The sequence below is a fragment of the Heptranchias perlo genome, chromosome 13, assembly GCF_035084215.1.
Source record: "Heptranchias perlo isolate sHepPer1 chromosome 13, sHepPer1.hap1, whole genome shotgun sequence".
Lineage (NCBI taxonomy): Eukaryota > Metazoa > Chordata > Chondrichthyes > Hexanchiformes > Hexanchidae > Heptranchias > Heptranchias perlo.
The window spans coordinates 45,906,577-46,193,430 of record NC_090337.1 but is presented as its reverse complement, the minus strand read 5'-3'; the positions used below and the strand labels follow the sequence as shown (position 1 = coordinate 46,193,430).

Genomic DNA, 286,854 nt, shown 5'->3' with positions numbered 1-286,854 from the left:
CAGATACATTTATTTATCCCTGGAGTAATGCAGCTTCAGTTTGAGACATATAACCGGACGAGGGAATTGTTTTACACGAAAGGAACTATCACCTGGAGTCTAGTATAATATGATTGCAGCACTAAGCATCCCAGACATTGATGATCCATTGATTATGGCTGTCCTTGACTCTACATACCTTTTTAAGCATCCGTATCAAGCATTGATGGATATTTCGGGCAATGTCTATGCAAGATTTCTTATGCTGTCCAAGAAATCTAATTTGATCACTAAAGTTCATCTTTCAAGGAATTTTCTTTTGTTGTTCCACAATCCGCTAATGATTTTAAATGACTTGAAATTATTTGGCCTTCTCCATCTTTTTAGACAGATGTCCTAAGTGACAGTTTTCACTTTCCTCATACCAAATTAATTAAAGCATAAATGAACAATATGCCCTTATGAATAATCCTGCCCTTCATTGTTTGGTTTCATTTTCATCATGTGTTCTTTGAATCAGAGAACCCAAAGGAATGTATGTATTCATTTCCTTCCAAATTTCATAATGATCATAAAGTTGTCTCTTTAAGGTATTGAGCAGAACATCTTGTTTCAGTGTAATGTTTCCCCAGTCTATATTTCCCTGAAGTATGTATGTTTGTTTTTCTTTGATGTTTTGAGATTAGTTAGAGGAGGCAGAATTAAGCAAGTGAATGCCTTACATGGCACATGTTTAACTATGTCATTTTTGTTGTCATCTGGAATCTGGATATTGTAGTGGTAAGCAATTTCACAAAATTGAGAAAAGGATTTTTGCACACTCAGACTCCAGCTCAATGTATGGAATTTTACCTCTAATTCACAATTTGAGACAATAGTGTTGTAGAAATAAGGTTAACATGTATAAATCCCATTGAGGAATTACATTTTATCTCTAAATTTTGACAACATTGGAATTTTTCCCAAATTTTATTTCTTTTCTCCATCTTTGCACTGGAACACTAAAAAATCTTTGAGAACATATTGGCCCTGAATTTGCTGGAGCAGCACATGCTGTGGTGTGCCCTGTTAGACTTTTTACCTCACCCTTCAACTCAAAACTATTTTGCGCTGCAGGTTGCTGGAAGTGTGAGCTGATAACAGCGTGGTGAGGTCATTGGGGCATCTGGGACCTTGGTGAATGATGGGACCAACAGTCTATCTTCTTAACTAATGAGATTTATGGATTGAGAAAGAAAGAGGAATGACGGAGAAGCAAAAAAGGGTGAATTAGATTCAAATCAGATTGAAAAATAAAGAGGGGAAAGAAAAGATTGGATTAAGAGAGAGAGAAAAAAGAGACAAAGAAAATGTAAGAACAACATTTTTTAAAAATTAAAAATTTTAAAACCCTCTAAGAACTATTTACTACCTGCGAGAATAAGATTCCACAGTTTCAATTGTTCCCTTTCTGGGCCGGAGAGGTTGAGTGGTATTGCAGGAACATGAATCTCATCATCAAAAGGGTCCTAGGCCATTAAGTACCAGCCCTAACTTTCTGCGGCAGGTTTAATTGGTAATAAATGCACAAATGCAGCAATTTCTTGAAACTCATGGGGAGGTGGACAGTGAGTTCCTGTGATACATTTTGGTAGGAAGAACGAGGAGAGGCAATATAAACTAAAAGATACAACTCTTAAAGAGGGTGCAGGAACAGAGACCTGAGGGCATTTGTGCACAGGTCGTTGAAGGTGGCGGGGCAGGTTGAGAAAGTGGTTAAAAAAGCATACAAAATCCTGGGCTTTATAAATAGAGGCATAGAGTACAAAGGCAAGGAGATTATGATGAATCTTTATAAAACACTGGTCCGGCCAACTGGAGTATTGTGTCCAATTCTAGGCACTACACTTTAGAAAGGATGTGAAGGCTTTAAAGAGGGTGCAGAAAAGATTTACTAGAATGGCCCCAGGGATGAGGGACTTCAGTTACTTGGATAGACTGGAGAAGTTGGGGTTGTTCTCCTTCGAGCATTGACGGTTGAGAGGAGATTTGGTAGAGGTGTACAAAATCATGAGGGGTCTAGACAAAGTAGATAAAAACTCTTCCCATTGGCAGAAGGGTCGAGAATCAGAGGACACAGATTTAAGGTGATTGGTAAAAGAACCAAGGGCGAGGTGAGGAAAAACTATTTTTACGCAGCAAGTGGTTATGATCTGGAATGCACTGCCAGAATGGGTGGTGGAGGCAGATTCAATCATGGCTTTCAAAAGGGAATTGGATAAGTACTTGAAGGGAAAGAAATTTCAGGGGAAAGGGTGGGGGAATGGAACTAACTGGGTTGCTCTTGCTGAGAGCCAGCACGGTCTTGACAGGCCGAATGGCCTCCTTCTGTGCTCTAAGCATTCTATGATTCACGAGGCGAACAGTGGAGCGGCGCAGATCGTCCAGCAATTTGTGGCGATTCACAACTCATGGCATCTCTTCCTCACCACAAATTGCTGATTGCTGGATGATTTACACACTGATAACAGTGTGTGCATTAAACTCACATTAATTAACAATGTAATTGTTATTATTTACCTATTATTGAAACAAATGATTGTTCAACATTTTTTTGTGTGTTCATTATGTTATGAATTATCTCTAGAAGTGCCTAGCACTCATGGTGGCTGAAAGGAGGTTCAAAATTATATTTGATTGGACTTTTTGGTTGGTTTACTTTTATAAAGTGAAAACTTTTTAGAGATTGGCTGGCTGTTTTTTTTAGGTATTGCCACATTTGAGCAAATCAGGATACATACACTTTCCCATATCTTACAGACATGCTGCAGATGCAAAATATATTGTTACATAAATAAATATTTCCGCATCCTTAAGGTCCACTAAGAAAGAACACTGCAAAGCCCTTCTTACCTTCTGCACAATCTGGCTTCTTTCATTCCTTCCACAGAAATGTTACAAATTGGATAGCCAGGTGGTGAAAAATAGAATACTAGAGTCTGGTCTTCAGTTGCTTCCAAGCCTTTATTCACAGAGATCCATATTACAAGCTCCACACCCTAGAGAAGCTCTCATATATATGAATACCAGACAGTCCCCAATTGATACGCACCATCTGAATGCAATTTAACATTAATTGATATAAATCATACAATTAACAACAAATCAGACTTTTGTTCTGATATTTATCCATTAATTCCCCATTCTTCTTTATCTCTTTCCATCTTGGTCCTTCACTGCCTTCAAATCTGTTGCTGCATCACATACTTAGATTGTCAAATCCAACAATATAATATTGTTTTAAAATATATGTTTGAATGTAGGTGAGAAATCAGCATATGGAAAAACAGCTAAAGTCGCACTTTTAAGAGGTGCAAAAATAAATAAACAATTTGATTTATGCACAATCATATCTTAATCCATTGTCAGTGTTTAATCACATTCCATTCAATTTGTTTTATTCTTGAGTGACTCATGTGATATTAATTCTGAGAGTTTAGCTTTAATTCCGATTTAAATTAAGTCAGTCTAGTGCTTCAGTAAATTTATTTCCCACTGATGAATTCAGAAATGCCTAACAACTAATGATATTTTTAATGTCGACATTTATTATAACTGTTTACTTAACATTAAAAGACTGGTGCTTTATCCAAGACTCCCTCTTTCTCAAATGTCTGCTCAATAATCTGTGAGGATTTAGCAGTCATATCCAAAATATTTAATACCGTGCATGCCCCTTTGAAGAACTTAATCCATTGTCAGTGTTTAATCATATGGAAATCTCCCAGCATTCCTGGGAGTTTCCATATAAAATGATGCTAGCAAGACTAGACTGCTCCCAATGTTCAAATTTAACAGTCAACAGGAGTTTGGCTTCAGTAAAATTTCACTTATGTTGGAAAGTTTAAAAACAAATCCAAAAGTTTAATTTTTATCCAATTAAATTAATCATTTCATTTTTAATAGCATAATTTGCTTTGACACTAATAGTTTCCTTATAGATGAACATCTTTTGTGTTAAGCAGTTTGATTTCATTAAAATTGTGTTGACAGCAGATGAGCTGCGTGTTGCAGATTTCTTTTCTCTTGTGTGACAATGCGTCAAGGAATACTATTTTTAAAAGAGAGACTTGAATTTATAGGCCTGACGAAGTAAGAATGACAGGATTTCTTCCCTAAAGTACATCAGTGAACCACTTGGGTTTTTACGACAATCTGACAGCTTCATGGTTATTTTTACTGAAATTTTTATTTCCAGGTTTTTCTTTAAACTGAATTCAAATTCGAATAGTGCCATATGATCTTTAACATCCACCGGTACTGGGGCCTTGGTTTAAAGTTTCTTTTGAAGGATGATATATTTGGTGAGCAGTGGAATATCAGCCAAGATTATGTGCACAAGTCCAGACTTGAATCTACAATCTCTTGACTCAGAGGCAAGAGTGCTACCAAATGAAGAAAGCTGACAATATGACACTTCAAAAAAAACATATTCTCTGAGCTTCTGTGACAGGAGACCATAGAGAGTATCAGTTCCTTTACATTAAACTTGAATGAGTGTTGTGCATTGCTACCACACCTACTCTGAACAATGAACAGTGCTATTATGCAGTATATAATCTAATCTAGTAATTTGCTGCTTTATTGTTGTAATAACTAACAATTATCTTCATTTTACCTATTTTCCAATATGTCACCTCAATCTTAAAGTTTAATTTTCCATCTTTCCATTGTTGTACTTTTATTTTGTTAGAACAACTTCCAAAAATATTGGATGCACCTGGATCTCTTTATCCTTACACTTTCAGAGTTTGTTTTGCAATTATTATATTATAATTTGCATTTAAAAGGCACATGCCTAATGACTAGGCTCAGGAAAATAAGAGGCTATTCCTGTGAGGTAACATCATTACCATAAGTACAATATGCTCATGATTTCTTCATTTCTGTAATGTTTTTTCAATTACAATTAAATTTTAATGAACAAAAGTGGGAGTTTCAGAGGTAAAATATGATAACATAAGCAGCTGCTGTTTTCTGTGACTTTACAGGTATCCTTAGCAACAAATAATCTGTGGCTTTGGTTTGCTTTTCCTAGAAAAAATGTTTTTGTTTTGTTTAAATTAGTGCCTGTGAATTAAAATGGTAGCTCATTTGCCCTGAGTCATCTGTGAATTTATTATTCTTAATGCCCAAAAATCAGACACTGGGAATGCACCTGTAATTATGCAGATTTCATGGATTTTAATGATCTAAATTTCCTAACAAACCCTTTAATTTCACAGGAGGAAGAAGAGAACCCAGCGGTCTGCAGGACCCAGAAGCATAGTACCATGTACCAACACGGTTTCTCTAACAGTAGTAATCATCATCCTTCATGAAAAATATTACCTACTGGCTGTTCCATGGTTGTTGTGTCACATTCCTAAAGGTAATTGAGGCGAATAGCATGGATGCATTCAAGGAGAAGTTAGGTAAGTACATGTGGGAGAAAGGAATAGAAGGATATGCTGATAGAGTAAGATGAAGTAGGGAGGGAGGAGGCTCGTATGGAGCATGAACACCAGCATTAGTCAATTGGGCCGAATGGCCTGTTTCTGTGCTGTACTTTCTATGTAATTGATTGCTGCTGGGTAAGGGCATGTAAGACCCCACTTATCACCATTGTACAGCTAGTAATCATGCAGGCATATTTCATGTTGCCCTTACTCTAGGTGGAACTGGTGAGATTTCCAGGGGATCTGGCACACCAGTGCCACCTCCAACTTTGATGCCACAACAGAGAGCAGGAGCAGGAGAAGCGTCCGCATGCTTCCCTCTCTCTTCACTGGGATTTCTGAAAGTGGTTCAAAAGGAGAAAAAACCTGGCTGAAATAAGTTCTGCGCCAAATTCCTCTGCTGCCCAGATTGTGCCAATGTCGTGCCTAAATTGGGCTGGAATTTCAAGGCTATAGACTTATGATTTGAATTGTGACAGAACTCCTATTCTTCTTCAGACTCTTTTAAAACCCATTTTAGACTAACAACAAAGACAAAAGTGAGCCTAATAACAAGAAAATTCTATATCTGATTTTGCTCATCAGTTCCATAAAAAATGTTAAAAAACTGAACAAAACAAATTGGCATTTCTGCTGCACTATTATATAAAAGCAAGATATTTTAATTGGAACAAGTAAATGCTAACTCATTCTCCCAGTTATATGACCTATACCAAAAGGTCAGAAGTCCATGCACCCTGGGAGCTGTTGTGTTGTTACATGTCACGTCGCTGAAGACATGATGCAATGCACAAAGCAGCATCCAGAACATTGTGAAAAGCCCAGATCCAGCAGGTCTTGCCAAGGCCAATAGATCACCAGATTGTGATAACATATAACTTATGATGGCTGTGTTTAACATTGGTAAGAGCAATAACCTACAGGGACTGGATGCACAGCGGGTTAGATTGTTCTCTTTTCATTGCTGGGTTTGAATCTAATTCAGGCTGATGGGATGAAAATCTCTTGCTGCTAGGTAAAAGTCCTAAGTCAAATGAATTTGGGAAGTCTGAATTCACAACATAAAATTATCTATAATTCTTCCTTGATTACCACTAAATTTGGTATTATCCCTCAGATGGGAGAAAAAAAGAGTGACTGGTGTGAAAATGGAAATGTCATAATGTTGTAGAAGGGGAGGCTGTGCTCTTGAGGCTGAGGTGAAGACATACTGGAGGAAGATTTCCTCTTTGTTTTAATTTAATTTTTACTCAGGTTGTGGCTGGTGCTGACAAGGCCACATTTTTATTGCTCATACCTAGTTGTCTTGAGAAGGTGGTAGGGGTCACTTCAGAGTGCATTTAGAGTCAATTTTATATTGTGGGACTTGAGTAATGTGTAGACAGACTGGGTAGGGGTGGTAGGTTCCCATCCCTGAAGGGCATTAGTAACCAGTTTGGTTTTTACAACAACACCTCAGCTTCTCATGGACAAATTCTCAACAGTAAAACAGCAAGGGGGCTGATGCAGAATTACAGGGTCATGGGACTGGTAGATGTTTTGTGGAATCACCATTTGCTGGATAAGAAAATGATTCCAGTCACTGTAAATTATTCCTAAGCCATAAGTAAGCATGTAAAAAAATTACATCCTACAATGTCTGAAATACCACAATATCTGACCATTCTGTCGTATCTGTATTCCAGAGGCTCATCCTGGAACCCTTCTGAAGAAACTCAATGGGCCTGATATTAGGAGTGCGGCGGGTTCACAGCGGGGGGGTCGACTGGGCGCGTGGGTAACGTGCCCGGTGAAATCGGTGTGCTCCAGACGGAATCGCAGGCTAATTGAAGCCACTTAGCTGTGCTTCCGGGTTTCGCGCTGGAAAGCTGCGCAGCGGGCGGACTGCGCATGCACAGCATAGTCCGGCAGCTGGAGGAGCCCTATTTAAAGGGGCAGTCCACCAATGCTCTTCTGCTGCAAACAACCAATTTTGAACCATGGAGCAGGCCAAAGGAAAGGCTGCCCCAAGGTTTTCAGACTCCTCACTCCAGGTTCTGCTCGATGGGGTGAGGAGGAGGAGGGAAATCCTTTTACCATCCGATGGGAGGAAGTGCCCTCCCCCCACCATGAAGAAGGCCTGGCTGGTGGTGGCCGAGGAGGTCACCAGCAGCGGCAATGTGCCATGAAACTGGGTGCAGTGCAGGAAGAAATTTAATGACCTAACCAGGTCAGCCAAAGTGAGTATACTTACGCATTCTCCCACACTCCGTCTTCCACATCACCTCCACCACCACACAACCCCTTCTGCACTGCCACCACAACGCTCTCGCATCACTCCTCACATCCACTCAACTATCATCCTCACCTTGCCTGCACGTACTCACCGCCCCTGTCCCCATTCGAACACTACCACGCAACCCAATCCTCATACAATCTCCTGGTTATGTTGCACAAGCACTTTCCCATGCATCTCCCTCACGCTCAACCCCACCCACACCGATGCATGCAGCGGGTCACCATGCAACCATCACTCAATCACGCCTCTGTGTTTTGCCTTGATAGGAGAAGAGGTGCCAAAACGTTCGGGAGAGGGCAAGGACCGGAGGGGGCCAGCCACACCAGGTGGCACTAACAGACGCGGAGCAGCAGGCATTGGAGATCAGCCACACACTGGAGTGCCTGTCCGTGGCGGATGCCGAGGCTGGGATTGCACAAGCGGCTGGTGACAGAAAGCTAACACTCAGCACTCATGATAGCGAATGATCTTAGCATCACTTGGCATCTGCAGCACCTCAACGTCTGTCTGCATGCCTAGTATTGCTTTCTGTTCTCTTGCAGGCCAATCTGCGAGCGCCGTGACTGTGGAGGGCGATTCCTCAGAGGACCTGCTGGCCTCTGAGGGTCCATCGTCACATCTGAGCCATGCATCCACCAGCGCAGATGCACACACCTCGGTGGGTCCCCGTCCTCACTTAGTTGGGCTTGTACATGATGAGTCACCACGCTCATGTGAGCATGAGCAGACCCTGGTGGCAGGGGCAGCCGTGGAGAGTATCTAATCGGTCAGGGCATGGACAAGAGCAACCTGCCACTACCTCTGCTGAAGCCACAGGGGTAGCACCACGTAGGGGTTCCCATAAATGCAAGGCGAAGGTTTTGTGAGCACAAAGGGAATGCACAAGGGTGTCTGACAATTTGTCATGTTTTTTATTTATATTTGTTTTCTGCCACATGCACAATAAATCCTATTATTATCACCACTACTGCCACGTCTTGCCCATTCTTGACTGGCTTGTGGAATAGGTCCCTTTCATGGTGTTCACCATGAACACGCACACTTGATGCCACCCATTGGTTCATTCTACAGTGGGTGTAGGTGTAGTTGTAGGACTGTTTTGTGCAGGGGGCAGGGGAGGCGGTTGGTATGGCTGCTCCTCTGTCCAGGTGATGAGGATTGGACTCTTCACACAGTCTGATGTTAGGAGAACCGTTCACATATCAGTGACTCCCTGGTCTCACAAGCAGCCAGATGAGCCGCTGTTCTGCCCATGGGTTGTTGCTCCTCCTCGGCCTCCTCCTCCTCGTCCTCAATATGGGTGGCAGATGTGGATGGGGCCTCCTCCAGCGGCACCCCTCTCTGTTGTGCCATATTGTGCAGGGCACAACAGACGACTATAATGCGTCCCACTCTGTCTGGCGCGTACTGAAGCGCTCCCCCAGAATGATCAAGGCACCTGAAGCGCATCTTGACCAGCCCTATAACATGCTCAATTGTAGACCTGGTAGCGATGTGGCTGTCGTTGTATCGACTCTGTGGCTCGGTGTTGGGGTTCCTCAGAGGTGTCATAAGCCACGTGTGCAGGGGATATCCCTTGTCCCCGAGGAGCCAGCCCTTGCGGGTGTTGGGTGAGTGGAAGAGGGGCGGGACGGTGGACTCCCTGAGGATGAAGGAATTGTGGCAGCTGCCAGGGTATCTGGCGCACACGTGAAGGAATCTCTTGCGGTGGTCACAGATGAGCTGAGTGTTTATGGAGTGATAGCCCTTCCTGTTGACGAACAGTCCTGGCTCGTGTGGAGGTGCTCGTATTGCTATATGGGTGCAATGGATTACACCCTGTACCTGTGGGAAGCCAGCCACTGCGTGGAATCCCACTGCCCTCTCCATCTGGCTGAGGTCATCCATGGGGAAGTTGATAGAGTGCGAGGCCCTGTGAAACAAGCCGTCAGTGACCTGCCTTATGCACTTGTGTGCAGACGACTGGGAGACCCCGGTGATGTCCCCGGTGGCACCCTGGAAGGATCCGGAGGAGAAGACGTTGAGGGCAGTGGTGGGTTTGACAGCGACAGGTAAGAAGATGGTGCTCGGTCCATCCGGGAGCAGCTCGTCATTGAGGAGGCTGCAGATGTCCGCGATTACCTGGCAACTGATTCTGAGCCTCCGTATGCACTGCTCCTCAGAGAGGCCCAAGAAGCTGAGCCTCAGCCTGTAGACACTGTGGCGAGGGTAGTGCCTTCTGCGACACATCTCTCTCTGCGGTTGCCCTCCCTCATGCTGTACGGGTGGATGTGTCACAGCACTGTGTTGTGGAGCTCCACGTGTCAGAGGTGGACGGCGTGGCCAGCGAGGCTGGTGATGCTGTTCGTCCTCCGAGGAGGTCATGACTGCAACTATGGCGGCCCCCATCTGGAAGATGTACATTTGAGGGGGCCCGCAAGGTAGGTAAATGTGTCCGCACACCGGGGTTAAGGTTCCAAGTTGGTCAATTGTAGTGTTAGGAGGAGGGTGGTGGAGGCCAAACTTTGTCCAAAGTGACAGAGTGGCCTCCTGCAATGAGTGAGGGTCTCCCCCACCCCCCCTACCTGTCAAATGGACCTTTGCAGCTGCCACAGGCTGATGGCTGCAACACGTCCATTTCAACTGGGAGTGTTTCCCCCAGTAAGGGAAACAGTCTCAGTGCATTGCAAAATCCCACCCCTCCTAAAATATCAGGTCAATCAGGACTGTAAATGACCTGAAGTACCTGTTTAATTGCTTTAAATGGCACCCCGCTGGCTTTCATTGCCGGTGGGAGTCCCACATGCGGGGGCTGCGCGCGTATGTCAGCGCGTCACTGGGGAACCTGGAAGTGGGCGGGTTGGAGCCGGGCTCCAGACCCACCCCAGGAATCCCCGATTTTCGCAGCCCCCCCGCCAAGAACACACCCGCTCGGGGGTGCGAAAATCGAGCCCAATATATCAGATATGTGAATCTCAGAATTTATTTTAAAAATGGAATGTATTTCAGGAAACTAATGCCCCATGGGAATTTAGTCCTGCACTTTTATGAGACTGTGCCAAGATGTTCCTCTGTGGCTATTTAATCGCTTATTCCTTGGCAAGGAGGAAAGCAGATCTTGCCAGATATGCAGAGCTTGAGGATAAGTTCACATGAGAGGGACTATCAACTGTAGGGGACTCTTTTTGAACTTTAGCGTGCTATAGTAGAACTCAGCAGTAGCCATAGCTATCCTGGTGCCCATGTGAGACAATGACCATGTAATTGGTGCTTGTCCAATATAATTTCAAAATAAAGCATATGCAGGTCTTGTATTGAAACAAACATTTTGTATAGTATTGCCTTGCATGTCACATAATCTATATTTTTGAGTATTTCTACTTCTGCATGCTGTTCTGTTTTATAGGGCATAACTTAAAGGGAGTAAGCTAATTAATGTAAGTCTCCATCTTGCTTGCAACAACAAAATCAACAACAACTTGCATTTATATAGTGCCTTTAATGTAGTAAAATGTCTCAAGGCGCTTCACAGGAGCGATTTATCAAACAAAATTTGACACTGAGCCACATAAGGAGATATTAGGACAGGTGACCAAAAGCTTGGTCAAAGAGATCGGTTTTATGGAGCATCTTAAAGGAGGAGAGAGAGGTGGAGAGGTTTAGGGAGGGACTTCCAGAGCTTGACGCCTAGGCAGCTGAAGGCACAGCCGCCATTGGTGGAGCAAAGAAAATCGGGGATGCGCAAGAGACAGGAATTGGAGGAGTGCAGAGATCTTGAAGGGTTGTAGGGCTGGAGGAGGTTACAGAGATAGGGAGCAGCGAGGCCATGGCGGGATTTGAAAATAAGGATGAGAATTTTAAAATCGAGGGGTTGCTGGACTGGGAGCCAATGTAGGTCAGCGAGCACATGGGTGATGGGTGAATGGGACTTGGTGCGAGTTAGGATACAGGCAGCAGAGTTTTGGATGAGCTCAAGTTTACAGAGGGTGGAAGATGGGAGGCCGGCCAGGAAAGTATTGGAATAGTTGAGTCTAGAGGTAACAAAGGCATCGATGAAGGCTTCAGCAGCAGATGAGCTGAGGCAGGAGCGGAGACCGGCGATGGAAGTAGCCAGTCTTGGTGATGGAGAGGATTTGGGGTTAGAAGCTAGGCACAGGGTCAAATAGGACGCCACGGTTGCGAACGGTCTGGTTCAGCCTCAGAGAGAGAGATGGAGTCAGTGGCTAAGGAATGGAGTTTGTAGCAGGGACCAAAGACAATGGCTTCGGGCTTCCCGATATTTAATTGGAGGAAATTTCTGCTCATCCAGTATTGGATGTCGGACAAGCAGTGTGATAAATCAGTGGAGGGGTCGAGAGATGTGGTGGTGAGGTAGAGCTGGGTGTTGTCAGTGTACATGTGCAACCTGACATTGTGATTTTGGATGATGTCACCGAGGGGTAGCATGTAGATGAGAACTCGGAGGAGGCCAATGATAGATCCTGGGGGACTCGAGAGGCAACGGTGCAGGAGCAGGAAGAGAAACCATTGCAGGCGATTCTCTGGCTATGACTTGACAGATAGGAATGGAACCAGGCGAGGGCAGTCCTACCCAGCTGGACAATGGAGGAGAGGCATTAGAGCAGGATGGTGTTGTCAAGTCAGATTATTTGTAAATTTGTGATACTACTTTTCCACATAGTTACATCTTGGATAATTTAGTAAATGCATGTCTTAGTCACCTAGTAATTAGGAAGTTATTCGGTGACATTGGTTTTTGTGAAGGTGTGGGCATGTAGCCGAGTCCTAAGGATGCTGAAGTTGAGCACGTTACAATGAAAGTTTATTCTTCTGGTTAAGATATTCCTATGTTGTTCCTTTGTGAAATCAGAGAACTGCACCTCATCATTACAGTTTAATCTAAAAAAAACATCATGGGGATGAAATTGGTCTCGTCTGGTTTCATGAAGCAGACGATAGCGAATTGGCAGCCTGTTTTACACCCTGTCCAATTGTCTGTCTTAATCGGGGGGGGGGTGGTGGGGGTAAAAACAGGCGGCCAATTCACTATCGCCCTTTTGCTCTACCCCCAAGACTAATTTCACTCCCAATGTGGTTGTGTGGTGTACAATGTAGAAAACCTAGCTTTGTTTTATCAATTCAGACAAAAAATAAGTGTCATATCTTTAACAGCTTTTATTTGTCCTAAGCACAAATGGATTCATAATCCAAAACTATGTTAAAACTTAGCACTCATTATCCTTGACAAGCCCATCTTTGGTTAAGATCTCAGGCTCAAAATTGAAGCAGGTACCAGCAAAGATGCACACATTCTGAGAGAAGATAAGGAAGTATAGATGAGTCATGTTGATACAGTACGGTAGCATAGTGGTTATGTTACTGGACTAATAATCCATGAGGCCTGGACTAATAATCTGCAGTCATGAGTTCAAATCCCGCCACGGCAGCTGGGGAATTTAAATTCAATAAATTAAATAAAATCTGGAATTAAAATACTAGTATCAGTTCACTAATGTCCTTACCCGGTCTGGCCTATATGTGACTCCAGACCCACAGCAATGTGGTTGATTCTTAATTGCCCTCTGAAATGGCCTAGCCAGCCACTCAGTTGTAAAATCTCACTTAAAAAAAGTCATAATAAGAATAAAACCGGACGGACCACCCGGCATCAGACCAAAAGGCACTGGACACGACAAAGGCAAACCAAGCCCAGTCGACCCTGGAAAGTCCTCCTCACTAACATCTGGGGACTTGTGATAAAATTAGGAGAGCTGTCCCACAGACTAGTCAAGCAACAGCCCGACATAGCCAGAATCATACCTTTCAGCCAATGTCCCAGACTCTTCCATCACCATCCCTGGGTATGTCCTGTCCCACCAGCAGGTGGCAGTACAATGATATACAGTTATGGAGGGAGGAGCCCTGGGAGTCCTCAACATTGACTCGATCTCATGGCATCAGGTCAAAGATGGTGCAAGGAAACCTGCTGCTGATTACCACCTACCACCCTCCCTCAGCTGATGAATCAGTCCTCCTCCATATTGAACACCACTTGGAGGAAGCACTGAGGGTAGCAAGGGCACAGAATGTACTCTGGGTGGAGGACTTCAATATCCATCACCAAGAGTGGCTCGGTAGCACCACTACTGACCGAGCTGGCCGAGTCCTGAAGGACATAGCTGCCAGACTGGGCCTGCGGCAGGTGGTGAGCGAACCAACACGAGGGGGAAAAACGTACTTGACCTCGTCCTCACCAATCTACCTGTTGCAAATGCATCTGTCCATGACAGTATTGGTAGGAGTGATCACCGCGTGGAGACGAAGTCCCGTCTTGGCACTGAGGACACCATCCAACGTGTTGTGTGGTACTACCACCGTGCTAAATGGGATAGATTCAGAACAGATCGAGCAGCTCAAAACTGGGCATCCATGAGGCGCTGTGGGCCATCAGCAGCAGCAGAATTGTATTCCAGCACAATCTGTAACCTCATAGCCCGGCATATTCCTCACTCTACCGTTACCAACAAGCCAGGGGATCAACCCTGGTTCAATGAGGAGTGTAGAAGAGCATGCCAGGAGCAGCACCAAGCATACCTAAAAATGAGGTGCCAACCTGGTGAAGCTACAACTCAGGACGACGTGCATGATAAACAGCGGAAACAACATGCTATAGACAGAGCTAAGCGATTCCACAACCAACGGATCAGAGCAAAGCTCTGCAGTCCTGCCACATCCAGTCGTGAATGGTGGTGGACAGTTAAACAACTAACAGGAGGAGGAGGCTCTGCAAAATCCCCATCCTCAATGTTCAGCCAGAAGTGCCGAGTGGATGATCCATCTCGGCCTCCTCCCGATATCCCCACCATCACAGAAGCCAGTCTTCAGCCAATTCGATTCACTCCACGTGATATCAAGAAACGGCTGAGTGCACTGGATACAGCAAAGGCTATGGGCCCCGACAACATCCCAGCTGTAGTGCTGAAGACTTGTGCTCCAGAACTAGCTGCGCCTCTAGCCAAGCTGTTGCATTACAGCTGCAACACTGGCATCTACCTGACAATGTGGAAAATTGCCCAGGTATGTCCTGTCCACAAAAAGCAGGACAAATCCAATCCGGCCAATTACCGCCCTATCAGTCTACTCTCAATCATCAGCAAAGTGATGGAAGGTGTCGTCGACAGTGCTATCAAGCGGCACTTACTCACCAATAACCTGATCACCGATGCTCAGTTTGGGTTCCGCCAGGACCACTCGGCTCCAGACCTCATTACAGCCTTGGTCCAAACATGGACAAAAGAGCTGAATTTCAGAGGTGAGGTGAGAGTGACTGCCCTTGACATCAAGGCAGCATTTGACCGAGTGTGGCACAAAGGAGCCCTGGTAAAATTGAAGTCAATGGAAATCAGGGGGAAAACTCTCCAGTGGCTGGAGTCATACCTAGCACAAAGGAAGATGGTAGTGGTTGTTGGAGGTCAATCATCTCAGCCCCAGGACATTGCTGCAGGAGTTCCTCAGGGCAGTGTCCTAGGCCCAACCATCTTCAGCTGCTTCATCAATGACCTTCCCTCCATCATAAGGTCAGAAATGGGAATGTTCGCTGATGATTGCACAGTGTTCAGTTCCATTCACAATCCCTCAGATAATGAAGCAGTCTGAGCCAGCATGCAGCAAGACCTGGACAATATCCAGGCTTGGGCTCATAAGTGGCAAGTAATGTTTGTGCCAGACAAGTGCCAGGCAATGACCATCTCCAACAAGAGAGAGTCTAACCACCTCCCCATGACATTCAACGGCATTACCATCACCGAATCCCCCACCATCAACATCCTGGGGGTCACCATTGACCAGAAACTTAACTGGACCAGCCATATAAATACTGTGGCTACGAGAGCAGGTCAGAGGCTAGGTATTCTGTGGTGAGTGACTCACCACCTGACTCCCCAAAGCCTTTCCACCATCTACCAGGCACAAGTCAGGAGTGTGATGGAATACTCTCCACTTGCCTGGATGAGTGCAGCTCCAATAACACTGAAGAAGCTTGACACCACCCAGGACAAAGCAGCCCGCTTGATTGGCACCCCATCCATCACCCTAAACATTCACTCCCTTCACCACTGGCGCACAGTGGCTGCAGTGTGTACCATCCACAGGATGCACTGCAGCAACTCGCCAAGGCTTCTTCGACAGCACCTCCTAAACCCACGACCTCTACCACCTAGAAGGACAAGAGCAGCAGGTACATGGGAACAACACCACCTGCACGTTCCCCTCCAAGTCACACACCATCCCAACTTGGAAATATATCGCCGTTCCTTCATCGTCGCTGGGTCAAAATCCTGGAACTCCCTTCCTAACAGCACTGTGGGAGAACCTTCACCACACGGACTGCAGCGGTTGAAGAAGGCGGCCCACCACCACCTTCTCGTGGGCAATTAGGGATGGGCAATAAATGCCGGCCTCGCCAGTGACGCCCACATCGCATGAACGAATAAAAAAAAAATTAATAATGAATGGATAATTGTGGTGGGGTTGATAAAGGGCCAGCAAATATGGGGTGGAGGTCCATCATGCTGAGTGCCTCTTCTGAGCTGTATGGGGTACATATCTTAGCGGGCCTGCTTTCACATAGATATAGGTACAGCCCCGGGCCCACATTGAACAGTCACTTGTTCTATACATTAGACATTGGGAGGTAGTATGGTTAGTCTGGACCTGCATTGCAGTTTTCATTGAGCATGTGCAAAACTAGTGGCATCTGGAGTGGAGACTTCAATTATAAAAACCATAGGCACAGTAGGAGCATCTCTCTTGAACGCTGTCACTATTATTGGGGCTTTCCGGTCCAATCAGGTGCATCAGGGTTAGTTGCAAATACAGGCAGCAGGACTTCTGTATCCTCCACACTTTTCTAGTTGGCTTTATCCAATGTCTCCTGTGCTTTTGCACTGCCCTCTTTTGCTGCTCTTTGCCTACAGGGTGCATGCTATTGGACAGAAAACAGCATTGTACTATTTATTTCTGTCACTGTGGGCTCCATTTTAGCACCCGCTATCGGGTGCGTTCCTGGCGGGGGGGCTCCGAAAATCGGGAAATCCCGGAGCGGGTCGGGAGCCCGGCTCCAACCCGCCCACTTCCGGGTTCCCCACAGACGCGCTGACGTGCGCGCACAGCCCCCGCAGGTGGGACTCCCGCAGGCAATTAGAGCCGGTGGGGTGCTACTTAACAGTATTTCTGTTGCTATTTCAGGTCATTAACAGACCTGATTAAGGGAATATGTCAGGAGGGGTGGGATTTTATAGCAAACTGGGACTGTTTCCCATACTGGGGGAAACACTCCCAGTTCAAATGGACCTGTTGCAGCCATCAGCCTGTGGCAACTGCAAAGGTCCATTTGACAGGTCGGGGGGGGGAGACCCTCACTCATTGCAGGAGGCCACTCTGTCACTTGGGACAAAATTTGGCCTCCACCACCCTCCTCCTGACAAGAAAATTCACAAACTTGCACACTTACCCCAGGGTCCAGAGACATGTACCTACCTTGCGGATCCCCTCAGATGTACATCTTCCGGATGGGGGCCGCCATAGCTGCAGTCATGATCTCCTCGGAGGGCGAACAGCATCACCAGCCTCGCCGGCCAAGCCGTCCACCTCTGACATGTGGAGCTCCACAACACAGTGCTGTGACACATCCACCTGCACAACAGGAGGGAGGGCAACCGCAGAGAGAGATGCATCTCAGAGGGCACTACCCTCGCCACAGGGTCCACAGACCGAGGCTCAGCTTCCTGGACCTCTCTGAGCAGCAGTTCACACGGAGGCTCAGAGTCACCCGACATGTAGTCGTGGACATCTGCAGCCTCCTTCATGCCGAGCTGCTCCCGGCTGGCCCGAGCAGCATCTTCTTACCTGTCGCTGTCAATGTCACCACTGCCCTCAACAACTTCTCCTCCGCATCCTTCCAGGGTGCCACCGGGGACATCACCGATGTCTCTCAGTCATCTGCACAAAAGAGCCCTGCAAATACACCTACACCCACTCTGCAGTGACACAATGGGTGGCATCAGGTGTGGGTCTTCATTGCGATCCTCAGGAAAGGGCATTATTGCACAAACCAGACAAGATTCGCAACGACGTGGCAGTAGTGGTGCCAATATAATATGTGATGTGAGTTGGTCAGAAATTAAATATAAGTAAAAACCATGACAAACCCTCAAACACCCTTGTGCATCCCCTTCATGCTCACAACACGTTTGCCTTACGCTTCCTACTGCACATATGTGATGCATGCCCTGTGGCTGCAGCACAGGTAGTGGCAAGTTGAGTGAGGCTGACCGTGAAAGAGATGCATGAGAGGGTGAGTATGAGATAGAGCCATGAGATTGTATGAGGATTGGGTTGAGTGGTAGTGGTGGGATGAGTACTGGCGAGGTGAGTAAGTGCAGGTAAGATGAGGATGAGGTTTGAGTGGGTGTGAGGGGTGATGTGACAGAGTAGTGTTGGAAGTGCAGAAGGAGATGTGGGGTGGGGGCAGTGATGTGGCAGATGGAGTGTAGGGGAATGAGTAAGTGTACTCACTTTGGCTGACCTACTTAGGTCATTGCAGCGCCTCATGCACTGTATGCAGGTGGGCGATATGTTGGTGGTGCAGGTGACCTCCTCTGCCACCTCAAGCCAGGCCTTCCTGGTGGCATAGGCAGGCCGCTTCCTCCCGCCCGCCGGGGGGAAGATCTCTGTCCTCCCCCTCCTCCTTACCCCATCCAATGATACCTGGAGTGAGGCATCATTAAACTGGGAGCAGCCTTCCCCCTGGGCTGCTCCATGCTGTAATTTTTCCTATTTGTTGCAGCATCTGTCAGTGGAGGACTGCCCCTTTAAATAGAGCTCCTCCAGCTGACAGACCTTACTGCACATGCGCAGTCCGCCCGACGTGCAGCTCAGCAGCGGGAAACCCGGAAGACCAGGTAAGTGGATCCAATTAGGCGGCGATCGCGCGCGGGGCAGACTGATTTGACCGGGCGCGTTACAGTCGTCCCCCCGCCGCGCACCCGCACCCCTGGTAATATCGAGCCCTGTATATTTATACTTCAAAATTTTCTGCTCTATTAAGCTCACCAACATGAGAACTGTCCTGGAGTTAAACATGTACTTTTACATTATTCATCATTGTTGTATAATTGTCCACAAATATTTTTCTTATTTACCCTTAACAGGGCCTTAAGTAGACATTGGCGTTTTTCTTATTTTTGGTAATGAGTGCAATGCCATTTTTGGAGGGATGGCAATCAGTGTAGCACTAAACACAAATATACTGACATGGCACCACTTTTCACTCATCTCTCTGCTAATTTTAGCAAAAAGAGGAAAATATGGGATCTGTTCAGAACTGTAGCTGGCACCACTAGATTTTTACTCTGCATTCTGATTTTACTCAATTATATAATCCCGTTAGTTATTGTTCACAATACTAATTAAAATTCTGCATGTGTCTGCAAATGTCTGTTTGTTACACTTTTGTTTGCAGTCAGAATGACATATAGCTGTCTGAATAAATTGGATTTGAGCATAATTATTGCCATAAACAAAGCATTTAAATGTCTTTCTGCTATTACATAAAGGAACCGAGTGCAGCATCATTCTGATAAAAGCATAAAATAGTTCACAAAATGAATTTTCATTCAACCACAGTACTGGTTAGAAGACAAAAAAAAATCAGGATATTCATTTTTTTTGTGTATATTATCTTAAATTTTAAAAATATCAAATATATACAAACCTAATAAATAATGATTGACATTCACTACCTGTCATTGTTTACAAGTGATCCTCTGTAAGGATGTGTAGTTGTTTTCTTTTTATAATGTAATATAATATAATATAGTGCACCATTATTTGTCAACTCAAAATGAACAGCTGAGTCCATTTGGTTGGACTGCATTGTTGTCCTCTGTATCTAAGTCTCTCCTCAATTAATTTCAATTTTGGTGTGACTCACCCTCACTCACACATTCTTCTCCCTTGCACAGTACAGGAGAACCATAGAGATGTTCATCAGTAAATTACAACCATTAATCAATCTTTGTCAGAATACACTACCCTATCTAGCATAACTTAATTAGTCGGGATTGATTAAAAAAATCATAACCCATAAGGAGCTGCTGATAACGTCACACTTCAGAGCCATTCCAATGCCTCCCACTTGCTCCATAGCCACTAATAACTTTGCAGCTGTTTGTTGTGCCAGGGAGTACAATGGTGAAAGGAGAGGAGGGGTTAACCAAGGGCCAGAATTTACTGTAGTCGGTGAATGAATGGCGCCTGCTGTTCATTAGACTTGCCCTTGCCCATTCAATTTCAATGAGCTTTTGCACGGCAAGTTGCTGGAAGTGAGAGATCGAAACAGCGCGGTGCCCTCTACAGGGCATCTGGGACCTGTATGAACAGGGCAAGCAACTGTGTATCTCCTTGACCAATTAGATTGAAGCATTGTTAATGACCAGCACATAGTCTGAACCAGGAAGTGAAAGTTAGAATAATAAATTCAATGTCAAATCGGGTACAGAAAGTGAAATAAAGAGAGGGAAAGAAAGATTGGATTAAGAGAGAGAGAAAAAAGAGACAATAAAAAATTTAATTTAAATTTGAAAAAAAATCAACAATTAAAAGTTGAAGGGATGACGCTCCGCTCCTGTAAAAAAGGCATCTCGCTGTTTGACTCACCATTCAAATGCATTGAACGGCGTGAGGTTCCTGTACTTGGATGGCTGATACGAACTAAACTCGCCACAGAAAGTTAGGGCTTGTCCATTTCAGTCTAAGAACCCTTTTTAACAGCGTGATAAGCCTTAATTACTGCCAAATAACGTACTGTGCGAGGGCGAAGAATGTGAGTGAGGGTGAGTCACACCAAAATCGAAATTAATTGAGGAGAGACTTAGATGCAGAGGACAATAATGCAGTCCAATCAAATGGACTCAGCTGTTCATTTTTAGTTGACAAATAATGATGCACTATATTAATTTTCAGTGCCAGAGAGGTTATTTGGCAGTAATTAAGGCTTATCACGCTGTTAAAAAGGGTACTTGGACTGAAATGGACAAGCCCTAACTTTCTGTGGCGAGTTTAGTTCGTATCAGCCATCCAAGTACAGGAACTTCATGCCGTTCAATGCATTTGAATGGTGAGTCAAACAGTGAAATGCCATTTTTGGGAAGCATCTCGGACAGCAACTTTTGGATTTTCACGTTTAATCATGCACCTGCCCTCGCCTGAAGTATCTGCACGATTTGTGCATAAATAACAGTGAGCATCATTAAACTTACCATTATTTTGACAGTAAATTCTAGCCCCTAGTGTTTTCACAAAAATCTGATACTGGATAGCTTCATCCCACAATACTCCATTGCTGTGAGAATGAGGCAGACAGGAGGGGCAGCACAGTGAAAAATAGATGGGAGCAGCCATGGAGTGGCTGAGACGGGCTTTTGAGGTATGAAGGGAACAAGCAGAGCAGGCACACATTGAGTGGGGGAAAGTCAATAATAAAATGCCCTATTTAGGTACAAATAACACACAAATATTAAATTGCAGAGTGGTCTGTGAGCCAGATTGATATAAGTTTTGGTGCTGAAGACATTACTAGACTCTCTTGTCGATTCTCACATTTTTCAAGACTGCTCATGCTCAACCTTTGGAACAGAATTCATGAATCTGCCATCTTGTGGCTTTTTCCCCATCTCTGACACAAATTACAATTGGTGGCTGAACACTCAGTGACATGCTGAATGTGTGGAGGAGTCACCACACCACTGTATTCAAAGGCAGACCTACTGATGAAAGACAAAGGGCTCCGTGACTTTTTAAAATATTTGTTAGGAACACAGGAGTTGCCACAGAGAGAGTAACAATTGAAAATTATACATCAAGTTTGCATCTAATATTGCTTTTGTAGTGATTTAATCTATCAGATGATTAATTGATGAAGGAATTCCTTTAATTTCCTGAATGGAGTTTCACTGCCTCTGTTTCCTGGGGAAAAAATAATTGATAATGGGAATTCTTTGCTAGAATTAATGAGACATAACTCATTCCTGTTTATGAATGCAGGTTCTCTTACTTCATTAAAAAAAATCCTAGTATCTTTGGTGATCTGCATAAACCAAGTATATCAAATAAATAACAATGGGCACAACCCTTTACTAACATATATCTGTATGGTAATTTATAATGGCTATTTGTGAGTCTGTATTTGGATATAGCACTCAAGCATTATGAAGGCAATGGACCAGAACCAAATGTCCTTCATTTTAATTACCCATATTAACCAGGCCAGAAAACTTAAACCCACTGGTTTGGAGTTACACCACTAAATTTATCATTTAAAAAACAGAGAACATGGTCAAAGTCAATATTCATCCCAGTTAGCATAAATATTGGTCACTGGTTCTTCTCTAGTTCTTTATGGGTTCATCTCTACTCCCTGTGGCTTTAATAACTATCCAGTTGATGCCACTTCTGTCACCTCTTCCAACATGCTAACCACCATTACTTTTATTCAACTTTCAATTCTATGCCCTCCAATCAATTTTTACCCTTAACATGGAATGAACCCTCAATCAGAGGCACCGCACATTTCAGATCCAAGTATTTCAACTGCTTTTTATGCACTTAATTTACTTCAGATTCTCACAGCACAGTCAGCTCCATCTAGTGAACTCATTTCAGTCTTCGTGACAAGAAACAATATCCAGTATCAAGCAAGTTTTTAATCTGCCATTCTCACCTGACTGTCCATATAAGATGCAATTTTCCCATCTTTAGAAGACTTCATCATTTGCCCACTCTGCCATTCAGTTCACATTGTATTCTTCATGACTCTGTTGTCGAAAACTTAACAGGAATCAATTCATTTTTCTTTATGCTCTTAGCAGCTTCAACTTGGTCTCAAATAAGTTCCTCCAGCACTTACAGTGCACCTGTTTGTGACAAGTGTATTTAAGAGAATCTTTGCAAGTTCCAATTTTTGTTTGCATTTAATAATCTGAGAATCCCTGTTTCATTGTGTTAGTGAGTGTTGACAAGACATGGCAAAGAAATTTACTATAAATTGGTGTCGATGACTGTGACCATGAAATCTTTCATGTGCAACTTGTTCTCAATAAACCCAAGCGTCCCCTTAAGACTGACACCACTTTTGCAACTTAAATTTCTTCCTCCAAAACCTTTATCTCTTCAGTAGCTAGATGGTTCCTTCCTGTTGCACTCCCTTAGTTCACACACTTTGGGCTTAAGCCTTGCTTGTCATGCTGCAGTGGTCTTATCACCTCTTGCACTAGCTACAGCATCGTCTGAAGCCAGTAGTACATTCTACATCTTTCAGACTTCACCTTTAGTTGAGGAATTCCAGCAACAGGGACAGATGATTAAATCATCATCATAACTGAACAAATCTTGCAACCTTTCTACTAGTTCACAAAATCTTGGTATCACTGCAGGTACAATAACACTTTCAATCCAATCACGTACAACGCTTCAGCTCAAATCATATGCTTCAATAGGGAGAGCTTGCTGTCCATAACTGCCATTATGATACCTGCTGTCAGCAAAATCTGAACCAAAACAGACTCAAACCATCATCATAAATTCCACTTATGTATATCATGAATAACAGAGTTAATTGAAATATGTTACAAGGTAGTAACATGTTTGGAATTCAGGATGGTAAGTTTTGGCCTTCCATGTTTTACTCCTTGTAACCTGCTCCATTTTCGATTAAAATGTTTCTGCAAATGGTCTCCCCTAAATTATGTGGAAATGAGTCTATAATTGCAATGCATTTTTTCTTTCTAATTACAGAGAGTTAACAAATTCAGTGATTAATCTTTCTGTTTCCTATTCTAATCCACTGCCTTGTGTGCTTTATATATTTTGTTTTTATTTGGCGATGCTGCTTGTAACCCTAGCAACCAAAGGTCTGCATTGCTACTTTCATGAATTTTCAAAATTATGTTTCCATAGCAATGAGATATTGGTTTGTACTAGCTGTATTGCAGAGGTAAGCTTTGGATATTTTCACTTGGACTGTACAATAGTATTAATTCAAGAAGTACAACAGATTCTTGTCTGTAGCACATAAGTATAGCCCTGAGTTTAATTCTGGGCATGAATTGGGGGGTGTGGGGGCCAAAGCAGGCAGTGAACTGTCCAGCAACCTGGAATGTGAGACCTGGGGGATTTTAACTCCAGTGCCTCATTTAAATTTCCTGATACTGACTCCTGTCCAAAGCCGGTGAGAATGACGTCATTATCAGTGAGCAGGACTCAAAATTCGTGGGGGGTTAGGCTGCCGCCAGGGACCCACAGTCCCCAGCAAAGTAACTAAGGGATGGGGAGGGGGGATCAAAAGGATTGTCATCCTAAGTCATTCATTTTTCCTGCATCAAAATGTTATTTTTCACCTTGGAAATTCTACCAGATGGAGACAATTCTGCCAATATTAAAACTGGATGAACATGAACTGAACTTGCACAGTGTGCGAGAGTTTCACTGCATATTGAAAATGAACAAAAGACTTGCATTTATATAGCACCTTTCACAACCTTGAGACTTCCCAAAGCGTTTTACATCCAATGAAGTACTTTTGAAGTATAATCACTGTTGTAATGTAGGAAACGCGGCAGCCAATTTGCGCACAAACAGCAATTAAATAAATGTTAGTTGAGGGATAAATGTTGGCCAGGTCACTGGGACAACTCCCCTGCTCTTCTCCGAATAGTGCCATGCGATCTTTTACCACCACCTGAGAGGGCAGATGAGGCCTAGGTTTAATGTCTCATTCCAAAGATGGCACCTTTGACAGCACTCCCTCAGTACTGCACTGAAATGTCAGCCTGGATTATGTGCTTAAGTCTCTGGACTGGGAGTTGAACTTATGACCTTCTGACTCACCAGCGAGAGTGCTACCACTGAGCCAAGGCTGGCAAATGAGAATATTAGGATGTAGTCCTTGATTTTTCCTGTGAAGCTCATGCCCAGCATTACATCCATCCATTTAAAGTAGGCATCAAAAGCCCAGCAAGGATTATTGTCTGTAGGAAGGGAGCTCTGCAAGGTGCATTTTCATAATTTTATCAGTCTGTTCTTTTGTAAAATATGCAGATTGCTTTCAAAATTCTGCTGTAATCAGATTTGATGCGAGAGCGAAGATCAAAGGATACCTGTCAAGGAGAATACATAGAATCTACAGCACAGACACAGGCCATTCAGCCCAACTGGTCTAAGCCGGTAAGATTGCACCAAACCTGGAATGCCAGTTTGTGCCATTGTTGGCACCAATCATTATCACATGGCAGAAATACCTATTGGTAATGACTAAGGGGAACTGACCCGGTAAGTTGCAGGCCAGCAAGAAAGCAGTTGCAGAGCTATGGCATAAGCTGCAATCAGATCTATAGCCAACCTCCATCATAGGAATGGCCCTGTCAGTGGTTGCTGACGTGATCACAGTCCTCAACTTTTATGCCTTCCAGGCCAGAGCACAGGTGACTGATGTATTATTCAGCATGGTCAATACTTTAGTCTCCTTTCCTACAGAACTGCACACAAGTAGAGGTTCTATTTGTCCAATATGAAGTCCACACTCTCTCCCTGTAGGGACACACTCAACTTACTTAAATCCACAGATCGTGGGTGCAGGCAGGCAAGAGCCAAGGCTTAAGGACTGCCGATGGTGTAGAGGGATACTACTGGAGTTTAACCAGCTGAAACTCTGCGGCCTTCCAGCACTGGCAAACTGCTTGTCCAGTCAGGAACATTCTACCTGTTAGAACATTGACTTCCAGGATTATTGGGAGCTGAGTGGGAAGAATTCCTGCTCCCGATGACAGGCCTACATTAATGGGTCAGGCTGGCTGGTCAATCATCAACAGTATTGAATTATTGCAGGCCCGTCGAGCTCAGGTATCGGATAACTGAGTCTACTGCAGAGAATTGATTCTGTTCCACATTGCCAGGCACGTTACCTTGGAGCCACCACAACCCCAAAGAGACCCCACTTTCATGCCCCCTTAGGAAGATAGTCACTAGTTGGTTATTAGATGAGCGTGGGTTTGAACCCTCCCTAGGCAGAGAGCAGGACCTCCTCACCAGTGGAATGGTGAGCAGCGCAACTCACCATAAAATGCGTGAGGGCATCGCCACCATTCTTCTGACCACAGCATGGACTCTCACCATACCCCTGTCAAATGGTAGTTCTACCAGTTGGAGGCACAGAGTGTCAGAAACATCTGGTTGGTTTTGTGCAAGCCACGCACCAAACCCTGGAGATATGAATGCAAAGTGTCAAACCAGCCAAGATACATCTTCTAACAGACTACATCCCAAGACCCTGAATTTCCTCATTAGTTAAACAATAGCTATCTGTTTCAGCGCAGTGGAAGGACTTACACAGGTCAACTTGTGAGGTCCCAGCCACCTTAATGTTCTAGATGTCCAAGTGCATTACTGCATACTAAACTTACTCATTACCAACTGGTCAATCAAAGTCCACATCCGAGGGGCTTTGACAAATAGACATGTGCGCATGAGACCAATTTCCCCCTCTAGGGTACTCAGTGACAGGCTGCTGTAGACCGGAGCTCTCCCTTCCTGGAATCATTTCCCCACGTTTCCAACAAATCCATCTCACAGCTTGGTCCTGGATCTTGTGCATTGTTGAAAAAGTGCTCTTCCATTACATGCCTAGGAGTTCTGAACTTTGAAATAGAGCTGTTTGGACAGAAGCTTTACCTACATTAGGACTTTGCTGTCATTGGAGAAGGACGAGAAAGGTCAAAGTGCCCTTTGGTCTTTCTCAATGTGGTGCTGAAGGACTTGAACCAAGCTAAAGTTGGCATCAAGCAGGATCATCAGGTATAGGTACGAATCAACAATTGATAGAATGCTTCTTGTATTTTCCAATTAATACCTTTTTAAATTCCCTCTTGTTCTGTGCAAAAACGATAGCATTGCAGTTATCACCAAATCTCACTGTTTATTCCACTGTTCAAGGTGGTGAGTAAAGCACACTTGCTCCTCAGGTGTGCCCACCAACAACACCATATCATCTATGAAAAAGAGCAGCACAATTCCTTCAGAAATGGACATTCCAAGATCAACCCTTACAATGTTATCCAACACACCATTGATGAAGACATCTAATAAAGTGCGTGTCAGTGGATAATCTTGCCTCACACCCGAATCTCTCCTTTATCCTTACACTGATCTTGACTCTGGAGCATGGTTAAAGTCCAAGATTTGGTCATGTACTCACATAGGTTCCAGCTTCTTTGTGGGCTGCATGATGCACTAGATTGAAAGCCTTATAAAAAATGATAAAAGAAATAAGTGGATTTCCCCTGAGTTTTACTACACTCCACAATCTCATAAAACCGGAGTGGGGGTGGGGGTGGTTGTTGGAGAGGGACAGTGTCTGTGAATTCGGAGATGTTGGAGGGGAATATCTCTGTGACTGGGGGAGAGGATTGTAGCGAGAGTATGTGTGAATAGGGGTTGGGGAGTTGGAGGGGGAAGGAGGTTAAAGGGGGGAATGTGACTATTGAGGTAGCTTTTGAGGAAGTGATTAGTCTGTTCAAAACTCAAATGTTATTTTTCCTTGTTTAAGTTAAAGATCTATTATTCAAAAAGTAAAACGGTGTTTAAATTGAACCAGAATACAATATTTTTAATGTAAATATCCCAATTTTCCAAGGGAGCCTGTCTGGACCCACTGAGGAATGAACCATCAGTTGTTGAGGGGAGGGGGGTAGCAGCATTTGGGAGGAATGTGTACAATTCTAAATTTACTATCTTAAAATAAGATTGGGTTTGAATTCCCTGTTTGCTATTAGGAATTCTTTTTTACAAAATGATGAACTGGTACTTTTTTTCTGGGAAAGAAATTTAAAATCTAAAGAATAATGAATTCCCAAATCAGAAACAGAGCTTAGTCTTCAATAAAATTCAGAAATTGTCCCTTCCCTTTATAGATTTTAAAAAATGCAATGGCAAATGCACCTATAACGGCTGTTTTTTTTCCTGCCTGGGGTTGTGGGGGTTGGGGGAGTCTATGTCTCACTGCACTTTCAGTGTAATTTTTTTTCCTATGTCACAGGTTTATATTCAGCGTTGTTTGAGAATTGCCAGCTTTTTTCCCCTACTGTGTCAGCTTTTTTGAAGTTGATCAGCTTTTGCTAGTTTTCTAGATTGGCATATATGTATAAACCTGTACCAGTTAGGCTTGTATTCAGTACACTCCAAGCAGATGCAACTTGATAAAGACTATTAAAATCATTTTTAGAAAAGGTTAAATTTAAATAAACTGAAAATGTAATTTACCAGAATGTCAGTGCTGTAGTTAGGGCTAGATAAAATAAACAGCAACTGAGTAACTAAATCAGTCTAAATATACAAAGGCTGGATGGTTTGGTTGAAACCTATTAAATTGCCTTAAATTTTATAGCCAGCTCACTGGAAACTCAATACTGTAATGTTAAGCCAATTATTTTATCACAGCCACATTGTTGAACTCATTTTCTATTTTTTAGCAAAAATGCAGAGATTTATTTTCAGAATACAGAATGCTTCCTCTACTCTGATCAGTGAGTGCAGGGCCTTACCAACTCTGAAAATTGTACCACAAACGAGATGAATTTTAGTTGTGTTGGTTGAGGGAGGAATGTGGGTCAGGAGACCAAGAGAACTCCCTGGTCATCCTCAAATAATGCTTTGGGATGTTTTACTTCCAGCTGAACCACCAGAACTGGCAGACGGAACATTAGTTTAATATCTCATCTGCAGGATAGTGCCTCTGACAATGCAGTCCTCCCTCAGTACTGCACTGAAATGCCATCTTAGATTATAAATTAACCATTGGCAGGAATTGGACACTTTACAGAAGAAATCCTAGTTCTCACTATTGGTGAAGGCAAATACACATCAGCCCAATGTGGAATTTTTTTTTGTGCTGGATATTTTTTGTAAAATCCTGTCCTAGATTATGAAGGAAATAAAAGACAAGAGTTGCTTACTTAAAATTGACTTTAACACCACTTTGTGACTTGTTACATACAATTGGTAGCAGGTGGCAGTTACTGCCAGTATATTCTCGATTTTAAATGAAATGTCCACAGGAGCATTATCGTTATACTGGTAATATTTCCAGTGATCTGCTGTGGCAGTTTTCACATCTAATGATGGAGCTGCTGAGTTACTGTACAATTAGCTGACTCACAATTTCTCATAAATTCACCATAAATATTCAAAAGCATTTTACAAGTTGCAGAATTGTAACATTACATACATTTTATCCAGTTCTTAAAATGATCTTTTGTGCTTAATTTTCAACAACAGCTTAAAATGAAATGTTATTCTGCTAGCAGAATAATAGCTTACTATTTTGTGCAAAATGCAGCAATTGCCTTAAATGATGATAAGATGTATCTTTGTTATATTACATTGTTAATCTGACAGTTGTAAGATTCTTTTATCCAGAAGAAATCCATGATGAGCAAATTCAATTGTCAAGTAAACACTTTGAAACTTTTAGTATTATTGTCCTCTCTGTATTCAGATTAAAGATCCAATTCTGCTACTTTTTGCTGTGAAGGCATTCTGGATCTTAAAGAGGTGTTCTTTCATTTGATAAGTGTCCTACCAGATACTTCATGCTTACACAAAAAGGAAGAGGCAAAAGTTACTTGCATTATTTATTACATCTAGTATTACAGATTTATTTTTTAATCTTAGCTTTATTAAAACCTTGTGAAAAGTGTCCTGTAATTCACAGATATAGATTCTGATGAAGTGGTCAACATAATTGCAGCTGTTCCAGAAAAATTAGACAATCTGAACACTCCTCAGTACAGTCTCTTTAATCTTCAGATAAACTGGCTCTTTCCTGCCTTACACTGACTTACTACGGCTGGTTGTTAACTATTCCCACCCCCACTCCTAATTAAAAAGTAACCTCTTAGAAAGGCAGAAAATGTTGAAACTGAACAGGAGACATTATGAAGATATTAGGAATGATGTGTATAGATGTAATCAAGTGCAATGTCTGCAAACAATGGCATTTCACCCAGTTCATATGAATACACTGGCCTAGTAATATGTTAGTGCCACGCCCGTTTTATAGGCATAAAATGGTCCCCTAAGAATCCGTCCCGTGCTGGAAGTCCGCCACCCACCATATTTGATCGGCTCCTTCATAGGCATCTAGGGCATGCACCGTAACGATTCAGGAAGCTCGTTGTAATATTTAAATAAGGGTCCTACGCTGGCTTTAGGTTAGTACAGATTAGTTGCTCGTTTGTCCTTTTAGGCTGCTGGTAATTTGTACAGCATTTTACTATGCATTTTCTGGAGATTGACACTTGGCCCAAATGATTTGTCACAGGGATAACTGCCTATCCATATTAGTGCACTTGCTCAGTGTGCACAGGAATTGACTTCTATTCATTTCTTTTCTCAGAATCACCAATAAAATGATCCGATAGCTTCCATTCTAACAGTCTGAATTTGAATTCCAGGTTTGATTGGGTTAATGTCAGTGGAAGAGTTTTTCCAGCTCTTGGCAAACCAGAAGATGAAATGGACAATCTGATATAGACAAGGGCGGGGGAGGCGGTGAGGTCGGGGGGGGGGGGTGGAAGGCGGTGATAATGGTGTTGGATAATCAATGACCAGTCCCGATTTGATGTATATCAGCTGTCAGTTTATAATTAAATTAACATTTGCATGGCTGTGGAAAATTGTCTAATAACTGACCATCCTAACTTCCTGGCTAAAAGTGAAAAGTATGGTGGTGATAGGGAGAAAAGATTGGGTTAAGGTACATCAACAAAGCTCACAAAACGCACTTATTGAGGATAAAAGTTAAATAATTTTAAAGGAGATGATAGGAGAAACATGCACTACTGCAAATGGAAAAAGAAAATTTGTTCCATTGAATGAGCTACTTTAATTCAATCTGAAAAATTAAAAAATCTGCTACTCTGAATCATCACTTAGTAATTAAAAAAAATTAAGGATATGGCTGTATCAAGAGAATAGGTCATGAATCACAAAACAAGCTTTCAGAAAGCATGACCGAAAGGCCACAACTAATGTGTTAATTGTGAAGGGATGGAACATTTTTCATTTAGGGCTATCATAGAATCATAGAAAGGTTACAGCACGGAAGGAGGCCAGTCAGCCCATCGAGTCCATGCCGGCACTATGCCAGAGCAATCCAGCTAGTCTCACTCCCCTGCCCTATCCCCGTAGCCCTGCAAATCTTTTCCTTTCAAATACCTATCCAGTTCCCTTTTGAAAGCCATGATTGAATCTGCCTCCTATGAATCATAGCATTGTGGCTTTTAGTTACCATAGGAGCATTTTTCCAATTTTGGATCTCTTCTCTTTCACCCTTCCTGGGCCTTCAATCTAATTTTCCTGGCCGCTGTTTGGGTGGGCGGGTCTGATGCGCCCATACAGACATGCAACCCCTTCCCCAAGTACTTAATTGAGCTCATCCGCGCAATTTGTGACAGGGTTTACGATGGGATCCAAAGGTAAACGAAATTTCAGCCCCACGATATTTGTGTACCTATTTTGGGCTAAGCTTTCTAAATGCAACTTCTAACTGCAAGCTCTTTTCTCTTTTATGAGTGTGTGTGTGTGTGTGGGAGGGGTGGGGTGAGGAGAGGGGTTATCTAATATGCAAGTCGCATTATCCATTAGATTTCCCTCTTCGCTGGGTTCCCAACTAACAGAGCAGTTTCTCCAAAGACAGTGGGGATTAAATTGCAGCCAGCGCTACTTGCACTGTTGAGTGGCTGCATGCACCAGCAGGGGGCCTGATATGGGGCGTGGCCAGTACCACTTAAAGGCAGTCTGCTCCTCTTAAAAGGGAGGTGCACTGTCACTTCAGTCGGTGGCGGAAGAAAAATATAATGGCTGTACCTGCAAGAGAGTGTGCACCAAGGTTCTCGGATGACGCACTAGAGGCCTTGGTGGATGAGGTGGACGCATTGAGGGCCATCCTGTATCCGCAGGGTGGCAGGAGGCCCTCCAGACACCAGCTGCAGAGGCAGTGGGAGGAAGTGGCGCTGGAAGTGAATGTCAGGAGCATTGCACCATGCATGTGGGTGCAGTGCAGAAAAAAAGTTCAATCATTTGACATGAGTGGTCAAGGTGAGTGAATGCAAGTGTCAAGTGGCATATCCTACCAACTGCACCACTGCTCCACACACGACACCCTTCCCGCCAACAAACGCCTTCCATTCGTACGCAATGCTGCACTTTGGATGCTGCATCTCACCCACATATAATACCACTTTTGCAAGCCACAAACCCACAACTTACAAGTCACACACACTGGCAGCTATTTAACCATGACAACCACATCACCCAAACACCTTGTAGGACACTCACTGACACACTTCCCTCTGTATTGCAGGAGAAGGTGGTGCTTAACAGCCGGCGGCAGCAAAGACCTCAGGGAGGACAGGCATGCTTACACGTCCTCACCCATATGGAGGAGAGCGTGCTGGGGATCATTGGGCGGGCCGTTGCTGCCATCATGGCTACTGGTGACGCTGGAGGTCTTGACGATGAGGTTCGCTGCATAACCACAATCTTTACTGACTCATGTGCTGCAGATGGTGTCAGCCTTTGTCATTGCAGATACCCAAGAACTGGAGCTGGCACGGTCCGAGGTGGAGGAGGAGGAACACAATGATAATAAAGCCACCCCGTCACTTGATCTGACACTCGCAGCCACCAGCTCAGATACTGACACTACGTGTAGTGTAGAGGCTAGGTTAGAGGAGGGATCTGCATGTGGTGAGACACTGGGCACAAGTGCGCAGGAGCTGGGACAGGGGGAACGGATACTACTGGTGCCAGCTCATCAGGGGGCGAGGTCGCACATTAGTTCTGCTGCAGAGGAGTCAGATGACTTTGATGGGCCAGGCTACAATAGACGGCTGATGGGCGTACACAGCCAAATGCTTGGTGCACTGGAAAGCCTGCCAGAAAGCTTGCGTGCAGTGTCACGGGGCACGGAGGAGTCCACCTCAAACTTGGCACAGGACTTGGAGCCCATCCTTTCCCATGTGGAATGGGTGGTCACCTCCATCAGCACACCTGTGGAACCCATTAATCAGTGTCTGATGACCGATGTCACAGAATCCATTGCAGTACAAACATCTGTCAACAAAGGTCTGACAGCTGTGTTTGGAGCTCAGACTGCTGCCTTGGAAGCTCAGACTGCAGTTATTATGACTGTGGGTTCCACTGTGGAATGGGGCTTCCACTGCATCACGGCAGTCCAGCAATCTGTTCTCCAGCAGTTCACCAGGATTGCTGAGTCGCCGCCCTGCGCGAGTGGCAGTGGCACCATGAAAGTCGAACCTGCTGTCCCCTCTCAGGATAACAGCATTCCTGCTCCCACCCCTGCCACTCCGCCACTGCCCTTGCTGTTACCTGTCAGCCAGCCAGGCCAGACTGCTGCAACCCATGCTGAGACGGTGCAGTCTGAAGCCAGGCCCTCCTGTCCCAAAGCTGCTCGAGGTTGTCCTCCAAGGCCATCTGCACGCTTCTCAATTGAAGGTCAGCAGCCTTGCGTCACCCATACTCCAGCCACTGGGGATGCACCTCGTAGGAGCACTAGGAAAGGAAAAAGCACACGAACGACAAGCACTAAGGGAATGCGCAAGGATGAATAGTGTAATGTTGTTTACATGATTTCATGTTAGTTTATAAATTTGTATTTGAAGTCGCAGTTGATGGTGGTTTTTATTTATACAATGAACTGTAGGAGGAAGCAATGTGTAATCATGAGGAGGACAATTGGATGGTCATGTGGGAGAGGAAAGGTGAGGAGTGTAGGATTGTCGGTGACTTGGGAGGTGTCGTTGAGGTTACTGATATCGCTCATTAATAAGGTGAGCACGCAGAGCCCTGGCAGACAGGGCCTGTGCACCTCGTTGCCTCCTTGCCTCTTCCTCCGCCTCCTCCTCTACCTCTGGCTCAAGGTCTTGCCGGATAGGTGGTGGGAAGGGCTGTCCTCTCATAAGGGCGAAGTTGTGCAGCTCAGCTGAGTTCTGCAGGTCTCCTCCAGAATGGTCCAGCCAGCGGAAGCATTGCTTTAGGACGCCTATGGTGTGCTCAAAAACGTTTCGTGTGGCCGCATGGCTCTAATTGTAGGCCTGCTCTGCATGTGTGCATGCGTTCCAGAGACATGAGCCACCTCATAAGGGGATAGCCCTTATCAACGAGTAGCCAGCCTTTGACTTGATGTGCTGGATGAAAGATAGGTGGGACATTGGACTGTCGCAGAATGAAGGAATGATGACTGCTGCCAGGGTAGCGAGCATTGACCTGCATGATGCGCTGCATGTGGTCACACATCAGCAGCACATTGAGGGAGTGGAACCCCTTTCTGTTCATAAAGATGGCCGAGTTGGGAAGTGGAGCACACGTGGCAATATACGTGCAGTCAGTGGCACCCTGCACCACAGGGAAGTCTGCAATGCGAGCAAACCCTCGTGCTCGCTCATTCTGCATCTCTCTGTCAAGAGGGAGTGTTATGAATTTGTTGCGCAGCTCGTACAGTGCCTCAGTGACTCCCTTATGCAGCAGTGCACTGTAAACTGCGAGATGTTTCACATATTGCCAGCAGCAACCTGAAAGGATCCAGAGCCGTTAAAGTTCAGCGCCACTGTTACCATCGCAGCCACAGCCGATGCTGCCCTCGCCCTGCTTGGGGGCTGCAGTTGTGGCTGCAGCAGTTGACAAATCTCCATCATGACCTCTTTCGTGAACTGCAGCCATCTGATGCACTGATCTTTGCTCAGAAGAATTGGCCCCTGAAGGCCCTCATTGGATATGACCTCCTGCTCAGTGCCCTGTGCCTCCTCCCTCTCCTCGCAGCTTGTCCTGCTCTGTATGCTCCCAGTTGTGTTCAATGCCCAGCGGGAGCCCTAGCAGGCCACCCATAGTTGCCAGAAACCTTGTTCAGCACTGTGTTTTAAATGCCACCAATATGCAGTAATATTGCAACTTTCTCCAAGTATAGGAAGCTTCAACAAACATGTACAATTGTATCAGCAGCCAGAAGCAATAATCTAGCAACCAACCTGCAACACCTGCATAATCCCTTTAAATAGTACTGGTGGGGGTCCTCCAGACCGTCTACGACCTGTTCAGCTGTGTGTGGTTAAGACAATACGTTGGCTGGAGCGTTGAGTTCCAAAATTGCATCCGTTCCTTTAAATCAGCGTTGCACACTGATCTACCGCATGCAGGGCGCTAAATTGGGCCGTGAAGAGCCTGTTGTTTCGGTGCTACGTGGCCTCCTGGATATCCAAGATGGCTCTTGGATGCGCACTCATGCTTCTAGCCTGACGTGCACCGGACGCCATCTTGGTAAAGGGTTTAGCGCATGCGAAAATAACGATGCCGGCATCGTGTAAAGTAGGGAGAATATGAGTTTGATCAGTGTGCAATGCTAATTAAAAGTGATACACACCATTTTGGCATTTAACGCTCCACTCAATGCACTGTCTATCCCCAACCATCTAAACATGTCTTAGAGTGCCTGGTGGACCCCCCCACCAGCGCTATTTAAAGGGACCATGCAGGATTTACAGGTTAGTTGCTGGATTATTGCTTCTGGCTGCTGATGCATTTGTACCTGTTTTTTGAGGTCTCCTAGACTTGAATACTAAGACGAGGGGACATAGCCTAACATTTAGAGCCAGGGCGTGCAGGAGTGAAGTTAGGAAATGCTTCTACAAGCGAAGGGTGGGAGAAGTTTGGAACGCTCTTCAGTTGATGCTAGCTCAATTGTGAATTTTTAAATCTGTGATTGATAGATTTCTGTGAACCAAAGTTATTAAGGGATATGGGGCTAAGCCGGGTATATGGAGTAAGGTCACAGATCAACCATGATCTAATTGAATGGCGGAACAGGCTCGAGGGGCTAAATGCCACTGCTACTTTCTGCCTCCTGATATGTGCCACCTTCTCCTGCAAGAAAGCGGGACGTATGTCTGGGTGATGTGCCTGTTATGGTTGAATAGCTGCCAGTGTGTGTGGCCTGTGAGATGTGGGTGGCGGCTTGCAACAGTGGTAATGTGTAAGGGTGAGAGGAAGCATCTGATTGGAAGAGTTGCGTACTGATTGAAAGAGTTTGTTGGTATGTGGGTGATGGGCGGTGTAGTGCGCGGAGCAGTGGATGGGGGTAGTGGTGCAGTTGGTAGAAGCCACTTGACAGTTGATCTCACTCACCTTGACCACTCATGTCAAAGCATTGATCTTTTTCCTGCATTGCATCCATGTTCGTGGTGCTATGCGCCTGGCATTGACTGCGTCCCCTACTGCCTCCCACTGCCTTTTGAACATATGTCTGGGGGGCCCCTTGCCACCCCCCACCCCCGCCACAGATATAGGATGTCCCTCCTTCTGTCCACCTCTTGCACCAAGGCCTCTAGTGCATCATCAGAGAACCTTGGTGCACGCTCTCTCACAGGCCTGGAACCAACTCGGACCGACAGATTGGTTAGGTCTGGCATGCAGATTGGAGGATGTGGGATTTAGTGGTGCGCAACCTTTATTCAATGTTTTAACATAACTCAACAGTTTGTAAACATAGGACAGGACCTGCATCTGTGTTTTACAAGTGCGAGGTCTGATCTCCATGCAGACCTGTACCTTATTTTAAGCAAATAACAACTACCGGCTGCCTTTAAGAGATGCAGCCTGCCTTTAAGAGATTCGGGCTCCCCCAATGGTGGAAAGTACAAATGTCCTGGAATCCTCGTGTCAACGCAGGTTTTTAACGCTTGGCTGAGGTAAGTGTTCAGCCCGGACGAATGCCGCATCCTGCCTGCAACAGAAGAACTGGGTGCGGATTAATCGTGGATCACGATACCCGGGCCCGGTTTCGGGGGTTAACCAATTTAACCCCCATTCTCCCTACTTCGTTATCTGCATGTGTGCAAACACCTTTACCAAGATGGTGTCTGGCGCACGTCACGCTAGAAGTGTGCGCACGCATTCCGGACGCCATTTTGGGTCCTTAGGAGGCCGCGTAGCGCCTACGCAATGGGTGCTACGTGGCCCAATTTATACCCCAGTGAATCCAGCCACACCAGAATAACAGTGTATCCATATCAGTTGCTGCCATCAGTCGTTGTTCTACTTTGTTCCTCCAGCATTGTGATTTTTGAATTTACCCTTCTGACCTCAGTTTGGCCTACCACCCCTAATTTAAAAATTGGCAATAGATCAGATACAGGAAGAGGAGATTTAAAACCAGTAGTGGGAGTTAGGACCGAAGTTGGAATGGGAGAGTTACCACTTAAAAATCATTTTTGGTTTTCACTCTTTTTCTCATGTGATTACATTCCCATCAAATGTCCTAATTAGTTGGCAGCTACAGTTCCAAAATAAATATAATTGTGAAGACATGTAGCAGTAAAATAAATAAATCTGAGCTTGAGGTAAGCAGCACATTCTTCTAACGCTGATTCATTCATATTTCACAGTAAAATGTGGTTAGCACACAGACTTCATCTAACATTTGATATTTTATAGATTACATGAAGTGTAAAAGCAGCAGATAGTACACAGATGCTTTTAAATATTTATTATATATTAAATTTGGTATGGGGGGGGTTTCATTGAAAACCTTGTGGGAACCATGGTCCTATGGACAACCCATTATACTACAGGTATTACTAGTTACACCTGTAGATAGCACTGTGATAAGAGATTTCAATGTTAAGGCTGTCACATCTTGCCTTTCACAGATTCATCCTGCTTGGTGTCACACATAGTGGGCACCATGTAGCAGTAAGAATATATAGTTTAAAAAAAACTTGAACAATTTGCTGTAATTTCTAGTAAATTCCTTTACATGATTCTTAATATTCCTTTAAAGTAATTTTTACACTTTTTCTTCCTTCCAGGCCTGCTGGTCCTGTTTTCTCATTGAGAGTCCACCTCCCTTCCTGCCTCTGGCCACCCAGAATGTATAACATTGAAATACTATTTTTAAGTATTTGTTTCCGCTAACCTCTTGGGCTTCCCTGCTCCCTCTTCCCCCGAGTCTGTAAACCTCTTTTTTTAAAAGTCAGTAGTTATAAAACCTTTAATTCTTCTGACCTCTGGCCCTCCCTTTCAGCGACCAATGATGCATGCTCTTTCCACTCTTGAAGGCAGCATGAAAATACATCCGCAACCTCTTTTTTTGGAGAAAAGCATTCCAACTTCACTTTAAAATACAGACTGCTGCATATAACCTGAAACCCAACAAGAGCTTTGCTGGCTCAGCCCTCAGGCACATTAGAACCATGTCCAGGGTATCTCAGGCCCCCACTCACAGATGTGCACACCCCACCGCAATGAGAAGAAAGGCTGCTCCAGCAGCCAAACACCTGGGAATAGTAAGGGTATTTCTCCCCTTGCTGAGAAGAGTGCAGTAGCCAGGGTCAGCTCAGCACAAAGCCCCCCTGTGCCCCCTCACCTCCCCCACACCAAGAACAGATTCCAGGACTGGGAAAGGGAAGGCCATCTCATCAGCCCCCATCCCCAGTGAGAAGTAAATCCAGGCATGGGACATCTTACCACACTCCTTCCTATTAAGAAGAAACAGCAAAGGGAAGGGAAGGGTGCCTAATCTCTTCCGACCCCCCTCTCCCCCCACATCCACGAGCAAATTGGGACCTGGTGGAAGAAAGGATAGCACAACACAACTCTCTGCCCTACTGGAATAGTTTTCCAGCATCCCATTGCACTGATGTTTCCCTGACTTAGCTCCTTCTCTCCTTTCCTTCTCCTCCTCTGCCCTCTCCCAATTCCCCTCTGAGTTGCAGGAACAAATTAGGGAGGTGAGTATGAAGCGCTATCTTACTGTGTTGGTGGTCTTCATATAATAGCTTTGAATCCATTACTAACATAATTTAAAAAAGGAGTTTTCAATATGAGTGATTACTGCAAGATTTTCTCCAACAAGGACTTTCGAATGATGTTGACAGAAGTGAGAAACAGACCTGATTAAGCATATGTTTAAAATGCAGTAAATGTTAATTGATTTTGGTTACTAGTTACAAATTTCTAAACAAGCATTTTAAGTCTGGTCCAGTGTCACAGTTGGTGCAATAATACACTGTGCTATTAAGTGGTAGAATGTGGGTTTTGTTGTGCTTGTGAAACTGGGTTGGAATCAAATGGGGCAACAAAATTTGTTTACAAGATCACTGTGCCTGTCTTTTTCCCGTTGAGATCACCGTTCCAACATTATAAATTCTAATTTGTTAGTTCTCCATCTTTCTACCAAGTGATACAATCAGGTTTAATCTGCCAGATACATAGGTAATTACACAAGATGGTACATACAATATATATCAATGATTTAAATGAGGGGACTGAGTGTAATGTATCCAAGTTTGCTGACAAAGCTCAGTGGGAAAGTAAGCTGTGAGGAGGATGCAAAGAGATTGCAAGGGGATATAGACAGGTTAAGTCAATGGGCGAGAAGGTGGCAGATGGAATATAATGTGGGGAAATATGAAATTACCCACTTTGGTAGGAAGAATAGAAAAGCGGAATTTTTTTAAAAGGTGAGAGACTAAGAAATGTTGTATACAGAGGGATTTGGGTATGCTTGTACATGAGTCACAGAAAGTTAACATGCAGGTACAAGCAATTAGGAAGGCAAATGGTATGTTAGCCTTTATTGCAAGGAGATTGGAGTATAAGTGTAAGGAGGTCTTGTTGCAATTATATAGGGCTCTGGTGAGACCACACCTGGAGTACTGTGTACAGTTTTGGTCTCCTTACCTAAGGAATGATATACTTGCCTTAGAGGTGATGCAACGAAGGTACACCAGATTGATTCCTGGGATGTGAGGGTTGTCCTATGAGGAGAAGTTGAGTAGAATGGGCCTATATTCTCTGGAGTTTAGAAGAATGAGAGGTGATCTCATTGAAATGTATAAAATTCTTAGAGGGCTTGACAGGGTAGATGCTGAGAGGCTGTTTCCCCTGGCTGGAGAGTATAGGACTAGGTGGCATAGTCTCAAGATAAGGGGTCAGCCAATTAGGACTGAGATGAGGAGAAATTTCTTTACTCAGTGGGTTGTGAATCTTTGGAATTCTCTACCCCAGAGGGCTGTGGATGTTCTTTCGTTGAGAATATTCAAGACTGAGATCGATAGATATTTGGACACTAAGGGAATCAAGGGATATGGGGATAGGGCGAGAGAATAGAGTTGAGGTCGAAGATCAGCCATGATCTTATTGAATGGTGGAGCAGGCTCGAGGAGCCATGTGGCTTACTCCTGCTCCTACTTCTTATGTTAAGATCACCTTAAACACTAGTTTTTTTTATGTCAAATGATTTTGGCTGGGATACCTGAGGAGGTGCAGAATGAAAGCATAGTGCTTTCCCAAGAGGGAAAAAGTCTCGGTTACTCTCAAACATCTCTTAGTAGGCAATCGCATAGGCCTGGTTGAAGGTCTCTCACCTGTCACTTTGTGTGGGGGGCAAGAATTTCACACTACTCATTTATAACCATTGCACTGGGAAGTGTAGGAAAACCTTGCAGGTTTTCTGACTGTGTAAGAAATATGTAGTAAAAAGGATACTTCAACCTCTTGTGGACTGGTGCCACCTTTATTGTTCTCTGTGTATTTATACCATCAGAACATTGCTATGTTTTTCTGCTTCTATGTATAATCTTACATAAAAGGTTTGACAAGCAGTTGACTAGTAGCCTTATATATTGTAACAAAAAAAAACTGTAAATGTTGAAACTCAAACAAAAACAGAAAATGCTGGAAACGCTCAGCAAGTCAGGCACAGCATCTGTGGAGAGAAGCGATAAGTCAATGTTTCAGGCATAACTCTTCATCAGAACCCCTCACCAGTTCTGATGAAGGGTTATGCCTGAAATGTTAACGTATTACATCTCTCTACAAATGCTGTACCTGAATTGCTGAGTGTTTCTAGCATTTTCTGTTTTTGTTTGAGCCTTATGTATTGGTCTGGTATTACCATTTTACCACTTTTTGGAGTGGACCGAAGAACATGGTGGCATCCCATGAGTTCTCTGGGGCCTTATATCATAATTAAGGGATAGTTCCATGGCACACTATTCCACTCATGACATGTGTAAGGAATCTTACAACACCAGGTTATAGTCCAACTGTTTTGACTGTTTTCCAACTCATGACATGCACAAGGGTTACAGGTTTCACTTCACAGGAGACTCAGTCTGCTTATGGAAGCTCGCTTTCTGTTGTGTACACAAGTTTAAAATGTTTGGAAAAAGCCCAAACCATAAAAAGAATCACATATAATTCTAGACAAGTGGCAGCATTATCAATCTCAGTGAAGCAAAGCGAGGTAATGTGTTATTCATGAAAGCAAACTTACACTGTTACATAGTACCACCCATCTATGGATAGGCATATTTGTACTTATCAAAAACAACAAGATGAGTAAATGCCAAGTATCATTGATTTACACCAATCATTATAGTCTTATTCAATACTTACAATTTAATTGTCATTATGTCTTCAATCATATGTGAGACAGACACTTCCTGGATTACTAACTTGATGCACAGTTAACTTATAGTCAATTTAAGCCCGTCACAGTTTTTATTAGATTTCATAGGATTATCAGTCAGCCACAAGAGGCCATTATTATTAGTGTTCAAACAGTTTAGGTTTAATTCAAAGCCACATATTAAAAGAAGTTGCTCAGCAGACAATGGAGTGTGACTGAATAACATTCACTGCAGAATGCTGTTGCTTGGATACATATATGCACACCAGTTCTGGTTACCATGGTGGCCACCCTGCACTGATGCTGATCAAAGTGTCCATATGCTTCTCGAAGGGATAATACATTCTCACAGTAACCCTCTGATCTGTTTCTAGTTATTTACTTAAAACCTACTTGTACCACATGAATATATTTACTGTGGGAACAAACCATTGTCAGGCAATATGATAAGTCATTTCTGTGGGAATGTGGTGTTGCTCACACAATATAAAAATCTGGTAAATTAACTATGGAAGAGCAACAGAGATTTCATATTAAAGATGACAAGATCCTCAATATCTCACTAAAATGAACTAAAATTGGGCTAATGAAAGAGGTCTTCATCTTTTTAGTTTCTCCAGTGCACTTCTGAGGTTAGAAAGTTTACATCCTCATTTTTAAGATTAGTCTTTATTTCTTCTTAGTGTTGTTATCTAATGGCATAGCTGTTTGGTGAATGTTTGGGGTTGGCTATAAATTTCAAAATGAGAAAATTGTTTTCTCTTGATGAGGAGGCTCCTCTTGCTGGGGGGCTCCTCTGGTGTCTCAGTGAGTTTATGGCTGGGCAAAAAAGGCTGGGAAGGGTACATGTTTTATTCCCAGTGCCTAACCATGTGGGAACCAATGACATAGGAAGGAAAAGGGTTGAGGTCCTGCAGTCAGAATATCAGGAGCTAGGGAGGAAGTTAAAAAGCAGGACCTCAAAGGTAGTAACCTCTGGATTACTCCCAGTGCCATATGCTAGTGAGTATGGGAATAGTTGGATAACAAAGGTTAATGCATGGCTGGAGGGCTTCAGAGTCCTGGGGCAGGAGGGATCTGTTCAAGATGGATGAGTTGCACCTCAACAGAGCTGGGGAGGTTAACCAGTGGTTTGGGGAAGGATTTAAACTAATTTGGCTGGGGAATGGGCACCAGGATGAAACATTAGAGAGGTCACCAAATAATGGGAAGAAGATTGAGGAGAAAATTTGCAGGCAAATTACAGAAAGATGCCAGAACTATAGAATAGTGATAATGGGGTACTTCAATTATCCCAATCTAGACTGAGATAGTAACAATGTAAAGGACAAATAGCAGGAGGAATTCCTGAAATGTGTACAAGAGTACTTTCTTGAGCAGTGTGTTTCCAGCTCAATAAGGAAGAAAGCAGTGCTGGATTTAATTCTGGGGAATGAAATGGGGCAAGTGGAGGATGTTTCAGTAGGGGAGCATTTGGGAAACAGTGATCATAATATCATCAGATTTAGAATAGTTATGGAAAAGGACAAGGAACAATCAAGGGTAAAATACTTACCTGGAGGAGGGGTAATTTCAGTGAGTTAAAAAGAGGTCTTGCCCAGGTGGATTGGAATCAAAAATTGATATGTAAAACAGTAATTGAACAATGGGAGGCCCTCAAGGGGGAGATGGTTTGGGTGGAGAGTAGACACATTTCCATGAGGAGGAAAGGAAGGGCATCCAAAGCTAGAGCTCCCTGGATGATTAAAGACATGCACTTGAAGTGCCGTAACCTACAAGGCTACGGACCAAGAGCTGGAAAGTGGGATTAGGCTGGATAGCTCTTTTTTGGCCGGCAGAGACACGATGGATCGAATGGCCTCCTTCTGTGCAGTAAATTTCTATGATTCTATGATATGTAGATTAAAATGAAACAGAAAAAGGAGGCTTATGACAAATGTAATTTGTACATTATGCAGTAGAGAACCAGGCCGAATACAGAAAGTACAGAGGAGATCTAAAAAAAGGGAATAAGAGGGGCAAAGAGAGAGCATTTGAATAGATCAACAGCTAATATAAAAGGGAACCCAAAAGTCTTTTATAAACATGTAAATGGTAAAAGGGTAGCCAAAGGAAGGGTGGGGCACGATTAGGGACAAAAAGGAGACCTTGTGGAGGCAAAGAGTATGGCTGAGGTACTAAATGAATACTTCGCATTGGTCTTCGCTAGAGAAGAGGATGCTGCCAATGTAGCAGTAAAGGAGGAAGTAGGAGTGATACTGGATAGGGTAAAAATAGATAAAGAGGTACTTAAAAGGTTGGCAGTACTCAAAGTAGAAAAGTCACCTGGTCCAGATGGGCTGCATCCTAGGTTACTGAGGGAAGTAAGGGTGGAAATTGCGGAGGCTCTGGCCACAATCTTCGAATCCTCCTTAGATATGGAGGCGGTGCCAGAGGATTGGAGGATTGCAAATGTTACATCCCCGTTCAAGTAAAATTAAGGAAAACCCAAAAATGTTTTATAAATACATAAAGAGCAAGAGGATAACTAAGGAAAGACTAGGGCCAATTAGAGACCAAAAGGGTAAACTACATGTGGAGGCGGAAGATGTGAGAATGGTTCTTAATGAATACTTTGCGTCTGTTTTCACAAAAGAGGGGGACGATGCAGAGATTGTAGTTAAGGAGGAGGAGTGTGAAATATTGGATGGGATAAGCATAGTGAGAGGAAGTATTAGCATCTTTGAAAGTAGATAAATCGCCAGATCCGGTTGAAATTTATCCCAGGCTGTTAAAAGAAGCAAGGGAAGAAATAGCAGAGGCTCTGACCATCATTTTCCAATCCTTCCTGGCTACAGGCATGGTGCCGGAGGATTGGAGGACTGCTAATGTTGTACCATTGCTAAAAAGGGAGTAAAGGATAGACCTAGTAATTTACAGGCCAGTCAGTCTAACCTTAGGGGTGGGCAAATTATTGGAATCAATTCTGAGGGACAGTATAAACCGTTATTTAGAAAGGCATGGATTAATCAAGGACCGTTAACATGGATTTGTTAAGGGAAGGTCGTGTCTGACGAACTTGATTGAATTTTTTGAGGAGATAACAAGGAGGGTAGTGCGTTTGATGTAGTTTACATGGATTTTAGCAAGGCTTTTGACAAGGTCCCACATGGCAGTCTGGTGAAAAAAGTAAAAGCCCATGGGTTCCAAGGGAAAGTGGCAAATTGGATCCAAAATTGGCTCAGTGGCAGGAAGCAAAGGGTAATGGTCGACGGGTGTTTTTATGACTGAAAGGCTGTTTCCAGTGGGGTTCCACAGCGCTCAGTATTAGGTCACTTGCATTTTGTAGTACATATTAATGATTTAGACTTAAATGTAGGGGGTACGATTAAGAAGTTTGCAGATGATACAAAAATTGGCCGTGTGGTTGATAGTGAGGAGGAAAGCTGTAGACTGCAGGAAGATATCAATGGACTGGTCAGGTGGGCAGAAAAGTGGCAAATGGAATTCAAAAGGAATGTGAGGTGATGCATTTGGGGAGGTCAATCAAGGCAAGGGAATACACAATAAATGGGGGGATACTGAGAGGTGCAGAGGAAGAGAGGGACCTTGGAGTTCATGTCCACAGATCCCTGAAGGCAGCAGGACAGATAGATAAGGTGGTTAAGGAGACATACGGGAGACCTTCCTTTATTAGCCGAGGCATAGAATATAAGAGCAGGGAAGTTATGCTAGAAATGTATAAAACACTTACAGGAAAGATGTGATTGCACTAGAGATGGTACAGAGGAGATTTACAAGGATATTGCCAGGACTGGAGAATTTTAGCTGTGAGGAAAGATTGGATAGGCTGTGGTTGTTTTCCTTGGAACAGAGGAGGCAGAGGGGTGATTTAATTGAGGTGTATAAAATTATGAGGGGCCTAGATAGAGTGGATAGGAAGGACCTATTTCCCTTAGCAGAGAGATCAATAACCAGGGGGCATAGATTTAAAGTAATTGGTAGAAGGATTAGAGGGAAGCTGAGGAAAATTTTTTCACCCAGAGGGTCTTGGGGGTCTGAAACTCATTACCTGAAAGGGTGGTAGAGGCAGAAACCCTCATCAAATTTAAAAAGTACTTGGATATGCCCTTGAAGTGCCGTAACCTACAAGGCTATGGACCAAGTGCTGGAAAGTGGGATTAGGCTGGGTCACTAATGTCCTTGAGGGAAGGAAACCTGCCATCCTTACCTGGTCTGGCCTATATGTGACTTCAGATCCACAGCAATGTGGTTGATTCTTAATTGCCCTCTGAAATGGCCCAGCAAGCCACTCAGTTGTAAAATCTCACTAAAAAAAGTCACAATAAGAATCAAAGCGGACGGACCACCCGACATCGAACCACTAGGCACCGGACACGACAAAGGCAAACCAAGCCCAGTCAACCCTGCAAAGTCCTCCTCACTAACATCTGGGGACTTGTGCCAAAATTGGGAGAGCTGTCCCACAGACTAGTCAAGCAACAGCTGACATAGCCATACTCACAGAATCATACCTTTCAGCCAACGTCCCCGACTCTTCCATCACCATCCCTGGGTATGTCCTGTCCCAAGGCAGGACAGACCAACCAGAGGTGGCGGTACAGTGATATACAGTCAGGAGGGAGTGGCCCTGGGAGTCCTCAATATTGACTCTGGACCCCATGAAATCTCATGGCATCAGGTCAAACATGGGCAAGGAAACCTCCTGCTGATTACCACCTACTGCCCTCCCTCAGCTGATGAATCAGTCCTCCTCCATGTTGAACACCACTTGGAGGAAGCACTGAGGGTAGCAAGGGCACAGAATGTACTCTGGGAGGAGGACTTCAATGTCCATCACCAAGAGTGGCTCGGTAGCACCACCACTGACCGAGCTGGCTGAGTCCTGAAGGACATAGCTGCCAGACTGGGCCTGCGGCAGGTGGTGAGCGAACCAACATGAGGGAAAAACTTACTTGACCTCATCCTCACCAATCTACCTGTCGCAAATGCATCTGTCCATGACAGTATTGGTAGGAGTGACCACAGCACAGTCCTTGTGGAGGTGAAGTCCCGTCTTCGCACTGAGGACACCATCCAACGTGTTGTGTGGCACTACCACCGTGCTAAATGGGATAGATTCAGAACAGATCTAGCAGCTCAAAACTGGGCATCCATGAGACACTGTGGGCCATCAGCAACAGCAGAATTGTATTCCAGCACAACCTGTAACCTCATGGCCCGGCATATTCCTCACTCTACCATTACCAACAAGCCTGGGGATCAACCCTGGTTCAATGAGGAGTGTAGAAGAGCATGCCAGGAGCAGCACCAGGCGTACCTAAAAATGAAGTGCCAACCTGGTGAAGCTACAACTCAGGACTACATGCATGCTAAACAGCGGAAACAACATGCTATAGACAGAGCTAAGCGATTCCACAACCAACGGATCAGATCAAAGCTCTGCAGTCCTGCCATATCCAGTCGTGAATGGTGGTGGACAATTAAACAACTAACGGGAGGAGGAGGCTCTGCAAACATCCCCATCCTCAACGATGGCGGAGTCCAGCACGTGAGTGCAAAAGACAAGGCTGAAGCGTTTGCAACCATCTTCAGCCAGAAGTGCCGAGTCGATGATCCATCTCAGCCTCCTCCAGATATCCCCACCATCACAGAAGCCAGACTTCAGCCAATTCGATTCACTCCACGTGATATCAAGAAACGGCTGAGTGCACTGGATACAGCAAAGGCTATGGACCCCAACAACATCCCAGCTGTAGTGCTGAAGATTTGTGCTCCAGAATTAGCTGCGCCTCTAGCCAAGCTGTTCCAGTACAGCTACAACACTGGCATCTACCTGACAATGTGGAAAATTGCCCAGGTATGTCCTGTCCACAAAAAGCAGGACAAAACCAATCTGGCCAATTACCGCCCCATCAGTCTACTCTCAATCATCAGCAAAGTGATGGAAGGTGTCGTCAACAGTGCTATCAAGCGGCACTTACTCACCAATAACCTGCTCACCGATGCTCAGTTTGGGTTCCGCCAGGACCACTCGGCTCCAGACTTCATTTCAGCCGTAATCCAAACATGGACAAAAGAGCTGAATTCCAGAGGTGAGATGAGAGTGACTGCCCTTGACATCAAGACAGCATTTGACAGAGTGTGGCACCAAGGAGCCCTAGTAAAATTGAAGTCAATGGGAATCAGGGGGAAAACTCTCCAGTGGCTGGAGTCATACCTAGCACAAAGGAAGATGGTAGTGGTTGTTGGAGGCCAATCATCTCAGCCCCAGGGCATTGCAGCAGGAGTTCCTCAGGGCAGTGTCCTAGGCCCAACCATCTTCAGCTGCTTCATCAATGACCTTCCCTCCATCATAAGGTCAGAAATGGGGATGTTCGCTGGTGATTGCACAGTGTTCAGTTCCATTCGCAACTCCTCAGATAGTGAAGCAGTCCGAAACCGCATGCAGCAAGACCTGGACAACATCCAGGCTTGGGCTCATAAGTGGCAAGTAACATTCACGCCAGACAAACGCCAGGCAATTACCATCTCCAACAGGAGAGGGTCTAACCACCTCCCCTTGACATTCAATGGCATTACCGTCACCGAATCCCCCACCATCAACATCCTGGGGGTCACCACTGACCAGAAACCTAACTGGACCAGCCATATAAATACTGTGGCTACAAGAGCAGGTCAGAGGCTGGGTATTCTGCGGCAAATGACTCACCTCCTGACTCCCCAAAACCTTTCCACCATCTACAAGGCACAAGTCAGGAGTGTGATGGAATACTCTCCACTTGTCTGGATGAGTGCAGCTCCAACAACGCTCAAGAAGCTCGACACCATCCAGGACAAAGCAGCCCGCTTGATTGGCACCCCATCCACCACCCTAAACATTCACCCCCTTCACCACAGGCGCACTGTGGCTGCAGTGTGTACCATCCACAGGATGCACTGCAGTAACTCGCCAAGGCTTCTTCGACAGCACCTCCTAAACCTGCGACCTCTACCACCTAGAAGGACAAGAGCAGCAGGCACATGGGAACAACATCACCTGCATGTTCCCCTCCAAGTCACACACCATCCTGACTTGGAAATATATCGCCGTTCCTTCATCGTCGCTGGGTCAAAATCCTGGAACTCCCTACCTAACAGCACTGTGGGAGAACCTTCACCACATGGACTGCAGCAGTTCAAGAAGGCAGCTCACCACCACCTTCTCAAGGGCAATTGGGCTTGGGCAATAAATGCTGGCCTCACCAGCGACGCCCACATCCCATGAACGAATAATAAAAAAAAGCTCTTTTTCGACTGGTGCAGGCACAAAGGGCTGAACGGCCTCCTTCTGTGCCGTAAATTTTTCTATGTTTCTAGATGGAGGCCATTCAGCGCATTGTGCTTTTGACGGCTCTTTGAAAGAGCTATCCAGTTTGTCCCACTCCCCTGCTCTTTCTCCAATTGTATGTTGTTGCTCGGTTCATGCAACAAATTTCCAGTCAGGTTTAACATATATGAGAGCTTCATTTTAATATTTATTTCAGTGTCTAATGCATGCAAATCTGAGTGGATATGATTTCCTATAGTCTACAATGGAACTGTGCTATGTGTTCAGTTTCCCCAATTGGAAAGGCCATAAAGGGAAGTTCCAGCTACAAAAGAGTTCTTAAAGGAGCAAAGGTTTTATTTTACTGTATATTTTATTTTTTTCAGTATTACTTTACTGCTGGGTTTTTCAATGTTATTTTCCTAAGTTTTCACTTTTTCCACAACGTGTTGGGAATATTTATGTGGAAGCAATAACAGTCAAATATTTCCTGTCGAACACTGGGAAATGGACTGCAACTGAAATGTTTGTAAGTGTTCAGCAAAACAGGAAGGTGGAAAAAGATCAAATGAACAAGGGCATCTTGCAATACAAACTTTTACTCTACTTCAAGGAGTCACAAGGCATCTAAGTGCTGGCTGGCAGGACAATTTAAAATTAGTGATGGAAGTTGCTTTTAAAGTTCCCCAATCAAGATGTTTCATGATTGAAGTTAAACATGATGAAAGAAGGTCGGCCAGGGAGATTAGCTGACACCAGAGTCAGACTGTCCACACCCACCATTATGCTAAACAACTGTATCTGTAGACTCATCTACCTGGCAATTACAGAGGGAAACTGTGCTCGAAATTTGGCCATGTCACGCCCGTTGTTTTGGCGCTATGCGGCCTCTCGAGCATCCAAGATGGCATCTTAGCTGCGCCTGCACGTTTCCAGCGTGACATGCACCGGACGCCATCTTGGGATAGGTATTAGTGCATGCGCAAATACCGAATGCCGGAAGCATGTAAAGTAAGGAGAAAATGGATACAATCAATGCTGATTTAAATTATAGACACCATTTTGGCACTTAACGCTCACTCAACGCACAGTCTTAACCATGACCATCTGAACATGTCTTGGAGTGCCTGGAGGACCCCCACCAGTGATATTTAAAGGGTACATGCAGGATTTACAGGTTAGTTGCTGGATTATTGCTTCTGGCTGCTGATACATTTGTAACTGTTTTTGGAGGTCTCCTATACTTGAATACTAGGACTGTGGGTAATGGGGGGGTGTAGAATGTGGATGCGGCTAATGGTGCAGTTGGTAGGAGACGCCACTTGATGGTTGACCTCACTCACTTTGACCACTCGTATCAAAGCATTGAACTTCTTCCTGCACTGCATCCATGTGTGTGGTGCTGTGCACCTGGCATTGACTTCGTCCCCCGCTGCCTCCCACTGCCTTTTGGGCATATGTCTGGCGGGCCTCTTGCCCACCCCCCACACTCAGCCCCCGCGGATATAAATGTCCCTCCAGAGGCCTGGACTAAAATCCAGAGTCATGAGTTCAAATCCCGCCACGGCAGCTGGCGAATTTAAATTCAATTAATTAATTAAATTCAATTAATTAAAAATAAAATCTGGAATTAAAATACTAGTATCAGTAATGATGGCCATGAAACTACCGGATTGTCGTAAAAACCCATCTGGTTCACTAATGTCCTTTAGGGAAGGAAGCCTGCCGCCCTTACCCGGTCTGGCCTATATGTGACTCCAGACCCACAGCAATGTGGTTGATTCTTAATTGCCCTCTGAAATGGCCTAGCAAGCCACTCAGTTGTAAAATCTCGCTACGAAAAGTCATAATAAGAATAAAACCGGACGGACCACCCGGCATCGGACCACTAGGCACCGGACACGACAACGGCAAAACACCAAGCCCAGTCGACCCTGCAAGGTCCTCCTTACTAACATCTGGGGACTTGTGCCAAAATTGGGAGAGTTGTCCCACAGACTAGTCAAGCAACAGCCTGACATAGCCATACTCACAGAATCATATCTTTCAGCCAACGTCCCAGACTCTTCCATCACCATCCCTGGGTATGTCTTGTCCCACCGGCAGGATAGACCCACCAGAGGTGGCGGTACAGTGATATACAGTCAGGAGGGAGTGGCCATGGGAGTCCTCAACATTGACTCTGGACCCCATGAAATCTCATGGCATCAGGTCAAACATGGGCAAGGAAACCTCCTGCTGATTACCACCTACCGTCCTCCCTCAGCTGATGAATCAGTCCTCCTCCATGTTGAACACCACTTGGAGGAAGCACTGAGGGTAGCAAGGGCACAAAATGTACTCTGGGTGGGGGACTTCAATGTCCATCACCAAGAGTGGCTCGGTAGCACCACCACTGACCGAGCTGGCCGAGTCCTGAAGGACATAACTGCTAGACTGGGCCTGCGGCAGTTGGTGAGCGAACCAACATGAGGGAAAAACTTACTTGACCTCGTCCTCACCAATCTCCCTGTCGCAAATGCATCTGTCCATGACAGTATTGGTAGGAGTGACCACCGCACAGTCCTCGTGGAGATGAAATCCCGTCTTCGCACTGAGGACACCATCCAAGGTGTTGTGTGGCACTACCACCGTGCTAAATGGGATAGATTCAGAACAGATCTAGCAGCTCAAAACTGGGCATCCATGAGGCGCTGTGGGCCATCAGCAGCAGCAGAATTGTATTCCAGCACAATCTGTAACCTCATGGCCCGGCATATTCCTCACTCTACCATTACCAACGAGCCAGGGGATCAACCCTGGTTCAATGAGGAGTGTAGAAGAGCATGCCAGGAGCAACACCAGGCGTACCGAAAAATGAGGTGCCAACCTGGTGAAGCTACAACTCAGGACTACATGCATGCTAAACAGCGGAAGCAACATGCTATAGACAGAGCTAAGCAATTCCACAACCAACGGATCAGATCAAAGCTCTGCAGTCCTGCCACGTCCAGTTGTGAATGGTGGTGGACAATTAAACAACTAACGGGAGGAGGAGGCTCTGCAAACATCCCCATTCTCAATGATGGCGGAGTCCAGCACGTGAGTGCAAAAGACAAGGCTGAAGCGTTTGCAACCATCTTCAGCCAGAAGTGCCGAGTGGATAATCCATCTCAGCCTCCTCCCGATATCCCCACCATCACGGAAGCCAGTCTTCGGCCAATTCGATTCACTCCACGTGATATCAAGAAATGGCTGAGTGCACTGGATACAGCAAAGGCTATGGGCCCCGACAACATCCCAGCTGTAGTGCTGAAGACTTGTGCTCCAGAACTAGCTGCGCCTCTAGCCAAGCTGTTCCAGTACAGCTACAACACTGGCATCCACCCGACAATGTGGAAAATTGCCCAGGTGTGTCCTGTCCACAAAAAGCAGGACAAATCCAATCCGGCCAATTACCGTCCCATCAGTCTACTCTCAATCATCAGCAAAGTGATGGAAGGTGTCGTCGACAGTGCTATCAAGCGGCACTTACTCACCAATAACCTGCTCACCAATGCTCAGTTTGGCTTCCGCCAGGACCACTCGGCTCCAGACCTCATTACAGCCTTGGTCCAAACATGGACAAAAGAGCTGAATTCCAGAGGTGAGGTGAGAGTGACTGCCCTTGACATCAAGGCAGCATTTGACCGAGTGTGGCACCAAGGAGCCCTAGTAAAATTGAAGTCAATGGGAATCAGGGGGAAAACCCTCCAGTGGCTGGAGTCATACCTAGCACAAAGGAAGATGGTAGTGGTTGTTGGAGGCCAATCATCTCAGCCCCAGGGCATTGCTGCAGGAGTTCCTCAGGGCAGTGTCCTAGGCCCAACCATCTTCAGCTGCTTCATCAATGACCTTCCCTCCATCATAAGGTCAGAAATGGGGATGTTCGCTGATGACTGCACAGTGTTCAGTTCCATTCGCAACCCCTCAGATAATGAAGCAGTCCGAGCCTGCATGCAGCAAGACCTGGACAACATCCAGGCTTGGGCTCATAAGTGGCAAGTAACATTCGCGCCAGATAAGTGCCAGGCAATGACCATCTCCAACAAGAGAGAGTCTAACCACCTCCCCTTGACATTCAACGGCATTACCATCGCCGAATCCCCCACCATCAACATCCTGGGGGTCACCATTGACCAGAAACTTAACTGGACCAGCCATATAAATACTGTGGCTACAAGAGCAGGTCAGAGGCTGGGTATTCTGCGGCGAGTGACTCACCTCCTGACTCCCCAAAGCCTTTCCACCATCTACAAGGCACAAGTCAGGAGTGTGATGGAATACTCTCCACTTGCCTGGATGAGTGCAGCTCCAACAACACTCAAGAAGCTCGACACCATCCAAGATAAAGCAGCCCGCTTGATTGGCACCCCATCCACCACCCTAAACATTCACTCCCTTCACCACCGGCGCACTGTGGCTGCAGTGTGCACCATCCACAGGATGCACTGCAGCAACTCGCCAAGGCTTCTTCGACAGCACCTCCCAAACCCGCGACCTCTACCACCTAGAAGGACAAGGGCAGCAGGCGCATGGGAACAACACCACCTGCACGTTCCCCTCCAAGTCACACACCATCCCGACTTGGAAATATATCGCCGTTCCTTCATTGTCGCTGGGTCAAAATCCTGGAACTCCCTTCCTAACAGCACTGTGGGAGAACCGTCACCACACGGACTGCAGCGGTTCAAGAAGGCAGCTCACCACCACCTTCTCGAGGGCAATTAGGGATGGGCAATAAATGCCGGCCTTTCCAGCGACGCCCACATCCCGTGAACGAATAAAAAAAAAACCAAAGCCTGTCGTGCATTAGCAGAGAACCTCAGTGCACATACTCTTGCAGGCATGGTGCAAACTAGATCGGCAGATTGGTGAGGTCTGGTGTGCAGATTGGAGGATGTGGGATTTAGTAGTGCGCAACCTTTATTCAATGTTCTAACATAACTCATCGGTGTGTAAACATAGGGACAGGACCTGCATTTGTGTTTTACATGTGCGATGTCTGATCTCCGTGCAGACAGCAGACTGTTATTTTTAGCAAATAACAGGTACCGGTCACCTTTAAGAGATTTTAAGAGACATCCTCCCTTTAAGAGATTGGGGCTCCCCATGCTGGTGGAAAGTGCGAATTGCATTGAATCCTCGTGTCAACACTGATTTCCAACGCTGCTTGAAGGTAAGTCCTCAGGTCTCACAAAAGTCTTGTCCTGCCTGCGCAGGGGCCATTGGGCGCAGGTTAATAGCGGATCATGCTATCCGTGCCCAATAATAGGCCTTATCCAATTTTTTTTCCCCCCCACTATGTCTTCAGACTCTCGGTTAGCAGGGTGCCAGTTGCAGAGCTACACTATCTGCTGCAAGTGCATCTGCAATCAACCTTCAACACTGGGAGTCAAAGTCACGACTACTCTGAACTTCTCTGTCTCTGGCTCCTTCCAGGCTGCAAAATATAAGTGGTCTGTTTGATGCATCAAGCAAGCCTCTGATGCTTTTTTCACCAAGGTGAACACGTTCATCAATTTCACCATTGAAATGCAACAGCAGAACGAACGGGCACTACAGTTCTTCCAGTTTGATGTTATTGATGACACCCTGTGACCATCGGACCGCTAGACACATTGCCACGCTGCTCGTTAACTGAAATGGCTTTCGACGTACAGGTGTTCAGTAATCAGCAATACAAGATCATGCAGATGCTTTCCAGGCATAAATCACAATCTTTTACTTAAGGCAATCCTCTGTGCCTGGGAAAAGGCTGACTTGAAGGATGGCTTTTGGAGGACCAAGGCTACAGTCTGCAGCCCTGACTAAAGACATTAAGGCAAGACCAATGGTCAGAAGCTGAACACAGATACAATGCAGTCCATCTAATAGGATGTTCATAGAATAAACTATTGGCATTTTGAAGCAGTGTTTCAGATGCCTGGACAGATTAGCAGGCATTTTGCATTGTGGGTGTCTTGCTGTACTGCTGTATTGGGGTCTCCAAGATTGTAACCATCTGTTGAATGCTCCACAATTTTACCATCCAGAAGGGTATAAGTGTGAAGAGGAGGTTTCGGAGGAGGCCCATCTAAAAACAAGGCCAAAGGCCGACATTGACAATAACCCTGAGAACGTTGCTGCAGAAATATCTTTCCAGTCAGGAACAGTGGTATGCCAGGCTCTTAAAGAGGAGTCACTTATCATTAACAAACTTGCACTGTGCGGAGCTTCAATACACCATCCCCAACTCTATTTTCTGCAGTATGTTGGCTACTACAGAAGTCCATCCTTGTATTTGCCGCTTTACATATCTTACACCAGCAGAAGAAACTTCCCGGAGAGCACCTTTCTTTTAAATGCATGTCTTGTGAGATCTGAATCTCAGGGCTCAGCAGCTGAGGAAGTAAGTGATTTGGCCCTTTGGCCAGTAGATTACTGCTTCCCTATTGCCACCACAATATAGTCCTGCTCGCTCATGCTCAGAGTTTAATGTGGTGCAGTCTTCTCAAACTGACTAACTAAATTCCCCAAGGTGATGTATCTGTGCTGTTGCTTGTGATGGGTGAAATGAATGAGTGACACAGGGCACTGTGAGGTACTGGTTTCTTAGTCAGCGCCAGGTGCTGTGGCTGGTTCTTGGGAAATATCGATAGAAAGAAAAGAGAAACACTTGTTAAGAATACTGGCTGTAATGCAACCCTTCAAATATTACTTGCATTACAATATATTGTGTGACATAGTGTGCTTGAGTGTATGCCTGAATGACAGTGAGTATGTAAGCAGGAGGAGAAAAAAGATAATTAGGAAGATGGTACAAACCCTCCAGTCGTAGGTTCCTACAGCTGCACCTTGCCCCATTTCCTTTGTGCTCTCAGTCACAAGGATTTAAGTGGACCATTTGAAGATACTCGTGGCAAATAATTATAGGGCCCCTTTCCAGTTCTGCTTTGCTCCCATTTTTTATGCGTCTTACGAGCAGAAAAGTAGTTTTTACATTTGTGGAAGTGTCAAAAGCACATAAAGTGACCCCGAGTGCCCACGCTGCAGTCTATTGTGAGTATGAGTACATGAGCAAGCATCATGCAACTAGATTTTGTTAGGACTTCACACAACAAATCCTTCTATCAAGATGTCAGTGTGCCAAGAGATTCAGTGATAAGTTACAGTGGATGTGGTGCCTTGCTGGATATGGGCACGCATGGTAAGCAGTCAAATGGCTGTACGATAGCCTGACGACTTGTGTGGGGCTGCAGACAATCTGCAAGGGGTGCACAGAAACATTTTGTGACCTACATACTTTGCCCAACTACTTGGTATAAGGTAGGTAGCCTCAACTTGGCTGACTCTGCTGGATGGTTCAGATTGCAGTGACACCTTGCATCACCTCCTGCTAGGTACACTGTACCACTTTCCCATTGGAAAGGTACCCTGGAATGTCAAAAGGCACAATGCAGCAGTGGTTCCATTTCAGAATCGGAAAGTCTGGAGGCTCTGCCTTGCCAGTGCTTCGTTATAAACCTGCACTGCAGTCTTCTTCCCAAGGTTTGCCCGGAATAATTGACCTGCAGCTAAACTGGATGTAACACCCCCAAATCTGTGAGCTCCTTGTAACTGATAAATTAAATGGTAGGAGATCAACAGAATATAAAATTAAGCCCAACCTCGGAAGATTCATCAGGGTTGGACATGCCCTAAGAGGGTGGGAGCAAAGACCGTGTTGGACTGGAAAAATAGGCTTGTGAACAGAAATCCAAAACCTCCAGCCTCCCCTCACCTAACCTGATATATATATATATAAAAGAATGATTAGCCAATCCTATCCTCACATACCCCGTGCAGTCTCAATGTCTGGGACTTATGTGTTTACTGATAAGGGTCCTCCTCAGGAATGTGAGATGTTTAATGTCATGGGACGACCCAAGGTAGCCCCTGACAAGTGAGTGGCAGACTATACCACCCAATGAAACCCACTGTAGTTACGTAAACATGTACCCTCACCTTTCACAGCAGGTGGGTGTTGCTTATTGAAAGGTTTAAACATGCTTGTAGTGCTGATGTTCCTTTGAGAGTTAGGTGTGAGCTTGAGGAAGCTTACCACTCTCCCTTTGTGCACAAAGCTTTCTAATAAACTTTAATTTTGTCAGCAGTTCCGTCTCCGTCTGGTTTTGCTCCAAAAATTCGAGTCTAACAACTGCAACACACTATTTCTCCACAATCCATGAACATCATGGATGATATCCCCTTATATTTGTTAGCTAGCTATATATAGTGTAAATCTGTTTGAAATTGTAGGATTCTTATCTGAATATTCCTCTATTAAAATGTGAACAAATGCAGCTTCCTGGTTGTCTAATTACTGGAAATGCAGTTCCTCTAGAGTGCAGCTGCTAACGTTTACATTAGTTGGTAAGCTACTGAAAAAAACTGCTGCATTCTTTAGCTTACTCATTAATTTTATTTATATTCTTTTGAAAATAATTTCGTACTAGTTGAATCTGCCTTACTTTTGGCCATGGCACTCTGCATTCTCTTTGCTGATGGTCTGTGCTTCCATAGCAACACTGTTTGTTCCTCTAGACTTGTTTCTAACTGATCTATATCTCCTGAAACCTTCCCGGAGAGGCTGGCTGCTGTTGTTTGCTTGTCTTGTATTCCTGTTGTTAGGGGATTTTCCTTTTATGCTTTCCCTGTTGATACCTATCTTGTACCTCAGCTGGTTAGATTTGTGGCTGTGTATGAGGCCATTTAAAAAAAACTATTTGAGTGGAGGCTGGTACGACAGCATCAGTGATTACTCCTACCTCCAGGAAAGACTTTGCTGCCAAACTGTTGGTGTCGCACTGCTGTGCTATGGAATAGAATACAGCACCTGACAAATTTAATTGGGGAAATCGGCATGTTGTAGAATCGCTGACCAGTTGGCTTGCTATAATTTTAATTGCAAACACAGTGAGTCGAATTGCTCTGGTTGCTACATGCAGCAACGTGTTCTTCTTGATTGCACTTACAATTTCACGACAAGTAGGCCCCTGAATGAATCAGAAGTTCCGCCGGACACGAGGAGAAGTTTCCACCGGAAAACGGCAGGGACACAGTTGTTGGAATTTTCCTGTCAGCTTTGTAAGGGGCGGAACCTCTGTCCACCCTTTGCAAGGCCAATGATGTTACAGGCATCGCTTCTGATTTTCTGTCTCTCCCACCCCCTCCAGCAACTTTCTACATCAGTACAGCAGGGATGGGCGTTAATTAGAACTCTGTGACACTGCATGTTGGCACTTCAGTAGGATGTGCCACTACATCACCATTCCTTCTTTCACATTTTAAACAATTACTATTTCCTCATCCTATTTGAACAATGGGCCTCCTCTGGTTCCCTTTAAAGCTTACTTTGCTATAATTGAATTGGTGCTTGGCGTTAAAATTTAACATCATTGGAATCTGTGGCGACTGGTGACCTTTTTGACAGGTGAGGCACAGCTACACATGCTTAACTAAGGCAGTGTGTTAACACGGTAACGGGCTCTTCCTGTATAATCCCATCGCTGACCTTATAAGGAATGGAGGGAGGGAGAAAACTCACAGGGAGGTTGGGTGCTACTCCCTACCCTTAACTCTCCTCAAAATTGCAGAAAATGAATCTTATTGCATTGTTAGTGATTGTAAATTATGAATGAGACGAGAGGGGCGGGGGGCCAGAACGTGAGTAGCGTGTCCCGTCTAGAAGGCATTACATGGGGCTCTTACATGTGGGTGAGTCCGTCGGTGAAGCAATCCTAGTGCATGTAGCCGGTGCTGCTACTGATTAGAAGCTGAGGATCTGCTCGGGCCCCCTGACTGGTTCAGGGACACCTGCAATTACACGTCCCTGGTGTGCAGCACGCCGAAAATTGTAGGTACGGCAGTGCTTCACTTGCCTCATCTGATTGGAATTTATTCATGCAGTTCACTGTGAAATGTGCACATAGGTTGTTTGTAAATCAGATATACTAGGATGCCCTGTAGCATTATTTGCAGATAAAAGGTAAAGGGTTTGAAGCATCTTTGCTCACTTTTGTTTCATGAACGCTTTGCCATCCCAAGGATCATATCATGTCATCTATGTGCGGAACCACAAGAGATGGGTGAGATCCTGAATGAATATTTCACATCGGTATTTACGGTTGAGAAAGGCATGGATGTTAGGGAACTTGGGGAAATAAATAGTGATGTCTTGAGTGTACATATTATAGAGAGGGAGGTGCTGGAAGTCTTAATGCGCATCAAGGTAGATACATCTCCGGGACCTGATGAAATGTATCCCAGGACGTTATGGGAGGAAATTGCGGGTCCCCTAGCAGAGATATTTGAATCATCGACAGCTACAGGTGAGGTGCCTGAAGATTGGAGGGTAGCAAATGTTGTGCAGATTAGGAACAGTCAGCATGGTTTTGTGAGAAGAAAATCATGTCTCATGAATTTGATTGAGTTTTTTGAAGGGGTAACCAAGAAGATAGATGAGGGCTGTGCAGTAGTCGTGGTCTACATGGACTTTAGCAAAGCCTTTGACAAGGTACCGCATGGTAGGTTGTTACCTAAAGGTTAAATCTCACGGGATCCAAGGTGAGGTAGCCAATTGAATACAAAATTGGATTGACGACAGAAGACAGAGGGTGGTTGTAGAGGATTGTTTTTCAAACTGGAGGCCTGTGACCAGCGGTGTGCCTCAGGGATCGGTGCTGGGTCCGCTGTTATTTGTTATTTATATTAATGATTTGGATGAGAATTTAGGAGGCATGGTTAGTAAGTTTGCAGATGACACCAGGATTGGTGGCATTGTGGACAGTGAAGAAGGTTATCTAGGATTGCAACGGGATCTTGATAAATTGGGCCAGTGGGCCGATGAATGGCAGATGGAGTTTAATTTAGATAAATGTGAGGTGATGCATTTTGGTAGATCGAATTGGGCCAGGACCTACTCCGTTAATGGTAGGGCGTTGGGGAGAGTGATAGAACAAAGAGATCTAGGAGTACAGGTTCATAGCTCCTTGAAAGTGGAGTCACAGGTGGATAGGGTGGTGAAGAAGGCATTCAGCATGCTTGGTTTCATTGGTCAGAACATTGAATACAGGAGTTGGGATGTCTTGTTGAAGTTGTACAAGACTTGGCCACACTTGGAATACTGTGTACAGTTCTGGTCACCCTATTATAGAAAGGATATTATTAAACTAGAAAGAGTGCAGAAAAGATTTACTCGGATGCTACCGGGACTTGATGGTTTGACTTATAGGGAGAGGTTGGATAGACTGAGACTTTTTTCCCTGGAGAGTAGGAGGTTTAGGGGTGATCTTATAGAAGTCTATAAAATAATGAGGGGCATAGATAAGGTAGATAGTCAAAATCTTTTCCCAAAGGTAGGGGAGTCTATAACGAGGGGGCATAGATTTAAGGTGATAGGGGAGAGATACAAAAGGGTCCAGAGGGGCAATTTTTTCACTCAAAGGGTGGTGAGTGTCTGGAACGAGCTGCCAGAGGCAGTAGTAGAGGCGGGTACAATTTTGTCTTTTAAAAAGCATTTGGACAGTTACATGGGTAAGATGGGAAAAGAGGGATATGGGCTAAGTGCAGGCAATTGGGACTAGCTTAGTGGTATAAACTGGGCGACATGGACATGTTGGGCCGAAGGGCCTGTTTCCATGTTGTAAACTTCTGTGATTCTATGTCTGGACCATCCTGCTAAGTCCTGGTATCGCTCACTTGTTAGACATTGGTAGGGAGTTTGGGTAATTCTGACAGATGTGCTATTTTAAGACTTACTCTGCATAGCTGTGCTCCTAGGCCTGTCACTAATAGAGTAAAGACACTGGCTCCTAGCACTGGCATTGAGTTTGCACCTGCCAATTTGATTGGAATTTGACCTAATGGCTCTTTTTTTATCAGAATGAAGCCGTGCTGCTGTAGGAATGAAATAGCCGTGATGTATTGCATCCTCTGACCCACTGAAGCAGCCAGTCACACAGGTTCTCTATCGTGTACAACATGCAAATTGTGTCCCCGAATCCATTTGTTAACATTCACTCATTCTTATAGAATCTCTGTCCCATTTCTTTTTTAACAAAAAACTTTACCATTTCTTTCTTCTATGACAAAGATTCTTTCCTCTTTCTTGTCTTCCTCTTCATTTTCCTCCCTGTCCCTTTATCCTTCCTTGCTTCTCTTTCTCTTCCTTTTCTATTTCATATTTACCAATTCCCCAGCCTTTCTTTATTCTTGGTTCCTGCACCTTTTATGTTGTTTGCTTTTTTCCCCCCCAGTCTGGAAATCAGCCACCCCTCCCTCCAGCCTCAGGCAGTTAGTTAGTCTGCTTCACACTTCCTGCCTCTCCCACCCACCTACTCTGAGTTCATATATGTCAAAGTGGGGAGGGTGCAGGTGAAAAAAAAAAGCCAACACACTTTTGGCTCAGAAAGAGGCTGGAGAAGAGATAACCAGCAACCTGAGGTTGGGAGGAGGAGATTGGTGGACAGAAACAGAAGAGAGTGAGACTGGAAACCTAAACCTAAACCCAGATACAGGAGCCAGGAAGCTGGCTGAGCCTCTCCTTTTGCTAGGAGTAAGGTTTGAGTACATACATACATCTCATTTGGTCCCTGCTAATGGAATGGACTAAGTCAAGTGTTTATCATGGACCAATCAAACCCCAGCAAGTGGGGTATTGTAGAGCTATTTTTATTAATAGGCGTTTAATTGGTTCATATCTTCGTTATATTACATAAACTTATTACTTCATCTTATAATATCCTTTTATAAATGCCCAGGAGTATTGACTGTACTGATGTGGCTGAACACTGAAAGAATGAGAAATTTAGAATGAGATGCATAAGAATTGAGAAATATTTCTGTCACCTGTTCTTTTATTGAAATAAAATGAGGAGAAATATTTTATTTTAGATAGCTGTCATGATTTCATCACTTCTCAGGAATGTAATTGACTGCAGTGAAGGTGAGTGTGATTCTGAACTTTAGTTATCAATTATTAACCTACACCTATTCTTCACCACCTTTAAAAATGCAGCTTTCTGTTTATTATGAATATCTCATTCTCAGTACTTAATGGATTTTTTTTGACTTGTTGGAAGCTTTTCACATGTTATTCACATCTGTGGTGTTAGTGATTTGTGACTTTTCACACACAGGAAAAACAAACCTTTACTACTTCATTACAAGTGTGATGTCACTTAGTAGTCACAAGAGAGTCTGCAATGTATATTGTACCAAGATTAATTTTTGATTTTTTTTGGAAGAAAGTAATCTGAATATAATTTGATATCATTGTATAGACTAACCCAATTTGTACAAATGAATTCACAAGAGAACTCTGCTGACAAGTACAGATGCAATAAATATGTAAAGACACATAGGCAGAGATATGAAATATGTCAAACTGTGGATGGTTATGAGTATTAAGACTGTAGTTTAATCAAGGGTTCAACTGCTGTTGTAAAGCACTACAGTGATGACTGAGTGGTTTATGGACGTCATGTTGAACCCTTGAGATTAAATGGCGTCCAGCCATCTTTGGTTTTTAAAAATAACGGGGGAGAAATTCACCTGGTTGCTGGGCCTGTAAATTTTGGGTGGCGACCTCTTGCACTCAATCTGTCCTGTAAGTAAGTTGGTCACTATACTGGAAGCAAGCACCTTGCATGTGTCCAGGGCGTCCGCCTAAAACAGGCGTTCGGTGCCTTGCATATGCAAGTCAAGGTCCTAACACTGGTCATAGAACTCAGATGCAAAATTTGGATACAAATGAGCAAAGCTTACATCATGCAAGCTCCGCCTAGTTGTACCGTGCCTTGAGCGGCCTAACCAGCGATCCTTAAAGGGACCGCAGGAGGCCGCTTCAAGAAATGGCCGCAAAACTTTTTAGAAGTTACATTTCTGTGGAACCAGTAGGAGCAGGAGTGCTCCTCCTGGCTCTACAAAAATACGGAGAGCCGCTACTGACCCGGCTTACCCCCCTCCTTTCCCCAAGACCTATCTGTGGGCTGGCTTGGCCAGGAGCCAGATGGAATTCATCTGGTGCCGACCAGTAAGCTGAATCAGAATGCCCAATTGGTGTCCAGAGCTCACCAATTTCATTCAAATGAGGCCCGATGCAAAATTTGGCTCAGGCCTCTTGCCAACATCATCGGTCACACGCTCCAATCGCACTGCCCATTTTGCGCCGAAAACCAACGCGAGTTAAATTTCTCCCCCAATATATCTACTGTGGTCTCAATCAATTGAAAATAATGTTGAGGGCGTTAAGGATTACTGATAAAATTATTATGACTGAAGACTGAAAGCCATCATGATCTCATCACTACTTTTAATTTACAATCAAAGTAATTTCATTAGTAATCATTGCTGTCATTTGCTTTCTCTTCGTACTTCAAGGAGAATGTAATAACCATTTTGCAGTTCTACAATAGAATTCTAAGGACATTACATTGAAAAAGCAGAGACATAAAACAATAGTTTTGTTGCAAAATGATTTGTGACCTGTTTTAATTTTTTTACCTATTTTCTGTTGTTAGATATTGAATTATTTCTTCTAGTCCATCTTTCCTTCTTAGAAATTTCATCCTATCCTTAAGAAAGTTGATCTTTTTGACCCTCTTAACTACTGCCCTTTTGCTCCTGATCAGTACTTTCTAAAGTTATGGAAACTACTATTAAGTTGAAATTATCCATCACATTGAAAGTTCTGGCCTAATCTGTGGTCACCAGTATGGTTTTCAGCATGGCTTTTCCAATGTTGTTCTTATTAATTGTGTCACACACGTCTGGAACACTACTCTTGAGTGATTTGGTGAACCACCTGTCACTGAATTGGGCATTTTCAATTTTGATGGTCTGACACCGTGCACTTTAAATAAATTACCAATATATGACTTCTTATAAAGCTTTGTTCATGGGCCTGTTTTCATCTAAATCGCTCTATTGATGCGAGTGACTCCCCCATTAACGGCAAAGTTTACCAGGTCCCTGTCCTTTTATTTCATTTTTTAATCCTTCTCAGCTCCAAATATATCATACTACATGCTCTTTCTCCTTCCTACATCCCCATTGTGTTCAAATCAAAACACGTCACATAATCTCTTAATTTATTTCATCAGGCTTATAAAAGCCAAGCTTGTTGTCACCCAGTCACTACTTTCTAATTTTCCTGGTCTTTACTTTTACTTTCTTAAGTGTTAGTGTTGTCCTTACGCTATGGTCCTTGCCCTTTCACTTTTGTTACTTTTATATCTTTTGTCATTCACTATAACTCTGAAAATTCATGGTCTGAAGATCTTGGAACTCATGCTGTGATTGCAGCCACTGGGAACCTCCGTGGCTGACCCCAGTGGACTTTACAGGGTATGTGGAATTCCCTAATTATAATTAGACTGCTATTGCCATCATGGTGCCTGTAAAATGGGCACTGGGCCAACAAATTTCTAGGCCTTTGTTCCTCCTTAGCATAGACAGTTTTTGTTTAGGAAGGGCCAATTTGAGGTAATAGCTGATAGTAGTGAGGAGTAAAATTGCAGTAAGCTAGAGTCGATGGAAATGTACCATATATTTTTTCTGGTTATAATATGTGGTGTTTCATTTCTCTGCGGGAGCTGGATCTGGCAATTACTGTAAGACATTATGAAACAGTAACTTCCACATCAAATTTCCAGGCTGCACCTCTGTTTCCTTCATTTCCTCCTCGTCTACCTTCTCCTCCTCTGCTGCAACATGGACCTCCCCTCCACCACATTGCATGCTCACTCTTCGTATTACAGGGTTATGCAACGTGCAGCAGTGTGTGATTATCTTGGGAACTTTTACTAGACTATAGAGAAACAACCCAAATGGTAGAATTTTTTTTTCAGCATGTCTATGGTGTGTTCTACTGTAATTCTGGTTGAGGCATATGCCTCTTTTTATCTCCATTTGCTGGCTGGAGATTTCTTAATATGGTCAACAACCGTAGCTGCAGAGGATAGTCCTGATCTCTTAGCTCCCACCTACCCAATCTTTGCGAGCCTTTACATAATTCAGGCACCATACACTGCCACAGAATGAAGGCATCATGGTTGCTTCCTGGATAATGGAAATTCATGTTAATAGATTTTTGAATTCTAAGGGGATCAGGCAGGAAAGTGGAGTTGAGGTCGAAGATCGGACATGATCTTATTGAATGGCAGAGCAGGCTCAGGAGGCCATATGGCCGATTCCTGCTCTTATTTCTTATGTGCATAATTACATCGAAACTACAGCACAGAAACAGGCAATTCAGCCCAACTGGTCTATGCTGGCGTTTATGCTCAACAGGAACCTCCTCCCTCCCTACTTCATCTAACCCTATCAGGATACTCTTCTATTCCTTTCTCCCTCATGTGCTTATCTAGCTTCCCCTTAAATGCATCTATGCCATCTGCCTCAACTATTCCTTGTGGTAGCACATTCCACATTCTTACCACTCTTTGGGTAAAGAGGTTTCTCCTGAATTTCCTATTGGATTTAGTAGCAACTATTTTATATTTATGACCTCTAGTTTTGGACTCCCCCACAAATGGAAACATTTTCCCTTAAAGACCCTCTATCAGGTCACCCCTCAGCCTTCTCTTTTCTGGAGAAAAAAGCCCCAGCCTGTTCAGCCTTTCCTTATAATGATAGCCTCTCAGTTCTGGTATCATCCTTGTGAATCTTTTTTTCACTCTCTCTAATGCCTCTATATCCATTCATAACATGGAGACCAGAACTGTGCACAATACTCCAAGTGTGGTCTAACCAAGGTTCTATACAAGATTAACATAACTTCTTTGCTTTTCAATTTTATCCCTCTAGAAATTAACTCTAGTGCCTGATTTGCCTTTTTTTATGGCCTTATTAACCTGTGTTGCTACTTTTAGTGATTTGTGTATCTGTACCCCTAGGACCCTTTGCTCCTCTATCCCATTGGACTCTAATTATCCAAGCATTATGTGGCCTCTTTATTCTTCCTATCAAAATGCACCACCTCACTTAACTATATTGAAATTCATTTGCCAATTACTTGCCAATTCTGCCAGTTTATTAATGTCCTTTTGCATTTTGGTGCATTCTTCCTTTGTATTAACTGCACCCCCCAATTTGGTTTCATCTGCAAATTTTGAAATTGTGCTTCCGATTCCTGAATCCAAATTGTTAGTGTAAATTGTGAACAACAGTGGTCCCAGCACGGATCCCTGAGGAACACCACTTCCCACCTTTAGCTAGACTGAGTAGCTACCCTTAAACCCTACTCTCTGTTTTCTGTTTTGTAGCCAGATGGCTATCCATTCTGCTACCTGCCCCCTGACTCCACATGCTCTGGCCTTAGCCATGAGTCTACAGTGTGGTACCTTATTGAAGGCCTTTTGAAAATCCAAATATATTGCATCTACTGCATTACCCTTGACTATTCTTTCTGTTACTTCTTCAAAGAATTCAGTAAGATTGGTCAAGCATGACTTTCCCTTCTGAAATCCGTGCTGACTATTCTTTATTATATTTTTGTTCTCTAGATGTTTTTCTATTACATCTTTGAGTAAAGATTCCATTATCTTTCCTACCACCGACGTTAAGCTAACTGGTCTATAGTTTCCTGGACTTGTTCTATCTCCCCTTTTAACTATAGGAATAACATTAGTGTCCGCCAGTCCTCTGGCACTATTCCCTTTTCAATTAATTTTTATATATGTATAATAGTGCCTTTGCTATTTCCTCCCTAACTTACTTTAATATTTGTGGATGCAGTCCATCTGGACCGGGGTCTTATTCTCCCCAAGTTTGATTAGTTTATCAATTATCTCCCCCTTTCTATCTTAAGTGTTTTAATATCTTTTTCGATCTCTTCTTCGAATGTCCTGCCCACCTTGTTAGTCTCCCTGGTAAATATGGAGGCAAAATAACTATTTAATATTTCTGCCATTTCGTTGTCGTTGCCTGTGAGTTTATCTTGTGCATCCCTCAATGGCCCTATCCCTATCCCTATTCTGATTTTTATTTTGTTATTTATGTGTCTGTAGAATACTTTACTATTTCTTTTTATATTCCTTGATAATTTAATCTTGTAGTTCCTCTTTGCTTTCCTAATTTTTTTTTTACTTCTTTCCTAACCTCTTTATTCCATTTTGCCATCCTCTCTATTATTTATGTACGTGGAGTATGCCTTTTTTTTAGTTTCAATTTTACCCTTATCTCTTTATTCATCCATGGTGCTTCAATTTTGGCTAGTTTGTTCTTGCTTTTTAGAGGAATATATTTCTCCTGAACTCTATTGATCACCATTTTGAATATTATCCACTGCTGTTCTATTTCCTTGTCTGTTAATTTTTTTCCAGTTTACCTGCCATGGTTCCATTCTCATCCTCTCAAAATTAGCTTTTTCCCAATCTATTACTTTGGTCTTTGTCTTACTTATGTCTTTCTCAGTCATTATTTTAAATCTTATTATGTAATGCTTGCTATTGCCTAGATGTTCCCCATCTCTTACTTCTCTCATCCGTTTTGATTCATTTCCCATTACTAGATCCAGCAGTGATTCCTCTCTTGTTGGGCTTCTCACATACTGGGTAAGAAAGGAGTCATGTACACACTGTAAAAACTCCATTCCCTCTTCTCCTTTCCCTACCTCTTCTTGCCAGTTTATTTTGGGTAGTTGAAATCTCCCATGATTATTATTCGATTTTTTTTTTTACTCATTTCATAGATTATCTACATATTTCTTCCTCCACTTTCCTTCCACTATTAGGTGGTCTGTAGAATATACCTATTAATGTGACCGATCCCTTCTTAACCTTTGTCTCAATCCATATGGATTTTGTTTCTATTTTAATACTACTTACGTCCCTTTTTTCTAATGCCATTATGTTGTCTCTAATTAGTACAGCTACCCCACCCCCTTCTTCCTTCCCTATCCTTTCTAAATACATTATATCCTGTGATATTTAACTGCCAGTCCTGTTCCTTATGTAGCCATGTTTCAGTTATCCCTACCACATCTGGCTCCTCGCTATGAATTATTGCCTCCTGTTCCCCGATGTTTCTGTGGTCAGACACTACCTGGAGATTAATGGACTAGAATCCCCTTCTGTTCATGTAGGCCATGGAGTTTGTATGAGGAGGACTGATGCCCCATGGGCCCCCCTATGATGTCCTGAACTTTTGGGAACCCTGCCATTTAGTGACAATGTTATCTTTCTTGAACTGATGCCCCCTTTCCACAAAGGAAATGGTGGTGTTTATTCTTACAAACCTTGTGTATGCCACTTGCTTGCTGCATGTATGTACTGCAGACTGGCTAATCTGACAGATGTCTCTTGCAGTGGCTTGGATGGATCCATTAGCAAAAACCCTTAATGCTGTGCCAAACTTAATCACTATGAGGAGAGTTGTACTTATACAGATATTACCTGTAAGTCAGTCTGCAGCAGATGGCAAAGCACCATGACAGGCCAACTTGTGAAGCAAAGATGGTGAAGACAGGTGTTCTTTGATATGTCCAAGTGGGTATGGTGAGGTTTGTAACCATGACTTCTGCCCCAGGTGTTGTTGCACCTGCAGATTACCCCTTCATGAAAACATCTTCTTCATCCAGATCCTGCAGTGCTATTGGAACCACCCAAACAAATTCCCATGCTTGCTACTTTGCTGTAATTTGAATTAGACCATCAAACAACAGTACTGTAGAAAAGTATTGAAGAAATGAAAATGTTGAAATATTACTCTACAACTACAAAAACTAATGCAGGGAGCAAATGCAACCAATGCTAAGAGAGAAAAACCCGTAAGCTTGCAATAGGTTTTGTATCAGTAACCTCGTTTTAAGAATCTTAACTTCAGGAGGCAAAGACCAAGGATTAGCGTGCATCCATTTTAAATGGGTGTGTTCAGCACAAGGCTGGAGTTGGTAAAAACATGTGAACTCCTGCAAGGGACCCATCAACATTTTTGAGCCTCTAAGGAGGCTTGTGCTCATTGGCAGCACAGCTTCAACAAAGCTCACCAATTTCTTTGCTGTAAAATGTGGCATACTGTGCGTTGGGTTATGGTTAAATCTGTTTCAATCCAGTAAGCTAATTTATCATTAATTCCATGTGCCTTAACCGTTATTGAAATTGTCTCACAAATAAAGCTTTATCAAATAGCTTTTGAAAATCCAAGTATGTGTCCATTGGATAGTCCTCATCCATTAGCTTAGTTGCCTCCTTGAAGAATTCCAGTAGATTAATGTATGGTCTATTGATGCTGCACTCATGCTGACTACTCCTTGTGGCTTTTTAGTTACCCTACAATGGATATTGGCCTAATTGGTCTATAATGTCTTGGCTCATGTTTTGCTTCTTCTTTGGATGTGGGATAACATTTTCTATCGTTCAGTCCTCAGGTGCAGCTCTAGGATTTTATGACACTCCTAAAATATTAATCATTTTTTGCCTTCGTTTATTGGTTTATTAACATTTTATTTGTTGTGCCTCAATGCATTATGGTCCTGTTTAATCAACTTTGTAGTAATTATGCCAAGAGCTGGGCTACTGCTGAGATAAACATTCTAAATGGTAACTAAATGGTAATATTACCAGACAGAATAATTACACCCATAGTTGTGTATAACATCAAGGGTTAATAAAATGGTTCAATAACTACAGTGCAAATAGACTCCATATATTATTAGTTAAGAAAACTTTCAACAATAATAGACTCTGATTGAGAGCTAACTGTGCACACCTGCTTGATTCATGCCATTGAGACTTATCCGTAGCACATTTTCCAAGCCTTGGGGTTGTGTTATGAGAAAAGTAGATTTAAACCAGATTTAGCCTTTGCATCAAGACAAATTAAGTTGTAATAGATCTGTAGATTCTTGTTTTCCAATTAAAAGCAATAATATGGATTAAGTTGTGCTAATTCAACACACATTGTTAGCTGGCTGCTTTGAATACATTTTAAGAATATTCAGTATACTATATAAATCATCAAAAAGGAAGTATTGTATGGGAGAGAGTCTTGTACACATGTTTTTATAACATCTTTCTAATAGAATTTTTAACAGCATTATTCATATTTAAGTCAACAGTACAACATATGGGAAAACAGTTCCATTAATTATGTGCCATCCTAATTGCCTCCAGAAATGTCACCTTCTGATAGGGAACTCCAATTTCATCAGTCTTTCCTAATTTTCTTTCTCAAAACATGCCCATTTATTTAAAATAACAGTTTCTCTATTTAAACCCTTTTAGATTTGCAGGCTCCTGACCCCCACACTGAACTAGGTATTTCCACAACACAGCTGGTGGCAGTTTTAATGTGTCAACATCAATAAGTCACTGTATTCTTGTTAGAAAATTAAAGGAAATTCTGTGACTCTCACTCAACAGCACTTCTCTCAGCCATGTCCTAGGCAGCATATTTTAGTTCTCTGCTGATTCAATAAGATGCTGTGATGTAAAGACATGAAGTTCAGATTAAAGATACAGGAAATTGAGAAAAATTGCTCGACTTTCCAGGAGCAATACCTATGGGTAGTCTGGTGCATGGTTTCTGATGTTTACCGTGGTCCTGCTCCAAGGTCCTGGATGGCAGCTCACTGATCTCCTGCAATATCCACCCCCTGCTCTTACTGCCACAGTCATTATCACTGTCACTGCCACTCAAGTCTCCCATTCCCTGGGTCACCAGTCCCCAACTGTTATGGCCATGTTTTCCCTCTGGCTCTGCAATCTGATTAGGCCAGGGGCAACCAGAAACCAAACAGTTAGCAAAGAAGGGACTCTGCAATCATGTTGTCTTTTTATTATAGAGGCAATGCAAATGAATTGATACTATCTTGAAACCGATTTGAATTCAGTGAGGTGATTTTTTTTTCTTTTGAAATAATGAAAACTTATTGATTGCATCAGTTTACACTTTCTTTTATTATTGGTTATCACATGAATTTTGGGTGAGAACAGGACCGATCAGGCTAAGACGATTTGATATTACCTAGAGCTCTGTCGCAATCTCTATTTATGTGATTCTTTTTTACTAAATAAGTTTATGATGCAAATCTATATAGCCCAAATCTTGCTGGAAAAGTAATGACGAGTTTATGACGCACACAGTTATTAATGCACAAATCAGCCAGCAAGTTCAGGCGAAGAAGAGAAACGTTTTGAGTTGCAAATTGTCATGACTTGCTGGTGGATTTACGCCGCTCTGCCATTTGCCTTGCACAAATGGGATCTCGTCCTTAACCTCCCCGTTATTTTTAAGAACTTTCTGGATTTGCATATTAAACTCGAATTAATCTCACCGCAGAAAGTTAGAGCTGGTACTTAACAACGTAAGTACCCTTTTAATGACGTGATAATTGTTAATGCAATGCCAATCAATTTCTTCGGCCCAGAAAGGGAACTATTGAACTGTTGAGTCTTATTTCTGCATGTAGTAAATTCTTCGAGATTTAAAAAAATTTTACATGTAATTTTAATTTTTTTTTACTTTTCCTTTTTCTTCTCTCTCTCTCCTCTCTCTCTCAATCCAATCTTACTTTCAATCTCTTTATTTCTCTTTCTGTCCCTGATTTGATCCTAATTCACCCACTCTAATTCACTCTCCTTTTCCTTTGTTCCTCTGGTTCTTTCTCAATCCTTAAATCTCATTGGTTAAGGAGAGAGACTGTTTGGTCCTGTCATCCACTAAGGTCTCAGATGCCCCATTGCCCTTGCTGTGCTGTTATCAGCTCGCACTTCCAAAAACTTCCAGGACAAAAATTTTTCGAGCTGGAGGGTGCAGGAAAAAGTTTAACTAATGGCACACTCCGCGAGATGCCCCACTCCATCAAGATTTTGGCCATTGTAATATTGGCCATTTGATTGTGGAGGTCCTCAAAAGAACTAGTCCTGTACCAAAGGGTAAATGTCAGATTAGCAACTTCCTCAAGATGAGAATTTTTTTCTTTCTTTGCCAGGCTGAACTGATCACAATACATACATTTTCCAGTATTTGTACACAGATCTCTTACTAAATTAGGGCTATAATTTACCAGAACTTTACCTGTTTAACCTAAAAGCCCTCATAACATTTTAAAATCCTACCAGAATCTTCTACATTATTCTAAAGTATACTGCTGTGAAACTAAACAGTTTTTACCAAAACTGTTAATATTTTCCACAACTACAGCAAACGATACAAAATAGTACACCATTTGTATAATGATACTGTACTAAAAGATTTGGCTAAAAATGTCAAATTTATTTTGATGTTCATTGCCTTGATTATCATATATATTTGAATGGAATTGGAAGTTAATAAGTTCCTCATTGGATGGGCCATAATAATGAGCATTTTGAACATTCAAATGAATCCCTGGTTACTTGATTGCCACTCGGAGCTATTTTTACCCTCCAGAAAGAACTTCGCCCTCAGTTTAATATTTACATCACTTCCTGTTCATGTGGATTTGTGGGCGAAAACTTAGATCTTTCTCATTGGGGGTTGATTATTTTAATCAGTATAAAATCCCCAAAATAACATTTTTGATTTAGTTCTAAGAAAGACATAGAATTAAGGAATGACAAACAGCTTTTGCCCTCTATTCCATTTACCTGTAATCCAGAGCAGTGGATCAGTTGTTATAAAACGGATGTGACATCACTGGAGCACTATGCTACCACTTGTAATGTTATTGGACCAGGATGCTGCTGCCTGTTTTTGATGTCTAGCTGTAAACACTACAGACAAAGCTTTTCGCTACCATTGAAAATTGTACAATCCTTGCATTCATTAAAAGCCTCTGCTTTCCACTTACCAACTGCTTTTTTTCCCTAATTTACTAGCTCCCCCTAATTCTATGGGGGGAATTTTAACCCTCCCCCCCCCCCCCCCCCACCACGATGGGTGGGAGAGGGATGGGTTAAATCAGTAAAAATGTGAAACCGGACCCCAACCTACCAAGAATGCGACTATGCCTGGTTTAACTGTGGCGGGTTTGGGGGCGTCCGAGTAACCAACTCTGGGTCTGTGATTATAATATTTAAATGAGGCTCCATTCCTCAGATTTTGGGAGCCATTTGAATTTAACGGCTGCGGGCCGGGTTTCCCAGGGCTTGGGAAGCCGACAGCTAAAGGGAGGTGGGAGCTGCCAGATACAACAGGTAGGTGCTTTTCTAGCACTGCTTGTGGGCCAGGAGGAGCGGAAGTGCTTCCCCCCAGCAGTTCGAGCAAATCTTCCACCGCGATCTCTCCCTCCCTCCTTGCTGCCGCTCTCCAAGCTCCCCCTCCCCCAATCACGCTGCAATCTTCATCAATTGCTGGGAATCATCCCCCGCGATCTCCAGCTGTGCTCTTCTACCGCTGGCTCTTCCGTTCGGCAGCCAGCCTCTCAATCTGACCGGGAGGGCAATGGAGTAAAAAATTGCTAATTTGTTAAATTCATCCGGACCTCTCCATTCCCGGCATTTCCAGGTTTCCCGGTTGTAAACACTGACACCTACTCCCTCCTGTCCTCCCCGTAAATATCGGGTCCAATGTATCTATATTAATATGTTCCCTGTGAGGGGCCTTATCAAATGCCTTCTTGAAATTGGAATATACAATACGCAATCCATCTCCCTATTCCACAGTCATGACAACTTCAGAAAATCCAATAGGTTTGACGGGCATGACTCATACTTCCTAAATCTATGCTAACTCTCATTTATCATGTTCCATTTAGGCAAATGTCCCTGAATTGCATCATTTATTATTGGTCTCCAATATATTCCCTACAAGTGATCCAAAGTTAACAGGTATGTAGTATATAGGGTCATGCTTCTACCCTTTCTTAAACAGTGATGTTACAATATCCCTTTTCCAGTTCAATGGCAGTAACCTCAGACCCCTGTCTCTGAGATTACTGTCAACTCTCCCATTGTTTTCTCCTTCATGTTCTTTTACATGCTTTGATGCATAGTGTCAGTTCCAAGGGCTTAATTATCTCTTAATTTCTGTAATTGTTAATAACAATATCATATGTCACTTTAGATTTGGCATCCCCATAGTTTTTACTGGAGGAGTTGAAATGTACTTACTGTTCTCTTTTGTGAATACTGGAAAAATAACCCACATACAATAGATGCCATACTCAGATCCTTTCCCAGTTAACTGCTTTTTTTTAATCTTTAAGAGGCCTGATCATACCTTTAACACATGGGGATACAGCAAGACATTGTCAACTTGGAGATTTTATGTAAATTTTTAATGGTGGCTGTGATAAAGAGGGATTCGAGAAAGACACTGATCTATAAACTGCTTCTTTACAGTCTACTTGCAAAAGTAGAGAGTTGTTTACATTCAATTTAGTTGGAAAAAGACCTCTTTTAAGTCCCCATTGGTAGCCCCAGAAATTGCCTTTTCTGTTTTACTCTTTGCTTTGCTATTTAAATTGTTCACCATTTTTACACATTCCAAGCCTCATCCCCTCTTGGTTCCTTAATTCTTTCCTCTCTTTCTGAAATTCGCACTTGGATTCAGGACTAGAAGGACTTGCCTTCCCACTGCTCTAATTTTTAATGTTTCATTAACAGTTACCTGATAAAGTAATTGCATAGTGTCTCAATTATTGAATGACTACCCCTCCTACTTTGAAAGTGTGTCAAGCTCACAATTACTAATTGGATAAATATATTCCATCCTCTACAGCTTTATTGATATAAACAACTCCTTAAACATCTATTAATTTGCTCCATGCATTTTAACATTTAAGTAAAAACTAACAAAACTTCTGTGGTGCTGCTTGTAGGTAGTCTGGGGCGTGGAGTGCAGTTTCTGATGTTTACCATGCTCATCTGCAGCTAAATGCAACAGTCCATTGCTGTAATAGAGCAAATTTATTGAAGCAATTTCTACACATGACTATCTCAGGTAAAATATTACATTCCTTGCTAATGTTAAAAAATACACAGATTATTTGTAATGCGATATTAATTTCCCATTTGCAAGTGTATATTTTTCAACATTATCAAATTTTTCAGAGGCTGGATCAGACTGAATAAACGGCCAAACACTGTAATTATCTTTAATTTTATTGATAGTTAAAACAATATAAAAATAATATAATTGCAGATATTTGACGATAAAATATCTAATGATGAAGTGATTAAGAAGCTTTGCGGAAGTCTTCTTAATTTTTTTTTGCAACTGGATCCTGAATGGATATAATTACCAAATATCTTTAAAAGATATTTTTATTATAGTCCTAATCATCTTTCAAATCATTTTGGCTTTATCAAAATTATACTGTCATGGTATATGGTAATTTGACTTGGAAGTTACTTGTAGAGTTAGATTCCAGGAATGATGAGGGAAAACGAATTGTGTGCAATAATGCTGCACAAAACATGTGGTTGCTAAGGTTACGTGTAACAGAGTGATGTGTCCACTGTAAATTAGAGATTCGTGTCCTGTATATTTGAGTCCCTGTGGTGAATAGAGGTTATATAGTTTTAAAAAAAGTTATGCCTTACAAACTGTGTATAAGGATGAATTAAGAAGAGCCAGTAATTGGAAGCCATTTTCCCCAGAAGAATATATCAAACGATCGCACCATTTTATTCAGGATGTAGTTCCTTCACACAACACATGCATAATTAACAAATGGATAAAGGAACTCCATTAATTGTTTAAAAAATATATTACTTCAGGGAGGATGGTGCTGTAAGATTTCACACCCTCAATGCACAAAATCTCCACTCCATGGAACATTTGCAAGCATTCCAGTGTTAAAAAGCATAATTATTTCACATGAAAATATCACTTAGCTGACAAAAGCAAAATGCCCCACTTTATCACAAACACTAATATAGCACAATATAGAAAAATCGTGGTTATGTGGTTAAAGGCCAGAATCATGAAGAATACAGTAAATGCTTCACATTAAGAGAATGACAAAAATAATTCTTCATTAAATCAGCTGCCTTTACTATCTTCAGTGGACATCATCCATATTTTAAAGGATTGTTCAGCTTTTAAAAAAAATTCTTAATATGTCTAGTATCAGTTCATTGTATACACTCGTGCTTTTTTTACCCTAGTAATGATCTCTATAGAGAAATAATGCAATATTCTCACTGGACAATTAAGAGAGCATTTTTTTTTATTATTCATTCATGGGATGTGGGCATCGCTGGCAAGGCCGCATTTATTGTCCATCCCTAATTGCCCTTGAGAAGTTGGTGGTGAGCTGCCTTGAACCGCTGCAGTCCATGTGGTGAAGGTACTCCCACGGCGCTGGAAGGTAGGAGATCTAGGATTTTGACCCAGCGACGATTAAGGAATGGCGATATATTTCCAAGTTAGGATGGTGCGTGACTTGGAAGGGACTGTGCAGGTGGTGTTGTTCCCATGAACCTGCTGCCCTTGTCCTTCTAGGTGGTAGAGGTCACGGGTTTGGGAGGTGCTGTTGAAGAAGCCTTGGCGAGTTGCTGCAGTGCATCTTCTAGATGGGACACACTGCAGCCATGGTGTGCCAGTGGTGAAGGGAGTGAATGTTTAAGGTGGTGGATGGGGTGCCAATCAAGTGGGCTGCTTTGTCCTGGATGGTGTCGAGCTTCTTCAGTGCTGTGGGAGCTGCACTCATCCAGGCAAATGGAGAGTATTCCATCACACTCCTGACTTGTGCCTTGTAGATGGTTGAAAGGCTTTGGGGAGTCAGGAGATGAGTCGCTCGCTGCAGAATACCCAGCCTCTGACCTGCTCTTGAAGCCACAGTATTTGTGTGGCTGGTCCAATTAACTTTCTGGACATTGGTGACCCCCAGGATGTTGACGATGGGGGATTCGGCGATGGTAATGCCGTTGAATGTCAAGGGGAGGTGGTTAGACACTCTCTTGTTGGAGATGGTCATTTCCTGGCACTCGTGTGGCACGAATGTCACTTGCCACTTATGAGCCCAAGCCTGGATGTTGTCCAGGTCTTGCTGCACGCGGGCATGAACTGCTTCATTACCTGAAGGGTTGCGAATGAAACTGAACACTGTGCAATTATCAGTGAACATCCCCACTTCTGACCTTATGATGGAGGGAAGGTCTTTGAAGAAGCAGCTGAAGATGGTTAGACCTAGGACACTGCCCTGAGGAACTCCTGCAGCGATGTCCTGGGGCTGAAATAATTGGCCTCCAACAACCACTACTATCTTCCTTCGTGCTAGGTATGACTCCAGCCGCTGGAGCGTTTTCCCCCTGATTCCCATTGACTTCAATTTTACTAGGGCTGCTTGGTGCCACACTCGGTTCAAATGCTGCCTTGATGTCAAGGGCAGTCACTCAACTCACCTCTGGAATTCAGCTCTTTTGCCCATGTTCGGACCAAGGTTGTAATGAGGCCTGGAGCCAAGTATGGGTTCTGTCGGAACCCAAACTGAGCATCGGTGAGCAGGTTATTGGTGAGTAAGTGCCGCTTGATAGCACCTTTGACGTCACCTTCCATCACTTTGCTGATGATTGAGAGTAGACTGATTGGGCGGTAATTGGCTGGATTGGATTTGTCCTGCTTTTAGTGGACAGGACACACCTGGGCAATTTTCCACTTTGTCGGGTAGATGCCAGTGTTGTATCTGTACTGGAACAGCTTGGCTAGAGGCGCAGCTAGTTCTGGAGCACAAGACTTCAGCACTACAGCGAGATGTTGTTGGGGCCTATAGCCTTTGAGTGCACTGGATACAGCAGTCGTTTCTTGATATCACGTAGAGTGAATCGAATTGGCTGAAGACTGGCTTCTGTGATGGTGGGGATCTTGGGAGGAGGCCGAGATGGATCATCCACTCGGCACTTCTACAAAAGTAATAGCTGAGTAGCTGTTCTTCCTTATAAAGATAGTCTCCCCTACATATGTGCTACCCACTAGATACTCCCTGAACACATTCTGGACACACAGATTTCATAAAGCATTTTGTAATTTCCAAATTCCCCATACAAATCACAGTACTAATATTCATCCTGGTGAAAGCCCCTAGAACCTGTCTTCTGTGCTTTCTTAACTAATCTAGTGCTCCTATGGGGTGCTCCCTCAGTGACTGCAGCATGGGAGTTGGAGGGTTGCTGTACCTCAGGTGAGGGCTCTTGAGATGGTTGTGGTCGGAGATTCTAGGAACTGGAGCCCGAGAGGGCTCAGCTGCAGACTACAGCATCTTGGCGGTTGCCGTGGCAGCCTAAGCCAGCTAGCTGGAATTCCAACCCCCACCCCCCACCCCCACAGTTGAGCCACCTATTGATAGCACGAATAGTGCTGAAAGCTCACTGTTAGAGGAAGATTTTTATTTACGGTTAAATATTCTATCTGCTTCTCAATAAAGTTATTATAGGCTAAGGTCAGCATTAATACTTTATTTGGCATTTAGTACATGCAATAGTACTTAAACATACATTTAAAACATCATACTTACAACCGCACCAGGTCATGGATAGGTTGGGGACTCAAACGTATTACATTCTGAGGTCAGTATCTTAGGCCTTTACGAATCCAAAAACTCATTACAGTCTGCCACTTTTTATACATTTCTCTCACCTCGGCTACATGACCATTCTCACATTTCTGCATCATGAGATAATGCAAAAGTTAAAATACAACTCCATATAAGGAAAGTTTAATTGAACATGTCCCTATCAATAATTTTAGTTAATAAACTGGTTTCCTTTCTTAATGAGCAATTTTTCCGTTGGGCTTACGAGATCAGTATAACTCCCCTACTTTGTTATCTTATCAATAGTTTTGCTCTTGTTATATACAATTGCTATCCCTCCAAGTGAAACCTTTAAATCTGTCTTTGATTCTTAATGATTTGGTACCAGCTAAATATCCTTATTCTACAGAAACCCCAATATATGATGAAGATTAACCATGGGATGGTGTTATAAGATTGGACACCCTCCATGCACAGAACGTCCATTTCTCTCATATTGCAATGGCTAAAACAGTCTCTTTCTGTCTTATCAATACTAGTATGGCTAGTGCTGTCCTGAATTTTCCTCTTCTGTTCCTTAAAAGCTACAAATATGCTGTCCTACTTACCCATCCTCCTCTCTGAATCATCATTGTATTGAAAATAAGTCTCATCATGCTGTCTCCTACCTAAATCATTCTTTCCAAAGAGCTTCGTATCTCCCTCAGTCTTTCCTCGTGCAATATTATATAGGAATATAGGAACAGGAGCAGGCCATTCAGCCCCTCGAGCCCGCTCCGCCATTTGATAAGATTTTGGCTGATCTGTGATCTAACTCCATATACCAGCCTTTGGCCCATATCCCTTAATACCTTTGGTTGACAAAAAGCTTTCTATCTCACATTTAAATTTAGCAATTCAGCGAGTATCAATTGCTGTTTGCGGAAGAGAGTTCCAAACTTCTACAACCCTTTGTGTGTAGAAATATTTTCTAATCTCGCTCCTGAAAGGTCTGGCTCTAATTTTTAGACTGTGGCCCCTACTCCTAGAATCCCCAACCAGTGGACATAGTTTCTCTCTATCCACCCTATCCGTTCCCCTTAATATCTTTTAAACTTCGATTAGATCACCCCTTAACCTTCTAAACTCTAGAGAATACAACCCCAATTTGTGTAATCTCTCCTCATAACTTAACCCTTGAAGTCCGGGTATCATTCTAGTAAACCTACGCTGCACTCCCTCCAAGGCCAATATGTCCTTCCGAAGGTGCGGTGCCCAGAACTGATCACAGTACTCCAGGTGCGGTCTAACCAGGAGTTTGTATAGCTGCAGCATAACTTCTGCCCCCTTGTACTCTTGTTCTCTAGATATAAGCCAGCATTCCATTAGCCTTATTGATTATTTTCTGCACCTGTTCATGACACTTCAATGATCTATGAACCTGAACCCCTAAGTCCCTTTGGACATCCACTGTTTTTAACTTTTTACCATTTAGAAAGTACCCTGTTCTATCCTTTTTTGATTCAAAGTGGATGACCTCACATTTGCCTACATTGAATTCCATTTGCCACAGTTTTGCCCATTCACCTAATCTATCAATATCCCTTTGTAATTTCATCTACGCTGCTTACAATGCCACCGACCTTTGTGTCATTGGCAGACTTAGATATGAGACTTTCTATGCCTTCATCTAAGTCGTTAATAAATATTGTGAATAATTGAGGCCCCAAGACAGATCCCCGCAGGACTCCACTAGTCACATCCTGCCAATGTGAGTACCTACCCATTATCCCTACTCTCTGTCGCCTTTCGCTCAGCCAACTTCCTGACCAAGTCCGTACTTTTCCCTCAATTCCATGGGCTTCTATCTTAGCTAACAGTCTCTTATGTGAGACTTTATCAAATGCCTTCTGGAAGTCCTATAAATAACATCCATTGACGTCCCCCTGTCCACTACTTTAGTCACCTCTTCAAAAAATTCAATCAGGTTTGTCAGGCATGACCTACCTTTCACAAATCCATGCTGGCTCTCTCTGATTAACTGAAAATTCTCGAGGTGTTCAGGCACCCTATCCTTAATTATAGACTCCAGCATTTTCCCCACAACAGATGCTAGGCTAACTGGTCTATAATTCCCTGGTTTCCCTCTCTCTCCTTTCTTATAAAGCGGAGTGACATGTGCAATTTTCCAATCCAGAGGGACAGTTCCTGAATCTAGAGAACTTTGAAAGATTATAGTTAGGGCATCTGCAATGTGCTCACCTACTTCCTTTAAAACCCTGGGATGGAAACCATCTGGTCCAGGGAATTTGTCACTCTTTAGTGCTATTATTTTCTTCATTACTGTTGCTTTACTTATGTTAATTTTATCGAGTCCCTGTCCCCGATTCAATATTAGTTTTCTTGGGATTTCCGGCATACTATCCTCTTTTTCGACTGTAAATACTGACGCAAAGTAATGATTCAACATGTCCGCCATTTCCCCATTGTCAATGACAATATCCCCACTTTTAGTTTTTAAGGGGCCAACACTGCTCCTGACCACCCTCTTTTTCCTAATGTAACTATAAAAGTTCTTCGTATTGGTTTTGATATCCCTTGCAAGTTTCTTTTCATACTCTCTTTTTGGAGCTCTTACTATCTGTTTTGTGACCCTTTGTTGATCTTTGTATCTTTCCCATTCGCCAGGATCTGTGCCGTTTTTTGCCTTTTTGTATGCCCTTTCCTTATATCTTATACTGTCCCTTACCTCTTTAGTTGTCCATGGCTGTTTTTCTTGCCCCTCAGGGGGATAAACCGATTCTGTATCACGTTAAATGTTTCTTTAAACATTTCCCACTGATCATCAGTCGTTTTACCCATTAACAGATTTGCCCAGTGTACTGTGGACAGTCTCTGTCTCATCCCATTGAAGTCGGCCTTACCCAAGTCTAGAATCTTAGCAGCTGATTCACTTTTTCCCCTTTCAAACGCTACCTTGAACTCGATCATGTTATGATCGCTATTGGATAGATGTTCACGCACAGTTAAGCTGTTAACTAAATCTGGTTCATTACTCATTACTAAATCTAGTATGGCTTGCCCCCTCTAGGACATACTGCTGTAGAAAACTATCCTGGACACACTCAAGAAATTCACTACCTTTCTGACAGTTGCTAGTCTGCTTTTCCCAATCTATGTGAAGGTTAAAGTCCTCCATTAACACCATTATACCTTTGTCTAATCTCTGCATTTATACAATCTAGCACTTCAGAGCTGCTGCCAAGGGTCCTATACACAACTCCCACTATAGTCTTAGATCCTTTCCTATTTCTCAATTCAGCCCATAAGGTCTCTGTTGGCTGCTTACCCCTCGTTATTTACTCCTTTATCATTGAATTGATTTCATCTCTAATCATTACGGCTACTCCTCCCCCTCTTCCATTTTCCCTATCTCTCCTGTAGACCTTATAACCTGGTATATTTAGTTCCCAATCCTGACCATCCTGCAGCCGTGTCTCAGGAACTCTGGAACTCGGAGATATTTTCTGTGTCCCATTTAAGAAGCTTTACCCACATATTTGGGACCCCTCTTGAGTTTCTACAAACATTTTAAGAATTATCAGAAGGGTTTTCATCACAGTTTTGCCTACTTCAGTCAGGAGCAAGAAATACATTAGAAGTTATTATAAATCTCCTGGATGCTTTCCATGCTTGCTAATTGATCAATGCTCCTCATGTATTGCACTAGGCTGAGTTCCATATCTGTGTCCTGGTGTGGTGATCAGGGCCATCACCCCAGTGGTTGTGTATTATCTAAAAGGAAAAATGTGCAACTTGAAACATAGTTCCAGTAGGACTGTGTGATCCTATCGTGGGCTACAATAATAAGCTCGGTATTTACCAGCCAGAACCATTTCTATTAGCTATCGTACAAATTTTTATGATTCCCTCCGGACACATACCTAGCTAATCTATATTTTAGCATATGATTGACATGGATTGCTTGATCCATTGGTGTGTTGTTTCAAACATTTTTTTTGACTTGTGAGACTCAGTTTATGTCTCAAATCTAAACCTAGTATTAGAAAGAGCACAAGGATCAATATCCTTGTGCATCTTGGCTGCAAAAGATTGAATGCAGTTCATTACGTTAAGGCTTCTTATTAAAACAATCATTCATCATGGTTAGCAATCAGACACAATTGAGCAACATGTAACAGTTATGACAGGAATTGAGTATCATAAATTGCTTGCCTGCAGTGAGCTTGTTAAATGCTATCCATAAATTACAACAACTTAACAGAAGATAAAGTCTGGGGCTCTCATGAGATCCAAGCATTGCTTATTTGCACTGCATCATTAAAAATAATAAATGGGTGAAACAAAAGGTCTTGATTTGCACATTTTTGTGTTCAAGAATTTGAGCAAAAGAAACACTTTTTCTAAGGGAGTGAGCTAATGCTTATTTAACCCTATGTTTGTGTCCTTTTCCATTGTAAAATTTTAAAAGTTACCATAAGAGTAAATTATTTAAAAATATTTCCTAATATATTCATGTTTTAAATAAATCTAAATTCTTGCAAATGATTATTTGTTTATGATGTACACCTAGGACAGTATTATTTTTTTCCACAATGTTATTAGTCTTTATAACTACAAGTGACTCGGGAGCATTAAATATGAAAGTAAAAGAAGGGTCCCGTGGTATGTTCACACCAAGGATTCTCTACATGGTTTGTTGCTGATCTTACCTATGGCATTTTGGGGAGACGTCCAGTAGAATCCAATTACTTCACTACAAGGATGGAACTGCTCGCACACATCTCCCAGAGGCCAACTATAGAGCATCTCAGCATGCAATATGTCTTTGCTGGGGAATGCAATCTATTTATCTACTTTTGCTATTCAGTGTCAGCACAAGGCATTCCCAAGTTGGTATAACATGGTGTATTCTGCCCAAAAACAAATATCTTAACTTCAATCCCAAAAGAGCGCTCCACCCACACCACCAGTGTAATTTTTTTCAATTCTCAAGTCAGTCATTCCTGTTGCCTCTCTGGATGAGACTGTTAAATTTCAGTTGAATTTTGAGAGTTTTGTGTTGTGTACTTTGCTGCTGAAAATATGGCCACCAGTGGAAGGAGGGGGATACACAAGAAGCCAGAATCAGAGAAACAGATGAGAGTTTATCCCAACATACTTCACATACAATGAGTTAGTTTGAAGTGCAATCATTGTTGTTGTGTGGGTAAATGAACGTTTGGAGTCTAAAACTTTGATATTGATACTGTTTTGTTCTGGAATTTTCTTCAAAATGATGCATATTGTCATGTTACTTCTATGTTTTGTGTAATACATTATTGGTAATATTTTCATTTGATCCAGTAGCAAATTACTATGATCCAGCAAAGAAATACAATTTTGTCTTTAAAAGATTATTGCTGTTTGCTACAAGAAGATGTTATAAAGTAATTGCAATGGGAGCCAACACTACTAAATAATGTGACTGAAAGTTTTGCCACTAAGTAAAATGACAACTCCATTTTATACTATTCCATACAAATGTATTTAGTTTTCTTGTAGCCTCAGTTTCCATTGGTCTGAGGATCCTAACATTTAGTTATAGTGTAAAATATTGTAAGGAACCCGTTATAGAATCATACAGCACAGAAGGAGGTCATTCGGCCCATCGTGCCTGTGCCGGGTCTTTGAAAGAGCTATCCAATTAGCCCACTCCCGGGCTCTTTTTCCATACCCCTGCAAATTTTTCCTTTTTAAGTATATATCCAATTCCCTTTTGAATCACTTTTACATGTAAGGAGTAATCTTGTGAGGTCTTGGTTCCGGTGTGCAGATTCTCTAGATGGGAGCAAAGATCACAGAATCAGCCCTTTAATGTTATAGCCCTATATTTGACCAGTGCTCCCACCTAGCGAGATGAAAAGTAAAGTTCCTTTTACTCTCTCTAACACCATATCTTAAATCCAACCTCAGAAAGACATCTCCTACTGCAGCATTGTGATGTTTCCATTTCCCACGACAGACATTCTTATGGCCTCTCTGAGAGTGATTGTCAATCCCATCAGTCTCGGCTGAATTCAAAAAGCCAGGTTCCAGAGATGGGGGGACATTGTGCAATCCCTTGCACAGCACACTCTCTTTACTTAGGTGTTGCGTTCGGTAAGGAAAAGCTTAGATGAGAATGTTTCCGTCTATTAAAAGAGAAAACTGTTGGACCAGCTTTGCACTGTGAATTTTGGGGGCAATAACTATTTTTAAAATACTTTCATTTTCCTATGGTCTTCTTCCTAGATATTAAGCCCAAACCCCTTCTAAATGCACAATTATAGGAGCTAAAATATGCAGTCCACACAAACATCAGAAGCCCTATTTGTGCATCACAGCAGTTTTACAGGATGGCAACTTTCTTGAAAATTGGGCTTTTCGAAGGGAACTCTGAAGGTATTAGTGGGGATTTTCCATTTGAGCAGAAACCTGGCATAAATTTGGTGGGTCAGGCTTTGAGCTGACCAATTTGTCCCAGTTCTGACCCCAGTGATTTTTCTGGGGTCAGAACTCACTAGAATAAATCTGGTGAGATTTCAGTGGGATTTCCATCAATGTTGGGCAGTCCACCTTAGGAAGGGAAGAAAATTGTTGTTACAGGATTCAGGCACTTGCAGCTCTGGATCATGGGTGGCTTTTTTGTTGAGAACAGGAAGTGTAATCAATTGCACCCAATATATGATATCCTCCTGTAAGGGGTGGGGGTGTTAAAAGTTAAATCCCCCTTTTCTTGCCATAGCAATACTGGAAAAGAACACAAGAACATAAGAAATAGGAGCAGGAGTAGGCCATACGGCCCCTCAAGGCTGCTCCGCCATTCAATAAGATCATGGTTGATCTTCAACCTCATCTCCACTTTCCCGACCGATCCTCATATCCCTTGATTCCCTTAGAGTCCAAAAATCTATTGATCTCAGCCTTGAATATACTCAACGACTGAGCATCCGCAGCCCTCTGGGGTAGAGAGTTCCAAAGATTCACAAACCTCTGAGTGAAGAAATTCCTCCTCATCTCAGTCCTATATGGCCGACCTCTTATCCTTGGACTATGCCCCCTAGTTCTAGATTCACCAGCCAGGGGAAACAGCCTCTCAGCATCTACCCTGTCAAGCCCTCTTAGAACCTCATATGTTTCAATGAGATCACCTCTCATTCTTCTAAACCCCAGAGAATATAGGCCCATTCTACTTAATCTCTCCTTGTAGGATAAACCTCTCATCCCAGGAATCAATTTAGTGAACCTTCGTTGCACTGCCTCTAAGGCAAGTATATCCTTCCTTAGGTAGGGAGACCAGAACTGTACACAGTACTCCAGGTATGGTCTGACCAAAGCCCTGTACAATTGCAGCAAGACTTCCTTACTCTTGTACTCCAACCCCCTTGCAATAAAGGCCAACATTTGCCTTCCAAATTGCTTGCTGTACCTGCATGTTAACTTTCTGTGTTTCATGTACAAGGACACCCAAATCTCTCTGAACACCAACATTTAATAAGAACATAAGAAATAGGAGCAGGAGTAGGCCATACTCAAGCCTGCTCCGCCATTCGATAAGATCATGGCTGATCTTCGACCTCAACTCCACTTTCATGGCTGATCCCCATATCTCTTCGTTCCCCTAGAGTCCAAAAATCTATCTATCTCAATAGTTTCTCACCATTTAAAAAATAGTCTTTTTCTATTTTTCCTACCAAAGTGAATAATCTCTCATTTTCCCACATTATATTCTATCTGCTACCTTCTTGCCCACTCACTGGGCTCGATTATCCCTGGAAATTGCGGGTGCGTTGGGGGCGTGGGGGGGCTCCGAAAATCAGGGAGATCTCGTTCGGGTTCGGAGCCCGGCTCCAACCCACAGACTTCCGTGTTTCCCATTGATGTGTCTGGGTGCGTGCGTGCCTCCCATATGCGGAAGTCCCACCGGCAATTAAAGCTGGCGGGATGATAATTTACACAGTTGTTGAGCTAATTTAAGTACTTGAAGTACTTAATTTTCTCCACATTTTGGCACGGGTGTGATTTTGAAGCATCCTCGGCGTGTTTCACGTGCTGTGGGAAACGCTCCCTGTTGCAACCGATATGTTTCAGTCAGCAGCCTGTGGGACTTTCAAATGCTTATTTGACAGATGGAGAGAAAAGGTTGCACTCTGTTATTTCAGACAAAGTTTTGGCTGCAACATCTTTGTGTTTTCACTGAAAATTCTTACTTTCCACTCAAAATTCTGCTGTTCAAACATATTTAACTACTTTGCGGACCCCCTCAAACTCACACAATCAGGATTGGGGGGGCGCCATGGCTGCATTCACCACTACATCCGAGGATGAGCAACATCACCAGCCTCACCAGGCATGGCATCCACCTCTGCCACGTGGAGCTGCACAACACAGTGCTGCGCCACAGGCACCTGCACAAGAGCACAGAGGGCAACAACAGAGAGAGCGACATCGCAGGAGGCACTACCCTCGCCACAGGGTCTACAGACCAAGGCTCAGCTTCTTCGACCTCTCTGAGGAGCAGTGCATATGGAGACTTAGAGTCAGTCGCCAGGTAGTCACAGACATCTGCATCCTCCTTCATGCCGAGCTGCTCCCGGCTGGGTCGAGCAGCATCTCCTTACCTGTCGCTGTCAAGGTCACCACTGCCCTCAACTTCCTCGCCTCCGGATTATTCCAGGGTGCCACCGGGGTCATCGTCGGGGTCTCTCAGTCGTTTGCACACAAGTGCATAAGGCAGGTCACCGATGGTTTGTTTTGCAGGGCCTCGCAGTTTGTCAACTTCCCCATGGACGACTTCAGCCAGACGGAGAGGGCAGTGGGATTCCACTCTATGGCTGGCTTCCCACGGGTGCAGGGTGCTATCGATTGAGCTCATATAGCAATACGAGCATCTCTACACAAGCCAGGACTGTTGTTCAACAGGAAGGGCTCTCACTCCATCAATACTCAACTCATTAAATAAATTTAAAACAGAAATAGACAGTTTCCTAGAAGTAAAGGGAATTATGGGTTACGGGGAGCAGGCAGGAAATTGGACATGAATTTAGATTTGAGGTTAGGATCAGATCAGCCATGATCTTATTGAATGGCGGAGCAGGCTCGAGGGGCCGATTGGCCTACTCCTGCTCCTATTTCTTATGTTCTTATTTGTGCACCGCAAAAGATTCCTTCACATGTGCGCCAGATTCCCTGGCAGCTGCCACGATTCCTTAATCCTCCGGGAATCCAACATCCCGCCCCTCACGCACCGAACACCCTTAAGGGCTGGCTCCTCGGGGACAAAAGATGCCCCCTGCAAACGTGGCTCATGACACTTCTGAGGAACCCCATCACCGAGCAACAGTGTCGATATAACGACAGCCACATCACCACCAGGTCTACAATTGAGCACGCTATAGGGCTGCTCAAGATGCGATTAAGTGCCTTGATCGTTCTGGGGGAGCGCTTCAATACGCACCAGACAGAGTGGGACGCATTATAGTAGTGCACAACAGAGAGGGGTGCCGCTTGAGGAGGCCCCATCCACATCTGCCACGCACATTGAGGAGGAGGAGATGGAGGAGGAGGAACAGAGCAGGAGCAACCCATGGGCAGAGCAGCGGCTCACCTGGCTGCTCGTGAGGCCAGGGAGTCACTGATATGTGAATGGTTCTCCTAACATCAAACAGTGTGAAGAGTCCAGTCCTCGCACCACCTGGATAGAGCAGCGCCCACACCAGCCACCCCCCATCCCTCCCTGCACAAAACAGGCCTGCAACTACACATATATCCACTGTAGAGTGACCCGATGGGTGGCATCAAGTGTCGCCGTTCACTGTGAACCTCACGAAAGGGTCCTATTACAGAAGCCAGTCAAGAATAGCCAAGACGTGGCAGTAATGGTGACAATAATAATATTTAATGTGAGTTTAACATAAAGCTAATATAAATAAAAAGCATGACCAACAGTCAAACACCCTTGTGCATACCCTTCGTGCTTACAAAACCTTCGCTTTTCTCTTCCGACTACTTCTACGTGGTGCATCCCCTGTGGCTGCAGCAGAGGTAGTGGCAGGTTGCTCTTGTTCATGCCCTGACCGATTAGATGCTTTGGGCCTACGCCCTCTGGGTTTTGGAGCCCGTGAGGGCCCCTCAAAAGACTGCTCCACCTGCACCTGTGCAGAGGCAGACTCGGCCACCTGGAGAGGAGACAGCATTGTGGGTACTGTTGGAGAGGGGGGCAACGGTGAGACGCGGGAGCACTTTGAGTGGCGTCCCCACTTCCATGTACCCTTTCACCATCATCCCTCCCCTGGGCCAGGCCCACATCACTCCTGCCACTTTGCTAGACAACAGTTTGGAGGATGTGTGTGAAGCTAGTGTATCTGCCTGCCTGTTTAAGGTGGCAGAATGTTGTTCACTATGAGTCTGAACAGCCATCGTCAGGGTCTGAATGGACTCATTTTTGAGCCGTGCTTGAAGCTCAATGGAGGCTAGGCTTCTCTCCATCGCAGATATTCCTGCACTTACCCATGACAGTATCTCAGAGAGTTGCTTACGTCCCTGTGACACTATCTCAGAGATTTCCTCCTGTACCAGTGCCACCATTCCACTCGTGCATGAGTTGGACTCCTCCATCCTCTGCGCTATTGTGGAGAGTGCGTGTGGCACCTGTTCCAGCACCTCGCAAATGTGCTGCTGTCCCTCGATCATTCTCCTTTTAAAGGATGGCCCACAGGGATCAGCATCTGCGTCTGGCTGAGCAGAGCCTGGAGAGGAGTGCTTTCACCAACGCGGACACTCTGTAGCTGCCCCTGCCACCAGTGTCTGCTCGTGCTCACGTTTGTGGTAACTCACCAGGTGCCAACCCAACTAACTGAGGACTAGGACCCACTGAGGTGTGAGTATCTGCGCTGGTGGATGGCTCGCTAAGATGTGAAGGTGCACCCTCAGAGGCCGGCAGGTCCTCTGAGGAATCGCCCTCGACCACCACAGCGGCCGCTGAAGGCCCTGTAAGAGAACAGAAGGCAATATTAAGCATCATCACAGATGTGCCATGTTGCGATGAGCATACTGAGGTGCTGAAGATAGCAAGGCATGTTAACATCAATTCATATTGTGTGTGCTGAATGTTAAAGTTCTGTCACCAGATGTTTGTCGGCTGCCAGTCTCGGCGTCCCCGACAGACAGGCATTCGAGGGTTCGGCTGAGCTCCAGTACCTCCTGCTCCATGTCTGTGAGGACGACGATTTGTTGCGGCCCCCTTCCGGTCCTCGCCCTCTCCCGTGCATTCTGAACTCTCTTGTCCTATAAGGGGAGAAAGTACAGACGTGTGAGTGTGATGGTGATGTGGCCAACCAATGAATGCATTGGCTGGGTGCAGCTGACCGTGAAAGAGATGCATCTGAGGGTGAGTATGAGTCAGAGCCATGACATTGAATGAGGAATGGGTTGAGTGGCAGTGGTGGGGTGACTAATGGGGAGGTGAGGAAGTGCTGAGGAAGCGCAGGTAGGTTGAGGATGAGCCTTAAGTGGGTGTGGGGAGTGATGTGATAGAGTAGTATTGGCATTGCAGAATGAGTTGGGGGTGGTGGCAGAGGCAGGCCACTTCCTCCAGTTTGCCAGGTAGAACACATCCCTCCTCCTCCTCACCCCGTCCAGTAGCATCTGGAGTGAGGCATTGTTGAATCTCGGAGCAGCCTTGCCTGTGTTGCTCCATTGTGGTGCTCGATTTTAAAAGGTCGGCGGGATGGCAGCTGCGGGTAGGGGGGTCGTCAATGGCAAACCCAAATAATAAAAACTTACCGTCCCCCACGCGATTGCGACTTAATTGATGGCCGTTAACTTGTTTACGGGTTTGCCGTCTGAAAGCTGCGCCTGACAGGCTGTCAGCTGGAGCGTCTAGATTTAAAGGGCCATTGCTCCAATGGATTTTGATGGAGCAAAGAGCAAGAAGACCATTGGAGCAGCACAGGGGCAAGGCTGCTCCAAGATTCAGCGATGCCTCACTTCAGGTGCTACTGGCCCGGGGTGAGGAGGAGGAGGGAACTATTTTACACGGCCGACAGGAGGAAGTGCCCTGCCTCTGCCACCAAGAAGGCCTGGCTCGAGGTGGCAGAGGAGGTCACCAGCAGCAGCATCATATCCCGCACTTGGTCCAGTGCAGGAAGCGTTTCAATGATCTAACTAGATTAGCAAAAGTGAGTACATTTTCCGATTCTTCTGCATTCCGTGTTGCACAACACGCCCGCCCCCCACCCCCCCAACTCATTCTGCTCTGCCAAGGTTACTTCATCACATCACTCTTCACACCCACTTAAGGCTCATCATCATCTTAACTTCACTTCCTCACCTCCCCATTTGTGACCCCACCACTATCACTCACCCCAATCCTGATCCAATGTGATGTCTCTGTCTCATACTCACCCTCTGATGCATCTCTTTCATGGTCAGCCTCACACAAAGCAATGAATTAATTGGCTGACCACTTCACCCTCACACACATCTGTACTTTCTCCCCTTCTAGGAGAAGAGAGCACAAAGCGCACGCGAGAGGGCAATACTGGAGGGGGCGGGGCCACAACAAGTAATGGTCCTCACAGAGGTGAAAAAGGAGGCCCTGTAGTTCAGCCGCACCCTCGAGGGCCTGTCGGTCGGGGATGCTGAGACTGGCACCCCACAAACGTCTGGTGACACAACTTTAACATTCAACACACACATGAATTGATGTTAACAATGCTTGGCATGTTGAACACCTCAGTATGCTCATCGTAACATGACACATCTGTGATGATGCTTAATATTGCCTTCCGTTCTCTTACAGGCCCTTCAACGACCGCAGTGACTGGAGAGGGCGATTCCTCAGAGGAGCTCCCAGCCTCTGAGGGCGTACCGTCACATCTTAGTGAGCCATCCACCAGTGCAGATACTTACACCTCGGTGGGTCCTAGTAGTCAGTTAGTTGGATTGGCACCTGGTGAGTTACCACACGCACAATTGAGCACGAGCAGACACTGGTGGCGGGCAGCTGTGGTGAGTCTGCGTCGGTGGGAGCACTCCTCTCCAGGCTCTGCTCAGCTGGACGCAGATGCTGAACCTTGGGGGCCACCCTTTAAAAAGAGAATGATCGAGGGACAGCAGCACATTTGCGAGGTACTGGAGCAAGTGCCATGCACACTCTCCACAATAGCGCAGAGGATGGAGGAGTCCAACTCGTGCATTATGGCACAGGTACATGAGGGAATCTCTGAGATAGCATCACAGGGACGTGAGAAACTGTCTGAGATAGTGTCGCACGTAACTGCGGAAATGTCTGAGATAGTGTCGCAGGTAAGTGCGGGAATGTTTGCGATGGGGAGAAGGCTAGCCTCCGTTGAGCTTCAAGCACAGCTCACAAATGAGTCCCTTCAGGTCCCGACAATGGACATTCAGACTCACGGTGAACAACATTCTGCCACCTTAAAAAGGCAGACAGAAACTTTACAACTGGGCTTCCAAGGCATCATATTTGTCCTCCGAACTGTTCTCCAGCAGGGTGGCAGGAGTGATGTGGGCCTGGTCCAGGAGAGGGATGATGGCGAAAGGGGACATGGAAGTGGGGACACCACTCAAAGCGCTCCCAAGCCTCAACTGTTGCCCCCCTCTCAACCAGTACCTACAATGCTGCTTCCTCTCCAGGTGTCCGAGTCTGCCCCTGCACAGGTGCAGGTGGAGGAGTCTTGGAGGGACCCTCGCGGGCTCCAAAACCCAGAAGGCGTAGGCCAAAAGCATCTAAGCAGTCTGGCCATGGACATGAGCAACCTGCCACTACCTCTGCTGCAGCTACAGGGGATGCACCACGTGGAAGAGAAAGGCGAAGGATTTGTGATCACGAAGGATATGCACAAAGGTGTGTGACAGACTGTCATGTTTTTCATTTATATTTGTTTTTTTTAAAGTCACATTAAATGTTATCATTCTCACCACTACTGCCATGTCTTGTCCATTCTTGACTGGCTTTTGTGATAACGCCCTTTCATCTGCTTCATCATGAACGGCAACACTTGATGCCACCAGTGGGTCACTTTACAGTGGGCGTATGTGTAGTTGCAGGACTGTTTTGTGCAGGGGTGGGGGGCTGGTGTTGGCACTGCTCTTTCCAGGTGGTGTGAGGACTGGACTCTTCTCACTTTCTGATCTTACGACAACTGTTCACGTATGAGTGACTCCCTGGCCTCACGAGTGGCCAGGTGAGCCACTGCTCTGCCCTCAGGTCATCGTCCTCTTCCTCCTCCTCCTCAATATGAATGGCAGATATGGATGCTGGATGAAGACATGGGGCCTCATCAGCTTGTACCCCTCTCTGTTGGGCCATGTTGTGCAGGACACAACACACAACTATAATGCGACCTACTCTCGCTGGTGCGTATTGAAGCACTCTCCCAGAACGATCAAAGCAGTGAAATCACATCTTCAGCAGTCCTATTGCATGTTCAATTATAGACCTGGTGGCAATGTGGCTGTCGTATCGACGCTGTTGCTCGCTGATAGGGTTCCTCAGAGGTGACATCAGCCACATGTACAGGGGGTATCTCTTGTCCCCGAGGAGCCAGCCCTTAAGGCTGATCGCTGCGTGGAAGAGGCCCGGGATGTTGGATTCCCTCAGAATGAGTGAATCATGGCAGCTGCCAGGGAATCCGGCGCACACGTGAAGAAATCTTTTGCGGTGGTCGCAAACGAGCTGAGCGTTGATCGTGTGATACCCCTTTCTGTTGATAAACAGCCCTGGCTTGTGTGGAGGTGCTCGGATTGCGATGTGCGTGCAATCATTTGCACCCTGTAAACATGGGAAGCCAGCCACTGAGTGGAATCCCACTGCCCTCTCCGTCTGGCTGAGGTCGTCCATGGGGAAGTTGACGTATTGCGAAGCCCTGCGAAACAAACAGTCGGTGACTTGCCTTATGCACTTGTGTGCAGACGACTGAGCGACCCCGGCGATGTCACCAGTGGCACCCTGGAATAATCCGGAGGCGAAGAAATTGAGGGCAGTGGTCACTTTAACTGCGATGGGTAATAAGATGCCGCCAAGCCCAGCCGGGAGCAGCTCGGCAGATGCCTGCGACCACCTCTGTATGCACTGCTCCTCAGAGAGGTCCAGGAAGCTGAGCCTCAATCAGTAGACCCTCTGATGAGGGTAGTGCCTCCTGCGACATCGCTCCCTCTGTTGTTCCCCTCTGTGCTCCTGTGCAGGTGCCTGTGGCGCAGCACTGTGTTGTGGAGCTACAAGTGGCGAAAGTGCACGCTGTGACTAGTGAGGACGGTGATGTTGCTCGTCCTCGGATGTACTGGTGAATGCAGCCATCACTCCCTCCATCCTGATGGTGTCAGTTTGAGGTGGTCCGAAAAGTTGGTAAATATGTGTAAACAGAACAATTCTGAGTGGAAACCAAGAATTTTCAGTCTAAACACAAAGATCTTCCAGCCAAAAGTTTGTCTGAGAGCTGAGTGCCCTGTTGCAATAACTGACCTTTTATTCCCATCTGTCAAACAGGGATTTAAATGTCCAAATGGCTGTCGGCTGAATCACGACTCATTTCCCGTGGTGTGTTTCACACTGCACGGAAAACACGCTGAGGCAGCGTTGAAATCGCTTGCCTTCATAGCTAATTGTATTTTTGGATTTTTAAGCTAGGTTAACTAGATGAATTGCTGCTTTAAATTAAAGCCATCGGGACTTACGGGTTCGGGAATGGCACGTGCAGCAGATGACTCTGGGTCATGCATGTTCTTAGGCGTGTTGGAGCAGGAATTGCTGCCTGCTCCTGGAAAACGCAATTTTCTTCCCCCCACCCCCCCCACCCTCGTCCCCAACGCACTGGCACTTTTACTTTAAAATCGAGTCCTTTGTGTCCTCCTCACAGCTTACTTTCCCATCCAGCTTTGTATTGTCAGCAAACTTGGACACATTACTCTCGGTCCCATCATCTAAGTCATTAATATAGATTGTAAATAGCTGAGGCCCAAGCACTGATCCTTGCGGCATCCCACTAGTTACAGCTACCAACCTGAAAATGATTCATTTATTCCTACTCTCTGTTTTCTGTCCATTAACCAATCCTCTATCCATGCTAATATATTACCCCCAACCCCATGACCCCTTATGCTGTTAACAACCTTTCATGTGGCACCTTATCGAATGCCTTTTGAAAATCCAAATATACTACATCCACTAGTTCCACTTTATCTAGCCTGCCAGTTCCATCCTCAAGAAACTCTAATAGATTTGCCAAACACATAAAACCATGTTGAGTCTGCATAATCATATTATGATTTTCTGAGTGCCCCGTTACCACATCCTTAATAATAGATTCCAGCACTTTCCCGACTACTGATGTCAGGCTAATTGGCCTATAGTTCCCTGTTTTCTCTCTCCTTCGTTTCTGAATAGCAGTGTTACATTTGCTACCTTCCAATCCACTAGGACCGTTCTAGAATCTAGGGAATTCTGGAAGATCAAAACCAATGAATCCACTATCTCTGCAGCCACCTCTTTTAGAACCCTAGGATGTAGGCCATCAGGTCCGGGGATTTATTGGCATTTAGTTCCATTAATTCCTCCAGCACTATTTCTGTATTAATCTTAATTACCTTAAGTTCCTCAATCTCATTAGATCCTTGGTTCCCCACTATTTCTGGTTTTGTGTTTTTTGTGTCTTCTATTGTGAAGACAGATACAAAATAATTGCTTAACATCTTTGCCATTTCCTTATTCCTCATTATAATTCCTCCTGTCTCAGCCTCTAAGGGACCCATGTTTACTTTCGCTACTCTCTTTCTTTTTACATTGTAGAAGCTCTTACGATCTGTTTCTATCTGTTTCTATATAGCTTGCTAGTTTACTCTCATATTCTATTTTCTCCCTCTATCAATTTTTTGGTCATCCTTTGCTGGTTTCTAAAACTCTCCCAATCCTCAGGCTTACTACTCTTCTTGGCAACATTATAACCCTCTTCTTTTAATCTAATACTGTCCTTAACTTCCCTAGTTAGCCATGGAAGGATCACTTTTCCCGTGAAGTTTTTGTTCCTCAATGGAATATATACTCTTGAGAATTTTGAAATATTTCTTTAAATGTTCGCCATTGCTTATACACTGTCATATCTTTTAATCCAATTTCCCAATCAACCTTAGCCAACTTGCTCCCCCCCCCACCCGCCCCGTGCCTATATAATTGGCTTTGTTTAAGTTTAAGACTTAATTTTGTCACTCTCAAACTCAACATGAAATTCTATCATATCATATATCCTCCCTCAGAGGATCCCTTACTATGAAATTACTAATTAACCCTGTCTCATTACATAAGATCAGATCTAAAATAGCCTGTTCCCTGATTGGTTCCATGATGTATTGTTCTAGGAAACTCGACCTCCAAACTACTTTTGCCAGTTTGATTTGCCCAGTCTATATGAAGATTAAAGTCCCCCACTATTATTGCATTACCTTTGTTACAAGTTCCTCTTATTTCTTGATTAATTTTTCAGTCCAACAGCATAACTACTGTTAGGAGACCTATAAATTACTCTCACCAGTATTTTCTGCCCCTTGTTATTTCTTATCTCCACCCATCCTGATTCTACTTCCTGAACCTCCGAGCCAAGATCCTTTCTCACTACTGTCTTTATGTCATCCTTTATTATCAGGGCTACCCCACCCCCCCCTTTTCCATTTTGTTTGTCTTTTCTAAAAGTCAAGTACCCTGGAATATTTAGTTCCCAACTTTGGTCACCTTGCAACCACGTCTCAGTAATGGCTACTAGATCAAACCCATTTATCCCTACTTGTGCCATTAATTCATCTATTTTGTTATGTATGCTTCTTGCATTCAGATAAAGCACTTTTAATTTTATTTTTTACTATTTTTCTCTGATTTGACCTTATTCACTGATGCACTATTACCGGTAAACTCTCTGTCCCTTCCTGACACACGCTGCTTATCTTTACCCAAATTGCTACACTGCTCTATGGCCTTGACTTTTCTCTTTAGATTTATAAATTTATCCTTACCTGAATCCTCCCCCCCCCCCCCCCCACCTTTTTAGTTTAAAGCCCTATCTACTGCTCTAGTTATTTGATTCACCAGGACACTGGTCCCAGCCCAGTTTAAGTGTGAGCCCGTCCCAACGGAACAGATCTGTTCCCAATACTAGTGTCATTGCCCCATGAATTGAAACCCTTGTCTCCCACACCACTCTTTGAGCCATGCATTTGACTCTCTGATCTGTTTGATCCTATGCCGATTTGTGCATGGCTCAAGTAGTAATCCAGAGATTATTACCTTTGAGGTTCTGCTTTTTAATTGGACCCTAACTCCTCAAACTCTCTCAGTACCTTGTTCCTAGTTCTACCTATGTCGTTGGTTCCTATGTGGACCACAACAACTGGATCCTCCCCCTCATGGTCCAAGTTCTTCTCCTGCTATCAAGAGATATCCTTAACCCTGGCACCAGGCAGGCAACACAGCCTCCGGACTCCCAGTCACGGCTGCAGAGAACAGTATCTATCCCCCTGACTATACGATTCCCTACCACTACCACATTCCTTTTTACTCCGCCCACTTGAATGGCCTCCTGTACCATGGTCAAATTGACCATCCTCCCTGCTGTCATTGTTCTCATCCACACAGGTAGCAAATACCTCGTACCTATTGGACAAGGTCAAAGGTAGAGGCTCCTCCATCACTGCATCCTGGGTCTCCATGCTTGTCTGACTCTCAGTCACATCCTCCTGCCCCTGACCCAAGTCTAAACTACTACCTAACCTAAGGGGTGTGACTACCTCCTGGATCAAAGTGTCCAGATAACTCTCCCCCCTCCCTGATGCATCGCAATGTCTGCAGCTCGGACTCCAGCTCAACAACTCTGAGCTGAAGTTCCTCGAGATGCAGATACTTGCTGCAGATCTTGCTCGGGATCTTGCTGGTCTCCACCAACTCCCACATGCTGCAGTTATGACACACCACCTGCCCTGCCATCCCTCTCTAACCTTGTAATAGTTTTTATTTATTGATTTATTAGTACTAATTTAGTTCTAGATATAATACAATTACTTGAGGTCTAGATTATATTTAGTAGATGGATTTAGCTTGATTTCAGATTGATTTGCAGCTACTTAGCCTTGTTTTTTGTTTAACTTCTTTATTTTATTTCCTTAACTCCTGTTTATTAATTAAATATACCAGATTTAAATTTCATAAAATATAGTGCTCCTCTCAGCCACTTCTCCCACAGCATGATAATATGTTTATCAATCCCTCTGCGAGGACCCAGTGTGTTTATCAATCTCCCTGATAGTCCCCGTGAGCTTATCAATCCATGTGATAGGTGCCGGTAACATTGTGATTTCTCTTGCATCCAGTGTTACTATGGTAGTAATAACAGCATCCTTTCATTACCACCTACTTTGAATATACCCACCCATATTTGAGTGGATGTATTCAGTGTCCGTTGTCTTTTCTAACAGAAAATCCCTGAAGTGGCACCAATCTGCAAGGAGCTGGCAGAATGACTCCCCGTTGATTGCCTGCTCCCAGGATTGGAATGATTGCCTGCTCCCAGCTGCCCTATTGTGAAGGTTGGGACTATTGGCTTTATATATCACATTGAAAACCCACTGCATTATTGAGGCAGACAAATCCTTTCTATTTAGCTCTATGTCTATAGTTACATGTGGCAGTATTCCATTGTGAATAGATAAGCTTTGATTGAACTTTTACCATTTTCTTGTGAGAAAATGTTTACGAGTCACGTTACATATTTGTTTTAGAAACTAAGGTGAAGGGTCAAGGCCCATAGTGCAAGACTCCACAAAATGACATTTTTCTATCTTTTTTCATTTTGATTAAAGTTTCTGATAATTGTGTGTTTATATGTAGTTGAGAAGTTTGTGTGGTGATTGATTGCACCACTACTGCAATTTTTAACTTGTTGGGCAGTTTGTCTAGGTCAGTTTTGAAATTTGGATTTCTAGGAAATCCTGGCAGTTTTCCCTCTTTTGCTTTATATTTATGGTTGTTGAGAAACACAGGACAGAAGATGTCAACCCTTCTTCTCTCCCACTTCCCCCTCTTCTCCTCTCTTGTCCCATCTCATTCCTCTCCCCTCCTTCTCAATCGCTTCTGCCTCCTCCTCCTCTTGACCTTGGTCCCGTTATCCCCGTGCCCTCTAACCCTGCATGACCTGAATACTACAATTGGAATTTTAACCCACCCCACCTGGTGGGAACGAGACAGGAGGACCGTACAATGGAATGTTCAACCTTACCACCCCATTTCTGCTCAAATCGCATTGGCCACCATTTCAACTTCTCACTGCAGTTAGGTGACTGAGGCGCCCGCCAGAAGCAGGTGGGAGTCTCATAGGTTTATGCAAATCAGGGTACCATTACGTCAATGGGATCCCGATTGCATTTTAACGAGGGCCTGAGCAGGGAAACCACCGATAATTTCCCGCTAGGTGAAGGCATGTCGGCAACTGTCGGGAGGATGAAGAGGCCCTACAAAGTTAGTGCTCCTCCAGGCCCCTCAAGGAAAGCTGTGGTCTCCCCTGCCCCGGACTCCCTGCCCTCCCACCCTTCCCTCCAACGAGACCCTCTCCCCGTGACTTAGCTATTTGCTTTGGTGGCCCACCAGTTTGTTCCAGGCTGCCGCATGAGATACTGGCAACATCAGTTATTTTGCAGTCCATGCTTGCATTAATCAGGTTTGTTAGAGCAAACAGTTTCATCGTTTTCCCCAGTAATGTGCAACTGGTGTGTGATCACCAGCAGCGCATCTCGCAAGTCTGTGCCTGCTTTCTTGACAGCTGCAATAATGCTTTAATAATGCAGCAATCCTCCATCGCTCCACTCATTTCCTGTGCACAGCAAGTCAGAGGCTGGTTGTTTGGGGACAAGGGCTATTCCCTGCAAGCTTGGCTCATGACTCCTCTTAGGAATCCCTGCTCAACTGCAGAACTCTGCTACAATCAGATCCATGGTTCAACTGGAGCCCTCATTAAGGAGATCATTGGAGTCCTCAGGCTTTGATGCTTGGATGCAGGTCTTGAGGTTTCCTGAAATACTGCCTAGAAAGAGTGTACTGTGTGTGCAGAAAGTATGAGAGATGTGAAGAAGAATCTTATCTTGGCACTCCTATCATTAAATCATTAGATCATTAAATTTCTTTCTGTACTGCAACCAGGTCAAGGTGACAATGCTGATGACATTGACATTTTGTGCCACTTCTATCCATGCCCATTAATTAATTTGCCTTCGCATCTGTTGGCCATCTATGAGGAAGAGGACCTCCTTTCCTGGTCTATCAGCATCTTCACCGCTGCATGGGAGAACCTCGAGGCTTTCCTGGAAGTCATGTTGCCTGCTGCTGCAGATTCTTGCTTGTCTGTGGCCCCATGAAAAAAATTGCCTCCTATTTGAGGTGTTGCTGCAAGCCTTGAAGAAGCAGCCGCCCCGCCCAACATCCCACCTCCTTAGAGGCGATCGGCTAATTGGGAGCCCATTAAGTGCTGGCAGCTTGCCGAATCCATGATAATTAAGAATTTGTTGTAACCAGCCAACGAACCATGCCCGCTGTTAGTTACAGTTGCCCTTGCCCGTTTAATCTTGCGCTGCAAGTTGTTGGAAGTGTGAGATGGAAATGGTGCAGCACCCTCTACAGGGCATCTGGGAACTGTGTGAACAGGGCAAGCAACTGTATATATCCTTAACCAATCAGATTGCAAGATTGTGAAATGAACAGTGCAATGACTAAAAGGAAGTGTAAGTTAGAATAATGAATTCAATGTAAAATCAAGTACAGAAAGAGAATTAGAGAGGGAAAGAAAGATTGGATTAAGAGAGAGAGAAAAAAAGACAGAAAGAAAAAGCAAAAGAAAATTATTTTAAAATTTTTTAAAAATCTCCAACGACAATTAAAACCTGAAAGAATGAGACTCCACACTTGTAATAGTTAATTTTCAGAGCCAGAGAGGTTGACTAGCAGTAATTAACACTTATCACATTGTTAATAGTGGTGCAGTGTATCTTGGACAGCAACTTTTGGATTTTTGCGTTTAACTGCGCATTTGCGCATGCCTGAAGTTGCTGTGTGATTTGCACATAAATGACGGTGAGCGCTGTTAGCCTCACCATTATTTTGACAGGCAAATTCTGGGCCAAATGTCCAGTATCTTTTAACACTTGCTGGCACCCCATCCACCACCCTAAACATTCACTCCCTTCACCACTGGCGCACTGTGGCTGCAGTGTGCACCATCCACAGGATGCACTGCAGCAACTCGCCAAGGCTTCTTCGACAGCACCTCCCAAACCCGCGACCTCTACCAGCTAGGAGGACAAGAGCAGCAGGCACATGGGAACAACACCACCTGCACGTTCCCCTCCAAGTCACACACCATCCCGACTTGGAAATATATCGCCGTTCCTTCATTGTCACTGGGTCAAAATCCTGGAACTCCCTTCCTAACAGCACTGTGGGAGAACCGTTACCACACGGACTGCAGCGGTTCAAGAAGGCGGCTCACCACCACCTTCTCAAGGGCAATTAGGGATGGGCAATAAATGCTGGCCTCGCCAGCGACGCCCACATCCCGTGAACGAATAAAAAAAACCACTTGCTATCACTAAAGCATAACAATGAAAATATAAATCAAGAAGATAGTTGCTTAAAAGACCACAAGCTTAAAGAAATGAAGGTTCAAAGCAATTCATAAGGCCCATTGAATCACACTTGTCAATCATTGAAGTAAGTATGGATTCATTTCTCAGTGAATGAATCACAGCAGTATTAACTAAAATTAGAAAGCCCACCAGCGCCATTCTTTAATGGTCCAAGTGGCAGTGGTGATCGAAATAGCATTCATTCAGCATATTCGCGATCACCATTGATTTAAATTGGGGCAGAGTTATCATAATTAAGTTTTCACTGTTTCGGAGAGGGTACCAGAGGAGGAGTGCAAAAATCCCAGGAAATTATGATGTGGAGCAAGAAATGCTGTAAGTCTCATAATTTCCTGGGACTTTTGTGCCATTCCATGTTCTACGACATAAATGCGCCATTACAATGGCATGAGTCTCCAGGAAGTTCTGGGCCATGATACACAACAAAACTATTGCAGTTTTTATTTTGAAAACCCTTACAATGCAAAGATAAAACATACATTGGAATTTCAGAATGTTTGTTTTCTATAGAAAATTTTAAAAATCTTTATCACTTTAGTCACGGCACTGAAATTTCTTTTTATAGATTTTAAAATTCGCAATCCTTTCTCTCGTACAAAAATTATTTTCCATAAATTGTCAACAAGTGTTAGTTAGAAAACAGAATTATAGACATGTACTGACAAAAGGCTGATCTAGTCTTGATTTATTTTTGGATCCCACAGTAGACAGCAGTGCTGTGTACTTTGTACGTGCATGCTGAGAAAGCTATTTCATATCAAAAGGTCAAACAAACAATATCGCTGCAGATTTCCAGAGTGAAGTTGTGTAAAGCTGTGCCTTTAGCTTTTTGAGATCCAATTTTACCTCTGACATTGTGTCCCTTTCCTTCACAATTATCCTCACAGATATATATATTTTTAAAAATGTTTTTCCCCAGAAATTCTGACATAAGTGGAGTGATTTGGAATTTCACAACGCAAAACTTGCTGTTGATTATAATATTTCTAATATTTCCTACCAATTTACTATTGGCAACAGTAATTGACAACAGTACAGAAATGAAAATCAAATAGACTGGGTGACAGGTTTCACTATTTGCTACAGTATAAAAGGTGTTTGTGTAGTACATGACTTGTACAGTGAGGCACAGCTAATGAGCTGCAGCTGGCTGTTCCATCCCATTTCTATCTCCAGCATAAAGCCAGCTGGAGGTTTGACATGGGCAATTGATGCAATTGATGTAAAATCCAATATTGTGTCAATGCATCTCCCAGTATGAAGCTTTCTAAATTCAAATTTTACATTTTTTTCTTCCTTTCTTGCCAATTTTCTCCCCTTCCCTTCTCTCCTGGGCACAGGGCACAGTTACAATGATGGGGGACACCTTCTGGTATCCTGCTCACATGCCTGTTATTCATGTATGAGCGTCATTGGCTATTTGAATGTGGAGGGTATTGTGGCTGGGATTGGTCCTGTTCTCACTTGACGCCCACATGTTTACTTCCAGTAGGAGTCTCTGGATAGGGAGCAGAAGTGGGAACAATGGACAATTTTCCTCTCTGTAGCCCAAGAGTGCTAAGCCCAATAGTACCTCTACTGCTATGGTGGCTGAGATCAGCTGAGAGCACAGAATGGAACCATCCTGGTCATTAATACTCGGATACTCACTGGATAAATTGGTTGAGCTATCAGGAGAGTGTTGTACTTTATGTTTATTATAATATGACAGTGTTGAGATTAAGTGCAGTCCAGATAATTTGACCTATTGATTATTATTACGTATCACAGTGACACCTTTTTTGATGGCCCTGGAATTGGTGTGATCTGTCCGTAGCTGCACAGCATTCCCCTTCCACAATCACCAAAACCACTTTCGTACTGTCTTTATGTAAGAGAAAACGTAACTAAAAATGAATTGCAGAATCCTGAAATCATAGATTGCTACACAATGTAATGTGCATCAGTGATTGACATTGCTGACACTTGTGGAGAAATCCATTACCCAGGCTATCCAACTGGTTGAAGGAAGAGAATTGGTTATACCCAGTCCTGGAAACAAATTTTGGAGCAAATGGGTAAATATCTAATTATTTCACATTTGTCTACACTGTTCAGCTCCAAGAAATGTTCAGCTGGCGATATCTGAAAATACAATTAAAAATTACTGAATGGCACTAATACGTGTGCACATACACAAATAAACACCTGCGATGAGGTGCCATCAATTTAAAATTGTAAGAGAGTGAGGAGAGAGGTTAGGAAAAATTTCTTTATGCAGAGTGTTATTGGAGCATAGAATGCTTTGCCACAACAGGTAGCTGAGGCAGAGATCACGGCATCTTTTAAGGGAAAAGTAGACAAATATTTAAAGCAGAAGAATGTGCAGGACTATGGGGAGAGAGCAGGGCAGTGGCATTCATTTAGATTGCTCCAGCAAACATGATGGGCCTCCTTCTGTGCTGTAAGTTTCAATGGTTCTATGGCTCCCTTAATAAAAAGAGATCTAGTATAGCTCACGAATCACGTAAATTCCATTTACTACAACTTTTCGTGGGTTATTTACTTCTATCTGATTGTGGTATTTATTCAGTTTTGTCTAACTTACTCAATTTTAGTATAAAGTATTTGAAAAGCATCGCTTTGAGCATAAGTACCATAAATCACAGGATGAATAAATCTATCTTTAATTTTAAATTTATCTTTCTCAATGTACAACAAAGGGAACATAGTAAAGGATTGAAGCATACAGGATGATCAAGGTCAGTTTTGAAGAAAAAAAATATTGGTTATCAAAGTAAGAAAAAACCATTCCCAGCCATTTCAATGTAAAAATCAAATTTTAACTTTTTAAAATTTTTAAAAATTTAATGTACTATGCTGTTTTTTTTTAGTGAACGGGGGTTTGAATTTTAAATTATGAATGTTCTGGTTTTTCTCACATATGGACATCTAGATTGCTTTTATATCAGTGTCAGTTGGAAACAGCACACAGGATGTTATCAACATTCTCAATTCGTGTGATGTTTGGGATGATTTAGAATGCTTCTCCAACAAATGTGAAAATGTTTATTAGAAATGTTAGACATCACATTAACCCATGATTCTGCCTGACCCAAAAGTGATTTAATTGTATGCAGCCTTGCCTTCACTTGTGGTAGAAGGATCCGGCCCCCTGCTCCAAACGCTTAGACACCCTGGGGGTTAAATTGGATAACCCCCGAAACCAGGGGTTCCGTGAAATTCGTGCTGCCTGATAATCTGCATGATTGCTGCGTGCAGCCAGCGCTACTTGTGCTGTTGAGTAGCAGCACGCACCAGCAGGGGGCCCTGATATCAGGAGTGGCTAGCATTACTTAAAGGCAGCTTGCACCTCTTAAAAGTGAGGTGCACTGTCAATTCAATCGGTGGTGGAAGAAAAATCTAATGGCTGTGAGAGAGCGTGCACCAAGGTTCTCAGATGATATACTAGAGGTCTTGTAGGAGGGTAGGGTGGTAGGAGGCCCTCCAGACACCAGCTGCGGAGGCAGTGGGAGGAAGTGGCGCTGGAAGTGAATGTCAGGAGCATTGTACCATGCATGTGGATGCAGTGCAGGAAAAAGTTCAATGATTTGACATGAGTGGTGAAGGTGAGTGAATTCAAGTGTCAAGTAGCACATCCTACCAACTGCACCACTGCTCCACACACGACACCCCCTGTCACCCACCCACCAACAAAGGCTTTCCATCCGTACGCAATGCTGCACTTCGGATGCTGCACCTCACCCGCACATAGTACCACTCTTGCAAGCCACACACACGTGCGCGCGCACACGGACACACACACACACACACACACAGCTATTCAACCATGACAGCCACATCATCCAAACACCTTGTAGGATGCGCACTGGCATACTTCCCTCTGTCTTGCAGGAGAAGATGGTGCATAACAGCCGGCAGCAGCAAAGACCTAGGGGAGGACAGGCACGCTTATGCGTCCTCACCCCCATGGAGGAAACAGTGCTGGGGATCAGTGGGCAGGCCGTCGCTGCAGCCGTGGTCACTGGCGGCGCTGGAGGTCTTGATGGTGAAGGTCTCTACATACCTAATCCTCCTTCTCGATTACTACATCTCCCTCTTCCCACAATCTTTTCTGACTCACGTGCTGCAGATGGTGTCAGCACGCACATCTTACTTTCTCCATTCCCGCACCACAACTCAACTCGTCTTCCTTTGTCATTGCAGATACCCAAGAACTGGAGCCGGCACCGCCCGAGGTGGAGGAGGAGGAAGACAGTGATAATGGAGCCACACCGTCACTTAATCTGACACTCGCAGCCACCTGCTCAGATACTGACACGACGCGTAGTGTAGAGGCTAGGTTAGAGAAGGGATCTGCACATGGTGAGACACCGGGCACAAGTGCGCAGGAGCTGGGGCAGGGGGAACGGATACTACTGGTGCCAGCTCATCAGGGGACGAGGTCGCTCACTAGTTCTGCTGCAGAGGAGTTAGATGACTTTGATGGGCCAGGCTACAGAAGACGGCTGATGGGCGTAAACAACCAAATGTTTGAAAGCCTGCCAGAAAGTCTGAGCGCAATGTCACGGGGCATAGAGGAGTCCACCTCAAACTTGACACAGGGCTTTGCGCAGAGCTTGGAGCCCGACCTTTCCCATATGGAATGGGTGGTCACCTCCATCAGCACACCTGTGGAACCCACCATGATGCAGCATCTGATGACCGATGTCACAGCTTCCATTGCAGCACAAACATCTGCCATCAAAGGTCTGACTGTTGCCTTGGAATCGCAGACTGCTGCTATCGTGGCTCTGGGTTCCACTGTGTAACAGGGCTACCAGGACGTCACAGCAGTCCAGCAAATCACCAAGAATGCTGAGGCGCCGCCCCGTGCGAATGGCAGTGGCGCCATGGCAGTCAAACCTGCTGTCCTCTCTCAGGATGACCGCATTCCTGCTCCCACCCCTGCCACTCTGCCAGTCCCTTGCTGTTGCCTATCAGCCAGCCAGGCCAGACTGCTGCAGCCCATGCTGAGATGGTGCAGTCTGAAGCCGGGTCCTTCTGTCCTCGAGGTCGTCCTCCAAGGCCATCTGCATGCTCCTCAATTGAAGGTCAGCAGCCTTCCACAACCCATGCTCCAGCCACTGGGGATGCACCTCGTAGGAGCACAAAGATAGGTAAAGGCACACGGACGACGGCATTAAGGGAATGCACAAGGGTGAATAGTGTAATGTTGTTTACATGATTTCATGTGTTGGTTTATAAATTTGTATTTGAAGTCGCAGTTGGTGGTTTTTATTTATGCGATGAGCTGCGGGAGGAAGCAATGTGTAATCATAAGGATGATTGGATGATCATGTGGGTATGTGGGAGAGGAAAGGTGAGGAGTGCAGGACTGTTGGTGACTTGGGAGGTGTCGTTGAGGTTATTGATATCACTCATTAATAAGGTGAGCACGCAGAGCCCTGGCAGACAGGGCCTGTGCATCTCGTTGCCTCCTTGCCTCTTCCTCCTCCTCCCCTCTTCCGCCTCTTCCTCCTCTTCCTCTGACTCTGGCTCAGGGTCTTGCCGGATAGGTAGTGGGAAGGGTTGTCCTCTCATAAGGGCGAGCTTGTGCAGCATGCAACAATGAATCTTGACAGCCGCTCAGCTGTCCTCCAGAACGGTCTAGGCAGCGGAAGCATTGCTTTAGGACAACTATGGCATGCTTGATGACGTTTCGTGTGGCCGCATGGCTCTCATTGTAGGCCTGCTCTGCATGTGTGCGTGCGTTCCTGACTGGAGTCATAAGCCATCTCATGAGGGGATAGCCCTTATCACCTAGTAGCCGGCCTTTGACTTGCCGTGCTGGTTGAAAGATAGGTGGGACGTTGGACTGCTGCAGAATGAAGAAATGATGACTGCTGCCAGGGTAGTGAGCATTGACCTGCATGATGTGCTGCATGTGATCACACACCAGCAGCACATTGAGGGAGTGGAACCCCTTTCAGTTCATAAAAATGGCAGAGTTGAGATGTGGAGCACACGTGGCAATATACGTGCAGTCATGGCCACCCTGCAGTATGGGGAAGTCTGGAATGCGAGCAAGCCCTTGTGCTCACTCATTCTGCTTCTCTCTGTCAAGAGGGAACATTATGAACCTGCTGCACAGCTCGTACAGTGCCTCAGTGACCTCCCTTATGCAGCAGTGCACTGCAAACTGTGAGATGTTGCACATATTGCCAGCAGCAGCCTGAAAGGATCCAGAAGTGTAAAAGTTCAGCGCCACTGTTACCTTCACAGCCACAGGCAATGCTGTCCTTGCCCTGCCCTCAGGCTACAGTTGTGGCTGCAGCAGTTGACAAATCTCCATCACGACCTCTTTCGTGAATTGCAGCCATTGGATACACTGATCTTTGCTCAGGTTGAGGTAAGAGAATTGGTCCCTGAAGGCCCTCATTGGATATGGCTTCCTGCTCAGTGCCCTGCGCTGCCTCCTCCTCCTCCCCACCCCCCTCTCCTCGCAGCTTGTCCTGCTCTGCGTGGCCTCTCTGTATGCTCCCTGTCATGTTCAATGCCCAGCGGGAGCCCTAGCAGGCCACCCATAGTTGGTAGAAACCTTGTTCAGCACACTGTTTTAAATGAAACCAACAGTAATGCAGGACCTGCCAGACCACTCTCTATATAATATTGCAACTTTCTCCAAGTATAGGAAGCTTCAACAAACACGTACAATTGTACCAGCAGCCAGAAGCAATAACCCAGCAACTAACCTGCAACACCTGCATAATCCCTTTAAATAGTGCTGGTGAGGGGGGTCCTCCAGGCTACCTACGACCTGTTCAACTGTGCGTGGTTAAGACAGTGCGTTGGCTGGAGCGTTGAATTCCAAAATCGCATCTGTCCCTTTAACTCAACGTTGCACATTGATCTACCACATATTCTCCCTACTTTACATGGTGCCGGCGTTCTTTATTTACACATGCGCAAACGCCTTTACCAAGATGGCGTCTGGCGCATGTCACACTAGAAGTGTGCGTGCGCATTCTGGACGTCATTTTGAGTCCTTAGGAGGCCACGTAGCACCTACACAATGCACGGTACGCGGCCCAATTTGTAGCCCCTTTTTTCCAATCCATTTAGTCCCAGGATTTTCAACTTTGCAATTTCACATTAGCTCATCAGTGAAAGAATACCAGTGCTGTATCGTAGCACTATAAAGCTCCTAGCATACCATCCAGAAAATTACACTGAGAGCAATTTATTCTCTACTGTGGGTGTAATCCCTTTTAGAAATGTTCTGCATGACAATAAAATCCCGAGGATAACAGTTAGTTACCTAAGGTACACTCAGCAATGAAGCAGCAGCTGGAATGATCCTGATTTATACTATCCATGGGGATACAGGCTGGTTGATTTCACTAGTAACACTTAAATATAATATGATTGTGAGCAGCATTTCTTTCTAACATTATTATTATTATTATACAAAAAGTAATTGCCCAAAACCATTTATTTCAATAATGTGAAGAATCTACTTGCTAACCATGTTGTGGGTGTTTGTGATTGCCAGTATTCAAATGTTCATAATGTTTCATGCATTATTAGCTAGGACGGTGAGTACTTGTAAATAAGTAGTGTGCAAATATATTTTATCAATAATTCAAATAAATCAAGGTACTATTATAAAGATTTTGTCACAATATGTTGGGCATGCTTTTTAAATATTTGAAAAAAAAATTAGTATATTACTATCAGTGGTAATAAAAATAACAATTTACTAATTGCAGGTAAGAGAGCCTTCTGATTCTGGGTCAGGATTTGTTTGGTGTAATCTTTTTAACTACTTTTTCTGCTGAATAAGAAAGCAATAATTTCTATTACCAATCCATGGATTGAAGGGATAAGGGAACAAATGACTATCAATCCAAAGCATTCAGGAGTGCTTGATTGTATGTCTAACATTTTATTAAAGTTCTATCAAATTATCATTTGTCCAGCAGTGCATTAATGGGGGTCTGCTGAGAGGGGCTCAAAGATTAGAAAGAGATTCTGCAACCAAATCAATTGACTGACATAGACTGGAGCTAGCAGGGAGACAAAAAGAATTAAGGTTGCAGCTGTTTGCTGTAACAGAAGCATCTGCCCATAATGGCTCACGGAGCGAAGATTTGTACCCAGGCAGATGGTCTGAAATTCTTGTGGACTTGGTAGTTTGAAAGAGAAGCTTGTTACTTCACCATTCTTAAAGATTTCAGACATTTGAGATATCACCATGATAGTTATGAATGTTGTGTTTGCTCACTTAACGCTAGGAAAACTAATCAGCTACTGAATTAACACTTCCACTGCTGTTATCTTGTCTCCTGCAGAATGTTCAATTGATGTACATGATATCAATCAGATAAAAGTGTGGCATAAAGCAAATCTATCTGGAATCGTTTGGCAAAATCTTTTGAACTTACTAGGAAGAATTATTATTTCTTTGTTGGTCAGCCTGGTTTTTACCTGTACAGAATCCCATCATCATGATTGAGTCTTCACACCAAGTTACTAAGAAATCCACATAGTGGCATTTTCTGTTAGCCTGATGTGGAATGTACACTGTCTGAGTAGGGACACAGCCATTTACTTAAGCCCTGAAAGTTTAGGTGCAAATTGATAAGAGTGTGTCCCAAGTGTGCTTAGAAGTAGTGCTGGAGTTTAATCAGCTAAAACTGTCCAGTTTATCAGCACAGAGCACAGTTAAGTGCCCCACTGCTTGTTGGGCTAAGCCCATCTAACCTATTAGGACATTGGCTTTCAAGGTTATTTGTAACCAAATGGGAAAATCCCAGTACCATTAACAGGTCTATCCTTCCAGCTCCTGTTTAGGAGGCAGACTGGCTGATCAATCATCAACAGTAGTCTGGAAAACTACAGACATGCCTGGCTTAGACACTAGATTACATAGTCTGCCATGGAGGATTGATTCAGTTCCAATTTTCCATCACAGGGTGTGTCATGAAGCCAACTCAATCCCAAAGGGATCCCACTTGTCTCCTCCTCCAATGAGGATAGTCACTAATTGATCATTAGACAACTAACAGGTGTAGGTTGAGCCCTTGCTAAGTGGGCAGCAGATACCAGGAACACTTCATGAATGGTGCAGTAAGCAGCACAACTCACCATAAAACATATAAATGCATTTACACTAACTATAACTTGGTACTAACCTTTCTGTGCCCGCTTCCTGATGTTGGAGGCACAGCACTTGTGGCATGCCTGACATGGGCAGTAATGTGAGTTGGCAAACTATAAGCAATCTGATCATGTCACTTTTCCTCAGTCCAGAAAATGTCTTTCTCATCTGCTTCTACAGCCTATGAACCTGGAATACAGCATTCATTTTTTATGCCATCTCCTGCCATGCATGCTGCACTGTTGGTCCCAGATGAGTACTCCCATCATCTCAACTATGCATACCCTCCTCAGTCTCACCTCTTTTACTAGAACAGTCGATGTCTCCTCAGCAAAGGGGGTACATCTGCCCCTTGGTGAGATTCCATGTTCCCTGCATCAGTCAGGCAAAACAAAATGCACACCTAGAAAAGAGCAGTGCTCCTTTAAGAGCAGGAAGGGGGCACGGAAAGGTTGGTACCAAGCTATAGATGGTGTTAATGCAGTTATACGTTTTATGGTGAGTTGTGCTGCTTACCGCACCATTCATGAAATGTTCCTGGTATCTGCTGCCCACCTAGCGAGGGCTCAACCTACACCTGTTAGCTGTCCCTTTTCCACCCACATGCAGCCATGGCATTCCCTGCACTCGTAAAAAATGCACAGGGAGCACATATGAATTATTTTAGTTTGTTGACACCAACATAGATGGCAAGGACAGCTGCCAATTTACTTGTGTGAGCTTATTCACATGCATAGCAATCACTAGCCCATTTTGCCTGGGATTGCATAATTGGACTTATAATGTGCCTTTCTTACATTTTTAGATGATGGATAAGTTTAAAAATTAACCAAAAAGAGATTCAATTTAGATGAAGAGTTTGACTTTCCCTGTTAGAAGAAGTTCTAGCAACTGGATACTATATTGCCAGAAAGTTAAGAGTAAACCTGTTGAGTTGTTAGGATAAAGAAATGGTTAAAAGTTAGAATAAAATGAAGAATCTATAGGATCTTATTTTTCAGCTACATCAAACTTCCTAAAACTCTTTAAATGTGCAAAATCATTTATTCAGCAATTAGAAATTAAAACTGGCTTGCTTCTTAAAAATGAATGAAATCTGTATATTGATGCCCTGAAAATTGTATTTCTGTTCCTTTCCCCTACAAAATGTACTACCATTGCAGGATGACTGAAGAACATTGATGCATTATTTATTTAACATTTATATTGATGTTACTGTTGTCTGTTTCTTTTATTGGTATGGTTGGTAGGGAAAAGGGGAGGACAGACTGGCAGACTGCCTAGATATTTTCAAAGAGGTGCACTCTTCACAAAGCAACTGTTTTTGCAAAGGTTTTATTTTTGTTTGAGGGAGGGCGATAAACCAGTAAAGTTATGCATCATTTTTGTCACAATGACATCATGCATAAGAAAAAAATTCACTAAACACTGATTTAAAGAAAAACAAAATACTATGCAATAAAACCATAATTTGGTTTATTCATTGATTTGTAAATCAATGGCCCTGATTATACATTGTCCATTACATGGCGTAACACCCCTATCGATATAAAGCAGTGTATCTTCCAACTCACCATGAGCGATGCCATGGCAGATCCATTAGTAAATATGTGGAAAAAAAAGGAAAAAAGTGCTAAATTTGACAGTAAGCTCAGCCATTGTATGTTAAAATCATCTCAAGGAAGTGTCTTCCCCAACCAAAGTATCTGTGCCCTGGACCTTGATTTCTGTTGCACTTCTCCAAATAAAAAGGCTCATCTAGGTAGCAATTCCCAGAATATCATTCTGAGACTATCACACTGGGGGACTACAACTTCCAAAACACACCAGTGCCATTCCTAAGGACTGCAACTCCCCCCAAAAATTGATGGCTGCCATCTTCTACTGAATCTAATATTGGATCTAATATTACAACTTGTGAGTTGTAAGTTGTACAACTTGGAAGTTGTAAGACAGTCTGTGGATGGCCAGTATTCCTGTTAATCATAAGATTTTTATAGTGCGTTAATGCCAACATCCCTACTTTCCAACTAGACATTTGTTTTCTCCCACATAATGCCTTTTGATTGGAAATCAGTTGCAGGAGGATAAATCTCTCATTACAGTTTCCCCTTCCCCATCTCTGATCCCTGTCACTATTAAACAGGCAAACCCTATTTCTTGAAGGTGCAGCAGTTTTAGTTTTAAAACGCTGTACCTTGTTCTCTGGTCACAGTCTGTTCCTCTCCATGGCCTAGCCTTCAATGCTTTTTGTCCCAGCTGTACTCCATTCCCCAACCTCCTGCTGTGCTTCATTCCCTGCATCCTTCCCAATGTGCTGTGTGGCTTGCTGTGCTCTGTTCCAGATCAGCATGAGGTCATACTAAATACCATAGCTGCACTCCAGATGCCAGACTACCTGTGTGTCGCACCATGGGAGATCGGCTAGTGTTTTTGAAATCTATGGGTTGTGACATTAATCATACACTGACTATGCAGCAGTTATGATGGTCATTGCAGGTTTAGTTATTTACATTTGATGGTTGTCGATGGGACCTTGTCACTCTGTGCAGCGGAGACTTCAGCGGACCACTTCTGCATGACACAAGTAGCTGGCAAAACCTATTAGACATGAGCCAATTTCTGAATGGATGAATGATTTAAAAAAATTATGTTCATTACTAAAAATAATTGTTAGAAAAGAAAGTGTCAATTTTCAAAAGAAGAATCCATTTCCTTATTAATTCAGAGTGGAAATTACCCTGACTGGTTTAATGACACTGTCAGATCACAGAAGTTTTAAGAAGTTTAGTTATTCTAAATACAATGCATCAAAGTCTTGTTCTTCAATGTGCTTCTAAAAATTTAATTGAATCACTTTGAAAGGAAAGGCCACTGCTCTTGTAATATGAATTGATCACTTCACTTCTGAAGCTTTGCTTACTTCCTTGAAACTGTCCATTTCTTAATTTCATTCAGTGAGCAATTTATCATCACTGTTTGTTAGAAATTGTTGCAATGGTGTATCCATGCTGAATCAAATTTTCTGGCAAAAATATATTTCTATCAGGATTCAGAATAAAAAAAAAGATAAAAACAGAAAATTCTGGTAACACTCAGAATTGATGAAAGGTCATCGACCTGAAACGTTAACTCTGTTTCTCTCTCCACAGTTGCTGTCTGATCTGCTGAGTGTTACCAGCATTTTTATTTCATATTTCCAGCATCTGCAGTATTTTGCATTTGTATAAAAAAAAGATGACTGAGTTATCAGATAACTGATGTGATCGTAGGAGAACAGTTGGGAAATAGCAACCATAACATAGTTAGGTTCAATGCAAGAATAGAAAAGGATAATGAAGAGTCAACGATATGGAAGCTGGACTGGAAAAGTTCAGCGAGATAAAAAGGGATCTGGCTCAAATTAACTGGGCAGTAGTGAGAAATCTTCAAATGTGAGGTGGTTGAATACAAAATAAGTATGTTCCTTTAAGGTGAAAAGAGAGTGCATCAAAGAATAGATTTGCATGGATAAACAGACTGATTAACTAAATTGACTCTTAACAGTTTGCCTTGCAGATTATTTTTAAGAATGATAGAAAAAGTCAACTAAAGGTTAATTAGCAACAAACTGAAATAAAGAAAGCGCCACTCTGATATAACTAGATGCGGAATGAGTACTGTACCTTAACAAAGTTTATTGAAAGCAAGCCAATTTCAACATCTGAATCTTTTAAAATCAAAAGACTGAATGTGTCTGACAGTGTTGTCAAAGCAACTAAGAAGCATACTAAATTCTACATTGTAAATTATCCTTTTTTAAAAAAAATTCTGTTTTTCTTTGTATACATGTCCTCATCCAATTAAGTGCTGGCTATTTCTCCCCCACTTGATATGCGATGACACAATAGACATTCCTAAGTATGAGTGAAATGGAACAAGTTTTATGTTGCCCTTAAAATGTATCCCTCTCACGTTCAAGAGTACTCATTATTATACTGGTCATCATATGACTAAGCCGAGTCTTGTCTTGGTTTTAAACAGATTTATTTACAAGAAGAAATTAAATAGCATTTGGCTTTATTTCTGCCACACATCTATCAACTACTTTTGTAAACAAATATTGGAGTCTTAGTCACATTCTTCAGCTAATTCTCTTAAAGTAACAGCTGGGATTCGGGCAGGATCATGACAGTAAAATGACAGAAAATTTAGGCGCTCAAGCCTTTCTCTGCTTCACCGTCCCAGCCAGGCTTTCCTGCACCCACTAGGACCATGGCTGCCCATTTCTTCTCTGCCCGCTGCATGAAGTTGGCTGCGGGGGCAGTGGACGAGGAAAGGCCCGGGTTCTAGGAGCATTTCCGTATCATCTGTCCAACTTCCTGCCGCTTCTTGGGGCCGCCATAGGGAAGGTGGCGATAGGACCTGGAAAGCGATGGTAATGATCTTAAGGTCCTTGTAGCATCTACCTGTCTGGCCCCCAATACTTACCTGATGAAGGTTCCAGTCTCTGATGAGGCCTTCAGTGGGACAGTTCGTCCGATCTTCGAGATGCTTCTGCCCATTTAAGGTCCTCGTTGGCTCATCTGATGATGCAGTGGAATCCTCGCTGCACCACTGTCTATATTTTCCTCTTTGTGCTAGTGGGTCCCCTCTTGGCAGTGCTATTCCTGCTGGGAGCCTGCTATGGATCACAAATGAGCATGCAGCAGGATGAAGAAAAGGCTCATTGGGCTGCAGATCCACATGAAGAGGATGAGGAAGAAGTGGAGGTTGTCATGGAGGAAGCTGACGTATGGACCAACAGATTGGTGTAGCATTCTGTGCTTGAAAACCTGTTCTAGTAACTGATGCTTCCTTGCAGCCCGCACATTGTGCCCGCAAAGAACAGCCTGCACATTACTGAAGCTGAACGACCATCTTTCAGCCCTCTTCCATCAATTGTTCCATTTCTATGGCCCTTCCCAACAAACACCGTCTGCACTAAGGCGTAATATAAAGATCATTATTTGGTCTTTTTTTTTACAGAAATGTCATCCTCTAGATCCTATCTCCATGCTTCCCCTTAATGACCATATGAAATATGCTTGTCCATCTATCTAATCTAAGACTATGTCTAAATGGTGCTGGAGCAGAAGGACTAACTGTGATGACAGGCTGCTGTTGAGTGTTGTAGCCCTATAGGTGGTGGTGTTGAACCTCAGGATGTAGGGTCACGGGATGGCAACAATCAGAACCATATCCAACAATGCAGTGGCTGTTAGCAGCTGCCTGCTTGCTGACAATCCATTAATCCTTGGAGGCAGCTGGGTGCAGTGGGTGAATGAATGTACCATGAGAGGAAGCTGTCTCATTTGCCCTTTCTCCTTCTATGCCCAGGTGCTGGGCAACACAGTGATCTGCATGAGAGCAATCTATTTGGTGTTTCTGATGTTGGTGAAGCTCGCCATCATAGTTCTTTCCAGCTGATCCCCCAGACTGTCAAAACGGGCAGTGACACACTCATTTAAGTTGATATCCAAGATTTCAATTGCATCAGTCATTGTGTTCATGAGAAAGTAGGTCTGCGCTTGTTCTCTTTGTGCTATGGTATTCCCCGGCAGTTAGCTGTGGAGATGCCATTCATTCCCTGGTACTCTGCATTTGACTAAATCCCTCACATGATCACAGAGAATGTCAAAAATGCACTGCTACACATTCTCCATAAACTGCTGCTAGGTGCTCATGGCAGACTGAAAAGATGTCATGAAGGCCTTTGATCTCTGCACTGCTGCTTATGAAATTTGGCATATATTCCCTGCTATTGCTTGAAAGGATCTGTAGCATAGCAGTTCAAAGCTCTGGTCACTTTAACAGCCAATGGCAGAAGGACCCCCTCGTGGAACTTGTCTGAAGGTCTGGCTTGAGGAGATTGGATATTACCCTGAATGGCCTCCTGTGAAATTTAGATGGTAAAGGCAGACCTCCTCAGAAATGTCTAGGCACCTTGATCTGTAGACAAGGATGTCTGGGTAGGTAGAGTGCAGCAAGTCCACCTGGCTCTTCAGATCCTCCTCTAAACATAGCAAATAGAAAGCCAGTGGGATGCCCACCTTTAGAATTGTGGTTGAGGCTGCTTAAATTGCAGCTGCCAACAAGCCATAGATGGAAATGAGGGAGCCACTGAAAAACAAAAATATGCGATAGCTCCTTAGACCACAACCAAAACTAGCAACACCTGCACAAAAAAGAACACAGAAAAGTCCTGCATGAACAATGAGTGCTGCAGCAAAGCAAAGTTCTACAGATAATAATGATTCCTCTAAGAGTTTAATGTCCAAAATGGCTGAAAGAGCTCCACAGCAATGCTCACTTTAGACAAGTGCTGAATGACTTCAGCGCATTCCTGAACATGTGAAATGTCACCAACGGGTGCTTTCAAACCATTTGCATAATTTTTCCAGGCTTAATGAGGAGAATGCATAATCGCCTCTTGTTCATCTGAGCATCGTGATTACTACTGGTGCATCTGGTCACATGATCTGTCCCAATATCTCTAAACTTCCAGTATATTCTCTATGGATCACATAAATTAAAAATAATACATTTTGATGTTAGCAGGTGCTATATCAGATTTTGGTTTCATCCGAGCTACCTGTGTGGCATGAGCTGTGTAGCAGATTATAAATCATTACGATACTATTCATTCAGTAAGCGTTCTCCAAATATCAGCGGGATCAATCATTTTTCAATGAAGTACAGGGGTTTATGAAGAAGCCTTCTCTGTGTACTTTTGTTTGATGAAATCTATCTCTGTTGTTTCTAAAAGCTTTCATTTATAATTAGTTCTGAAGAACGTGAGCTGAAATGAAAATGAATGCTTTAAGCCATCCCTGTTAACTAACCAATAAGCAGTGACAACATTTTAATTATGACAAGAAAAGCTCAAATTAAACATTTTTTAAAAATTACTGCCTTTTTAAATCTTAAAGAACGTAATGTATTACTATGGAAACAAAAGGAACAGTGTGTTTTGTTAAGTGGGAATCAATAACAGTAACTAAGTAAGATTCTTGAAGGCATTTTCATCAACATGTGCTTCACTGGAAAGTTCAGTGGAAAATGAATTGTCAGCAGCCTGTGCGGAGCAGTCAGAGCAAAGCAATTGGTATAGAGTGGACCGTTCAGCAGTCCAGCATCCTTAGCAAACTTTTACAGAGAAAGACAGAAATATTCCTATGCTACAATATATTGTTTCCTTTTATTTGGATGAGTTAGAGGAGAGGGTATTTGTATAATTTTATTTTTTGTCATTTTTTCTGATTTCAATATTGAAGTTCCCACGTGACATTGGAGGACCTCCTTCGTTTCGCTCGCAGGGACCTCTGTCACCTGTCTTTGGCCTCCAGGCTCGGCCTGCAAGTCTATATGGTTCCTGGCTCGCCCATCGGCATTCCGCAATTCCCAGCTCGGTCTCCTTCCTGTCGTACTCCAGGCTTTGTCTTTGGCCCTGAGTACTATCTCCTTAGAAACGGAGGCAGAGCTATGTTGGGAAGAGGAGGCAGTGGGGTGGAGCTACTCACAGAGGACACTTATGAGCTTATATCCAATTTCCTTTTGAAAGTTACCATTGAATCTGCTTCCACCACCCTTTCAAGTTCATTATTCTTTTGCCATCTCTTCTCATCTCAACACAGGTGTTGCTTGTATTGCTATTCTGCTGCCAACATAGAATATTTTACTCAAGGAGAACAACTCCAGCTTCTCCAGTCTATCCATATAACTAAAGTCCCTCATCCCTGAAATCATTCTAGTAAATCTCTTCTGCACCCTCTCTAAGGCCTTCACATTTTTCCTAAAGTGCGGTGCCCAGAAATAGACACAATACTCCAGTTGTGGCTGACCCAGTGTTTTATAAAGGTTCATCATGACTTCCTTACTTTTGTACTATATGCCTTTATTTATAAAGCCCAGGATCCCGTATGCTTTTTAACCGCTTTCTCAACCTTCAACGATTTGTTCACATATACCCCCAGATCTTTCTGTTCCTATACCCCTTTTAGAATTGTGCCCTTTAGCTTATATTGCCACTCCTCGTTCTTCCTACCGAAATGTATCACTCCGCATTTTTCTGCATTCATTTCATCTGCCACATGTCCACCTCACTGTTCATTACCCTTCCAAGTTTCGTGTCATCTGCAAATTTTGAAATTGTGCCCTGTACACCCAAGTCCAAGTCATTAATATATATCAAGAAAAGCAGTGGTCCCAGCACCGACCCTTGGGGAACACCACTGTACAGCTCCCTCCAGTCCGAAAAACAACCGTTCACCACCATGCTCTGTTTCCTGTCGTTTAGCCAATTCTGTGTCCATGTTGCTACTGCCCCCTTTATTTCATGGGCTGCAATCTTGATGACAAGTCTACCATGCGGTACTTTATCAAATGCCTTTTGAAAGTCCATATACACCACATCAACTGCATTGCCCTCATCTACCCTCTCTATTACCTCATCAAAAAACTCTATCAGGTTAGTTAAACATGATTTGCCTTTAACAAATCTGTGCTGGCTTTCCCTAATCAATCCACACTTGTCCAAGTGACTGTTAATTCTGTCCCGGATTATCATTTCTAAAAGTTTCCCCACCACCGAGGTTAAACTAACTGGCCTATAGTTGCTGGGTTTATCCTTACACCTTTTTTTGAACAAGGGTGTAACATTTGCAATTCTCCAGTCCTCTGGCACCACTCCTGTATCTACGGATGTTTGGAAAATTATGACCAGTACCTCCGCAATTTCCACTCTTATTTCCCTCAGTAACCTAGGGTGCATCCCATCTGGGTGACTGATCTACTTTAAGTACAGCTAGCCTTTCTAGTACCTCTTCTTTATCAATTTTTAGCCCATGCAGTATCTCAACTATATCTTCCTTTACTTAGACTCTGGCAGCATCTTCGTCCTTGGTAAAGGCAGACATTTAGTACCTCGGCCATGCCCTCTGCCTCCATGAGTAGATCTCCTTTGTGGTCTCTATTTGGTCCCACCCCTCCTCTTACTACCCATTTACTATCTATATGCCTGTAGAAGACTTTAGGATTCCCTTTTATGTTGGCCGCCAGTCTATTCTCATACTCTCTTTTTGCCCCTCTTATTTCCTTTTTCACTTCCCCTCTGAACTTTCTGTATTCTGCCTGGTACCTGCACAGTGCTTTTAAACAATTTCACAATTATTGCACTCAAGTTTTCTGGGGGGGTTTCAGCTGCTTACACTGCTAATTAACTCACTCAGGAAATTTCCAGCAACTCCATCTGCTGGTGAACAGCATAACTTTCCAGCACAATAACAATGTGACTACAATATAACTGACATTGAGGAAATTCAGGGCCATGGTCTTTGGGCTGAGTGGGCCAGTGATTTGACAGCTGCTTCTTGTCAAGATCTCAGCCAGACACTTCTAAGGAAATTTGAGAAAGGAAACTAGCCAAATATATTAGGAAGCATAAAAGAACTGTACAAGCCAGACAGGTTACAACAGGGCCGGGACCAATATCCTCACATGGAGGTTTGCTAGTGCTGTTGGGGAGGGTTTAAACTAGCTTGGCAGAGGGATGGGAACCTGAGTATAGATTCAGAAGGGATAGAAGCAGAGCTGGAAATGGAAGGCAGAAAATTAGTAAGTCAGTTTGGAAGGCAGAGGAAGCAAAGGTTAGAAACTAGACAACAAACGAGTTTGGCTGTGCTTAATGGTATATACCTCAATGCAAGGAGTATAGTGAATAAGATGGATGCACTAAGGGCACAGATAGTATGATATCTTAGCTATTACTGAAACATGGCTTAAACAGGGGCAGGAATGACAGCTCAACATTCCTCGTTACAGGGTTTTCAGACGAGATAGAAAGGGGGATGAAAAAGGAGGGGATGGCAATATTGGTTAAAGAAACAATTACGGCTGTGAGGAGGGATGATATGTTAGAAGGATCATCAAATGAGGCCATATGGATTGAGCTAAAGAACAAAGAAAGGGGCAGTCACACTTCTGGGAGTGTACTATAGACCCCCAACCAGTCAGAGGGAGATAGAAGAGCAAATATGTAGGCAAATTTTTGAGAAGTGCAAAAACAATAGGGCAGTAATAGTAGGGGATTTCAGCTACCCTAATATTAGCTGGGATACAATCAGTGCAAAAGGTACAGAGGGCACAGAATTCTTCAATTGCATTCAGGAGAATTTTTTAGCCAGTACGAAGCAAGCCCAACAAGAGCTTGCTTCATATTGTGGGGAGGGGGGGCGGGGGTCGGCAGGGCAGTTCTGGTTTTAGTTTTCGGGAATGAAGCTGGGCAGGTGGAAGGAGTATCAGTGGGAGAGCATTTTGGTGGTAGTGATCATAATTCAGTTAGATTTAGCATAGTTATGGAAAAGGACAAAGATAGAACAGGAGTAAAAGTTCTAAATTGGTGAAAGGCCAATTTTACTAAGCTGTGAAGTGATTTAGCAAAAGTGGACCGGAAACAGCTACTTGAAGGTAAATCCATGTCAGAGCAGTGGGAGGCATTCAAGGGGGAGATTGAAGGGGTTCAGAGTAAACATGTTCCCACAAAGAAAAAGGGTGGGACTGCCAAATCCAGAGCCCCCTGGATGACGAGGAGTACACAAGGTAAGATAAGGCAAAAAAGGGAAGCTTATGTCAGACAACAAGAGTTCAATACTACAGAAAGCCTAGAGGAGTATAGAAAGTGCAGGGGTGAAATTAAAAAGGAAATTAGGAAAGCAAAGAGAGGGCATGAAAAAATACTGGCAAGTAAAATTAAGGAAAACCCAATAATGTTTTATGAATACATAAAGAGCAAGAGGATAACTAAGGAAAGAGTAGGGCCTATTAGAGACCAAAAGGGTAACCTATGTGTGGAGGTGGAAGACGTCTGGTTCTTAATATTTTCCGTCTGTCTTCACAAAAGAGGGAGGCGATGCAGAGATTGTAGTTGAGGAGGAGGAGTGTGAAATATTGGATGGGATAAACATAATGAGAAAGGAAATATTAGGGGGTTTAGCATCTTTGAAAGTAGATAAATCACCAGGCCCGGATGAAATGTATCCTAGGCTGTTAAGAGAAGCAATGGAGGAAATAACAGAGGCTCTGACCATCATTTTCCAATCCTCCCTGGCTACACGCGTGGTGCCGGAGGACTGGAGGAGTGCTAACATTGTACCGTTGTTTAAAAAGGGAGAAAGAGATAGACCGAGTAATTATAGGCCAGTCAGTCTAACCTTGGTGGTGGGCAAATTATTGGAATCAATTCTGAGGGGCAGCATAAAACGTCATTTAGAAAGGCATGGGTTAATCAAGGACAGTCAGCATGGATTTGTTAAGGGAAGGTCTGACTAACTTGATTGAATTTTTTGAGGAGGTAACGAGGAGGGTCGATGAGGGTAACACGTTTCATGTAGTGTACAGGGATTTTGGCAAGGTCCCACATGACATACTGGTCAAAAAAGTCAAAGCCCATCGGATCCAAGGGAAAGTGACTAGTTGAATCCAAAATTGGCTCAGTGCCAGGAAGCAAAAGGTTGACGGGTATTTTTGCGACTGGAAGGCTGTTTCCACTGGGGTTCCACAAGGCTTAGTACTAGGTCCCTTGCTTTTTGTGGTATATATTAATGATTTGGACTTGAATGTGGGGGGTTTGATCAAGAAGTTTGCAGATGATACAAAAATTGGCCGTGTAGTTGATAGTGAGGAGGAAAGCTGTAGACTGCAGAAAGGTATTAATGGACTGGTCAGGTGGGCAGAAAAGTGGCAAATGGAATTCAATCCAGGGAAGTGTGAGGTAATGCAGTTGGGGAGGGCAAACAAGGCAAGGGAGCACACAGTAAATGGAAGGATACTGAGAGATGTAGAGGAACAGAGGGACTTTGGAGTGCATGTCCACAGATCCCCGAAGGTAGCAGGACAGGTAGATAAGGTGGTTAAAAAGACATACGGGATACTTTCCTTTATTAGCCGAGGCATAGAATATAAGAGCAGGGAGGTTATGCTAGAACTGTATAAAACATTGGTTAGGCCACAGCTTGTGTACAGTTCTGGTCACCACATTACAGGAAAGATGTGATTGCACTAGAGAGGGTACAGAGGAGATTTACAAGGATGTTGCCAGGGCTTGAGAATTTTAGGTATGAGAAAATATTGGATAGGCTGGGGTTGTTTTCTTTGGAACAAAGGAGGCTGAGGGGAGATTTAATTGAGGTATATAAATTATGAGGGGCCTAGATAGAGTGGATAGGGAGGAGCTATTTCCCTTAGCAGAGGAGGTCAGTGACCAAGGGGCATAGATTTAAAGTAATTGGTAGAAGAATTAGAGGGGAGCTAAGGAAAAATGTTGTCACCCAGAAGGTAGTGGGGGTCTGGAACTCACTACATGAAAGGGTGGTAGAGGCAGAAGCCCTCAACTCATTTAAAAAGTACTTGGATGTACACTTGAAGTGCCGTAACATACAGGGCTATGGACCAAGTGCTGGGATTAAGCTGGATAGCTCTTTTTCGGCCTCCTTTTGTGCCGTAACTTTTTATGATTCTATGAAAAGTGATGTATGTATTGTAAGTAAATACAAATAAATTTTAAAAAACAAATGCTAAAATGATTGAATTATTAAACCAATGGGAGTTTAGAACTAAAATACATTGCAAAGCTTATAGGGTACAATTTTAAATTCCACTCCTGAGACAGCAGGTTGTCAGTTCTGCCTTCTTTGTAGAAATAAAAATTATAACATTATTAAATGGACAGAAAATCAGGTACTGCAGGCCCATAATTTCGCTATTAGTGCTCCCTGTGAGAGCCGTTCCTTGCCAGGAGTGCCGGATCAGAGAATCAGCCCGTATATTTCCCTGTAATCCATAGTTCATGCTTCAGTTCTTTGTTGTGTGATTCGGTTCATTTCAAACCGTTTAAATTTGTCCATACACCAGCTGGAACTGTAATCTGCAGGTCAGAATATAATAAAGCTGAGATAAGACTGCACATAATGGATGTTTCCTGCACCAGCATTACTGGAAATTAAACATTTGGATTTGATAAATGGGGCTTTACAATGAATTTATGACTATATAAACACTTTTTCCATTAAATGGAATGGTAAATCATTGTTACATAAACAACGTGGTACATCTTATTCCATTTGTGTCCTGACAAAATGGGTTTGCCTTGCATTTTACAGTGCGAGTAAGACTCTCATACTTTCCTCCCCCATTTCCCATGGTTCATCTCTTTTGTGGTACACCATTAAGGAATAGGATAGATAACTAATTAATGTAGCATCTGGACATCAATAACTCAACTTTATTGAATTTAAGGTTGCAATGCATGGCACTATCACTGTGCTTTACAATACTGCATTCCTACTTGGATTGTTGGTGATTGATCTTTCAAAATCATTCATGGAGAAAAAAGATTGCTGACAAAAATGGTAGGAGACCATGTCAAGAGCTAATGTCAGAGATGGCAGCATGTTTGATGCAGGAGAAAACATAGTTGTACAGAGATGAACCATTGTCTGAAAACTTTATAATCAAAGGAGTCCCAGAGGAAGCTATCTTTCCAATAGAAGTAGGGTCCAACAGAAAACTCGCAAGCTCCCATGCCCGGTCACCAGTATCCTTTTGAGGAAATGTAAACATTTGCTCTCTTAGTCTAAGTCAAAAACCAATAGCCCCTTCACTTATATAATTGGCATATTTTCACTGTACTTATATTAGTACAATTAGAAGACATCAACTTCATTCCTGGGGTTGAGAACCTAATGTTAAGTAACTGCTAATATTAAAGTAATTACAGTTAAGTATCCAGGTACATTGAATGAAAACTATTCTAGTAACAGGGTAAAAATTATGGAATGTATTCAACAATTTCCCATAATTCCTAGTTAACATCTTAAATGGTTTTAATTGTTAAGTAAAAAAGAATGATGTATCCTTGGGAATTAACCCTTTTTGAAGCTGATCTGACATGAAAATATCATAACATGAAGTAAAACAAAGGCCTTATAGGTAAATGTTGCAAAATATTACAGTTGGCTTTGCATCAGCTGCAGTTATACATATCTTCCTGAAGCCTCTGTAACTGTTTCCTTGCTTCAGCAGAATACTGTCCAGGTGGTGAAGATGAAAGTTCACCCATAGTCATAAATATAACACATATATTGTAAATATCCTGCCAAACACCACAGAGGACAGAATAATAACATGAATGTAAAGACACTGGAAACAACTATTCCATAATCAGGTTGCGTAATCTTTTGTAAATTTGTACTGCCCCCTGTACTTTCTCATTCAGTGAAGATATATAATCATTTAAAACAGATTATGATATGTTATCATCTGATAGCAAAACAAAGGGATGTGAACTTGGTGGGAAGATCTTTGAAACTTTGAAACGGTCCTAGTACAACAAATGAAGAAGACCTAGTAGTAGATTGTACCTTGGTAGCAGGTTCAACTCCAACCTCAATCCCGCCCAACACACACATCACAGTGTGAATTAAAAACAGATACCAGTATTTTGGGGAAAAAATGCTGAAGTTTTCAGAACTCACAAAAATTGATTGACACATAATAGACTAAATCTATTATTAGAGTAAAAAAGCATTTCAGGCAATTTTTATAGACTGACTGAAGGTCGAGATAACCTTTGAAAGGTCAAGATAACAGCTACATGAGCAGAATCAATGGAATAATATGTGAAAGGGACACTGAGCTCATATTTTTGCATGTCATTATCGCAAAAATCCCAGCATGCCTCATGACAAATATAAATGAACCAGATTTCAGAACAATAATTTTCCACTGATGTAACTGAAAAAATTATAAGATTGTAACAAGAGATTTGCCTTTCCGCCTAAGTAAATCAAAAATAATAAGATATTATTTTATGATTACTTTTTTAAATGTGGTTGTAGAATAAAAACAAACAATAGTCTTTATTTTCAAGCTATCAAATTTTGAAAATAAAACCTGATCATCTTTTTGCCAAATTAGCTCCAGCAGAAAATACTTTCCTTCCCACTAACAACAATTCAATGAAATACCTTAGAGCTTCATCAAATGCAATGGTTTATGCTTTAAAGGCAGAAAAGCTTTAGCTCTGTACAAACAAGGCTACTCATTAAATTCAGCACTGTTGTCTTATACATCACAGTCGCTTAATCTAAGACCAGGATGACTCAGAATTTTAAATTGTCTTATTATCCTTTACTAGATGTGCCTTGACTTTAAAGCGAATTGTTTGACGCACAGCAAATCCACAGGCATGGTATTTTAAACTGAAGAAGCCATCTCAAGAGATGGTTGAATATTTTTGGTCACTGTGAGTAATCTGATGAGAAAAGGCAGAGCACCAGTTGTCAGCAAAGACAGTGCATCAGTTCCTGAAGCTCCTCATATTCAGTGCTTCATAGTGATGCATAGTGTGTGGCCTGGTGTTATAATAAACATAAACTTTATAAATTGCTTTATTCCCAAAAAATTGTAAACTACCATCAGTGTCCTATGAAACCATTAGCTTTAACAGAAAAAATAATGAGCTTACAATCTGCACATATATACTGTATATTATTTCTGGCATAACTGCTTCCAACTAAGCACAATTAGGTGAAACAGAGTGGGGTATAATTCTCATTTTACTCTCCAATTATTCCGTGTATGAGACTTCTTTCTTTCATATAACTTCCTTTAGCCTGCATGGTTGTCAAGGACTGACAGTGGTGCTCCTCACAATTATTGCTACATAATCACTCTTCTGAAACATACATATGGCTTGTTTTTTTATCATGCCTTTGTAAAATAAGATTGCTCGCTACTGAGAGGCACAGTTGTTTATGTAGCCAAGAAATTTTGAGAATTATCAGTTGATCTGAATTTAAGGTAGCCCCAAAACCAAACATTTTCCAGCATCTGATTGTGAAGCCTTGGCACACCTGTTAATTTAGTGAGTGATTCCCAATATGAGATTGAGGCATGGATTTTCCTCTGGGAATCTGCCCATTTTCTTTGATGGACCTGGAGTAGTGTCTCAAGGAACACAAGGTGGGGAGGTCTACTGTCAAATCCCTGCCCCTAAAATTGGACTCCAAACATTTCCTCCACAGCAACCAACTCCTTGCTCACCCCACTACATGGAAATTATGGCCGGGCTGTACTTGTGTCTCTGGCGAACTTTCTTTCTTTCCCGCCCTGAACTTTTGAACCACCGAATCTCAGGAAGACCAGAAGAAAGATGATGAGGGAGGAGGGGAACCTGACAGCAGGAGGCAGGAGGACTTGTTGACAAATAACAAATGGCCACTCTTTATCTCCTATACTGTAAAAATTGCTGAAAAACTGATCCTTTAATTCTTCAAAGCTCCTTCCAAATTTCACTCACCATTACTTAGGGGGCTTCTTCCCCCTTAATCATTGCCCTGCCCATTTTTATTTCTGGGACACATGCCCTGCTGTAGCATCACAAGATTTTCCTACCTGGCAGTGGCGAGCTCTCTCTGTGGAGGTATCATGGGATCCTTAAGTATCCCAGGATAATATAAGTTGATATCTGCTATACTTTGCTAATAGCTAAATACCTACTTTAACAAAGGAATGTATGTACAACATTGTGGAAATAGCATGTTTGTCATTACTTCTCTCCATAGAAAAAAGGGTTAAGAGACTAACCTTCAATGCGCTTTCCAAGGGATTATTCTGGAGCTAAGCAACTGTTATAGAGCGAGCCTAGTTGCCATAGCAATTTCAATATTTTTTCTTCCCTTATGACATAGGTGAAACTAAAGAGAGTTTATGGGCCCAAAGCAAACAGCATTTAATGTGTGCGTGGTTGAACAATATGCAAGGAAAGGAAGTAAACAAATAAGTAGATACTGGACTTTATCAATGCAAAATATCTTGTCCTGCATTCTCTAATTACTTCCTACTCCCCTTTTTTAATTTGTTCTCAGGATGTGGGTGACTCTGGCAAGGCTATATTTACTGCCCATTGTTAGTCGCCCTGAGAAGGTGGTGGTGGACCTTTTCCTTGAATCAGTGCTGCCCTTGTCGTGATGACGCTCTCACAGCCTTTTTGTTAGTTGTCTATCCTTCTGCCTCCCTTGTTGTTTTCATCTGTCTCTGACTCTTCCTCATTCTTTCTCTCTCCCTCTTTTTGTAAGTCCCACCCCGTCTAATTTTAGACTCAGCCAGATGGTGGCAGGCCTAAATTACACCTTGAGAGTTCTAAACACTGGTCTTCCTCTTGTGGTGCTGTCCAGGAGAAATGTTGGCACAGCGCATTGGACGTGTACCATGCCTGGAACACAGTCTCAGCACTGAAACTTCCTGCGGGGCCTCATTAAAATATGACCAGAGTGTATTGGTGCACATGTGGGCACACTCTTGGGTGCTTCAGGAAGAGAACAGGAAGCCTTGGTGCTTTGCTCTCATTTCAATCCATGTACTGGTGAATAAGAATCCAACTGAAACTTTGAAATATTGTTAACAAACGTTTACCTGACCTGTGCATTTATTTAGTTTGTTTGTATTTCAACACTTAAATTTTCTTGAGAAGATTTCTTCTGCAATCACTGGAATTGTTCTTTTGTATCTGTATTTATTCCATACTCTGCTTCCAAGCACTCTAAAATTCCTTAAAATTCATATGGTTGGGGTGACAGCAGCACCTCAAGCAGCAGTCCTGGTACCTCTGCACTCTGCGTTGGTGGGAACTGGTAGGAGGGCAGCACTGCTGTGCCAAGCATTAGTTGGAGGAACAGGGAAAACATGTGTGCATATGAGGAGTGATGGTATGGGAATACCTGAGGATCTTTCTTTTACACCAGGTGGCATACAGTAGTGTAAGGTCAGGGGAGGGGGAGTTGCTACTCTGTGGTGGGCAAATATTGTTACAGGCCCAGGTGAAAGGCTTTAGCAGCTGACAAGAGGGCTTACGGTTATTTCCCCTTGTCTGCCCCTAAATAAGCCATATCGTGAAAATGAGGGGTGGGGGGAGGGATTGGCACAGCACTAAACATGGCCTCCCTCACTAAGTGCAAAGAATTAACAACATTCTGCAACAAGTGCAATAGCAGCAACACCTTTTGTTTCATTCAAAAAGTCAAAAGGAAAGACCTTTCTTGATAAAACCAGCCTGTCCATTAAGACAGACAGCGCTGAAACAGCAGCTCATGGAGTTGCAGCGTCAGCTTTTGTGGGAGCAGTTTGCCCCTGAACTGTACCTGGTGCTATTAGAGGAAATCTGTGCACAAACACCTGGGGCATTCATTTATATAAAAGTTTTGTTGCCGCACTTTTTTCTGGTGCAGACATCAGAGAGGCCACAGGGGAAATTTGATGCAGTGCTATTCAGGAGCAGAAGATGAGAAGATTAGCCCCCATTTTTCCTTTGCATTGCACCCAATTTTCGGGCGCAGTTTGGGAGCAGAGCAGAGGAAAATCAGCTCTTTAGTCTACGACAGTGCATGCACAGAGTTGTAGGGGGAGAAATTCAATAGGGCCTATTTTCGGGTGTGGATAGCGTGATCCGCTATTACCCCGCGCTGGATGGCCCCTAAGCAGGCAGCACATGAATTTCAAGCTACCTGCTACTTACCATGATATCTCCGTGCAGTCCGCACTGCTGAGAGGCTGCACGGAGAATGAGGAAGTCAGAAATGGGGCATGCACAGTCCACAAGGAGGAGGGAAAGATGGCTGCAAGGATGGCAGGACCGGCGTGAGAGAGGGCCCCAAGCTTCTCCGTGATGCATTGGAGGCCCTTGTGGAAGGGGTGGATGAAAGGAGGGCTAGGTAGAGGAGGGATCTGTACATAGTGAGACAACGGGCACAAGTGCGCAGGAGCCGGGGCTGGGGGAGCGGATACTGCAGGTGCCAGCTCGCCGGAGGGCGAGGTCGCTCACTAGTTCTGCTGCAAAGGAGTCAGATGAGGACTTTGATGGGCCAGGCTACAGAAGACGGTTGATGGGCGTACACCACCAAATGGTCGGGGCACTGGGAAGCCTGCCAGAAAGCCTAAGCAAAATGAGAAGGGGCATGGAGGAGTCCAGCTCCAACTTGGCACAGGGCTTCGCGCAGAGCTTGGAGCCCATCCTTTCCAACATGGAATGGGTGGTCACCTCCATACCTGTGGAACCCACCATGATGCAGCGTCTGATGGCCGATGTCACGGCTTCCATTGCAGCACAAACCAATGTCATCAAAGGTCTGCAAGCTATGGTTGCTGCTCAGACTGCTGCAGTGGAAGCTCAGACTGCTGCTATTGTGGCACTGGGGACCATTGTGGAACGGGGCTTCCAGGGCGTCACAGCACTCCAGCAATCCGTTCTCCAGCGGATCACCAGATTGCTGAGGTGCTGCCCCGGGACAGTGGCAATGGCGCCTTGGCAGTCAGACCTGCTGTTCTTTCTCAGGACGACAACATTCCTGCTCCCACCCCTGCCACTCCGCCAGTGCCTTTGCTGTTGCCTATCAGCCAGCCAGGCCAGACTGCAGCAGCCCAAGCCGAGATGGTGCCGTCTGAAGCCGGGCCCTCCCAGCCCAGAGCTGCTCGAGGTCATCCTCCAAGGCCATCTGCATGCTCCTCAATTGAAGACCAGCAGCCTTCCACCACCCATGCTCCAGCCACTGGGGAAGTACCTCGTAGGAGCACTAGGATAGGTAAAGGCACATGAACAACAGGCACTAAGGAAATGCACAAGGGTGAATAGTTCTGTTCTGTTTCCATAATTTCATTTATTCATTGATAAATGTGACTTTGAATTTGCATCATTTGATGTTTTTCATTTGTACGATGAGCTGAGGGGGAAACCAATGTGCAATCAGATGGAGGACGATTTGATTGTCTTGTGGGAGCAGAAAGGTGGAGAGTGTAGGACTGTTCTGAAGGGGGAGGGTGAACAGCCAGAGGTTGTGGTCCATATCGGTACCAACAACATCGGTAAAAAAAGGGATGAGGTCCTGCAAGCAGAATATAGGGAGTTAGGAAATAAATTAAAAAGCAGGACCTCTAAGGTAGTAATCTCAGGATTACTCCCAGTGCCACGTGCTAGCGAGAGCAGAAATAGGAGAATAGACCGGATGAATGCGTGGCTTGAGAGAAGGTGTAGGATGGAGGGGTTTAAATTTCTGAGGCTTTGGGACCGATTCTGGGAAAGGCAGGACCTTACAAGCTGGACGGGTTGCACTCAAGCAGAACCGGGACCAATATCCTCGCGGGGGCATTTGCTAGTTCTGTAGGGGAGGGTTTAAACTAGTATGGCAGGGGGATGGGAACCAAAGGGCAGGAACAGATAGAACAAATTCAGACCAGGAAGCGGGAAGTAGAAAAGCAGTTAGTGACGTAGTTAGCGACTCAGAAAGGCAAAAGAAGCAAAGGTTAAATAGTGTTCAGCACAGGAATTTGATGGGGTTAAAGGGTATGTACTTCAATGCAAGGAGTATTACAAACAAAGCAGATGAGCTAATGGCACAGATGGCAGCATGATATCATTACTATAACGGAAACCTGGCTTAAAGAGGGGGATAATTGGCAGCTCAATATCCCTGGATATAGAGTTTTCAGGCAGGATAGAGTGGGTGATAAAAGAGGAGGGTAGCATTATTGGTTAAAGAATCAATTACAGTTGTGAGAAGGGATGATATGCTAAATGGATTATCAATCGAGGCCATATGGATTGAGCTAAGAAATAAAAAAGGGGCAGTCACACTACTAGGAGTGTACTATAAACCCCCGAATAGCGAAAGGGAGATAGAAGAACAAATATGTAGGCAAATTTCCGAATGCAAAAATAAGAGGGCAATAATAGGGGACTTCAACTACCCTAACATCAACTGGGATTCAAACAATGTGAGGGGCACAGAGGATGCAAAATTCTTGATCGGTGTCCAGGAGAACTTTTTTAGCCAGTACATGACAAGCCCAACAAGAGGGGATGCAATTCTAGATTTAGTCCTGGGAAATGAAGATGGGCAAGTGGGTGAAATGACAGTGGGTGACCATATTGGGGATAGTGACCACAATTCAGTTAGCTTTAGCATTATTATAGAAAAGGACAGAGTTAAATCAGGAGTAAATGTTTTAAATTGGGGGAAGGCAAATTTTACAGAACTAAGAGGTGATTTGGCAGAAGTGGACTGGACACAACTACTTGAGGAGAAATCAGTGGCAAGCCAGTGAGAGGCACTAAAAAGTGAAATTTTACGGGTACAATGCAGACACGTTCCCTCAAAGAAAAAGGGTGGCCCTGCGAAATTTAGAGCCCCCTGGTTGTCTAGAAATATACAGGGCAAGATAAAGCAGAAAAAGAAAGCTTATTACTGTCACAGAAAACTAAATACTGCAGAAAGGCTAGAGGAGTATAGAAAGTACAGGGATGATGTAAAAAAGGAAATAAGGAAAGAAAAGAGAGGGCATGAAAAAATATTAGCTCGTAAGATTAAAGAAAACCCAGAGATGTTTTCTCAGTACATTAAGAACAAGAGGATAGCTAAGGAAAAGGTGGGACCTATCAGGGATGATAAGGGTAACTTGTGTGTAGAAGCAGTGGGTAGTGTTCTAAATGAATATTTTGTCTCCGTATTCACAAAGGAAAGGGATGATCTGGACGTAGTAGCTAAAGAGGAGAGTTGTGAAATATTGGATAAGGTAAACATTACGAGAGAGGAAGTACTAGAGGGACTGGAATCCTTGAAAGTTGGTAAGTCACCAGGGCCGGATGGATTGTTTCCTAGGCCATTGAAGGAAGCCAGGGAGGAAATAGCCAATGCTCTGAGGATCATTTTCCAATCCTCACTAGATACAGGGGAGGTACCGGAGGACTGGAAAACTGCAAACGTAGTACCATTGTTTGAAAAGAGTACGAGGGAAAGGCCGAACAATTATAGGCCGGTCAGTCTTACCTCTGTGGTGGGCAAACTATTAGAATCAAAACTGAGAGATAGGATAAACTGTCACTTGGAAAGGCATGGTTTAATCAGGGATAGTTAGCATGGATTTGTTCAGGGAAGGTCATGCCTGATTTAATTCTTTGAGGAAGTGACAAGGAGGATTGATGAGGGTAGTGCAGTGGATGTTTTCTACATGGGTTTTAGTAAGGCATTTGACAAGGTCCCACATGGCATACTGGTCAGAAAGGTAAAAACCCATGGGATACAGGGAAATATGGCAAATTGGATCCAAAATTGGCTCAATAACAGGAAACAAAGGGTAAAAGTCGATGGATGTCTTTGCGAATGGTAATCCGTTTCCAGTGGTGTGCCACAGGGCTCAGTATTGGGTCCCTTGCTGTTTGTGGTATATATTAATGATTTGGACTTGAATGTAGGGGGCATGATTGGCAAATTTGCAGACGACACAAAAATTGGCCGTGTAGTTGATAGTGAAGGGGATAGCTGTAGACGCCAAGAAGATATCAATGGGTTGGTGGAGTGGGCGGAAAAGTGGCAAATGGAGTTCAACCCGGAGAAGTGTGAGGTAATGCACTTAGGGAGGGCAAACAGCAAAAGGGAATACGCAGTAAGCGGGAATATATTGAGAGGGGTAGAGGAAGTAAAAGACCTTGGAGTGCATGTGCACATGTCCCTAAAGGTGGCAGTACAGGTAGATAAGATTGTGAAGAAAGCATACTGAATGCTCTCCGTTATTAGTGGAGGTATAGAATACAAAGGCAGGATGTAATGATGGAACTGTATAAAACGCTGGTAAGGCCACAGCTGGAGTATTGTGTGCAGTTCTGGTCACCACATTACAGGGAGGACGTAATTGCTCTGGAGAGAGTGCAGAGAAGATTTACAAGAATGTTTCCAGGGCTTGAAAATTGCAGCTACGAGGAGAGATTGGATAGGCTGGGGTTGTTTTCCTTGGAGCAGAGCAAGCTGAGGGGAGACTTGATTGAGGTGTACAAAATTATGAGGGGCCAGATAGGGGCCAGACAGGAGTACCTGTTTCCCCTAGCGGAGAGTTCAAGAACTAGAGGACATAGATTTAAGCTGATTGGCGGAAGGATTAGAGGGGACATGAGGAAAAACTTTTTTACCCAGAGGGTGGTGGGTGTATGGAATTTGCTGCCCGAATTGGTGGTAGAGGCAGGGACCCTCAACTCCTTTAAAAAGTACCTGGACCTGCACCTAAAGTGCTGTAAGCTGCAGGGCTACGGACCTGGTGCTGGAAGATGGGATTAGAATGGGCACCTGGTTGTTCTTCGAGCCGGCGCGGACACGATGAGCCGAATGGCCCCCTTCTGTGCTGTATCTTTTCTATGGTTCTATTGTTCTATGGTTCTATTGGTGAGTTGGGGAATGTGGTTGACATTATTGATAGCAGACATGGATCAGGCGAGCACACAAAGCCCTTGCAGACAAAGGTGTGTGGTTCATTTTGCACCCTTGAGTTTTCCTCCATTTCCTCTTCCGGCTCCTCCCGCTCCTCCTCCTCAGCCTCTTCCTCCTCCTGCTCCTCCTCAGCCTCTTCCTCTTTAGACTCCTCCTCCTCCACCTCTGGCTCAGGGTCTTCTCCAATCATTGGTGGCAAAGGCTGGTCCCTCATGATGGCGAGGTTATGCAGCATGCAGCATACCACCACGAATCTGCCCATCCGCTCAGGGGAGTACTGCAGGGCTCCTTCAGACCGGTCCAGGCAGCGGAAGCGTTGTTTGAGGAGGCCTACGGTATGCTACACAATGTTGCATGTGGCAGCGTGGCTCTCATTATAGGTCTGCTGTGCACGTGTGCGTGGATTCCTGACCCGAGTCATGAGCCATGGCGTGAGGGGATATCCCTTGTTGCCCAATAGCCAGCCTTTGACTTGCCGAGGCGGGTTGGACTGCTGCATGACTAAGGCATCGTGACTGCTCCCAGGGTAGCGGGCATTGACCTCCATGATTCGATGCATGTAGTCACACACCAGCTGCATGTTGAGGGAGTGGAAGCCCTTCCAGTTGACGATGGTGGCTGAGTTGATTTGTGGGACATGCAGGGCAATGTGCGTGCAGTCAATGGCACCCTACACCATGGGGAAGCCAGCAATGCGAGCGAACCCCCGTGCTCGCTCGTTCTGCTTGTCTCTGTCAAGAGGGAAGGGGATGAACCTGCTCCTCATCTCATACAGTGCATTTGTGACCTCCCTTATGCAGCAGTGCACTGCATACTGTGAGATGTTGCATATGTCGCCTGCAGAGGCCTGAAATGATCCTGAGCCATTGAAATTCAGCACCACGGTGACCTTCACAGCCACAGGCAATGCTGTCCTTGCACTGCTCTGAGGCTGCAGTTGTGACCGCACCAGTTGACAGAGCTCAGTCATGGCCTCCTTGGTGAACCTCAGCCGTCAGATGCAATCCTCCTTGGTTATGTTGAGGTGAGAGAATTGGTCCCGGAAGGCTCTCATTGGATACAGCCTCCTTCTCAGTGCCCTGCGCCTCCTCGTCCTCCCTCTCCTCGCAGCTTGACCTGGTGTGCGTGGCCTCTCTGCATGCTCCCAGTCATGCTCAATGCCCAGTGGGAACCCCAGCAGACCACCCGTGGTTGCCAGGAATGTTGTCCAACCACGGTTATAACTTTCCGAACTGTAAGGCAGTACCTGCCAAAGCACTCTCAAATGTACTCTAGGAACTCTCAGTAAGTAGAGGGAGCGTCAAAAAACACTTCCTATTCCACCAGCAGCCAGAAGCAATAATCCAGCAACTAACCTGTAAATCCTGCATGGTCCCTTTAAATAGCGCTCGCAGTGGGGTGGGGTGGGGGGTCCTCCAGGCACTCTTAAGACACGTTCAGGTGTGCATGGCTGTACGTTGAGTTGAGCGTTAATGTCCAAAATGGTGTCTTATCACTTTAAATCAGCGTTGCACACTGATTGCATGCATTTTCTCCCTACTTTACATGCTTCCGGCATTCGGTATTTGTGCATGCATTAACTCCTATACCAAGATGGCATCCGGTGCACATCATGCTAGAAATGTGCATGAGCAGCCAAGACGCCATTTTGGATGTCCGAAACACGGGCGCTACACGGCCCAATTTAGCGCCCCGTAGTCTGTTAATTGGCTGAGCCTCATTAGTTTCACATTAATGCAGAGGCATGAAAAATATCAGCAGGTAAAGAATTGAAGTTCCAGAAATGGGGCAGTATTCAAGAGCCACACTACAGAAAGAGGGGCCAGTCTGGAAGGGAGAAAGTTGTAAAATACTATAGCTCAATTTATGGGTAAGTCCTTCAGAATTATTATTTTTTTCTTTTATATTCTAAATTAATCTTAGGGGCATATTGTTGGAACCGGTGAAGAAGCTGCATGAGCATTCAAAGGATTTGTGGCGGTTCCTGATTGTTCGTTGCTTGTGAATGCAGAAATAGAGATAGTGAGAAAAGTTTTTCTGATAATGGGGCCAAAAATTGTAGGGTGCATCCTGGTGTAAATATCAGGATGTGCCTGCCTGGGACTTTCAGCACTGACTGTCGAAGTTCACAGAGTTAGGGGGAGGTCCCTTGATTATAATGCTACTGGGGGGAGCCCACACAACATTGGGCATCTACCTGCCCATCAGATCAGAAAATTGGTTATACATTTTATCGGGTCCAGGGGGTAACCTGCAGAAACAAATCTCTTCATGCCCATCAGCCCTGTTTAATAAGAGAGCCAAAATAATTCTATCATTTCCACAAATCTTCAGGGCTCTGGGCCACATTCCAGGTCTAGACCTCCAAACACACGGTAACAATAATAGTGAAAACCTAACGCATTTGTAGGTTATTCCTCTGTCTGTTATTTTAATAGCCCTCCTGAATTCTCTCCCAAGATGACTAACCTGAGTGCAGAGAGGCCACCCGATATTCGAAGGCTGTAACCCGATGAGCTCCCTGTGAGATTCCTCAAATTAGGGGAAATCGTTCGATGAGCACTTGCACGTACAGAGCACCCACATGTTGCTGGTGCGTGTACCTGTTGAGGGAAGAAAACGTGAAGCATAGAGCCCAGAACTCTGAAGTTCTTGGCCGCCTTCTACTCAGCCTCCATGGAGAAGTGACCAACTTCCCACTCTTCCAGATCCCCCGTACTTTGTGTCTCATCGATGAGCTTTCCTGACTCCAGCTAACTAGCTTACTGCTTCCTCCCCCTCACCCCCCCCGCCATCCTCCAGTGCATGGAACAGGTGAATTGAGTCCCGCAGGTGTTAAGAAGTTGGGGGTGGAGAGGGGCGGCTTGGAGTTCTCGAGGATGGCACGCTCTCAAAAAAGGACAGAAGAATAGAGCTCTGGTTTTCTGCCTCCTCATCATCATTCTTTTCAGCTGAGCCTTCAGAAAGGCAGAGCCCTAGGCCCTCTTCTTCCTCTTCTCCTTGAGCTGCTCCCCTCCTGTTTCTCCTCCCTAATTACCGCCTGCTGCTGTGCTGGATCTGCAAGAATTAAAAAGATACAGGCACCGATATTTGGGGGGAGGTGGGGCGGGAGCGGGGCAACCGTCAGCGGCCGGGAAACCTGGAAATATGGGAAAGGCGGACATTCTACCGAATTTAAAGGCAGGACCTCATTAGAATTTTTGTACTCAGTTTTCCGCACGGCAGCCAGCCAGATTGAGAGGCTGAAAGATGTACAAGGCCGCTGCCAGGGAACGAAGAGGAGGGAGGGAGAGATCGGGGTTTGGTGGAGGGGAGTGATTGCCACGGGGGAGGGGAGTCGGCCGTTCGCTGGGAGGGTCAGCAGAAGACGGCAGGTTAGCTTGAGGGGCCTGGTGAAGCACTCCTGCTCCTCCTGGTCCATAAGCAGTGCTGGAAAAGCTGGATCCGTCAGTTCTCGCCTCCCTTTAGTTGCTGGGTTTCCCAAGCACTCGGAAGCCCGGCTCACAGTCATTAAATCCAAATAGCTGCTAAAATCTGAGGCACGCAGCCTCATTAACATATTATAATTACCAACCTGCCCCTCGAAAGTGGATTTCTCGTCCGTCCCAGTTAAACCAGAGTAAGTGTGTTGGCGGCGCGTTGGGGTCGGGTTTCCCATTTTTAAGAATTTAGCCCCTGTCCCTCCTCCACCTGACCTGAGAGGTTAAAATTCCCCCCATAAGGTCAGAATGGTTTGATCGCATCCCCCTCGGGATGCAGTATATACTGACTGGGAATGGAAAGCTGGGTGTGTGCAATGGTGCAGGCGGCTGTCATGGAGAGATAACATGTGCTTACGTACTTACCTGGCAGCAGCAGGATGCTGCCAACCTCAATGTGTGCCACAGCGACATCATGGCCCAGGATCTGCATGGCCTTGCCTACGAAGTGGGTCAGGGTGTTCAGAATGGGTACCCCCCTCCGGTGGTCTGTCTCGGGCAGACATTGTGCAACAACTTGTCCTGCAAAGACAAAAAGAGAATGTAGGTGAGGTTTGCAGTTGACCGCTGTGTGTTGAGTGTCAATGCAGAAGTAGTTTGTGAGTGGTGTAAGAGGGTACCAAATTGATGGAGCCTGTTTGAGGGTTGTGTTAGTCAGTTACTGTGTGTTTAGGGAGCTGTGTGGGCATGTGTATTGCAGCATTGGGTGATAGAGCTGCCCTAAAGCTGAGTGCAGTGTAAAGTGTTCATTGTATCTGTTTTCTCCACAGATGCTGAATAACCTGATGGATGTATCCAGTGTTTTGTTTTAGAACTCTAGGATGTCAGTCCAACATTAAAACTAGTTATTCAACTGGCCAGGTTTCCCATGTGGTCACAATAGCAGAAGAAATCTTGTGTCTTTTGGAATATTTGATCATCTGTCTCCATCTTTATCCTTACAACCTTCAGGCATATTTTTGTCCAGATATTTATCAAGCCACTTTTTTTAAAAGGAATTGATAAACCTAATGCTTTAGCTGGAAGCCTATTCCACATATCTAACACTCTGTGGGGAGAGAAATTTATATAATTTGTAGTGTTGCTTGAGGTTAATTGATCTTGTGCTCAGGTTCTCTAGTCCTGCAGTCACAACCTAAGTTGAATGATTTGTTTATGACTATACTGTATGTACTTTTCAAATTTTAATAGGTTATATCACGTCTCTTTTTAATCTCCATTGACAAACAAGTTCAGCGTGAGTCTCAATCTTCATAGCTTAGATACCCGAGTCTTGGAATAATGCTTGTCACTATCCTGTCAACCCTCTCCAAAAAAATCAATCTAACCTTGTAGATTATACACAGCACACATACAAAATAAATTGAATGGAAAGTTAGCTGTAAGATAAAAAAGAATTTTCAAACAAAAGTTTTCAGTGTTGTGTGGATTGCTGCAGAGAGAAACAACTGCATATATAGAATTTAAAAAAAGAAATGAGTTTGAACCAAAGGAAGAATGATATGTCGCCCAAGGGATGATAAATTACATCAAATTCTGCAAACTGAGTGCAGGCACATGGAAGGGAGAAATAAATCTGATCTGATTTCACTTTATTGTTGATTCATTATTTAGAAAGTCCAAGTGATATGACTGCTGAAACCGAAAATTGCCAAGTAGAAATCATATAGTTCTCCTCAAACTGAGGCTGCACTGAACTTAAAACATATTTTTTCTGTCTGCAGCACAAGTAATTTCAGAAGCAAAACAATATTCCCTCTTTCATTCTTTTTAAACTTCTACACTCAGTGTGTTTTCAGTGCCTCAAGAGTTTTTAATTTATCCACCCTTGTGTCTTTTGTGCCCGCTGGGCAGAAAACCAAGGCAGCCATGAGGAAGGCCTGCAATTTCTCTGATGATAAGTGAAGCGAGAAGAGATTGAATTCTGGGCAGCAAGATGACCAAGCCAGCCAGGATCTTGAGCCATGGTGCATGGAGGGAGGTTGCACTGGCACTGAGTGCCAACTCTCTCACTCCCAGGACCCCAGAACAGCACAATAACTTCAGTGATGACCTGAGCTGGCAAAGTAAGACACTCACCATGCTCTCCCTTTCTTCCTTGCATACCATGGGTACTGATACATTCTAAACTCTCTTAATGCAGCATTCATGCCATTTCCCATAAGCTGGAATAAAGGAGCACCAAATATAAAGGCCTTAAGATGTGTTGTAGAGCTACTGACCCCTTTGAGCAATCAGATTTTGAAAGTGAACGTGCTAGCCTCTCTCCCAATCCATATTCCTCTTCACCTTCTTCTGACCCCATCACTCCTTCCATCTTCACCCCTTGGTGTATCTTCAACATCCCCTTTGACCTTCTCTCTTATCCCAAATGGTATGTCCTCCGCAAAGACCTCAGCTTCATCCCCCTATGCCCCCACCTCAATGAATTCTGAGCTTGACATGATGCTGTTCTTCTTCTGCTGCCTTTGCCTCTGCGCCTATTTTTTTGACCAGGAGGCTTCCTCTCGCATATCTGGCCGACTCTCCTATCTTCAGGCTCCCTGATTCATGTGGACCCTCCCTCTGGCCTCCTACCCTCTCTTGATCATTTTATTGCGAACTGCTGGCGTGACATTGTCTGTGTCAGTTACTCCACTCCCCTCACTCACTCTAATCTAACTCCCTCTGAACTTGCAGTACTCCGTTCACTGAGGTCCAATCCTGACATCATCTTCAAATCTGCTGAGAAAGTGGGTGCTGTTGTATGGTGGAAGGACCGCTACCTTGCTGAGGCTGAACGCGAACTCTCTGTCGACTCCTCCTACCTTCCCCGGACCACTAACCCATTACTGAACACCCTGCCATCATTTCCCATCTGTTTTCATGCTTCCCTTTCTACCCCTTTAGTTATTCACACTCTCTCTGCCTCATTTTTTTTATTTCTTTGATTTCTCTCATTATGCCTCCTTTTGTCTCCTGCTAATATCTTTCAGCTATTTATCCATTTCCTGTTCTCCACCCAAGCACTTCACTGGTCATTCTATTTCTTTTCCAGTGTATCTTTTTTCCCCCCTTCTCCCTTTCCCTTGTTCTTTTTTCCTTTTAAATGATGTTCATCTGTAATATCTTCTAGTCTTGAGGAAGGGTCTTAGACTTGAAATGTTGACTGACTGACTTGTGTCTCTGCAGATGCTGCCTGACCAGCTGAGTATTTCCAACTTTTTTTTATTTTTGTTCTCAGATATCCAGCATCAGCAGTATTTTGCTTTTTGTTCAGATTTTGAAAGTTCCTGGTATCCTTTTACAGCTTGACTAAAATTAACTTTTGCATATTATCCAATACTTTTCATCTCTTTTTTAGAAAAAAAAAAGGTTCCTAGCTGTTTTTTGTATTAGTAGTTAGCATAATTCTAGCTATTCTTTATATTGGTAGTTAGCATAATTGACCAGCAACTTTTACCTGTTGTCTGCCTCTCTTCTTTGCTTCAATCAGTGCTGTGAAGGGACTTGGCTACATTCCCTTACCAGTTTTGAAGCTTTTTACCTGCAACATTGACCTGCCGTTTCTTTTTACAGATGCTTTAAATTTGATTCCAGCATTCTTTTTATCTTTGTTTTATCTATGAAAGCTAATGTACATCCCTCGTGTTAATGAAACATTACAAAATAAAGGTGATGGTGAACAATACATGTGATTAGATAGCAGGGGAACATTCTCAAAATGAAATTTTATTCCTACCCTTATTTTTTTTCTCATTCGTTCTATCCTAATAGTTTGTTAGTTTGTTTGCCGCTGCTGATATAGCTGTAGGTATCAACCTTGTGACATACTGGTATTTAACATCTGATCGATCTGCTGCAAAAAATCAACCATTTTTAATTAAAAATGCGTTTACATCTTTAGTGATTTCCATGCAGCCTTCCATCTCTGGCATTTTCTCCTTGGCATTGCTTGATTTTTAACATCACACTGCTAATGAAAAGAGTTTGAAAGGACAGGTCTGGTACCTCTGAGAGCTGCTACAAAGGGAGTGTGAAAGAATGAGTCATCAGCAGCACTATGATGGTTCATCCACCAATAGTGTTCCCCAGGCACCTGGGTTTAACAAGCTAGCAAACCACAATACAATAATATTTTGTGAAGACTAGCCTTCAAAAAAATATGTATGCCTTCGTTTCTCAGTGGATACAAAATACAGCATTTACATTTCAAATATAAGGATGTTTTCAGGATTTGGTATAACTCTGTTGAGATATTAAATGCAGTAAACACAGAGTACATTCAGCTGCTCAGTAAATTGTGATTTGCATTAATCTTTGTTATGACCAGTGTAGTCTATCATTCCCAAACCAATGATTCGGCCATTATTTGTAACAATCCAAGCTTTTGAATTGTGGTTCATCCTCTGGATCTATATGTGCATGGGGTTCACAATTATTAAATGCAGGACAATAAGGTTGTAGTTATACTGATACTGGTATCTGGTAGCTTCAATGCATAGTGGACCAAAGCCTGCCTGGCACCCAAATGTAGTGACAGTGGAGCTCTGAGCACATTCTTTGGCACCTGTGCAGAGCTCTGCTTCCAGACAATACACTTTTCACGTTAAGAGAGTAATGTGGGTTAAAAACATTCCATTCAAGGTTTTAAAGATTCTCAGGACATCCAAGTGACCACCTGGGCCCCAGCTTCACACTGGACTGGATTTATACTGCAGGGTGGGTGAGGGAATTTGTCAGGGAGCCTTGCCAAAATATAAATGGGCCCATGGCCAATACATTACCAAACAGTTAGGAGTGTTATCAAAAGGACTAATGGCCTTGTTACTGCTTGGAGCAGTAATGTTTTCACCCCAGGAAAGATTTCCTCTGCGATTTGTAGCAAAATTAGAAAAGAGAGTATAAGGAACATGGTTTACAATTTTGCTTCAAACAACAAGGGAAATTCACTCCTTCCCCAACTTTATCTAATGATCTCTGCAATCTACATTCTGAATTCTACTTTCTGATCCATAGGACTGCAGCTATATTACAATATTATTTTAAATAATATATATCTACTATTTCCCTCTATTATGCTGTGAAATACCAACATTATAGAGGCTCAGATCAAGGATATAGTAACATGAGTTCAAATGATTAAATATTTATGGTATCACACAATTGGGTGGTAAATCTCCCATTAACATTGGAGAATTTCTTTCATGTCCCAGCCCCAATTCCATTACTGAATCTATTCCATTTATATTGTAGGGCAGCTTTTACATCAGCTTTTTTTTTATTCGTTCACGGGATGTGGGCGTCGCTGGCGAGGCCAGCATTTATTGCCCATCCCTAATTGCCCTTGAGAAGATGGTGGTGAGCCGCCTTCTTGAACCGCTGCAGTCCGTGTGGTGACGGTTCTCCCACAGTGCTGTTAGGAAGGGAGTTCCAGGATTTTGACCCAGCGACAATGAAGGAACGGCGATATATTTCCAAGTCGGGATGGTGTGTGACTTGGAGGGGAACGTGCAGGTGGTGTTGTTCCCATGTACCTGCTGCTCTTGTCCTTCTAGGTGGTAGAGGTCGCGGGTTTGGGAGGTGCTGTTGAAGAAGCCTTGGCGAGTTGCTGCAGTGCATCCTGTGGATGGTGCACACTGCAGCCACAGTGCGCCGGTGGTGAAGGGAGTGAATGTTTAGGGTGGTGGATGGGGTGCCAATCAAGCGGGCTGCTTTATCTTGGATGGTGTCGAGCTTCTTGATTGTTGTTGGAGCTGCACTCATCCAGGCAAGTGGAGAGTATTCCATCACACTCCTGACTTGTGCCTTGTAGATGGTGGAAAGGCTTTGGGGAGTCAGGAGGTGAGTCACTCGCCGCAGAATACCCAGCCTCTGACCTGCTCTCGTAGCCACAGTATTTATATGGCTGGTCCAGTTCAGTTTCTGGTCAATGGTGTCCCCCAGGATGTTGATGGTGGGGGATTCGGCGATGGTAATGCCATTGAATGTCAAGGGGAGGTGGTTAGACTCTCTCTTGTTGGAGATGGTCATTGCCTGGCACTTATCTGGCGCGAATGTTACTTGCCACTTATGAGCCCAAGCCTGGATGTTGTCCAGGTCTTGCTGCATGCGGGCTCGGACTGCTTCATTATTTGAGGGGTTGCGAATGGAACTGAACACTGTGCAGTCATCAGCGAACATCCCCATTTCTGACCTTATGATGGAGGGAAGGTCATTGATGAAGCAGCTGAAGATGGTTGGGCCTAGGACACTGCCCTGAGGAACTCCTGCAGCAATGTCCTGGGGCTGAGATGATTGGCCTCCAACAACCACTACCATCTTCCTTTGTGCTAGGTATGACTCCAGCCACTGGAGAGTTTTCCCCCTGATTCCCATTGACTTCAATTTTACCAGGGCTCCTTGGTGCCACACTCGGTTCAAATGCTGCCTTGATGTCAAGGGCAGTCACTCTCACCTCACCTCTGGAATTCAGCTCTTTTGTCCATGTTTGGACCAGGGTCTGTAATGAGGTCTGGAGCCGAGTGGTCCTGGCGGAACCCAAACTGAGCATCGGTGAGCAGGTTATTGGTGAGTAAGTGCCGCTTGATAGCACTGTCGACGACACCTTCCATCACTTTGCTGATGATTGAGAGTAGACTGATGGGGCGGTAATTGGCCGGATTGGATTTGTCCTGCTTTTTGTGGACAGGACATACCTGGGCAATTTTCCACATTGTCGGGTAGATGCCAGTGTTGTAGCTGTACTGGAACAGCTTGGCTAGAGGCGCAGCTAGTTCTGGAGCACAAATCTTCAGCATTACAGCTGGGATGTTGTCGGGGCCCATAGCCTTTGCTGTATCCAGTGCACTCAGCCGTTTCTTGATATCCTGCTGAATATAGCTGAATTGACTGCACAGTTGTTTCAAAGTCATTATGGGTGAAATTCAACATCCGTGGGGGTGCAAAATGGGCAGGAGCGGATTGAAATCAGTGGGCACGGTGTATAATAGGCAGCTGATCTGTTTTGTGCCCCTGCCGAAATTCAATTTCATCCTCTTGTTTTCAGCTATTTTGCTAGTGTTGGTACCTCCCCACATACAAAGGCTGAGAATGGTAAAGGTCAGCAGTGGCAAAACTTCTTAGCTGTCTGTACAGAGGTGGACAGAAGGTCTTCAGTGGGTCAGCTTGCTGTTAACCATGTTTATTGTCTGCTTCTGCCTCTAATGGCACATGGCTGTGATGTATAAATTCCTGCACGAAGTGGTGGTGAAAAGAAAGATATGGCTAAAACCACCCTTTTTTGGTGGCGTGCATTTCCTCTGATGGCATCAGTTGATGGCAAACTCTTGCTACAAAAGGAATCCAAGATATAATTGAATAAATATTTTACATATTTTCCGTCATTAAATGGAGCAATGCAAATCTTCATTCAATTCTTTAAAGACACAGGGGTAGAAATTTGTGTTGGGTGGTAGTGCAAAACAGGCAGCATCATATTGGTCGCCCATTATACGTTCCACCCGATATTCAGCCCATAGACTTCAATGGAGCTGAATATCAGGTGTGGAGTATAACAGGCGGCTGATGTGATACAGTCCGTTTTGTGCTATCGCCCAAGATGAATTTTTACCCCACAATCTCTTCTTGTTTCTTACATGTCCAGCTGACGGCTACCATTTAGGAATCTTTTGATGTTTCCATCCTTATACTTCGTCAATTGACATTCTTGTGCTGACTATCTTCTTGGAACTCAAATGGAACTTCACCATCTCTTCCGTTGCTAAAGCTGAATCCAGGGGGGTAATTTTAACTCCAAAGAACCGGTTTGTTGGAGGTGGGTGGGAGATTAAAATAACAGCTTTTGGAAGTGCAACTGCAACCCAGCTCCAATGTGCCCACTTCTGGGTTTAACACAGGCGCATTTGGATGCGCCGAGCATCTGAAACCCAGAAGTCCCATCCCCTCTTAATGTCAGCGGGCGGATTGTTAAAGGGGCAATTCACCTCATTGAAATAGTTGAGGTACTTAATTTTTATTAATTCTAAGTCTGAAACTAATTTAATCTCACCTGCACGGTTTTCCCATGGCTTTTGAATCTCATCAGGTGAAAGGAGGCGAGAAGGGCCGGATCCATGAGGTGAGTGGATTTATTGCACTGCTTGTGGACCAGGAGGAGCAGGAGTGCTTCATCCAGGCTCAAGAAGCTTAGCTGGTGTGATCGGAGCCCTGCAGTTGGCTGACCCCCCTGATGGTAGACCCCCCCCGCCGATGGTCGACCCCCGACCTACCTCCAACTCCTCCCTACCTCTGACTCCTCCTGACCTCCGATCTTCTGCTGACATCTGATCTTCTCCATGGTACAGAAGATGAATCTGATGTTTACTTCTCCGATACAGCTGACGAATTTACCAGTTCACATGTGCTTCTTGATGATTTTTCACATTCACAACCCGGTTTCAGCTTTGCTGCTGTATTTCACCCATAATGACTTTGAAACAACTGTGCAGTCAATTCAGCCATGAGAACACCGATCACATAATCAAAACTTTTTTACAAACTGTAAACCTGGTCTTAAAACTGGTTTTCAGCCAAAGGATATGATACCCTTTGGTGGCTTCTAGGATTGCATCCTAAGTTGTCACTTTAAGCAACTCTTTAAAATAATTCCTGGGTCTGATTTTTCTGTTGGGTTCTAAATGCATTCGGAACTCACTATACATATCCTGAGGCTCTTGAAGGTAAGTTGTGCAAACAGTACCACAGTATCCTCTCTTCCCCCCACCCCCCCACCCCGATTTCATCCATGGCCCATGATCTGTCTCTCCTCTTCAATCCCCGGCCTTCCCGCCCGACAGCCTGTCAGTGAGGCTGGCTGCTGGGCCCGAAACCTGGAAGTAAAATTTATTGCCTTCGTTTAGGTCGCGATTGCAGATTGCGATCCACCAACTTTACTTCTGGGTTTTGTGTCCCGCTCTCTTCCCAGCTCCATGTAAAAATCATGCCCCAACAAATTTGTTTTCTTCTTTGAAGCTAAATACTTCTTATCCCTCAAAAACATTTAACTCTCTACAAAGCCCAAGTTGGTCGAATACTGCTTGCATATCGATGGAGCTCTTCCACCGTTTTTCTTGCACTCTTGGACAAGATGGAAGAAAGATCTTGTCAGCTGACAGTTAATTCCTCTCTCACCTCCAGCCTCCAATCTCCAATTTTCCAACTCTTTTTGTGTCTGGGAGCGAAATTTCACTGTGCAAACTTGCAGTACTTGCAGAAGGGTAGAAAACCAGAGGTAGTGTCCTTGCATCAGTTTTGAACTAGCCCTGGGTTTACTGTTAGGGTTGTATGGGGGCACAAGAGGCTTGTGCTGATTCATGTGCAATGCTCATTAATATATGCATTTGGGGAATTTTGGGGGGTGTCCAGTGGGCCTTGTAATTTTCAAATACTTTGTACCATTGGCTCAATGTCATTCACTTGTGCCCTGAAAAGTTGGAGCGGAGGGTGGGCCTGATGCATAGTCATCAGATGTGCCTCTCTGCACCTCGTAAAGCTGCATCACCTTCAGAATGGTGAATATGTATATGCATATAGATACTTTGTGCCTTTCTTCTGATAGATTGATAAGCATAAGTTTTTCTGTCTTTTTAAGTTCCTGTTACTGTTTTATTTTTATTTGTCTCTTGTTACTTTGATCGAGAAGGGGTTATTAGGGACATGCAACATGGCTTCTGGAAAACATCATATCTTACCAACCTGGTCCTTTGTGCTAGGTATGACTCCAACCATTGGAGAGTTTTCCCCTTGATACCCATTGACTTCAGTTTTACTAGGGTACTAGGATATTTCTTTTCCATTGATTTTACTCTACTAAAATGTTAGAAACCAAGCTATATTAATATTATAGAAAATAATCAACTTGTTATATAATGCTGGTATTATATAGTAATATTATGGTGGAAACCAGGCGGTGGGGTAGTTAAAATGGAACGGGAGTCTTACCTATTCCTTTCCTGCCCCGATCTGACCAACTGCAATTTTAAATTGCAGGCGGCAAGGACATCTGCTGAAACTGGTGAGGTCCCCTTTAAATATTCAGATTGGGCTCCAATGGTGTTATCAGGGCCCGACCTGCGATTTTAACATGAGGTTTGAGCGGAGGAGCAGTGGTGGCTTACCCATCAGGCCAAACCTGCCGGAACTAGGAGCCAAGGGCAGAAGAGGCCTAGTAATCTAAGTTATTTATTTATTTTTTTAGTTTCTTTGTGGGCCACGAATGCTTCTCTGGGCCCCACTAGGGAATCTTGGACCTCCCCTGCTCCAGGACTCCCCCAGGACTGGGATTTCCCCCCCCCCCAATCCACTTTCCTTAGTGGTGGTGACCATTCCCTCTGGTCCACGACCACTGCCTCAGTGCAGCATGATTTTAACGGCCAGGCAGCTGCTTTCCACTGACTTCCCAGACGTTTTGGTTGGGAAATGAGCCAGCAGCATGCAAATAAGGCTCAGCCATTAAAATCAGCCGAGGCTGCCTGCTGCTGCCTGCTGCTGCCCCTGGATGGACACGTCCCTCAGTTTGTGGCATTCCTGCTCTGGAGTCAAAATCGAGACCACTGATTCCTGTGATGTTATTTCTGTTCGGGATGTTGGGAAAAAATAAATTTGATAACTAGTCAGCTGCAACAAATTTGCTTGGAATAAATTTGCCTACAATTAGGTATGACAGAGAAGTGTGATGCAATAAGTGTGATATGACAGATAGGAAATGCACACATACACATCATTTTAATTATGATAAATAGATGTGTGTTAAGGTATTATAGAAGGGACAAAGATAAAAAGGAAAAAGACAAATAATGGAAGATTGTTTAAAACAAATACCAAATGCTGGAAATGAATATCAGGTCAGGTCAGGATCTGAAAGAGAAAGATGAGTTAACATTTTCAGTGGGACCCATCAAGTTGTTAATTTCTCTTTCTCTTTCAGATGCTGACCAATCTGTATTCAACTATTAGTACCTCACGATGTAATTTCAGGGCCTACAATTCTAATTTCTAACTAGCCTAGTTAAAAAGGTGCATAGTGTTGTACTCTCACCAGGAAAATGCAACATAAATTGTGAATAGTCATCGATCATAAAGGTACACAGAATCATTGATAATGTAAATAAATTAAAATCTCATCTCTGTACTTTTATTGCACTTTACACGAAACACAGCACATTAGCTGCCTAAACCTAGATGAGTTTTTGATCAATTATACAAGTGAGGTATGAGAAGAAAACTCCGATAAGATCTATTCAATTTTGTGAAGCAAAGTTGAACTCGCGATAAAAGTAATCTTTCTTGAGCTCCCAGTGGCTCTTTGTAGTTGCATGTTCGTGTTACAGACATAATGTACTTAATGCTGTTATCCCTGATTACCGTGCAACCTCATGGTGATGGCTGCAGTGTATTCCAATTTCCGATTGCATTTAGTAATAAGGCTGTACTGGCGTCAGAGTTGGCTGACGCAGGGTCAGGTGGTTCTGGCTTGTTGGAGGGCTGCTTTATAAACAGGGAGCTGTCCTGGTGCTGAAATTTCCAGACGCTCACAAACGGGTTCTCACACGAACCGGCTTCACTTTAAATCGCAGGTAAGTTTTGCATCACGTTAAAGAAAACCAGTCTACTGCTGGGGGATATACTATGTGGTTGCCAGCTGCTGATGCTTTTAACCGCGTGGTTCTTTAATAGCAACCTGATGCGCTCTAGAAATTGTAGTCCCGATTCGTGGGTGAAATTTGTAACCTATCTGCGTTCACATACTTAGCTGAACTGACTATTTCCTTATTTTTAAAGCTTTTTTCTCGTAAGCTCCGGACAACTGACAGACGGTGGGGATCAATACGTCTGAACCGAAGTTGGTCAAGTAAGGCTTTACTGTGTGCTGAGTGAAATGGAATAAAGGATATAGACTATTTTCTTAACATTTAGTAAATTAAGTCCAGAATTTACTTTTTTTACATAATCTGATTTCAGCAGTATCATTTCATATTCTACGGTCTTTGTGCATAAGAAATGGTCCACTCGGGCTTTTAATGGTGTCCGCTAAATGAATTGTATGTTCCCTTGGTAACAAATACTGCAGCATCTCGAAACCCGGAGAACCCAGTGGTGAAAACAATACACTGGATGAGTTTAGCGTTTACACAAATAGAAATAGCGCACAGCAGATGCCAAATACCGTCTTAAATGTCTAACGGGAAATACCCAATTTCCCAAATATGCGCAATGCTTCGCGATTAAAGGAAACACTTAGCAAGTTGAGAAACCGCACATGTTAAATGGACTGAACATAATGTTGGTTAATGCACATTGGTCATTTCTTTTTAATAGCCCCTTTCAACTGAAAAGGAGTGGTTAAAGTGTTAGAAAGGCTCATACTTCTAATCAGTATTTGGGGCACTTAGTGAATTATATCAGAAATACAGAGAGAGATAGAGAGTGAAAGACAGTTCGTGGCGATGCATTCTCTATAGTACACATCTTAACGCTTGACTTTTCAAATTAAACTGTATATTTTTTGATGAAATCGATGTTGTTTTTTTATTTTACCAGTTGTGGGCAACAGAATAAAGATGGCGGTGATAAAGACCTTTTCAAGCGGTACAGTGTTAACCCTCACCATCCTGCTTTATACCGATTGCCTTCTCGCAGCCTCGTTGGGCGCACATAGATATGATCCGGGCGCTTTTAAAGAGAGCATGTATGCCTACCCTAATCCCGATATGATTAAGGCCCTAGAGTTCATTGAAAATTTAAGACAAAACAGTGAAGACACATCCATCCCAGACTATGAAGCTAGAGGCACATTCCGTCCATTCCAAGAATCCCTCTTTAAAAAGTTAGAGGGAGACGATGAAGAGAATCAGCGGTCGGACACCACCAGGGAATCTCTAGGTGAGGACAGGGCTGAATGGGCCAAACTTTTACTACAAGCAGTGATGCAAGCGGAAAGCAAGGCAGCAAGTGTCTCCAAGGCGAATGGCAAACATTACAATTCAGGTACTCGGCATCATAATCAGGAGGAGGATACAGAGGGTTTTGAAGGTAACCAACAAGACTATGATGGACACGAGTTATCTGAAAGTAACAATAAACTGTCAAGGAAGCACCATATTGCCTTTCCAGAGGACAGTTACAGAGTTAACCCCTATAAACGCACCAATGAAATTGTAGAAGAGCAGTACACCCCCCAAAGCCTTGCGACCCTGGAGTCTGCTTTCCGCGAACTAGGGAAATATGCAGGTCCATACAAGGAACAAGAAAGATTAGAGGACGAGCATTTTCGCAAAGACGAGGAAGAGGATATCTCCCGGGGCAGTGATTTTGCGTATGAGGATGTGGCAGATGGAGAAGACTGGAACTCAGTTGAAATGAAGAACAGGCATCAACATAAAGAGGTGCAATTTAAAGATGAGGAAACAGAGATCGACAGAGACTCGGATAGGGCAGCAGACAATGTGAAGAAATCTTTAGCTGGTTTTAATGAGGTGAATTTGGATCAGCTCGATTCCCAAGAAAAGACGACAATGGAGGGACAAAATGAAGATGAGATGTCGGATGCCGCGGCAGATTTAATGTTACAGTATTACAAACGGCTGCAAGACAGAATGTACGAGGAACAATCGAAAAGGGACATTGGAAAAGCAGACGAAGCCAGGAATGTGGAAAATGAGAAAATGACAGTCAAACAGTCCAGAGGATCTGAAGATGAAATTGACCCACGGATCGTGGACCAGTTGGTTGAACTGTCCAGCAGGCTTCAAATACCTCCGGATGATATCGTCAAAATGCTAAAAGACGCGGAGCAAAAGAAGCAAGCAGACCCAGAAGAGATCGCGCCTGACCTTCAGTACAACGGTGCAGAGAGCTCGGAAATGGACACGGGTCGAGAAAAGAAAAGGTTTAGAGATAGTTACACTCGAAGCCACATCGTACCAGACAACGGAGATGAAGATCTCACTACGGAAGACATTCTGAATATCCTGGGAGTGGATGATCGAATGTATGAGAAACCGACATATTTCCGAAAAGCAGATCAGTCGAAGAACCGTTTGTCTGGCATTCATGTCCCATTTGAAAGATTTAAAGGGAATCGCAACCACGAATCATTACGGAACGGCGATGGGATGGGCCGAGGACAAACGGATGACCAAGACATCAACACCGACGATGAAGAACTCGCGAGGTACCTGGAAAGGATGCTGGCCAAGAATCCCGACTTTCTGAACTCAGCTGACACCCCCCGGCCTAGAATGTCCACACCTGTTGGGGACCAAGTGGAGGCAACCAGCTACCAAGACCCCATCAAAGAGTTACTGCTTGACATAAACCCCCGGAAAGCGGCAGAAGTAATGTCAATAATAAATAATCTTTCGAGTTTTACAGGAAGCGATTACCACACCCCTCGAAGACAACAGACAGGGGAAGATTCTTCGAGTTTGATACTCAAGTTGATGGAATTAATAAGTCAACAGAATGACGACAGGGATCGCCCTGTAAAGGAATCAAACAGAGAAATTCTCGGCAGTGATGACTAAGCAGTGTTAATGAAGTGAAAGGTTTGTTTGTATTTGTGAACAGCAGAACCTGTAGATTGTCAACTGATGATTAGAGTACAGTCTCACTCAGTTAAGATTTCTATAATCAAGAAACATGGACAATGACATGAAAAATAAAACATCTTCATTGCGTATAGTAGATCGTTGCAATGAGTCTTTTATCACAAGCTTTTCGGTATTGTTTTTAGTTGCTAAAATGTTTACTTTTCATGATGAGGCAGTTTTAAAAGTTATGAAATGTTGAAACACTTCTTGGCTGGAGCTTTTGCCCATCGTGCATTGTTAAACGGTTAGTAGAAACGTGTCGTTGGTTGATTTTATTGAATAAAATTACGTTTTTTCTTAATTAACCGAAACGAGCTCATTATTGTCTATGATTTATTGTGAAAAGCTGTGAAGAAAATAAAGTAGCATTGAGAAAATAAAGGAGCATTAATTCTTGTACATGTTGCACGTATTGTTGTATGACTTAAATACCAAGCCTGTCACTGAATTTCTCCTATTGAGTTCACAGTAAGCACAATTACTTCTTCCCCAGTTGGCGTGATATATTAAGCTGCAAAAACAAGAAACATAACAAATCACGAATTACATTTCTATTAATTTATGAATTGCTTTCTTTCAAATGCACGGACAAATCGCCGTTTAAAGGAGTCTTTGCTGTTGAATAAAACACTTTTGATGACAACAATTTGTCTCTCAATACGTGAGCACAAAATTCACGACCATATTCCTTCAATGTACAAAACGCGTTTCAAGCAGCTGAAACACAAGTAGGAGTATGCTAGTCACTGCACAATATAAAGAAACGAGTCACAAGCGGACATGGTCGCACTGCAAACCAGCCACATAAGGTGAGAAGTGGGCAATAAGCAGCGGGGAAAAGAGCTGGGGAAAAGAGGCGAGCACCAAAGATGAAATAATTCGCGAGGCCAAACTCAATGATCCTCGCTCCTCTCACGGGTTTATTTAACGACGGGTCGTAGCCCCAGAGATGGGAGGAACAGCATTAATTAGTAATAAGGGGCACGCAATTTTAGGATCTTGGGCGGCAGCGCAAAACGGGCGATAGCGAATCGGCCGCCCGTTTTACACTCCGTCCGATTTTCCTTTTCGCAATGGACGGACGGCCGATTTGTTGTCGCCTGTTCAGTGCTACCATCCAAGACGGATCTCTGTCCCAGTGCTTCACGTTTTCGAGTTACCAGCCTGGAAATTAAATCGCGCCTGAAAATGGGCATGCAGCAAGCAGGTAATGTGCCAGTTCACGTGGTCTCAGGGACTATGTGAAATTCGTGCAGGGAGATCATTAGACAGGCAGACTGTGTGGGTTGATATAGAAGTGAGAAGAGGTTAAGATGGTGCGGTGTGAAGAAACCAGCGTGGCTTATTGGATACAGCTTCTTTTTTGGGGTGGGGGGGGGAATCTGGTGTCACTGCTGCCAATTAAAGGCAATCAGTGTTTTAAAGCTCAACTCCTAGAGTCATGGCTGTGGCTAGTTGATAGGTTGGAGATATGCCAAAGGGTTCCTTCACACCTTACCTTCTTTGTTCCTTCTCACTTCTTTCTCTCCCTACACACTCTGCATGACAAACCGCAGCTACTTTCAGCAGCCAGTTATCTCTCTCTGCTCACCTTTGACACAAAAAGCTAACCCTTGTCCCACTCTTTCATTTCAGGTGCAGAAAATGTCAAGGCCCCACAGGTGCACCATCACGTGATCTGAACCTAGCAAGCACAAGCTCAGAGATTGGCACCACACATACTTACAGGGTAGGTTAGAGGAGGGCTCTTCATGTGGTGAATCACTGGGCACAAGTGTGCAGGAGCTAGGGTGGGGTTAGGATGCCACAGGTGCCAACTCACCAGAGGGCATGATCACATACCATCTCTGTTGCAGAGGACTCAGATTCTGACTTCAAGAGCCCAGGATGTAGACGAAGGCTGATGTACATATATAAGGAAATACTAGATGCTCTGGGCATCCTGCCAGTGAGCTTGCACACCATGGCGGAGAACATGGAGCAGTCCAGGCTCCATACTGTGTCAGGGCTTTGTACAGAGCATCAAGACCATTCTACCGAACATGGATCAAGTGGTCAGCTCCATGAACATGGCAGTGGGGCCCACCATGTTGGAACCTCCAATGACAGCTCTAACCACTTCCATGGTTGCTCACACTGCTGCCATGGAAGCTCAGACTGCTGCTATCTTGGCACTGGTGTCCATGGATGAGAGGGGCTTCCAAAGAGTCACATCACTGCTGTACTTAATATTCACACAAAGCATTGGGAATGCAGAGGCTCAGGCCCAGGAGAGCGGCACCTGCTGTTCGCTCTCAGGATAACAGTATGCTCGTGCCCCCTCCACTACCCACTCGACCAGTGCCCTTGTCAGTGCCAAATAGCCAGCTGCAACTGTGCCATACTGCCCTGGCCCATGCCGAGATTCTACAATCTGCAGCCGGGCACGCAAGGCCCAGAGCTGCTCAAGGTCACCAACCACTGCCATTTGTAGTATCCTCAATGGAAGCTTAACAGCATTCCACCTCCCAAGCTGCAGTCACTGGGGATACACTTCAGAGGAGAACTAAGTAAACAAGCACACAAGACAGGCACTAATAGTTTGCACAAAAGAGATTCTTAATTTTGCAAGTTGACTGTTATCCAATTATGAAGTGAATTCTTGCAGTAAAGTTTTTTTCTGGATTTGGTATTGGTGTTAATATTTGTAGTCAAGTGAGAGCAACATCCATGAGGCTGGACTGAAGGAGAACAATCAAATGGTGGTTGTGAGGATGGTGGTGATAAGGATTTTGGGACTGCTAGTGCATTAGGGAAGGGAGGGATGGTTGAGGTGAAGCACTCTTGTACGAGTTGTTCTCCGACAGCTCCAGCAGCTCAGGGAACTAGTGGGTGATGCTGCTTCTGCTCTTCCTCCTCTTCATGCTGCTCTTCTTCCACTTCTTCCTACCCAGGTGGTGGTAAGGGTCGGTCCTTCTGTATTGCAAAATTATGCAGCTTGCAGTGGCGACAAAGTTAGAGACATGGTCCTGAGTGTTTGGCAGAGCTCTGCCAGAATGGTCCAGGCAGCGGAACCATTGTTTGAGCACACCAATAGGACTTCTGGTGGCATCATGGCTCTCATTGTAGGCCAACTCTGCTTCTGTGGCCAAGTTCCTGACAGGTGTCATGATCCATGTCTGGAGGGGATATCCCTTGTCCCCAAGTAGCCAACCTCTGATCTGACAGCCTGGTTGGAATAGAGTTGGGACAGAGGACTGGCGCAGGATGAAGGCATCATGGAAATCAGCACAGAGCTGCATTATTTGCTGCCTGTGGTATGCAAATGAGCTGCACATTAAGGGAATGGTATGCCTTCCAGTTGAGGAAGATACCAGATTGGTGATGGGAAGCACATGGGGCAATGTGCATGCAGTCCATGACCCCCCTGGCCCCTGTAGAAACCTGCAATGTGTGCAAAGCATAATGCGCTCTTGTCCTGCTTTGTTTGTTGCATTGGGTAGGAGATGCAGATGGTCCTCCTGGAGCAGAAAGCCTTGGTCACTTCCCTGAGGCGGCATTGTACATCAATCTGGGAGATGTCGCTGATATTACCTGCTGCAGCCTGGAATGACCTACAACCCTGTGGCATAAAGGTTAAGGGTCATAGTGACCTTGACAGCCACAGTTAGTGCTGTCCATGCCTTGGTTTGGGGCTCCAGTTGTGGCTGTAGCAGATGACAGAGCTCGGTGACAGCCTCCTTGGTGAAGCGCAGGCTCCTCACACGTTGCTGCTCGGTCAGATTGAGATAGGAAAAGTGTTCCCTGAAGACCTGTTGTGGGTATGGCCTCCTACGCAGTGCCCTCTTCCTCCCAGCTGCTCCTATCTTCTTTGCTGTATCCTCAATCCAGCCCCAAAGACAGACCTAACAGACCACCCAAGAGTGAAATCAAATATTTCTAAGACAGACAAGCAATCAGTAGCAGAACTGAGAAAATAACCAAAAATGGCACAGAAGTTGACTGGTAGTCTAACTACACAAATCAGCAACTAACCTGTATGGAGAGGATGAGCCTTTTAAATAGTGCTCCACAGAATACTTGCTGACTGTTCGTGCCACAATTTACTGGGCAGATTTTATTATAATGAGATCTTTGAGTACTTCCAGCACACCCCAGTGCTTACGGGGGTGCTTGATCCAATATGGCAGGTAGCGCGCTTTTGGCACAGGACAGGCGCATGTGCTGCCTGCCATACTGGATCCTTAGGTGTCTCTTTCATGCTTGAAAAATGGCCACATTGTGATCCAATTTCGAGGTCACCATCTCTCACTTCAAAGGGGCAGGGATCAAGAAAAAAAGTTCTTGAATATTGTTCATGTAATTAGTTACTAAAATGCTCAGAATCACCCCCAGATTTGTTTCTGGTGGCTGTGGCAAAGGCAAAAGTTCCTTTCACTTTGGAGGGCAGGAATTGCCTAATATTTTCTTATCCAGATCTGTGTGCTGCTCTGCCATCTTGGATCAGATACTTTTATTTCTCTTTCTCAACTTTTGAATGCTCAGAGTTCTCTATCAGACACCAATGGGACAGGGTGGACAGGATTTAACTAAAGTCATTTAGGGAGCTCTACTACCACTATATAGTCACTCAATACAGTCGTGAGAGGGGATATATCCGAGGGTTCGCCCACTGAGTCTATATGGGTAGAACTGAAAAATAAGAAGGGAGAGATCACTTTGATAGGATTGTACTACAGACCCCCAAATAGTCAACGGGAAATTGAGGAGCAAATATGTAAGGAGATTACAGACAGCTGTAAGAAAAATAGGGTGGTAATAGTAGGGGACTTTAACTTTCCCAACATTGACTGGGACAGCCATAGCATTAGGGGCTTGGATGGAGAGAAATTTGTTGAGTGTATTCAGGAGGAATTTCTCATTCAGTATGTGGATGGCCCGACTAGAGAGGGGGCAAAACTTGACCTCCTCTTGGGAAATAAGGAAGGGCAGGTGACAGAAGTGTTAGTGAGGGATCACTTTGGGACCAGTGATCATAATTCCATTAGTTTTAAGATAGCTATGGAGAATGATAGGTCTGGCCCAAAAGTTAAAATTCTAAATTGGGGAAAGGCCAATTTTGATGGTATTAAACAGGAACTTTCAGAAGTTGATTGGGAGAATCTGTTGGCAGGCAAAGGGACGTCTGGTAAGTGGGAGGCTTTCAAAAGTGTGTTAACCAGGGTTCAGGGTAAGCACATTCCTTATAAAGTGAAGGGCAAGGCTGGTAGAAGTAGGGAACCTTGGATGACTCGGGAGATTGAGGCCCTAGTTAGAAAGAAGAAGGAGGCATATGACATGCATAGGCAGCTGGGATCAAGTGGATCCCTTGAAGAGTATAGAGATTGCCGGAGTAGAGTTAAGAGAGAAATCAGGAGGGCAAAAAGGGGACATGAGATTGCTTTGGCAGATAAGGCAAAGGAGAATCCAAAGAGCTTCTACAAATACATAAAGGGCAAAAGAGTAACTAGGGAGAGAGTAGGGCCTCTTAAGGATCAACAAGGTCATCTATGTGCGGAACCACAAGAGATGGGTGAGATCCTGAATGAATATTTCACATCGGTATTTACGGTTGAGAAAGGCATGGATGTTAGGGAACTTGGGGAAATAAATAGTGATGTCTTGAGGAGTGTACATATTACAGAGAGGGAGGTGCTGGAAGTCTTAACGCATATCAAGGTAGATAAATCTCCGGGACCTGATGAAATGTACCCCAGGACGTTATGGGAGGTTAGGGAGCAAATTGCGGGTCCCCGAGCAGAGATATTTGAATCATCGACAGCTACAGGTGAGGTGCCTGAAGATTGGAGGGTAGCAAATGTTGTGCCTTTGTTTAAGAAGGGCGGCAGGGAAAAGCCTGGGAACTACAGACCGGTGAGCCTGACATCTGTAGTGGGTAAGTTGTTAGAGGGTATTCTGAGAGACAGGATCTACAGGCATTTGGAGAGGCAGGGACTGATTAGGAACAGTCAGCATGGTTTTGTGAGAGGAAAATCATGTCTCACGAATTTGATTGAGTTTTTTGAAGGGGTAACCAAGAAGATAGATGAGAGCTGTGCAGTAGACGTGGTCGACATGGACTTTAGCAAAGCCTTTGACAAGGTAGCACATGTTAGGTTGTTACATAAGGTTAAATCTCACGGGATCCAATGTGAGGTAGCCAATTGGATACAAAATTGGCTTGACGACAGAAGACAGAGGGTGGTTGTAGAGGTTTGTTTATCAAACTGGAGGCCTGTGACCAGCGGTGTGCCTCAGGGATCGGTGCTGGGTCCGCTGTTATTTGTTATTTATATTAATGATTTGGATGAGAATTTAGGAGGCATGGTTAGTAAGTTTGCAGATGACACCAAGATTGGTGGCATTGTGGACAGTGAAGAAGGTTATCTAGGATTGCAATGGGATCTTGATAAATTGGGCCAGTGGGCCGATGAATGGCAGATGGAGTTTAATTTAGATAAATGTGAGGTGATGCATTTTGGTAGATCGAATCGGGCCAGGACCTACTCCGTTAATGGTAGGGCATTGGGGAGAGTTATAGAACAAAGAGATCTTGGAGTACAGGTTCATAGCTCCTTGAAAGTGGAGTCACAGGTGGATAGGGTGGTGAAGAAGGCATTCAGCATGCTTGGTTTCATTGGTCAGAACATTGAATACAGGAGTTGGGATGTCTTGTTGAAGTTGTACAAGACATTAGTAAGGCCACACTTGGAATACTGTGTACAGTTCTGGTCACCCTATTATAGAAAGGATACTATTAAACTAGAAAGTGTGCAGAAAAGATTTACTCGGATGCTACCGGGACTTGATGGTTTGACTTATAGGGAGAGGTTGGATAGACTGAGACTTTTTTCCCTGGAGAGTAGGAGGTTTAGGGGTGATCTTATAGAAGTCTATAAAATAATGAGGGGCATAGATAAGGTAGATAGTCAAAATCTTTTCCCAAAGGTAGGGGAGTCTATAACGAGGGGGCATAGATTTAAGGTGAGAGGGGAGAGATACAAAAGGGTCCAGAGGGGCAATTTTTTCACTCAAAGGGTGGTGAGTGTCTGGAACGAGCTGCCAGAGGCAGTAGTAGAGGCAGGTACAATTTTGTCGTTTAAAAAGCATTTGGACAGTTACATGGGTAAGATGGGTATAGAGGGATATGGGCCAAGTGCAGGCAATTGGGACTAGCTTAGTGGTATAAACTGGGCGACATGGACATGTTGGGCCGAAGGGCCTGTTTCCATGTTGTAAACTTCTATGATTCTATGATTCTAATACCACTAATTGAGACTTTGGGACTTGACCTGCATATAGTTTGCAATACTGCAGGTTCTAGTTTGACACTAGTATTTGTTTTCGAGCACTGCAAGCCTTATATTAATTGCCCTTACTTTCTAAAGCTATTGAACTCTCAAATTATACATTACTGAGAAAGTTCTATCTTAACCCAAGCTTACTCATATGATTTTAGGCATGACCTTTGTATTTATCTTACTTTATGCATGACTGCAAGTCTGCTCTGGAACACTTTAAATCATTTGGCATTGCCTTGGACATGTCCAAAACCTTTCGCAGTTTCTAAGACCATGCACTTCTAGTTCCTGACTTATCTCATCTTCCCTTTCACTCCTTTTACTGTAGTCATGTCTAGCTTTATGGGCCCTGACCCTTCATCTTTGGTTTCTTAATAGAAAAAAACTCATTCAGGCAAAGTGAAACTCTGCACACACAAGTTCAAATGCACACACAGAATTCTGCTCAGAGTGCCAGTGAAATACTTAAGGTTAGTGAAAAACTAAGTGTCTTCATGGCTCTTCGCTAATATTCAACACTTAAAAGGTAGTCCAGCTGATCTGAAAACTTAAAAACTTTTAAAAAAAAGTTTAAAGTGATGGTTTTAATAGGACGGAGGTATCCCATCACTTGCCAAAATTTAATTCACCCTCAAGTTTTCATCTTGAAACCACAGTTGGACTGAGGTTTCTGCATTGACATAATGTCAATACAGCAGTATAACTGGTTCATAAAAGCACAGAGAAATCTAAGTAAAGCCTGGATTACTGAAAACATATTGATGTTGGTATCATCACCATTGGCTACTTGAACAAATGGCAATTTGGATTGCTAGTTGCAATGTTTATTTGGACTGTTTTCGTGCTTTTCACAGCTGAATAAATGAGTGTTATTATCAGTTGTATATTTTGCTGTGATGATGTATGAACAAATGTATAAAGGAGGTATATACTCCACCCCAAGCAGTACGCTTTGCCTTATAGGAACATAGTTATTTTGTACTCAATGGCCTAAATTTTAACCCGGAAGAATGGGTGGATTGGGGGCAGGGGGGGGGGGGGGGCAATAAAAATTTTTGAAATCTAAAACCTGACCCCAATCCGCCCACTTCCAGTTTTAACTGAGGTGGGACGAGGGATGGGCGACCAACCCGCTTTTAGGAGGTGGGTCGGTGACCAAAAGCTTTCAAGGAGGCTGCGGGCCTCCATTTTTACAGCTTTTTTATTTTTAACCCCTGGGGGCTGGGATTCTTGGGCCTTCTACTTCACGACACGCAAGAGGAGGCGAGAAGGTCCGAAACAGCAAGAAAGTGCCTTTATAGCACTGCTTGTGGGCCGGGAGGAGCAGGAGTGCTTCCCCCAGGCCCAATAAGCTTACCGCCCCGCCACGATCTCCGACCCCCTCCCCCACCGATGACCCCCGAGCCCCCCCACGATGACTCCTGACCCCCGATGTCTCTGGATCTCCCTCCTCACCCCCCATAACACTGCCCCCCCCCTCCGATGCCCCCCGCAACCCCCCCTCCTTTTCTCCCGTCAGACTGATGGCCAGCCTGTCGATCAGGCTGTCTGTCGGGGGGGGAACTGACAAAAAAAAGACATCCTTACGTCAAAATCATGACATCCGGGAATCCCCCTCCCCCCGCCCTCTTCCTGGCTCAGTGTTAAAATTTAGGCCTCATATTTGAAGATTTCTCACTGTTGATCTGTTTGCTAACATTTTTGTCCAATTAATTTGGGTGTGATCCCTTTTTACCTTGCCAAAAGTTGCCTTTATCCAGTTAAGCATCCTTTTCTTTGGCTCTTCATTATCCTTTTCTATTTATACATTGAAACCAATCAATGTTATGCTCACTTTCCCCAATCGTTCTCCTACTCTCACATCAATTAATTGCCCCATTTTGTTTCCTACATTTTGTTACATACCGTACAGCATAGATTCACCAAGACATGCTGGGGATGAGAAACTATAGCTATAAAGGGGAGATTTGAGATACAGGGAGGATTTCCACTGGTGCAGAGAAGCCTGAAAGGAAATTTAATAGACATTTTTTAAATTATGAAAAATTTTGATAGTGAACAGGGAAAGACGATTTCCTCTGATTAAAGAATCAGTTGTCCTCACTGTGGTCATCAATTTAAAATGGTCACTAAGATAGTGTGGAGAGAGGTTAGAAGAAATTTCTTTACACAGTGGAAGCATAGAATGCTTGGTCACAGCGAGTGGTTGAAGCAAAGACCATTGCATCTTTTAAAGAAAAATTAGCTAAATATTTGAAGGAGAGCAAGATACGAGGCTATGGGGAGAGAGCAATGCAGTGGGATACGTTTTGGGTTGATGTAGCAAAAAGTCAGCACAGACACAATAGACATCAGAGTTCAATAACACAATAAATGAGCACTAAACTTCTAATAAACAAACGTTTCAACAATGCGTGCATTAGTGTTTATGGAACCCAAGTAAGAAAAATAAGTGTGGTTAAAATGATACTGCTGCTATGGAAGGTTAATTACAATTCTTTATTTTCACATCCATATTTAAATCTTCAGATACAAGTACATTATATACAACTATTATTACTAAATTCTTCATAGTCCCTTTTAAAATTTGACCTTAAATATATTTTTCTAGTTTATGAAACATTTCAACTTTATCCAGTGATTGGGGTACCTAACTTAATCTTTCTAACTTAAAGCAAGACTTTTGAGAAATTGCAACAGGACAGTAGTGAAAGATTTTAGAAAAATAGATTGAATTGGTCGCTTCTTTCAGCAGCAAATTGCTGAAATGAAAACATCAAAAATGGAGGTGTTGGTATTTATCAGGCTAAATTTCAAAATATCAAAAAATACTTTCAACGTTAGATAATCAATAATGAATCTCAGCTGGATGCCAACACAATGAGAGATTGCATGTAGGAAATGTAATGCTGCTGAAAAACCACAGGATGTGATTAAGCACATGACAACTTGCTAATCTATATCAATTAACAATAAATATAACAGTGAAACTTTTTATCATTTGCATTAGGTTCGTACTGCAGTTGCTTTATGGACAGATAACCTCATTCTGTGTTTCGAATTGGATTGTTTTGATTAAAAATAGGCTCCACATTCAAATCCCAAAGGCCTAAAAGATGATAATCATGGACACAACCCAGTTGGCTGTCAAGAACTTTACAATGGCCCACGTTTCAAACCACATTCTCAAATGGACCTCAGGGGTTCAGAAGGGGTTAGCATCCTAAACACACATCAGATTTGGCTAAATTAACATGCAAATAACAATTTCAATTTTGCAATGAAGTAAACAACCAATTGATCTGTTTTTGGTGGTGTTGGTTTGAACACACCAGGAGAACTTCCCTGCTCTTCTTTGAATAGTGCTAGGAATCTTTTACATCCACCTGAATGAACAGACGGAGGCTTGATTTCAAGACAGCATTTCCGACAATGCAGTGCTCCCTTTGTACTACACTGAAGTATTAGCCTAGATTATGTGCTTAATGCTGCATTGGGGCTTGAATCTATGATCTTCTGATTCAGAGGCAGGAGTGCTACCATTGAGCTATGCTGACAAAGAATAGTAATAATACAGCAAGGATTCAAATTTGTTAATCTGCAGTTGGTCCAGGTCACCACAGAATATGCTCCTGTTTCACTTACTGGCACATAGATATTGTTGTTTTATCAGCTCTTAAATAACCTGCATCCTTTTTTATTACTATCAATTTTTTTCCAGTGTTCCTTTACAATTAGTTGGCTTTAAGTTCTTTACTACTTCAGCCTATTTAAAACATTTTAAAATGATATTCTCTTGTCTTGAAAGATTAACCAAAAAGAAAGCTTGATTGAGGAGATTTTTTCTTAAATTGCCATTGGATTTATTGACAACTCCAGTCCCACAACTAAATTTGGGAAATCAAGAATTCCAGGATTGATGATTTATTAATTATCATTAAGAGAAGCGGTTTTTGCAGATTTGAATGCTTTTTATATAAATAGAATGTTTTTGAATTACAATAGAAGAGCACGATAAGCTAGTTAAAGAGATTTGTAAGGAATGTGTATTTTAAAAAGTAGTTAAAAATTTAGAAGAGGATTTTGAACTTTAATGCAGGCTCTAATTTCTACCTCAGTGTAAAATAAAGCTCCTGCTTAATAGCAAAGGAAAGCTTAGAATTAAATGTACGTTGAGAGCTATACATATCAAAACATTATAAACAAGATATGCCTGAACATTGCACAGTGCTAATATGCTAACTGCATTTTGGTTCACATACTTTTATTTTCTTCTATAACATGATGCAGCAGCAAAATGTATACTTCTAAATTTCAAGCCACTGTAAGTCTGTGTACACTTTAGAAATTAGGCCCGTCTTCCAGGTCTTCAAAAGCCCAAGTTAAAATGTGGGCTTAGCCATATATTCTTCCATGGTCTGTAACAAACATGTCACAGCATTAGTTAATCAACTCAACATTAAGGTTGTTTAATTAAAATGTTACTAACAAAACTATATGTGAAGCATTCCCCTATGACACTGGTTTATTTATTTGAGAATGATTCTATAAAGATTTTACAAGAAACTATAAAGTCTGTAATCTGATCAATTACCCATAATTATTCACAGAAAGTGATTTCATTGCAAAGCAAATGGCCTAAATGAAGTGAGCGAATTTGACTAATCAAGTGATCAAAACATAGTTGAGAAACATTTAAATGGTGAGAGTAAGTAACCTAAGTGGAAGGAATGACTTCAGTACTGGGGGTTTAGTTCTTTCAGAGCTATGGGTACATAGGCTTGGAATTACCAGCATATTTATGCCTAGAGACTTGTGCTTATTATGATGGACAGTCAGCCACTGGATTCTTCATGAGTCTTCCTTTCCAATAAATGAGGTTTGGATAATTTAAATAAATTATTTGAAAATACAAAGGAATGACAACCTAAATGGAATATGTTTAAATGTACAGTTTTATTGTGACAGTAAAGACACTTATTTGGCTGAAAAATGGAATGCTGGCAATTGCTAAATGAAAATAAGATTTCAAAATTTAATCTACAACAAAAAAGCCACTATAATATTTTTAAAACTCATGTAATAACTATGTAATATTTTTACCTGAAGGTAAGAATATGCAAAGCAAACTTTTCAGGTTTCTGGCAGTTAAAATGAATATCAAGCTCCCTCAATGGCTCAGTAAGCTTACCCATTGGTTAGCTCAAGCATAGAACCTGGAAGGTACAAGATCTATGCCGAATTAGCTGATCACAACCAGAGCAACAGTAGGAGTGCTAAAAGTGGCCGTAACGGCTGCAGAGTGGGAGAGCAAAGATCGGTTGAATCCTTATCACTATGACGTGACCCCTGATGGATACATGGACATCACATCTTTTGGTTGAATAGCTTGGTATGCTCACTGTTAATTCTCACACATAAATAATGGACACTTGTGGCAAGGTAACCAGAGACCAACTGACAACCACTGATTCATACTCCAGCAAGGAGTCAACAAGTTCAGGGAGGAGAGAAATTTGGTGAGAAAAAAATACACTTCAAACTTATGATGCAAAAGAAGATACCATTTTTATAAACCACCATCCCCCAATTTTCTTCTTCTGTTCTTCTGAAGCCATTGCTTCTTTGCTGGGGTACAGTTTTACAGCACCAGCCAGCTCCCATTACCTCAGGACAGTGGCCATTCTTCGTGTGTGAGCCTGAATAGTGAATGTTGGCAGGCTGTTTGACTATGAGAGACATCACAGCTGAGCATGATCCCGTCTTCAGTCAACATCCATGCACACTCAGTTTCCAACAGGGTTTACGGAAAGTACAACCAACCAGTCTGTTGAATACATTAAAAATAAACAAGCACAAATTGCCCAATTGCAGGCACACGGGAACACCACCACCTGCACGTTCCCCTCCAAGACACACACCATCCCGACTTGGAAATATATCGCTGTTCCTTCATCGTCGCTGGGTCAAAATCCTGGAACTTCCTACCTAACAGCACTGTGGGAGAACTTCCACCACCTTCTCAAGGGCAATTAGGAATGGGCAATAAATGCTGGCCTTGCCAGCAACGCCCACATCCCATGAACAAATAAAAAAAATGTGAACTTTCCAACAGGGGTCACTGGATAGTGAGAACTGTGGCTGCTTTTCTGGCACTCTAACTCACCAAAAATTGGTAAATCAAATCTTTAACAGTCCAGTATTTATGGCTCATTATCTGCTGCCTTGATCAACTGAACTATTAGGGAAGCTAAAGAAAATATCCTGTACAAGACATTTTAAAAATTAATTGTGTAAAAAAACTACATAGTTCACATTTAACATGTTATAGAATAACGAGGAACCATTCAAAAATATGAACGCTGGTTTTTCCTCCAGCACCAAATGTTGCTGGCACAGCTATCTGCAAGTCTATGCCTTACCTCTTGCAGCATATCTGCTTCCTCTATCGCTTTTGGTATACTTTGCTTTGAGGTGTCCTGCATCTCTCCTCCGATTAGAAATTCATCCAGTATGAAATAGGCCTTCTCAAAATTAAAGATGATGTCTAGTTCACAGACCTGAAAATGACAACAAAAAGGCTTTTAAATTGCCAGTCCAAAGGTTTTCTGAATCCGCAGGGAATAGCTGACATAATTTGTTAATATAAAGATTTAAGCAAATAGTTGTGTAGATGTGTAGTCTGTAAAATATTCTAATTACATATTTAGTGTACTTGAATGTTAAATCTTCTAGTTGCTCTTGAACTTTATATACAATATGTATGCCAAGTGATTTTCTTTCTGTTAGTATTATACCCTCAGCTCTTTGAAGCACAACAGAACCAGGATTTATGCTCAGTTTACAAGTTTTCCATTTTATACTCATTACACATTATTATTTTAGAACGAGCTCAAGGGCTAAGTGGCACAGCAATTAACATTGTTCTTTCCCTTCGAGGAAGCAAGTTTAAATCTAATCCAAACTAATATGATAAAGTCTGTTCTCTCTCTCGGATTCTTAAGTGAAATTAGTTCAGTCTCATCCCTGCAGCTGTGGTACAGACCGAGCCAGCATTTATCCCTGACTGGGTATTGTCCAGCACAGTGAGGGATGTTCTTTTGAATTTAAGGATCAGGTGCATTGCTGGGACGCTTATTTCTAATCTATTAAACACATAACCTGCAAATTAGTGCAAAAATTAAAAAATAAATTCAGAATTAGATTTATACCCTTTATTGCCCATCCCTAATTGCCCTTGAGAAGGTGGTGGTGAGCCGCCTTCTTGAACCGCTGCAGTCCATGTGGTGACGGTTCTCCCACAGTGCTGTTAGGTAGGGAGTTCCAGGATTTTAACCCAGCGACGACGAAGGAACCGCGATATATTTCTAAGTCAGGATGGTGTGTGACTTGGAGGGGAACGTGCAGGTGGTGGTGTTCCCATGTGCCTGCTGCCCTTGTCCTTCCAGGTGGTAGAGATCGTGGGTTTGGGAGGTGCTGTCAAAGAAGCCTTGGCGAGTTGCTGCAAAGCATCTTGTAGATGGTACATACTGCAGCCACAGTGCGCTGGTGGTGGAGGGAGTGAATGTTTAGAGTGGTGGATGGGGTGCCAATCAAGCGGGCTGCTTTGTCCTGGATGGTGTCGAGCTTCTTGAGTGTTGTTGGAGCTGCACCCATCCAGGCAAATGCAGAGTATTCCATCACACTCCTGACTTGTACCTTGTAGATGGTGGAAAGGCTTTAGAAAGGATATTATAGAAAGGATATTATTAAACTAGAAAGAGTGCAGAAAAGATTTACTCGGATGCTACCGGGACTTGATGGTTTGACTTACAGGGAGAGGTTGGATAGACTGAGACTTTTTTCCCTGGAGAGTAGGAGGTTTAGGGGTGATCTTATAGAAGTCTATAAAATAATGAGGGGCATAGATAAGGTAGATAGTCAAAATCTTTTCCCAAAGGTAGGGGAGTCTATAACGAGGGGGCATAGATTTAAGGTGAGAGGGGAGAGATACAAAAGGGTCCAGAGGGGCAATTTTTTCACTCAAAGGGTGGTGAGTGTCTGGAACGAGCTGCCAGAGGCAGTAGTAGAGGCGGGTACAATTTTGTCTTTTAAAAAGCATTTGGACAGTTACATGGGTAAGATGGGTATAGAGGGATATGGGCCAAGTACAGGCAATTGGGACTAGCTTAGTGGTATAAACTGGGCGACATGGACATGTTGGGCCGAAGGGCCTGTTTCCATGTTGTAAACTTCTATGATTCTATGATTCTAAGATAGGAAGAGAGTCACTCGTCGCAGAATACCCAGCTTCTGACCTGCTCTTGAAGCCACTGTATTTATGTGGCTGGTCCAGTTAAGTTTCTAGTCAATGGTAACCCCCAGGATGTTGATGGTGGGGGATTCAGCAATGGTAATGCCGTTGAATGTAAAGGGGAGGTAGTTAGACTCTTGTTGCAGATGGTCATTGCCTTGCACTTGTGTGGCGTGAATGTTACTTGCCACTTATCAGCCCAAGCCTGGATGTTGTCCAGGTCTTGCTGCATGCGGGCATGGACTGCTTCATTATCTGAGGGGTTGCAAATGGAACGGAACACTGTGCAATCAGCAGCAAACATCCCTATTTCTGAGCTTATGATGGAGGGAAGGTCATTGATGAAGCAGCTGAAGATGATTGGGCCACGGACACTGCCCTGAGGAACTCCTGCAGTAATGTCCTGGGGCTGAGATGATTGGCCTCCAACAACCACTACCATCTTCCTTTGTGCTAGGTATGACTCCAGCCTCTGGAGAGTTTTCCCCCTGATTCCCATTGACTTCAATTTTACTCGGGCTCCTTGATTCAACACTCGATCAAATGCTGCCTTTATGTCAAGGGCAGTCACTCTCACCTCACCTCTGGAATTCAGCTCTTTTGTCCATGTTTGGACCAAGGCTGTAATGAGGTCTGGAGCCGAGTGGTTCTGGCGGAACCCAAACTGAGCATCGATGAACAGGTTATTGGTGAGTAAAGTGCTGCTTGATAGCACTGTCGATGACACCTTTCATCACTTTGCTGATGATTGTGAGTGGACTGATGGGGCGGTAATTATCCAGATGCTTTTTGTGGACAGCACATACCTTTGTTGGGTAGATGCCTGTGCTGTTTGTAGCTGTACTGGAACAGCTTGGCTAGAGGCGCGGCTAATTCTGGAACACAAGTCTTCAGCACTACAGCCCGAATGTTGTCGGGGCCTATAGCCTTTTCTGTATCCAGTGCTCTCTGCCGTTGCTTGTTATCACGTGGAGTGAATTGAATTGGTTCAAGACTGGTGGGGATATTGGGAGGAGGCCAAGATGCATCATCCAGTCGGCACTTCTGGCTGAAGATGGTGGCAAACGCTTCAGCCTTGCCTTTTGCACTCACGTGCTGTACTCCGCCTGAGGATGGGGATGTTGATGGAGCCTCCTCTTCCCATTAGTTGTTTAATTGTCCACCACCATTCACGACTGGATGTGGCAGGACTGCAGAGCTGTGATCTGATCCGTTGGTTGTGGAATCGCTTAGCTCTGTCTATAGCATGTTGCTTCCACTGTTTAGCATGCATGTAGTCCTGTGTTGTAGCTTCACCAGTTTGGCACCTCATTTTTAGCTACACCTGGTGCTGCTCCTGGCATGCTCTTCGACACTCCTCATTGAACCAGGGTTGATCCCCTGGCTTGTTGGTAATGGTAGAGTGAGGAATGTTCCAGGCCATGAGGTTTCAGATTGTGGTGGAATGCAATTTTGCTGCTGCTGATGGCCCACAGCACCTCATGGATGCCCAGTTTTGAGCTGCTCGATCTGTTCTGAATCTATCCCATTTAGCACGGTGGTAGTGCCACACAACACAATGGACGGTGTCCATCTCCGCAAGAACTGTGCGGTGGTCACTCCTACCAATACTGTCATGGACAGATGCATCTGCGATCGGTAGATTGGTGCGGATGAGGTCACTTAGGTTTTTCCCTCGTGTTGGTGTTCTCACCACCTGCCACAAGCCCAGTCTGGCAGCGATGTCCTTCAGGACTCGGACAGATCGGTCAGTAGTGGTGCTACCAAGCCACTCTTGGTGATGGACATGGAAGTCCCCCACCCAGAGTATATTCTGTGCCTTTGCTACCCTCAGTGCTTCCTCCAAGTGGTGCTCAACATGGAGAAGGACTGATTCATCAGCTGAGGGAGGGCGGTAGGTGGTAATCAGCAGGAGGTTTTCTTGCCCATGTTTGACCTGATGCCATGAGACTTCATGGGGTCTGGAGTCAATGTTGAGGACTCCCAGGGCCACTCCCTCCTGACTGTATATCACTGTGCCGCCACCTCTGGTGGGTCTGCCCTGCCGGTGGGACAGGACGTACCCAGGGATGGTGATGGAGGAGTCTGGGATGATGGCTGGAAGGTATGGTTCGGAGTATGACTATGTTAGGCTGTTGCTTGACTAGTCTGTGGGACAGCTCTCCCAACTTTGGCACAAGTCCCCAGATGTTAGTGAGGAGGACTTTGCAGCGTCAACTGGGCTTGCCAGCTGGCAACTGGCCTTTGTCGTGTCCTGTGCCTAGTGGTCTGTTGCCGGGTGGTCCATCCGGTTTTATTCTTCTGACTTTTTGTCGCGGGATTGTACAACTGAGTGGCTTGCTAGGCCATATCATAGGGCAGTTAAGAATCAACCACATTGGAGTCACATATAGGCCAGACCGGGTAAGGACAGCAGGTTTTCTTCCCTAAAGGACATTAGTGAACCCGATGGGTTTTTTAACGACTATCCGTTAGTTTCATGGTCACCATTACTGATACTAGCTTCTTTTCCCTGGATTTTACTTAATTAACTGAATTTAAATTCCCCAGCTGCTGCAGGATTTGAACTCATGTCTCCAGATTATCAGTCCAGGCCTCTGAATTATTAGTCCAGTAACATAATCACTATGCTACCGTATCCTGTTATATAGCTATTTATTTGGTTCATAGTGTAGTTTGTGCACTTTACAATCACTTGACCCACACGGCAGGAAGGGTTGATTTCCAGCTTTGACTTGCTTAGACAATAGGACAACATCGGCATGCTACCAAATTATTGATTATAAGAGATGCCAACCAAAACAGGTGGTAACAGGTTTATCACATCATTGGCAGAAACCTATATATCAGAATTCTTCTAACTTTGGGGTAAAAAAATTAAAACAGCAAACAATATTTAAACATAACTTTATAGTCAGTCAATCAGAAGCCTGGCTGGTGCAATGGGTTACACACTGAGCTTTCATTTCTAGGTCCTGTGTTCAAAGCTAACTCAGACTACTAAGATGAAAATTGCCTTTGTATGCTGGCTGTAAAATGAGTTTGGGCAATCATAAGCCAGTTCATTGAACAGAACACTTTCCTCTAGGCTGCTATGAAAAGTATCACATTGGTTCAGTTGGAGTGCTCTCCGAAGATTGGGCTGAAGCAAATTTTTTGAGATAGAGCAAAATGAGCTTTAATCTGCAGCTAACGATGCTATATTTGACCAAGGAGTTTTTATTCCATTCCACGGCGCTAATGTCCATCACCTTGAGCACAAAACTCAAGTTAAAAAAAGAACAGAATTTAATCCGATAAACATTTTCAACCAGCACAATGGGGCCATGAAGTGGTAAAAGTAATCATTCAAGTTTTACTCCAAATTTTAAATGCATTTGCTACAGAAAACATACATTGCCAAAATACTTATCCAGCAGTTCCACATAGCGATGGATAATCTCTAGGGTCAGAAGCTCATTGTCTTGTTCCTCTATTGCACAACAGAAATATAAACTAGCATACCTAAGGAACAAAAAAAAGACAACAGAAATATGAATCTACATGCAGCACCTGAGTTATTGACAGCACAATTCCACAAGCTTTAATATTCTTCATTTATGTAACAGCCACAATATTTAGGATATCCCAGTGTGAACTGCCGATTTTCTCAATCTTGAACATTTTTAGTGATTAGTAAATTAATGAGGCCTTTGCTAATAAAGGAAATAACTGAATGATCCCACAATGCAAATTTTGTACACTCCTTTGAAATAATGTTGCCATAAATGAGAAAAATTCATCAAGCAGCAACTTTACTGAATTGTGCAATAAAATATAAATTGTACATAAAATCACACCCAAGTATCAGAAACTCACTTAGATATTATTTAAAAAACAACCTCAAAGTTGTATAACTGTGGTTTAAAAGAACTCTAGAAGCCATTACTACATTTGGAAACGTGCCATAACGGTTATTACATACACAGATAAAATATTTGAGATGGAGTCAGCAGTGCAGTTCTCATGAGTGGCTCATATACTGCTTTTATGTACCAATTTTTGATGACTGTGATCTAATATCATCAATTTTCTGTGAAGTTGCTCGAATCATTTCTATTCAGCAGGCAGGGTGACATTTATGTTGATGAAAATCATTGTATAGTGCTAAACAATCAGATTTATGCAAATCTAGTGCAAAAACACACCTAATCAAAAATTTAAGCATTACTGGACATTTCTCTAATATTTTGGTTCCACAGTCTACTTCTGGGTGAATGGAAAAAGCTTTTCATATGGTTACTAGAACTTTTATATACTTTTAATTATATTTTGGCATAAGACAGTAGTGTTGATTCTTGGACTGGCTTGTGTACAAGAATGGTTTGGGCAGTACATCACTATTCTTTTGGCACCACCATGTAAGATTTCTTCTATGCACCATTTTAGTGAAACTGTAAATGTTATTGTGCTTACAATTTTGCTACAAACAAAGAAAATTATCCCCATAAATAGTGGAGAGGGCATGCATTCCATAAAGCAGTTAAACCTTGTTTATGTACTAACACTAGGATTAGGATTACTGGAACTGAATATATCCCACACAACTGTCCTCTTCAGGCCCCAGTACACCTGTACAGAGTGCAAAACCCGAAGATTTGGGGGGGGGGGGAAGCGAGGATAGGGATTATTTATTAAAAATCAAGTATATTAATTGTTTACATATAATATATTCACTAAATGAAAACACCCATATTAGTCAGCCTACTGTTGGAACCTTATTCTTATCCACTGTAGTTTCAATCTACATAATCATTTAATCTAACTTGTATTATTCATTATTTCCGAGCTTCAAAATACTGTTCCAAAAGAATAAAAAGCTTTCACCGTTCGATATGTTGGTCCCCCACTCATCTTCACACCTGAATGGACATCAATTAATAAGGCATAATGAAGCAGATGATGATAGGTGGCCAGGAGGAAACAATCGACTTTTATTCCATTTATTTAATGACTGAAATTGCTGTTCAACTCATGAGCTCCTATTACTGGAGCTAAAGAATACGTCCAGAGGTAGAACCTTAACTTGACCATCTCTTTCAGCTGTCTAGGCCCTAAGCTCTAGAATTCCCTCCCTAAACCTTTCCACCTCTCTCTCCTCCTTTGAGACGCTCCTTAAAACCTACCTCTTTAACCAAGCTTTTGGTTACCTGTCCTAATATCTCCTTATGTGGCTCGGTGTCAAATTTTGTTTGATAATGCTCCTGTGAAGTGCCTTGGGACATTTCACTACATTAAAGGCACTATATAAATGCAAGTTGTTGTTGTTTCCTACATCAAAACAAAAAAAAATTAATGTCCCTTTAATTGATTTAACCATCGTAAATGGATATAAGAGGGAAAATCAGAACAGTTCGAGAACGGAACAATTATGTGGAACGATTTTTGGAGGCAAAGATATTCACTACAGAGGGAGAATAAAACTTGACTGACCATCAGTCCATTCCTAATCATGCCTTTCTCACAGGTTCCTGAGCTATTAGAAGTGGTTAGGTGAAGATGACCACCCTGTCATGTTGACTGAGGAGCAGTTAATCTGAGAGTGATGTTATAATTCCTTGTTGGCAGAAACACCTACTATATGCTACATGTACTACCTCAGGACTTTCCCTGCCAGCTAGGAATGTGGATAAAACAACATCTTGCATTTATATAGCGCCATCAATGTAAAGAACCTTCTGAAGTGTTTTTTGGATAGGCTTATGGAAAGAGATGCTGAGCAAGGCGGAAGAGGGGTACCAAATGGTTGAAGAGATGGGTTTTGATGAGGTTTTCAAAGAAGAGGAGAGAGAGTTGGAGGGGGAAGAGGGGTTTAGGCAGTGAATTCCAGAGATTGGAATCAAGATGGCTGAAGACTGCCGCCATTTGTTAGTGAAAGGAGAGGGGGGCACACAGATTCAGAGGAATGGAGAGTTCTGGGAGGAGCTCATAGAGCTAGAAGAGGTTACAGAGATAGGGTGGGGCAAAGCCAGGGAGCGGTTCAAAAATGAGGACAAGGGTTGTAAATTTGAGGTGTTAGGGATGGGGAGGCAGTGTAGACCAATGAAGAGTGGGGTGATGGGTTGGTGGGACTTAGTACAGGGCAAGATACATACAGCAGGGTTTGGGCAGGTTGGAGTTTATGGAGGGTGGAGGATAAGAGGACAACATGCAGAAAGTTGGTGTAGTTGAGGCAGGATGTGACAAAGGCATTTTTAAAGGTGTCAGCAACAGAAGGACTAAGGTAGAGGTAGAAGAGGCAATTTGTAGTGTTGGACGTAGTAAATCTTTGTGAAGGAGAAGATATAAGGCCTCAACCCCAGTTCAGCATTGAATAGGATTTAATCTTTGATTTAGAATAAGTTTATTATGAGACAGTGGCCAGGGAAGGGGGGGGGGGGTGTGAATAGAAGGGAGTCGAACTTATGGCAGGGGCTGAAGATGATGACTTCAGTCTTCACAGTTGCTCACCGATTGGGATGAAAAGGAAATTATGGTACCTCGTATAGCATTGGGATCCTACAACCAGCAGAGCACCCCATTTTGCATATTATGAATAGGCTCCCCCCTGAACAAAATGGGAACGGGGAGTAGGAATGTAAGTTTTGCACTGTGATTTTTGGGGAATAACCATTCCATTCGCTCTGGGCGAATGCCTTCAAAATCAGGGTCATTGAATGAACAACTTGTTAAAACAAAACCATATCAGATATGGAGTTTGCTATGAATAAACCCTTTATCTCATCTTAGAAGATGGGGGGAGAAAATTCAGGGATCTATTAAAAAGAGCTGTATCTTTTATCCTGAGGGCAAAAATCTCATTCTCATTATTCAAATCTCATTGCTCCCTGCACAGGAGCAAATCCTTTCTTTCCTCCTGATTATGGGGATGCATTTTGTGCTGATGTCTGACAGTGTTTCCTCAGGCTGAAATTTTAGCTCATTATCTTTGTCAAGCCATTCAAAAATTAATTCTGCCACCACAGAATACTTAAATTTTATGGTTCTCTGATCAAACATGAATTTTTTAGTGAAGCTATGCTCCGAATGCAAAAAAAAAAGAAAAAGTTGAACTGTGTATGAAATATTGCCAGAATCTACATGAAACTTTAATGAAATCTGCAAAATTGTTACATGATATTGCATCCATATTATTAAGGACCCCTTAAACATAAATATTCTAGAATATAAATAATAAACGCAAAACACAACTAGTGCAGATGTATGGAACTTTTACTAAGCACCAACATTTTAGAGAGAACTAATTTCCATTAATGACTTAAATTTAGAAGCTTACTGTAAAGTGGAGAGATTCACAGATGATACCAAACTGTGGGGGCAGGGGATGAAGATAGCTGAATCTGAGGAGGCAGCTGGAGACAATGCATAAATGGGCAGAACAGTGGCAAATTTAATACAGACAAGTATTTTACTCAAGAAGGAAAAATGTATACAAATGTTGTCAAAATAGCTAAAAGTGAAGCTGAAAGAGATCTAGGGGTATTGGTGGACCAGATGCTCAATGCGTCCAATCACTGCATGGCAGCAATCAACAAAGCAAATAGAATGCTGAACTATTCAGCTAAAACAGCAGAGTACAAGTCTGAGAAATTTACTCCTTTGAGTCGCAGAGGAGATGTGTAACAGAGTAAAGAGTATAGTAAAGGTAAATCCGGAGCACTACAGTAGGACAAAAAGACATTGGGTGTAATTTTGACTTTGTGCGATAATGTAAAATGGGCGATAGCGAATTGGCAGCCCGTTTTACATCTCTCCCAATTTCTTGTCAAATTTAAGATGGCTCCTGGACTGGCAGCTCTCTAAGGAGCTCCTTTGCTGTGCAACTCTATCCTTGGCCCTCGTTGCCATCCTTTCTCCCCAATCTTCTCTCTTCCACCACTTAAGTTCCCCCTGACTCTAATAGTGGGTGCATTTTAGCCCTAACTACAAGTTCAAGCTGCAAGTTTGAATTTACCTGGGCCCACTGCCCATCCCCCAACCACGTCTGCTCTTTGTTTTCATCAGTGAGTATTGGATCTTTGCTCAAATTTGGCTTCCAAATTCCTGGACTTCTCTGCCGTCAAGACTACGCTACTCCACTGGACTACACTAAGACTCAGCTGGTGTGACTCTGATCTGCTCTTCAGTCACTTAAGTTTTAAGGTAACTTTGTCTAGTCTACAGCCCACCCCCCATCGCTGTTGTTACCTGCTGAGCTTATAACTGACCTACTGGTTTTTCCCTTTTATTTTGCTACTGTGTAGTTCCTGGCCAGAAATTCACTCTCCTGGTCTGTCGTCCATTTCTCTCCTGCTTCTGGATCTTATAGTGACCTCCAATTTCGCCACCGTTTCTCTGCCCCACGATTGATTCTGCACATCTCCTGGCTCTTCATTCCCATGGATATACCTCCAGCAGTGCGTCCTCTGATACCCGACACTTCAAATAGCTTCTGGACTCATTCACTCTCCACACCTGTCTCCGAACCAGGATATCAGTTTGTTGGTGCTCCAAGCTCACTCCACCCTACCTACGTCAACTTTATCCCACCATGGGACCTCTGACTTTAACTTTGGACTCTCTCCTATTGTCTCCTCTCTATTCCCCATTTATTACCAAGACATATCTATCCTAATCTTGCTATGTAACCACGCCTATGTAACTTGAGTATCCCGGTGTCCATTCACTTGTGCGTTTTGGCTGCCTTTGAGGACCTGAGCCCATCACTTCAGTTTCCCCCTTTTTGCCCTCCTTTTTTCTTCTTTTCTCTTCACCACCCCCCCTAGGCCCCTCTCTCCTATCATCGTGCCTTCTTTAATTTCTCCTCTCGGGTACTCTGTCCCCCCAAATCCCCATCCAACCCTTCAGCACTCCTCGACCTTCCTACACTCCTGCTGCCGTCCCAAGCTTGACTCCCTCCTAACCAAGCCTACAGCTTCCCTCTGTTCCTCTCTCGGCATCCTGCAAAGGGCCTATCGAAGCACTTGTCGCTGCCTCCTTAAGAGCAGCAACCCCAAGTGCCCCATCCTACTCTCTCGCCGACCTTCCCGCTCAGCGCGCCTGCTGGGGGCTAATCTTGCCAATCTCCTTCCCGTCCCACTCACCCTTAACTCTAAGGGATGCAGACTTGAACGTTAATGGCGGACAACTGGTTTAATCCGTTCATCACCAGATCTGGCTGGACCACAAAACACCATTGGGTCCTGCTCTCCTCTGCCAAAACTGCTCACTATTCTAGGATCACCCTGGAATGCAAAGATAACCCCCGGTTTCTCTTCTCCACTACAAACCATTTTCTTAAACCCCTCTCCACCCTCACCTCCAACAAGTGTGAGGAGCTCATGGACTTCTTTGACACTAAGATTGAGACCATCCATGCAGCTGCCTCTGCTGCTTCCCTCCCTTCCCCTAGTCCACCAAGCCAAACCTCCCCCAAAGTTCTTCCCTGCCCTAGTCCTGAACTCACCCCTTTCTCTAGTTTCTCTCCTATCTCCTCTCATGCCCTCTCCGAGCTCATCTTGTCCATGAGACCCAGCTGCTGCTTCCTCGACCATATTCCTACCAAACTGCTGACCAACCAACTTTCCTTCCTGGCCCCCATGTTAAATGATATTGTTAACTGTTCCCTCTCCTCAGGTACTGTCCACCCCCCCTTTAAACCTGCCGTCATCAACCCCCTCCTCAAAAAACCCACCCTTTACCCCTCTGTCCTTGCAAACTACGCCCTATCTCCAACCTCCCTTTCCTCTCCAAAGTCCTTGAATGTGTTGTCGCCTCCCAAATCCACATCCATCTTTCCCGCAACTCCATGTTTGAATCCGTCCAATCACTGCCACAGTACTGAAACAGTCACAAATCAAAAACTATCAAAGTCACAAATGATGGCCTATGTGACTGTGAGGATAGTAAACTATCTCTCCTCATCCTTCTCGCCCTGTCTGCAGCCTTTGACACGGTTGACCACACCATCCTCCTCCAATGCCTCGTCTCCGTTATCCAGCTGGGTAGGACTGCCCTCGCCTGGATCCATTCTCACCTATCCAATCGTATCCAGAGAATTAGCTGCAATGGTTTCTCTTCCCACTCCCAAACCATTACCTCTGGAGTTCCCCGAGGATCTATCCTTGGCCCTCTCCTATTTCTCATCTACACGCTGCCCCTCGGAGACATCATCCAAAAACACACGTTAGGTACGCTGATGACATCTAGCGCTAACTCACCACCACCTCCCTCGGCCCCTCCACTGTCTGATTTGTCACACTGCTTGTCCGACATCCAGTACTGGATGAGCAGAAATTTCCTCCAACTAAATATTGGGAAGACTGAAGCCATTGTCTTTGGTCCCCGCCACAAACTCTATTCCCCAGTCACCAACTGCATCCCCCTCCCTCGCCATTTTCTGAGGCTGTACCAGACCATTTGTAACCATGGTGTCCTATTTGACCCTGAGATGAGCTTCCAACCACATATCCACTCCATCACCAAGATTGCCTAATTCCATCTTTGCAATATCGCTCATCTCAGCTCATCTGCTGTTGAAACCCTCATCCATGCCTTTATTACTTCCAGAATTGACTATTCCAATACCCTCTTTGCTGGTCTCCCATCTTCCATAAATTTGAGCGCATCCAAAACTCTGCTGCCCGTATCCTAACTCGCACCAAGTCCCGTTCACCCATCGCCCCTGTGCTCGCTGACCGACATTGGCTCCCGATCCTGCAATGACTCGACTTTAAAATTCCCATCCTTGTTTTCAAATCCCTCCTTGACCTCACCCCTCCCTATCTCTGCGACCTCCTCCAGCCCTACAACCCTCACCCCTCCCTATCTCTGCGCTCCTCCAATTCTGGCCTTTTGCACATCCCCAATTTTAATCACTCCACCACTGAGACTATGCCTTCAGCTGCCTAGTCCCTAAGCTCTGGAATTCCCTCCCTAAACCGGTCTGCCTCTCTCTCCTCCATTAAGACACTCACCAAGACCTATCCGTCCTAATATTTTTAAAAATTCATTCATGGGATGTGGACGTCGCTGGCCAGGCCAGCATTTATTGCCCATCCCTAATTGCCCTTGAGAAGGTGGTGGTGAGCCGCTTTCTTAAACCATTGCAGTCCGTGTGGTGAAGGTTCGCGCACAGTCCTGTTAGATAGGGAGTTCCAGGATTTTGACCCAACAATGATGAAGGAACGGCGATATATTTCCAAGTCAGGATGGTGTGTGGCTTGGAGGGGAACGTGCAGGTGGTGTTGTTCTCACGCAGCTGCTCTTGTCCTTCTATGTGGTAGAGGTCACATGTTTGGGAGGTGCTGTCGAAGAAGCCTTGACAAGTTGCTGCTGTGCATCTTGTAGACTGTACACACTGCAGCCACGATGCACCAGTGGTGAAGGGAGTGAATGTTTAGGGTGGTGGATGGGGTGCCAATCAAGTGGGCTGCTTTGTCCTGGATGGTGTCGAGTTTCTTGAGTGTTGTTGGAGCTGCACTCATCCAGGCAAGTGGAGAGTATTCCATCACACTCCTGCCTTGTGCCTTGTAGATGGTGGAAAGGCTATGGGAGTCAGGAGGTGAGTCACTCGCCACAGAATACCCAGCCTCTGACCTGTTCTTGTAGCCACAGTATTTATGTGGCTGGTCCAGTTAAGTTTCTGGTTAATGGTGACCCCCAGGATGTTGATGGTGGGGGATTCGGCGATGGTAATGCCATTGAATGTCAAGGGGAGATGGTTGGACTCTTTCTTGTTGGAGATGGTCATTGCCTGGTGCTAATGTTACTTGCCAATTATCAGCCCAAGCCTGGATGTTGTCTAGGTCTTGCTGCACGCGGGCATGGACTACTTCATTATCTGAGGGGTTGCAAATGGAACTGAACACTGCAATCATCAGTGCACATCCCCACTTCTGACCTTATGATGGAGGGAAGGTCATTGATGAAGCATCTGAAGATGGTTGGGCCTCGGATACTGCCCTGAGCACTCCTGCAATAATGTCCTGGGGCTGAGATGTTTGGCCTCGAAAACTACCATTTTCCTGTGTGTTGGGTATGACTCCAGCCACTGAAGAATTTTCTCCATGATTCCCATTGACTTCAATTTTACTAGGGCTCCTTGATGCCACACTTGGTCAAATGCTGCCTTGATGTCAAGGGCAGTCACTCTCACCTCACCTCTGGAATTCAGCTCTTTTGTCTATGTTTGGACCAAGGCTGTAATGAGGCCTGGAGCCGAGTGTTCCTGGGAGTACCCAAACTGAGCATCGGTGAGCAGGTTATTGGCAAGTGCCACTTGATATCTCCTTATATGGCTCAGTGTCAAATTTTGTTTGATAATCGCTCCTGTGAAGAACCTTTGGATGTTTCACTACGCTAAAGGAGCTATATCAATGCAAGTTGTTGTTGTTGCTATTTCCATTGAAGTCATATATATTGGGTGCTAATTAATGCCCAACAACTGAAAAGGCATGACATCACTCCATCCTAACACATTAATTAACATTTTTATGCCAGAAAGTAGGTGGGCGCTTGGTGAACCCAATATTACTTCCAATGGAAAACTGAAATGATCCAAAAATGGGAGGGGTCAAAGTGGAACTCATCCCCGAGTCATTTCCTGCCACCCCCACCTCAATAGAGAGAGAGAGGAGAGAAGATCCCAGCCACAAAGTCTGCTTATGTACATACAGCATTTACAGATCACAGGGGTGAACTTTCTAACAATACAGTGGGACGTGGTCTTTATTCTATGATTTGGTGGATTAGGGATTAAAGTTGGATTTTAGCTTTTGAGGGAGCTTTAGGTTGTTTTGGTTTGGGCTACTGAAAAACTGTTGACGATCCTAATCAGGATTTGTACCGGAATAGACGCTGGTTTAATTGAGAGATTCTTTCCTGAATTCACTGAAAGGACAGTGGTCAAGACAGAGTAAAATAGAACCCGCCTTTCAACTGAAATACTGGCACCACAGAGCAATAGATGGAATGGACAGAATAAGAGTTCAATAATGTGGGATGGAAAATTACTGAATGGCCAGAGAGGAACTGTGAACTACTATGTTTTGGAATAGCAGTGCCGAACTAGTAAATTTCAATTAAATTAAAATAAACATGGAAGCATTTTCTTGTCCTTTAGAGAATCAACAGCTCTGGGACTGAGGCGTCAGCTGGTGCCAGCTATTGAGCAATCTTTTGCTTTGGACGTATCTGGGTGTTGTTTTCTACAATGCACCAGAAGCCACGGTTATAGTAATGTTTAAGAATTAAACTATAACCTGTTCCTAATTTGAGTAAAAAGACTGAAAATATTGCATAAATCTGCATTATTAAAGAAGATAACTCAAACCTTTTATAAATAATTTTGAGATCGCGCCATTCCACAAAGCTACATGTTTTGGATTGTCGTGTCAGCACAATCTGGACAAGTTCCCGAGCAATCTTTTTCTTCTCCTTATCAACGATTGTGGTATACCACTTCTGTAGCCTCAATTTGCCTTGACGGCTGAAAAGCAGCATAAAACGCATCTGTAAAAACAAATATTTATCCTTAAGAATTTGATACAGCTCCTTGGTTTGCTCCGAACTCCATCCTGCCAGTGCGTCTCACTGAGGTGGAGGCAGGAGAATCTCATACCAATTACTGTGAATTAAAAATGGAAAGAAAAAGCCAAAAACTACAAATGCAGGAAATCTGAAATAAAAACAGGAAACAATGGAAGCACACAGCAGATCAGTTAGAATCTGTGGAGCGAATAGATAAATTAACACTCCAGACCAGTCCTTCATCAAAACTTAAAAATGAAGTCCAAGTGCTTAGTTGCGATTTGTATTGGAACCTGCAGACATCATATCTGGGACAGTGCCCCAGAAATCTTTGTTTCCCAAATTAGCTGTTGGTCACGGCTCATTGGTAGCACTCTCATCTCTGAGTCAGAAGGTCGTGGGTTCAAGTCCCACTCCGGAGACCTGAACACATAATCTAGGCTGACATCCAGTGCAGTACTTAGGGAGTCACCATCTTTTGGAGCAGACATTAAAGCACGTCTGCCTTCTCAGGTAAAAGATCCCATGGCACGATTTCAAAGAAGAGCAGGGGAGGAAACAACAGACTGATATCAAAGCAACTTTTGATTCAGAGTGACAATGGAGATTATGGGGATGGACAGACGTTGTGCTCCTGAATGAATGAGAACCTGAATATATTCAAAACGAATGGCACCTAAAAAAAATTTAGCTAAAGAAACACAGGTCGGTAACTTTATCTTAGAAAAAAAGAGTAACTGTACAGCAATACTGCTCTAATGAAAATAACGGTCAGGGTTTAATAGAACAATGAACACACAGTACTGCTATTGTTTTCATATTCAAAATGAAATTAATTCTGAAACAGTTTAAACCAGTACCTTAATTTATGCAAATAATAACACTGCTACATAATAAAGATAATTTGAAACACAGAAAACCAGCTCAGACCATGGAAATATATTTGCTTTAGAATTAACTTCACAAAACTTCTCTACTCCATGCTAAACAAGATTCTTACTACTTAATAGTAATTTTAGTCTTGGAAACTAACTGAAAGCAGGTATTTAAAGGTAAGTGGGTTTTTTTTCATATTTATGAAAATAACAAAGCATTTTACAGCCTGCAACATTGCTAAACCTGCTCAGCCTGTTTCCAGGTGCAGCACTATCCCGTGGGGATTGTTTTAAAGAGTTTCGTAATATGGAACAACAAGTTACTTATCAAGTATCTTAAATAACACACAACAGCAGCCCTAACAGAGAGAGTACAAGTATGTCAGGTGTGTACCTACTCACCCAGCCACAGTTTGATTGGTTTTGAGTCACCTTTACAACCAGCATGAAATTACAATGTACCTACCATTCTTATTGTCAGTGTGAGAACTAGGTTAGAAATGTCTTTACAATCTAAATACAGGTAGTAACCTTTACATTCAGGAAACCGTAACCACTTTCCCAGAATTCTTCAAGGTAAAAGCTCCTCCCTATTTGGAGACAACGCCTTCAGAACCTATATGCAAATTAGTCTAATTTGAAACCTTTGACCTCTGGTACTCAGGATAAAAATGGCAATATTTGTACTTTCTTTACTATTCACTTTTCCCTTATTTCCATTCCTTTTCTTCATTTGTAGTTTCCTTTCTCCACACAGCTTTATTTATTTTGTGGGTGGTGATGATGATTCCACAGCCTGGAATGTGATAATTAACTCAAGTGAAAACAATAACCAATTACACTTCATTCACTAACAATGTGGAACATTGTGCATATGTGTAAAAGGTGACCTTTATAATATAATTAGAAATATTTTGCCTGTAATTCCTTGCCACCAATATAAGATTATCATTCATAAAAAAAGACAAAAGTATTTCAATTCTGCAATACCTACAGACCAACTCATCAGCAAACCCTCTGGAACTCCGAGGCCAAGAGGGAACAAATTGTGGCAAAGCTTTTCAAATTCAATAACATTTTGTTTAAATCCTGTGATTAAAAATTACCGTAGTTTTACACAATAAAACGTTTAGTTTGTCCATTTTTTTTGCCATGGTCTTCCATGTTCCTACGTTACAGCAGTCACTTGACTTCAAAAGTGCTTCATTTGCTGTGAAGCGCTTTGGGATATCCTGAGGTTTTGAAAGGCGCGATATAAATCCAAGTTTGTTCATTTTTTCTTTTATCCACCAACTACATAAAGAGGGTGTGCAAGTAATTGGCTCCAAAATCACTGTCAAATACCGCCCTGACCTGACCTCTGGCCGAAAGGTGACTCTCCTGTTGGCTTTCAATGCGTCCCTTGACTTCTCCCTACAGCAACACAGCTGAGATCAGGAACTCAGTGATATGAAAGATCAAACATGACACTGTGACACTGGAGAAAATAAACGATTCTTCCCAACTATTGTCTTTAATCTGTTTTATTCTATTTTCTTTCCTCCTTTAATCATGCTTCTTATCATAGGTAAAGCCATTTATATTCTTTACAGTCTTTATATAGGCTTTGCCGATACAAAGGAATATATCATGTAACAAACTTCTGCCATTTCGACTTCTACACACACACCCTCTTTTGGTGATGAAATATTGCCATTTTAACGTGCACAATAGCAAATTCCCAGATGATTACAGAATATATTTTTTGATGTAAAGTTCCACGAACAATTCTGTAACAACAGAATTTTTGACTCATGAAAGACTCTTGCAATGTACTTTGACGGGTGCAGTGCCCTCTATTTATACTAAAGATGCGATTAGTAATTTCACTATCAACAGGACAATAATTAACACCTCTTTCCAACTTTAAAAATAATTATATTTCACTATTTCCACACCTAAAATATTTAAATACTCTTTGAATTGCTCAGACCAGTCATGCAAATAATTCTTTAATGTTTATCAATGTAACATTTTGTAGACAACTTATACTGCAGTTTTAAGTTTCATTGACTGGTAGCAGGAGGGAGAAGGGGAGCTGTTTGATGATACTGAGCTATTTTCAACAGATCTGTCTTCCACAAAAAGTTGTGGCTGATGGAAAGAGAGGAAAACTGGCGCCCTAAACCTTTAAAATCCCTCCCAACCATCTGTTCTCCAACAGCACATTCTTTGCACCATATTAATCTTCATTTTTCAACATATTACTGAAGACGTAACACACTCTACCTGTCAACATATGGGGCTCGATTTTCGCACCCCCTAGCGGGTGCGTTCGCGGCGGGAGGGGGGGGGGCTTTGAAAATCGGGGATTCCTGGGGCGGGGCCGGAGCCCGGCTCCAGCCCGCCCACTTCCGGGTTCCCCAGTGACGCACTGACATGTGCGCGCAGCCCCCGCATGTGGGACTTCCGCCGGCAATTAAAGCCGGCAGGGTGCCACTTAAAGTACTCATTAAGGTATTTCAGGTCGTTTACAGACCTGATTAACATAACATTTTAGGAGGGGTGGGATTTTGCAATGAACTGAGACTGTTTCCCGTACTGGGGGAAACACTCCCAGTTCAAATGGACGTGTTGCAGCCATCAGCCTGTGGCAGCTGCAAAGGTCCATTTGACAGGTGGGGGGGGGGGGGGGGGGGGGGAGACCCTCACTCATTGCAGGAGGCCACTCTGTCACTTTGGACAAAGTTTGGCCTCCACCACCCTCCTCCTAACAATAAAATTCACAAACTTGCACACTTACCCCAGTGTCCAGACACATGTACCGACCTTGCAGACCCCCTCAAAGGTACATCTTCCGGATGGGGGCCGCCGTAGCTGCAGTCATGACCACCTCGGAGGGCGAACAGCATCACCAGCCTCGCCGGCCTCGCCGTCCACCTCTGATACGTGGAGCTCCACAACACAGTGCTGTGACACATCCACCTGCACAGCAGGAGGGAGGGCAACCGCAGAGAGAGATGCATCGCAGAAGGCACTACCCTCGCCACAGGGTCTACAGACTGAGGCTCATCTTCCTGGACCTCTCTGAGCAGCAGTGCACACGGAGGCTCAGAGTCACTCGACATGTAGTCGTGGACATCTGCAGCCTCCTTCATGCCGAGCTGCTCCCGAGCACCATCTTCTTACCTGTCGCTGTCAAAGTCACCACTGCCCTCAACAACTTCTCCTCCGCATCCTTCCAGAGTGCCACTGCGGACATCGCCGACGTCTCTCAGTCGTCTGCTCAAAAGAGCCCTGCAAATACACCTACACCCACTCTGCAGTGACACAATGGGTGGCATCAGTTGTGGGTCTTCATAGTGATCCTCAGGAAAGGGCATTATTGCACAAACCAGACAAGATTTGCAAAGACGTGGCAGTAGTGGTGACAATATAATATGTTATGTGAGTTGATCAGAAATTAAATATAAGTAAAAACCATGACAAACCCTCAAACACCCTTGTGCATCCCCTTCAAGCTCACGACACGTTTGTCTTACGCTTCCTACTGCACATATGTGATGCATGCCCTGTGGCTGCAGCACAGGTAGTGGCAGGTTGAGTGAGGCTGACTGTGAAATAGATGCATGAGAGGGTGAGTATGAGATAGAGCCATGAGATTGTATGAGGATTGGGTTGAGTGGTACTGGCGGGATGAGTACTGGCGAGGTGAGTAAGTGCAGGTAAGATGAGGATGAGCTTTGAGTGGGTGTGAGGAGTGATGTGATAGAGTAGTGTTGGCAGTGCAGAAGGAGATGTGGGGTGGGGGTGGTGATGTGGCAGACGGAGTGTAGGGGAATGAGTAAGTGTACTCACTTTGGCTGACCTACTTAGGTCATTGAAGCGCCTCCTGCACTGTATGCAGGTGCACGATATGTTGGTGGTGCTGGTGACCTCCTCTGCCACCTCGAGCCAGGCCTTCTTGGTGGCAGAGGCAGGCCGCTTCCTCCCGCCCGCCAGGGGGAAGATCTCTGTCCTCCCCCTCCTCCTCACCCCATCCAATGATACCTGGAGTGAGGCATCATTAAACCTGGGAGCAGCTTTCCCCCTGGGCTGCTCCATGCTGTAATTTTTCCTATTTCCTGCAGCATCAGTCAGTGGAGGACTGCCCCTTTAAATAGGGCTCCTCCAGCTGACAGTCTATGCTGCGCAGCTTTCCAGCGCGAAAACTGGAAGCACAGGTAAGTGGATCCAATTAGCCTGCGATTGCATGCGAAGCACCCTGATTTCACTGGGCGCGTTACCCGCGCGCCCAGTCGACCTCCCGCTGCGAACCCGCCGCCCTCCTAATATCGGGCCCATGCTGTCTATCAAAGCTCATGTGCCATTTGCTACTCAAGAATTGTTGAGTGTGAGATAGCCTGGACAAGTATAATACTTCAAGTCACTACATTAATTGCTATTGTTCAGAGTGAGGCAAAACTGAGTGTTATAAATATCTAAATATCAATTAATTTTTATGGACCCAAATTTTAAAAAAGTTTAAAGCTATAATGAATGAGTTTGAATATTGACCACAGACAGGAGAATGTTTTACAGGATAAGATGATAATTTGTCAATGGGAGCATTGATGAATCACTATGGCAATGCACCATGGCAACACAACTAGTCAGAGTTATGAACAGCTCACAAGTTTGGATTTATACTCTCGTGTTTTGCTTGGCTACCTTTACAGGTCAGTGAGAAACTTATCTGGACAGCTGCCTCCCTCAGCAGCCTTTGGATCACATGTCTTTGATCAAATCATTGGATATTTAATTCTCTGTTCTATTAGATTATTTTTCTTTTTACTTTTTTTCATCTGTCATGGGCAAGGACAAAGGCATTTTTATTTTAAAAAATAATTTGACTCGTTATCTAGCAACTGGCAAATCTTATAATGTCCGAACTTTGCTGACCAGCAACAAGAAATCACAACCAACATTTTATTTCATCCTGTGTCTATTATAAATAAGGATGATTAAAGTCAGTTTTTATTGCCAATTTAAAAACCTGTTTTTTGGGTTTTTCAGGTTTTATTTTTATAGTCCTAAAAAAACAGGAGAAAATAGGTGAGGCAAAAATTTGACTCAAAAAAAGCCAGTTAAATTCAGTAAAAAAATGTATTTTAGTGATATCCGAAGTAAACAAGAAAAGACAGAAGGGACTTAAAAAAAGGTACAGTCACGCTAAATGACAACCCACAATTATTTACAGTTCATGGGGCTCACTGCCAAATTCTCATTTGACACCTAGGTAGTTTTAAAAAAAAATTTAAAGTAAAAAAAATTTGAAGAACCTATTTTATTGTTGTGGCTCCCATCACTTACCTGAAAAAATAATTCTTGGAGATTATGCACAGAAGAACAGATGTGATCTTGCTTTTAGTAAACAATGTCTTGGTGTGTGACCTGAGGCAGCCTTTGATTAATAATGTCAGCATTCGGAGGACTTTCAGTTTAGTTACTGTCAGTGCATTGCCATCCTTACTCTATATCTAGGAAGGACTAAAACTTGGGCGTTTGCTGCAGTATGAAGAATATAGTCCTCACAGCAAAACAAATTGCATAGCCTTCATTCCTTTCCCTGCCAAAAATTGGGTCCAGAGATGCACATGCATTGCATCAGTGACATTAGCATGACACACACAGCACGTAACATGCATGCTGACATCATGGATGTAATGTGTATGCACCTTTGGACCTGAATTTTAGTAAGAAAATAATGGGAAATTTCAGCAGGCAGGGGGTCCTAAAATTCAGGAGAAGATTTTTTTTTACTAATTCACTCAAAAAAATCCAGAAATTTATTGGCAGAAAACTGATTTTAATGGCCCGTGATTATAAAGTCAAAATTTAACCTTTCCACATAAAGAAAAGGGAAAATGCATTGCTTTAGGCTTCATCATTCAGCTCTCATTGGCTTGGTCAAAACAATCTTTCTAGAACATTATTCAGCAGCTGAAGTTACTATTTTAGCTAAATGAATTCATTAACCAAAGATCATAGAAACCAAACTGACAGAGTGTACACTTCTCAGAACAGCAGCTGCCAAGAAGGACTGAAACAGAAAATCTGTGTGACGGGTACCATAAATTAACTTTTCCCTTGTATCAATGAAAAAATTACTGAAGAATAAAGTTCAGGAAGTTGTCCCAATACATGTTACCATGCAGTAAACAATATTGGTATGAAAATCCACCAAAAGCTTTACTTCTGTAATCTTTAAGGGCTGATCAGGGTCACTGGTTTACTGTGACTGGACAAGTCAAATTTCATTTTCATTGCATCGACATTTTTTGTGTTTTGGGAATCACATTCCTGCAATTCTGTCAATTTTTGTCATGAGAAATGAGAACCAGTGGTCTTGTTTATGATCTTGATTAAAACCATTTCCTATGAACTTAAGTGTGAAATTTATTAGTTTGATAAATAAACAGATTGTTTCTATTAGCGATTCTAAATGTGAGAGATCATTATTTTCTACTTAGAAGATTTGGAAGCATTGAAAAACCAAGACAAATGCTAGAAACTAATGCAGAGCAGTATTCATACACAGATTAAATTTTAGTAGTTTTGCAGTGTTTATATAATGGGCAATAATTTGACAATATCCTTAATGGTCAGTAAGGATATTGTCAAACATCAGCTGAATGGAACTTTCTGGAAGTTGGCATGTCATGACACCCAGCAATGAAAAACATGTCTTCCACTGGAAATAACAGATCAGACTTAATTTTTATGGTTCTGAATACAACTGTTAATATACACTAGATCTGCTGTAGTCTCTCTCATGGGTTGTGAGGCAAACTGAGGAAGGGTGTCAGGAGAGATATGTGCCATCTTGATCTTGTCACACATCCATGATGACATCATAACACATTTAAGCATAGTTTATGTTGTCAAATGTTATGTTCGTGAACAAATGGATAGAGGTTTGGCACTTCATAGTGCCTGAAATGAAAGAGCTGTCTGCCCCTATTATCTCGAAAGTGCAGGGCAGCATCCAGATAGCAAGTGACATAACAGCCTTTTCAGGTCTGTCACTTCAACTGAACTGAAAGGAGCTGGCAGCAGGGGGAGGGGGTGGTTAAGGGTGTGCTGGAGAACCTTAAAAAAATACATTACCTTTGAAAACAGAACATAAAGTCTTACATTTACACACTAGGAAACACACAAGACTGCACCATTTCACATCATGGGATACATTACTAATTCAAATATTTATAAAACATTTCCAGTATCACAAGATATAGCATACTGTAGAATGGAAAGGAACCTAGAAGTCTTTAACTTAAAACAGTGCAGTCTTTAAGAAGAATGTATTTCTCATTGAGCTCACTAGATGGTGCCAGATTGTACTACTTAGCAGCTCTCACATGACACTGCCCAGACTCAGATCAGCTGCAAATAGTTTGTTATCCTGAAAAGCCAGGCACGACTTCCAATTACCTTACTGTCTGATTTCTGAAAGGCATCCAGGAAAATACCAGGTACAAATATTCTGCAAAGAACTAGCACATATTGCTGCAGTCTGCACTTCATTTAGTGAATATCTGTTGGATCCAAATGTTGTCAAGTGTTTGTTAATGTTAACCAAGTTTAAGATTTAAAGTTAACCATGTATTTACTACCCAGGAATGAAACTGTGCAGATGGTAGAGAATGAAACAGAGGATTAGTTGCACTCGGATATCTTTGCAATTCAGTGGTCATCCATTATTTTTGGTCGACTTAATGCACCAGCTGTATTGTAATATATTTTATGCCCGGTGCCACCTCATTTATTGTCACATTTTGGGATTTTTTGTTCTCTCCACAGAAAGGATTTTGGGGATGAGTTATGTTTAAAGGTTATGTTTCAAAACAAAGTGAATTTATAAATGGTTTAAAAAGGGCATTGGAGAATGTGTATTAAAGCTAGGATGACCAGGAACATTTAACAATTCATCATTTTGTCTCAGGTGGTCAAACACCCATTGTGGTGAGGACAATTCTATTCATGTGGGCACAGTATGAGGTGCCTGCAGAAGATATACCCCTGGGAGAGGGGGGTAGTTGGTTTGATTGATAGGCCTGCTGGTGAATCCCTTTATTGGAACTTCAGAAATATGCAGTATTTCAGGATTAATATCCACAATAGATCTTCCTGTATGTGCAAAGGCACTTAATTTAGGCAAGTTCCATTCTTAATCTGTGAATAACTGACACTGTTTTCCATTCATGTTTCAGATTTACATTAAGGGCAAAGATCCTTTCCATAACTCCATGTATATTTACTGCAGGTACATTGTTTATAATCTTCACAGTTTGTACAACTGTCACCTCGTTTGTGGTTTAATTGGGTGCTACAATTTCTGGTGTAAAGGCATGTACTGATGTTATCATGTCATGTCATGTCAATGAAAACCCAGAATTAGTCTCAAAATACAAACGGAGCTCCATTTTATAATTTTTTCCCCCCAAAAAAGTGACCCACCAAAATGAAAGACAGGAAAATTTTATGCATATGAATTGACCACTTAAAAATTAAGTAATAATTTAGCCAATCAAAACCTTGTGTGTATAGTGTATGTTGGGAAATAATTATAGTTGTGCATCACCAACTATGTTATTAAAATAACACATTAACAAAATCCAGTGTTTTTGTCTCATTTTCACTATGCTTTACTCCCCCTTTCTCGTGCATTTATCTTAACCATTTGAGACTGCTAACCACATGCACAATAACATCAAATGAAGTGTTCGGTTATAGTATATTTAAGATTTGGTGTTGTATTTTAATCTGTGGATGGTAGAACTGCTCTGTTTATATTGGTGAGAAGCTTTGCTCCATTAAATACTCTTTATATTTTTATATGTTCAGTTGTATGTCACAGATGCATATTTTTCTTTTACAAACTTGATTATTTTTCACTGTGGCAGGTGGTACAGGAGAGGTCAATTAAGTAATGAGGAGGAGGAGGAGAGCAGAGGTGGTGGCTAATACAAAGATGGTGGATGTGTTGGGGATTCAAATTGCAAGCCTGGCTGGCCAGGTATCTAAAATCCACCTTGATATCAGGCCTGCTCCTTAAATGGGTCTTCGTAATAGTGATGGAAGTTCTATAAAATGATTTCAAAATTTCAAACTGAATCTGCTTTTCACTCACCATCACAAATGTACAACATTCTACATTATAACTCAAAAATTGTATGAAGGTGTGCAATTTGGAGGGTGTTCAGTACTCTAAGGGTTGAAGATTTTAATTGATTTATTTTGGGGTACTTTTAAATTTGATACATTTTGTGCAGCACTGAAGTATTCTGTAGTTTACACAAAATGCACTTTTAAACCTGATGCTGGTTTCTGTAAGTTATTTTTCTGTTTTGGCGTGGATTTACATTTGAAATAACATTTCCAGCTGCTGATGGACCTGCTATGTATTTTCTGTTTTTGTTTTGGATTTCCAGCATTTGCTTTGCTTTTTCTTTAAAGATGCAATATCTGAATCAAGAATTCATGGCTAATTTTGTGCTATTGCTAATATTACTATTGAAAGACATTACATTTTTCAAAATCAGTCTGAACTTTTTTTTTTGAGGAAACAATGATTTCTGTTCAAATACATCCAGAGAAATCTGCACCCTTAATCTCAGCAATGCAGCCAAACCTGATTAGCTAGTTATCAGGTACAGAGTACTGCAGTACTATTTGTACAATTGATTTTTAACACTAACTAGTAGCCTTTAATATTATCTATAGTAAACTTCCTAACCTGTTTCACTAAAACACCCTAACCACTCATACACACAGCAAAAATGTCAATCTAACTAAAGGTAAACTCTTTCTTTCAACATAGGCCAGGTGTATACTTGTATTTTCACCTGCACAACTAGGTAAAGGAACTGAAAACCTCACTGACATTATAACTCTGTACTTAGATCTTTGAGACACTCCCAAGAAATTAAATATACTCAAAAACTCACCATTCTGCTTTAGAGTGAAAGATAGAGGGTTTTAACCTCGCTCAAAATATGAGTACAAAACATTTCCTGTGGAGCTTACATTCAGGAACCCATGGCAGTAATCCCAGAATTCTTTGAGGTGAAAGCTCCACCCTGCCTGGTGAACTCTGTCCTGAAACAGCCTGTGGATTACACATTAACCTGCAGTAAAACAGCAGGGTAAAGAAACCCTTAATCCCTTGTCTTTGTTTCTTAACCTCATCCTTGAGCTTTATTATCCTGATCCTTATCATTTCATGTATTGCACAAGTAGAATAGAGAAAAGCTTATCAACCTTGTAAATAAATAAAAGTACACATTAAGATTTGTTTTAATGCTGTTGCTGTGGCTGTGAGAATGACAAATCCTGGAATGACAATTTTTTTTGAGTTTTATTGTTGGTTAAGAGTTTTTGGTGACTCAAGGCCAGACAAGTGAAAGTAAATTATCCTGTAGCTCATCGTTAGGGTGAGTATTAATTGACAATTACATTGGCCAATGGAGTTTTTTCTAAATACATTAACTTATTTTCAGCTTCTCTAAACAATTCAATCTTCAGTGATTATTAAAGTTTAGTATGATCAAAAAGCAATGATATAACACAAATAACCAGCCTACAAATCAATAATACTTTTCAATATCCATTCTTCAAATTATGGCAGAGCCTTTTGTAAAGTTGATTAAGCTTGTTCAGGATAATTTATGTAAGGAATCTTACACCACCAGGTTATAGTCCAACAGTTTTATTTGAAAATCACAAGCTTTCGGAGGCTTTCTCTTTCGTCAGGTGAGTGTCATTCCTTACATTTCTCCACCCCAGTCCATCACCGGCATCTCCACATCAGGATAATTTATGTCAGAAGCACGATGAAAAATATTGACTGCCTTTCAGATGTTCCATGTTGCAGGGAATTGTGAACTCCCAGAGCAGGATTTTTGGCTGAAGCAAAAATTTGAGTGGTAAAATGGCAGAATGGGATTGGCATCACTGAATAGAAGTGGCTGACTATGCTCAATTTTCTGGGGCCAAATTAATTTTAAAATGGCAGAGGAGGTCCTGGCAACTCTGATTGGGAGCTTGCCATTTGCAGGGCTGGGAAATTGTGTGCTGCTTCAGGATTTAAAGGCTTGTACCAGGAAAAATAGCCACACCATGAAAAATTGTTTTGGCATACAACTTCTAATTTACTTGTCAAAAATGTCTGTAAATTCTGCAGGAAGCCAAAAGTCCCCAAGTTAAGTGAGGAAGCAGTGGATGTGCTTCTTCACAAAGTAAGGCAAAGAGGGACCACACTGTTTGGGTTAAAGAGACCCGGGCCCCAAAGGAAAGCAGCTAAGCAGGAGTGGCAGATGGCCAGGGCAGTTAATGGTACTATACCATGCATAACAGCTCAGTGCCCCAAGAAGTTAATGACCTTACAAGGATAGGCAAGGTAAGAGAAATCAGCAGCACCTTGCAAGGATGCAATGTACAAAGCATGCCAACCACTTATAGTGACCTCCCCTCACTCTGTATTGTGCTGATCTATTAATGGCCAGAAAGTAGCAGGGTGACTTTTGCACCCCACTCCCCCCACCCGGACTTCAAAGCCTTCCTGTCCTCACAGCCTTGCATACAATCATCACACTAAAATCTTGCATGGTCTCTGATTGTATGGTGCAGCATTACCATTAGGGGCAGCTTGCTGACATCTGAATTCCGCAGACTCTTATGGTGACCAAAGGTAATGATCATTTTTTCCATTCTCTTTCAAAAAGACAGCCCATAATAACAGGATGAGAAATGCCCCATTGATCTCACCCTCTCACCCATAACATGGATGAAGCCTTGCAGTCCTGGGAGTGAAAAGCACGGAGGAAGTTAGAGATAGTAAAATAAGAGGGCAGCTGCCACGAATTTAACCAACACTTGCATGCTGCAGTTCTGCTAGTTGCAAACAAGCTGGACATTGAGAGAGTGGAATCCTTTCCTTTTGTCATAGGTGGTGGCATTGATGAAGGGAGCATGCATAACCACATGGGTATAACCGACAAATCCTTGGACCTTGTGGAACCCCACTAATGGACCAAAAAATCATTTCCCAGGAGCTGTGTTTGGTCTAGCACTACAAACAAACAGTGTGCCCATTAGGATGTTGACAGTTAAGTAAAAGCATTAACGTAGACTCTAAAAAGTTTAGTAAATGACATAACTTGTGCTACATTCTACTTAATTTTATTGGAAATCTTGGCAACAATATATAACTAAAGGAAATTTCCTGTGTGATTAGGACAAAAATCTGAATTTTACCAATCCTGTATGGTTCCCACTTGAAATGTTAACCTATCTTCCTTTTCAGACACCAATGGACCTGCTGTGTATTTTGAGCATTTTCTGATTTTATTTCAGATTTCAAGTATTTGCACTTTACCTCTGATCAGATTCCAGATTTAGTTTGAAAACTGGTCTGTTTTCCCTGTGATAAAAAATGTAACTTACTAGCTTAATAATTTATAATTCTTTGATCAAATTAGACAAAAAAGTCATACTATCCTTAGATGCTGTTCCTGTTTTGAAAAGGGTCATGCTGAGAACTGTTTGTCTAGCAATGAAGATAGCCAGTTAAGAACGAACATTCTAAGGCTGATTGATATTCTGGAGTTTTGCTAAATTTAACTATCTGCTGTTTTTCACCACCCCTCACTCTCAAGTAACTTTGACTTCCCCATTTGATCTCCTTAAGACAGATTCTGCAGAGTTCATTTTAAGTGGATTATATATTGTCTGCAAGAGGATTGGGCTTATTGGATCATTCAATCTTTTCTTGTTTCCTGTTTTCTTGTGTTAGGAATTGTCCATGTGACTGTCAGATCTCTATTACGTGCATGTTTCATTTTGCCAAAAAATGCTAAAAGTCTTCCTTTGCAGAAATCTTCTAATCTGAATAGAAAGATGTTCTAGTTATAATTAGATTTCTATGCCGGTTCTGTTCTTTTGATTGCTGTAAGTCTGCTTTACGAAAGACGTCAAACCAGTTTCTACATTGTTTTCTCTGGCAGGTGCTTGTGAATTCCTGATTGTGTAAGAAAGTCTAAATCAATTTGTCTGGCCTTGGCAAAACTGTCTAATTCCTGTATATTCCACAAATATTCTTGCAAGTTATTAGAGCAGAGTATCTAGCAACTGAACCAGTAATGTTTTTTCAGTACATTGCGGAGCTTTACTTGGAGCTGGTGTACTTGGTCACTTCCTTTGTCCCTTCCGATACAGCATGCTTGGCCAACTCCCTGGATGGTAGCAGCAAGCGCATGACAGTCAGTCATATTACTATCTTCAAGTATTTTTAGATTTGGTAAATAAATCTGGAGTCCATACTCCCAGTGGCCAGTTTCAAAGTCATTTCGAGGCCTGTTCCTGAAAGTGTTACTATGTTCCCATTGATGTCCTATATACCATATCACTTCCCCACTTACCTTAACCGTTACATGGCGGGCAGCTCAGGCAATCTGCGATTAAAAACAAACAGTGCATTTATGAATGCATATGTACTGTTGTTCCTCTTAGCTCATTTTTTTTTAATAAAGCTGAAACTGCCCATAGACACTGCTAGCTTGTATTGCACTCCTGCAATAGAAGCTGGTAGCCATTTCTCCAGGTACACAAGGACATGACTGTAATCTCAGTAGATTGAACAAAGTTCCTCCTCCAATTACACATCTTGAATACCTCAGAGTTCAAAACAGTAATTTCTTTTCAATTTGCTGGACTTCAATCTTATATAATCTGAAATTGGTATTGCAGGAAGCCCTTATTCCAAAAATTTGTTGCGATCAGTGCTTCATATTACCCTGTAAGTGCAGGAAACGTTACCCCTTTGGAAACCCACAAATTGTATAATACACGGATATAACATGTGACCTGTTCCAGAGACCTTACAAATCTAGAAACCGCTAACTGGTTTAATTTGAATCACTTCATTCCATCACTTAATCTGTAAATACTTTTAAAATACTAGTGGATCTCCCATGGTGTTGTACGTGGTAAGGGATTTGGTCTCTCTTTTGCCTGTCTTTGTGTTCCTCTTGTTTTTCTCTCCATATCTTCTTTTCCTGGTCTCGCTGACCTCATCTGCTTCTGTGTCTGCTGTTTTTTGGATGGGAGATAATGTGTAGTGTGGTGAGGGAGAGATATCCTGAAGGCAGGAAGCTGCATTTTATGGTGGAAGTTTGGGGAAAACACAGTTTGCAACACTTGGCACTCCCTTCCCATCCCCTCTGCCGGTCACCCTTGCTCCTCTATCAGTTTAGCATCCCATTATCACCTTCCCTTTCTACAAACTCTTCAGTCCCAACGTCTCCCTAAGGAAGGTAAAACCGGAAAATTACTTTAAACTAATTTTCAAGAGTCGAACAAGAGCCACAGTTAAAACTGGTAAAAGGAAGATTTAGAACTGATAAGGAAGTTTTTCAATAGCAATTATTTTACCCAAATGCATCAAAATAGAATCAATTCCTCAATGTTGGGAGGAGGGAACTAATAAATAAAATCACCTCCCACCTCTCCATTTCATTCATAAATCCAGAGATATCAGAATCCTTCAGAGCCACATTTAGAATGGGCTTCTAACCTCCTTGTCCCTAAGGGCCATGACTTCATCTCAAAAATTCAGCAGGTGGATCATTTTCCAGGTCGACCAGGGTCCCAAAGTGAGCACATATAACTGGAAGACAACACACTTGGTTAGCAATATTAATTTTAGCAAAGAACTCTGTTCCATTCTCAGGATTATCCCTAACGGATTTGTAACCCTTTCCTCTACTTCTAGAATTACATGGAGTGTAATACAATCCCCTTCTATCCAATTTTATTTCTCTACATTCTCACCCACCAAATCCAGACAGAATTGATTCATATTTGTCACACACACTTCATATATATCATTATAATGGAGTCAATAGTCAGCTCTCTACCTTGGCTCACCTTGTATGAGATCAGTCAGCTTTTTGCAGCACTGCAGCAACATCAATGGAATGATTCCATTTGCATTGATGTCACAAGCATATTTCTTGAGGGCATTTTGCAGATGGAAGGAGGATAATTTATGCAATGGATGGTGCAGGTAAGGTGTCACCAATTAGAGCTTGTTGAACTACTCCAGCAATTGGCGGAAATGATTCCCCTGTCTCAACCACATTGTCTGCTAGCTGCTGGTCATTGCCTTCCTCCTCTGGGTGGTCCATGGTAATGTCTTGTACTGTAAAATGATGCAGCATGCAGGAGAATGGTGGTGCTGGAGGTTCTGGCTAGCTGTATTATAGTGCTCCCCATCCCCCAGATCTGTCTAGGCATCTGAATCACTGCTTCAACATGTCTACTGTATATTTGATTAAGACCTTGGTAGCTGAATGCAACAACTTATACCTGTACTGAGCAGGTGTACCTGGCAGCTGTAAGGATGGCAGGAATTGTGGTCTCCGAGAAGCCAACTTTGCACTTATCTTTCCTTCTGGGAAAAATCAGGGGACCACGGTCAAATGAAGGCATTATGCCTGGTTGTAGGAAAACTGTAAATTGATGGAGTGATAACAACCCTTGCGGTGAATGAATGTTATGTGGTGAAGTAGCACCATACCTATCCCACAGTTTGGTTGCAGATCAGTTTGCAGCACCATTGTGTCACAGCCTCATGCAGCTTAGCATGAGCATCCACTTGCCTCCGACAAGTCCAGGTAAGTTCAGGTAAGTTCACCTGTTTACGCAGTTGGGAGGGCAATGGCAGATGGTAGAATTCTTCCCTGATATATGGGTGCCATCCCTCCTCAAGTAATATTAAAGATTCTATGGTACTATTCGAAAAGAACGGGCAGTTCTCCTGGTCAGCTGGCCAACATTCTTCCCTCGACCACCGGCAATTCATCTCACTCTTGTTTGTGGGACCATGCTGTATGCAAAATGGCTGCCACTTTCACTGCCACTGCCCGTTCTTTTCGTCAGGGTCAGTGAGAGACATCCGCCTGGCACTCCAAACCTGATCCAGTTTCCGGGCAGGGGGTTATCATCTATGCAGGGTGGGTTCCAACCAGGATTTCTGCTGCCAAGAGGGAGCAAGATGTGGTAAACTGCAGCACCAGAAGGAGGAGGCATCTTTAAGGGGGCAGAAGAACCGCCAGGACCAGCGTCAAATTTTTCATTTAGGCCTCGACTGCGCTGAGGCCTTCCTGCTGCGAGTGATTGGGACCCGAGGAGTGGGAGAGGTTGCCATTCCTGCACCCTCTCCTGCCAATAAGATCAACTGGCATTCTACCACTGTCCCAGGGACTATCACCACCCCTCTGCTGGCAGTCCCTAGGTCAGTGGTGCCAGTGGAGGAAGGCAGGGAAATCAGTTAGATTGCCACACACCTCTTCCTTGTCATGACTTGCATGCAGCAGGGTGGTGAAGAGATAGCCTGCTGCCTTCCCTGCTAGTTTTGGGGGGGGGGGGGGGCGGGGAGGAAAATTCAGGTCATGGTGAGGATGCAGTGGTGGGCCTAACTGCCCGATTTTCCTTTGCTATACTGCCCGATCTTAGGTGGTATAGAGGAGGAAAATCCAGCCCTAGATAATCACATCTTCAGAGATATTCAATTTCAAATCTCACTGAAGTTATAGATACTAGTCTCCACCTAGTGGTTGAAGGTTGACAGACTTTAGCCACAGTAATAATATAACTTATGTAAAATCAGGTATCCGTGTTATTAATGCCAGTCAGTTTAACCTCAGTGGTGGGGAAGCTTTTAGAAACGATAATCCGGGACAAAACTAAGTCACTTGGACAAGTGTAGATTAATAATGGAAAGCCAGCACAGATTTGTTATAGGCAAATTGTGTTTAACTCAATTGAGTTTTTTGATGAGCTAAGAGAGGGTTAATGAGAGCAATGCAGTTGATGTGTATATGGTCTTTCAAAAAGTGATAATAAAAAGTGCCATGTAATAGGCTTGTCAGCAAAATTGAATATTAATGGAATCAAAGGGGCAGTGGCAGCATGGATATTAAATTGGCTAAGTGACAAGAAAGAGAGAGAGTAGTGGTGAACCATTGTTTTTCAGACTGGAGGAAGGTATACAGTGGTGTTCCCGAGGGGATGGTACTAGGACCACTGCTTTTTAAAAAAAATATATATTGATGACTTGGACTTGGGTGTACAGTACACAATTTCAAAATTTGCAGATGACACAAAACATGGAAGTGTAGTGAACAGTGATGAGGATGGTAATAGATTTCAAGAGGACATAGACAGGCTGGTGGAATGGGCAGACAGATGGTAGATGAAATTTAACGTAGAGAAGTGCAAAGTGATACATTTTGACAAAGAATGAAGAGAGGCAATATAAACTAAATGGTACAATTCTAAAGGGGAATGCAGGAACAGAGAGACCTGGGGATATATGTGCATAAATCTTTGAAGGTAGCAAGATAGGTTGAGAAAGCAGTTAAAAAAGCATAGGGGATCCTGGGCTTTATAAATAGAGGCATAGAGCACAAAAGCAAGGAAGTTATGCTAAACCTTTATAAAACACTGGTTCAGCCACAGCTGGGCTATTGTGTCCAATTCTGGGCACTGCACTTTAGGAAGGATGTGAAGGCCTTAGAGAGGATGCAGAGAAGATTTACTCGAATGGTTCCAGGGATGAGGGACTTCGGTTACGTGGATAGACTGGAGAAGCTGGAGTTGTTCTCCTTAGAGCAGAAAAGGTTAAGGGGAGATTTAATAGAAGTGTTCAAAATCATGAAGGGTTGAGATGAAGTAAATAAAGAGAAACTGTCCCCATTGGCAGAAGGGTCGAGAACCAGAGGACACGGATTTAAAGTGATTGGCAAAAGAACCAAAGGCGACATGGGGAAACCTTTTTTTATGTAACGAGTAGTTATGATCTGGGAATGCGCTTCCTGAAAGGGTGGTGGAAGCAGATTCAATCTTGGCTTTCAAAAAGGAATTGGATAAATACTTGAAGGGAAAAAATTTGCAGGGCTATGGGGAAAGGGACTATCTGGATTGCTCTTACAAAGAGCCGGCACGGGCTTGATGGGCCGAATAGCCTCCTTCTGTGCTGTAACCGTTCTATGATTCTAAGCACTTTTTCTACTGGTCTGTTTGAAGTGAGTATGGAATAAGAAAATCTATAAAAGGTGTATGAAATGGACAATATAAATTCTGAAGTCACTTTCTCCCCCCTCTACTTTCATATTCTCTTTTCTACGTCGTGATTTATTGCTTCAGTAAATTTTCAGTATTATACTGTCGTGTTTAGGAGGAAGAGGAAGAAAAAAACATTAGGGTTCTGGTTCCTGTTCCTGATGATTATCCCGCAACCCTTACTATAGTACTTAAATATGAACATCAGCAGAGGGCAGGATGAGACTCATTGATGTAACACCCCTGTGGTCAAATAGCCAGCAATACTCACTGCCCAGGCTCGCACATAGAAAATGGCCACAGAACACCATCACTGCAAGGAGACAAAGCTTTTGAGAGGAGAAAATTGGCAAAGTATTCTTGCATGTTAATACAACCTTTCTGATGCATTGAAATACAATAACACCAGCTGAATGGATACTCTTAAACAAGTACTAAACTTTATCATTTTAAACTAAGGCTATGTAAAAACTAGCACTTATCTGTAACTCTGCTTATAGACAAGCAATCATTATCAAACTATTGATCAATCATCCATTTAAAAAGAAGAAATAAGCAGGCAATATTATGGACTAAAATTACAACTATGCAAAGCTCTTGAATGTGGTAGGACCTTTAAATCTAGAAGAGGTTTAAAAGAGCTCCTTTATCAAATTAGAAGTTTTATAGCTCAGAAACTATTTCAGACTGATGGCTATTGAAAAGAATTGTTTTATACTCACAGAAATTAGATAGTTTTATGACTGTTCTTGATCATTCAAATCACATTCAGAGTAAAATCAGAGTGATGAATGTGTGTGTTATTCATTTCATTCCACTCGGAACAGCAATATACCCAAGAAATTTATGTTTAGGAAGCTAGTTTATTTTATGGCAGCAGATTAATTACAATTTTAATGTAAAGCAGATACACAGAACAGAAACTATCATGAAATTCAGCAGCATGAGCATAAAGTAAATGGTCATTTCTATGTGAAATAACAAGCCATTAAGCAATGCTTGGTACCATTTTATACGATGGATTGACTATTCAAATGAACTGTAATAGATGTTCTTTCAACAGTAAAGTCTGTTCATCGATGCCACCCATGTACAATTTTCAACAATGCAGTTCCACTTATATTTTAACATAATACAGAAAGTTTTTGCACAAAATACATTTTCTAGGCTTCAGACTACAAGACTTATTTTGAACATGATGTATGACAATACTTAAGCAGGAAGAAAGATTTCAAGTATTAGGTTATTCTGCAAAGCAGAATTTTTTGGGTAAGTGGGGGAGAAGGAGATGGGAAAGTGTTCTGGGCCCAAAGTCTAGTGGTGATACATTTGGTAAATGTAAACATGAACCTTTTGAGGACTAATGAACTTGTTTCTCATTTTAATATTTAACAAAGCAGGATGTTTTTAATTTTCCTTTCCAGCACACCATTTGAAATCAGACACTTCAAAAAAATACAATATTTAAAAACAACTTACCTCTTTTGGAATAGTGCACATTTGAAAAAAGTCAAACCTATTGATCAAAACATTAACACGTGTATATACTAACTATCCAAATAGAGGGAATGTTAAACAATTGAAGGACAACATTAAAGCTCACTTTGGCCAATTGTGCATATTTAAACAATCCGATGTAATTTAGTTACATGGGAAGATCCATAGGTGCAGTTCAGTATTTTTGAAGTGGTATGCTTTATATCGCCACTCCTATCCCCCATCATGTGAGTGAATTCTGTACAAGAACAGCAGCATTCTTAGCTAAATATCTCATTTGAGCTTCTGCTCTCTAAAATTAAACTGGTGAAAATTCTTCTGGCAAACAAGTTTGACTGAATTTTTTAAAAAATAACCAAATATAGGGCAAAAGCAGGAGAGGAGAAATAACTTCTTGACTGAAGGATTATTAGAAGCACACAACACATTGTAGTGCAAAGTTTGCATATTTAAAAAATTATACACTGGTTATTCTCAAGCATAGGAGGTATGTTTTTCCACCATTCTTCTATTACTGTAAATTGTTCAGTGCAGAACATGGTCACGTGGAGTCAGCTCAGCTGAGCCTGGTAATATTAACGAGGAGTGTAGCAAACACTATAGAAATCACAAAGCAGTTACTCAGCAATATTATCAAAATTTTAACAGCATCACCTGAGGTGAAAGATATATGTGCTTTTACTGGAATTATAACCTGCATAAAATTAATGCTACTTCTTCAATCTTAGCATGATCTAAAGAGAGATTGTACTTAAATGCACCTCAAACTGAGTGGAAATTTCTTAATTTCAAAATGCTTTCTGTAAAAATGCAATGAGTCCTCAAAAGGTTCACGAACATGCTGAAAAACAGCACGTTCAAAAGATTATAATCACAATAAACTTAGGATTCTTTCATCCCTCTTTATCAGATCATGTGCTCCAGTGCAAAAGGAAGTGTACTCATTGTGTAGGAAAGAAAAACATTGCTTCTGACTTGTCACCATTGGAAAAAGAGACACGTAAATTGATTGATTGGGCATAAGTTTTTTTTGTAAACCCAAATATCTCCCATGTCATTATAAAAATGCAGCTTACATTCCCCATAAAGTGCCCCTGTTTATCCACGTCTGGTCACAAACTGCATACGACAGGAATTTGCAGTGTACAACAAAATCAAACACTGAAAACCATCGCACTGTAAACAGACCAAGAATCACTATAATCTACAATATCTAAATTGCATTATGACTAGGATAAATCACACTTTCATTGTATCTAAAAGTTATCTTGCACAGTTTTGCTTCATTAAAGACATTTATTAAATCATGTTAGGTTATGCACAGAATAAATATAGAACAAATATACTATATGTAATAATCGGTGCTATTTTACAATTCTTTAGTCAGAAAAGGTAGGTTTTTTTATATCTATTTGCAGAGTTTTTGCTGTGCTTATGGCATTGGACACAAACTGTATTTACTAAGTGAATATTCAGTCCTTTAGGCAAAGTCGAAATTTATCACTAGAATCTCCACTCAGCTTTAATAGCACTGTCTCCATGGTAACATGTAGGCGGGACTGGTTCTGAGCTGCGTAGGTGAAAGGTACATTGTCATAGCAGGTCAAAGATCAACGGGAAGAAAAACCTGTTGCCAGACTGCAACCAACAACTGGTGTCATGTCCCAGATCTGCAGGGAAGGAAAAGACAAGAAAAAAGGTTATAGTAAAGAGGCCATTTTTACATATAGTAATACTGAACACTCCCAGAGATATAGGTTACATTATTATAGTTGCCAAATGTTCACTTTCTCTGAGCAGCCAGCTAGCTTTTTCATCCCACATTCACGTCCTTGCATGGTATCGATTGCAAGAGCTTTCCTGGCTCAGGCAATCTCTTACAGACAGACCAGTTTCTGGCATGTGGGGATTGTGGGTGACACGGACTGCCGTTGTACTTCAATTTAAACTGACAAACATTCACTAGCAGCAGGAGTCCTCCAATCAGGTGAGGCAGGCATGGCCGCCAATCAATGGAGAGTGAGGTGGAGAAGGCTGCCTGCAGACAAATCATCAGAGCCTCGGAGGAAAGATAGAGTGAACCAGGCCCCGGTGCACACGGACGGGACAATATAGAACAGTGACCGTCTTGCTACCAAGTACCAGAGCCTGGTATATTCACTGCCCTGTCCTATCACGAACTATGTGCCAGGGCCTGTCCTTCCCCAGAGTCTCCTATAATTCAACCCTCGGCAGCCCTCGCATGCTCTACTCTCTCCTCTGCCTCACTCAGTGATGCACATCCACTATCCAGGCCAAATGACCAACCCTATCTCTCGGGATATGAAAATTCCTGCTGCCAGTCAATGCTGTCATTTTGAAATTGAGAACACTGCAGCTTATACTACCTACAATCCCTCACGTGCCAGAAACCACTCCATTCGTTAGCCAAAGCCAGAAAAACTATTTTAGTAGATAGTACATGAGTAGCACGAACGGGTTTGGGGGCGTAGAAACCGGCCACCCATTCAAAAAGTGGACAGTTTACAACTATGTAAACTTTGTGTACTTTAGCATTTCCCCAGTAATACAACTGATGGAATACTGGGTATAGCTACAGTTTAAGTTGTGACAAGTTAATTTCCCACTGCAACTATCTCTTTCGTATGTCATAAGCGCGACCATTGGAATTCAGTCGTCTTGGAAAAACCAGCTGAATTGAGGAATGTGATCTCAAAACACTAAAAATCCAATGTAATAAAAATGAATTGATTTGTCTATGTGTAATACAAAAATAATGAGTAGGCTATGCTTCCTCAGTGGGTTTTCTTTCTTGATTTCAACAAAATCACTCTGAACGACCCTCCTGCATTTTCCTTCCAAGCCTGGTGAAACCTTGCCTTCACTGCTTTGTGTTTAAAGACCTGACTGACTGTGTCTCTCTGTCTTTTCACCTGTGCTCACAACCCCAAAAGGAGAGCCTATGCCAGACAATCCTTCCCAAGCACCCGGCACCAGGGACCTCCCAGCAGAATGGGTGTGAAATTATCAATTGCTGAGACAGACTAATGAATTGCTTATTGTTACAGACTTTGGGGAAACGACGTCAGAAGCTTAGCTCATGAGCATTTTGAAATTGAGAACACTGCAGCTTATGTTACCGGCTTTTGTCTTAATGCCGTTAACAAAAAAAGCCTGTTTGTGAATACAGGAAAAATGGATAAGAAATCCTAAAACGTGATCCCCATAAAACTATCCAGCACCACTGGATGCTGACAGTGAACAACACTTATACACATCAGAGAATCTAATGGACCAATTTTCATGTAGACTATACAGCTGATTCTGCACTCTCAGCAAGGGAGCAGCGCTCACAAAGAGCACAATTCAAGACACCATGGATTTTAAATGGGTAGAAAATCATGGGCTGCGAGTCCACAATTTCCTGTGACACACTCGCTGGGAGCACAGATTCAGCTTTTATCTTTCTTCTAAATAATTTTGAGTTAAACAATTAATACAATGTCTCCGAGCCCCTCACACCAACACCGCACAACCTTACATTCAATTTCTGAAAGGTGAAAAACAATTATGTTTGCATGATTCACATCTTCACATTAGGACACTGAATACAACATTCTTGACACTGACATTTGTTTTAAAAATAAAGCACAGAACATTGCAAGAAAACTCACTTAAGTGTATTAAACCGACCTCCTCAAAGTCTAAGAGATTAAGAAGTGAAACACAATAGACATCGGATATTTAGAAGGAAAGATACCTTCACAATGCGATCACTTCCACAGGTTACCATCAGTCCTCTTGTGTTGTCCAGATTCATATGTGCAATATTATGTTTGCCTTCGTGAAATGTTGCCAAAGAAGTTCGACTGTAATAATAATAAATATTGCAACAAGCATCCTTCAGTGTCAGCATCAATAAAACCTTCACTTGATAAAAATTCTTCTTGTCAGTCAAATTTTCACTAACATTATTTGCAGATAATAAATTGCACTAGAATCATTTGCCTCAAATGGCCCTTTAAAAAGGCAAATTGATTTGCCTTATAAATAGGCAAAATCACAATTACCACCAAAATTAATGTGATATAATTCAGACCAAAACAATTATAAAATTTTACAGTGGCATGGGAGCACTTCAGCAGAGATTCCAGGGTAGACTGCTGGAATCTATATAGCACAGTATAATGTAATACATGTCAAGAATCAAGATGAATTATATTTCTGTCAGTTAAACATTTGGGTACATCTTAAATTCCTTTTTAGGAATTTTTTGCCACTGAAATGAATGGGAAAAAACCCAATAGAATTTGCTCTAGAGTGGAATAGCATATATTAGGCTAGTACAGGTACTGTGATGCACTATCATGTCAACATATTTCTAAGGGTAGAGAGAGAAACTATTTCCTCTGGTGGGGGTGTCCAGAACAAGGGGGCATAACCTTAAAATTAGAGCTAGGGCGTTCAGGGGTGATGTCAGGAAGCACTTAGTCACAAAGAGTAGTGAAAATCTGGAACACACCTCCCCCAAATAGCTGTTGAGGCGAAGTCAATTGAAAATTGCCAGAGATTGATAGATTTTTGTTAGGCAAGGATATTAAGCGACATGGAACCAAGGCGGCTAAATGGAGTTAAGATACAGATCAGCCGCGGTCTAATTGAATGGCAGAACAGGCTCGAGGTACTGAATGGCCTATGCCTGTTCCTATGTTCCTACTAATGGATAACAGATCGAGCCTTTATTCTGTGACACCAGGTAAGAAATTATTACTTTCTACAGCAGAATTTCAAGCATTACCAGCGATCAAAATGGAATCCCACCTGCATTCCTTGGGTTTTACTTCCAAGTATAAATACCAGAAGTATACAGCAAAATACGCAACTTACTCCAGCACCACTGCTCCTTGGGCTTTATTCAAAACATTCCTTATGGCTTGGCTCCAAAACTATTTTTAAAAGAACTAGATGAATTCACGTAAATAATTCTGCCCAAGGGACATCGGGCCAGATTTTGCTGAAAAAACATCTGAACGTCGCACACTATTATTAATGCAAAACTGGCCAGCAACTTGTAGCAAGGAAGAGATACCGAATGAATTGCGAATCACAAGTTGTTGGCCGACTTGCTTCGCTCCGCTGTTAGCTTCGCGAAAATGGCATCTTGTTTAACCTCCCTGTGATTTTCATGAAGTTACTAGATTTGCACAAGAATTGCCCATTAAACTCGTCACAGAAAGTTAAGTCTGGTAATTAATAGTGTATGTACCCTTTTAACTACATAATAATTGTTAATGACTGCCAATCAACCTCTCTTGCCCAGAAAGCAAACAATTACAAGTGTGGAGTCTCATTCCTTCAGGTTGTGAATTGTTTTCAGAGATTTCAAAAATGTCAAACTTTAAATTTTTTTTCCTTTGTCTCTTTTTTCTCTTGCTCTTAATCCAGATGCCCTGTAACCCTCACCTCGCACTTCCAGCAACTTTGTGGGCAAAATATTTTAAAACCTAAATATGCATGAACAAGTCTAACTAACAGGCCAGCAAAATCTGGCCCATCATGTTTAGGCATCTGGACCACTGAACTATTGAAAAATAAACTTGGCGGTGGTGAAAATTTCACATCTGCACCCTGCAGACAGACTAAGATAGTGAATCATTCAAGTCAGAGGAAGTCTTTATTTTTCTTATAATTTTCAATATTTTCCTTCTCATACATACCACCCCCATCCTAGCCAAGTGACCTGTTCCCAATCACACACACACACACCTACTCCTTGCAAATATACAAGATCAGTCCAGGGTAATGCAACCACTGACTCCCTCTTTCCTTCCCTCTTCCTTTCCAAAATGACAGCACAGCTAAGAGTGCCACCGTGCCCCTTGGGGAACACAGCTGCAAACTCAATTTAGTTGCGGTGCACTTTGCCACTAATGTGTCACACCACCCAATCTCAAACAGAAAAACATTCCTATACTTAAAAGAAATTGCAGTCCTTACAAAATAGGACTCTGCCAACAGATGCACTTCATTACAAAATGAAAAGTGAGGGATTTGGGGAAAATATTTTTAACAGTGAAGGTTTCTTATTCAGAGACAAAGCCAACTAATGAGTACAAAACATGATGTGACACACACCACATTTAACAAAGATAATATTTTACTAAAATTAATTTCCCCCCTCCCCTAAAATCAGCATACAGCATGGATTTGGGAGTCTCTCTCCCTGCATTTAGGAAGTGTTGACTCCAATGATCCTAACTAAAACCAACAAAATTCATCCATTGGGATCAATGGACAAGCAGAAGGGACTCAAACCATAACCACTAGGCAGGGAATGATTCACACAGAGCTGTTAGTATCTCATCAATTAGTTTGTTGTACTGCCCCTCTTCTAAATAAAATGCAATTACTTTTTATTTATTTTACATTTTGTACTTCTTCCAAAACCCCAGATTATTTGGAGGAGCACTCCCAATACAAGAAATAAAAGTTGCTAGGGGAATGCAGTCTGAACGCTACACAAGTCAAAATGGAAAATACTCACTCTTCGTCCTTGACAGTGTCGAAGCAGTCGTCGCAGACTCGTACCTGAAACTCAAAGCCCATCACTGGGTAGGTAGAACGCTTAGAGCTGCATTTCCCACATACAGCTTTGCCACACTTTCTGCAGTGGTGCTAAATGCAAGTGGGAAAGAAATTTTGAAGAAAAAAGTTAAAATAAATCTTCACTCTACCTCCTATACATAAAAACATAAGAAATAGGAGCAGGAGTAGGCCATGTGGCCCCTCGAGCCTGCTGTGCCATTCAATAAGATCATGGCTGATCTTCAACCTCAACTCCACCTTCCCGCCCGATCCCCATATCTTTTGATTCCCTTACAGCCCAAAAGTGTCTCGATCTCAGTCTTCAATATATTCAACAACTGAGAGAATTCCAAATATTCACAACACAGTGAAGAAATTCATCTTTATCTCAGTCCTAAATGTCTGACCCCTTATTCTGAGACTATGCCCCCTAGTTCTAGATTCTCCAGCCAGGGGAAACATCCTCTCAGCACCTACCCTCTTAGAGTCTTTTATGTTTCAATGAGATCTCCTCTCACTCTTAGTGTACAAAGTGGAAACATTCTTCAAACAGTGGCAGAATCGCAAATGGATTCCATGAATCAATCACCAGACTTATGACACCTCTTCAGATTCAGAGCAACAAGTTTCTACTGAACTATTGCATCGAAGAAAAAGCAAAAATTTTGATAAACATCTTCACTGAATTGATCTGGATCAATATTTTTTTTTTATAAACTGTAATAGCAATCTTATGGTTTTTAGACTAAATTTAACAACTTACTGCAGCAAAATTTGAGGAAAAAAAACACCATGTTAATTTTCTGCCATTACAGCCTTGTGGGTTTATCCAAAGCAACAGTCATCTACTTGGAGTGGTAAAGGCCTGGACTGGCCATTTAAACTACTGAAAGGTTACTCCCAGCTGCACCCACTCAGGGTCAAGTCATTTACAGGGTGTCAACTCTGTTCTATGAAGGTCAGTAGAAGGGACCCCAACAGGCAGCTAATCAATAACTACTGACATCATGGTGTTCAATAAATAACCACGAATGACAATACTATTCACGTGCATTCGGAGGTAGTGAGTTAATGGTGTAGATTTTCCTATCAGGTATAAGCCAGGAGGCCCATCGTACACTATCTTGAATAAATTTCCAAGATCAGCCTAGTTATAATATGATGGGCGAGCTCCAGGCATGGGAACCAGCTCTAATTGGGAGCGTGCCCATTGGTGGGTTGGGGTGGGGAGGCAGGCAAATTGTGTACTGATGCAGGATTTGAAGTTCTGCAGCAGCTTAAAGGGGCAGGCATTAAAATTGTCAAAATTTGGAAAATAAGCAAGCTTCTAGAAAAAAAATCATCCAGAGGGAGTGGAGTTAGTTACCGATTGGTCCAGTTCTCCAATGAGGCCATAGAGATTATTACTTGAGGAAATGAGGCAGAGAAGGGGGTCCTCTCTTTAGCAGTAACTACCAGAGTCTCCCAACAGCAGTTCAGGTTGAATGCCACCTCCACCACAAGAGGAAACAGTGCAAGAAAAGGTTTAATGATTTTACCAGGATAGCCAAGGTAGGAGAACCCACTTTTCATTGGTGCAGTGTACAAAGCATGACAGGCACTTAAAATTATCTCCCACTCACACGGTCTTAAATAACTTACAATGAGTGTCCATGAGGCAGTGCATTGCCCTTTACATCCCAAATTTCATCTGGAGTTGTTCCATCTTTTACACCGTTACAATTTGCAACCCAAAAGAATCCTCCCATCTAATGTACTTAACCGTTGTATGTAGATGTCAGTGCACTCACTACGGCTACCTGCTGACACTTGGGCCTTGCTGCATGTCATCTTCACAATTGCAACTTCTCAATTCTTTTAGTCTCCTTCAGGAGAAGACAGCCCAGCCACGAGAGATCAATGACAAGGGGTGGACTCCCAAACTTTAGAACACTGACCCTTTATGAAAGAGCAGCAGCCCTCAACATCTCAAAAAGGCAGCCAAGGAGGGCATACATGGCCCACGGGCAGTAGTTTGGATAGTTCTGCCCTAAAGGCACGTGTATTTTTGTAGAAAACTGAAATATGTTGACATAAGTATTTACAGCGTTGAGCATCTGATAAAGCAGTGAAGTATTTTCGATTTATGAAGGACTACACCACATACCTGTCGCAAACCAAGGCTCTTTGTATCCCACATCTGTTTGAAATTCCAGAAGAATGGCTGTTTACAGTTTTGACAAGAATCACTTTCCTGCCATTGTGGAGCCTATGAAGTAACAATGAAAAGTTAAAAAGAAAACCTGGAGCAAACAAATGAATGCTGCTGCAGTTATAAGGATATAAGGAAAGTCAGGAACAAGATATCATTTTTCTGTCAGTGCATCACAACACGACATCATCAGTTTATGCACTGATCCACGGGGCTTTTTAAAAAAAAACGTAAAGCCATCATTTGGTAAGGAGGGCATCAAAGTTATTTACAATACAATATATAGTACAATGTTTCATTAGCAAAATACTTCTCAATCTACAGTTACAGTATGTACACCATTTTAAATTCATTAAAATCTTAAGCCTTTACATCCATTTAATTTTCCCTGATTTTCATTATTTTATGGGTCTCATGACCTTGGATTGACTTTCCTTTCTTTGTTTTTTTTCCCCTCGTTTATATTCCTCTTCACCCAAGTCAATCCCCAGAACTTTACTCAATCCACAATATCAGATGTGCAAGGCATTAAACAAACAAGCCCTAGGCTTGAATCAGGATATGCCATTTACTGTAGACATCCAGCAAAGGTTTCTCTGAAAATCTTGTCATTTTGTTCTGATGTAACAGATTTTAAGACAAATCTCCAAGCCATGGCCTCCCAGTTAATAATTTATTGATTAGTACAAAATGTACAAGTACAACATTAATATTTGTCTATTGTCCCCCTGGAGGACCCTGGACCTTGGATGCAAGGCTCTTTTATGTAACGCTGGTTTAAAAACTTGCCCATACAAACCAAATCATATAGAAACATATAAATGTGGTTTTGTGGGGGGGGTGCGGGGAGGAGCGGAAACATGATACTGAGTAAAATACCTAACTTATTTCTTCAGTGATTAAGAACATAAGAAAAGTGATGAATGAGAAATTAGTCCTTCAGCAACCGAAGTTGAACCTTCTAAAAGCATAACTCTCTTAAGTCTTGCATCTAACTACATCTTGAGCATCTCTAAAGTTGCATTTCAATTAAACTGCCCAGCAGATTATTCCAGGCATTTATCACTCTTTGCATGAAGAAATTCTTTCCTTTATCAGATTTAAATTTACTTTGCCAATTTTATACTTATGGCCTCTCGTCTTACTTCAATGTAATATTCTGGATTTACCTTTTCCAAGCCCTTTAACATTCTATGCATAGGTAATCTACTTCCCTTCTAGGATGAATTTGCACATTGAGTTGCACTGCTTTTATGCCAATGGGAAAAGATCTGCGATCACCGATGGTCTGTAGAGGTATTTATTCGAGAGTTTCCTGGGTCAGCTCATTTGTACACCCATTGGAGTAGTGACTGGCGTAAATCCCATGTGTCATCTGCCAGGCTGCATGATAATTAGAGTGCAGCTTTTAAAAATCCAATACTGGTTGCTGACCTCAGTAGTAGACAAGAGAACAAGCAGCTAAGGGACAATGCTTAGCTCACACTGTCAGCTAACTTCACTGCATGTCTCATGAATCTTTTTCTATCATTCTTCTAGAATATCTACGAGAGAAGCAGGTGGCACTTGTAACCAAACAAGGCAGACGAGAAGAGGCCAGAATTTCAGAGACTGATCAGCAAGCTCTCCTCGAGGGAACGGACATCAGGAGACAAAAACTGCTGAGTGTCCGTGGCAGAAAACTTGCCAGAAATATCAGTCGTGCCAACTCTCACACCAAGGATTGCAGACCAGTGCTGCAAGAAGTTCAATGACTTAACCAGGGCAGGCAAAGTAGCACACAGGCCTTCTCCATCTTTTCTTCCTTGGCCACCCTGGGCACCAGCACTCTCTTCACCCACTAAAAGTAACAGCTGTACAACTAATCCTTCACAATGCAATTTGGTTAATGGGTCTCTAAGATTATGGCTACTCATTTCCTGAACAGCAATTATTTGAATGCGCAAACCTGAAATGCCTTCCTTCACTTGAACAGGCTGATACCACCTTATCTCTTACTTCAGCTCTCCCATGAATCTTGGCATGCACACACCTCAATTGCTAACCCTCACCTAATTTACTCAATCTTGTTGCAGAAGAAATTAGCACACAATGCCAGCGAGAGGCATACCTCCTTCAACACCCCATGCCCCATGATGGCAAGATCATGGAGCTCATGGGAAGGTACTCTGTTTTTGCCATGGGAGATGGGAAGGTCAGGGACATATTGCCAGCATCGTGTTAGTGACTAAACAACTATACTATTGCTCTGGATTCCTCATGAAGCGCCATACAGACACAAGCTTCCACCCCCTTCTCTGTCCCCTTAACCACAAGGCGATAATGCTCTCCCATTCATAGCCTCCTTTCTTGCAGATGCACCACAGCAACTGGGAGCAGAGGAAAAGGAGGAGGAAGACGAGACACATCTACTTCCTTGTGAACTATGAAGCTAAAGATGAGGAAGACAAGGGGGATTATTAAAAAAAGGGAGACAAAGTTGAAGTCAGACTGAGGCCCACTCACAAGTTACTGCAGAGACCTCCTGCCCCATGTTCCTCTCCCCAACTCATGACAACTCACCCCTCACCCGAGTCATTTACCTCTTAACTCCCACATACCAGATCAGATACTTTCATCTGGGGGAATTAGATAGCGTTAGTGAGCACATGGCACCAGGTGGATTCACAGAGCATGTGGGTGCCCAAAGGAGTGGGAAGTGGGCAAGAGTGTGCCACATTCCCAGCTGATGCCAAGAATGAGATGAGAACTCATGGGTACTCGCCTGAAGGGAAGATCTTCGAGGATCATCACACCTATATATAGGTGCTGAAGTGAGAGAAGCCAGCCCGATTCGGTATAGGCAGAATGGCAAAAAAAAATATTGCTGCAAAGAATGGTTTCCAGCTGCAGAAATCGCGAGGGAAACTCTTCACACTCTTCAGGTTCAGAAGCTCCTCATTTCCACCTGTCTCAGTTAATGCTGGCACCAGCTGCACCTTATAATTCTCAATCTAAGTTATCTGAAGTGCTGTGGAAGTGTAAAAGCATGAAACTCAGAGCAATGCCACTTGTCCTTAATAATATATTTACATTCTGCCTCTACAGACTTGGCATTGCTTCTCACTACTTTTGATATTATGAAAATCTCCCAGTGGTCTCAGACTGAGGCATTCTTAGGAGTAGGTATGGGGGAACTATGGAAAGATCAAAATAGCACAAGGGAATTCTGTAGAATACTGCGACAGAAAACCAACAGAAGTGGTTTGTGCCCCATTTTCACGCCTTAAAAAGTTACTTGCCCCGAGTATGCACTGAAATTATACTGAAAATGGTGAGAAAATTCTCCCACTACTCTGGGTTGTAGAGAGCGAGCTTCTTAAATCTTTTCTCATAGGTCATTTCCCTTAAACTTGAATCGTTCTCAATGCTCGTCTCTGTACCACCCCAACGCATGCCGGTCCTTTTTGCATGCCAAATTAAACTATTTGGGAAAAGTTTAGGTTCCCGTGCTAGTTGGAATCTATGTGTCTGCAAAACAAATCGCTGATATAGCAGACTTCAGTAAGGTTGTAACAAGGGCATTGCTGACCAAAAAACAAATGGTTAAAATTCTGATATGTAGAGAGCAAATATCTGTATTCATAAAGTGTGTAATCAACTCTCGAAAATAATGAACTGTTGAAAAATAGGAAGCTAAAGGCCTCGAGGATGGTCAAAAACAAGGTTAGGAAGAAAGTGATTAGTAAACAAATGGATTATTAAAGTTTGAGGAAAATAGGTGAAATTGCTGTCATTGGACAAGAGGAATCAGTGGCAGGCCAGAAACTGTGACACAGGATTACTGGTCAACCCTGGATGTGGAACAGAAGGACCAAATCATCATTTAGGCCTATGGATTCACACTGCTTGGGAGGGCAGAATGTTAAACGTCACTTAAGAATAATACTGGATTATGAATTACAAATTGTAGAAATTGTAAATAAACTAAGAAAAAGAGTCAAATCAAATATGTCTGGTTTCTGATTCCTCTGCTCCTGAATCGAAAAAAGTTGATAACGCAGAGATAGGCTGACAGATAAATCTGTAACCTGGGCAATCTAAACACAGAAGTCAAGAGGGGTTTTAATTAACCAGGTTAAAATTGGATATACCAGTGATGAATTCACGATTATTCCCAGGTCTGTTTCTTAATCGTACTGTGCTAATTCTTTTTTCATTCTTTGGAGAAAAGACGACAGAGGAGAATATGATGTTAAAATAACGAAAGGCATAGATACGGTTGAAGTAAGTGCGTTATATAAATTGTAAGGAATCTTACAACACCAGGTTATAGTCCAACAGTTTTATTTGAAAATCACAAGCTTTCGGAGGCTTTCTCCTTCATCAGGTGACGAAGGAGAAAGCCTCCGAAAGCTTGTGATTTTCAAATAAAACTGTTGGACCATAACCTGGTGTTGTAAGATTCCTTATGTTTGTCCACCCCAGTCCATCACCGGCATCTCCACATCATGGCTTATATAAATTGGACAATGGGAGCACAAGACTGGGGAACACAAATACAAAAAAGTCTTGGTTAGAAAAATAAGCTTCCCACCCACAAGATCGTGCGCATTCGGAACCGACTCCCAGAGTAGGTAGTTGATTTGGGGTCAATTGACTTCTTTAAAAAGGGATTGAAACTGGCATCTGTTGAGACGGGAATTAAGGATTATTGAACTATTAATACCGAGGAAGGCAGGAAAAGGTGTTGAGTTTCTTATAATTAGGGGATTTTAGAGGTGGTGGGGAGCAAAGGAGTCCACAATAGAGTAACTATACAAGGATTCTGGATGGATAAATCAGTTCTGATGAAAGATCAACGACCAGAAACGTTAACTCTGTTTCTCCCTCCACAGATACTGTCTGACCTGCTGTTTTATTTTTGAATGATCTTTTTTGCCTTAGATTTATACAAATCTTAAGATACATCCTTAGTTTCTACTACTCTTTCTATTTTAGTGTCTAAATTTGACTGCAGTATCTAGGTCATTTATATAAATAACAAAGAGCAGAGATCGAAGCACAGACTCCTGTGGAACTTCACTCAACAACTCCTTATAGTCAGACAATACACCTCAAACTAGAACTCTGTTTCCTACACTTCAACCAATTTCATATCCAGTCCCATACTCTACACTTAATTTTCATGGCCATCAGCTTAATTAGAAGCCTTCTATTTGTAATGATGTTGAAAGCTCAAACATTATATTATAGGGAATTCACTGTCCACTTCATCGATAGAGGGAACAGCACAGACTAGGATGCTGTCTGGTATGAGAAAATATAAACACAAAGACTTGAAAAAAAAGCAGCCCCAATATTTCAAGAACAGAACAAATTACAGGGTGATTTGATAAGAGATTGAAAGGATGGGACAGAGTAGATAGCAACAAATTTTTTCCAGCGATTGAAAGGTCTAGAACTAGGGGACACAGATAGAAGATTAAATGTAGGAGATTTATGACATAGAGCAGGAGAAACATTTTCTACACAGAGGGCTGTGAGGCTGTGGAATACACTACCAGAGTTAATGATTGAAGCAGAGACCATGTCAACATTGTAAATAGGTTAGATAGGTGGTTCAAGGAAAAGGGAATAAAGGGATAAGGGAGCAGTGTGGGAATATGGACCTAGGACTACTGCTAGTGTGGAAGATGAACCCCAACATGGACTGGTTCAGCTGAATGATCTGTTTCTATGTTATAATTTCTATGTAATTCATCTATAATGTCCACAAGGCAGTTGAGGGCATTTGGCAGGCATGATCTTCCCTTTCTAAATCTATGTTGGTAGCTTCTTGTTAGGTAGGCTAGAGGAGTACATGTATAATAATTTAATAGAATGATTTCCATTATTCAGCCTAGTATTAAAGTTAGGGTAATAGACCTGTTGTTGCCTAGATTGGATTTGTCAGCCTTTTTAAAATATAAGTATTTACTTGTTTCTAATCTGGTGGAATTTCACTGGCACCCATAAGATAGACAATGCCCCAAAGATTTCTCCCCTCATCTCCTTCAACATTCCTTGATATAGGCCATCAGGCAAAGGGGATTGTCTTTAGTGTTTTTAAACTTGCCCAGTGTATTTGTCACACTGTTTCCCAAGTGGAAGAACTAGAAATAACACTGTTGCCCGCTGTGCATTCCACATCTACAACTTGTATGTAGAAATGCATATAATTCATTTTGGATTACTATAAGCACAAGGCAGATTTTATTATTCCCCATATGTCACAAGTTGGCACTAACGAGATGCAACTGTCTACTATCCCAACAATTCCCATTGTAGGTACAAGGCATTAAAGTTGCAGGCCTATTTTGACCCCAGATGCTAGAGCTTTCATTAGTGAGCCATTGAGATATTATGGATATTGCTCCACATCACCATAACATTTCCATAGATATTTGAATAGATTATCAAATTTTCTGCCAGTCGTTGGACTAGTTTCGTCAATATAATACTGATCACTATAAAGTGACTATATATACACAATAAACTATAATCATAGAGGTAAAGTCCCCACACTAATTAGAAATAAAGGATACCTGCTGGGAATTCTGTCAGAGACATTTATCGGCTATGGTGACCTGAATGGATAATGAATGAATGTTACGTTTAGCCCAACTGTGGATAAACCATGTCCAACATCTGCTGATTTTAAATGAATATACAGATTTTGACAATACTGAAAAGCAACTGGGTGCAACAGAGCCTTTTCTAGGATGCTGTGCTCAATGTATTAAAAAACACCAAAGCTCATTACCTCTTCTCTCTGGACATCCATGTTCCAAACTACAATACCCCCATCAGCTGCACAGGAAATCAGCTGTCGTGTTAGCTGCACGTAGCACAGAGATTGCACTTTGTCACTGTAAATAAATCAGAAATCTTTCAAACATGGAGACTCCCATTATTAAAATATACATCTATTGAAATCCATTAAAGCATTTATTTTTAAAACAGGTTTTTGGCAGTCACAATTAGACTTTGAAAACAATTATGAACCAAAGTCAGCACTTAAGTCAAGAATGGTTATGCATTTCCCTTCCTCCACTGACCTCCAGTCACAGACTGAAGAAGGACCCTATAACATGTCATCCCATTACATATAAATAGAGACATTTATTCTCATCCCCTAATGTGCAATATCAAATATCAAAGCACAAATTAAAAAAAAAGCTATTTCAACTAATCTATTTGCTCAATAACAATTTTAATCCAATTATTTTTTGCTGGAGTCACTTATTTATAAGAAGCCACTATGAAAGAAAACTGGAAAGAACTTGCATGGATATAGTACCTTTTCATATCCTCAGGATGTCCCAGTGATATATAATCAATGAATTACTTTTAAAATGGAATCACTGTTTTGTAGACAAATATGGGCTCAAGTTGTAGACAGAAAGATCCCCACAAACAGAAAACGAGAGAAGTGATTAGGTAATCTGTTTTGGTGGTGTTAGTCGAGAGACGAATGTTGGCCAGAAAAACTTGCTGCATCCCAAGTAGTGTCAAGGGATTATTTACATCCACCTGAATCTGAATATTTATCAGGATCAAAATTAAATTGTACAGAGGTTACACTACTATGACGATGAAGATTTCAAAAATATGAAACACAAGTTTCCTCTTTTGGCCCTTGGGAAAGATGTGCTATAAAGCATGAAATGACCACATATGAAATAATGCCTAGTCATTAAGGTGGGGGGAGGGATTGTAGAAAGAAAGAGAAAGAGGGTCCATTTTCAGGTATATAAGCAGTGCAGGTGATGCACAAGCCAATGAATTTCATGAGCCTTATGTCAATGCTCAAGAAGCAATAATCATCTGAGATAGTTCTTCCTCTGGCACAGCCATTCCTTGCTAAAGGACACAGCTTCACCAGACACTGGACAAAATGTTTGTAGATGTCACGGTTATGGTGACCAACATGCTGAACCATAAATACATCACCAATTAAAAATAATGCAAGATGCCAGGGGTCGTGGGTTGGAAAAGGTAGATCATAGTGGTACAGATAGAGTAAAGTGCTCATTTTGAAATGGAAAAAATAAGATGGATGTGCAAGAAGACAGGCTTAAAGTCAGCCTTAGGAATTTGGCAGGGGCTGATGAGAGTGACCAGCTTTTTCTAGTCTAATTTAAGACTGGCAAGCTATGAAGTGGTTGAAAGATTTAGTTCAACTACAATTTGCATTGATGGCTAAAAATACCATATCCTGTCAAACAAGCTAGTTGCTAGAAGTTATTGGCCACTGTAGAAAGTATCATGGAATTGTTCAGTTAACAATTACAATGCCTTTAATGTAGAAAAACATTCCAAGGTGCTTTCAAGATTTCAATAATTTTTTTTTAAATGGACGTTGAGCCAAAGGAGGAGATATTAGGAGGAATGATCAAAAAGCTTGGTCAAAGGGGTGGATATAAAGCAAGTCAATAAAGGAGTGGGAGGTGGATGGGTTTAGAGAGGGAATTCCAACGTGTGGGTCCCAGGCAGCTGAAGGCAGAGCCACCAATGGTGATGCAAAGTGAGGGAGGGGGAGGGGTTGGGGGAAAAGAAAGAGTGAGAGGCTAGAGTAAACTAACCCAAGGTTGTTTTGTGCACTAATTTTAGATCTTCATGGTTCACAATGATCCAAGCTTGAGTGTAAGGGGAGAAACAATCATGGATTATGTTAAAGCTTCACAATGAGTATCATTTAGCCTACATCTATAGAAATGTTTCCAGCAGGAGCCAAGGGATAGCAATCAGAACAAACCCAGAGTAATTTTAAAGAAAGAGAGAATGAGAACTTTACAATAAATTCAAATCAACAAAGTTAATTTAGAAGGTTTAACTCAGACAGCAGCAGCTATCGACATTTTAGATTGGAATGGACTTTTGAACTTATAATTAGCGAGAGATGACGCACAGAAGTTTTCAGTAACATGGGTGTGACAGCAGCATGAATATGACTCATCACTTACTGATGACCCTGAAGCAGTAAAGTCCTGCCTTTCCTCCCACCAATGTCCCACATGATAATGCTGTGGTCAGATGCTCCAGAAAACAGTAGCCGTTGGACAGGATCCCACCAAAGGGCTCCTATACTGCCTGCTAGAACAAAGAGAAAAAGAATGATGCATCCCCCAAATGCAAACTTACTGGAATAAAAAAAATATATAAAATGCTGCAGCAAGAAAACAATTTAACTACAGCATACATCTACACAATACATGTCATTCTTTAGAAAGTGTCTTTTTCAGGTTGAGGCTTTGTGGTTTGTGGTGGTGTGGGGGAAAGAGGTGGAAGATACATTAGTGCATGAAAACAGAACTCACTTTCACATTAGACATAAAAGCATCAGAATCAAGATTCTCCAGATCAGCGCAGCATGTTCTGATGCACATTAATGTTTCCTGTATTCAGTATCAAAAATTTAACCCTTAGACCAGCACCTCCCTTCTGTATCAAAGTGGTTCCCCTTGCCCCTTTTCATTTGAGACTTCCTTAGGTATCAAAAAGCAATTGCCAATTTATGCTGAATTATGGACAGCATTGTGCTGTGAATCTCCATCCATTAGAAAATGATTTGAGGTTGTCCCAACTCCCATCCCATAGAAGCTCTATTTCCATCAGTCTGATTTAAATTTAAACCCAGATCCTAGAGATGGAATCAGGTGAGGAATTTATCAGTTTTTCCCAAAATTGGTCAGTTCTTTTGCCTCGGTTATCATTAAAGGTTGCACCATCTAGTGGATAGGATGAGCATGGAGGATCCTTTCTTACCTTTTGTGTAGTAGGATTCCATTCATTTTTTTCAGTAGCACAAAAGGAGTGACATTTGATGCACTGAGTATTTTGATGTGTTTATGAAACATTGATACTGTGCACATAAAGTGGTCAAGTTTAATTTAATGGCTCTCCTGTGGTGTTGCTCAAAGATTTTTAAAAAGTAGATAAGTAAAGAGGGAGGCATGGCAACTCACAGCAATAACAAAGAGACTGGTTGAGTTGATGCCTCACACTCAACATGGAATGAGTAGTCATTCTTTTAAAAATGAGTTGTTTATTTCCTTTCTCCTCTTTGCCATCCTTTCTTTTGTGGCCTCCATTCTACTAATCCTTCTCCTTGTTAACTTTCTGTCTTTTCTCTTTCCTACTTCCTTTGATTTTCACCTTTCTCCTTTTCTTGTCCCATCATACTGCCTATAGCTCTTTCTTCCCTCTCTATTTTCTGGAATAATTGTGTGCAGAGGGGAGGGAGCATGACATTGACAAAGTTCACAGAGAGAGCTACAAGTTGAAGCAACAGGTCAGCCAGTATTTAGCAGGCAACAATGTTTATCTTGCTGCCTGGCTGCCCTTCAGGTAGTGGGGGCGGGGGATGGGAAAGAGAGGGGGGCCAGGAAAGATGCCTGAGCGATCGAAAAGGTCCAATTTCAGATCGTTGGTCTTTTAAAAGTAAATGCCGTAATGATCTTTTACAACATTTGATCGGGAAGTGGTGAGTGTAAGTAATTTTTTATCCTGTCTGCTACCAGGAGAGGGTAGATAAGTACAGGAGGGAAACAGGAACACAAGGTTATGCTGATAGGGTTAGATGATGGGTCAGAAGAGTCTCGTGTGGAGCATAAGCACCAGCATGGACAAGATGGGCAGAATGGCCTGTTTCTGTGCCGTACATTCAATGTAGTGATGTTTGCATGCGAAGGCCATCAGTGAGGCCCAGAGAAGTGTACATGGCAGTGAATGGGGGCTGAGAGGGAGGAAAGCGAGCGAGAGGGTGACTGCATGATGGGGAGAGTACATTTTTGAGCAAATGTGTGATTTTTTTTTCTGTATTCTATTACGAATTTTATTTTTAGAGGTATATAGAAGGATGGGTGAGATGTCATGGTGGCAATATGCCATAGAAAATGCTGTTGGCAGAAGGTGGTCTAATATTATTCCTGATGAGTTTTGGAGATGGTTCTACAATCCGAGTGGCTCCTGGTTCTGGAATTAGATTCTTTGAAAGCACAATGGGGGGGGGGGGTCTTTGATTCAAGGGATAGTGGCCTCTGGTAATCACCTGATTGGTCAAAAGAAGTGTTGCCATTGACAGACAGACATGAAATGCAATTAAAACCTTAGCATCTAGCAGTCGCAGTAAATATGCACACATTACCTTCATGTCCTTTTAATGTTGAAATGATACTGCAAGTATTCTGTTCAAGCTTCAATAATGTGATCTGTCCAGAGTAATCACCCACAAATGCATGCCTTGTTTCCACATCATATCTGAATAAATTGTTAGTCAAAAAGAATAAAGGTTGATGCCATTCTCCAAACACCACCAGCTACATAACGAAAAGATGATTTTCAATGGAAAAGAAAATTGGGCAAAGTGCAAAATGGCGACTAATTTGCACTCGTCCACTTTGCATTACTGCTGAAGATGAATTTATACCAAAATATCTTTTTACAAACCTGAAGTATTAATAAAGCTTGATCTGATGAGGGTACGTCTACAGCAATGACAAAGAGAGGCAGGCTGCCTTCAATTGATATTAATAGTTAACTGCTGACAGCACTGTGTTTTACTTACATACAGGCCCTCAAGACAACAATGACAAAAAAATTCCTTCCAGAAGCAGAGTTTACTTTTAAATTCTAAACACTCGCCTAGCTAGAAGAAAGAAAATCTAATTCAGAATTATAATATGAAGCAAAAAGGAGCTCAGTTCCCATCACACTGCACTTCATGGGTTTCTCCACTTTAAGAACCTAAACTGATTCCAGAACCAATTGCAACAACACAAATTAAATTCCTGATAACAGTAAATTTTCCAGGTTCTATGCATTATCAGTCTGCATCTATCAAATTAAAAATTGGTTTTGTGGAAGAGATACAGCATAATCAGATGTTAAGCAATCTACAAGGAAATTAATGCCTTCTCTCCTTGCTAGAATCATCAGTTGATGATAGGACAATTGGTCATTTTGATTCAGTACACCACATAAGGTGCACTCAAATATGAAATTGGTCATGCCTCATTTGGAATACTGTGTCCAGTTTTGGTCTCCTCATATGGTGGGTGATATTGAGGCTTTGGAAAGGGTGCAGTGGAGGGCCACTGGACTAATTCCCAGCTTAAAGCATATTAGTTATAAAGGTAGGCTAAAAGAGCTGGGACTCTACACTTAGAGAAGCGTAGACTTAGGGGTGATCTGATTGAGGTTTATAAATTGGTGAAAGGAATAGATTGTGTTCCAGTTGACAGTTTGTTCCAATTAAATGTGTTAGGGACGACCACGCATCACAATTTTAAGTTGTACAAGGCCAGGTCTAGGTTAGATGTTAGGAGGTGGTTCTTTTCCCAGAGAATGGTGGACCTCTGGAGCAGGTTAGTGACTCGTGCGGTAGACGCCGAAATCGCTGAATTCCTTCAAGTGAGAGCTGGACCTGTTTCTGGCTGGGGCAGAGATCACCTCTTACAATAAGGTAGGTGATGTAATGCATAGAATTATCAGGGCCAGAGTTATCTTCTGGACTAGTTTCGATCGCCAAAGGGGTCGAAGAGGAATTTCCCAGATATTTTTCCCCCCAAATTGACCTGGGTTTTTGTCTGGTTTTTCGCCTCTTTCAAGAGATCACATGGTTTGGGGTGGGGTGTGTATATTTTGATACACAAGGTATCATGATTGTGTGGGACGGGCTGGATAGTCCTGAGGGTCTTTTCCTGTCAGTCATTGTTCATATATTCGTATTTGATTGGATGTCAGAAATGGAAACTAAATATCAACATGTTATGCAAAAACAGGTGGAAAATCTATTTCTCGGACAGTTAAGAAAATAATACAAGAACAGAAAAGAATGCAGAGAGCTGGAACTCTAGAAGGCTCAAATTATAGTTTGGTGAAGCTTTCTGTTAGGAGGTCCTTAAATGCTGTTAGATAAGCAAAATGTGATTCATTGTTTTTAAAAAAAGGTACACAGATGCTCTGGAGTGGGAGCTACTGTACTCTAATAGGCCATTTATAATGAGATTGTCTTGATATGATGCCTTTTTTTGTACACAGCGATTATTATTCGAAATTCCTGATTTGAGGATGATGAAAACATGTTCGTTGTTCAGTGTGATGCTTTAAAAATCTATGTAAGGAGTCGTACAACACCAGGTTATAGTCCAACAGCTTTATTTGAAATCACAAGCTTTCGGAGCTTTCCTCCTTCGTCAGGTGACGAAGGAGGAAAGCTCCGAAAGCTTGTGATTTCAAATAAAGCTGTTGGACTATAACCTGGTGTTGTACGACTCCTTACATTTGTCCACCCCAGTCCATCACCGGCATCTCCACATCTTAAAAATCTATAGCAGCATTTTAGCAGGATCAAATTGCGTGGTGTAATTCTACCCTTGCTGCCAAAAGTACACTTCGCTCAACAACTCAAATATTGCATTTCAAATGAAAAGGATACTAGGCTCAAAGATTTCTGCTGCAATAATTAACTTTGTCCTGCACGTACAACACAGCATGTAGTTTAAACTAAAATGGAGACCAGCTGATGAAATAAAGAGGGGTATGCACAGACATTGATCAAATGTCCAGTACAAGGAAAACATGTCCTTAAGACATATTCACAATCACTTTTTTTGGTTTAAGCCCGCCACACAAGGGACTCTCAGTGACCAAACTTGATACCGATTACTTGCCTACAAGTCTAAAATAGAGTCAGTGTAAAGGTTAAGGATACTGTAAGCACGAAGCCCATGCACTAAAGCAGTGTCTTCCCTGCAGACATCCACTCCTGGTACACATCCAGCTGAGGTATTTGTCATGTCCTGTGCTTATAATCCATTCGGTCTCTGGAGAAAATATGACTGCTGAAATACGATTCTGATGTGCTAGAGAAAAATAAAAGCCACTATTATAAATTTTAATAGCTATAAAGCAAATGGTTAAACTGTGGAATCTGAGTTTGTGAGCCATTACACTATGTACTGCACAAAAGGGTAGATTGCCCTCCATTTAATCACGTTAATGAAAAAATTGGCAGAATTATAAAATGAGTTTTCCACTTGAAACTCTCAGGACCGGAAAAGGGTCTCTCCTGTTGAACATTACACAGAACGAAAGAATAAACTTGCACTTCATTTGATCGTTCACATTCTCAGGACGTCCCAAAGTGCTTCACAGCCAACAAGTTATTTTGAAGTGTACTCACTAGAAACATGCAATGTCCCCCAAACAGCAATCTGTTTTTGGTGGTGTAAGATTAGGGATAACTGTTAGCAAAGACACAGAGAACTTTCCTGCTCTTCTTCAAATAGTGACATGGGATCTTTTACACCCACTTGCACCTGAGGTTAACATCTTATCTGACACTGATAGTGTAGCACTCCCTTGATACTGCACTGAAGTATCAGCCTTGATTACATGCTCAAGTCCTGCAAAGGGACAAGAACCCATGAGAAGCGAGAGTGCCACCACTGAACAGAGGAGATACTAAACATGTCAATGTTAAAGTGAAAAATTATTAATGCCTAATATAAAGAGCATTGCATTTTAAAACATTTGCTTAAGTGTTTAAATATTTTACAGATTCATAGTATTAAAAATTAATGCGTATTAATCCTACAGCAATTTTAATGTAATTTACTTTTGAGAGGCAGCTACCTCAAAAGACCATTTTCTAATTATTAGTAACATTAGTGAAGGTTTGAAACTCCAAAATATTTAGTTCTCAGTCTTGGTTGGATAAATGGAAGCTACAAATTAGGCTTTTCATTTTAGTGTACAAATGCTGTACCAGCACTAGCCAATGAGAAGTCAGTTGCTAAGCATATAATGATCCCCAACTGACAATGACATCTTAATAGACCATTGTCTTGTTGCCAAATTTAATAACATCATTAAATTTGAAATATCTGAGCCGTCCATCTCAGACAGGGTGCCTCTGGAGATAAGTTTTTTGCAGTTCTTTTCCTGGCCTCCCCCCTACAAAATCATCCCAGGAAGACAAAAATAAACAAAGGAAGAGAAACACCAGCAGAAATTCAAGGCAACAAAAAAAAGCAGGGAGACAAGTTCAAGGGACTGGAATCATTGCTCAACCAGCTGGATGATCACTTCCTTTTGAGCATCTCTGTTGGGGAATTTACTAAAAAAAAGTGCTGCATCTACACAAAGATCTACTCCAATTACAGAAGTGTAACTGAATACTGCAGCATGGACAGGCTTTAAGCAAGGACATGTAAAGTTCATTTGTGAAAAACAGCATCAGACAGCAACATTAAGATGAAAGTAGGTTAACTGGCATGAGCCACAAGTATCCAATTGTTCAGCAATAAACACATCAGATAAAACTTTTAATACAAAGAGCAATTTACACACCTAGACTTCTGCTTCCTTTCAACAAAAAATCTGAGGTTTTAAATAAAAAAGTACTTCAAGAAGGAAAATTCCAATTTTCCTCAGCTTACGGCAATTCATCGGTTCAAAAAAAAGGGGAAACTGAGTAACACTGTTGATTAGACACATATCTTTCACTTCTGGGACCGGTGTTCAAATCCAGCCCAAACTGCTGCAACGAAAGTTTTCTCTGTCTGCAAGAATCTTATGCGAAATGAGTTTGGGCAGACTCAATCCAGAGCCTAGGCCTCCTGCATAAAACTGCCCTTTAATGGTAATCTCACAGCTCCTCCATCAGCCTTCTTAAATCCCTGATTGAGATTATTTAAGGGACAAGAACAGAGATTTTTCTTTACCTCCAAACCCAAGTCCAGTATGGAGACAGATACAATTTTAGCTTAATTTACCAGGCGGGAAACTCATGGGATTGGGTGGAATGCCGATTTTACACTGCGCCCAATATTACTCTCCATTGACTTCAATGTCAGTTTCTCCACGGGTGGGTTAGGTTAAAATTGATTCCAATGTCTCAAACCTACCTCTTACAAAATACCCCACAGTAAACCCAATTCTAAACCACTCCTGCCTTGTTTGGCATTCTAGATCAGCCAACCAGGACGGTCTTTGAGAATTTTTTTGTTTTCCCTGGTCCAACTACTACTTTCACTGAGTGAAATAACTGACAGCTGACATGGGAAATTTAACATTTAATTTTTCTGTTAAATCTGACACTACATCTTAGTTCAAACATGGCTACACTGCTGCCTCTTGTATAAATTCTATTATACCTGGTATCTTGGTCAGTCTAAATCATACCAAGCCAACTCCACCTCTGCTCATAACATCCATAAATTCATGACTACAGCTTCTAAATTTAACTTTATTGAAAATAAGAATCCTGCTATCTTCCTGCCCCTTTAGCAACCACTCCTTCTGATCCTTTATCAAAGCAGTCTCTTGTAACTGCTGTGAATCCTCCTTTCCATTCAGATGGTACAGTCCCTAGCTCTTCTAAAGAAAAAGGCTGTCTTTCTTTGATCATTTGCTCCTCATACTCTAATCTGCATAATCTTGTTTTCCATTCTGTTCCACAATTATGACTGGCCCACCAGGTCGCCCTTTCCTTCCTTCCGGCCCTACAAGCACAGGTTTGGCATCATCTAATTACTACTTAATCATTTACTTAATCTATTTTTATTCTTTCCAAAAACTGAGATTAAATGCAATTTGGACCTTTGTTTCTCAATTTAAAAAATAATTAGGTTTCTTCCCTTTTCTTGAGAATGTGTATAGATATTTGGAGAGAAGACAGTATAGCTCAGCTGTTATGCCACCCTGTGACTGTATAACATCCCTAATAGTTTCTTATCTAGGCTCGTATATGAAGAATGGCCATTTGAACAAGGTACCAGAGGGTCCTCAGAACCCATAGAACTTGGGGGAGAAAATAAACATTAAAAAAAGTCTCACCAAAATTGAGTATGCATATCCTGCAAGCCAAAAGTCATCAAAATAATAAAAATCTTCAACAACTTGCATTTATATAACACCTTTAACGTAGTAAAACATCCCAAGGTGCTTCACAGGAGCAATTTCAAAAAAATGACACCGAGCCACATAAGGAGATATTAGGACAGGTGACCAAAAGCTTGGTCAAAGAAGTAGGTTTTAAGGAGTTTCTTAAAGGATGAGAGGTGTAGAGAGGCAGAGAGGTTTAGGGAGGGAATTCTAGGGCTTAGGGCCTAGGCAGCCGAAGGCATGGCTGCCATTGGTGGAGCGATTAAAATCAGGGATGCGCAAGAGGCAAGAATTGGAGGAGCGTTGAGACCTCGGATGGTTGTAGGGCTGGACGAGGTTACAGAAATAGGGAGGGGTGAGGCCATGGAGGGATTTGAAAACAAGGATGAGAATTTTTAAACAGCGAAGCATTCCCAGACTGGGAGCCAATGTAGGTTAGTGAGCACAGGGTTGATGGGTGCGAGTTAGGATATGGGCAGCAGAGTTTTGGATGAGCTCAAGTTTATTGAGGGTGGGGGATGGGAGGCCAGCCAGGAGAGCATTGGAATAGTCGAGTCTAGAGGTAACAAAGGCGATTCAAGGCGATTACATTGACCTCAATCAGGAATGACCACAGTGAAGACTGAAAGAAAGAGGTACAACTAGATTGTTATTCCAAAAGGTAGTTATAAAAATCTTATTCAGGTTTTGGTATATTTTTAGGGTGTTTTTAGTGGTTAGTGGGAGTACTTAGGGCACTTTTCTGTAAGTTCTGATGTTTTAAATGCATTTTTGTTCCAAAATAAAGCATAGTAGCTACAGTTCACTCAATAAAACAGTATCTACACAGTTTCTAAATGTTCCCTTCAATCACATGCCTTGCAGCAACCACTATTATGAACGTTACTGAATGCCTCCTTTCAACAAAGATTAGTTCTTCTGCAATAGAAAGTTTATTTCTCAAAAGGACTGAAAATAGCTTCAAAACATCAGTTTAAAAATCTAAAAACCTGCTGATACATCTATCACATCACCATTCATCTCAAACAAGAAGATATTACATCCACTGACAACATATTTTAAAACTCCCCAAAATTACAATTAGTGGAAAGGCCGCAGTGAATTCACATTTCCACTAACATCTCAGTGCATCAATCCAACTATGATAAAAGGTGTATAAGTACATTCTGAAAGGCAGGTATAGACATAGTCTGTATTACAACATTACTGCATAACCTACTAATGTATTCATTAAATACAAGCCAATGTATAAGCCAAGCCATAAAAGGGAACCCAAAAATCTTTCATAACTATGCAAATAGTAAAAAGGTAGTCAAAGGAAGGGTGGGGCTGATTAGGGACTTTTTGTGGAGGCAGGAGAGCATGGCTGAGGTACTAAATGAGTACTTTGCATCTGTCTTCACTAAAGAGGATGCTGCCAGTATAGTTGTAAAGGAGGAGAGACAGTAGCGATATTGGATAGAATAAAAATAGATAAACAGCAGGAACATAAAAGGTTGGTGGTACTCAAACGAGAAAAGACACCCAGTCCGGATGGGATGCATCCTAGGTTACTGAGGGAAGTAAGGGTGGAAATTGCAGAGGCTCTGGCCACAATCTTCCAATCCTCCTTAGATATGGGAGCGGTGCCAGAGGACTGGAGGATTGCAAATATTACACCCCTGTTCAAAAAAGGAGGGATAAACCCAGCAATTACAGGCCAGTCAGCCTAACGTCGATGTTGGGGAAACGTTTGGAGGCAATAATCCAGGCAAAATTAATTAGCATTTGGAAAATATGGGCCAATAAATGATAGTCAGCATGGATTTGTTAAAGGAAAATCATGTTTGACTAACTTGATTGAGTTCTTTGATGGAGTAACGGAGAGGGTTGATGAGGGTAGTGAAATTGATGTTCTGTATATGGACTTTCAAAGGTGTTTGATAAAGTACCACATAACAGACTTGTTAAGCAAGATTACAACCCATGGGATTGAAGGGACAGTGGCAGCGTGGATACAAAATTGGCTACAGGACTAAACACAGAGAACAGTGGTGAACGATTGTTTTTCAGACTGGAGGCAAGTATACAATGGTGTTCCCTAGAGGTTGATATTAGGACCATTGCTCTTTTTGATATTCATTAATGACATGGACTCGGGTATACAGGGTATAATTTCAAAGTTTGCAAATGACACGAAACTCAAATATAGTAAACAATGAGGATGGTAACAGACTTCAGGAGAGCATAGACTGGTGAAATTGACAGACTCACGGCAGATGAAATTTAACAGAGAAGTGTGTAGTGATATATTTTAGTAGAAAGAATGAGGAGAGGCAATATAAATTAAATGGTACAATTTTAAAGGGGGTGCAGGAACAGAGAGACCTGGGGTTGTATGCACATAAATTTTAAAATTGGCAGGATAAGTTGAGAAGGCTGTTAAAAAAGCATGCAGGATCCATGATTTTATTAAGAGAGGCTTAGAGTACAAAAGCAAGGAAGGTATGCTAAACCTTTATGAAACACTGGTTAGGCCTCAGCTGGTGTATTATGTTCAATTCTGAACACCACACTTTAGGAAGAATGCCTTAGAGAGGGTGCAGAAGAGATTTACTAGAATGGTACCAGGAATGAGGGACTACAGTTAGTGGAGAGACTGGAGAAGCTGGAGTTGTTCTCCTTAGAGAAGGTTAAGAGGAGATTTGATGAAGGTGTTCAAAGTCATGAATGGTTTTGATAGTGTAAATAAGGAGAAACTATTCCCAGTGGCAGAAGGGTCAGTAATCAGAGGACACAGATTTAAGGTGATTGGCAAAAGAACCAGAGGTGATATGAGGAAAAAAAAAATGTATACAGCAAGCTATAATGCACTTCATGAAAGGGTGGTGGAAGCAGATTCAATAGTAACTTTCTAAAAGGGAATAGGATAAACACTTGAAGGGAAAAAAAATTACAGGGCTATGGGGAAAGAGCAGGGGAGTGGGACAACAGTGCATGATAGTGAGATCCATGGTGGAGAAATCCTCCAAGAGAGACAATTTTATTAATATAAAATTTCCAATTTAAAAGTCAGCTCAGTAGTATAAATAGTGCCAAGTTTTTCTTACATCAAATACTAGATCCTAATCCATCTCTTCATAGTCAACCAACACACAGTAACAATCACAAGTACTCCAATAGCTTTTACAATAGAGCAATGGGCTCCCAACTCAGGATCAAAAAATGGACTCCTCGGTACTGCTGACATTTGTATCAAATAGTGAGGACAGAAATAAAGTCTGGTGACAATACTTGAGGTAACATACCTGGATAGGTCTTTACATAAGTCATCTTATTGAAATCTTCGGCCATGAGGAACTCCTAAAAAAAATGTTTACTTTTTTAGTACAAGCAGATCTCCCATGGCACTGCTCACCGTCGGTTAGAGAATATGCAATTTTAGAAGGACAGAAATACCATGACATGTAATGCAATTGTTTTTATATCATCACACTCTTCCCTTGGAGAATAGTGTGAACTAGTGGAAAGATTTGCAGGCTGATTAACAGTCTGACAGGTCGCGACATGAACGCTCCTTCTATGACCATAACCATCTTTATACCAGCACGTAGGGTGGTTAGTCCTAGATGGTGGGAGGGTTTTATGGGCTTCCACAACCCATATGATGAGGGGCAGCCACTCACACCCATTGAACTCGAATATCCCACTGGATGCCAACTCAGAATTCAGAGCCAGAGTTCCAGTCTTCACTCACTGGGACTATCAGGGTTCAAAAATTGTACCTGCTGACTCAGAGGTGGGACTGCTGCCACTAAGCCAAAGGTTCACTCCATACCATGTAATATACAATATATTATTCTGCTGCTAAAGTACAGCTCTGTGTAACTTAAGTATATCATTTTAAGGTCATAAAGTGCCTTCCTGGGTTAATTACAGGCTAATTGTTCTTAGGCAGGCCCTCAAGACAGATAAGAGTTCAGAATTGTTTTCTTTTGCTTTTTAAAAGAAATGTAAATCAAGTCAATTAGAATGTATTTTCTGTTGGTGGAAATTTTCTCTGTATTTTGGAAATGATTGCCAGATTTAAAAAAATTAGAAAGAAACTCTCAGAAATTTGGCAGCATGACACCTGAAGTGTGAAGGAAGCAGTCCAAACCTTGTACACATTGTTATCAATTTAATGGACTTGCATCTAGTGTACATTTCATGTTACAGTGTCTGTTGATAGACACAATGTAGTGTTCAAACTGTCTTTTTTAAATACATTTTAGAATTAATATTTGACAATTGGAGAATTCAGCCCTTGCTGCATTGTAAATTACTACATAGGAATTGGAAGAAACACACATATAAACAAGCTGTAATAAAACCACAATTCCCATTCCAAGAAAGCGTTTTTATAGTTCTTACTTTGGTTTGCAGTATTACAAATAATCCTGACTGTACAGGTTACAAATGCAAATTTTTTTTCTAGTTATACAGCTTTCTCAGAAAAAGCACACAAACCCCTGCTTGGTCTTGTAGATGCTTTAATTCCTTGCATGCTCTTGAGGCAATTTAAGCTCTAATTACATCACAGCAGGGATTTTAACTAGAGATAAGTTTAGAAATGTAACAGAACCAGCCAGTATTTGTTTTTTCTGTCATCTAGATAGTACAGTGCAGTCACAAACCTTCACCACCACACCTGTTCTGTCTCCAAAAAGTAGTGCGTCTCAGCTACACACAGCTCAGGGATCCCTTGACATGATAGTGTCTAAGTGGTTTGATATAAATCAAGCAACAGAAAATGGTGAGTTGTCACTCAACATTGGAATTAAAGAATTTTAAACAGAAATAGTGTGGACCAGTCAGATTCAGATATCAAAACTACTGAGCCTACCACAGAAGGTTGACTTCATTCTGAATGTCCATCATCAGGAATGTTACCTTGGAGCCACCTCAGCCATAAAAAGACTATGTGTATCTCTTCCTCCCAGGAAGAGAGTAACCAGTTGATCACGAGGGAGTAGACAAGCTCACGTTTGAGCCCTCGCTATATAGAGAGCAGGTACCAGGAGTAACTCCTCATTCGCATTATGGTGAACAGCACAATTCACCATAAGACGTGTGAGGGTTCTACCACCCTCTTCCTGACCACAGCATGGACGCACATCATACCCCATTGGTCCCAGTAGCCGAAGGGGTGGAGCTTCAGTAGCAGCTGCTTACGCCACTAAAATGAAATCCTAATTGGTACCGAGCCCTAGATTTTCAGGCATGTGTTCTCATAGCTAGCCTGCAAGTATGCCTTCCAGCATCTTTCCACCCAAGACAAGAGTTTCCTCATCAGCTATATGACATTCATTTGCCATCAACATGGTGAAAGGACCTACACAAAGCATCTTGTGCCATGACAGCCACCATGATGTCCTAGACATCCAGGTCAGTGGCACAGCAGGTTTACTCATCACCAACTGGTCAATCCAGATTCACATCAGAGGGGCTTTGGCAAAGGCTAGCTCTCTCTCCAGGGAACTCAGTGACAGGATGATGCAGGCTGAAGTCCTCCCTCAGGGCAACTGTTTCCCTTATTTAACATTATAAAGGATGCATCCCATTACACTCGTGTGTCCCTTCAATTTGTCACTGTCCAAGTTGCAGTGTCTTAGCTCTGAATTAATAACTGCACCATGGAACTTAAGTGAAGGCTTCGATCAGATTGTTCAGCATAAACCATTTATATAATAAATAAGTAGGGGCTCTTCATCATCAAGAAGAAAATGTGCATTACTTCAATGGTGTATGTTATTATGGAGAGAAACAACTAATTTAGGATTTATCACTGTGATATGGACATAGATTACAGTCTAGTCAACATGAACTCACTGAACAAAATACTTTATTTGGAAGTCTTAGCTCTGATAGTTTCAAGGCAGCAGCTGTACAGAATCAGAATGTTATTCTGGGTGCAGTACCATAGCTGCCTGGCACTCAAGATCCTTGTGCCAGAGTGACAGGAAACAAGGTCATCAGTCACTGCCTGAAGAATTCAGGATCTGATCTGGATAATACAGGCAGTTGGCAGTGGACACACAAACTATTTCTCCCTCTGATGAAATTCACCCGAGGCCGCTCTTTGAGGAAAACAACTGGTTCAAGTGGAACACTCTGAAAATTCTTTAAACCAGGTCACTTACCAATCCTCTCAGCTAAGGATTGAGAACTGTGGAGTTGGGGGGGGGGGGGGGTGACCTCAAAAGGACTAAACACGTAGATCATACAGTGAAACATAAAATGTTAACTAGTGCACTTAAGGCATTGCTATGTAATTCTAAGTAATGCAATGAGATGAACATTACATCCAGCAGCAAACATAAATCAACAGACTTTTTATATTATCACTGATTTTGTTTGAGCAAGAAAGAACAACTGTAATCCTAATCCTAATGAATAGAACAGAGATAGGTCATAATGCAGGCATACATACCACAATCGCTCCATTATCCTGCCCTATAAAAATCCGTTTGTCAGGATTGTAGGAAATGGCAGAGCAGGGTGCTTTAAAAATAAAAAAGTGGGTTATTAATACTTGCTGTTCACATCAGAAAAAAATCTACATTATTCTTTAAAGGAATACTCCAAGGAGGATTCACAAACTTATTTGTAACTATAAAGTTGATACCCGTTTCTGTTTATAATTAGACATTTTCGAGCATCAGTGGCTGTCTCACAGACCTAGATCTATGCCATCATTACAGTCCTCCCATGTTGATTTTTAGAAAAATATACCAATTAGAAACTGATGTGGGATGACAACTTTGGATGTGCATGGACACAAAGTCTCTGAACCACCGACTTCCAAACAGAGCTGGATGCAGGATTCAATTAATATCTTACTTTAATACTGTGCTGCCCTACCATGCCATGCTACATCATGCGATATCCGCAAAGGTATATGTTTTACAGTTCCAATACTCCAAAATATGCTGTTTGAAAAAATATATTTTCATCGAGTTTTCACATTTGAGAGTGTTATTTTTAAACTGCTTTTGTACAGGAAGAATTTCCTTGCCAATTCTGGAAATGACAGAAACCCTGGATCTTTCAGGGTCAACCATTGTCTTTCTGTACAAACATGGGCCTGGGGTCTCCACTAGGGGGTGCTATCGGCAAAATGTGCTGGACACTGCCAGTTTTGCCGAGGTGAAGTTACGCTGAAGTTTCTGCACACAATCAATTTGTGGCTGGAACAGAGCCAATGGGGCCTCAAGGTGCTGGGTGGGGTAGAATCAGAAATTTACGGCACAGAATGAGGCCATTCGGCCTATCATGTATGTGCCGGTTAGTACAAAAGGCAAAGGAAAAACATCCCCTTCAGAGTGAGGCTGGAGATCACAAGGTAAGCATGCTTTCCTCTGTCAAATTGACTGCTGGCTTCAATTAACTAATTGATATTTCTGCAGCAGAGCAGAACAGACCTGCAGCTTCAACTGACTGCTGGTCACAGGTCTTGTGTACCAGAAGGGCAGATCAATTGACTGAATTAAAACTAATTTCTGCAGCAGGAGAAACAGACCTGGATCAGTGGCTTCAATTGACTGCTGGTCACTGCAGGTCAGTTGATTAACGCTGGATTCATGCGACCATGGGTGCCTGAGAATCTGGGTGCAATGTGATGTGGCCACTCCCAAATGAGCACAATCAGCGGAAACTCGGCTGGGGGTGTGGCTAGTTTTGTGGCCAGGGACTGCTTCAGGCGAACGGACTTTTAAACTGTTATCTGGGCGGAAATCATGCTTTTAACTTTTCCTACACTATCCCCAAGGAAAAACAAGTGTACTTGAATGGTTAACAAAATGCTGTAATTCTCCCACGATATGCTTTCATAACAGGCTTTCAGAGATCAGGATAAAAATAAAAGAGGCAATTGAGAAGATGCCAATTGCAACAATGTTTTTTTTAAAAATCATTTCGAAGTAGCAATATTCAAACAGCCATAAACAAATGGCTGTCTCATGTGATGGTATCACAGGATAACCCACCATAACCGCTTCAGCTTAAAGAATCATCAGTTTGTTTATGGGATATAGAGGCTCTTCACAGTAACAAAATGTTTTGCCACTGTAGGAAGGATTATACCATTAACAGTTGCTTTGGAATATAGTTCTGTTTGATATTTCTTATTGAAGTCAGAGAATATTGTGAACAATTAAATAATCTTCTGCTTATAAAAGAATGAACAAATGCATTTAAGTAGTACCTTTCAAGTCCTCGGGATATCCCAAAGCACTTCATTGCAAACAACTTACCTTTGAAGTTATTATGTTGGCAAATGCAGCAACTTACACACAAGGCCCCACAAACTGACTAATTAATCTATTTTGACGGTGTCAAGCGAGGGACCAAGATTAGCTTGGTCTTTTTCAAATATTTCTATGGGAATTTTTACATCCACTTGAACAGGGAGATGTCTCTTCTGAAAGACAGCAACTCCTATAATGCAGCACTCGCTCAGTATTTGTTGGAGTGTTAGCCTAGATTATGTGCTCAAGTCCCAGAGGAGGGCTTGAACCTACAACCTTCTGACTATGAAGAGGAGAGAGCTACCACTGAGCCAAACTTAAGTAAAAGGCACAAACTGCAAACAATGTATGCTAGGATGTTAAAAATACAAAATGAAAGAACAGGATGAAACACTTGATAGAAAAAGAAAGCAGCTGCCACTTTGTCAACTCCTTTCTCCACTTTTAAGGTAGGAAGGGAATGGGTAAGGGGATAGGAGGACGATGACCAGGAAGGAAAAAGGACTGGAGAATGTCTGGAAGATCAGTGATGAGAACAGTTTCCCCATGGCCCATTTTGTAGAGGAAAGGGCAGAGAGTCAGGGTCAAATCCCATGCTCAGTGCAGAGGGGATGCAGAGGACAAAATGCTACTTAAAAAGGGTGGGGGAAGGGACTGAAATACTTAGTAGAGATGGGGCAGAAATGCTTCTCAGTGAGTAGTGTGTGAAAAAAAGGGAGCCAGGTCCTATGAAAGAGGGTGTTTTCACGAGTTGATATGATGCTCAGTGGGGTAAAAGGTGGCCATTTCGCTGGTCCATAGTGGGAGGCAGAGAAGGGTTGAATTGCTATAGGGTGTCGGGGCAGGAAAAGATAGAATTGCTGAGAAATGGATGGGAGGGGATGGAGGGTGTGGGGGAGGGGGGAGCGTAATTCAAGCACACCTATGAAAAAAGGTTTAGGAGCTGTGAAACGAAGGACTGAGTGGGGGACCAGGCAGGCAGTTGAGGCAATGAACCATCGAACGGGTGAGCACAAGGATTCCTGAGTGTGTAGTTAATGGGAAGGCTGCGCAGGCAGCAGAACATGTTGGGAAGCAGTCAGCCAAGCAAGCAGACAGATGGGTGGGTATAGGGTGTCCCCTGGGATTGGCCCTAAAAAGGGAGCCAACAGGCTAAGAGATTAAAAGTTTAAAATTCACTTACCTATACCAACATGGCTGCTGGCTAACTATTCCCTGAGACAAGAAACATCAAACAAATACTCATACATTTCAAAGGCCGCTTCAGCAGTGATCTCACACTGCATGTTAGAACACAGTGTACTCTATAGGAAATCCATCTCCTTATTTTGAGTTTCACATTGTGTACATCTGATGGTACAGGTTACTAGATTTCTTTCTATCATTATGAAATTCCACACCCACTACAATATGGTGCGAAAGATCAGTTGATAAAGAATATGTCCACTGTGCCACTTCCTTTATACACTGATTAGACACATGAAAGAAAATCCCCAAAGCTCCAACAGAAACCACTGGTTCATACATCACATTTACTCATAGAATACTTTGCAAAAGTTGGGAAAAGATTCAGATTAGTGGGCACTTTGTTGAAGACACTCTAAATCTATTAATTTGGATGCTTTACTCACCTGATACTGTGTGAAAGATGCTTGGCCAGTACTGACCACTGTCTCGCTTCAACCACACACGTATTGTTCTGCAGAAAGAGCAAGAGGAATTAGTAAACAGTAAATGAGGGATTCTCACAAATCATGTACATTCCCGTTAGAATGGAACTATAATGCTTTTTTCAAATATAATTGTTTCCTCACCACAAATTGAATCTATTGACCTCAGTCAGCTCACATTCTTCCCTATTTTGTTTTAGGGAGTGTTCTTCTACCGAAAAGCAATTTACAGTTTTCCCCCACAGTTCAGAACACATGATTAGGATTTTTAACTAGGACAACATTACACTGCCACTAATAGGAATTTCATACTTACTATCTAGCACATATCTGTGTAAGCATAATCGTGCAAGGGATATATTCTTTCTACATTAATCTTCACACTTCAGTTTTAACAGCAATGTCTTAAATTTGATTCATAGCAGCCTCCTGTCAGCATAGCTTGTCAGAGAAAGAATGCAAGCAAATTGAATGACAAAAAATGCAACCCAGCTGAAATTCAAGAACACAAGAATTGAAGACTTCACAAATTCTCTCAGTTTTGAACAAACTAAAGACAACATCAATGTAAAAAGTTCAAACACATTATTTTCCTACTCTATGCAAATATTTTGACTAAATCACATTTGTTTTCAAATTAAATCAGGCTCACATTTTTCCTGAAATAATTTTGATGGTTAATTGAGAGATAAAAGAACAAAGAGAGATAAACAAAAATTACTGCCTTCATTATTACTCAAGAATCTCAGTATGACTACCAGGAAAGGACAGTAAAATATTCACAGCCAACAAGCAAACTTGATCTATTCATACTACAGGCAAATTTCAAAATCAAATGTAAGCAAAACTTATTTTCAAAAGTCATAAATTGTTTGAGTGAATCAGTTTGGCCATTGTCATTTTGGCAACTAAAATAAATTATTTTAATTCACCTCAATGTATTGTTTTCATGACAAGGTTTTACTGCAAAACTGAGTTACAAAAAAATAATTCTAGTTTACAAACTTGGTCACTTTAGTGAATGTTAAATCAATCAACATGCAGCCTCACAGAAAAAAAAACTGACTATGCATCTCATTTTTGTAACCATCATTGTTTAATTATGATAAATTTATACTTTCCAATATAGTAGTGAAATGCTGTAACATGTCCTTTAGACAGTTCATATTGTACTGAATATTTTCCAAAATGTTAAAAAATTTCAGAGACAGTGCACAATATACTATTATTTCTACATGGCCCCTTCAAACATTTCAAAAGATGATTTAAACATCTTGAAAAAGGGGGTGTAAAGCACAACTTTTTGTGGGGAGAAGTTACACTGCAACAAATTAATGTTACATTATCTCAAGAATGAGGATAAATTTTATTTTATATCTTTGTAAAATCTCATTCCACCTTCTCAATCATTTCCCATGGAGTTTTAATCTTTGAGTATTTTTTTTAAAAAGGGGCAGCATTTTCCAAAAAGTTTTTTAAAAAGCTCCTGATACAATGGCTTAAGTGCCCTCTCGGTGACAAAAATGATACAATAGCTCTTTCTCTCATCTCAAAACACTTCCTCTCCCCGGAAAACAGTATCACTTAACTATATACACACACACCAGATCTGTGGTGCAAAATATGTGGTGTTCTTTTCAAAATATGGCTAGGACAATTCATTTTTTTTGTCTATAAACCCAGCTCGCTCAGTCTACCTCACTTGTCAGACTTCTTTCCAGTCTAGGGTCGGGAAACTATTTTTCAGTCCATGAAAAAGTTCACAGTTGATAAAAACATAAAACAACAATGTGGAAGATTGACATATTTTTGCAATCTAAATCCGTTTCCTAAAAAAAAAAGCACTCTAAGGTGGCAAACTTCATTCACCGGTGCAACCGGAATGCCAAAGACCCGAGCCGAGGTCGACACTTGCTCACGGGACCCTACGTGCTTTGAGTCACTGGTGCGACACCGAACCAAAGAGGAGAACCATCATGCAAACAAACCCGAAGCTGCTGCAAGAAAGCGGCGAGGTCCCCGCTGGGACCGAGTCAAGTCAATTACACCGAGCCGCCGCCGCCGCCGCCGCGCACTCCCAGCAAGTGAAACATACATCACAACAATCCCCGCACCCAATTTTGTTACAAAAGTTGCGGCTGCCAACATTTTGCTAATTGTTTCTTTTTGGTAAAAAAAAGATTGTATTCCAGCCACACATATGCAGAAACACATATATTAATTCCCCGCGGGGCAGGGCTGACTCAAGGCTTCTCCGTACCTGTCCTCGCTCACCGTGATCACCCCGTCTTCCTTCGGGATGAGGACGGCCGCGTTGACCGTGTCCTGGTGCCCTTCGATTTTGGTCAGCAGGACCGGGCGACTGGTTTGCAACCTGGAGTGGATTTCTGCCGCCATCTTTCTGCTTTTTGGAAAGCAATCAGCTGACAACGCTCCGTTTCACTCAGCACTTACCGTATTCACTGAAATAGAGGAGGTTGGCACACGGCATTTGCAAGGGGTGGACTTAGAAGATGATTGGCAGCTCGCTTCGTGCAACAGATGCATTCTTTTTGAACTAAACATTTGGACGTAAAACGCTGATAATAAGTTTAGCACAGTGACATCCCCAGCTATTATGGACACCTTTTCCAATAAATGCATCTTTCAATTTCCCATTTATTCCTTACTTTATAAAATCTATCCACGACCCCCATAATACTGTTTAAAATTATATATATATATATATGCAATTATGTTTTAAAGATGATGTTGGAAAAATGAGGACGCATTCTTTTTTGATAATATGGAAATTGTAGTTACTGTGTAACATATTAAGTAATAAAAATCCATGGATGCTACAACGGGGCATAACATCGCACTTATTTAAGGAACAAACACTCTACTGTTTATTTAATTGCTTATTTTGAATTGGCTCACCGGGGAAATAGAATGATAAAATATCTGAGTGATATCATTACATTTTCTTAACACAATAATAGGTTTCAGCACGAATTATGTCATCGCGTATACGGACAACAACAAAAAAACGTTTGTGCAAACTGTTCTATGGCAACACCCTTTAAGACTCGCGACAGATGAACTTTGGTATTTGGTAACAAAAGCAGAAAATGCTGGAAAGACTCAGGTCAGGCAGCATCTTTGGAGAGAACAGATAAGTTAACCTTTCAGGTGTGGATCCTTCATCAGAACTGGAAGAAATTACACATCAACAGCATTTAAAAAGGAACAGAAAAAAGGGAAGGGGGAAAACACATACACACACACAAGAGAAGTAAAATGACCCGTAAAATGCTTCTTGGAAAACAGGAGATTGTTGAATAGCTAAAGTGATTGTTGAAAATGTGTACATGATCACTTGGCGCTCCCATGCAGTAATCTAGTGACAAATTGTTATACTTATTCCTCCTTAATTTAAAGAGCAACAAGACATCTTCCTCCACCTGAGAAGCTGTGCAATGTAACGGCAGCTTCAGATCATTAGATTCAAAGGGAAAGAAAATATCCTGGAGGTTGTAAAGAGAAAGGTCACATGTGCCTACACCTCCCAGAAACTTGATATATATAGAAATAAACCACCAGAGCAGAGGACTCACAGGCATACAAATAAGTACAAGATAAGTGCAAGTAAGTTTTTAAATAACCCTACACTTGTATTTCTTTGCAATCACACAAGAGTTAGGATCTTTATATCTATTCACAGTATGCCATTCAGTATCACGTATACATATGTAAAGTGTATATAATAGAAGTATGCACTTCAGGAAAGATGTGAAGGCCTTAGAGAGGGTGCAGAAGAGATTTACTAGAATGATTCCAGGTATGAGGGACTTTAGTTACGTGGATAGACTGGAGAAGCTGGGGTTGTTCTCCTTGGAACAGAGAAGGTTGAGAGGAGATTTGATAGAGGTGTTCAAAATCATGAATGGTCTAGACAGAGTAGATAGAGAGAGAAACTGTTCCCATTGGCGGAAAGGTCAAGAACCAGAGGACATGGATTTAAGGTGATTGGCAAAAGAACCAAAGGTGACATGAGGAAAAACGTTTTTACACAGCGAGTGGTTAGGATCGGGAGTGGTTAGGATCTGGACCTTATCCTAATACCTGAGGGGGTGGTGGGGGCAGATTCAATCATGGCCTTCAAAAAGGGAACTGGATAAGTACTTGAAAAGAAAAAATTTGCAGGGCTACGGGGAAAAGGTGGGGGAGTGGGACTAGCTGGATTGCTTTTGCATAGAGCAGGCGCGAACTCGATGGACCGAATGGCCTCCTTCCGTTCTGTAACCTTTCTATGATTCTATGATTCTATGTCTAAGAAATGATGATGCTTCACTTGAAGTTTTTTTCATATATTTTCAGGATAGCTTGAATTCCACGTCTGGAATTAAATAATGATTAAATAATTATATTAACAATATATTAACACAGATGGCAAAGGATCTTACATAATTTGTCTGAAAATTCTGAGCCATGAACAGAGATTGATAAGTAGCTTTAATAGATGCAGGAGACTTATTTTTAGGGGAGTTGTTTCCAGAATATCTAATCGTAGGATCCTCCTTTTGTTATCAGGATGAAATGCTTATAGCTTTTATGGAGTTATATTGCTTTGTGTTAGCAGAGGTTTTGTGCCATTGCGAACTATTTCAAAACATTATATTCAACTGTGAAAAATTGGCAACAACACTTATTATTTACAGGAGTTGTTCTGCCTTTCCTGTCATTGAGAAGTTGGATAGGAAGGTTATTATATGTAATGCTGATGTTAATTTTGTCTGTGCTGTCACCTTCCTGGTTCACATAATAATATTGTGAATATCACATCAAACTTATACATGTCGACATTCTGAAGCACTTTTCTATCTATGGAAATGATGTCCTAGTTTGCGCTAGGCAGTTACAGTGGTTGTTGGTGGCCAATCATCTCAGCCCGAGGACATTGCTGCAGGAGTTCCTCAAGGCAGTGTCCTAGGCCCAACCATCTTCAGCTGCTTCATCAATGACCTTCCCTCCATCATAAAGTCAGAAATGGGGATGTTTGCTGATGATTGCACAGTGTTCAGTTCCATTCGCAACCCCTCAGATAATGAAGCAGTCTGAGCCCGCATGCAGCAGGACCTGGACAACATCCAGGCTTGAGCTAATAAGTGGCAAGTAACATTCGCGCCAGACAAGTGCCAGGCAATGACGATCTCCAACAAGAGAGAGTCTAACCACCTCCCCTTGACATTCAATGGCATTACCATCGTCGAATCCCCCACCATCAACATCCTGGGGGTCACCATTGACCAGAAACGTAACTGGACCAGCCATATAAATACTACAAGAGCAGGTCAGAGGCTGGGTATTCTGCAGCGAGTGACTCACCTCCTGACTCCCCAAAGCCTTTCCACCAACTACAAGGCACAAGTCAGGAGTGTGATGGAATACTCTCCACTTGCCTGGATGAGTGCAGCTCCAACAGCACTCAAGAAGCTCGACACCATCCAAGACAAAGCAGCTCGCTTGATTGGCACCCCATCCACCACCCTAAACATTCACTCCCTTCACCACCGGCGCACTGTGGCTGCAGTGTGTACCATCCACAGGATGCACTGCAGCAACTCACCAAGGCTTCTTTGACAGCACCTCCCAAACCCGCGGCCTCTACCACCTAGAGGGACAAGAGCAGCAGGTACATGGGAACAACACCACCTGCACGTTCCACTCCAAGTCACACACCATCCCAACTTGGAAATATATCACCGTTCCTTCATCGTCGCTGGGTCAAAATCCTGGAACTCCCTTCCTAACAGCACTGTGGGAGAACCTTCACCACATGGACTGCAGTGGTTCAAGAAGGCGGCTCACTACCACCTTCTCAAGGGCAATTAGGGATGGACAATAAAGGCTGGCCTCACCAGCGACGCCCACATCCCATTAACGAATTAAAAAAAAGCTTTGCAGGCAGTCTGCTAGTGAGAGAATATAATTTATACTTTTCTCAGGTTTTCATATTTTACAGGGACTTGTAGTTCACAGATTCTATTGTTTAGATAATTTTGTCTCTCTAGTCATGGAAGGGACCTTAATTTTGTTATTGTTTCGTTCGTCTTTCCTCATCACTTAAATCTTGGACTGTTGACAGTTCAGTCCATTAGTGAGTGAAAGTTTATTTCTTTATGCTGCTTATAACAAGCATTGACTTCATATAAAAATTCCTGCAAAACAAGCAACAGCTGTTTATTTCATTCATTCACCTTTCTGTGTAATGTCTGTAAGTATGTAGCAGTATTCACCCAGTTTCCCAATGTCCTCATGAAGGTTATATTCTATATGTTTTTTCATGTATAAGATACAGGCCAGATTCAGTCCAGATGACAAAAATCTGTGTCTAAAATGTTTGGTTAATTCCAGAAGCTCAATGACGGTATTGACAACAGACATAAATGGAAAAGGGGTGGATTTATTCCATTAAGGATTGTTCACACAATGTCTCCTCCGATATAGCGTTTGGAGATGTAAGTGCCTCTGGACCTTATCCTAATACCTGAAGCTCAAGGTATTTCTTTAATGAGTGAATTTATTTTTAGACTTTCTTTGTGTTCCTTTGAATGTACACGACTCTATAAATGGCTGCTCAATACAATGGGCATTATACTTGAAGTAACGTGCTCCGCTATCCTTAGAACAGGAGGTGCTGGGATATGAGATGAGTCTCTCAGCAAGTTACTGTTTAAGGTATAGACCCTTCATCAGAAAATAGTTCTGGCAGAGGGGAGTTCTGGGTATTGGTGTGTTCTTATTTTGGGCCTCTCATAAAATTTTACAGCACAGTAAGAGGCCATTCAGCCCATCACACCTGTGACAGATTTCTCAAAGAGCTATCCACTTCGCCCCAATCACCTGCCCTTTCCCAGTACCTTTTAAAATGTTCTGTTTCAAATATTTATCCAGTTCCCTTTTAAAAATTATGTATTCTGTTTCCACCACTGTTTCTGAAAGGACATTCCATATCCTAAACATCCTCTGTGTAAAAATTTTAAATTTATACCCAAAATAGTTTTTCTCCATTGACCTTATCAAATCCCCTCAAAATTTGGAACACCTCTATCAAATCTTCCCTTAATTTTCCCTGTTCTGATGAGAGGAGCAGTAGTTTCTCTAGAGTCTCCTCATAACTAAGGCCTCTCACTTTTGGTGTCATCTTAGTAATTCTCTTCTGTACTCTGCATGGCCTAAAATCCTTCCTAGAGTAGGGTACCCAAAACTCGACACAATGGGCAGGACTTTCAACTTTGGCAAGGGCATAAAATAGGTAGTAGTGGATCGGCTGTCCATTATACACCCGACTTGATTTTCCTTTCCATTGACTTCCGGTGTGTATAATGAGTGGCCGACCCAATATCGCCTGTTTTACTCCACTGGCAAAGTTAAAAGTTCCACCCAATATCCTAACTGAGGCCTAACTAATAATTTGAATAGGTTCAAAAAAATGTTTTTTTTATTTTATGTCCATGTTTGTAAAAGCTAGGATTCCCATATGATTATTTTTACAACTTTATCAATGTGTCCACCTATTTTAAAATATGTGCATATTTGAATCCTTAAGTTTCTTTATTCTTCTACTTTTAAAGTTTTACCATTTAGTGTATATTTCCTTTCTTTATTCTTCTTCTCAAATGCACCACCTTACCTTAAATTTCATTTAACATATCCAACATCTATTTGCCCAATCCACTAACCAGTCTATGTCCTCCTAAATTCACTAACAGTCCTTTTCTCTGTTAACAATACTCTCTATTTTTGTGTAGTCTTAAAATGTTTTGATATTATGCCCCCTCTACCTGGGTCCACATCATTTATATGCACACATACACACACACACAAACACACACACGTTAAGAGCAATAATCCTACACTGACTGCTGGGGGACATTACTGTTTACATTCCGCAACCCCTCAGATAATGAAGCAGTCCGAGCCCACATGCAGCAAGACCTGGACAACATCCAGGCTTGGGCTGATATGTGGCAAGTAACATTCGCGCCAGACAAGTGCCAGGCAATGACCGTCTCCAACAAGAGAGAATCTAACCACCTCCCCTTGACATTCAATGGCACTACCATCACCGAATCGCCCACCATCAACATCCTGGGGGGATCACCATTGACCAGAAACTTATCTGGATCAGCCACATAAATACTGTGGCTACAAGAGCAGGTCAGAGGCTGGGTATTCTGCAGCGAGTTACTCACCTTCTGACTCCCCAAAGCCTTTCCACCATCTACAAGGCACAAGTCAGGAGTGTGGTGGAATTCTCTCCAGTTGCCTGGATGAGTGCAGCTCCAACAACACTCAAGAAGCTCGACACCATTCAGGACAAAGCAGCACGCTTGATTGGCACCCCATTCACCACCCTAAACATTCACTCCCTCCACCACCAGTGCACAGTGGCTGCAGTGTGTACCATCCACAGGATGCTTTGCAGCAACTCGCCAAGTCTTCTTCGACAGCACCTCCCAAACCCACGACCTCCACCACTTAGGAGGACAAGGGCAGCAGGCACATGGGAACAACAACACCTGCATGTTCCCCTCCAAGTCACACACCATCCTGACTTGGAAATATATCGCCGTTCCTTCATCGTCGCTGGGTCAAAATCCTGGAACTCCCTTTCTAACAGCACTGTGGGAGAACCGTCACCACACGGACTGCAGCGGTTCAAGAAGGCGGCTCACCACCATCTTCTCAAGGGTAATTAGGGATGGACAATAAATGCTGGCCTTGCCAGCGACGCGCACATCCTATGAACAAATTTTTTAAAAGTCCAAACAAATATCCATTAACTACTGTTTGCTGTTCTTTAGCCAACTTCTTATCCATGCTTCCATTTTGCCTTTAACACAATGTGCCTTAATCATATTAACAAGTCTCCTATGTGCCTCCTAATCAAATGCCTTTTGAAAATCCATAAACACGATGTTCACTGAATTTCCTTTATCAATATACTCCATTATTTCCTACAGTATGTTTCAAGCATTTTCTGTTTGCATTTCATACCTGCAAAATGTCCCCATTTTCTTGCCTATTTCCTAGTGTAGGCCTTTCCTATGGGTTTTCACTGTCCTAGTTATTTGCACATTTTTTTTGTTTCTTAAGCCCCAATTTTAACCTAACATGCCTGGTGGGAACAGGGGGTGGGTTCAGGTCAGACGCCCATTTTACACCCTGCCCGATTTTACCCTCCATTAAAATCAATGATTTGGTACATGTCTAAGACAGCCTAATGATCAATCACAGTCAGCTTCCTGATGTAACTGTTCCTCATTTAATTATTTCAGGAGTCTTTGCTGAGACACAGCTATGTATTGTCACAGCAACTGTTTGCATTATTGTGGGCTAATGCTGGACCCACAGACATCTCTTTACCACTTTAGCCTGAAATGCTGCAATCAATTGTTGACTGATTTCTGTTGTTGGCACACCAAAGTTCAACTGCTCATCCTAAGTGGATAGTTTTCCTCAGTTTGCTCCAAATGTCCCAATTCTGTGTTTCAACAAGCATCTATTCACTCATCCAGTTGTCCTTAAGCTTTCCCTAATTATGCCTTAATAAACTGAGCCATTTCCTGATTCCATCATTTACAAAACTACATTCTGACTGCATTTTTAAAAATAATTCTAAATATTTTATGGAAAATGTTATGTTATTTCTGAATAATCATATGTTGCAGATCTGGCATGATTTTTATATATTATGTAAATTATTCCCTATATGAGGAATGTTGATTCTATTTCCAAAAATCAGCATCACAGAAGAAACGGTAATGAGGCATTGGATACTAACTGCTTTGGCACTGTAACAGAGCTTGGTAAATATAGTCAAATCCATATATACAAACTGTTCTAAGGAAATACTTGATACACAGGAGAGGAGTTTGAATTTATTTTACAAAGATCAAGGTGAAAGCTTCAAAAATATGTAAATGCGCCTTGAATTCCAAAAGTGTGCTACAGCTTTGAAAGCAGTCTCACTTGTCTAAAAAATTCTAATGGACAGTTTTAAAATATTTACAGAATTCATTACTGATGGGCACAGCAGGGATAATTTTGACTTTGTGCGATAGTCTAAAATGGGCAATAGCAAATCAGCAGCCCATTTTACTCTCCCAATCTTTCCCAATTTTCATTTCCATTGAAGTTAATAGAAATAAGAAAATCGGGAGAGATGTAAAACAGGCTGCCGATTCATGATTACCCATTTTACACTATCGCATAAAGTCAAAATTACCCCAATTATGTTTTTGTCCCATTAAAATCTCATTTTATTTAGTTCTGGTTGCATTTATTCAGCTGCGCTGTGAGAAGAATTCTCTTTGATGTTGCACAAGACTAGACTGCTTGACTGGCTCTTTTCCATCACATGAAATAGAAAGAAAGTTTATTGATGCTGGAAATGGTGTCAAGGGATAAATAGCAGACTTGGCTTTACAGTGATCTAACACTTTCCATAGATACAAACGTAAAGATTTTGGTTTAGCTGTAATTTATAGCATGCAGTAGGATTTGATAGTATTTGCTTTAGATATTTCTGAATTTTACTTTACAACGTGTACATGTAATTAAAGTACTTTTCTCAGATTTAGCAGGACTGAATCAATAGACATTGACATTATAGAACATTTAGAAAGAATTGAAGCTCCTTTTGAAACAGTGAATACTTATGGTCCAATAAATCACAGTGATAGGATTCTTTTGCTATTTAAATGGGGTTTTGTGAGGAAAGTTTATCTGCATTTGACTTGTGAAACCTTCTGAGTGTTACTCATAGGAAAATCATATGATCACAAATATTTTTCAGAAAATTCATTCATGGGATGTGGGTATCACTGGCAAGGCCAGCATTTATTGCCCATCCCTAATTGCCCTCGAGAAGGTAATGGTGAGCCGCCTTCTTGAACCGCTGCAGTCCGTGTGGTGAAGGTTCTCCCACAGTGCTGTTAGGTAGGGAGTTCCAGGATTTTGACCCAGCGACGATGAAGGAACGGTGATATATTTCCAAGTCGGGATGGTGTGTGACTTGGAGGGGAACTTGCAGGTGTTGTTGTTCCCAAGCGCCTGCTGCTCTTGTCCTTCCAGGTGGTAGAGATTGCGGGCTTGGGAGGTGCTGTCGAAGAAGCCTTGATGAGTTGCTGCAATGCATCTTGTAGATGGTACATACTGCAGCCACGGTGCGCTGGTAGTGGAGGGAGTGAATGTTTAAGGTGGTGGATTGGGTGCAAATCAAGTGGGCTGCTTTGTCCTGAATGGTGTCGAGCTTCTTGAGTGTTGTTGGAGCTGCACTCATCCAGGCAGGTGGAGAGTATTCCATCACACTCCTGACTTGTGCCTTGTAGATGGTGGAAAGGCTTTGGGGAGTCAGGAGGTGAGTCACTCGCCACAGAATACCCAGCCTCTGATCTGCTTTTGTAGCCAGAGTATTTATGTGGCTGGTCCAATTTAGTTTCTGGTCAATGGTGACCCCCAGGATGTTGATGGTGGGGGATTCAGCGATGGTAATGCCGTTGAATGTCTTGGGGAGGTGGTTACACTCTCTCTTGTTGGAGATGGTCATTGTCTGGCACCGTGTGGCGTGAATGTTACTTGCTACTTATCAGCCCAAGCCTGGGTGTTGTCCAGGTCTTGCTACATGCGGACAGGTACGGACTGCTTCATTATCTGAGGGGATGCGAATGGAGCTGAACACTGCAATCATCAGCGAACATCCCCACTTCTGACCTTATGATGGAGGGAAGGTCATTGATGAAGCAGCTGAAGATGGTTGGGCCTAGGACACTGCCCTGAGGAACTCCTGCAGCGATGTCCTGGGGCTGAAAGTGCCGCTTGATAGCACCATTAACGACACCTTCCATCACTTTGCTGATAATTGAGAGTAGACTGATGGGGCAGTTGACTAACATTATAAATAGGCAAATGTATAAAAGCATATTTACATGTAAAGAAAACATGCAGAAATATATTTAAACTATTAGAAAATCTAATTTACATTCATCAAGTTCTGCTGTTTTCCTCTTTGGGAAGCCTCCCAAGCCTAGTGACTGAGATCCTAAATAATGGACAATATTTGTACTCATGCTGCATTGTCAACCTATGGAGATAACACCCATGAGGTACAATTTTTACTACACTATTTCAGAATGTGCAGAATGTTGAAATTCTAACAGGTGTTTTCTTTCATCAGTGCTGCAGAAAATCCCACACTAAGCAACAAATGTTCCTCCAGCAACCACGCTAGCAGTGAATCTGCGGCTATCAATTAAATGATAGCTGCAGTTATAGAAACGATAACACCAGCAGAACCAATGAGTTTTAGACAATTTGTTGCTTTGACAAAACATCACATCTGTAATATAATTATATGGTGCAACATTGTGATCTGCAGGACATCTGCCTTACTTTCATCGCTATTTACTGCAACAGTCTTAGCTCCAGGGGTATTACTTTGCACTCAATTCCATTTGTGCCCATGAGGGTAGGTTTTATGAATTTGCACTCAACTAGGAGCTTTACCTGCTGGAAGTGCACATGGGAAATTTGGGTGTGAAGATGAGTTTCTCTCCTGTTGTTTAAAACAAATGAACAGAAAATCCTATGAGGCCTTCTGACCTCAACCCTCAAATTCCCCATGTTTATCCTCAGCATGTGAAGCTCCATGCTGGGAATGTGAATTCTTTAAACATACCCTCTGGTAGAAACAGAAAATATGCGGGGAAAAGCAATATTCATTGAACAGGCATAGCTGACCTCATAACACAATTGCATCTTTAATTTTGCGTCATTATTCATCTGGTCTGTTGATAGGATAAACATCCATCCCCTGGGTTACGAATGTGATCATTTAGTTTTGTACTTAAAAAGATAATTGGTATGACACATTTCATAAGATTCCAGATAAAATGTTAGTTACAAAAAAAACTTGTGTTGATCCAGAATAATTTTTAATATGAAAGAATTTTTGACACATACACTTATCACAATAGGCTACGTATTTGATGGTCTGGCTCCCCCATCTCCACAATCTTTCCCGGCCCTACATCCACGCTCACATTCTCTACTCTTCCACCTATAGTCGAGTGGGTGCCATTCACTGTGTCCATTCCACATTCAGTGGCAAAGCCTTCAGCCATCAAGCCCATGCACTCAAATTCTTCAAAAGCCTCCTCAAAACTGACCTCTCTGGCTGCACCTTTTGATTACCCCCCCACCCCCACTAATTTTCTTTCCCACTTCCTGTTTGATGTCTACCATTTTCCATTGTAAAGCACTTTGGGATATTTTGTTACATGAAAGACACAATATAAATGTAAGTTGTTGCATTAAGTGATCAATACATCATTGTTGGTGCGACACAATGGAACAAGAGGCTGCCAGCAAGACAAGAATGATTGGCAAGAAAATGCAGGGCATAACATGATCATACCACTACACTTGTCTCTATTTATTGACTTAATTGCCTATCCACACAATGTATACCAGGTGATGCACATTTAAATGCCTTTTTTAAAATCAACTAAAAAAAACACAATTATGTTGCAGGAACTGTAGTTTAATGATAGCAGCAGTCGCTCTTGGATATGGATAATAAACAAAAGATTTGAAAAAGGTTTAATAATTCCACAAGTGATCGGGGGTTTTTTTTATTTGTATTTTACAATGCAAAACACTTACATGAGCTTTTTGGCTTTATTGTATTGGCCCAGAATTTGCCGTAGCCGGTTAACAAATGGCGCCTGCCGTTAGTTAGATTTGCCCTTGCTTGTTTAATCTCCATGATAGTTTGCGCCGCAAGTTGCTGGAAGTGTGAGATGGAAATGGTGCGGTGCCCTCTACAGGGCATCTGGGATCTGAGTGAACAGGGCAAGTAACTGTATATCTACATAACCAGATTGAAGGATTGTACAAGGACTGAGAAGGAAGTGTAAGTTAGAATGGTGAATTCAATGTGAAATCAGATACAGAAAGAGAAATAAAGAGGGAAAAAAAGATTGGATTAAGAGACAGAGAAAAAAAGAAACAAATATAAAGTAAATAAATATTAATTTTAATTTTTAAAAAAATCTCCAACAATTAAAACCTGAAGGAATGAAACTCCACACTTGTACTAGCTCATTTTCAGTGCCAAAGAGTTTGACTGACAGTAATTAACAATTATGTCATTAAAAGGGTACTTTAAAAAAAATTCATTCATGGGATGTGGACGTTGCTGGCAAGGCCACGATTTATTGCCCATCCCTAAATGGCCTTGAGAAGGTGGTGGTGAGCCGCCTTCTTCAACGGTTGAAGTCTGTGTGGTGAAGGTTCTTCCACACTGTTGTTAGCTTGGGAGTTCCAGGATTTTGACCCAGCGATGATGAAGGAATGGTGATATATTTCCAAGTTGGGATGGTGTGTGACTTGAAGGGGAACGTGCAGGGTGGTGGTGTTCTCATGCGCCTGCTGCCTTTATCCTTCTAGGTGGTAGAGGTCGCGGGTTACTGAGGTGCTGTCGAAGAAGCCTTGGCGAGTTCCTGCAGATGTTACACACTGCAGCCACGGTGCGCCGGTGGTGAAGGGAGTGAACGTTTAGGGTGGTGGATGGGGTGCCAATCAAGCGGGCTGCTTTGTCCTGGATGGTGTCGAGCTTCTTGAGTGTTGTTGGAGCTGCACTCATCCAGGCAAGTGGAGAGTATTCATCACACTCCTGACTTGTGCCTTGTGTCTTAGACTGAAATGGACAAGCCCTAACTTTCAACCCGAGTTTAGTTCATATCTACCATTCAAGTATAGGATGTTCAATGCATTTGAATAGTAAGTCAGCGAGATTCCATTTTCGTGAAGCTAGGGGTGCAGCGACGCAGCTTGGATAGCAACTTTCGGATTTTCGCGCTTAACCGCGCATCTGTCCTCGCCTGAAGTTGCTGTATGATTTGTGCATAAATAACGGTGAGTGCCATTAGCCTCACTGTTAATTTGACATCAAATTCTGGGCCAATATATTTGAAATATGTACATAGCACACTCCAGATAGATAGATAGTGTGCGCTATCTATCTATATATCTTTATTCAAGTGCTGTTTATCTATCTAGGTCGATAAACAGCACATAAATAAAATTGTAATATATTGCAAAGAAGATATAATCATTCAATGATTACATAACAATGAATTCTAATTCACTTCTGCAAAAATTCAGCCAAGAAGAGCTTAACTGAAGTTGAGACTCTGATTTTCTCAACAGCATCAGATCGGAGCCAATCCTGTTATTACCACTTCACAACTTACTTATTTACTGAATTTGGCATAATGAAAGCAACAAAGATTATATTAGATCTCATTTTGAACTTAGAATAAAGAGAGAGGCCACTAATGAAGAAAGTCAAGGTCAAAAGACACAGGATACATTCAGTTTTGATTTATTTGAGCAACAATTTATTTGAGCATGAGCAATAGTTACCCTCAGTGTGTGTTGCACTGTGAAAAAACTATCCAGTGAATACTTTCAATAAAATTGTTAAAGCCAGAATGTTGTCACAAACAGAAACTGCCTTGGTGTATTTTAAAGCCTGTGGACTTTTCAAGGACAACCAGAAAGTATCTATTAAAATAAAACTGTTTCTGAAAAGACAATTGCCAGTTAAAGAGGCACTGAAATCATTGCAGTCAATATGGCTTGTGAGCTGCTAGGACAGGAAGCTGCAAACAAAGGAATCCCTTTTTCAAATTATACAGTTACACAACATATTGAATAACTGTCCCAAGATCTGAGGTAAAATTATCAAACGATTGCTACCGCTAACAGTGTACTATTGCTTACATGACAAAAATAACCCATTGTTTGTAAAGCACTTGAAACTTCCTGAAGACATAAGGCACTATATGAATGCAAGATCTTTCAACTTGCGTCTTAGTTTTTTTCTTTACACTAATGCTAATTTTAGCTTGTGCTGGAATAGATTTTTCCCCATTGGTTTAAACCTAATGTTATTGAATTGCCATCTGTATGGTAAATTATGAACGTCAGATCTCATTTAAATTACATCAGAACTCAACTTTTGATAGGGGGTGGGGGGGGGGGGAAGGAAAGAGAAAGAGTGATAAATGTGGCATCATAAATTCAAAATGAAATTGGTTTTAATGCTTTGTACAGTGTTTTCTTTATTTTCTCAGAGGTTTGCCATACATGTCTACTAGAAATGAACCTGCATGGAATCATTAAATTCTAGAAATGTGTTATTAGTTGTGATTATCATTTTTTACAAAAAAATTCATAGAACTGTACAATATATGAAAAATATATACTGTGGTTACTTTTCAATGTACTGTGACATGCTCTTAGTGGACAGGACGATTCAAGCAAACAGTGAGATTTTTATTGATGCTGTAACAATTGTTTTATGAATTAGCTACTTCGTGCACAAATATAAGGAAATGCATACCCAAATTGCAACACATGCTCGTACACTACAGCTAGTGAAAGTGCTGGATACAGGGCCATTTAAAAGCCTCAAGAATGCTTTTTAATATGAAATGGTAAATTTACCTGTATGGAGAGAAAAATGGACCACTAGCACATATGTAAAACAGTTTACTTACAAGCAATTGAAGAACAAATGCTGAACTGTACATTAGCTTGCACATATTACAAAATAAACTGCAACTTCATTAATGTTTACAGCAAACTTTAAGAACTACCTGAAGTAGGATTGAGAGAGATATAGTCACATAAAGGATCATCCAGAAAGTAAGCATCTGAATGTAGTAGCATGTCAATTATAGTGCATGTTCCAACAATTCTTCCAGGATGTTTGAGAAAACCCCATGTAGGTGCAGGTGATAAAATCCCTGCTCTGAGAACAGGATGATTGGTTGATTACAACGTGGTGTAATTCACTGATTGACTTGTAGCCAAAACAGTAGGGCAAGGAAACAAAGTCCAATCTCATGGAAGGTAAATTTTGGACTGATGTCAGGAAGATCTTCTTCACACTTCAAGGTTGGATAGTGGAACTAAAAAACCTAGAATCATTTAAGAAACAGTTGGATGTCATAAGGGAGTCCGTAGAGGTGGATGAGCAAAGATAGGCCCTTTGGCCTTGATCAACTTTCACAGGGTCACCCAAGAGACTCCCTCCATTCCGAGAAATCACATAAAACAAATGAACGAATACCTCCAACTGTATTCGTTGGACACCTCTCACTGCAGCAAGATAGTAATAGATTTCTCAAGTTCTCATGACAGACTATAATCCGGATACTGTGCAGTCTGATTTACACTAACTGCACAAATACATAACATTCTTGCATGAGAATACGTAAGTAGCCTGATCAGTTACCCAAACAGGTTGCGTCCACTTGGCCTATTGTTAGCGTTTAGTTTGACTTATTAGCCTAGAAATTCGGCTGCACAACACCCGTTTTTGGCAAGATTAGAAATTAAGAACATAAGAAATAGGAGCAGGAGGAGGCCAATCGGCCCCTCGAGCCTGCTCCGCCATTCAATAAGATCATGGCTGATCTGATCCTAACCTCAAATCTAAATTCATGTCCAATTTCCTGCCCGCTCCCCGTAACCCCTAATTCCCTTTACTTCTAGGAAACTGTCTATTTCTGTTTTAAATTTATTTAATGATGTAGCTTCCACAGCTTCCTGGGGCAGCAAATTCCACAGACCTACTACCCTCCGAGTGAATAAGTTTCTCCTCGTCTCAGTTTTGAAAGAGCAGCCCCTTATTCTAAGATTATGCCCCCTAGTTCTAGTTTCACCCATCCTTGGGAACATCCTTACCGCATCCACTCGATCAAGCCCCTTCACAGATCGCCTCTCATTCTTCTGAACTCCAATGAGTAGAGTCCCAATCTACTCAACCTCTCCTCATATGTCCACCCCCTCATCCCCGGGATTAACCGAGTGAATCCTTCTTCGTACTGCCTCGAGAGCAAGTATGTCTTTTCTTAAGTATGGACACCAAAACTGTATGCAGTATTCCAGGTGCGGTCTCACCAATACCTTATATAACTGCAGCAATACCTCCCTGTTTTTATATTCTATCTCCCTAGCAATAAAAGCCAACATTCCATTGGCCTTCTTGATCACCTGCTGCACCTGCATACTAACTTTTTGATTTTCTTGCACTAGGACCCCCAGATCCCTTTGTACTGCAGTACTTTCCAGTTTCTTGCCATTAAGATAATAACTTGCTCTCTGATTTTTCCTGCCAAAGTGCATAACCTCTCATTTTCCAATATTGTATTGCATCTGCCAAAACTCCGCCCACTCACCCAGCCTGTCTATATCCCCTTGTAGGTTTTTTATGTCCTCCTCACTCTCTACTTTCCCTCCCACCTTTGTATCATCTGCAAACTTTGATATGTTACACTCGGTCCCCTCCTCCAAATTCTGCCCATATTTGCAAAATCTGACCAAATTAAATCAGATATAACAATCTGTTCATAACCTCCCGATCCAAACTTGTTTTCATTAATCATATTCCTTGACAAGTGTGGCTTGGTGGCTTTCCTTTAGTTCTTAAAAGACATTTGAGGTGGTTAAGTGAGGGTTTCTGTTCATAGAAGGACAAGAGCAGCAGGCACATGGGAACACCACCACCTGCACGTTCCCCTCCAAGTCACACACCATCCCAACTTGGAAATATATTGCCGTTCCTTCAGCGTCGCTGGGTCAAAATCCTAGAACGCCCTAACACCACTGTAGGAGAACCTTCACCACACAGACTGCAGTGGTTCAAGGTGATGGCTCACCACCACCTTCTCAAGGGCAATTAGGGATAGGTAGTAAATGCTGGCCTCGCCAGTGACATCCACATCCCATGAACGAATAAAAAAAACTGATGACTTCAAAGTATGATGACATAGCATAGCACTGGTAAAACTACCTATCTGCAGCAACCAGGTACAGTAATCTTCATTGCTGTTCACTCTTGTTACTGAATATTTAGTGGAAACTGATGCAGAAGCAGGGATAGCACATCTTGCTTTATTTGGTTGTATCCAGCAATTGTATGAACCACCATACAGTAAGTAATCAATTGGAATACATGACACGAGTACAAAACTAAGTTTAATAGGTAAACGAAGATAAGTGCATTCATTGCTGCAAGCTATGAATCTTGCTTTAATAAAATGTTTAGATCTATTTATAGAAGTCCATATGTTGTTTTGCTTCCAATTTACTCGTTACATTTCATACATCTTTCCAACTGTAAAGGCAACAAAATCAGATTTTGTCTCAACAATCAATGCCATTCCCAGTTCATAATCAGCTCATTGAACAAATAGTGTCCTATCTAACCGCCCAACATTTTCATGGGGTTAAGTCTTCAACAGAAATTAAATAGTAGCTAGTCACCTCTATATAATCAGCAGAGGCTGTGTTTATTTAAATTTCTGGGACTGTATTTTCCTCCATTTGCTAATTTTAGTTGAAATAGTAGAGATCAGTATAAAGCATGCTTTATAATTGCATTTACATTCTCACTGAAATTAACAGGCATTTTCCTATTAGGTTTGGATCAACTATTAATAGCCTCACCATTGAAAGGATCACCACAGAAACAAACTGACTGGAAACCGTGAACATGATCAAATGCTTTGCGCAGAAAATTTTAGGGTGCACTGCTCAGTGTGCTATTGCGGTGTTAGGGTTGCAGAAAGCTTCTGTAGAGTCAGTGAATACTATCTACTGATCTACACGAATCAGAGTCGGTGAAACAGATAAAAAAGTTAGAAAAACACAGCTGATAGATGGAACAGATTAAGTAATATGACTTCATGTCAGCAGATAATTGAATGCCATCGCCAGTAAAAGCATATGAATTCTTAAACCAGTATCTCAGTACTGAAAGATTAAACTGAAAAGGATAGCGAATGAAAATAAACAAACCACAAACAGTTTTTGGACTACTTCAGAACTGGACTCAAAAAAGGCACATTACCTTTTGGTGCAAGGTTGCATGAAGAAGCAGCTTCGTAGAATCTAAATTCACAACAGTTACTTTGAGCGACACATGTCACCTAATATTTTGCTCCCCAAAACAACATCAGAAAGTATTTGTAACTCACTGAACAGTTGCTGGAAAGGGAGTTGGGATTGCAATATTGTATGCTAGTTTGCAATCTATGCTCCATGAAAACACAGCACTTTAGTGTTATCACTGCCTGGATATGCCATAGTTACTTTGCCAATGTTCTGACAAAAAAGCCACTTAATGTAGTACGTAACCCTTTAATTCTGGATCATGTGTGTAGCAAATTTTTTAATGTAATCTTTGATACTGTATACATTTTATCCTACAAAAGTATGGAACAGTGCCCAAAAAGGTGGCTTAAATTTGGAAGCCATTATGCATTGAAATTTGGACACTGAACTCAAATCAGATTGCAAATTGGCTTTAACTATTCAAATTTCCAATGAATAGTTTCAACGTGCTTTTTTTAAATTTTTGGCTGGCACAAGAAAAGGCAGTCAAATAGATATTGTAGACTAAATTCACATTTTATTAAAACACTTAAAATAACCATTTAAAAAGTTTCCACTGTTTATGGTAAATGTCCTATACTTGGCCTTCAAAACTGTAGGTTACAGGTCACACAAAAATAACCTCTTGTATGAGGATTCCTATCTGGACTGTATTTCTCTTTCTTTAATTTATATTCTCCTGCACTTTATCTGCTTTAACAAGTGAGCAATGAGGCAGTAATATTCAGGTAAAGCACCAGCTATGCGAACATTACCAAAAAACTTTCCTTAAATTTAAATGAAAAGTTAGAAAAATATTGATTTAGTACAAAGCATTCTTTCAATTCAAATTGCATAACATGATCTTCAAATTGAGAAAGAAAAGATCTTTACTACAATTATTCAGCAAACTATATTCAATTCCTTGTGTTGCATTTCAATAAATATTAATAAATGATTCCTCCAGCATTTAGTCATGGAATTTGAATGGCTTTTCTCAAAGTTCGAGCTGCTCAGTATTAAAAATAAATTTCCTTTGGATGCATAATACACTGCAGCGACTTGTAAAGCAAGGTAATTTCTCCAATTCTAGAATTTACACCCTAAAATATTTAACTGCAGTTTGGTAAAAGTGTAACCTGAAGGGAAAGAGTATTCAGAATTGTTGTATATGTAGAGGTTTGTACGTTTATTGTTTATTTCCTGTTTCATGCCTTTGAAACTGTTTTTTTGCTGTTTGGAAGTAATATGTAGAACTCCACTCACTGACATGATTGGGGTTGGTGGGTAACATTCTGCATTTCAGGAAATCCCACAAGAGGGTAGTTCTACACAAAAGGGAATATTCCCAGATTGTCTTGGACCAGTATTGAAGCATAAAACACAGTATGAGTGTCAAACACATTATTTAGGATTATGTTATATTCAAGTAGAGCATATTTCCTCTTCTAAATTGGGGAACCCCAATTTAATTATATTCTAAATATAAACAAGTATTGAGAGTTTTTGTGCAAAATTCTGAATTTTGCTTTGACTCCAATAGTAATACTTGGCTAATCGCTCTAAAATACTTTTTGTTCCTGTCAGGTGCAATACTGAATTCATATAAAAAGACACAATTGCATACTGATTATTAGAAAATACTGCAATTACAATGAAACATTCTATGTAAGGCAAAAATGTATGCAAGTATTACTATAAGGTTTTATCAGTTTGATTCTTAAAGTCAGTGTTTGTATATAATAGCACTGCTTTTCATTGCCAAGCTACTTGAAAATAGCAATTTGACATTTCCTCCAGTGATATTGGAAAACCATTTTTAAACTTATCCTGTTGACATTGGTCTCTTATGGTTTTGAAACCTGTCCAATGAAAAGGACTGTGCCTGCAAAAGCAAAAAGAGAAAAGCAGTTAGTGCACAAATCAAACCAAGTTATCACTTTAGTTTAAGCAGGCCTCAAACGTATAGCTTTAGAGTTGCTTCGTCATTAACATTCTCCTATCAAATTGAAATAGTATTTATATTGTAGACATTTAGTTTTTCCAAACCAAGTAAAAGTCTATGATGAAAGTCTGTATACCTTAGAACTAGAACAGTTTTTTTTTCTGGACGTAACTATTTGACAAGCCATTTTAAATTTAAAAAAAAGACTCCCAGGCAATGCTATTATCTCCTACTTTATAAACATATCAGTCGGATCCATTGTACAACCTCAACACTATTTTTGTGGACCGATAGATGGGGCATGTATGTCCTGTGCATGCCCCATCTATCGGTCCCCAACTTGGAGCGGCCGAGCCAGCAGTCTTTAAAGGGACCGGTGCTGGCCGCTCCCTAAACAGAATTTTTCTCCTTTCATTTCTGTGGAGTCAGGAAGGGCAGGAATGTTTCTCCTGATCCCACAAAATACTCCAGCCCAATGCTGGTCCCTGCACAGCTCCCTCGATCCCAGGATTGCCTTCCTCTCTACTCTAGCTTTATACTGTCGGCTGGCTCAGCATAGGAGCTGGCAAATTTCCCACCCTCTCCAACTACAATGGGGCCTGACCACCAAGCCGGTTTGAGCCTCACCGCAGCAAACCAAAATCAGCCCCATGGTGTTTGAGGAAAGGATTCAGATTCCTGGGACAGCTTACTGGGCTGGAACTGGTATCCTCGTGGATAAATTATCCAGAACTATGGAGAAAAATTTAAAATAATATGGCAGGGGGAGGGGAAAAGAAAGAATAGGCAGCTTAGAAGGGAAAGTAAGCACCAGGTGGAAAGCTAATAAGGAAGTAGAAAGATTTAAGAGATGTTAAACAGGACAAGATAATTTACAAAAACCGGATGTGGGAAGACAATAAAATGAAAAGTTGCGAAACCAAGATAATCCAAACTAGCATGTAAATCAATGGAGGGTACAAGTAAAAAATTGACAGGCTAGAATCACTGATTAAAATTGAAATTCATAACAATAATAGTAGTAACTGAATCTATGCCGTACCCTTCAATATCTGCACAAAGTACTCAAACTGTGACCTAACCACTGCCTTGAATATATTTATCATTACCTCTTTACTGTTTTGCCCTAGTTATAAAAGCCAAAATGCTATTGGCCTTTCTATGGCTTTGTCGACCTGTAGTTGCAATTTCAGGGAATTATGTATTTGAAAGCCTAGGTCTCCCTGTTCTTCCATACCCTTCTGTGTCCTTCTACTGAGTATAGTCCCACTCCTTGTTTTTCCTTCAAAAATGCATTGCATCACACATTTCTACATTAAATCTATACCCTCCTGAAATCTTAAGAGTTCCTTGCCATTGCCAAAACCTGCATTTTTCAGTCAATAAATTCAATTTTGTGCTCCCTCCCTATGCTTTAAGGATTATATATGCGCGCATGCGCACACACACCCCGCCCCCCCCCCCCCCCCCCGAGTTACACCACTTCCAACCCAAGCAATACCTATTAACCATAGCCTTTTGTTTCTTGTCAGTCAACCAACTTTCTATCCATGCTGCTACATTCCCTGATAACAAGCATCTGAATTTAAAAAGCTGCTTAGGAGACATCATATTGAGCGTCTTTTGAAAATCCCCAATTAGGCTGCAGTTCGAATACTGCATGCAGTTTTGGGCAAACCATTATAAAGGAAGAAAAAGAAGCAGCATGGATTCACTGGGATGTTACCAGAGATGGGGGTATACAGTTATGTACACAAACTTGAAGTTTGTACTTCCCATCCCACCCAAGCTGAAACAGGGAAGGGGTTTCATGATAGCGGTCACTAAGTTTATGAAGGTCATGGTAAGGGGTAATTTGTGATAGATTATTTCCACTGGTCAATGAGACAACAGGAGAGAACAAATTTAGGATGAGCATAAAAAATGTTAGCAAAATTTTCACAGAAGGTAGTTAGAATGTGGAATTCTCTGCCACAAACTGTTGTTGAAGCAGAGTCCTTAAACTCTTTTAAAAGGGAATTAAATCATTGCCTTGGAAGGAGGAATATTACAAGACCAGGAGTGGGATTAGACTAGATGACTCAAAAGAAAAACATCAAACTTGATGGACCTGATGACCTGCGCATTGTAATAGTCTACAATTCCAAATTGTATTACTTAAGTGACATTTAGCAAACCACAAAACCAGCTCTGAGCAGCAAAATGTTTCAGCTCAGAACTACATCTCTTTTGGGGTATTTGTTTGTATTTTTTTATAAAAAAGTACTGAAGATGTATCATTAATTGCCCTCCGAGTTTGTGCAGTACCTCTTTCTTGTCACTGGATGTCCTTGTTAACCATGTGCTGATGCACTTCAATGAAATTTTGTGGCAGAATTACAAAGACTGCACGGAGGAGGGAGTTATACATGAGGCACTTGCAAAGCTACCAAGAACGTCACTTCATGTTTATTTTGACACAGGAGGTCTCCAGAAAATGGGGGCTGTGCAAGGGATTTCCAGGGGTCAGATCTTTGTATTTGTTGATTCAATAGCATGCTACTTCTGTTGCTGTAGATCAATAAAAATACTTTCAACAACAGCACTATTTTCCTTTCGATAACTCACACTTTTACAAGGTAGGATAAGGGTCCCCTGGAGTGTCTCAATATTTCCAGGAGAAAAGATGCAGAACAGGCCACTGATTCACTGGTATACTGTGCAGTGCAAACGGATTCCTAGTGAAGGGCGGATACTCCATGTAAACGTGCACAGCTAGTTTTCTTAGAGCACTTAAGAGTATTTGTACTTTAAATTTAGGTGACTCTGGAAATGTTAGTGCTACTGAATACAGAGGTCAAGATATGATTTCTGAAGGCAATCCAATAGTTTATAATAAATAACTCAAAAACATGAAGAACTGAACATACAGCAGTCATAGTTTTGTTTGTCACTGGTACATCATTCTACTACAAAACGTGGCGTCAGGTAGGATGCTGGACCATTGGGATTTCTCCCAAACATTAACCTCCTTCAGTTTAATATAATTAACTGAAGAGTCAACTAAAAGATTGTTAAAGATGAATAATTCTATTTAATGTAAAGATTTTGAACAGACTACTTTGGGGTGAGACAATAATTGTGTTAAGATTCTGACAGAGGCAAAGTGAATACATCTTAAAAAAAAGTTATTTACCTGTAGGATTGTGCCATAAAATATAGAGGAATGGTCTGTTTACTACAAATGGAGGGGTAATCCTGAATGATTTTAGCATAATAACAGCAGCTGTAATGAAAACAAAACTATTAGTAGAATCATAGCACTTGAGTTAATCAACTTTTAATGTTCCAAAATGTATTGCAAAGCAGATCACAGCTCCAGCCATACATAATTGATTTTAAACAGTTTAGCATTACATTAAATCAAAAGCAAAATACTGCGGATGCTAGAAATCTGAAATAAAAACAGAAAATGCTGGAGAAGCTCAGCAAGTCAGGCAGCATCTGTGGAGAAAGAAACAGGTTACTAAAGCTAGTCAATAGCTGTTAGTCCATAGTTATGTATGCAAAATTGTACTGGGTTTTATAGCTTCCAATTGAAAGTCAGTGTAATATTTTACTTGGATCCCCATTAGTGATTCACCAACTAATAGCAAAAGTAAGGACAATGGCTATTGTCCAGGCCATGGATTTAAACTAATGGCCATTCAGTGTTTCTAGGGAAACGAATGAACTCTATAGCCAGAAATTTCCTAGCAATTTACAGTGTAAAAACAGTGCAAGAGACACATTGCGCTGGGTTTTTCCGAGAAAATTTGCACGTAAGTGACTTATCCTGGTTTTACACCAGAACTCTGCTACGCCATGCATTTTCTTGATCATTTGTGCTGCTCCAGAGTTATGTCTGCTGAAACCCCACTTAGCTCATGAATATAGCTCTGTCCCCCAGGCAAAAGACAGGGACACGAGTTCCCTGAATTTATGCCAGTTCTGAACAGATGTAAATTTACACCCAAAAGTTTAGGGACAGCAGGCGCTTGTAGATGCAAATCAGCCTCTTGGATCACTCCACATTGAATCCTACAACTCATTTTAAATATGGGTGTCCAGAATCACTGGATAACAGACTACAAACTCAGTCTGTGCAAATAACAACCCAGAAGTTGACGTGCACATCAACAACTTTGGGGATGTTTTCCCAAACTTTTGACCAACAAATTGAGTAAACTGAGCATGTGAAGAAGGGGGAGTGGGAGTGGAAGCATACAAAAGAGTCTGTTCTGGCAGCACAAGATGTGTAGGGAGACTAAACTGTTACTTCATGCTCTTAACGCATATACTATACTTGTTACCAGGTCAACTATCCCGCTCACTGTAGTTGAGTGATGTTCAGTTCAAGTAGATTATTTGAATAAACTACAATCTATTTGATGCATAAAAAGCACTTTACTTCCTATGATCCAAGTTTGCAATGCTGACAGACTTGCCTGTTGCTGCAGAGGCTTTAGTTCCATCTTCATTTACTTCAATTTTAGCCTTTTGTAGCATCTGTGAAACATATAGTTGACCAGATCCTGCAACAGATTGTTGAAGACAGTTAAAAAGATACACATCAAAAATATTTCTAGACAGTTCTCTTGATAAAAGATTTCAAGTTACTTACTACAAATCTTTCCAAAATTTGCTTTAGTTTGATCAAACATATCAGTGATTCCGAGAGCTGAAAGGGGCCTCTCCAAGTTAGTCTCTGCTTCAGCAGTGAATCTACAACATATAAAGCTTTCAGGCAACAGTCCACCAACACACTTGCCAGTAAATTAGTTCAACATTTACAGTAAGTCAATCTGTTGTAGATAAAGGGAAGGGGCAGCTGGAACAAAAATCTTTAAACAGATATCTTTCTTATATACAACTTCTCATTCAGTACACAAACAAGCACTTATCTGTTGTTACGTACACCAATATTATACCCGAATGTATAGCAAACTTCAAACACAGCAGCGTTAACTAGAACGTGCCTATCTGCTTTCTGCCGTACACTTTTCAAAGCAAATACTTCATGCTCACCTGGGTAAGGCAATATCAAGTTTCTTTTCTCTCATGATTACCTTCCAGGTGTATATAGATTGTACATTCATGTGAGGAGTTATTGCAGAGAGTGGGATATCCATTTCCTGTGGAACAGCAACAAACATGCTGATAGTGCCTCCGTGGTATGGCAGCTCCAGGATATAATATTTCACATTAGTTGGTGTAGTGGCCATACCTGTGAAACAAAACCAACATATCTCTAAACCACCAGACTTATTTTTTAATTAGTTCATGGGATGTGGGCATCGGTGGCGAGGCCAGCTTTTATTGCCCATCCCTAATTGCCCTTGAGAAGGTGGTGGTGAGCCGCTTTGTTGAACCGCTGCAGTCCGTGTGGTGAAGGTTCTCCCACAGTGCTGTTAGGGAGTTCCAAGATTTTGACCCATCAATGATGAAGGAACGGCAATATATTTCCAAGTCGGGATGGTGTGTGACTTGGAGGGGGAAAGTGCAGATGGTGTTGTTCCCATGTGCCTGTTGCCCTTGTCCTTCTAGGTGGTAGAGGTCGTGGGTTTGGGAGGTGCTGTCGAAGAAGCCTTGGCAAGTTGCTGCAGTGCATCCTGTGGATGGTACACACTGCAGTCACAGTGTGCCGGTGGTGAAGGGAGTGAATGTTTAGGGTGGTGGATGTGGTGTCAATCAAGTGGGCTGCTTTGTCCTGGATGGTGTCGAGCTTCTTGAGTGTTGTTGGAGGTGCACTCATCCAGGCAATTGGAGAGTATTCCATCACACTCCTGACTTGTGCCTTGTAGATGGTGGAAAGGCTTTGGGGAGTCAGAAGGTGAGTCACTTGCCGCAGAATACCCAGCCTCTGACCTGCTCTTGTAGCCACAGTATTTATATGGCTGGTCCAGTTAAGTTTCTGGTCAATGGTGACCCCCAGGATGTTGATGGTGGGGGAAATCGGCAATGGTAATGCCGTTGAACATCAAGGGGAGGTGGTTAGACTCTCTCTTGTTGGAGATGGTCATTGTCTGGCGCGAACATGTTAAGTCTCCAAATATGAGTACATAGGCTTTTAAATTAATCCTTAAATATTTTATTTTTATACTGTGATGTTCATGGAGATGATTTTATACCTTTTGGAATCACTGTCAAAAGCCATTATCCCAGTGTCTTCCATGTAAAGTACAATGGCATTTGCAGCAAACAATTAAGCTACTCAGACTTGGAGATGACAAATTGATCATTTGTAAAATATCGACATATGCAGAAAAAGTTTGCATCCAGAGTCCCCTGGCTCAGCTATTTAAGACTTTGAGTCACTGAGCCATAGATTAGCAAGGTTCCAGGTTCAATTGCTGCTCTGTGCTGAGCCAGCTGCTCTCTGTTGGGGTGACAGGTGGCCTTAGAATTCCAGGATTAGGGAAAGGAACAAACCCAATGTTCTACAGCACCAATAAACTAAGTCACAGGCTTTAAACATTCATCTTACACCCAAGGTGGCAACTCCATTTTCCATCTGGTCAGCACTTCAGTCAGGAACCAGATGTCACAAAATCATTGTTCTCTCAATAGTTAACAGTAATGTTAGTACTGAGGTATGAAGCAACATTTTGAATTGGTGTTAGAAGGCACCAAGAAAATATGACCCAATATACTGCTTACCAGTTTATTACTGAACAGCATACTTCATAAAACAGGAATCCCAAGATACAAACACAAATTTAGTTCAACAAGAATGTACTCTTATTCATACTTGGAGAATTAAAATTCATGCATGCACATTTTAATCGGTCTGCTTTTGCAAATGGTTATTTTAGTCAGACTTCATTTCATAACATCAATTGTCCAACTCTAATTTATATCTATTAGCTGTTGCAGTAGCTAATTTAATAATACAATGTAGCTTAGATCAGAAATACAGCAGATTGCAAGAATGAATCCATGTCCCATCACTCTGGCACATATTGCTGCTTCAACATACTGCCCTGTTTGTAGCATTTCCAAATTTATTCACCAATCCAGTGTCCAACCAATTAAGCTACAACCATTCTATTGACATTAGACTTACCAAAATTAAATGTTGATCTTTGGGACATCATAGGAACTTGATACACGTTCCCATCAGCTGCATGGAAGTCCCTATTGCGAGTATTTTCTGGTAGAAACCGGGACTTCCACAAACCCTTGAAAAAAATAGCATTGACCACCACAAGCCTGGTTGCTTCACTGAGAATGGCAGGAGAAATTAGGTTTGTAATCATACCTAAGAAACATAGACCAAATCATAATATTTCAGTAAAACAGGCAGTTGAATCTACACCTTGCCTTCTCTTTAGTAGGGTGAAATGATCTCAAATATTGTGCTTTGATGACAGACAAATTACAAGAAGTACATCAAGATGCATGTGAGATTTGCACATTATCTGGAAAAATCCAGTATCCATTTTTCATTTGTTTAAAATTCAAATCCAGTGTAAAACAGTTTGGAAAATGTTGCATGAAAGATGGCACAATTAATTAGAATATTATAACAGTATTGCAGTCACTAAAACAAAACCAAGTCAGACATCAATAAATGTTAGTATCCTACATGCAAAGTGAGAAATGAACAATTCATGAATTACACAGTTTATTAAAGTTAAAATGCATTACTATCAATGTGAAAAAGTTTAAAAACCCAACACATAAATTATATATATTTATACTGCTACTGTTGTTTGGTAACCTTACTTTTTATGACAAGCATCCAGGAAAATCAATTACATTCTCACTTTTCTTGTCCCTCTCCTCAAGGGCATGTTAGCAGATTAAGCTGCTGCAAAATAGGCATGCTGTTCCCTCCCCTTTGGTTATATATTCAGATTTATGGAATATGTACCTCTGGTTTGATTCTTAGTCCACTGGTTGATTACTGATGCAGCTTCCACAGGATCTTCAAAATCCAAATTACTCAATGCAGCTTGGTACACATCTTTAGTCTTTCTAATAAAGGGCTGTTCCATTGCAAAATCACTAGGTGCAAATATTCCATTGGCAATAGCTACTATATCCTGATTTCTGCTCTCAGTTAAAGACTTCTGTATCCTTTTGAGCTTTCTGTAAATACCTAGTAAGGAATCAATCAACATAGAAAGTAGTTTAACTTAGTAAAAGCAGGCTTGTGTTCTACGTATATCATTGTAATCACATACTACAATTCATATCAGAGGTACTTGGATGTAAAAGACAAATTCACCAACACAAAGATCTAATGTAAATATACAAAATAGTCTATTACTTGAATTATATATGTAAACAATTTTACAACACCAAGTTATAGTCCAGCAATTTGGTGTTGTAAAATTGTTTACAATTGTCAACCCCAGTCCATCACCGGCATCTCCACATCAGAATTATATATGGTAAAAGCATCTACAATTCAAATGGTGTAACCACTATGTGATCAGACTTAAAGTTTATATGATATTAACATTGCTATGCAACCAATTGGTTATTACAACAGATATAGCTTCTAGATATGTGAACTAAATCATTCAACACTGAAAGGGGACGTCATTTGTCTGGGTGATCCCGAATGTTTTTACAACTTGATATACTACTGGGTGAAGAATTAAGTTAGTCAGGACTCCATTTACCAAGTCATTGTGAAAAAGTAGCATAGCTGATGTTCATGCCTGGGGAGATTGAAGTTGCATTAAAAAAAGTCAGATTTTACAGAAAGCTAAATGCCAGAAACTGCAACATTGGACATATTCTCTCAAAACTCAAGAGACCCATAATTATGCAGTGAAGCACGGTGACTGGATGAAACCCAAAAGCCACCTACTTTCTTATTGGAGTGCAACTGCAACCAGTGTTTGCAACATGGCATGCAGCCAAAGTAAAAAGTGCTTCATCTTTTGGAGTTCCACATCAGATTCTGGTGTTGGGGTTCTAAGTACCATGGTCAGATCTATAAAGAACCTTCTCCAGAATCAATTTCAGGGCAGTACCTGAAAAATGTGTTAATGCTTATGAATGGCTTACGAAAGCAGCAACAACTACATATGCTTGAATAAACTGAAATGGACTGAAGTGGCTGGGGCAAGGAGAACTGATTGTCCCAAATTGAGGACAAGCTTAACATCATCTTTTTCATCACAATGGTCCAAGCTGCAAAATCCCATTAAAACTGTTGAATTTCTAGGTAGAAAGAATTTTAAAGTTGATTTAAAAAGTTATGTCAAAACAAACCATATGAGTTGTATTTCAGAACATTGTTCAACTGCTGTCTCGTTCTTGCACTTGCTCCTAGCTGCAGCATCCTAAGTACAGATGCAATTCCATGTGGAGACATGATAATGTTTTCTGTTGGTTTAGAATTAACAACATGACTGAAAATCTTCATCCCCAACTCTGACCCAAGTTCTGATACTTGAGTATTTTTCCATTGACAGTGAACAGACTTCATTACCACACTGAGCAGGATCAAGATGCCTACTTTTCCCATTGCGATTCCAATACTAAGCCACATAGATACCTACAAGATGAAAAGAAACAAATATAGTCTGCATAATCACGCATTGAAAAAAATTAAAATAGTGAATTTTAAGACTTCAAAGATTGGAACTCAATTTGGTTTTTATGGGATAAATAGATAGGAACCTTGGGTACCCCACACCATTTATTATTTCAATTTTTTAAAAAATGTGTATTAAAATACATCCCTATCTATTCTTCACCCAGCTAGCATCTGAACGCCCTAAAGCTTGAACACTCAACACCATTTTAAAAAAATTGGTCCATTTAGTAAAAGAACCATGCAGTCTAGACAATTTATAATGATCAGAAAATCAAGTTCAATGCTGGGATAGGTGGCCTCAAACTAAAGCACAAAGTTCATCATTGTCCTTTAATCCTTTTCTGTGGCCAATTTCAGCACCTACTGACTGGAATTCTTTTCAAAAGTCAAAATATCCAGTAAGTTGAATTTCAATCTACCTCATTCAGCACTGCTTTTTTTTAAAAAAAACTTACTAAACAAGACACAAAGGGGCCAGTAACACTGGTAAACTGCCTGCAGCAAAGTCAGGCAGGGAGCCTTTCTGCCAGCTCCCACCTACCCAACACCATTTCTGGGAATTTTTCCACCAGAAGTGATGTCAAATGTATAATATGTCCACCCAAATATGGATGTATGCATTATAATTAGACACAAATTACAAGAATATTTATTAACATTTGCATCTTTGAAACACCATGATTAAAGGGCCATCTTCCCTAATGCAACTGTTCTCAGGGCAATCAATTCCACTGATGGACAAAAGGAAAAAAAGTTAGTCTTCCGACAGTGTGGACCTTCCATCCTGCACTTGGGCATTTCCCTCTGTCCATCTGAGCAGCAGACCTGATGGTGGCAGAAAGACCACTGGAACCAACCTAAATTATTCAAGTGACCTTGCCCCTCAGAAATTGGCTGGAGTCAGGAGCACAGGCATGACAAAGTTCCAGCACCATTGCAGCCAAGTGGAAAAAAAATCTATTCCCAAGTATTTCAATAGGAAAAAAGCTATTAATATTAAATTGAATGTCAAAGGCTTGGAAGCAATGTTTTCATATCCCACATGTTTACTATTTTTTTTACAAGCAATCTGCAATAAAATTAGTTATGCAAATCTAATTACCAACATTAATGACCTGCTCTTAGAACAAAGTTGACATGGCAAGTATTTGGGTTCTTCAGCTGTAGTATTCCAAATAACAGATTTGCTAATAACAAATATTCTACAGAAGGCAAAAACACATTTGCAAGCCTGAACTCAATCAATATTATTCCCTTAGATAAAAAGCAAGGTTACACCTTGTAAATGAGAATGTTCCAAATTGATGCTTTTACATGTCAGAATACATGCTGTCATTGGAGACTTCCTACACTTATTGTCAGAGTATATTGCCAGTCAATGTTGCAGGATAGAATGCAAGTCTCAGCTCCCAACCTCAACATTACAGTGGATGCCAAACATCAAAATTATAACTGGACTGTCAGCTGAGATAACAAAAAGTTAATATTTCACAATATTACTGGAAAATGAATCAAGTGCACAACAAAAGCAGACTATAATTCTAGCATCACTAATTATATGGCTGGCTCAATCCACAGATTGCACTATACACCATTCAGTTGTGCAGAATATTGCACTCAGTCGTATTTGAGAGGAAAATTTATTTCAGTTGGGATAGTCATTAAACCAGGGTGTTTTAGCAATAAAGGCCACTGTTATTCCATCCTCTGTGCTGGAGGCACTGAAAAAAGAATTTGCATTTCTATACAAGTTTAGCTCTGGGGTTTGAGTTAGAATCAGCCAAATGAAAGTTTCTTCCTCACTCCAACAGCTGTAGGGACCCTACATGAAAGGAATTCAGATAGCCACAGAATTCAGCACTAGGTTCCGCTTTCATATGAAAATTAAATGCGAGATTAGAGGCATTGCTGAAGTAGAGAGTGGACCTCCCGAGCTGGTGTTGAGATATACTGTGGGGCGAATGTAGTGTACTCGTGGATGGATGAATTAAGATCAGTGAATGGCCTTTCTGATCAGTAAACACCATGTAAAATTAGTGGTCCCACGACACTTATTTGCAACACCTTAAACTCCAAAGTTCTCTCCCAAAGAGCAATCCCTAATTTTATTGTTTTATCTCCGGTCCTGACAGAAGCAGAGTCACAAATATCAGATACAGTAATCTGACATTTCAGGTATAAGCTCAATTTGTTTTCAATTTAAATATTTTCTCCTGAAGATGCTGACTGCTTGCCAGTGCCACACCCAAATGACTATTCTTCACGTGAGCCTTGTCAATGTATTGGCAGACTGTAGGACCATTACTAGCATCACAGTGGATCCCAATCCTGTCTCATCCAATATCCTCTCACAGGTACTTTACAACAGGTCTCGAGATAGCTATCGAGAGCAGCAACCCGACTGATTTTCTCCATCCACCCCCAAGTCCAGGAGCGCAGTAGCCCAATCCACCACCCTAAAAAACATTCACTCCCTCCACCACCGGTGCACAGTGGCTCCAGTGTGTACCATCCACAGGATGCACTGCAGTAACTTGCCAAGGCTTCTTCGACAGCACCTCCCAAACCCGCGACCTCTACCACCGAGAAGGACAAGGGCAGCAGGCACATGGGAACACCACCACCTGCACATTCCCCTTCAAGTCACACACCATCCCGACTTGGAAATATATCGCCGTTCCTTCATCATCGCTGGGTCAAAATCCTGGCACTCCCTAACTAACAGCACTGTGGGAGAACCTTCACCACACGGACTGCAGCAATTCAAGAAGGTGGCTCACCACCACCTTCTCCAGGGCAATTAGGGATGGGTAATAAACGCTGGCCTTGCCAGTGATGCCCACATCCCATGAACAAATAAAAAAAAAATGCAGAATCTTTGCTACAACAAAGTTCCAACTAACTAACTTAGCACAGGTCAAGGACAAAACCTAGGACCTGCCTAGTCTGTGTAGCTCGGTAGCAAGCACAACAGTGCATTTACCCACCAAATTATTAGGGGAGCTAGCAGGAACGACACACAGACACAAAGCAATTTATTACCTGTGTACAGAAGATAAATTTAAACTATTCATCCTCCATCTTGAGCTCAAATCTGCATCCCCTTGTAGGGTTTGTGATTATGTCAAAGATTGTTAGGGTTCAATCCATTTATACTTCTTAGAATCTAGAATACATGGTTGTAGATGGTTTACATTTTTAGTAAGTCAAAGCATTGACTTAAGTATCGAAAGATTAAAAAGATCAGAAAGGAATCCTGTCACTCGCATTTAAAACTGCAATAGACTAACATAAAAGGAGGATATTTATTTGGCTATAAAAAAGGTGAGAATTGCACTAGTCATCAAGCTAATAAACACACTCTAGTTGTTGATTCACCTTTAATCAGCATGTGTATCAATTTTCATTAAAAAGCAACACTTATAAAACTCACATTTACTTTAGATTATAGCAAGGCCAAATTTCACTCCACACTACCATAGATTTATTACATCAGTAAAATATTGTGATCCACATAAATCTGCAAATTCTACTTCATATAGTATTAGAATGCTTAGTCAGCTGTGATGTTTTACAGGATACACAGCGCATTCGATAAATCAAGTTTTATGCTTTTTTCCTACAAATATTAACCAATTTCTTCACAAATTCAAATTTCAACAATGGAGCAGAGAAACCAAAGGTTTCATCAGCCTCCATATTTACAAGACCATCTTCCACCTACTACATGATCCCACCAGCAAGAACTTCTTCCTCTTCCCTCCACTTTCTAGAGGGATCATTCCCTCCACAATAACCTTGTTTATGCTCCACAACCCTGGCTTCCAGATGCAACACATCCTTTCAAACTGCTGCACCATTGTCCAGGGCTCCAAAACCTCTTCCATGTAAGTCAGCAATATGTGTCTACTTCCTCCAATCTATATCTGTCATTATATACTGCTCATAATGCTTGATCTGTGTATTGGGGAGAGCAAACTCAGATTAGGCAATTGCTTTGGTGAACACCTCCAATCTGTCTGCAAGTGTATTCCTGTGGTGAGTCATTTTAACTTGTACTCTGACCTCTGTCTTTGACCTCCTACGCCATTCCAACTAAGCTCAGCGTAAACTTCAGGAATAGTATCTCATCTGTCTCTTAACATTTGCCAGTATTTTCTGCTTTCATTTCAGACTGACATCAGCGTAAACATTATTTAAACTGTTTTTCTAGGGTTTCCATGACTCTCCCATTGAATATATGGCAGATCAGTGGAAGAACTCACCGCCGTTGTGTTTTTTTTACCAATTCCCCAATTTTCCTCATCTTTTTCTTTGGGTGGGTCTCTCGTGGTCTTAGCTATTTTCACATTTGGTTTCTTTAATGGTTCTTTCAATTGCCTGACTGAGATGATCTTTTATGTCATATAATAATTTTCTGCTTTTCTTTTACGCAGGTTGCACATCACTCAACTTACTCCCTGTGCTTAGGAGTATTTTTCCCCCACTCCTTGCCTTTCTCATTCATTAAAAATGCAGGCATTTGTTTCAGTTTTCAATTCTGAAAAATGGCTCTGCCTGAAACCATGACCCATCTTTTCTCCACTGATGCTGACTGACTTGCTGCATATTTACACCATTTATTTTATTTCAGATTTTCAGCATTTGCAATTGGTTGCTTTATGTTCATATTTTTCAGTTTATCTGTTAAAAGCTAAACAGCCTAGTAAAAGGAAGACATTTAAAAATAAAGTTCCTTTCCAAATCACCAAAGCTACAAAATGAAAGCTTTCTGTATTTATTAAAAAAAGTGCAGACCCTCCACGTCAGTCTATGTGGTAGATTGGAATCGTTCCAAAGAACAAAGAATGAATATCAATGACTTTTCATAGCAACAAAGTTAATTCATCTAAAATATAACAAACTGCATTTCTGGAACACCTTTAACACAGAAAAATGTCAGAAAGCACTTCAGAGACATAATCAAAAAATAGCTGTATTTTAAAATTGAAGATGCCACTAGATAGCAGAGTGGTCATAACACTTGCAAATTTTACAATTCTATATATTGATGCACTCCAGACAAAATATTGCACTAACGTGACAACTGTAAGTTTTGATTCCAACTCATTCTAGTCACTTATCAAAACAACACAACACAATACAAATACATTTGCTTCTAAAACATTTATATCTCAATTCGCATCAAAGTTCTAAAAACTAACATCTATAAAAGTTACTTTGGTTTACCACTTACATATAATTCAACAGTTCAACTGTGCCGCTACAAGCTGCAGTACGGAGATATGCCACTACATTTGGTTAAGGAGGAAAAGCCATAAATATTAACTGCCGTGATAACAAGTAGACAGTACTCCTTAAATATAATATAATATATACTTTGCAGACTATTTAAAATCCGTGAATAATCTTCGTCGTCTTAAACCGGCAAACAGGGACTTATTCTTTCCACAAAGCAAAACTACTTTTCACAGTAAGTCTCCTTTTTCAATTTTGGAAAAAAAGGCAACCCCATAGATCCAATTCAAATTTTAAAAAACTCTAACACAAACAAGTACCTAATCATCAAACCCACTCAATATAAATATGGAGCTACATATGTGATAACTAACTATACACCGCCCAACTTTTCAAAACTACATCAACTTACTTAGAGACACAGATTAAAATCTCTCGATAACATGAAGCGTTCAGTTACGCTAAATAAAAACTTTTAAGACAAACTATCTTCATTCAAACACACTTATCTCTCCAACTAACCAGTTTTACCGTGCAATCGCACTTTAATAGACTTACCGCTAGCCTCCTCCCTACTGCGTGGTGACTGGCAGAGGTGGGCGGCTCCACAAAATCTGGAACTACATTCGCAGTCCGGATCTTAGCGGTAGGTCGTGTGTTCCGGTCACAATCCGAATCAGTTTGTGACTCCACTCCGTATTTTAATCTGACACCAGTGCGCCTTGCGCAAGGCTGTGCATAGTTGGTTTAAGTGGCTGTGTGTGGTGGGGAATCTGTGAATGTGAGCAATGACACCACCAGTGAGACGTTCTCATAAAAGTGGGGAGGAAATGCCTCGTAAGTCACATACATGCAGGGCTGTATGGTTTATCTTACGTGTAGCTGTTGTGTGGTGACCCACATAAAGAGCGTTTATGGATAATCGCCAATACAAACATCCCGAGTCTTCCGTTAAAACATCCCACGTATGCGCTGCAAACTTTGCCCAACGCCATATCCGACCGCCGAGTTCGCAAATGGCACCAGTTCCGACCATTAAAATAACAACATTCATGGGAAAGAATTGGGGCTTGAAATAATTTCAAACTTTCAAGAAGTACATGCTCTTTTTGAAATAAAATATTAATCGAAACTAATAACTCCCTTGGCCCAACAATGAGTGCTTTTATGAAAGTTTAAATTTGTAATATTGTGTTTTTTTTAGCTGCTTGTTAATCTCATTTTCTACGGAATCGTATTTTTGCAAATTTGATTAAAAATATTGCAGCTTACCAAACTAGATAATGGTGGGTCTCTTTGCTGATGTAATGTTGAATAATTTGGAGGCAAAAGGGTGCTTACTTTGAAGATGGTATTCTATGTACATGCTCTTAAAACACTATTAAATACAGATTTTGGTTTGGTATTTAATTTTCATCCATGTTTTGTAGCTACACGGAATTGGAGGCATCCTCGCACCAGTTGGAGATTGGTTGGGAAGTAGGAGACAGGGACTAGGGATAAATGGTAGCTTCTCTGATTGGTGGGATGTGACAAGTGATGTTTCACCATATTTATCAAAGACTTGGATGAAGGAATAGAATTGTATATCCAAGTTTGCAGATGACACTAAATTCAGAGGCAAGTAAGTAATGCAGATGGGAGGAGGAAGTTACAAAGGGACATAGGCAGATTGAGTGAGTGGGCAAAACTGTGGCAAATGAAGTTCAATGTGGGGAAATGTGAAATCATCAACTTTGGATCCGAGGAAGACAAATCAGAGTATCTGCTAAATGGTGAGAAAGTAGGAACTGTGGACGAACATAGAATTTGGGTTTTCATCTACACAAATCACTGAAAGCTAGTGGACAGGTACAAAACACAATCAAAAAGGCTAATGGAATGTTGGCCTTTATCCCAAGGGGGCTGGAATACAAAGGGGAGGGAGTTACGGTTCAGTTGTATAGAGCCTTGGTCAGACCCCATCTGGAGTATTGTGTTCAGTTCTGGGCACTGCAACTCAAGAAGAATATATTGGCCTTGGAGTGCAGATTCACCAGAATTATATCAGGGCTTAAATGGTTAAATTATGAGGACCGGTTGCATAAATTTGTCTTGTATTCCTTTGAATATAGAAGATTTAGGGGTGAACTAAAATGATAAAAGGATTTGATATGGTAGATACAAATAAACTATTTCCTCTGGTGGGGGAATCCAGAACAAGGGGGCATAATGTTAAAATTAGAGCCAGGTCATTCAGGAGTAAAATCTTCTTCACACAAAGGACAGTAGAAATCTGGAACTCTTTCCCAAAAGGCTGTGGATGTTGGGTCAATTGAAACTTTCAAGACTGAGATAGATAGATTTTTGTAAGGTAAGGGTACCAAGGGATATGGGGCAAAGGCGGGTAAATGGAGTTGAGGTACAGATCAGCCATGATCTAATTGAATGTTGGAGTAGGCTCGAGGGGCTGAATGGCTTACTGCTGTTCCTATGCACACATTAAAATGTTGGTTGTGATCTTTATTAATGTGCTTTACAGAACTTTCAGCTAAGGGTAGATTGAGCCAAATGCCCAAGGCACGAGATATATAACACAAACCCGTTAGATATTCAGGGGTTTCATTGGACCCACAGAAGCTTTTGGTTGTCATTAACCGTTCATTTGTTTTGTTGATACAAAATATACTGAGGAACTAAATAATATAACAGTATGCATTTTTTATTGAAGTTATCGTTCAGAAATAAGAGTGTCCTAAAAAGGTCAAGATTGAAGTCTGGCTTTATAATAGTGAATCACCATTACATCATTTTAAAAGTTAGCTTTGCACAACTCAAGATGCTAATTTTGGTTTTCATTGATTTTTGTGGCATAATGTAGTCACCCATTTTTCCAAGATGATCTGTGAGGCATTTCACTGCTGCAATTTATTCCCTTAGAAGAATTTTGCAATTAAATCCATTGGTTGTAGTTTGTCAGTATGATTAACGGGCAAGTACACCGGACATTTCAAATGGGTCATTAGTTTTTTTAAAAATTCTATTTTGACAGGAAAACACACATAGGTCTAGTTTTTCCTCCCATTTACTCCCTGTTTTGTGGTGGATTCTAGGTATATGGTGGAGGAAAATGGGGTGGAAAGACCTAGCACTGGTTGCCTGCTAGTTCAACGCCCCATTGGAATTTTCCTCCATCCCGATGTGGGATCAAAAGGTCACTTCATTGTACAGCACTAATATCAATATTGTCCTGTTAGACATAAATCAACTGCATAGCCCAAGAAGGATTCAGCTTAATTTCTGTTGTATTTGTTTTCAATCTCGTACTTTGTTTATTATGTGTAAGATCAGATGTGTAAGATCAACATTTGGGGACTTTTGATTAATTGCTAATCTGCATTATCTATTGAGGATAGTTCCCTCCATCATGGCAGGAAATGGAGGTTCCACTGTACTAAAGTCTATTCAAGGGGTTCAGGTAGGTTATGTGTAGAATAATGAATCAAAAGAATAATCTAACCAAGAGGTTCATATGACATTATAAACCAAATGGACTGAAACTTTATAATCATCTAAACATGATGGCATTGTATTCACTAAGGGATGGAAATGCAAGACATTGCTTCCAGGGCAGAGTCTCGCTTGATGGGAGCACAGATTGGAAAATCAGGCATGAAGCGCAAGTTGTGCAACACATCTGATTTTCCAGCTATTAGGATCAATGACTGGCAAATTGGGAGCATTGTGAGTCGGGCACAATAACCTTCGTACTTGAATCTCCAATTTGCACTTTCGTTGAGTGAGACACCATGCCAGGAACAGAGTCTCGTGGTTTTGGTACTACAAAATACACTCGAGTTTAGAGGAGTGATTGAATTTAGCTTTGGGTTCATTTCTTTTTACCACTACCTGTCATTTGGGATGCTGAAATAGTTCATTGCCTGTTAAGCACTTTAGGACATCCAGGGGACACAAAAGCTGCAATATAAATGGAAGTTCTTCTGTTTCTGAAGATAGTGGCCTGGAGTTTCTGCTTTGGGTGCAAATCTGCCATGAATCATTGCAATTCAGCAGCTTAACAGAGCGTAATTGTTCACTTTTTTTGCAATCAAAAATATTCATTGATGTATTTAAGAGTGGTAACCTGGTACAGTTTTATTAATACAGCTGAAAATCGGTTTATCACTGAAAATAAGCATTTTTAATAAAGGTGTCCAGTCCACTGCCTGTGCGTAACCTGATTTAAAATCACTGAAAGTGTCTCCAAAAAACTAATGTAAGGACTTGCACAACATCAGGTTATAGTCCAACAGTTTTATTTTAAATCACAAGCTTTCGGAGCTTTCCTCCTTCGTCAGGTGAGTGAAGGGTTCTAAAAACGCATAGCATATATAGTCAGAGAACAATGCCTGATGATTACAGATAATCTTTCCAACTGCCCCCTATCACACCTTGGCTGGGAGATGATCACAGCAATCAAAGGAGTCGTTGGTGTTCAGACAGGTTAGCCACGGAAAACATTACATCCGAGGATACTGAATACACAATGGGTCAGATCACAAAGACAGAGAGAGAAAGAGACCCGAAAGGCAGAGAGAGAGAATGACCAGTTGTATTAAAAACAGATAACTTTTTTTCGCTGGTGGGGTTACATGTAGCGTGACATGAACCCAAGATCCCGGTTGAGGCCGTCCTCATGGGTGCGGAACTTGGCTATCAATTTCTGCTCGATGATTTTGCGTTGTCTTGTGTCTCGAAGGCCGCCTTGGAGAACGCTTACCCGAAGATTGGAGGCTGAATGTCCTTGACTGCTAAAGTGTTCCCCGACTGGGAGGGAACCCTCCTGTCTGGCGATTGTTGCGCGGTGTCCGTTCATCCGTTGTCGCAGTGTCTGCATGGTCTTGCCAATGTACCATGCTCCGGGGCATCCTTTCCTGCAACGTATGAGGTAAACAACGTTGGCCGAGTCACAGGAGTATGAACCATGTACCTGGTGGGTGGTGTCCTCTCGTGTGATGGTGGTATCTGTGTCGATGACCTGGCATGTCTTGCAGAGTTTGCCGTGGCAGGGTTGTGTGGTGTCGTGGACGCTGTTCTCCTGAAAGCTGGGTAATTTGCTGCAAACGATGGTCTGTTTGAGGTTGGGTGGCTGTTTGAAGGCGAGTAGTGGAGGTGTGGGGATAGCCATAGCGAGGTGTTCGTCGTCATCGATGACATGTTGAATGCTGCGAAGCACATGGCGTAGTTTCTCCGCTCCGGGGAAGTACTGGATGACGAAGGGTACTCTGTTGGTTGTGTCCCGTGTTTGTCTTCTGAGGAGGTCTATGCGATTTTTCGCTGTGGCCCGTCGGAACTGTCGATCGATGGAGTCGAGCGTCATATCCCGTTCTTACGAGGGCGTCTTTCAGCGTCTGTAGGTGTCCATCGCGTTCCTCCTTGTCTGAGCAGACCCTGTGTATTCGCAGGGCCTGTCCATAGGGGATGGCCTCTTTGACGTGGTTAGGGTGGAAGCTGGAAAAGTGGAGCATCGTGAGGTTGTCCGTGGGCTTGCGGTAGAGTGAGGTGCTGAGGTGCCCGTCTTTGATGGAGATTCGTGTGTCCAAGAATGAAACCGATTCTGAGGAGTAGTCCATGGTGAGTTTGATGGTGGGATGGAACTTGTTGATGTTATCGTGTAGTCTCTTCAGTGATTCTTCGCCGTGGGTCCATAGGAAGAAAATGTCGTCGATGTATCTGGTGTATAGTGTTGGTTGGACGTCCTGTGCAGTGAAGAAGTCGTGCTCGAACTTGTGCATGAAAATGTTGGCGTATTGGGGTGCGAGTTTGGGTAAAGAACAGATTGTCGAAGGTGAAGACATTGTGATCCAGGATGAAGCGGATGAGTTGTAGGATGGCGTCTGGAGATTGGCTGTTGTTGGTGTTGAGTACTGAGGCTGTCGCAGCGATGCCGTCATCGTGGGGGATACTGGTGTAGAGTGCCGAGACGTCCATCGTGGTGAGAAGTGTTCCTGGTTCAACTGGTCCGTGGGTGCTGAGTTTTTGTAGGAAGTCTGTAGTGTCGCGACAGAAGCTGGGGGTTCCCTGTACGATGGGTTTCAGGATGCCCTCGACGTATCCAGAGAGGTTCTCACATAGGGTCTCACAAAGGTTCTCACAAACTATACTGAAGCATTTACTACTTTCATTGGTGTACACTAGTCAGTTTCTTAGTAAATTAATATTTTTTAATATTTAAAAATGTTTAAACCATGCCTATTAGTGCCTTGGCGCCTAACAAGCTTAATTTTAAAACCGTCCTTGAATGGCTGCAATTGGTGGAAACTCACCATCCTCGTTTTGAGTAGGGGGAGCGTGGCCTGTTTTGTGGGTGGAGCTAGCTTCAGCGCATTTTTTTTTTAGCCAGCGCAGTATATCATGGAAACTCAAATTACACTGAACGCAAATTTGAAATTCCGTGATGTTTTGCGCTGATTCGGCTGGATTGCGCAAAATTTTAATTTTTTTTAGGTCAATGCACGGAGCCTATATCTCAATTCACCCAGCTGAGGGGGATGGGACATTTGCTCCCAGGTCTCTGGCAGTGCCATTCTACAGTAAGCCATGGTGTCTCACCCAACAAATTTAATTACCTGGAGGGAACTGCTCATCTTTTGTTTGACTCCCTCTCACCCCTTGTCAGTCCAATGGAGATTGAGAACTTGCTCTACGAGGGACTCTGAGCACAAGCCTGCGTTCCACCACTCATTGGTCCAATTTGTTGAATCACCATGTTATGCTACCTGCATCTGGAAATAACTGAAAATACTTCAAAAACAATTGGGCCATAATTTGCTGTGGCAGGGCATCTAATGGTGTATGCCATTAGTTAGACTTGCCCTTGCCCTTGCCTGTTTAGGTTTTAAAATTTTTTTTGCATGGCAAATTGCTGAAAGTGCAAGCTGATAAAGTCGCAGCGAGGGAAACAGGGCATCTGGGACCTGAGTGAACGGGGCAAGCAACTGTGTATCTCCTTAACCAATTAGATTGAAGGATTGTGAAATTAACAACACAAGGACTGAGAAGGAAGTGCAAATTAGAGTGGGTGAATTCAATGTCAAATCAGGTAGAGAAAGAGAAATAAAGAGAGGGAAAGAAAGATTGGATTAAGAGAAAAAAGAGACAAAAATAAAAAAACAAATTTTAAGTTTTACATTTTTAAAAATCTCCAACAGCAATGAAAACCTGAAGGAATGGGACGCCACACTTGTAATAGTTAATTTTCAGTGCCAGAGAGGTTGCCTGGCCGTAATTAACACTTATCACATTGTTACAAGGGTACTTAGGCTGAAATGGACAAGACTTAACTTTCTGTGGCGAGTATAGTTCGTATCTACCGCACAAATACAGCAACTTCATGCCGTTCGATGCTTTTCGACGGTGAGGCAGACAGCGAATTGCTGTTTTCGTGAAGCTAACAGTGGAGTGGCACATCTCAGACAGCAACTTTTGGATTTCCGTGTTTAACGCGCATCTGCCCCTCACCTGAAGTTGCTGTAGCATTTGCGCATAAATAACGGCGAGCGCCATTAGCCTCTGCACTCCTCCAATTCGGGCCTCTTGCGCATTCCCAATTTTAATCACTCCACCATTGGCGGCCATGTCTTCAGCTGCCTAGGCCCTAAGCTCTGGAATTCCCTCCCTAAACCTCTCCACCTCACTTTCCTCCTTTAAGATGCTCCGTAAAACTACCTTTTTGACCTCACCTGTCCTCATATCTCCTTACGTGGCTTGGTGTCAAATTTTATTTGATAATGTTCCTGTGAAGCGCCTTGGGAAGTTTTACTATGTTAAAGGTGCTATATAAATGCAAGGTGGTGGAGTTGCTGTATCAGTGGCACCAAATGTTTTCTGTCTGCATCTACTACAGTAGGTAGTGGAAAAAAAATGGATCCAAAGTTAAATTAAATCATCCTCAAATGTAGTTGGTTCTTTAAATAAGCTCCTTTCTTAATGCAAATATTAATTTTCCAATGAAAATTCTTAAAACATCTTGCAAACACTTTCTGATGCCATTATTGAACCAATCAAACTCAGTACTGATTTACAGACCATTTTACCTCAATGCTCTTGTCACTGAGATTTAGTAGTAAGGTGATCAAGGTGGAATAGATGTATTCTATAAATACATGGTTTAGTTGCACATTTTCAAATCTATTTAACTTCCCAAGTACATTAAATACCACAGGTATCACTTCATCATATTGATTTTAAAGGAAAGGCTTAATTGCAAATGCTACATTGATGAGAATGCAATTTACATAATTCTCTTACAACCAATATAGGATCTTGGCTGTGCTTTACATTGCATCCACCACTTTGAAATTGGTGTCTGAACTAATCTCATATGTCCATATCCAACTTATCTCTTCAAGTATGCCTTCAGTCACCTCTGATAACTTCTGCTCAGTGAAAGATTGATAAATTCCGCCTCTGTAACATTGCCTGCCTCCATCCTTACTTCATTCACACCATTTCTGAAGCTCTCATTCACCCTTCACTGCCTCCAGGTTTGACATCTGGCTATACTCCTGACTTTTTTTTTTATTCGTTCATGGGATGTGGGTGTCGCTGGCGAGGCCGGCATTTATTGCCCATCCCTAATCGCCCTTGAGAAGGTGGTGGTGAGCCGCCTTCTTGAACCGCTGCAGTCCGTCTGGTGACGGTTCTCCCACAGTGCTGTTAGGGAGTTCCAGGATTTTGACCCAGCGACGATGAAGGGACGGCGATATATTTCCAAGTCAGGATGGTGTGTGACTTGGAGGGGAACGTGCAGGTGGTGTTGTTCCCATGTACCTGCTGCTCTTGCCCTTCTAGGTGGAAGAGGTCGCGGGTTTGGGAGGTGCTGTCGAAGAAGCCTTGGTGACTTGCTGCAGTGCATCCTGTGGATGGTACACACTGCAGCCACTGTGCGCCGGTGGTGAAGGGAGTGAATGTTTAGGGTGGTGGATGGGGTGCCAATCAAACGGGCTGCTTTGTCCTGGATGGTGTCGAGCTTCTTGAGTGTTGTTGGAGCTGCACTCATCCAAACAAGTGGAGAGTATTCCATCACACTCCTGACTTGTGCCTTGTAGATGATGGAAAGGCTTTGGGGAGTCAGGAGGTGAGTTACTCGCCACAGAATACCCAGCCTCTGACCTGCTCTTGTAGCCACAGTATTTATATGGTTGGTCCAGTTAAGTTTCTGGTCAATGGTGACCCCCAGGATGTTGATGGTGGGGGATTTGGCAATGGTAATGTCGTTGAACATCAAGGGGAGGTGGTTAGACTCTCTCTTGTTGACTGACACCTTTTACAACCTCCAACTGAACCAAGACGTTAGAAAGTGTATGATATCACAAGCAGGCATTGGTGGCAATATGGCTGGGAAGCAACAGACACATTTACACTTGTGCTATCGCTGCATCCTCTTTTGGGAGAGTGACCTCTATGAGGTGCTCTCCTGCTTTTACACTCGGACAGAGGATCCCAGCTGCTTATGTATACTGGGTTCTGCTTTTACATGGAGACCCACAGTGATCAAACACATGGGACTGGCTTCCCACATTTGCATAATTATCATGGCTTCAATACATAGTGCTACATTTTTGGATGGTCTTTGATCCTGTCAGTTCTCAGAACCTGGAGTGTTCATCCTGTGGAGTGCAACAAATGGAGGCAGAGCTGTGAATTCTCACTTATGGAGAAATCATTCACACAAGAAAGGCCAGAAGTTAGGAGCTCAAGAGTGGTACTTCGAGGGAAGGGAGAGCAACAGGCTTGGAGTAGAAAGGAGAGATATCAAGACCACTTTTTTGGAGGGCATGGGAGGTAAGAAGCCAGGAGCAGATATGGAGGTGGGGGGGGGAGAGAAGGAGAAAGAAGCCAGGAACAGCACTTTGATGGGGTGAAGGTGGGGTGTTGATGGGAACAGCATTTTGGAGAGAGGGAGAGAAAAGCCAGGAACAGACTGGTTGGGGGGAGAGAAGCTGGGGGCAGTGCTTCAGTTAGGAGATGCCGAGTGTAGTGCTTTAGGGGGATTGAAAACCCAAATGTCTTTGTTTTTTCCTTTTTTAAGATAAAAAAGTTATCAGTTGTAAAGTGTAAAAGTGCTTAAATTAACCAGTATGCACCATTTGTGATATAAAAATTCAAAACTTTCCAGGGGAGTTTGCCCTGCCCCACCCTAGCAATATACCAGAGGTTGGTGAGGGAAGAGTAGCAGCGTTTAGAAAGATGATTAAAATTGTAAGTTAGTTGTCTATAGCCCAGACTGAAATGGTTCTATGATCAATATGGCTGGGTTGAATCCTCTATTTGCCAATAGGCAATTAAAAAACAATTCTCTCAGTAATAAATTATCTGCTGCTACTAGAATGAATTTTTAAAATGTGAAGATAAATTAATTCCCAAAAATGACAACTTGAGAGCAATTTTCAATAAAATTGAGCAAATGTTCCTTCCTCTTTAGATGGAAAAAACTGTAATGCCTACATTTTTTGTAGATTCCAAAATACTGGAAAATGCATTAAAACAGTGTTAAAAAAAAAAAATCGAAATTTTTTTTGCAGAACATTTCCTCAAACCCCAAATAAATCTGATACCTTCAATACTTATATCCCCTTTCAGGATTTATATACTTATACTTTTGGTATACCTACAGCTTAGGTTACAGGCCCGTATCCTGCGGCATTGGAAATAAGAGGGTAAGTGGCCTATTGAGCCTGTTCTATACTTTTGTGGTGTAACCTCTGCACACCATCACCCCCATCTGCTTCTCCCCACCCTAGCAGCCATGCAATCTCATGGGAGAGACAAAAATCAGAGATAAAACCTTAGGCCAACTTAGGAAAAATCTCGGGAAATTCTTCTCCAACTCGCGAAGGCAAGCAAACAAATTCCAGGAGACCACAGTGATTGGGAGACACAACATCCAATGACCCATCTACCTTCTATATGCATTATGTTGGCAACTCTCAGAAACTCACCCTTTTGAATGCTTGCAATGAATCCACACTCACTGCACAAGCCGGTAACTTGTCCCAGAGGTCAATGACTCTGCAAAAGGTACTTCCAGACATCTAACCTAGTTCTATGCTTATGTAATTTATACAGGTCCTGTAGTCCTCCCTACCTATCTACCTTGAATAGCATATCAACGTAGATCAATAGTCCTTTCATTATGTGAAAGGCCTCAATCATATCTCCTCATAGACTATGCTTTTTTGGGTAAAAAGCCCTAGCTCTACCTCCAGCCTATCTTGGTAGCTGAAGGCCTTTTAAGGAAGACTTGCATTTATATAGCATTTTTCGCGACCTCAGGATGTCCCAAAGCGCTTTACAGCCAATGAAGAATTTTTTGAAGTGTAGTCACTGTGGTAGTGTAGGAAACACGGCAGCCAATTTGCGCACAGCAAGGTCTTGCAAACAGCAATTTGATAATGACCAGATAATCTGTTTTAGTGATGCTGGTTGAGGAATAAATATTGATCAGGACACCGGGAATAACTCCCCTGCTGTTCTTCGAAATAGTGCCGTAGGATCTTTTACATCCACCTGAGAGGGCAGACGGAGCCTCGGTTTAACGTCTCTTCCGAAAGACGGCACCTTCAACAATGCAGCACTCCCTCAGTACTGCACTGGAGTGTCAGCCTAGATTTTGTGCTTAAGTCTTCTGGAGTGGGACTTAAACCCACGACCTTCTGACTCAGAGGCGAGAGTGCTACCAACTCAACCACAGGACCTCCTCTGAACCTTTTCCAGGTTCTCTATATTACCTACCATGACCAAAACTGGACACAGTGTTCTAGATGAGGCCTGATCAAGGCCTTATACAAGGACAAAATAGTGCTCCTTGTTTTGTATTTAATCATCCTGGCAATACATCCAAACACTCTATCTGCTTTTGCAATGAGCCTCATGGCACTGGTAATGGGACTCCGCTAGTGACCAGTCTCCAGGCAGAACTAGGTAAATGACTTACTTTCACATGTCATAGGCTTCTATTCAGGATCCATGTGGAGTTGTGAGCTTTTTTGCTAATTGGAATACATGCATGCGACCAACTGTAGCGGCATAGTAAAAATTTGCTCCAGTCTGAATAACGAGAGGAATTTCAAAAACAGATGGGTTACTTGTACCTATGAGTATTGCAGAACTTAAAGTCAATCATATAAATGCAGTCAATTATTTTGAAGCTTTTGAAAGTCTATTATTTCTTCAATGACACATCATTTCCTTTTTTGTTCTCTCTGGACTTCCTATTCTTGTTTGAATATTCTTAAGTGTCTATTAATTTAAGTATCTTTTCTGTTATCATTGTGTTTTTTCTTTTTCATTTATGCCAATCTTATTTGTTATATTTTGGTCTGTATATACTTCTGTGTTATCTGCCATCAAGTGGCCATTTTCTTGCCAGTCTTGAAATATTTTGACTTCCTTCTGTCTCTAAAAGGGAAACTAACATCCTCTATGCTTTTCATTTTGTGGTTTATCATTTCTTTGTGCATTTTTTGCATTTTTATTTTTTTTTAACCAAAATAGGAACACAAGAAATAGGAACAGGAGTAGGCCATAGGGCCCTTGAGCCTGCTCCGCCATTCAACAAGATCTTGGCTGATCTTCTACCTCAATTCCAATTTCCCACCCTATCCCCATATCCCTTGATTCCCTTGGTGTCCAAAAATCTATCAATCGCAGTCTTGAATATACTCAACGACTGAGCATCCACAGCCCTCTGGGGTAGAGAATTCCAAAGATTCACAACCCTCTGAGTGAAGAAATTTTTGCTCATCTCAGTCCTAAATGGCCGACCCCTTGTCTTTAGACTATGACCCCTAGTTCTAGACTCTCCAGCCAGGGGAAACAGCCTTTCAGCATCTACCCTGTCAAGTCCTCTAAGAATTTTATACATTTCAATGAGATCACCTTTCATTCTTCAAAACTCCAGAGAATTTAGGCCCATTCTACACAATCTCTTCTCATTGGACAACCCTCTCATCCCAGGAATCAATCTAGTGAACATTTGTTGCACCCCCTCTAAGGCAAGTATATCCTTCCTTAGGTAAGGAGACCAAAACAATACACAGTATTCCAGGTGTGGTCTCACCAGAGCCCTATATAATTGCAGCAAGACCTCCTTACTCTCATACTCCAACCCCCTTGCAATAAAGTATTTGCTTCCTAATGGGTTGCTGTACCTGCATGTTAACCTTTTGTGATTTGTGTACAAGAACACCCAAATCCCTCTGACTACCAACATTTCTGCATCTCTCACCTTTTAAAAAATATTCTGCTTTTCTATTCTTCCTACCAAAGTGGATAAATTCACATTTCCCCACATTATACTCCATCTGCCATCTTCTCGCCCACTCACTTAACCTGTCTATATCCCTTTGCAGCCTCTTTGCGTCCTCCTCACAGCTTACTTGCTCACCTAGCTTTGTATAGTCAGCAAACTTAGATACATTACACTC

General features: G+C 42.4%; 4 protein-coding genes across 10 annotated transcripts; 1 reads left to right on the top strand and 3 right to left on the bottom strand.

Moving 5' to 3' along the window:
* The first annotated feature begins 57,962 nt into the window (after positions 1-57,962).
* scg2a (secretogranin II a) lies at positions 57,963-151,685 on the top strand. Of its 2 annotated transcripts, none has more exons than XM_067994681.1 (2): positions 57,963-58,089; positions 149,277-151,685. In XM_067994681.1, exon 2 carries the CDS (start codon positions 149,297-149,299, stop codon positions 151,259-151,261), a length of 1,965 nt encoding a protein of 654 aa, XP_067850782.1. In that variant the 5' UTR covers positions 57,963-58,089; positions 149,277-149,296; the 3' UTR covers positions 151,262-151,685. The 2 variants fall into 2 exon arrangements, with proteins under 2 accessions (XP_067850782.1, XP_067850781.1); XM_067994680.1 differs by lacking the exon at positions 57,963-58,089 and adding an exon at positions 148,515-148,587.
* Positions 151,686-161,135: 9,450 nt separating this feature from the next.
* Positions 161,136-191,428, bottom strand: ap1s3a (adaptor related protein complex 1 subunit sigma 3a). Of its 2 annotated transcripts, none has more exons than XM_067994679.1 (5): positions 191,331-191,428; positions 180,291-180,469; positions 170,335-170,443; positions 165,069-165,206; positions 161,136-163,064 (listed from the first exon to the last, which is right to left on the bottom strand). In XM_067994679.1, exons 1-5 carry the CDS (start codon positions 191,331-191,333, stop codon positions 163,029-163,031), a joined length of 465 nt encoding a protein of 154 aa, XP_067850780.1. In that variant the 5' UTR covers positions 191,334-191,428; the 3' UTR covers positions 161,136-163,028. The 2 variants fall into 2 exon arrangements, with proteins under 2 accessions (XP_067850780.1, XP_067850779.1); XM_067994678.1 differs by lacking the exon at positions 191,331-191,428 and adding an exon at positions 181,765-181,859.
* An 8,921-nt stretch (positions 191,429-200,349) lies between these two features.
* On the bottom strand, positions 200,350-239,078 carry wdfy1 (WD repeat and FYVE domain containing 1). 2 transcript variants are annotated; one of them, XM_067995414.1, is made up of 12 exons: positions 238,891-239,078; positions 236,592-236,659; positions 233,145-233,215; positions 229,981-230,035; positions 223,518-223,668; positions 220,950-221,062; positions 218,767-218,896; positions 216,564-216,669; positions 209,735-209,836; positions 207,548-207,678; positions 204,764-204,872; positions 200,350-202,673 (listed from the first exon to the last, which is right to left on the bottom strand). In XM_067995414.1, the coding sequence occupies exons 1-12, from the start codon at positions 239,025-239,027 to the stop codon at positions 202,614-202,616; spliced, it is 1,233 nt and encodes a 410-aa protein (XP_067851515.1). In that variant the 5' UTR covers positions 239,028-239,078; the 3' UTR covers positions 200,350-202,613. The 2 variants fall into 2 exon arrangements, with proteins under 2 accessions (XP_067851515.1, XP_067851516.1); XM_067995415.1 differs by having other exon boundaries at positions 218,767-218,893; positions 238,891-239,076.
* Positions 239,079-257,143: 18,065 nt separating this feature from the next.
* serpine2 (serpin peptidase inhibitor, clade E (nexin, plasminogen activator inhibitor type 1), member 2) lies at positions 257,144-274,019 on the bottom strand. Of its 4 annotated transcripts, none has more exons than XM_067995411.1 (9): positions 273,944-274,019; positions 267,820-268,105; positions 266,465-266,692; positions 265,655-265,849; positions 263,617-263,815; positions 263,213-263,313; positions 263,037-263,123; positions 261,746-261,835; positions 257,144-258,510 (listed from the first exon to the last, which is right to left on the bottom strand). In XM_067995411.1, the coding sequence occupies exons 2-9, from the start codon at positions 268,097-268,099 to the stop codon at positions 258,473-258,475; spliced, it is 1,218 nt and encodes a 405-aa protein (XP_067851512.1). In that variant the 5' UTR covers positions 268,100-268,105; positions 273,944-274,019; the 3' UTR covers positions 257,144-258,472. The 4 variants fall into 4 exon arrangements, with proteins under 4 accessions (XP_067851512.1, XP_067851511.1, XP_067851513.1 ...); XM_067995410.1 differs by lacking the exon at positions 273,944-274,019 and adding an exon at positions 273,798-273,912; XM_067995412.1 differs by lacking the exon at positions 273,944-274,019 and adding an exon at positions 273,384-273,412.
* Between the last annotated feature and the right edge of the window lie 12,835 nt (positions 274,020-286,854).

Excerpts from the sequence above, each read along its gene's own strand:
- scg2a (XM_067994681.1), top strand. The coding sequence starts at position 149,297 with ATGGCGGTGATAAAGACCTTTTCAAGCGGTACAGTGTTAACCCTCACC.
- ap1s3a (XM_067994678.1), bottom strand. The coding sequence starts at position 181,809 with ATGCTGGTTGTAAAGGTGACTCAAAACCAATCAAACTGTGGCTGG. Across the intron at positions 180,470-181,764 it reads ACCAATCAAACTGTGGCTGG|ATGCGTTTTATGCTGCTTTT; the intron begins GTGAGTAGGTAC and ends TTGTTTTTACAG. Across the intron at positions 170,444-180,290 it reads CTCAAAATTATTTATAAAAG|GTATGCTAGTTTATATTTCT; the intron begins GTTTGAGTTATC and ends TTTGTTCCTTAG.
- wdfy1 (XM_067995414.1), bottom strand. The coding sequence starts at position 239,027 with ATGGCGGCAGAAATCCACTCCAGGTTGCAAACCAGTCGCCCGGTCCTG. Across the intron at positions 209,837-216,563 it reads TGGATGTCCAGAGAGAAGAG|GCTCCACAATGGCAGGAAAG; the intron begins GTAATGAGCTTT and ends GTTACTTCATAG. Across the intron at positions 207,679-209,734 it reads AGAGCCTTGGTTTGCGACAG|CACCACTGCAGAAAGTGTGG; the intron begins GTATGTGGTGTA and ends ACTTGCATTTAG.
- serpine2 (XM_067995411.1), bottom strand. The coding sequence starts at position 268,099 with ATGTGGCTTAGTATTGGAATCGCAATGGGAAAAGTAGGCATCTTGATC. Across the intron at positions 266,693-267,819 it reads TCTGAAATACAACTCATATG|GTATTTACAGAAAGCTCAAA; the intron begins GTTTGTTTTGAC and ends ATTCCTTACTAG. Across the intron at positions 263,816-265,654 it reads AAGATCAACATTTAATTTTG|GTATGGCCACTACACCAACT; the intron begins GTAAGTCTAATG and ends TTTGTTTCACAG.